Source organism: Mustela lutreola, chromosome 12, assembly GCF_030435805.1.
Source record: "Mustela lutreola isolate mMusLut2 chromosome 12, mMusLut2.pri, whole genome shotgun sequence".
Lineage (NCBI taxonomy): Eukaryota > Metazoa > Chordata > Mammalia > Carnivora > Mustelidae > Mustela > Mustela lutreola.
This window is the reverse complement of record NC_081301.1, coordinates 73,713,794-74,002,151: the sequence shown is the minus strand read 5'-3', so window position 1 is coordinate 74,002,151 and position 288,358 is coordinate 73,713,794. Positions and strand designations below refer to the sequence as shown.

The window sequence follows — 288,358 nt, the reverse complement described above, 5'->3', positions numbered from 1 at the left end:
ATAAATATTTGATGAATCGCCAAATTCTACCATCTAGCTCGCAGTATCTATGTCAGGCCCCACATCATCTGGTGCATGGATGGACTAGGTTGGGGAGTGGTATGGAGTGGGCATGGGCCCTGCGCCGCTGAGGCCACACTGTGATAATGGCGGCCCTGACAAGGCCCTAATCCACATTCACAGGTTGTGCTGCAAATATGTTCTAACTGCAGAGAGATGTTGTAGAAGAGGCCTTCCTTCGTTACCCCAAGTAACTGTCCCTCTCAAGCATCCCTAAACATGGGGATCCCAAGCCACTGACTAAGAGGCTGCATGGGAACTTACCCTCTTAGTCCAGAACCCCTTCACCAGATGACTTTAAAAATGGTCAGTGGGAAAACTGGAAGGAGAAGAAAAAACTGACAGGAATGGTGAGAAATTATCTTGGCCCCAAGGGTCTCAGTTTTGAAAAGAGCAAGTTTTTTCTTCAAGGAGGAGGGGTTCTTCCTTCCCTTTTTTTAAAAGATTTTATTTATGTATTTGATGGATAGAGATCACACGTAGGTACAGAGGCAGGCAAAGAGAGAGAGGGGAAAGCAGGCTCCCTGCTGAGCAGAAAGCCCAATGCAGGGCTTGATCCCAGGACCCTGAGATCATGATCTGAGCCAAAGGCAGGCTTTAACCCACTGAGCCACCCAGGTGCCCCGGGGCTCTTCCTTTCTTAGTGTTTCTCTCAGTCACTGGATCTCCAAGATGTACATGTTCCCACTTCACATCTAGTTCATGTGACACAACCAAAGAAAGCAGGGAGTGGGGACACGGGCTGTGTTTCATGGGAGTGAGAGGCGCCTGGGAAATGGCTGGGATCTGGGCAAGACCTTTATGCAGTGACCCTGTTACGTGGTCAGAAAGGAATGGAGAAAAACCCACCAAAACCACCTGCCTCCAAACCCACCAAACTCAATTCGATTCTATTCCTTGTAGGAACAAAATTTTAGGGGTCAGAAACCATGGATTTAAGTCTCTCATCTGCCACAGATGAGCTTTGTGATGCAGCTTTAATCTCCCGATTCAGATATTTTTCATTGGCGGAGAGTAGGTGGAGCCCAACTGGCAAACAAAGATGGACCCGACACAGAACTATGCCCCGAATCGATGATACCATGAATGTGAAGGCCGTTTCCGCACTGCAAGCTTACATCCTCACTAGCTAATTCGACTGGACTTCTCATTTCCCAACTCTTCACTGTATTTTTTTTTTCAAATTATTTTATTTGTCCATAATTAAAATCAAGTTGATTATAAATGTAATAGAGTAGGTATGAGTACTGAAATTTTCTGGATACAAAATTGCTTACTCAGCTTGCTGCAGTTTTCTCTAGCTCCTCTCTTTACTACTCTGGGACAGCCTGGAGGTATGTGTTTATTCACCTCTGATGAAAGAAGACAATCTTACCAAGGGCCACATCTTGAACATTGGCCATCTTCTCTGGAACTCCATACATACCCTCTGTGTTGGGTCCCTCCCTCGCTCATAGGACACTCCCTCAAACTCCTAACAGAACTGTTCCTTCCCGACCCTAGTCAGTGGTATTGTGTGGAACAAGGAGACGTCTGGCTACCCCCTGAAATAAACTGCAGTTTCTACTCACAGCCACCAGCTTTTTATGATACAACCTCCAGGAGCTCTCATACGAAGCTACTTGTGGCTGGGAGATGTGCCTTAGTGGCTTTTTCGAAACAGGGGATCCGGGGAATCTTGTGTGTAAATATGTGTTTGAGGATCCCAATTCCAGGGAAAGCATGTGGCCCCTGAAGTTGTCACACAACACCCCATGTGGTGACAGACCCCAGTCCTCAACACCAACGACCAGGTAACTCACAGAGAGGGTTGAAAGGGCCCAGGTGTTCCCAATAGGTGAGAAAAAAGAAGAAAAAAAAAAAACCCCACCTATGTGGGGCCGTGACCTGCAGTGATAAGGACGTGCACACAAATGTGAACGCAGGGGCACGCACACGTGCACGTGTGGGACACAGTCGAATGTTTGCAGTTGGTCAAGCAACTTTATTGGCATTGGCTATCTTTTGCGAAGTGTTCAACTTCACACTTTGGAGAAGGGACAGGACCAAGACTAATTCTTGGAGAGCCCCAGTGAAGAAACTGTGAGGGGACAGAGGAGATGCAGCCAGAGCTGTGTTTGGATTACAAGTCACATATGTTGATGCCCAGAAATTTCACTATTTGATCATCTGTATTGATTAAGAAGGCTCCTAATTCAGAGGTGTGGAGGTGGGAGGATATTTCCTAGCCTGGCCATGTCCCATCCCAAAATTAATTTTGAGTTCGAGGTTGAGAGATCAAACAATATCGTCCTGCTGGCTAGCATCGCTCTCTTGGAAAAGGATCCCATAATCCACTCACGAGGGACCTCCAAAGCATCTGAGACCCACTGGAACACTCCAATAATGAAAACGCACCACCACCTGGTCTTCTCAACGTGCTAGAGGGGACATCAAGAAGAACTAACCCGATCACTTCTTTATGCTGGTGAGGAAGCTGAGCCCAGGGCGAGGTCACGTGGTGAGCTAGGAGAAAGGCTGAGAGCTAAACTCAGCCTTGTGTCTCCAGGCAAGTCTTTTCTCCACTGGACCATGCCAGGTCCACTGAGCTATGGCGGTAAAGGGTTCCTCACTGAGAAAGTCTCATTGCTTTTGATCTCCAGCTTCTGCAGGTGCCCATCTGAGCCAAATTTCACACTCTATCTTCTTTCTTTTTGTCTCAGTCTGCTTGGGCTGCCATTAAAAAAAAAAAAATCATAGACTGAGAGGCTTAAGCAACATAAATTTATTTGCCTCCAATTCTGGACGCTGGAATTCCCAGATCAAGAAGCCAGCAGAGTTGGGGTGAGGGCCCAGCCATCTTCTCAGACGGCCTTTTCTTGGTTCATGCAAGTGGAGAGAGAGAGACCTCTCCTCCCTCTTGTTATAGGGCCCACAAACCTATCAGATTAGGGCCCAACCTTAAGACCTCATTTAACCCTAATTATCGCTTAAGAGCGCTGTCTCCAAATACAATCACATCTGGGGTTAGGACTCCATTGTATGCATTTTGGGGAGACACAATTCAGTCCATAGCACTCTGTATCCTACTACTCAAGAATCTGATTTTATAACCCTTGAACTTCAACTAGGCATTTGAGGAACATCAAATTGTATGAAGGCTATTGTTTATTGTTTCCAGTACAGCCAGAGCAGGACAATTGCTACAACATTTATCCTGTAACAGGCAAAGGATTCACTTTACTCAACACACCCAATCCCAGTTTACTATGTCTAAGTAAAATGAGTCCTGAACGTCTGCTTTGTGTGAATAAGAGAAACAAATAATTCATAACACCACTTCTTAATGTTAATAACGTCAAGATATAACATAGTAAGATTGTTGTACTATATAGTTGTTTAAGTGGGACTCAACCCACGTTGTTTTCACCAGTCACCAGGCAGCCAATTAAACTCCAACCAGCCACAGAGCTGTCTGCTAGCAAGGAGGTCAGGCAACCTCATTACTGATAAGGTTAATTTAATCAGTTACCTTCCTAAGTGCCTGTGAGTCACTCCCAAAATTTAAAACAAATCAAAAACATGAATGGAAAGCATTTCCTACAGGGGTGGAATTCCTCATACCTCTCTCTGCCCACCCTCTCCCCTCATCTGGGTCACCTACTTGCCAAACTCCCTCCTGTCTACTGACAACCAGAATTTCTTCTTTATGAGACATAAGCGTAGGGACCTCAAACCCAGGAACAACAAGGTGGGTCCCCTTTTGTCTAGTAGCAAATCTGATACAGCTGTCCGTGTTTGTGTGCGATAGGAAGAGTCCTCTGAGCCTACAAATGGAATGTGTTCTCACGTTGGAAGCTCTGCGAAGGAAAGAAAAAGGAAAGAGAAAGTTTAAAGTAGGAAACAATCTGTTCTGCAGCTGGTGGCATTCAGAGTCGGGCAACACGGAAGAAGTGCTATTTGTGTGCACAGGTGTCTAGGACTCTGCAATCTGCCCAGCGGGGAGAGCTGGGAATGGAGGCTGAACCAGCAGGTCTCCGCCTTCCTCTTCTGCAGCCTTCATGGGAGCCCCTCACAAACTATGGACTCACTGACCAATGGCTGAAATATACATATCGTTCTCGGGGGTCCCAAGGAAAACACTACATGACCATGATTTTAAGTCTCTGAGGAGCCGCAAACCAGAAATCTGAATGTGCCAGGAAGCATCACACCAATGATCTTCTTACTTCTTCAAGGCCAGGATGGTCCAGGTCTATGCCCTGACTTTTATGCAATTAAACAGTGATACTCAGAGTGAGGCCCAGGCCCAGGTGCAGTTGTCACAGGGGAATTCAGCATATCTAACTCCTTATTCCTTCTATTGCCCTTACTGCTGTGACCTAGATAGAGCTTAGAAACTTCTGCTTAGCCCTGCATGTAGGCCTCTTAATCATCAAAGGAACTTTGCTTAAAGCCAAGATTTGCAAAAACCACTCTTTACTGAAAACCCCCCCCCTCACCCGAGGAGGTAAGGATGTATGTACAGAAACAGTGATGCTATGTTTAAGATCTACGCAACAGCATGACCATATTCCTGTACTCCCAAGATCAACTGATCGAGGACAGAAAAGTTTCAAAAACCTACCACAGACCACTGTGGGCACCTGAATGTCTACAGACATCAGGAACCTCTTGACTCAATCCCTTCTCACTTCCCCCTTTTCCTGACATAAAAGAATTTCAAAGTTCGTTTTGAGGAAAGATGGTTCTTTGGGACAATAGTCCATCATCTATTTTCCGACTTTCCAAAAAAGTCACTTTCCTACCCCAACATCTTGCCACTAGACTTACTGGCCTGTCATGTGGCCAGGGGAATGAGTTCAAGCTCAGTTACATGTATAACAATATTTAGCAATATGGACATAATGCACACAAACGCATTCACTATAGAAAAGTAACAGTACTGGTGAGTAACCACCCTACTGGCTGCTTTACAAACTGAAATATTTTTAAGTTGTATCCTGAGATGAGCCCTTTCATTAAAATAAACCACAGATTTTAAATAAAGTAAGACAAACTGCAGGTTTAAGATTAGGTGATAAAGAACTAAAAGAAAATATGGACAAATATTATATGACCTAAGGATGGGGGTGGCATCTCTAAGTAGGATACCAATGACGGTAATCATAATAGTCACAGAGGTGACTGCCTCAAAAATGAAAGCAATCAAACAAATTAAAAAAAAAAAAAAAGATAATTCTGAAGCCTGAAGAATAAAAATAAAATGTTAATATGAAAATTAAAAAAAAAAAACAGGAACTGTGACAAAGTATTGTAGAAGTATCGACTATCATAACAGTATATCAACAAAATTAAAAGCCAACGACAATGAAGAAAAACATGTTGGTAACACAGGAAACAGACAAAGTATGCTTAATGAACACAAATCAACTGAAAGTCAGTAAGAACCCTGGTATGATTCTGTCATACACCACTGCTCTGTTGAGTGGCAGTCGCTGACCTCCTCCGCCTGTCTTCTCTCCTACTTCTGTGCTCGCCACCACCCCACCCATGATGTCATGAGGATGGACATGAGCCCCCTGAGGCCCCACAACTCTCATTTTGGTTGTAAATTAAGACTGACACAGATTATGATTTTTAAGGCCGATAACAAATAAAGTGAGTACCGGTTATCTCTAAAAACAGTTGAAGGGCTGGTCCAAAGACCAAGCTATACATTGTTGGACCAGTGACAAGGAATTAGGAGGGAAATCCGATCCCATTAGCAGCTTGCAAAATGTCTGTACAGGCAACTAACTCCCTTGGGCTTTGAAATAACAACACCTGTGGCCTGTGGTTGAGGCGTGGCTTGGGGCTCATCTATATTAGTGGACGGCACTTAGAGCCAAAGGAAGATGCAGAATCAGTTGATGAAAAGTGAGATTCCTAAGTATATCCAGAGAGCAAGCAGCTCTTGGATGTGGTGGCAAGGTTCCCCACAAAGAAGTCAAACTTGCTGCTAAAGAAGGAAGAGAAGGAAGAAGAGGACAAAACAAGAAAACGCTCCAGTAAAGAAATTAATATGAGACACTCCAGCCAAAAGTGCACAAAAATCAAATCAGAAGGGAGTTGAGGGAAATTGGAAGGGGAGATGAACCATGAGAGACTATGGACTCTGAAAAACAATCTGAGGGTTTTGAAGGGGCAGGGGGTGGGAGGTTGGGGGACCCAGGTGGTGGGTATTATGGAGGGCACGTATTGCATGGAGTACTGGCTGTGGTGCATAAACAATGAATTCTGTTATGCTGAAAAGAAATAAAAATAAATAAATAAAAATTAAAAAAAAAATCAAACCAGAATGAAAATGATTCAAAACCCAGAACACCAAGATCAAAAGGTCAAGAATCTTAAAAAAAAGAGAGAAAGAAAGAAATAAAGAAAAGGAAAAAATAAAACAGAGAAAAACAAAACAAAAAAAACCTCCTAAAACAACCAATGGAACTAGCTCTGTAGAAGACATTAAGGCAAAAATGCAAGCAAGTATGAAAAGGTCTTCCCAAAGGGAGAGCCAAGCTCATCAATCATAGGAAGCACAGCTCCTGGATGACTGACGCACAGGTTATTCAAGATCTGTGGCAGTGGAGGAAGTCTCCTAAAGAAAACAGCTTAAAAAACAGCTTGTTAAAATTTTCCTTCTCATTTTTCTTCTGTAACAGTTGATCTCTGCCTGTCCTCATAATGCAGAGTGAGAATGCACCTTACTATGTCTGATAAACGTGGTCCAATAATGTGGTGTCCCAAAATGCCTATTCAGTTGTTGAAGGCAGAACTCCCCTTTTGCTTGGTTTTAAAATATGTATGGAAGGCTTCGACAGGACAAAGTAGTCGTGGTGGCCAAATGGAAATGGTGGAGAGAGAAAAATATATGTGTGAAGTAGACTTAGTTTTTTAATAAAGTTTAAAACTCAATGAGAAAAAGATGAGCATCTCAGTAGAAAAGACAATAGTTGGGGGCACCTGAGTGGCATGACTGGTTAAGTGTCCAACTCTTGGTTTCTGCTCGGGTCATGATCTTAGGGTTGTGGGATCGAAACCCGAGTTGGGCTCCACACTCAGTGTGGTGTCTGCTTGAGATTCCCTCTCTCCCTCTCCCTCCGCCCCTTCTGCTCATCATCTCTCTCTTTAAGATAAATAAATAAATCTTAAAAAAAAAAGAAAACAAAAAAATAATAAACAAAGGACATGATCAGGCAATTTACAAACACAGAAACCCAAATATTCTTTTAAACATAATGTCCTTCATAATAAAAAAAAATGAAAATGAAAATATGCACAATTTTTCATTTATCAAATTAGCCATTGAAAACACAAATAATAAAGCCCATTTTTGGAAAAAATATGGGGAACCCCATAAACCAAGTGGGAATGTCAACGGATGTAAGTTTTTCCAGGTTGATAATTTGGCACTAGAAATCAAAAACCTAAAATATGCATTTCATTGGACATTAGAATTCCAAGCTTGACCTAAGGAAATAATTGCAGATAAGCACAAAAGTGAAGCTATAATGTCCATCGCAGTGTTGTTTTTTTGTTTTTAAAGATTTTTATTTATTTGTTATAGAGAGAGAGAGAGATACAGAGCGCAAGCACAGGCAGACAGAGTGGCAGGCTAGAGGCAGAGGGAGAAGCAGGCTCCCTGCCGAGCAAGGAGCCCGATGTGGGACTCGATCCCAGGACGCTGGGATCATGACCTGAGACGAAGGCAGCCGCTTAACCAACTGAGCCACCCAGGCGTCCCCGCAGTGTTGTTTTTAAGAGAGAAATAATATTGGGTACATTAATAGAAGAACGTAAAACAGAAGAGAGATTTAAAATTGCATTGGGAAGGTGTTAAGTTTTAAGGTGGCTTTCTGAACTACAGGATCCTATACTTATAAACACACTCTACATGCATAAATATATAACTAACATATACTCATAGAAAAAGACTAAAAGTAGAGAAGTAAATGTCAGTGGTGACTATCTATAATGAGATCATAGATGGTATTTATTTTGCTCTTTTTGCTTTTCCATAGATCCTAAATTTTCTTCAGATAACATGTAACTTTTTATAACAATAAAAACAGAATTTTAAAGGGAAAGCCAACAGTACAACAGGCTTCTGTTTCTCCCACCAAACTAAATGGCTTTCACTTACTGCTTCCAAAGATCACACTGCCTCTCTCTCTCTCCCCTGATCTGCATCCAACTCTGTAATAATTTCCTTCACATCATGAAAAAATTATCCAAAACCCCAAGCTCACTCATTCAATTAACTCCCTACCTCTTCCTTACTCAATATTCAATTAACATTGAATCACTTTAAGTCTTGCTATTTTAAAACCTGCTCGGGCTAATCCGTTTTCTTTTTTTTTTTTTTTTAACGCTCAGCCCTTCTTTTTCCTTCTGAGTCTTCAAAACTATCCAAAGACAAGGGAAGGTTTGTAGACAAGTCACTCTGTTGTTCTATACAGAGATACGTCACCAGCTCTCCAGGCCCCAGTCCCTAGAGTCTGATGGGTGTGCAAAGCAAAAATGGAACAACTTCGAAGCTTCTAACCTATATCGGATGGCATGCCAAGAAAAGCAGAGCATGGCAGGTGTGATTCAAAAATACCAGACACAGGTCAAGGCAAAAATCTTTCAAAAAATATCTCACCTCACGTGGCTGTGCAGAAGACACGCTGAGCCCAGGCCATGCCGGGTGGGGCTCAGGGCTCTGTCCACAGGTGGCAACTTGGGTGATTTCGGATGAGCAGTTCACCTGTTCTGGGCCTCAGTGACATCATTTCCAAAACTATGGCATTATTTCTAAGGTGATGACCAAACTGATGGACATTTATGCCCTTTTCTCCAGTGAGTCATTTAATTCTATAGCCTCATAACAGCCCCCTCGAAGTAGTTCCCAGCCCGGGATCACTATACATCTGTTTCTCTTCCTTACTGTGGATACTGAAGACGCGTAGCCTACTTCACAAGCCCAGCGTTCACTGCATCTTATGACCACAGATGGCTTTGCTGTTTTCTCCAGGCTTCCTTTTCTCCCCTATCGAATCTTGATTCAGGCTACGTGTGAGTCACTTATTTGTCTCTGTCGACTGAGGATCGGTCTTTTATTTTTTTTTTAACCTGAGGGAAGTTAGTCATTTGAAAGGCTTTAATCTATTACAACGTATCATAGATGTTGTTCCTTCAAGGTTAAGAGAGAGGCAGGAAAAAAACAGAAGGGAAAGAATTATAAGAAGTATCACTCAGGTGGTCCACGGATGGGACTAACTTCTCATAAAGCTGGCAAACACCAACACCATTCTCCAACCAAAGCCAATCCCCCTGACCCCTGCCCTAAGTCAAAATAGATCAATACTAACTCCAAACGCTGGCAAGGGTGTGGAGAAATGGGGTCCCTTGTACATTACTGGTGGGAATGTACAATGACACAGCCCCTCAGTAACACAGTGAGCCAGTGTCTCGTACAACTACATACGCACTCACCATATGGCCTAACAATTCCATTTGTGGCCAATTCTGCCAGACAAATGGAAACCTATGTGCACCCAAAAACCTGTCCACAGATGTTCATAGCAGCTCTACTCACAATATCCCAAAACAGGAACCCACCGAAATGTCCTTCCGTGGATGGCTGGGTAGAGAAACATGGATCTATCAAAACCATGAAATACCACTCTGCAGTAAAAACTAACTTGACAGACACACCAACTCAGATGGACCTCTGGCCATATGAAATGAAGAATCTCAAAAGGTTACACCTATATGATTTCATTTACACAACATTCTTGAAACGACAAAATTACAGAGATGGACCAAGACTGACAGTTGCCAGGGTTGGTGGGGCGGGGGAGGGAAGGAAGGAGCTGTAGCTGGAAAGGGTGGCATGAGGGATCCTTGCAAAGAAACTGTCCTGGGTCTTTACTGCGGTGACGATCAAATCTGTACAAGTGACAAAATTACACAGAACTGCATACACACAAATGAATGCATGCAAAACTGGTGAAATCCAAGTAAGATTGCTGGGTTGTATCAATCTCATCAATATCAGTTTCCTGTTCTTTATATTGATGATGTGAGATGTTGAGAGACAGAGAGATCAATGCTAACAGCACGTATGTGGGCAATAAAGAACCAGAATCAGCTTACGGTATTGTATTTTTCCTGTAAGGTTTTCCTATCCAATAGAAATGCAAATCTGTCCTCTAGTCCACACTCCCTGCAATTTTAAATTGCTCCTAACTTTGGGTGTTCTGCTTTGTGCTGGTTGTCATGGTGATGTTTAAAGGAGGGGAGAACCATAAAGTGCTATACAAAGATCCTACTTTTTCCAAGGAGCTAGAAGAAGGTCTCCTGAGTAGAGCACATATCTTGGTTACTTGCCCACAGAGTGCGGCCGACCTCCACGGTCACCTGCAGAGAGAAATACCAGGGGGTGGACACCTCAGGGAGTGGACACAAGCCGCAAGTGAAGAAAGACCAGAGCTGGCGAATAAACATGGTATCTTGGTCCCGTGTCATGGGACGAACCTGAGGTGTAATCTACACCCTCTCTCAAAGGGTCGGGTCCCTAGCGGGAAGAAATCTCAGTTGCCCACAGCACTAATCTGCTGATAGCTATGCCTTTTATGGCTTTTCCTTCTTAGAAATCCCCCCTCTCTCCCCCGTCACCCTCATTCTACCTCCCGAGTAAACCACTGGACCCAACTCCTTCTCTCAGAGTCTGCTTTCCGAAGGACCCAAACTCAGTGTGAATGCTGAGGATACGCTCGATGCAGACTGCACTGCCTGCTTCCAACAACTGATATTTTACTTTCCTTAATCAGTACCAAAATTTTTTTAAAAAATTGTTTTTAACCTGCTATGAATTTCATGGAAATGTAACAAAACACAATTCGTTTTATTTAAGACAGATGATAAGATCCTCAGGTAAATACAGTCTTGGTCATTTCTGAAGCTCTTCTCCTGTGTGCCTCGTAGCCAAATGGCCATCAGGCTGTTTAACAACTCACCGCAAAGCCCTTTTCGTGCAGACTGCATTCACTTCAAACAATCCACATTCAGCACACACCTCTTCAGAAAACTGCCGTGCTTGTGTTCTAGATTCTGGAAGACCATCCAGAGCCCACAAATCCAGTAGGGTCATCGAAAGAGCTGACATGTCAGCCAGTTCCCAAGAGGAAACCTAAGGGACTTAGGAAAGTCACTTACAGAAAACTCTGGACTGAAAAAAAAAAAAAAAAATTTAATGGAAGATTCTTTGAGATCCTGAAAACCATGCTAGATATAACCCCCGTGGACTATGAACCAGCCGTTGTCCTGGCGGTAACACTTTGAACCACTCTCCTCTGAATCTTAGCTGGTATCAGGGCTGCCCTCCAGGGTCAACATTTTCAGTGGTTCTACTACAAACATGCTCGTATCCGTGTAACATCTGAATGGGCTTGGGAGACAGAGGAGCCGGAAGAAAAATGAATCGGAAGTCTGAACACTTAGAGCCCAGCCCTGCCTGCATCTGAGGAGAGGGGCGGCAGGAGGGAAAAGTTTTGGCCACAGCCCTTGGGACTTCCTGGGTCTCTACATGTCAGCATAATGAAGGGTTTGAATCAGATGAGAAGGACAAACCAAGCTTGACAAATCTGTGATCCTAGACAATGCTTTGCTTAGGAGAAATGGGACCTGCTAGCAGTATTATTACCCATGCACTGATTCATTTAGCAATTACTAAGCCTCTTCTTTGTAGCAAGCACTGTATGAGGGATACCAAGTGTCCCCATGCATAAGCAGACAGGTCAGCCCCAGCCCTTGCCACAGCTCCTGTTCTCACCTCCATACTTCCCTTCATCTAAGCTTCAACTGATCCAGATTCAATATCTCGGGAACCAGCGTCCACCAAGCCAAGCTTGGGTCGTGTGCTTGACCTCAGACACTTCAACAAAACAGAGAAAGAATCTGGCCTCTGTCAACTTCCATGGAGGCAGGCAGCAGGAAGTGGCTATCACTGGGAACTGCCCACCCACCAAGATGACACACATAGCAAATTGCCCCAGCAGGAAATCAGCGTACTCAAAGGAAGAGGGGGATTTGAATGTTGGATGACACACGTCCTCTACATCTGTGTCCCTGAGCTCTCTGACACACAGTGCAAACGTTGTGTGTGCATATGTGCATCTTTGGGGAAGGGAGGACCCACAACCTTCACCCAGCTCTCCAGATGATTCTGGCTTAGGCAAAGAGAAGTTAAATCCAGGGGGGTTCTCTTGCGTTAGTGGGCAGATGGCTCTCCATTTCCTTTCTCCTGGCGTTCTGACATGAGACACAGCCATGAGGAATCTACTCAGGAATCTGGAAGTCTAGATTGGGATTGCCTTGCTGGCTCAATCTTACTCTCCATGTACTGTCACTACCACCTTCACCAAGAGGCTGGCAGAGAAAATGTTTAGGACAATGTTCAGGACAAGGGTGCCATGCAGTGCCTAGGTCATGGGTCACATGGGGAACTTGCCAACATTTCATGGGTAAACAATAGTGGTTATGTTGGCCCAAGCTGGCAGTGATGTGACCCTCCTCTGATCACAGAAAGTTGATGGCATCAGGCTGCCCCAGGTCCTAATACCTACTTAGCATCAGAAATCCTGCTTCCACCACTGCCCTTTGCTACGGCTCCGCTCTCACTAAATAACTTGGTGTAATTAGAAGGCCAACACAAATGAAACTTTCACATGAGACCCATAATCCACATAAGAATGCAAAGAACTATTACTATAGTATACTATTCCAAAATGTTTCTATTCCCCTAATCTTTTTTTTTTAAGATTTTTATTTATTTATTTATTTGACAGACAGATCACAAGTAGGCAGAGAGGCACACAGAGAGATGAAGGGAAGCAGGCTCTTCGCTGAGCAGAGAGCCCGATGTGGGGCTCGATCCCAGGACCCTGGGATCATGACCTGAGCCAAAGGCCGAGGATTTAACCCACTGAGCCACCCAGGTGCCCCTCTATTCCCCTAATCTTAATGGATATTTCTAACATTTCCAATGTTTTACATTTCAAGTATTACTACTGTGAGTGCATGCACATAAATGTTGCCTGACTACGTACTTCATCATAGATTCCCAGGGCCCAGCCTAGGTATAACTTCCCTTTTATTAAATAATGTGAAATTATTTTCCAAGCACATGTCCCATTTTACCCTCTCCCCAGCAGTGCATCAGAGCCCTGGTTGCTTTACATCCTCAGCAACACTTGAGAAGTTCAGACTTTCTAAATGTTACCCATCTCAGCTATTGAAAATGGCAGAGCAAGCTGGTCCTTCATTTGCCTTTCCCAAGATGACTTTTTTGCCTATCAGTCCTCACTACCGGACATTTAGATCCAAAAAGCAGAAAGCATGCAGAATTCAGGTTTGTGGCCTCTGCACACAGAACTTTCCAGCACACACAACCAGTTAATGGTGGTGGAGTGAATGATGGACGTTCATGGGCTTCCCAATCCACAAGGTTCAGAAAGGATCACAATAGGAAGCCTGGGGTTGGAAAGAGAAGGACAGTGAAAGTTGACCAAACCCATCTCTTGCCAAGTGAGATGTCATGGACCACATGGGGAGAAGATACAGGGGAACAGAAGCACAGAGCCTTGAAGGAGGGAGCCTGCTCTGTTTTGTTTCTCTTCTCATGAAATCCTGCACCAAGTGGGGTTAAGAGCGGAGGGGAGGGGCGCCTGGGTGGCTCAGTGGGTTAAGCCTCTGCCTTTGGCTCAGGTCATGATCTCAGGGTCCTGGGATCCAGTCCCACATTAGGCTCTCTGCTTGGCAGGGAGCCTGCTTCCCCCCGCTCCCCGCCTGCCTCTCTGCCTACTTGTGATCTCTCTCTGTCAAATAAATAAATCCTTTTAAAAAACAAATAAATAAATAAAAGAGCAGAGGGGAAATGAAGAGATTTGCACCCAGAACCAGGAATAGGATTGCAAGTTCTTCTGTCACACTGACCAACTTCCTCATTGCCTCTGTTCCTCAGACAGAGCCCAAAGAGGGCCCCCCCCAGGGTGGGAATAGGAGCTAGGCCAATGCTGAGTAAGTCCCCCGAGAGCCCAAAATCAGCCAGCAAGGATGCTGGTCATGGGCAGAGTCCTTGTGGCGTCTGCTGGGTACCGCTGTCACCCCAGGCTGCACTGTTAGACCTGCTTCCCCCTTGTCCTTCCCAGTCACCAGTGGCGCGTTCCTGGCAGCTGCCTCTTTGCAGAATTCTGCACCAAAATTAAACCCATCAAGCTGTCAGCCCCGTTGCCGGGGCTGCTCCCATGTCAGCCCATGTCATGACAACCGATGATAGAAATTCAGGCTTCATGGGGAGCATCTGTTTCCTTTTTAAAATCGCTTTAAAAAGAAGCCTGAGCAAGGCGCCTGATGCTCGGGACAGTGTCGAATGCCGAGGCAGGCAGGCAGCCTCAGCACCTGCTGGGGCGGCACTTTCTCTAGAATTGAGGAAACCAGTGGGGGAGGGGGGCCGGCTTCCAGAAACAGCAGCCCTGGGAGGGAGCGAGCAAGGGACCCACAGAAGTCTGAGCTTCTCCTCTCTAGGGTCCTCCTCTTCTTTTTTTTTTTTTTTTTTTAAAGATTTTATTTATTTATTTGACAGAGAGAGATCATAAGTAGGCAGAGAGGCAGGCAGAGAGAGAGAGGAGGAAGCAGGCTCCCTGTTGAGCAGAGAGCCCGATGCAGGACTCGATCCCAGGATCCTGAGATCACAACCTGAGCCGAAGGCAGCGGCTTAACCCACTGAGCCACCCAGGCACCCAGGGTCCTCCTCTTCTTAACCACGATGCAGCAAGTGCTTCTTCAAAGTCCAGCACTGTGCCTGGCCCTGGGTTACAACTCAGTTTTGCCTTCTCAGGAGGATCTTTGTCCCGAGGCACTTCCAAAGCTTCCAAAATACTGGAGATTCTCTCCTCTGACCCCTACAGCGTGGAGAGAGGGTTGAGGAAGGCCAGGGGGTTTCTTATCCCAAACACAAACAGTCTCCCCTTTGATGGGCCTGTGATTCAGGATTGCTCAGCGACATAAAATCTGGGGGAGAAAGAGCATTAGCTGAATCCCTGCTGAGTCCCTGTCTCCAGCTGCCCTTGGCCCTTGCCCAGGATATCTCTCTCTCTCTCTCTCTCTCTCTCTCTCTCTCTCACATACACACACACACCACATGCCGCACACACAATGTATGTATTATTGTGTTGTCTAGCCCCAGACATAAATTAAGCACATTCGTATTCAGTATTCAGCTTCTGAAAAAATCTCAGCTTCCATCTCTCCCATTTCCCTCAGGAAACTGAAGCCCAGAGAAGTCAAGCAACTTCCAAAATTTCACAGTTTGATATTAACAAATAGGGGGGAGAAATCCCAGAATCTTCTGCTCTTGGAGCTGAGTATGACCAAACAACAAAAACCAACTGGGAAGCCTTCCTCTAGAGAAACACAAGAATACTGCTGCATGGCAGAGGAAAGGTTTATCTGATAGGATCTGGAAAGCAAGGAGTAATCAGAAAGCACCTACTTTAAAGATGAATTTTAAAGAAAGCACCCAGGCCAGCTTTACCTTACTGCAGACAGGGATTAGAGTGAATGGAGGGTCAAGGGAATCCTTACAACCTGGGAAGTAAGTACGGATGAGACTTGAGTCTTCAGTGATGCAGAGGCCCCAGAATGCCTTGGGCAGCTCACAGCTGGTTGGCTGACCTGCCAGGAAGACTCTGCCTTGGCCAAACACATGCATGTCCAAACCCACCTCCGGGGGTTTCTGCAGGTACAAGAAGAGATTTTGAGGCATAGCAACGTGCTGTGGATGGTGATAGCAATACTGGTTTTCACTGACTGAGCACATAGCATACACCAGGCACTGTTCTAAGAGCCCCATGTTAATTGCATATTTACCCCACACAGAAGCTCTCCAAGTAGATGACAGTCGAATCATCTTCATATTTACAGAAGAGCAACCCAAGGCACTGAGAGTTTATATATTTTTTCAAGTCATGCAGCCACTAAATGTCAGGGCCAACTTGAGTGCAGGAGTCTGTCCCAGATGATGTGTTTAATTCCTGTGGCTGCAGTGGATGGGGGTCAAAAGGGGAGCATGCGAGACCCGCCTCAGCCATGGGCTGGTCCGCTCACTCTGGCTGTCCGCGGTGATTTCCAAGGGGGCGAACATTCTGGGTGAAGTTCCACATGGGTGTGTAACGTTGGGCGAGTGTGCAGTAAGGAGTCAGTTCAGCAGGCCTGGGTTGTGCAGAGTCTTCATATTCTACGGGTCCTTCAGACTGACCCTTGAGCAGCAGCTCCTGAGAGATCACCTCTGAGCCACTGGAATATTGTACTGGACAGAGTGTCTCTGTTTACCTGGAGCCATGGGCCACACCACACAGTTTCTCCCTAACAATGGGATTTGTGGCAGGAGTCTTGGACCCTGCTCCATAGTTTAACCTCTGAGTGGCAGACTGGGGACTGGGTAACTAGGGTCAGTCGATGGGGTGCTGTGTTCCTATGTGACTGATTCCCCAGGGATATCTCTGGACACCAAGGCTCCCGAGAGCTTCCCCAGTTAGCAAAACTTCATAGATGTCATCATGGCCTGTAGCTGGGCAAATTCAGCACTGCCCATTGAGTACACGGGGACATGGCCACCGAAAGGTCATACCTACCATTTCCTGAACTCCACCGTATGATTTCAAGCTGCATCCTTCCAGTGTAATAAACTGTAACTGTGAGTACACCTGTTTCCCTGAGTCCTCTGAATCCTTCTAGTGAACTTATCAAGCCAGTGTGTAGACTCAGTGACCCCCGACACAAGTCAACTCTTCCCTCCGGCCCTCGAGGCCTTCAAATATCAAGTGAGGGAGTTGACCAAGCATGATTTCCAAGCATTCTTAAATGTTGTCTTGTACCTCACTTCACAACGATGTTCTTTTTCTAGTTCCATGGGTCTTATTTGCTGTCCCACCTACACTAGGGTTTTCTCTGTCCCAGGTCCCTGCTATTAGTCCAAACAAATGAATCCTTGCTTACAGGGAAGGGAATGCTGTCAGGTTCCCCAAGTCTTAAATATGTGTCAAAAAGTCTGCTGGCTAAGTTCCAGTATCCATTCTCCACTCCTTCCCTAGTAAAAGAATTCTATTTTACCTGAGTGCTTAGGAATCTTTATTAAGAATAAATGTGGTATGGACTGGCATGTTTGTGTCTTCCCCAAACTCATATGCTGAAACCCTACCCCTCAATGTGATTATATGAGATACAATCTTTGAAAAGTAAGTAGAATTCAATGAACAGAATCAGTGCCCTTGTAAGTGTCATAAGAAAGACTGCTTCCCTTCTCTGCTCTCCTCCATGGGAGGACACAGTGAGAAATCAGCACCTCAAAAGAAGGTGCTCACCAGAACTGGTACACTGACCTTGGATTTCCAGGCTCCAGAACTGTCCGAAATAAATCTCTGTTGTTAATAAGCCACCCAGTCTAGGTATTTTGTTACAGCAGCCAGAATCAAGATACCAGTCTTCCTAGTAACTAGATGTGGCCATGTGACTTAGTACTGATCAATAATGTGTGAGCAAAATTGTAATTGTGTGGTTCCTGGGAAATTCCTTAAAGAAAGCCTGTGTTCCCTTCCTATCTGTCCCTCTTCCACAATGGTGACTGGTGGTGGGGGGTAGGGGGCAGGTCTGGATGACTTCCCTGTCCATCAGGAGGAAGCCATGTTCTAAAGATGACAGCACAGGGAGATGAAGTCTGGCTCTCCAGGGACTCAATGAAGGCACCAGTCAGCCATGAACTGTCTCCTCTACATTTCTTTTTCACAAGCAACAAATAGCATCCGTCTTGTTTAAGCCACTGTTATTTTGGGTTTTCTGTCACATAGCTCTCCTAACCAACACAGGCTGCATCTCCCACCTAATGAGAGACTTAGCAGGGCTCCCCATCTGAGCCCATCTAGTGCCTGTACAAAAAAGCAATGATGATTCATTTAAAAGCACTCTATTCAGAATATGATCTTCTCTTATTTCCTACAAATCAAATTACCAAGAGACCAATTGGATTTTTCAAGTCCTTCAAAATGTTCTTTTTAGATGTTCTTGGTATTAAACAGTAAGAGAATTTAAATGGCATCAACCAAACACGCAGATGTGACTGTGATGATAAGTTACATAAATCTGTGACAGAAAGAACCTCACCAGAGCACACGGATACAGCCGAGATGGGAAAACAGTGAGCTGGATTTCACAGATTGTTTCTAGCTACTACCATCTTTTCATAGGTGACCATCTTCCCTGCTCCTAGGGAGACTGACATTCAAACAGTTTAGGGTAGTAAGAGGCTGGGAGCCTTAATATACTCGTTTCTGGAGCTCACATTGTCTCTGGTCCCTGAGCTCATGGAAAACAGAAGCTGAAGTGGTGTCTCCTTCACCAAGTACACCCCTTGTGCCAAGCACAGTGCTGGGCCCAGAATAAGCTCAGTGTCAGGGGCTTGGCTTTAATCCCCATCTCTGTCAGCTCCATGCAGGTACTATAACCAAGGGACAAAAGCTGAGCCCTTGCCAATATTCCCCTTTTCGTAATGGTTTATTGAGCCCTCCTACACACCAGACACTGTGCCAAACACTTCGCGTTCATCTTCTGTACTCTTCACAGCAACCCTTATACCCATTCTACAAGGGAAGCAGAGGAGGCCCAAAGGAGTGAAATTTCTTGCCCGGAGTTATCTAGCTATCAAGGGGCAGACTGTGGATTCAGGGACAGCAGCTTGACTCGAGAGTCCAGGCACAGACCCCCTGGCACTGTGAGTGGAAAGCATGACCCAGATGATGTTGTTCCTGTTCTTGTTCTTATTGTTGCTCTTCTTGTTGCTGTCATGGACTCAAAAAGAGGGGAGGGAACAAACATTTGTGGGATGCCCGTGTCTGCCTGGGTCAGGACTATGCCTGACATTTTATCTATATTGTTTCATTTCATCTGCCCAGAGGCTTATTCCCAATATACAGATAAGGTAATTGGAACTTGGGAGGTCAAAAGAGATCCCTCAAGACTGCAGCTTTCATGGTAGCAAATGAACTTCACTGCAGGGCTCCCTGACTTCCAAGCCCACAGGCTTTCCATTCTTCCATGCTCCATCCAGGCCCACTCCCCATGCCATACAGGCTCCCACCAACTCTTCCTGAAAGACCAACAATTTCAGTTCTAATAAAGATGATTGCCACTGATTAGGAAAGCTTTTTACTATTAAAATCATTTAGGCTCCAACCCATCTAAAAAAAATCTGAGGCAATGCAAAAGACCATCTAGAGGTTAATAAAATAATTATTTTATCAGATATCAAATGAGGGAGTTGACCAACCTCCAATATATATTCATGTATATGAAGTAATTATTGTTAATGGGGAATGTCTCTTGCTGATTTATCTTAACAAAGCCAGTTGGGTCTTGGTCTGGCGTAGCAGAATTGGGGGTGCCAGTCGGGTTTGGCAGGCAGACTCACAAGACACGAAGACTTTAATCTTATACCATATTTCCTCAGCTTTATGGAAGGATAAAGACCTGGAGTTATAGGTACAGCATTTTCAGTTCCTTTGGAGGCCCGGCAGCCACCTGAGGGCACAGCTTCTTCTGTCTCCTCATCCACATGGGACACATGCATGATGGTCAAGGATGGGAGCTGAGGTGCGTGGGGAGTCACCTGACACAGAGAAACACAGAACACCTCGGTCCCTCACCCGTCTTTAATACCATCTTCAACCTGTAGGCTCAGGGCCTGAAGGCCCACTCACAGCTAACCCGACCCAGATGATGTCTCCCCAGTCAGGGATCTCACAGACATGACAGCTGCCATTTGTCCCACCTCTGGAGTTTCCACAGAACAATGCTGTGGGAAGAAGGTCAACTCTGGTCTGATGGCAACTCTTGACTCCGAGGTGTCACACTAAGAGATAAGAACGCTCAAAGAGCTATGTTGTAGCATGTCAATTCTCCATCAGGCTGAAAGTAACAGGAAAACTCAACTAATATTTCCTTCAACATGCAGGTGTTGATTTTCTCCCAGCAGTAGCCCAGTGACGAGGTGCTGAGCTGGGGTGAATCCTGAGACACTGTTTGTTGCCTTGTGGCCACCATACATGCTGTGCCATATGGGGTCCTAGCCACAGGACAAGCAGAAAAGGAGGGGAAAGGGAAAAGGGGGAAAAATCTGTAATAGGAAACTTTCCCCCAAATTCCCAGCAGATATCCCCTCACATCGCATTGGCTTTAGCTACCTCACAGAGCCACTGTTATCTGCAAGAGAATCTGGGAAAGCGAGTGTCCTCAGCTCACCAAAGAGCTGCCCCAAACACAGAAGGGTTCTGTTCATAGGAAAGATGAGACAATCAGATAGAGGGTAAATGAGCAGGTAATCCGCAATTCCTATCATACATGGCAACCTAGAAGAGAGTTTTCAAACCCACCAGGCCCTACACAATTTTAGGCTGCCTGCTTTACACACACGGGCCTCTTCCCAACAAGCAGAACCCATTCCATCTGCCCCTAGCTTCTTCCTCCTGTGAGCGCCCCATACACACAACAGTGTGCTACACAAACACAGGTCTCTTTGCTCAGAATACCACCCCCCCATTCTCTCCACTTGCCATCTGACTTTTGGGGAAATCCCCAAGAGATTTATATCCCTGGCCTCGTTTTTAGAGCTCCAGTAAGGAATTGATTTTTACAAATGGACTTTAGAAAGAATGGTCAAGAACACAATGGTGGGGGCCACTGTTCCTTTAGGCAGATCCCCAGGTTTGCATGTTTTTTCTTATTTTGCCAACCAAATGCTGGGCCCTAGAACATACTTTAAAGACAAAATGGCTATGATGACCTAGATACTTCTTTGAGTATCTTGGGATTATTCGCAGAGTCTACACTAGAAGCTTCCTTAGTAGGTAGTGAGCTCCTTGATATGAGAGACAGCCCACAGGCTGGCCAGCCACCTCTTAAAGGCAGCAGAGTGTGCTAGGTATCAGAGAAAGGAGAGACATTTCTTTCTGACTCCAAAAGACAATGGTTTGGAAATCTGTAGCTTGCTTTAGTTTCCCTGTTAAAACAGCATCAAGAAAAAGTTGTGAGGCTCCCAACAAAGGGAAAGATGAGTCATAGAGTTTAAAAACTGGGTTAAGGGAAGCTTAGTTCTAAACCTGCCCTGTGGTTGACTGGGATGGAATTCTAGATGGTTCTCCTGGACACCAATTTAGAATTCAGGGTTTGGGATTTCTTTTATTTTTTTTTTTTACTTATTTTTAAAGATTTTATTTATTTATTTGAGAGACAGAATGAGAGAGAGAGAGCATGAGAAGAAGAAAGGTCAGAGGGAGAAGCAGACTCCCTGCAAGCAGGGAGCCCGATGTGGGACTCAGTCCTGGGACTCCAGGGTCATGACCTGAGCACGACAAACTGAGCCACCAAGGTGCCCTTTATTTATTTATTTATTTATTTATTTATTTATCTCCTGAGAAGAGGTACCTCATGGCAGCTTCATGATGGTGATGGGTTTTTATCTGGAAGCTGCCTCTTGAGGACACCCCAACCCGGCTCATATTTCATAAGCTATGAATCGAAGGGACAGGAACTATTAATAATAATACAACTATCAAAATAAAACTAACCTCTCCTCTCCTTCAGGTGGGGAATCTGAGAATGGGAAGAGAAAAGATTACTGAAGGCAAAAAAAAAAAAAAAAAAAGAAAGCTCTGGAATGAAATCTTCATCCTAGAGTTTTAGAACCTAAAAGATCTACAAAGAAGGTCCACAAGTTCCTAACATGCTCCAGTTCAAATCCTTCAAACATGCTCTAGATCAAATATTCTAATGTGCTTCCAGATCCTAACATGCTCTAAATCAAGTCAAATCTGCTTCTACATAGTGGGTCTTAAGATCACAAGGAATTTTGGGGAGAGGTAAGGAAATACAATTTTTTTGCTACTGGAGAAATATTTAGAAAATAATAACCCACATGTGGTAGACTGATTACAAAAACAGCCTCCATTATTCACCACTCCCCGTACTCATAACCTTTATCAAGTGATAAAGCTCCTACTGTCCACAAGGTGAAGTCTACCTTGCCACCCTAGAATCTGGGCCTGGACCTTTGCAATAGAATGTGGCAGAAGTGACAATGGTTGGTCAATTCTAAGTCTGGGTCTCAAGAGAACTTGCTCATGTCTGCTCTCTTTCAAAAACATTCCCACTGCTATGTGAACAAGACCAGACTAACCAGCCAGAGGATAAGAGGTCTCATGGATAAAAGCCTAGCCAAGGCCATTCCAGATTCATCCATAGCCAGCCAGCCACCAAACATGTGAGAAAGACCAGCCGAGATTAGCAGAACTGCCTGACTGACCCATAGCTGACTTCGGATGTATGGAGGAGGCAATCCAGGAGCTGAAGAACCCACAGACTTGTGGACAAATTATAAATGCTTATTGTTTTAAGGCAGGGTCAGCAAACTTTCTCCACAAAGAGTCAGATAGTAAATATTTTAGGCTCGGGCCACATCTGGTCTCTGGGGCATATTCTTATTTTTGTTTTTCAAACACTTTAAAAATATAAAACCATTGTTAGCCCGTGAGTCCTATAAAAACATGCTGTGGGCCAAATTGGGGCATAGTTTTCCACCTGGCCTAAGCCACTGTGCTTTGGGATGGATTGTTACACAGTGATAGCTAGCTAACATAACCACATGGCACGTGTTTGCTCTTAGATCTCATTCCCTTGCACACAGAGATGAAACCATAGGGGTTCTCGCCTCTGGGATGAAGAGGCTGCCTGCCATAAAAACGAAAAAGCCACTGATCAACTCTGAGTCTCAACGCTGATTTTGTCAGTTCCTTTTATAAAAACAACAGCCTGAAAGCCCATCTTTCTGGTGAGGAAGATTTCTAAACTTCAGGGACTACTAGTCAAGATTATGCAATTCCAGAGGAGACTGCCAGCATTTAATCCCAAAAAGTTAGGTAAAATCAGTCTGCATCAGTGGAAACCATTGCTGCTGTAAGACCAGAGCTGTCATCCTACAGTAAACACCAGCAAGGAGCTAGGGTCACAGTAAGTCTGCCTTTTCCTCTATGACCATAAAGTCACGTCAACCCAAGTTTGTAAACTCTAGATTCTGAGGAGATAGAAGGAAAAGAAAAAGGAAGTAAGAAACACTGAGCATCTATCTGAGTCATACCCATGGAGAATGAATAGACCATTTAAGTCATTCAATTGGACTGAGTTTACTGGATTGGACTAAATTTAGTTTTTCCTTGCTACTCAGTGGGTTGGAAACTTAAAAAGGAGATAGATCAGTCATAGGAAATAAGCCTGTTATGAGTTGAATTATGTCCCCAAAAAGAGGTATCGAAATCCTAACACCCAGTACCTATGAATGTGATCTTCTTTAGAAGTAGGGTCTTTGAGGATGTAATAAATTACAATAAGGTCTTTAAGGTGGGCTCTAATCCCAGGTATCCTTATAAATGGAGAAGAAAACAGAGACAGGAGAAGGCCATGTGGTGATGGGGGCAGAGCCTGAAATTACGCAGTTGCAAGCCAAGAAATACCAAGGATTTGCCAGGAACACCAGAAGCTAAGAGAAAGGCATGAAACAGATTCTCCCTTATAGCCCAAGAGGGAGGCCCCAGGGGCCCAGTGTGGCCCTGCCAACGCTTTGACTTTGGACATGCAGCCTCCAGAATTCAGCAGGGATAAAAATCTTTCTTGTTTGAAACCACCCAGTTTCAGCAGCCACAGGAAACGAACACCATGTCCATTTCTTTTTTTAGAAAAGTAACTATATCTGCTAATTGATAATGATTTCAGCCCTGTGTCTCTTAAGTTCCATTTCCGAAACTTGAAGGAGTTCCAGAGGGTCCCTCAAACACTGGCAGAAATGGGAGCATCATTCTCCCCACAGAGCAGATTCAGATGAACATGGAGACCCAGCATGAAGGTGTATTCTCTGAAGACTTTTGTTTTGGTTTGGGTTTGAGTTTGGTTTTGTTGTTGTTGTTGTTGTTGTTGTTTTAAGGTTGTATTTATTTATTTGAGAGAGCGCAAGCAACAGAGCTGGAGCAGAGGGAGAAGCAGACTCCCCACTGAGCAGGGAGCCCGAGGTGAGGCTTAATTCTAGGACCCTGAGATCATGACCTGAGCCAAAGGCAAATGCTTAACTGAGTCACCCAGGCACCCCTGGATTTGAGTTTTGAAGGGAAAAGGTTGCTTTAAAAAGGTAAGGTGATTCAAAGAACAATTTGCCTTTTCAGGGCCCTAACTTTGGTGTGCATTAAAATCATCCGGAAAACAAAGGTTTCTGAGCCCTATCCTCAATATATTTTTTTTAAGATTTTATTTATTAGACAGAGATCACAAGTAGGCAGAGAGGCAGGCAGAGAGAGAGGAGGAAGCAGGCTCTCCGCAGAGCAGGCACTCGATCCCAGGACCCCGGATCATGACCTGAGCCAAAGGCAGAGGCTTTAACCCACTGAGTCACCCAGGCGCCCTATCCTCCATATTCTGATTCACTTTTTCCAGAGAATGAAATCTAAGAACTATATCTTGAACAAGCACATTCAAGGGATTCTGGTGAAATAGACAGAAAAACCCTTCCCCAAAAGCATTCATGGAGGGACCCCAAAATTCAAAGTGGCATGGAGTTCCCATTCATCTCCTGCCCGTCCAGAAAACTGTCCCAGTATGGGGACTGGCCGAAATGGGAGAGCTTGGACAGAGTGCACTTTCCATCTGTGGCATCCCTCAGGGCAGAAGAGAAGCAAGGCAGAACTAGCCTTCCCGTGCAAGTTCCTCACCCTTCCCAAGTTTGGACCCTGAACAAGACTCTGAGAAAAAAGCACCCCCTGGTGGCCATGTTTAGCTTTCCCTGTACCTAGCAACCGGAACAGGGCCAGTAGCTAGCTACAAGCCCCCACATAAATGGATGGCACTATATCAGTAAAGCAGGGCAATGAAGCAACTTATTGTGATCTTGACTCATATGGCAATAAATATGAAATCTAAACACAGAAGCAGAACATCCACAGGAAATGGCAACAGCATTTTATGGGTCTTAAATTTCATAGCAGCAGAGAAAATCACTACCGGGCTCTGAGAAGCTGAAGCCAGTCTTTTTTTTTTTTTTTTTTTTTTTTTTTTTTTTTTTTTTTTTTTATCCCAAATCCATTCCAGAAGAAAGCAAGGCAAAACTGAAGTACACAGAGCTCAGTTAGGGGGAGGTCATGAGGAGTCAAGCCATTTGGAGAGAAAATCTCTGTAGTTTTTTTTTCTTAATCTTTTGTTTTTTTATTAACATAGAATGTATGAAAATCTCTAGTTTTAAGAGGGAAACATTTGAGCAACATAAATCAAAAGAAATTAAGATTCTTAAAATGCATTTGGTTTTTTAAAAGCCGCCAATAACTAGTACAAATAAATTGTGTTTTCTCCTTCCTACTCCATCCCATGAATTAAATTACAAAACAGGGAAATGATGAATCTCCGAATTTGGCCTCCAAGCCCATCAATCCCTATCGTTTGCAAGCACCTGCATGTTTGTGATAATTTCATAATTTCTCTGAACACCTACTATGTGTCTGACCCTTCGCATACATTGTCTCTAATCATCTAAGCCATCCTGTAGGTAGCTAATACTAATCACATGTTTCAGAAGAACTGACAGCCAGTGTAATTAAACCCCCTCACTAGTACTAAGGGTGGGATTAGGACACAAGCTTTCCTGACCCCAGAACTCAAGGTTAATCTCAGATTAGTTTCTCTGAAGAACTTGAAACATGTCTTGAACTTCCATTTTGCACAATAAAATAATACTAGAAGTGGGGATTCACCTTAGCCAGGCAAGAGTATCTCATTGAGCTAAAGAAAATATTCTAAAACTGGATTGTGGTGATGGTTTAAAAACTCTATAAACTTAATAAAAATCATTAAATTGGGGCACCCGGGTGGCTCAGTGGGTCAAGCCTCTGCCTTTGGCTCAGGTCATAATCCTAAGGTCCTGGGATCAAACCCCACATCGGGCTCTCCATTCGGCGTGGAGCCTGCTTCTCCCTCTCTCTCTCTGTCTGCCTCTCTGCCTACTTCTGCCTACTTGCAATTTCTCTCTCTCTGTCAAATAAATAAATAAATAATCTTTAACAAAAAATAAAAATTAAAATAAATAAACTAATTAATAAAAATCATTGAATTATGTACTTAAAATGGGTAGATTTCTGATATGCAAATTATATGCATAGAAAATGCAATATAAAAAAGAATAATATATTGAAACCAAAAGTCAAATAATAATGATGATGATGATGTCATATTAAGTCTAAGGGAGATAGATTTGTTTCCCCATAAACCTGGGGACAAAATTAAGAGTAGAGTTGATGAAGAGATAACTGCCCACCACAGAGCAGGCCCCGGGGCTTTATCATGAAGACAGACTCGGGCAACATCAGCCTCTCTCTGTGGCTGAATTTCTCTCCTGAGAGACAACCACTTTCCTATCATATGGGAAATATGTGACTCCTTCTTCTTCCCTTCTTCCAAAACCTATTTGCAGGCCTTTGTTTATACTCAAGTGTAAATGACTGATTCATGTTTAAAGGGCCTCTCTTCTAAAGAAAATACATAATTTTAGAACTCCAAATATTCGATCCTCCCCTCTCTACTAAAGAACATAGAGACAGACCGTTTCACTTGGATGTCCAAGTAACTTCAAAATCAACAAGCAACATTTAAACCCATTATCATCACACCACCAATGATCCCCCAGGTCGAAATGTCCACCTTTCTACCTTCCTTAAGCCTGCTGGTAATCCACATTTCTCTGGCTCTCTTGCCACCTGCTAACATAGGTCTCAACCCCTCGAAAAGTCCCTGAACTCCAAGTACTTCTGGAGAACACCAGAGATTAGGTCCTGTAAGTTCTCAGATCATCTGTGCCTGTCAGAGGGCATCTGTCACTTTTATCTTCCTCTCCTGCTCCAACCTCCTCCATTCCAACCTTGGAACACAAGTGCCTTTCTGCTCTGGACCATGACTCCCACTGTGTCGTCCCTTTGTTAGCTGGCATTCTGCTCTAGGGTACCTGTGTGTCCCCTGGACATGGCGGGCAGCCCTGGTACCTCTGTCGGCAGGTGGGAGAGGGAGAGCTGAGGGCCAGAGCTGTGCAGTGTTCTACGTTGACGTGAGAGAGTTCTCCTCCTCTTTCATGTGCTACACTGTTAGGAAGGTCCCAAATCAATCCTGCCTTCCTCCCAACACCCCACAAAAGGAAATCCAGAATTAAATCTAGGGATGTTTATCTGAATAAGATCTTCTATCTGGAATGACTACCAAACCATTGTTTTTCTTCAATAAACAGAAATATCACCAAAGGGTCATTTTTCATCTCGATGGACAAACCATCCAAGCACTTCGCAGTGTTTTACCCAGAGTGAAATCACACTGCAGTCCGCTTTTATAGCTCAATCCGCAGAGACCGTCGCACTCCAGAGAAGCTTCAAATTACCCCCGAGGCCAGAGAAACTAACCTGACATTGTTTTAGAGAACTCTAGCGCAAGGCAGGGATCTTCACAGGAGAGAATGCCACAAACCTCCTTCTTAATGGGGTCTCCTTTAGGAAAGCCCATAAGAAAGCTGAAAAGGTATTCTCCAGAAACAGTTAACAGACAATTGCGCCGATCAGTTTTTTAGAAAATCAATGTTTTGGCCTATGGTAAAGCTGTACTCCTTGATCTGGATGAATTTGGGCAGTTCTGCCTGGTTTTTTCTCCCTTGATTCTTTTTTTTTTTTTTTTTCTCCCTTGATTCTAATCCTGGGCAACCCTCTGAGTCTTGCCTTTTCAATGCACTGTTCTCTAGCATCACTTTAAAAAATCAGCCTCATTTTTTCCTTCTTAGTCAAAAGCAGCAACAAAATATGTTGATTTCATTTATGTCTCCCAGGATTCTAAAGACTCTATAAAGATATGATGCCAGCGCTACCTGGGACCCTGCTGCTGGGTATCATGATCTCTTGGAAATCCGCGCTTCTCCTCATACTCACTACCTAGTCCTATGTGCGCTTTCACACTGGGGATTTCCAGTCCCTGCTCTTCACCCTAGTAACTGCTCCTTTCTGCGCAGACAGGGTTTGCGACATACTTTCCTAAAGAGCTTTCCTTCTTTTGTTTCAATGACTATTTTGAGAAAGAAACTAGATGAGGTCTTTGGAATTACCTACCATGTCTTGGAGAAGGCGAAGAAAGCATGACCCCCATGCCATGCGAGCTCTCCAAGATCCCCCCATCGGGACACCAGGCGACATCACTCACTGAGTCTCCCTGCCCTGGACGCTGGCAATGGGACAACCCGCCATACCCAAGGTGGGGCCCAGGCAGCCACAGACGAACATAGTCACCACAGAGGATTTGTCAGGCAGGTGAGACGTACCTAGTGCTCTGTGAGTCACTTAGAACATGCTGACACGATCTGTCCTCATAGAAGGTGAAAGTATAGCTGGAGAAGTAAACTCAGCTTCTGGGAAACAGGAGGGAACAAGGAGCGAGCACAAAGCCAAGGGGATGGGGAGAGGGCACCGATTCTTAGAAAACCAGGAGTTTGGGAAAATGAAGGTGGATCAGAGGAAGCTTCTCGAAGGAATGGGCACTGAATGAGCAGGATTATAAGAGGCAGAAGGGGCCGAGGAAAGCATTTATGGTGGTGGGTGAGCGATTACAGAAAAGGTAGAAAGAAGGCCGGTACGGGGTGGGGCAGGATCAGTCAGCGGCCAGGAAAGAGACAGCAAGCCGCTCCAGCACACCACGGACAAAGGGTTTAAAAGCAGGTTCGTCTGCAGAGGGGAAGGCGCGTGTAAGAAACCACACAGGGCTTGAGGTCTCCTCAGGCCAGTGGGCCAGCGACAGTGGGGAGCTGTGGTAGCCACAATCCTCCCGGGACAAGGGGAAGGAGTGAGTACCAGGACCTGGAGAGGCTCGCTCTCCAGGGGAGACCAACACAAGCTGTGCTAAAAGCAACCACCAGTCTACAGAGAAGCTAGATTGGGGAGGAGAGGGGAAAGTCCCTTCCTTCCAAAGGTCTCGTGTTCTGCCCTGGTCACAGCAGGGGACCAAAAAAGTATGACATTCTGAGCTCTCTGCCACCCCCAGAGAGATTTCTCTGCCCTTCCTTAATGCAGAGCTGGACAGAGCCCCCAGAGTGGTGGCCCAGCCATGGCCTCGGCGCTCCCTCATGTCGGCTGACGCTCCTGGGGCAGGTCAGCGAGATGAGAGAGACTTTCCGGTTGGAGAGTCCCCAGCCATACATGGATTTATGCTGCACCCAGTTCCTGGGGGAGGAAGGTCTGTTCTGACATCAAACAGTCCGTCAGCATTGCCGTTCCAGAAACTGGGAGCATGATGAGTGGGCCCCACAAAGGTAGCGGGGTAACGGTTAGCTCATCTCTAATTATATGGGATTTACGATTAGGCAGCAAGTTTATTTTGGAACACTGCAGTAACAAGACACACAGCAGTGGTGAGGACGAGGGGGCGGAGTTCTAGCTTGGCCTTTAGAATATAATAGCTTGTCATTGCCATGGAAACCAGCTCCCGGGGAGTTGCAGGCACCTTATTCTATAATTATAAGAGATCTGATAAGGGCTGGGGTTGGGGGGTTGGGGGGTGGTGGTGTGTATTTTTTTTTTCTTTATAAATTGTATTCGGTGGCTGAAAATAGAAGAACCTGGAGAACAAAGCCTGTTATTAACCACCATCTGCTAAAAGGCGTCTGCACTTCAGCTGCCTGGAGAGGCTCTTCCTGCAAGGCCCTGCAGATGTGCCCAGAATGCCAGGGGTCGCTGGGAACTCGAGGGGCCCGTGCCCGGAAAGGGGGAAGGTGTGTCCGGGCCAGCCACGTGCGAACGTGGCTTCGTGGCTTTGAGCTGAAATGGCTGTGCTGGGGTGTTGGGATGGACTGCCCCCTCTGCCTGAGGGCAGGCTGCTCTGGGGCCCCCACCCCCAAGGCAATCTGCGGGGTCTCCTTGTCTCCTCTCCCTGCCTCCCCCTTCCTTCTCAGATTTCAGCTGCAGGTGGAACCGCAGCCCTCCCAGCCCCCGGGAGCTTGAGCTCATTTCTTAGGCTTTCTGAACCTCCGTTCTTTTTGTGATGAAGGACTGTTAGGGGGAATTACATGAAGATGATGGGAACAGGTTTGGCAAAGTGGACACTTCGCTGCTCGCAGCTGGATTCTCTGAAGAACGGAGCCAAACTTGATTTGGGAGAAAATCTCCCTTCATTTAAAAATCAAACCCCCTATTTTCCAGTTGGATGAGTTTACCAATAATTCCACAGTAGATGTTAAAGAGAACAGAAATGCCCCCTATTAGAACAATAATAATAATCAATAGCTCCCATTTGTATAGCATTTAATGGCTTCAAAGTGTCATCACCATGTTTTATTGTAGTTATATGTTGCCTTACTGGAGTGAGCTCTGGGTTGATTCATTTGTAAGGAAGCCCAGGCAGTTTGGAAAGCTGCTTTCCTAAAAAGGCCTTCTTTTTTAAAAATGGGTCATGGTCATTAAAAACTGAAGCCCAGCAGCATCAAGTATGGCTATGTATGTTAAGGGCCCTGAGTCAATAAAATCACCAGGAGCTGTTTTCTAAAGCTATTCAAACTTGATAGAGTTCATCCAATTGCCCTCTAAAAACAGGAAATGAGTGAGAAGAATAGAGAATACTTCCTTCTATTCAGGACCATGGTCAGCCTGTTACCCCACATTAATACTCTTTAAAAGCCAGAGACATATTGGGGGGGGGGGGCGGGGAATAGCTCACTTACATTGCTTCCCCTGCTACGTATGACTCCCACGGATGGCCCATCACTTCTGGAAGCAGAACGACAGTGTTCACTGCTCACCGTCTGCCATCAGTTAGGATTACATATGGTTCCAAGTAATAAAATCCCTAATGAACAATGGCTGAAATGAGGTAACAATTTACTTACCTCTCAAGTAAAGCTGCAGAGGTAGACAGTACAGTGCTGACATGGGGGCTCTGCTCATGGAGTTCCCAGGGACCTGCCTCACCACTCTGCCATCTCCATGGCCTGGCCTCATCCTCGTGGTCCAATGTGGCAGCTACAGCACTGGCCCTCACAAATGCATTCCAGAGATCTAGAGAAGGGACCAAAAACAAGGGAGACAGAGTGTGAGCTGCCTGTTCTTACAAGCTTCCGTCCAATAATTCTGCTCATATACCATTGGCTTAAGGTCAGGAGTTCTGGAAGAAGGGGAGGCTCATATGAGGGGCCACCAGCAATCTCCACCCATGCTTTTCATATTCTTAATCTGCTTCCACATCACTTTTTGCCAGGTGACACACTTGAGGTCATCCTCAACAATGTAGTTCAATTATATGGAGTCAGGAGCTAACCGGAGGCCTTGGACTAAGCCCCAAACAAAAACCACCCCACATTTGTGGATGCCCAGCCATGTTACAGGAGTGAAGGTGTACTTTGAGCCCCACTCCTAACCTCCTACCCTCAAAGAGCTTACCTTCTCCCTATAGTAACCTCAAAGCCCAGGGTTGACAAGAGCCAGAAACGTTACCCTCTCCAGTCTAAACAAAAAAAAAAAAAAATGGACTTCCTAGAAAGATGATGGGTTCTGACTAAAGACTAAGACAGGAAGAATGTGTGGGTCTCAGGGGCCCTGAAACCAGGCACTGCAAAGCCATGCAGGCTTTTGTTCTTTTCCTGCATGTGTACCTTTCTTGCTGATGGTCTGCTTCTTCCATGAAGGGGACCACGGAGATGCCAACAGCTGCTGAGCTTTCCATCTTACAGCTTCAGCGACTTGAGACAGAAAGTGACCAGATGTGCACTCTGGTTCAAAGTCAGGAAATACCAGGGGAGAGATTCAGTGGTCCACGTTAGCCAGGTGTTAACCCTGGGTTCATCAGGGGTATCCAGATGGGCTTAGCCAGCTGAGACCCATGGACAGAGCAGGAAAAAGTTCCTACCAACAGAGAGCTTGTCAGACAGAGTCAGCTGACAAGTATGCAAGGCAACATTCTCTAAGCTCCAATGATCAGCTTCTAGGACAGGTCAAAATTCCCTGGGAAACAGCTACAGAGCCCTTGTCACTGAGGGCTCATTCGGGTAACTTCACCGGGGCAGTTTCCAGAGCCACAGGACACACTCTGTTTATATACCACGTTCCCCCGAGGAAACAGGCTCTCCAGCCACAGCTCCAAAGGGCAGACCCATGTGCCCTCCAGGAAATGATGACGTTGCCCAAATCAAGGCCTCCAAATCAGCAGAATACCAAACACTCAGGAAAGTATCAGACTAGATTTTTGTCCCCCACCATGAAGTTTAAAACAGATGCAGGAAAAACGACTCTTGAAAAGTGAGCCCATGGGGCGCCTGGGTGGCTCAGTGGGTTAAGCCTCTGCCTTCAGCTCAGGTCATGATCCCAGGGTCCTGGGATCGAGCCCCACATCGGGCTCTCTGCTCAGCGGGGAGCCTGCTTCCTCCTCTCTCTCTCTGGCTGCCTCTCTGCTACTTGTGATCTCTGTCTGTCAAATAAATAAATAAAATCTTAAAAAAAAAAAAGTGAGCCCAAGGACAGTCACAGCTACCCAGGATACTCTGAAGGTATCCAGGAGGTCCTCTGCATTGCCACCTCACCAGCCAACAGTGAAGAATCAGAGGAAGCAGGTCAAAGTAATCACTCATGAAATGTATCCTCTACTGTCACAGTGTGCTGCATTAGATGACCTTCCCCCACCCCCTGCCAAGGTCCTGCCAGCCAGGGTCATTTTCAGATCTGTTCTCAGCACCTAGACTCTCATCACCCATCATTTGTCTCCCAAGAGTGAGAGAAACAAAAAGACAAAACATACCAGTTGAGTCACCCAAGTCATTATGAAGCCAGAGTCATTATTCATTATTAAGCTATCGTCAATGATCACCAGAATATCCCTGCTTTCCCGTGAGGGGCTCTCTAGAGAAAAAACTGTGTTGTTATTCCTCAAATCACAGGACAGCAGTCTCCTAAGAGTCGCCTCGAGTGCTGATGGAGCCCCGCGTGGATGTGTTTCCCAGACCACATTGTACGGTCTTCAGGAGCCAAACGGGGAGATGTCCTCCCCCCAGGAGCATCATTAGCACTGTGGAAATAATACTGAATGAGGGTTCCAGCCACAGCTCCATTACTTTTCTGGAGACCTCAAGTCGTGTAACCCTTCTCATCCCTGCTGACTGCCAAAATAGAATGATACCGACCTCAGGGATAAGATGTGGAAATATGAAAGCATTCTGAAATTGTACACTTTTAATCCCAGGTAAGATGAAGGGTATTGGCATCCTAAGCACGTGTATTAAAGACAGAGCTACTGAAATGAAGAAATTCATACCAGTAGGCCTCCGTAAGAAGCGATAACTTATATGGGTTTTCCAGTTGCTACCGTGAGTAAAAATTGCAGATCAGCCATCAGAAATGAGGCCAGGTCAGATCCCCAAACCTCCCCTTCTTCATTCTCTTCCTGGGGAAGCTATGTCACGGAACTCCAGTAAAAGGCACATCTACCTTCATTTATGAATTAAACTTGCATTTTTTCATTTGAAAACAAATAAAATAGCCCTTTTTCACTTTGTATCAATGCTGCCTACCCACGTATAAATCCTCAAAATAAAACCCATTTCACTGTCATTTTTAAAAACCCGTTTTATCTGCCTGGTCTCTAGCCTCTGAAAGCACCTGCCAGATCTCTGAGCCAAGATCACAGAGCACGTGGGTTAGCTGCAGAGACCCCCATTCACTCCCCAGTAAGTGCCTGGAGTGGCTCTTTGTCTCTCATCCACTTTCTCCAAGAGGCTCATCTTCACCTTTCCGTGATCTCCTGGCTCTCACATTCCAGCTGCAATCTTGCCTCTGGACCTTGAGACTTGTTGATTCAGAAAACACTGAGTACCTACTGTGTGCAAGGCACTGTTTTTTCACAGTGAACAAAACCATCAAAACCTCATGGCTCCCTGAAGCTCATGGTCTAGTTCAGTCCTGAGTCCTAATGTTAGAATCTAGGTTTCCTCGAATGGATTCTGACATCTCTGGACCTGGCACGTTTTAGCCCTGTGGGCAGCAAACTTCAATTGTCAATTGTGTCATCAAGAAAAGGAGAACTTGAAGTAAATGGCACATGGAACTTTCTAGGAAACCAGGTTCAAGGAAACCAAATAAACTACAACAAGGCACACAAATGCAAAAAAACACAGGCATGTCGGCTTCTGCAGCCTCCTTTTGTGGATCCTTCACAGAAAATGGCCAAAGTAACCTTTGCTCTCCTGGATCCCCTCTTCTAGTTGGATATGCCAGGCTGGGTGTCTTTCCCTCAAAATTATCCTGGATGTGTCCATTATGTCTCATGAGACTGCCTCTCTCTGGAACCATTTAGAAGGTTAAGGAAGGGAAATAAAACAAAATACATTCTTTAAAGCAAGAGTTCTAAGTAATCGAAATACCATATTTACTGGCCATCAATTCCTAGCACACCTGATGCTCTATCTCTGTTCCTGAGAGTGTGGAGTTAAACAATAAGTAAAGCACTTCCCTTCCAGTACCAGTCTGGAAATTAGCCACCCGATGGTGGGTTTTGTTGCTTGGCTTTTTCATAAACTTTACAATGGTATTCATTTTGCATATGGAGAGTTTTAAAAGAATGGCAGAGCTTGCAAGTTAAACTGGAGACCAGATAGTGGACTCTGGATCCAAATGTCCCAAGCAGTGCGTCATATACTTATGAAAGTAGAAAGACGAAAAATCACAATAACACTAGAAACAAAGGAAATTAATAATCCAATGTTCTCTGGGAGAAATGTACAAAAACTGAAGCGTGGATGGAGCCCTAGAACAGAGGAGCAGAGGAAGGAAGTAAAAATGCACCCCCTCGTTTGACTGTAGAGATGTCAGGTCTCTGATGCCCTTATGGCCAGTAGTCCCCCCTCCTATTGTCATGTAACCACTTTCTGAAATGACTGTTGTTTGTTTCCTACTGGAGTCATTAGTGCTGCCTACACGGACTTTTCTCTGTCTTCCTTTGTGTATGATAGGATTGCATTTCCTCGATCCCTTGATGAGATATAGACCTGTGACTCCCTTTGCTTGAGAAAAGTGATGTGTGTCACTTCTGGATGGAAGCTTTCACACCCAGTGCACATTAGCAAAATTGATATGGCCTCTGCTAAGGGGACCAGAAGCTCTCCAGACAGTGGCTGCTCCAACAGTCTAGATCCTGGAGTGAGAAACAAACCTATTATGTCAAGGCACTAAGAGTTGGAGGCTGTTTGTTACTGCAGCATGACCTAGCCCATGCTGACTTCTATTCCTATACCTTAAACGAGGGTTGCCAGATATTCTTCACAAAATTTCATAATCCAGGGGATGCGAGAGTGAAAAATATGCATTTAATTTTTAAGTAATCAAAGGTATTTACATTTTATAATATTTCCATTTTCAAAACTGTTCTTCTGTTTTACAGTAACTAGACAGATCAGGGGGTTGGCAAACTTTTCTGTGAAAGACCAGACAGTCAATACCTTAGCTTTTGTGGGTCATACATATGGTCTTTACTGCAAATACCCAACCCAATTGTTGTTGGTATTTTAATATTTATGTATTTATTTTAGAAAGTGAGAGCATGAGCATGCAAGTGGTAGGAGTGGCTGAGGAAGAGAATCTTCAAGAAGACGCCCCCGTATCCGTAGGTTGGTTGGAATAGTTATGCTTTGGGCTAAGAGTTGGGTTCAAGTTCAATTTCAAGTCTGTTTCCTGACAGGTATGAGCCTGGAGCCTGACAGGAGGTTCAATCTTGCAACCCATGAGATCACGACCTGACCGAAACCAAAAGTTGGACGATTAACCAACCGAGCAACCCAGGCACCCCAACCCTGCTGTTGTAGCACTAAGCAGTTACAGACAATTTATAAGGGAATATCATGGCTGTGTTTCTTTTTTTTTAAGATTTTATTTAGTTATCTGACAGAGAGATAGCACACAAGTAGGCAGAGTGACAAACAAAGGGAAAGGAAGAAGCAAGCTCCCCATGAACAGGGAGTCCAAGGCAGAACTCATTCCCAGGACCCTGCGATCATGACCCGAGCCAAAGACAGATGCTTAACCAGCTGAGCCACCCAGGCACTCCCATGGCTGTGTTTCAGTAAAATTTTATTTACAAAAATAGATGGAAGGCCACACTTGGCCCACATGGCATGATTTGCCAACACCTGATAGAGATCACTGAAGAGGGAACGGAATCAATCAACTTTGTACTGATTTCCCCACCATTCGGCTTCATTTGTTGACTTACACATTGCTCATTGCACTGAAAAATCTGTCTACAGCTGAATTCAGGACAGGAATCAAAGCCTAAAAATGAATTAATTTCAAAAATGTTAGAACTTCTGTTAATTAAATAACTGTGCTGGCCCCACAGGGAGAGAAATGGTATAGTTAAAGAAAGAACTTCATCATAAAGGGAATTAGGAAAGAGATCTTTTTTTCCTAAGTAGGAGCCATTAATTTTTTCTGATTTCATCATGATTGGATGTTTACTACAAGAAATACAGCATGCACTGAGGCCACAAAAATACGATATACAAAATTACTCAAAGGACACATTTCCCTAGGTACCTTGCATAAATATTTAAAGATTCTTTTGTAAAATTTTCAACCAAACACACTGAAAACAATTGCTTATACAATGCAAATGTAACCCTTTTCTTAAAAAGTAATTATTTTTGTCAAGGAATTGAATTTTCTCAAAATGAAAGAAAGGGCCAATTTATTTTATTTTGAGAGTGAATATGATGAGCACAGAAATAAGTGAATAGAATGCAGACAAGTTCTGGAACTCCTAGCTATTGTAGTAGGGTATATCTTTGGCTCTTTCTTCCTCCCTGATCCTTGCCAATATCCCCCACCGTTTACCTCTCCATCCCACTGATGTTGTGCTCAGACAAGTGACTAGTTTAGCCAGTTAACGAACAGAAATGACAGTGTGGGATGTCAAAGCAGAGGTCTTTAACGACCAGTCCCAAGTTTGTTTTCCCCCTTTTGCACTCTGCCATCTTGCATGTGCCAAAAGGGAATGATGGCCCTTTGCCGTTTCTATCTGTGATGCAGAACACATGCAACAGACTTGAAATTGAACTTGAACCCAACTCATTCCAACCAACCTACAGATATGTGGGTGACAAAATAAATGTTTGTTTTTGTATACCATTGAGATTCTGGAGTTCTTTGTCATGCAGTGTTATCACATTAATTATTGACTAATACAGCTTTTACCATACATTATTTCCCATTTTATATTATTTACTACTTTATATTATTTACTATTTTATATACTATTTTGTTTTATATTTATATATTATAAATATATAATTATATCTACTATTTTGTATGTTACTATTAATATTTTACATTTCTTGCTTAATCAGAAAAAAATTTTTATATTGTCATGGGAAAAATCATGGTTTGCAAATAAACTGTCATCATTTCATGGGGTGCCTGTGTGGCTCAGTCAGCTAAGCATCTCGCTTCAATTCAGGTCATGATCCCAGGGTCCTGGGGTCGAGTTTTGCCTCGGGCTCCCTGCTCAGTGGAGAGTCTGCTTCTCCCTCTCCCTCTGCCTCTTCTCTCCACTCATGCTTGCTCGCACTCACTCTCTCAAAAATAAATAAATAAATAAATAAATATAACACTCTCACAAAAATAAATAAAATCTAAATAATAATAATAATTAAAAAAGAAAAGATATACATCTTTCCTTATTGATGACATTATTAGATTCCTAGAAAACTTAAGATTTAATAGAAGAAAATTAATTAGGTAATGGAATGAAACACAAAATAAATACATAAAATTAACATCTTTTACCAGATTAACAATAATCAACTATAAATATATGTGAAAAAAATCAAGATGGTGATCAGAACTGTGTAATATATAGGAACAAGTGTGATTTTTTTTAAGGTTATAGGACATAAGTGAAAAGACATGCCACAGAGTCCAAAAAGATATTCACAAAGCACATATTCAACAAAAGAACTTATAACCAGAAAAAATAGATACATAATTTTATATATATATTCTAAGTGGGCTCCATGTCCAGCATGGAGCATAATGCCGGGCTTGAACTCATGACCCTGAGATCAAGACCTGGGCTAAGATGAAGAGTCAGACACTTAACTAACCAGTTAAGCCACCCAGGTGTCCCCAGAATATATTTTTTAAAATTCTTTTGAATCAATAGAAAAAGAAAGCCAGTCCATTTAAAAAAAAAAAAAAAAAGGCAAAAGACTTAAACCAGACACTCCCACCAAAGAGGCTATCCAAATGATAAATAAGCATATGAAAAATATTTAACATCATTGGTCACAATGAGATACTATGTACTCATCAGAATAGCTAACATTCTAACAACTGACAACCCAAGTTGGCAAGAACAGGGACATCTGGTCTGTCCCGAAGTTGGCAGTAGCATCACTTGGCATGGGAACTTTGCAGAACTCTAGCATTCTCTGTTAGAGGTGAATATCTGCATACATGCTGCCCAGCAATTCCCTTCCTGGCATATACTCAAAGTCAATGTGTCCACAAGTGGACCAACAGACATGTATAAGAATGCTTTGGGTGTTACTCCTAACATCCAGAATGTTAAACAACCCAGATGTCCAGCAAGAGTAGAATGAAGGAGTAGAAATGTAAATGATACACCCACTGTGGAAATGTTATAGTGATTCCTCAAAAAATTAATCATATGGCCCAGCAATTCCACTTCTGGGTATATACTCAAAAGAGCAGAGATCTGAATGGATAGCTGTGTACCCATGTTCCCACCAGAATTATTCACATCTGCTAAAAGATGAAAGTGACCCAAGTGTCCCTCAACAAATATGGATAAACACGGAGAAAACAAAATGAATGGGAAAAACAAAAAGATTCTACACAAAGGAATATTATTTAGCCTTAAAAAGAAATAATCTGACTCATGCTATGATGATAGCAGATGATGAACCTTGAAGACAATAATTATACTAAGCGATGATGGGAGAGGATTTGCCAGTTCGACATTGTTTCCTATAAAACACACGTTACATAAAAATCTTAGCTTTAAAAAATAGAATGAACATGGGACGCCTGGGTGGCTCAGTCCGTTAAGTGTCTGCCTTTGGCTCAAGTCATGATCCTGGGATCCTGGGATCAAGTCCAGCATCAGGCTCCTTGCTCAGCGGGGAACCTGCTTCTCCCTTTGCTTGCTGCTCCTCCTGCTTCTGCTCTCTCTCTCTCTGACAAATAAATAAATAAAGCTTAAAAAAAAAAAAACCAAGATGAATGATTTTGCTGAAATAAAGGCAAGAAACTCTTAAGAAAGAGTAATGTACAACAAAAAAATTAATTAATAAAATTACACTGCGTGAAATAAGACAGACACAAAAAGACCAATATAACGATCCCACTTATATGAGGAACCTGGTATAGTCAAACTCTTAGAGGCAGAAAGTAGAATGATGGCTGCAAGGGGCTGAGGAAAAGGGAAATGAGATGCTATTGTTTAATCCCCATAGATTTGAGTTTGGGATGACAAAAAATTGCTGGAGATGCATAGTGGTGACGGTTGCAGAGCACTGTAAATATGCTCATTGTCACTGCAAGGTACACTTAAAAATGATTAAAATGGTAAGTTTTATGTTATTTATATTTTGCCACAATAAAACAAATTTACCAGTGGATTTGATAACCTGTCACTCATGTAATGGAATAATATACAGCAATGAAAATGAAAACAACATAGATTTTAAATTTTTAAAATCCAGTAGCAAAAAAAAAGTGATGTGTATGTTTGAAAATACATAAACAATGACAAAAATAGATGCAAAAGGACACTGTTACATCCTTAGAAATATAGAGAACATATTTTTAGCCATGGTAGAATTGCATTATGTTCCAGCTTTATCCAGGAAGCCTTCTGAAAACTGAGGCCAAGAAAAATTCAAATGACCGAGACAAATACTTAGATGACTTCTCTTTTAATATTTCTTACTGAATAAACAAACCAAAAAAACCCCAGAAATTCCAAGCTACCCAGTTCTATCCTGGACCCTGGCATCATCCCTTCCCCGGCTACACTAATCATTCCCAGGGGCAGGGTTCTGAGACCACAGTCACTGGCTAGGAGCTGAAGTAGACAAGGCAGTGAAGACTTGCTTCTCAAGTGTGAGATTCCAAGGAGGGATGGACAGAGTCAGGAAGGGCCCTTAGAGAGGATTCTTGCCAAGACTGCAATTTTTGATTAATGTTTCTCAGGCAGGCAGAGGAATGGATCGTTTCAAGTGGCCAAGAAATACAATGTATCAAGTTACTCAACCTTCCTTTGCGGGAGAGAAGATTCCTGAGGCTCCCGTCAAACAGTGACCCCGGTGAGATGCTCACATGCTCATCCTCCTCCTTTGACAGGGGAGAGGAGGAAGACACTGGCAGCACAGTGTGCCAGGTGCGAGTTAGGGGGAGTTCAAGGACAACTCATACCCAGAGCCAGGTGAGCCAGGCCCCTGACAGGCCCTCACTACTCCAACATCAAGTGGGCAGAAAAGAGCCACGGGGAGCCACGAAAGAAGATTGATCCAGAGAAAAAGGAAATAGTATACAGTTTGCTGAGGCTAAGGAATATCCACTGTGTTTATTCTTTTAAAAAAATGACAAACACTCAAATAAGCAGAAAAGTTATTACTGAAACCTGCAGCCCTATACTAGTCTTCTAGGATTCTCTCCCAGAGCCCTTGGAAGGAGCGTGGCCCTGACCACACTGCCAGAAGTGCAAGAATTAATTTCTGCTGTTTTAAAGTGCCTACTTTGTGCTGGTTCCTTATAGTAGCCCAAGGAATCTATTACAGTAAGATATTCTGAAAAGTGTATTTGATGTAAATGGGTACAGTTCGAAGTCAGTAACAATGAAATAAACAACCTTTATCCACAACCTAGTTTACAAAAGGGAAGTTACTGGTAGCTTGGAAGCCCCTCCAATGTGCTCTTCCCAGATCACTATTCCCACCCTTACCTCTACTATCTGAAATTTTGTGTTGAGCACCCCTTTCATTTTCTTTATAATTTCTTTACATATACATATATGAATCTATCCCGAAATAACATGGTGCTTAGTTTTGCCTGTATGGGCTTTTGTAAAAATTGAGTCATACTTTATATGCTCTTCTTTATGTATTTGCTAAACAATTTGTTTTTTTTTTTAAGATTTTATTTGACAGACAGAGATCACAAGTAGGCAGAGAGAGAGAGAGAGAGAGAGAGAGGAGGAAGCAGGCTCCCTGCTAAGCAGAGAAACCGATGCAGGACTCGATCCCAGGACCCTGGGATCATGACCTGAGCCGAAGGCAGAGGCTTTAACCCACTGAGCCACCCAGGCCCCCCAACAATTTGGTTTTGAAGAGTAATTTATGATGATGTGTAATATTTCACATACAATCCATTTACTTCACTACAAATAATACCTCAGTGGTTTCCTAATTTTGTGTTATTATAAACAATATTACCATGAACATTCTTGTGTAGGTCCCCTAAAACACATGGACATTACAAGTATAAAAACGTGGGTTACAACAGGTAACCATTGAAATAGAGTTTCTACCTAACAGAATTGCTGAATTATAGAATGTGTTTATGTTCAACTTTATGAAAAGTACACTTTAAGTCCATAGATAATAGAATTAAAAGGAACTCTTTCGATGTCAAAGTCACAGACTCAGAACAAGATAGAAAAGATGAGATTAAAAAACCAATCAGTTAATAATCCAAAACATCTGACAAGGACACGAAAGAAATACAGACCAATCTCACTTATGAATATAGATGTGAAAATCATAAGTAAAATATAAGCAATTCAAATGTAAAAATACCTAATAATAATATACCAAGTTGATTTTACTCCAGGAATGCATGCATGACTAAATATTATGAAAAATTCATATAATTTATAAAATGAGTCACACTATAAAACATGAAAGTATATGATCACCTCAATCAGTATTAAAAAGGTTTGATAATATTCAGAATCTATTTCTCTTTTTTAAAAAAACTCTTTATAAATCAATACTAGATAAAGTGATTTTTAACATGATGGAAAATATCCACATTAAATTAGGAACAAAGGTAGAATGCTTGCTTTCACATCCATTATTCAAACTAAAATCTCTAGTCTCTGTATTAAGAGAAAGTAATGTATAAATATAAAGGAGACAAAAATTAAAAAGGAGAAAAGTTATTATTCAGAGATGACATACGATTTGCAAGTGATTTTTCACCTAGAAAACACATGATTAAAAATCTTGGATTGTAAAACTTACCTTTGAAAAATGTTCCCATAATGGAGACAGATAAACATACCACTCGGTAGTGTGTCCTGCAAAGACAATTTGTCCTATGGTATTGGCACAATGTTTTTAGTGGAGCAACAGATTAGGGAGAAGACTGGCATTAATAATCCATGTTGTACGAAAAATGTTAACTATTGACACAGGTATCATGACAAAATGGTCACATCATTAGATGAAACAACTGGTTCACCTCCCCCTTCTCGTACTCACTCTTAGAACTATATTGGGTGGAAGGGGGAATGGAATTGTCTAACATTTGTATCATTACCTCTTTTCTCTCTATTTTTTTTTCCTGACAGAGCAGACATTTGAATTTATGTACTTCAAATGTATAAATAATCTAACATCATTATAAATAAAATCTTAATATCCAGGTGTGGCGGCTTGCAAATTCTGCTTTTGCTTGATGCCGGGCTTGGTAACAAAATCTAGCCCTGCTACAAATCCTATCTCTCAACAAATAATCCTCTCACACCAAAAATATTACTAAAAACTAGAATTTGCTAAGATATTGATAGTGCCAGAGGTTTTGCATGTGTGGGAAGTGGGATATATGGGAAATCTCTGTACTTTTCATTTGATTTTGCTATGAACCTAAAACTGCTCTAAAAAATATATTTTATAATTAAAATATAGAATTTGCTCATTATGTGCAAAATTAAAGAGTTGACATCACAGAGTGCATGTTATTTCCAATAGGCAACTCCTTTGGGCAATTAGGACCCCAGCTCTTGGTTCCAGAATTAAGAGGCCCAATTGTGGCTTTTTCCAGCTGAACCCATGTCCATGACCTGTGGTCTATGGAGTCAAGAGCTGTGCTCTCGAGAACACATGTCTTCAAACTGTCCTTTTGGCCCTCACCTACTCTCTCTTCTTTTCTGCCTATGCAATATTTCTATGCCTCCCTTATTTTATTTTTTATTAGAAAAGCTTCTTGTTATTTTCATGAAACCCCAAAACCAGCTACATGATCATTTTTACCCTCAACCTTCTTAGAGTCTTTTTGCAGTGAAACCAGGCTCTACGTATAAACAAAGGTTAACATCAGCAGCAGAGATGCTAAGACAGTCTTCACCTCGCTTACAAACACAAACACAAATTCTTTCTATGTATACACATTAATTTGTTAGAAAATATTAAGGAAAATGTCCTTTTGCATAGCAACAAAGACAAAATAACCTGAAGTCAAATCAACAGAAAATGTGCAGGATTTAAATGAAAAGAATTGGCAGCATATGGAGGTACCCAAAAGCTACAAAAGTGGAGGGCTATACTGTGGTCCAGATTATAAGTTTCTATATTGTACAGATGACAATTATCACCAAATTAACAAATTAATGCAGTGAAATTCCAAACAAATTCTCAATGGTGTTTTTTTATTTTAAACAATAAAGATAAATAGGATAATATAACATGTATACTATCTTGTAGTGAAGAAGGCCCCAGAAGCATAGAATAAAACCCAAAATCCATCTAGAAACTCTCTCAATGGACCGCACACATAAAAATTTAGAATTTCTGCCTGGAAAACAAAAGCTATGTAAAAGTAAGAAAATGCAAAGGCAGAGGACACGCTAAAATAAGTTTACAACATAAAAAACAGAAAAAAGTTGACATATTTGGAAGAGGTATTTTTAATCAATAAAATACTACATAACAAGAAATCAAGAAACAAGTAAAGAACACAAATGGGTCACAAATGGCCAATAAAAATACAAAGTACTATTCAATATCAATAGTAACCAAAGAACGCAAGCATTCTTAAAATAAGATAATTATCCTTTATCACTAGGCAAAGATTTTTTTTTAAGTATTCTTAAGGATTCAGGAATTGCACATTCTCATACACCATCAGCGTATGACAGGGTATAAACCTGCATAATTTAAAAAGTGCTTTGGCAGTAAACATAAAAGCCATAAAATGTGCCTAACATTTGACTTAATAGTCTTTCTTTCAGGAATTTGCTCCATAGAAATAACTATACAAAGGGTCTAATTACCTGAGCAAAAGAATGATTGTCTTGACCTTTATGAAAGGTGAAAATTTAGAAACAGTCTGAATGTCCAGCATCTGCCAGGCCCATTAAAATTAAGCATTGCGGGGTGGACTATTGGACGGCCGTGAAAAATGACGCTGCCGGCTCCAGGATGTTAGCAGGAGGAGTCGCGGCAGCCAGGCACCTGCCCTCCCCACAAGCACCGCCAAGATGCCCAAGACTAAGGGCAATTCAGCCCACAGGCAGTAAAGGAACCCCAAGCTATCAGCAAAGTGGTCCACCAAACCCATTTCTGCGAAAGTTTAAACCAACCCCCACCTCACAAAGGCAACAGGGAACTCTCAGTCTTCACAATACAAACAAGTAAAGGAGAAAAAGGAGCAAAAGGAGGGGCTGAAGTGGGTCACAAAAAACCATAGACTGATCTGCAGAAAACAGAACAAACAGGAGCAGCCAGGCTCTGAGGAAGTCAAGCAAAAGCCCAGTCTGGTGACGAATATCCTATCCCAAGACTTCTCTGTGCTGTCTGCCCTTCCCTTACTTGTCAACTGTCTTGTAAAGACAAGATTTTTAGAAGCTCTAGAAATAATCATTAAGAGGTTTTGGGGGATTTGGGGGTTTTGTGTGTGTGTGTGTGTGTATGTTTTACATCTTTAGGTAAGTGTCAATGCTTTTTCTTCAAAGGCTAAACTAAGACCTGTTGTTCAGTGTTTCTGTACAGCCAGGAGTCTCAGGAATATTGGAATGAAGTAGCCTGTGGCATCTTATGCACCAATTTAGCATCCCACAGGCTGGTGCTAGGGAGGGTTAGAGCCCATTATACAAAACACAATTAAATGCCATGCATACTCATAATCATGTATGCAGCATGTCTCAAAGATTTCAAATTGTGAAGCTTCTACTCCCATGTTCTTTGAGAGCACAATTTTTTCAAGGCACCTGCTCCCTGACTTTGGGTCACCCACTTAGACGTGAGTGTCACCTGTGACATTTCCAGTAGCAGCAGTCCAGTCTATCTTACAGCTTTGCTAATACACTACTAAGATGGGACTTTTTTTAGAATGTATGATATTAAGAAGATTTAGAAGTATGATATTAAGTCATGAATTCATGGAACTTTAGACTTTCACTGAAGTGACTGGGCAATTTTTTAGAAAACAATTGCAACCATTCTTTTTTTAGATTGTTAATACTTGCATAGGAATTACATTCAGATTCCTCCATGTATAGATTCTTACATGTAAGAATTGTATACAGATTGTTTATAGTGTCTGTGAACAGAAGAGGCAGAAGCCTTAATATCTTAATTATTACCCAAATGAGGGGAAAAGGGGAGGGAATTCTTGGTGGCTCAGTCAGTTAAGTGGCCAACTCTTGATTTTTGGCTCGGGTCCTGAGATAGAGCCCTGCACTGGGATCCTCACTCAGTGGGGAGTCTTCCCTGCTTGAGGATTCTCTCTCTCTCTATCTCTCTCTCTCTCTTTCTCTCCTTCTGCCCCTCCCCCCACTCACACTCTCTCTCTCTAATAAAGGAATAAATCTTTTTTTAAGAAAGGGGTGCCTGGGTGGGTGGTTCAGTCAGTTAAGTGTCCAACTTGGTTTCAGCTCAGGTCATCATCTCAGGGTCCTGATATTAGGACCCATGTCAAGATTTTCTCCCTCTCTGTCTGCCCCTCCCCTACCACCACTTGCACCTGTTCTCTCTCTCTCTCTCTCTCTCAAAAAAAAAAAAAAAGTGCATATATACTGTATTTTATTGACTCAACCACCTACATTTTTCACACAGGTCCTGCTATCCTTCTAACTGCTTGGACATGCACAAACCCCAGCAAAGCTTCCATACAGTTATCATTTCAAATCAAGTTACATATTTTATTGGTAATAGAGCCACTGAGTTTCATTCTTATTTAAAATACCTTTCCAAGGATTTCACCATAACTTCATTGGAACAAATGTCCATAATGTATACAGAAAGATAGGGAAACAAAAAAACAAGGAACAAACTTAATATTACTGAAGAAAATAATCTTTGTTGAAAGAATGAATTTAAGTTTATTTTTTTTTCCTAGAGAAGACACAGCCAAATGCTCAATGGGACCCAAGGAAGAAAATATGCAGAAGTGGCTAAAGATAGGAAAATACAGAAAGATAGCCATCACACACCATGCGATGCAACTGAAGGGTGGAGAAACACAAAAGTCAGAAGAGATGAAGGAAATTTTAAAGCATCAGGAAGCTGCTTCTGTCAGACAGAGAAAGATAAATACCACATTGATCTCACTTATATGAGGAATAAAAAAAAAACCAAAAAGCCAAACTCATGGATACAGAGAACAGATAGGGGCTTGCCAGGCGTGGGGGCTGGAGAGTAGGCAAAATGGGTGAACAGAGTCAAAAGGTACAAACTTCCAGTTATAATATAAGTCCTGGGGATATAATGTACAGCGTGGTGACTACAGTTAATAATACTGTCTTCTATTTCTGAAAGTTACTAAGCGATTAGATCTTAGATCTTAGATCTCATCACAAGAAAAGACGTATAACCATGTGTGCTATTGAATGTTAACTAGACTTACGCTGATCATCTTACAATATATACAAATATCGACTCATTATACTGTACACTTGAAACTCATATAAAAACACAATATAATAATATATGTCAATTATACCTCAATTTTTTATAGTTTTTTTATTCATTTATTTGAGAGAGAGAGAGAGCAGAGTGAGTGAGAACATGAGTGAGAGGAAGAAGGGCAGATGGAAAGGGAGATGCAGGCTCCCTACTGAGCAGGGAGCAGAGCCTTATGTGGGGCTCGATCTCAGGACCTCAGGATCACCATCTGAGACTGCGGACCCTAACTGACTGAGCTACCCTGGCGCCTCTACACCTCAACTTAAAAAAAATAAAAAAATTTAAAAAAGAGGAGGAGGAGAAGGAAGAGAAGGAGGAAGAAGGAAAAAGAAGAAGAGGAGGAGGAGAAAGAAACTGGTCATGACACATAGGACTATCAATGAGGCATTGTCCCATAGTTTAAATGGCAGCATTTTTTTTCTTTCTTCCTTAGCAGAACATAAAAAAAAAACACTAACAATAATGATATCTTACATTCAGTGAAATATAGTTTTTGTGTTAACATGAAAGATAATCTTGATACACTGTAAGCTTCCCTTTCAGCAGCACACAGGCTAAATAAAAGAGAATGATCCAGAGTCGATGTAGCACCTGGATAAGGGCAACATGCAACCTCACAAAGTATTCCATGGTCTTTCTATTTCTTAATCTAGGTGTTTATTTGTGAACATCCACCCATCTGTACACTTAGGTTTGGTGCACATTTCACTAAGTGTGCCATGCTTTAATATAAGTTTCTTGAAATATCAGTGCAGAACAGTTTATAGAGCATGGATACCTTTTTTTGGTAACTCGGTGCAGGTGGGCACGTATTCTCCCATTTGTGTGCACGTTCGTGAATGCAGGCATAGAATCTAAATGTCAATAGGAATGATCGGAAGGCAGGTACCTTTCACTTTCTTCTTTCTCCTTTTCTGTGTCTGAAGACTTTCTACAATGAGCACATTGTTTACAATCAGAAGAAAAAGAAAGGCCTACTGTCACTTTACAAACACATGCACATAAAACTGGCATATTGTGATTCACAGAAATTGTGTAGAGAAATAATGAAGGATGTGTACAAATCAGCTATTAGAAGACTCATCACATTCATATGTTCTACCCAGTATTTTCATTTCTGAGAATTTAGCCTACAAATGATTAGAGATATCAGCAAATATTTATTTACTAAGTTTTTCATCACAGTGTTTTATAAAGTATCAAACACTTCAATAACATATGAATAGTTAAATTACTGTACATTCATACAATGAATGCAACCACTAACATGGGTGTGGATTTTGAAGAAAATGTGATGACGTAAGAGATGCCTATTCACACCTGTCAAATGAAAATGTGCAACACGAGGGGCGCCTGGGTGGCTCAGTGGTTAAGCCGCTGCCTTCGGCTCAGGTCATGATCTCAGGGTCCTGGGATCGAGTCCCGCATCGGGCTCTCTGCTCGGCAGGGAGCCTGCTTCCTCCTCTCTCTCTCTGCCTGCCTCTCTACCTACTTGTGATTTCTCTCTGTCAAATAAATAAATAAAATCTTTAAAAAAAAAAAAAAAGAAAAAAAGAAAATGTGCAACACGAGACTCTAATTGCAGTATAAAAGATTTTGTAAAATAGGCATAAGATAAATATATGAAATACACATGCAAATAAAAAAAGAAATACATGTAAATGTTTATAGTGGTTATTTCTAACTGTGAATTTTACCTTTTAATTGTCTTTTTATACCTTTCTGTATTTTCTAAATCCTATAAAATGAGTATTATATATTCTGTAATTTTTACAAAGTCATTTTTTAAATCACTGCAGTCACACACTTAATCCAGAGAGCAAACATCCACACCAAAATAAAAAGCTGATTCTGCAGAGAAGTACAGAAAGTGGCCAAGGCCCTGCTTTGCAGCCTTGTACTCACTGTAACTGAAAGATGCCCTGTTATTTAGAGTCTACTGGGTCCATTGAAATGCAGCCCTCTTACTCCCACTCATCTTATTTCCTTCCCCAAAATAAATTACAAAAACTGATGGAGGCAGGCAGAGGAATGTAGTTGCCAAGAGATATAACAATCAATGTAAACATGAGAAAAAAGTAAAATGAAAAATAATAGTAGACACAGTCATAATCCAGGGTTATTTAGTAACAAGACATAGAATCCCATAGACTTGAGGGCAACAATGAACTAAAACAATCCATATCCACATCCAGAATGTAAGTCAAGTCATTAAAAACTTTTCTATGGAACATTTCTCTATTAAAAACTCTCAAGTTATAAAATTTCATAGAAGTGAGCAGAGTTATAAAAGTTAGAACAAGGAGTTTTATAATTTTTTGAAATGCATAACAAACATTTCCTTTAATAGATTAATATTGTACTACCATATTTATAGAGAAACATAAATAAAAAATATAATTTTTGAAGGATCAGAGTTTGAAATGTGTCTTACACCATAAATGGATCATTTTGTGCATTAATTTGGTTCAGAATTCAGCAAACTAATATCTATGTGTTTTATTCGCTCCTTTTATTACTGAACACTTTATTAAAACACAAGATAAATTCAGAGAATCATTTTATTCACATTTTTACTGAGAATTTCTGTATTAAAAAGAGGGAAGTAGAAAACACCACCTGCTCAGTATTTAATTTATCTGTCACCTTATGATTCTTCTGGCAATCTTATAAGAGATGAGAAGAACAAACTATAGCCCTAGTCTAACACTATTGGATGATTAAATCTGGCTGCTTTTTGATACATAATGAAGCCCTTTTTACCTGACAGACTCCCTTTCTCTTACAAAAAATAAAAAGCAAAATAGATCATCTTTAATACCTATTACGTTACATTTTACATGGGGGAGGAAGGGTCTTTACTTCTATCTGCTCATGTCTTCTATACATCACAAATTTTTCTCAAGGTAAGCACCTAGGATTTGAGACAAAGAAAAGCAATTTTGTAAACATAACAATAATAATCACATATACAGATCTATCTATCTCTTTATCTATCTATATATAGTAAGTTATGCTAATATGTGAGTCTTGTATTACATAGTAAGGGCAGTTACATTTAGAAGTGATTATAGGCAAAGATGACTTATGGATAAGAACTGCACTAATAACATACAACAGTGTTTTTCCCAACAGTAGCTTGTAAATTATGGAGGAAAGTATTCGAGATAAGAGATATTTGCCTAATTTTTAAAATATTACGTGAATGGCTGAATAATGATTATCATTTATTAATGTTTGTAAAAACTTTTACATTTTATGTATATTATCCCACTGTTTCCAAAAGCATGAGAGATGCAACAAACAAAAAGAGACATTAAAGATGACTGGACTGAAGGCAACTGTGGTTCAGCCACAACAGTAGCTACAACAACATGCAACATACATAGGAGGCACCCCTGAAGCACCAGGTCCTGGTGAACAGGGGACACTACACTGCAGGGCACTATAAGATCTCCTCTTCACAATGCCACTACTTTCAAGAGCAGGAGACATAGCTGACTTTCCTAACACACATAGGGAGTTAGACAAAATGGGGAAACAAAAGAAATATGTCCCAAATGAAAGAACAGAACAAAACCACAGCAAAAGAGTTACATGAAACAGAGATAAGTAACATGCCTGATAGAGAATTTAAAGTAATGGTCAAAAATATACTAAGTGGACTTGAGGAAAGAATGGAAGATCTCAGTGAAATCCTCAACAAAGAGATCAAAAACAAAAAAGAACCCATCGGAGATGAAGAACTCAATAACTGAAATTTAAAATACACTAGAGGTAATAAATAGAAAACAAGAGGAAGCAGAAGACAGATCAATGACCAGGAAGACAGAGAAATGGAAAACAATCAGGCAAACAGGAGAAAGAAATAAGAATAATAAAAAAAGAGAATAGATTAAGGGAACATCAAGCATAACAACATTCACATTATAAGAATCCCAGAAAGAAAAGAGAGAGAAAAGGAAACAGAAAATTTATTTGAAGAAATAATAGCAGAAAACATGCTGAATCTGGGGAAAGAAACAGAAATCTAGATCCAGGAGGTAGAGAGGGCCTCCAGTGAAATTAATCCAAGGTCATCCACATCAAAACACATAAAAATTAAAATGGTAAATTGTAGGGATAAAGAGAGAATTCCAAAAGCATCAAGAGAAAAGAAAACAGTTACTTTAATGTAACTTATCAGGGAAACCTGATAAGCCTATTCACTGATTTTTTAGCAATAGCTTTGCAGGCCAGAGCAAGTGGCATCATATATTCAAAGGGCTGAAAGAAAAAAACCTGCAACCAAGAATACTCTATTCAGCAAGACTATGAGTCAGAATAGAAGGAAAGATAAATACTTCCTCATAGAAACAAAAGTTAAAGTAACTCATCACTTTAAACCAGTCTTATAAGAAATGTCAAATGGAGGGGGGGACGCCTGAGTGGCTCAGGGGGTTAAGCCTCTACCTTCAGCTCAGGTCATGATCTCGGGGTCCTGGGATCGAGCCCCATGTAGGGCTCTCTGCTCAGCAGAGAGCCTGCTTCCTCCTCTCTCTCTGCCTGCCTCTCTGCCTACTTGTGATCTCTGTCAAATAAATAAATAAAATCTTAAAAAAAAAAAAAAGAAAGAAATGTTAAAGGGGATTCTTTGAGTAGAAAGGAAAGACCATAAGTGGGAATAAGAAAAGTAGGAAGCCCAAAGAAATAAAATTAAGTATATCTACAAAAATCAGTTAAGGGATTTGCAAAATAAAAAGAATGTAAAGTATGACACCATATATCTAAAATGCGGGGGGAAGGAGTAAAAATTTAGTACTTTTAGAATTAGTTCAAACTTAAGCAACCATCAATGGTAATATAAACTGCTATATGCAGAATATGTTATATGTAAATCTAATAGTAACCACTAATCAAAACCAGTAATACATATGCAAAATATAAAGAGAAAGGAATCCAAGTATATCATTAAAGAAAGCAGCAAACACTGAAAGAGGAGAGCAAAAGAAGAAAGGAACAGAGAAGGACTACAAAAACAAGCATAAAACAAGTAACAAAATGGCAATAAGTGCACTTCTATCAATTGTTACTTTGTTAATAGACTAAACACTCCTAGCAAAAGATAGAGGGTGACAGAATGGATCAAAAGCAAGATCCACCTGTATACTGCCTACAAGAGACTCATTTCAGACCTAAAGACATATGCAGATTGAAGTGAAGGAATGGAAAAGTATTTATCATGCAAAAGGAAGTGACAAGAAAGCTGGGTAGCAATACTTACATCAGAAAAAAACAGACTTTAAAACAAAGAGTGTTATAAGAGACAAGGAAGAAAACTATATAATCATAAAGGGACCAATCTGACAAAAAGATGTAACAATTGTAAATATTTATGCACCCAACATGAGAGCACCCAAATATATAAAGCAACTACTAACAAACATAAATGAAATAATCAATAATAATATACTAATAGTAGGGGACTTTACATCAATGAATAAACCATCCAAGCAGAAAATCAGCAGGGAAACATTGGCTCTGAATGATACATTGGACCAGATGGATCTCACAGATATATTCAGAAGATTCCATTCTAAAACAGAATACACATTCTTTTCAAGTGCACATGGAACATACTCCATATGCCACAAAACAAATCTCAACAACTTCAAAAAGACTGAAGTCCTACCAGGCATCTTTTCTCACCACTACATTATAAACTAGAAGTCAACCATACGGAGATTAAATAACATGCTAATAAACAATGAATGAGTCAATCAAGAAAAAAAGGAGGAAATTTTTTAAAATGGAGACAAATTAAATTGAAAAAACACTGCTTCAAAATCTTTGGGATGTGGCAAAAGCTGTTCTAAGAGGGAATATTATAGCAGTACAGGCCTACTTCAAGAACCAAGAAAAATCGCAAATAAACAACCTAAGATTACACCCAAAGGACATATAATTTAAAAAAGGAAGAAACCTTAAACCAGAATAAGGGAGGAAATAATAAAAGATTAGAGGAGAAATAAAGGAAAAAGAAATTAAAACACCAATACAACAGATCGAGGAAACCCAATTCTTTGAAAAGATCAACAAACAATTTAGCCAGAGTCACAAGAAAGAAAGAAAGAAAGATGATTCAAACAAAATCAGAAATGAAAGAGGAGAAATAAAACCACCGCAGAAATACAAACAATTATAAGAGAATATTATGAAAGGTTATATGTCAGCAAACTGAACAACCTAGAAGAAATGGATTAATTCCTAGAAACATAACCTCTCAAAACTGAATCAGAAAGTAGAAAATCTGAACAGACTGATTACCAGCAATGAAATTGAATCAGTAATCAAAACACTCCCCAGAAATGAAAGGCCAGGACCAGTTTCATAGGTGAATTCTACTGGACATTTAAAGAGGAGTTAATACCTATTCTTCTCAAACTTTTAGAAAACGAACCAGAAGAGGAAGGAAAACTTCCAGATTCATTCCATGAGGCCAGCGTTACCCTGATTCCAAAACCAGATAAAGACACTACAAAAAAAAAAGAACTAGAGGTCAGTATCTCTGATGAACACTGATGCAAAAATCTTCAACAAAGTATTAGCAAACAAAATCCAACAATACATTAAAGAAATTATTTACTGTGATCAGGAGGGATTTATTCCTGCAAGACAAGGGTGGTTCGATATTAACAAATCATTCAACGTGATATGTCACATCAATAAGAGGATAAAAACCATATGATCATTTCAAAAGATGCAGAAAAAGCATTTGACAGGGTACAACATCTATTCATGATAAAAACTCTCAAAAAAGTAGGTTTAGAGGAAACATAGCTCAATACAATAAAGGACATATAAGAAAAACCTACAGTAAACATATCCCAGTGAAAAGCTAAAAGCTTTTCCCAGAAGATCAGGAAAAAGATAAAAATGTCCTCTCTCAACACTTTTATTCAACACAGTACCAGAAGTCCTAGCTATAGCAATCAGACAAGAAAAACAAATAAAAGGTATCCAAACTGGTAAGAAGGAAGTAAAACGTTCACTATTTGCAGATGACATACTATATACAGAAACCCCTCAAGACGCCACCAAAAAATTGCTAGAATGGATAAATGAATTCAATAAAGTAACAGGAAACAAAATCAATATACAGAAATCTGTTGCATTTCTGTACACTAATAAATGAAGTAGCAGAAAGAGAAATTAAGAAAACAATCCCATTTACAACTGCACCAAAAATAATAAAATACCAAACAATAAACTTAACCAAGGATGTGAAAGACCTGTACTCTGAAAACTATAAAACACAGATGAAAGAAACTGAAGATGACACAAACAAATAGAAAGATATTCCATGCTCATGGGTTGGGAGAACAAATATTGTTAAAATGTCCATACTACCCAAAGCAATCAATTTAACAGAATCCCTTCAAAATACAAACAGTACTTTTCACAGAACTAGAACAAATAATCCTAAAATTTTTTTGGAACCACAAAAGACCCCGATAGCCAAAGCAATCTTGAAAAAGGACAACAAAACTGGAGGTATCACATTCCTAGATTTCAAGATGTACTACAAAGCTATAGTGATAAAAACAGTATGGTACCAGCAAAAAAACAGACACAAAGATCAATGGAACAGGACAGAGAGCCCAGAAACAAACCTACAATTATATGATCAATTAATCTATAACAAAGGAGGGAGGAGGGAAAACTCTAGAATTGGAAAAAGACAGTCTCTTCAACAAATGATGTTGCGAAAACTGGCAAGCTACATGCAAAAGAATGAAGCTCAACTATTTCTTACACTATACACAAAAATAAACTGAAATGGATTAAGGACCTAAATGTGAGGCCTGAAAAAAACCCCTAAAAGAAATCACAGGCAGTAATTCCTCAGACATAGGCTACAGCAATGTTTTCTACAAGATGTCCCCTAAGGCAAAGAAAACAGACTCTTAAATACAGAGAACAAACTGGTAGTTACCAGAGGGGAGGTGAGTGGGGGAATGGGTCAAATAAGTAAAGGAGATTAAGAGTACACTTACTGTGATGAGCACTGAGTCACACATAGAATTGATGAGTCACTATATGGTACACCTAAAACCAACATAACACTGTACATTGACTGTACTAGAATTTTATAAATTAAAAAATAAAATAAAAGCATGAGAGATACTCTTCAACAAAGCAGTTCTGTGATCAAGTAAGTTTGGGAAATACTACATCTTTCTTGGAAATTCACAATGTCTTTAACATATCAAAAGCTCTGAGAAGGACCAAGGTAAATACTTTGTCTAAATTAAAATTGCCCAACATAGAATTTCCCAAATGTATTTGACCATGAAACCTTTTTTGTTTATTTGCCACCTACTAGAATTTCATGGAACTAATGACCCTGGGACTATACTAGAGAAGCTTTATCTTCAGTTTCCAATAATGAAATTGACTGTGGAGAAGTTGGAAAACCTGCCCAAGATTTTATCACGGTAGAAGACAGAGCTAGTCTTCTGAACCACATCCATGGTCTTCCCCCTAGCAATTTCTCCAACACTTGCTTTATGATTAGTAATAAAGAAGCCCAGTAAAGAAGAAACCTACCAATTCTCATTTAAAATACATTCTTCTTGTTTTATATTCTTGTTTTGTAGTTTTTCTTTTGAAAATGAGTCTATAGTCTTGCCAATAGTCTTGTCAATTATTAATGAAAAAATGAGGGACTTGTAGCAGGAAAATGAATGCCTTATGAAAACTGTAAAAGCAATGAGGGGGTACTTTATTCTGAACATGATTAGTTTTCTTCCCTTTAAAAAACATTGCATTGTGAGCTTTCATGCAAATAACAAAATGTACAAGATAAATTACAATAATACATTATGCTCCAAAAACCAATTCTTGAAACTATACAATGGAAAGAACTATAAGAATAGTCACTATGCAGATCAGTGGGCATTTTCTCGTATTGCTTACTAAATGGCTCAAATAATACTAAGTGTATTTCTTGTGTTATAAAAAATGTTTAAGTTAAATGCTATGAACCAACCCTCTTACTGAGTTTGTGTGACAGGCCAAGTACTTTGTATACATTATCTCATTTAATTCTCAGTGGGACCCTGCCAAATATAGGAAGTATATGCTCTTAATCCCATATGAAAGGTAACAAAATAAAGGCTCAGGGAGTGAGCACAGGTTTAGGAGCTCAGAAATCCAGAACCGATGTGCTTCAGTTTAAATCCTGTCTCTCCCTTCTGTGTAACCTAGCAAGCCCCTGAGCTCCTCTGTGCCTCAGTGTCTTTATCTGTTAAATGGGGACAATAATCCTCAATGAGAAGCTGCCATGATTAAATAAGCCTCAAAAAATGTATGTTACTTCTAGGAATGCCTGGGTGGCTCAAGCTCACTTGGTTGAGCGGCCCAACTCTTGATCTCAGCTCGGGTCATGATCTCAAGGTCGTGAAATCAAGCACGGGATCAGGCTCTGTGCTCAGTGCAGAGTCTGCTTCAGATTCTCTCTCCCTCCTCTCCCTCTTCACTCTCTCTCACTGTCTCAAATAAATACATAATTTTTTTTAATGTATGCTATCCCTATTTTTAAGTAAATTTCACAGGCTCACTGAGTGGATGCTTGTTTTTCTCTCGTGACCATAACCAGCTCCCTCCACCTTCTGCATTTATTATCCTGGAAATGCTTTAAGTCTCTATTCAAAAGCAGCAACGTGAGTGCTACTTCAATCCACTGCACCCCAGTCACAGAATGAGCGCCCACGCTTGGCATTCCATGTGCGTCACTTTGATACACCAAAGGAAACCATGGCGCCCAGAAATCTGGTTCTGAAATGCAGACTGGAGGCAACAGGGCATGCCCCCGAGAGGATGGGCCAGCCAGGTCCCCAAACCACTGGCTTCCTGATGGCTTCACATCCCTCCATGTTCTATGAAGACGGGACTCAACAGAGCACATGCCTGAAATCAGGGCTTATCCAAAGGCAAAACAAAACAAAAAATCTCACCAGAAAGGATGGAGAAGCTTGCGTTTAATATGCTAAACTGTAATTTTCTCAGGCTTGTGAAGGGGGAAAGGAAGAAACATCAAAAAAGCATTCAGAAAGCTGACTGCGACCACAAAGAAAATTCACTTCAGCTGAGCAAATATTTATTGAGAGTCTACTTGCTCAGGCCCGGGCAGATGCGAAGGAGTGTGGGACTGGAATTTTACACAGTTTATAATTGGGCTTCCTATTACACATGGCAGGCTGAACACCTGTGCTCCCTCCTTAAATCCTTCTCAAATGCCTAAAAGGATTTCTGAAAAAGAAGAAGCAAAGTTTAAGCTCACCGCCTCAGCTTACCCTCATCCTCACTCTCCGCTGATGACCGCACCGCGTGTTCCATGAGAGACCTGAGGCAGTCAGAGAAAACTCCCCCAGCTCCCATCACATCTACCCCCCTCCAGCTGCCACAGCATCTGCACCCATGAGTCCTTCCTTCCTCTTCCTGAAAACGAGCTGAGTATGAACACTTAAGGCTGCACGGCAGTTGTGAGGCTCCCCACACTACGTGCTAGTTCAGGAACCCACTCCAACGTTCTCCGTGTCCCACCCCACCATGTCGGTGTCCTGGCCCATGTCCTGAGCCATCCCATCTGTCAACAAACTAGCTGGATTTCTCCTTCCTCCTTCAGCTCCCTCCATATTTCTCCATACAAAAGGTCTGCAAAGTCATCTTACACACTATTTTATTCAATTCCTTTCCCTATTTAGGTCCACCCCACCCAATCAATTCTCCCACCTAACAATCTTAGTGTGCCTCCAATGATGTCCACATTACTTATTCCAATAGTCAACTCTCTCCTTTCCTTCCCTGGCACAATTTATCACTCCCTCTGACTTGATACACTTCTCTACCTTTGCTTCTCTCAGAACACACTCTTCTGACTTTCCCACCTTACTGGTCCCATCCCTCATGTTAATCCTCTGTTCTCTCCGCCTGTTCCAGGGGCAACTCAGAGGCCACATGTTGAAGATGGTGGCATCAAGAGATGGAAGGAGACTGAATTCCTTGAAGGTGTGGAGAACCACCTTCTACCTCCCTGACAATCTACACTGCAAAAGAAAGAAGACTTTGTTGGCAGTGTCTTCTTTCTTTTCTTTTTTCATTCTTTTTTGTCAAGCCAGCATGATGGGGAGGTTGTTTATTACAGGAGTGAGCATTACTTAGCCTAATATTCTCAACCACTGGAAGACAATGAAAATGTGATAAATCAAGAAACAGACACTGAAGAAAATACTTAGATATATGGATGTACATAGGGGAAAGAGAGAGAGAGAGAGAGGTGAAAATGATCCATCCAAGGAGTGGAACTAGGGTGGGGTGGGGTAGATGATTGCTGATTTTCATTATAAGCCTAAAAGTAATACCAACCTTCTAATATATCTTTGCATCATTTAAATACATTATTGGTTTAAGAGAGATTTCTAAGCTTCCAGGAGAAGTAGATACTAAGTAGACAGAACACAATCATAGAATACACACTATAAATACCCAAAGTGAAGCATGATGTGTTATGAGTAAAACCACAGGAAAAGTTCTCAAAAGGAATCAAACACACTTGAGTGTAATAAATGTTGTGTTCAATTCAGTTAGGTTGTTTCACTGTAGATTTGGGGCTTCACAGAGGGTAAAAATCTTGGCAGCATCTTCTTTCTTTTTTCTTTTCATTCTTTTTTGGGGGAAGAGGAACATGGAAAAGGCAGATGTTTTAAATAAGTAGAAGAATGCCAAAAATCAGGGCTTTGCTAGCACACCCTTTCTTTGTGCAAATTTTTTTAAAGCACCCCTTCCTCGTGATACTTTCATCTGTTGGAAAATTGCCTCTAACAGACTTCTACTGTTAGAATGAGACACTTTACTGACATCTGGTGGATAAACATCATAATTAATACTCAAGTTCAAATACTCTTACCCGCCAAGTGAATTGCCCTCCTTAGATGTGTAATTTGTTCTGTGCACAACCTGTACAACTCACGCTTTGGATGTCATTGTTCCTAAAATATCTGTTGACAACCCCAGGCCTTCTAGACCCTGGCCCCTCAACTGACCCAGTTGCTAGCTCCTCTCTTTCCCCTTCTCCCTTCCATCGTTTTCTTTCTCTCTGGCCTCTTGTTGAAGAGCACCTCTCTCCCTCAACTTACCACCCACTTCTTTTGCAGAGCCAAAGCCTTGGTTTCACCAAATGAGACCCTTAGAGCTTCACTGTCTACCCAGACCTCTATTCAAAATGAAGGTGTAAATCCAGAACCTGTCGTTAATAAAATATTTTCCACCTCAATATAGATATAGGCCACAATTCAGTATGTCTTCTAATTTAAGGCCCTTGCGCCAACTGAAAGGGGTCTGCCCATAGCAGTATCTTGCCTGGAGGCTCTCCCAGCTCCATCCCTGGGACCAGGAACACAGCTGGCTTGGAAGTGAGTATTTGCCGCATCCATTCGGATCATCTTCAAAGGCTCACCTCAACCAGGGAGGGGCCAGAAAAGCAATGAGTGTGCTTTCTTCACTTCTCTTAGAAATCTAGGCTGGTTTTGCTGAGGTTTGCATGAAGCCCCTGCCTGATTCAGCTCAGCTGATTAAAAGGGAAGCCTTACTTATTTCCCTCTGCTTTTTCTGGTTCCCTAAAGCGATTGGCTGATAACACATCTGCAGAAAAAGTTTCATTCTTTCTGGGCCTAACTCACCTCTTTCTCTTTGTGAGGAATTGAATGAACCGACCTATGATTTGAGAATGTAGAGTGTCTCAATCCCTTTTACCCATATGCATGACTTCATGCCACCAATTCTCCGTATTACTCCCTATAACCCATAATCCCAGATTAAAAGATTTATCTCCAATGAATCTCTTTTTTGTCTTCCATCTCCCCTAACACTAGTAAAGGGAATTAAGGTGCCTTCAAACAGGCAACCCAATCTCAATGACTAGCTTCTGAATTATTTTGATTCTTAAACATGCCGTACTATGGGAAACATTGTCTGTAAACTTGGGGCAGTATAAATTCGAATGTCTTTAGCCAACTGCATCACAATCTACTGAGTTTGAGTCCTGGGGAAATTTTAAGAAATTGGGCTAGCCTCGGCCAGAAAGAAAAAAAAAAGAAATTAGCCAGGGAAGGTATGGATACCTTCAGATATAAAAAGAGTTACTGTAAGGATCTTACCATTCATTTTTATTTATGTCCAATAAAATAAGCTTAAGTTGCAATTATACAGCAATCAGTTAGAAAAGATTTTAAACATGCGGATGAATAAACTCTGGAAGGCCGTCCTTACTCACACAGAAGAGCTTTTTGCTTTGTTATAAACCCACTGGAGGCAGGGGGATAAAGAGACGGCCTCCGTCGGACCCCCTGGAGCCCGAAGTCTACACTGCTCGCTCAACAAGCACTAATTGGGTGTCTCTATTCACCAGACACTGATGGGAGATGAGGAGTACAGAGTAAATCAACTAAAATCCTTGCCCTTAGGAGCTCGCAATCTGCCTGTGGACTCCAGCTTTGCCAATTCTGAAACAGCTCAGTTTCCCCTTTACCAACTGGTAAGGGGAAGTCACAAGTTACTCCCTTAAACTAAAGTCCTGCTGATCTGAGCATCTCTCAGACTCACCTGGCAGTGTAAGTGTGGCTGTAATTTACCCCAAATCACCAAACACCTGGATTCTGTGCCCTTCCGAAGAAGACCCCTTGGCTCTCTATTAGCCAGCCAGCATGGGAGCAAAGAGGGTTTTATTTTAAGTGTCCTAGAAGTACCTTCAATTACACTATACATCAGGAATGTCTTAGGAGTAACATAGGGAGGGATTCTAATCCCAAACTGGAAAATTCAATGCCGCTCTGTCTCTTCTGAAGCTATAATCAAGATTTTCCCTGCCCGTCCAGGATTACAAGGTTTGTAAGAAATCAGAGCAAGTGTAAAATCAAGACGACACACACTGAAATGTGAAAATGCTATATTACCTATTATATGATTTACCCTTCTTAGTCCTCGTAAAATTAAATCATTATTATCATGCTTAATTAATGATCATTTTTCATAGGTCCTATATCAGCATTCTAGCAGAAAAGACTAGAATATTCAAATGAGAATATTTCAAGAAATATTAAATAAAAGAACAATTTTAAGTTGCACAGTGAAACCACAAGGAAGAGAACAGCCCCCTAAACTAGTGGAATTGGTACTAGACACTTGGGACTCAAAGTGGGAGGGAAGGAGTGGTTACCTACAAGAAGGTGTAAGTCATCAGAGGATACCTTTTGATGAGGAGCTGTGACTTCTGTGAAAGGGCACAGCCATCCAAGGCCAGCCCACAGGGGGCAGACGTCCAGGAGAAGAAAGATCCCAGCCCCACCTCCCTCCCTTCCTTCCTCCTTCCCACCCCAAGTGGAGCTGAAGGACAAAGAAGCCCATTGCTTCTTTCAGGATTATCACCAAGAGGACGAGAGCAATGCACAGTAGACATGGATGGGCAAAGAAAACATCTAGACCAGAATCCCAGGTCTGAAACCTACATCCAGTTCCCAAGATATCACCAAACAACTTTAAATTAACTCAGTCCACCCCATGGGATTAGAAAATAGATGTAGCAAATTCTCAGTCCAAACTGGACCATCCTTCTGACCCGTCCTGCACTTTTTCTAACAGTGTATCATCAAATGCCAATGGACATCCCTAGTAAGTCACTTGAATATGTTCATTAACTCCATGTGGGAAACCCTTTCACAAATCGTATGTCTATCAAGTCTCATGTTGTACACTCTAAATATCTTACAATTTGTTTGCAATAAAGCCAAAAGAAATACTAAAATAATTTCTTAGAAAGATAGAAAAATAATAATAAAAATAATAAAAGAAAAGATAGATAAAAGAAAATAATAAATATAATAAAAGATAGAAAAGATAAAGATACTGGTAACAATTTAATAAATGTATTTAAGATGCAGGGTCAGAAGCATGATTAGTAAATGGAGGAACACCAGTTAAAAACCTAAAAAGCTTCTGCTACTTTTTCTTCTCATTTTTCTATATAATCTATACTCTTCTATCTGTATCTATAGATACTTACTCTAAAATAATAGAATAAGACTTTACATTCAAAATCAACAACCACATACAAATATTTACTTTTTCTGTCAATCAAATCCCACTGAAACAATAAAAGAAAGAGTAATAAGTAAATCCACAGCAATTCCCATAAGCCAGGTAAGTGTCACCAGAAGAACTGACAATGACAAACTGAGAGATAAAGCAGAAGGGAAATAGTAGGTACCAAACTGAATGGACCTGAGGAGCTCATAAACCCAAAGTCAACAGAGAAGGGCATCCAATAATAGCAAGGATCTCTCTTCAGAACCTCTGAATAAACCCAAGCCAGCAATGATGGCCTGGAGAAAGAGCTGTTAGGAAGCTAAAATCTGATCACTGGCTCAAGCTTTCTGAAGATGAACTTCTGATGGGGCAGCGACCCAGGGTGGTAGGTGAGGCCATCAGAGCTGACGTTTATAAGGAACAGGCAGTGGGCTTGGAACCCAGAAGACAAGTTACCAGCACACCTGCCTAGCCACGCACCTGGCTAAGAGAAGGTCATGTACCATGAGGGCTGAGGCTCTGGCACCTGCACTGGGGCCCTCTGGAAGAGCTCATGCCTTCCAGGTCCACAAATCAGCTGATGCTAGAACCTTCCCCAGCCCAAGGAGTCCAGAAGGTGAGCAGAGGGTAAATTAAACCCACTGTAGCATTATTTCACTTTCTAACTAAGTGGGATTGGTAGAAACAGCTCTTGTTACATTATTTATACTTCTTACATGTGTGCATACTTCATCATATTTAAAGAACTGCAACTTTAAAAGAATTGTTTAAAAGTTTTAAAGAACTCTTGTGATAGAAAAACATTTATCTGAGTATTTCCTTCAATTTCATTTCAGCTGCCTTTTATAATAATTTCAAATAATATTACTTAATAAATATTGTTTTTAGAAATACATGTGGTATAATCCCACATTTCTGAAATTCTTCCTGTATGTGTGTGTGTGCACACGTGCACACACCTGCATAGATGCACAGAAATGTATCTATTTTGGTGTTCAAAAATATTAGCACAGGTGTGCTGGGGATAGTTGGGCTTTAATGTGGTTTGTCCCCTTCATTTTGTAGTTTAAAAAAAAATCATGTTAATTTTTTATAATGAGCATGTTTCACTTATGGAGAAAAACAGTCATTAGACCAAGGAGCTGAAATCCTGGGGATCTAGACCACTTGCCCTTAAACATAATGCAAGAGGGAAGGAATGTTCTCCCGTTCTTTGAGGAGTGACCGAGGCTGGTCAGCACACCGGATTTCTGCTAGTTCACTGAGAGATGGTCAGAGAGAGGATCCTGGCCCCAGCAGCCCTTTCAGGGTATCCCTGACCCCAGCACCAAGCCCAGCCTCCCACTCCGCTGAGCACAGCCACCACACCCTCCTCTCTCTCTCGCTCTCTTTCTCTCTTTCTCTCTCTCTCTCTCTCTCTCTCACACACACACACACACACACACACTGTTTAAAGACCAAATGAACCACAGGAGGAGGCCTACCCTCTTTACCGTGGCACAGTAGAACTGGGGAGGAACTAAAAAAACCTCTTAATCCCACCACTTATGGGCCAGCCAATCTTCAGCCATTCCAACCACAGCAAAAACACCCTTAACAACCAGCACCAGAGACTCGGGCCTCCAGAGGAACATGGGGCACCTGATCCACCAGTAAATGTGATTCTTGGAAAATCTGGAGACAGGGACATGATGCGGGATTCTGAGAAAATCAGGGGAGAAGTGGCCTCGAGAAAAGACTAAACTTCCTGCCAAACTAATGGTTTAGGGCTTTTTAGAACCAGAGAGATAAAAGTGACCTAATCTATTCTTCCAAGCTGTTCTCATCCATTCTCTTTCTTGTGTTACTTTTCTTTGCACCTCTGTCTGCTCATTTGAAGGACGGAAGGAAGGATTGCCACATATTTATACCTTTTGTATCTTCTATATTGCTATAAATATTTATATATTAGTATATCCCTGATTTGTGGACTCAGTCTCTCATTCCATTCCTTCAGGACACATATCCATTAGCAATTATTTCATTTCCCTGCCAGTTTATTTACTCTCCCTCTTCCTGGAATATAATCTCCAGGAAGGCAAAGAGTTTACCAGTTTTGTTTATCATGATATTACCACTGCCCAGCACAGTGTAAATAATGAATAAATGTTCTACCATGTGGCATCTACTACATCAGCTGACTTATCTACATCATCTCATTTAAGGGACTGCCAACAGCTGGACCAGATGTTCTGAAATAGGGGCCTATCATACAACACCCAAATACTTGATGAATTCATCAAACATAATTTTAGATGCACCGTTGTGCTCACAATAAAGGATATCTTCACCCCCACCAGACCCTCCCTCCACACCCCACAAAAAACACCCGTAAGCTTAAAATAGAGGAAATTTGGTAGGTAAGGCTACACTGGAATGGGAGCAAATGCTGATGTCAGGAACTCAGAGCCTTAGGGTAGGGAATCACAGCCACCTGCAAGGGAACAAGGCCTTGAGTCCACTGAAAATGAGACCCTACAAATAGCCGGGACAGCTTTAGTGGCACCGTGAAAAAGTGGGCAAGGGGAAATTGGACAGAATCAAAGGGAGCCCATTTGTAGAAATGGGCTTCTACCAGGTCCCAGCAGAAAAATTAACAATCATCAGTTCCTTGAGATACTGCAAGCAACAGACGTGCTCTCACAAGAATCTGAGAAGGAAATCCACACTGGCTGCCGTGGCTTGGCAATGTGTCGGCTGGCTGGGCCGGACACCACAAGTCCCAGAATTCCTTTCCTCACGTATTTCCGGTTCGGGCGGAAGACAAGAGACTTGTGGGAGATTTGGAGGGAGGGAGAAAAGTCCTGCTGTGTGGTGGTTCACACGTGTGCCTCCTTTGCTGGGTTATCTCGCTGTCAACAGGCGGCAGAGGGGCCTACAGAGGCCCCTCCTTCCTCTGGAGCCTCCTTCAGCTTCTCTGTCTCCGGCGCCACGTGTGTGTTTAGCTTTCTGACGAAGGGCCACCAACATCAAAGGTAACACGAAGGGACATGCGTTCCCGCGTGTCCTCGTGGGAGGTTCTGGTATGAGTTCGAGCTTGCCCTTGTTTTCCCTGCTCTGTGCTCCTGTTCTCTTCCTGACTGCCTACAGGACTTCAGGCTCCAGTGTCAGAGGCAGAGAGCGATCGTGACCAGCCTGCGTGAACAGCGGCCACAACTGCACCAAGTCGTGGTCCTCCTGCCCAAGTGGCACCCTGACTGGTCCTGATCCTCAGAATTAAGAACAGAGAAACAGAACCTCAAGGATGGGCTCCCTGAATTGGTTCTGGGTTTTCTTTTTTTAATTATTGTTATTTTAAACTTTTTTTAAAGATTTTATTTATTTATGTGAGATCACAAGTAGGCAGGCAGAGAGGCAGAGAGAGGAAGGGAAGCAGGCTCCCTGCCTAGCAGAGAGCCCCATGTGGGGCTGGATCCCAGGACCCTGGGATCATGACCTGAGCCGAAGGCAGAGGCTTTAATCCACTGAGCTTGCCAGGTGCCCCTGGTATTTTAAACTTTTAATTGAAATAAAATTGGCATGTAACATGTATTCATTTTAGGTGGATAACTTAGTGATTTGCTATGATCACCACAATAAGTCTACTGAACATCCGTCTCCACATAGTTATAATTTTTCTTTCCTTGCCATGAGAACTTTTAAGTTCTCCCTTAGCAACTTTCAGATATATCATATAGCATTGTTAACTGTAGTCACCGTGCTGTACATTCTATCCCTGGATTTATTCATCTCCTAACTGGAAGTTTGTACCTTTCACCCATCCTCCTCCCCACCCCCTCACAACCATCAATCTGTTCTCTGTATCTGAGTGACATCATACAGTACTTGCCTTTCTTGGTCTCATTGATTTCACTCAGCATTATGTCCATCCATGTTGTTGCAAATGGTAGGATTGCCTCCCATATATACTGCATCTTTATCCATACATAGTTTAATGGACACTTAGGTTGTTTACATATCTTGGCTATATAAACAAGGCTGATGTAAACATGGGGTGCAGATTTCTTTCTGAGATAGTGATTTAGTTTTTTTTCAGATAAATGCCCCAAAATGGAATTGCTGGATCATATAGTAGTTCTGTTTTTAATTTGGGGGGAGCCTCCATACTGTTTTTCTATAGTGGCTGCACCAGTTTATATCCCCACCAGCAGCGCATGAGGATTGACTTTTCTCCATATCTTTTCCGACACTTGTTATTTCTCATCTTTTTGATAATAGCAATTCTAAAAGGTATGAGGTGCTATCTCATTGTGGTTCTGACTTGCATTCCCTGATGGTTAGTAATGCTGAGCATCTTTCCATGTACCTGTCAGCTATTTGTATGTCTTTGGGAAAAAATGTGTATTCAACTGCTTCCCATTTTTAAATCTGATTGTCTCTTTTCTATTACGCTGTAGGTCTTCTATATATTTCAGACATTAACATCTTATCAGAAATCATTTGTAGGTATTTTGTCCCATTCCTTAGGTTGCCTTTTCAATGTATTGATAGTTTCCTTTGCTGTGCAAAGTTTTTGTTATAGTTGTTATTGTTTTTTTTTTTGTGGTCCCACTTGTTTGTTTTTGCCCTTATTGCCTTTGCTTTTAATGTCAGATCCTAAAAGTCATTGCCAAAACTGAAGGTTCTAGGGTTTCTGATCTTTAGTTCTCTGGTCTAATTAGATTTAAAGACATTAGTAAGTCTGTTTCTAGTGGTAAAGAGAGGACTGGTTTGGGAGCTCAGAGGGTTAAGTGTCTGCCTTCGGCTCAGGTCATGATATCCGGGTTCTGGGATTGAACCCCACGTGGCTCCCAGCTCAACGGGGAGTCTACTTCTCCCTCTCCGTCTCCCTCGCTCTCTCCCTCTCCATCTCCCTCTGCCTCTCCCACTGCTCATGCGCTCGCGCTCTCTCTCGCTCTCTCTCTCTCTCTCTGTATCTCAGGACTGGTTTTTAGTTAAGCAGTAAACTGAAACAAAGCACTGTTAATCTCACATTCTCTTCATTAGCCCTGCTCTGTGTCAGCAGTTCTGTTTTTTGAAAGGTTTGCTCCAGGCCTAAGATTAGAAATTAGTAATTACATTATTCTTCAAATAGTTGTCCCTGAAGATTAGCAATTATCATTTTAAGACATATAATTTTCATGCTTTTATTTGATTTCTTAAAGCTTAATTTACCTTTTTATCTTTACAAATGTATACATAATATCTACTTTTTTCCCTCTCTTCATTGATCTATGCTTTCGATTAATCCTGTTATTCCTTGTCATTTGGTATCTATACACCCAGAGCCTTTCTGTGGAAAAATCTCTCTATTCACATCCCCTTCAGCCTAATTTTATAGCATTTGGATGCTTTACCCACCTAGTCTTGCAGATTGGATTGAAATAAACACTTAACCCATGGGCAGCCAATCCATAAACTTGCCAGCAATGACATGGCCTACCCTAAGAAAAGCCAGAGTAAGCAGACCTTCTTTCTCTGTAATTCAAATTGGGAAAATCAGGGATAATGATAGTCACATGAAAACTAAAGCAATTGAGGGAGTGTAAGCTGTGTGTAGGTAGACCAGCCCTGGCCATAAATGCTGTGAAATAAAGCAGGACACACAGAAGGCTACACAGATCCTGAAAGGGGATGGGTGGCTCATGATTTAGAGTAACTGAATCCTGGGGGCTGTTCAGTTTTGCCACTTTCCCAGTTCCAATTCCAGATAAGGTCCTTGTGTGCCATTTTCCTGAGTCATTTTCCTCAAGTAACAGCCATCAAAGGCTTATCAGCACATCACAGATCAATATTTTCACTATTAATTAATAAACTTGAAAGAGAAGCAGCTGAAAAACTGTCCCCAAAATGACAGTGTTAAGGTCACTGATCTGTAAATAGCTCTTATAGACCAAGAAGCAAAATAGACCCCAGCAGAAATATGGGCAAAGGAGAAGAGACAATTCAGAAATAAAAAAGAAAAAAGAAATTGTTAATGAACATAAGAAAAAAGTAACCAAAAGCTGTAAAGGAGAAAGCCAGTGATTTAGGTAACATGTGATTTTTTTTAAGGGCACGGAGTGTCAGAGGGAGATGGGGAGAGAAAGAATCTCAAACAGGCTTCAAGCCCAGCACAGAACCTGCCTGGGGCTCAATCTCACAACCCTGAGATCACGACCTGAGCCAAAATGAAGAGTTTAATGCTTAACTGACTGAGCCACCCCAGGCACCCCAAGTAATATGTAATTTTCAAAATCTCAAATAGCAACACTTAAAAGTGAATACTAGAGATGAGGGAATTCCAGGGTTGGGGCAATAGTGCGAAGTGCGCACACATCTGCCAGCCGAGGGAGTGGTGAGGAAGGGAGGTGGTCACTGAGGACAGGCCGGTCAGGAGCGGGTCCCACTGCAGAGAGACGGGGCTGAGGTTGGCCAGTCTAGTCTATCCCGGTCTCTCCTGGCCTCCCAGGGCAGAGCCCTCAGGACACCATTTCCCCAGTCTTTGGGGTGGTCCCTGATAGTCCCCATCCACCCGCACATTCATCTGCATCTCCCCTCTGTCCTGGGACATGAAATCTTTTGAAAGTTTAAAGCCAAGTTGCTGACCATACTTAAGAGTTTTTTTGTTTGTTTTGTTTGTTCATTTATTTTGTATTTTAGATTTCACATATAAGTGAAATCATACCGTATCTATCTTTATCTGACTTACTTCGCTTGGCATAATACCCTTAGGTCCATCCAGGTTGTCGCAAATGCAGGATCTCATCCTTTTTTGCGGTGAGTAATATTCTATTTATACACACACACACGCACACACACACACACACACACATCTACATCCGTTTGGTTGCCAGAGGGAAGGTGGGTGTGGGAATGGGAAAATAGATGAAGAGGATTAAGAGGTACAAATTTTGGGTTATAAAATAAGTAAGTCACACAGATGGAAAGTGCAGCATAGAAAATATAGTCAATAATACTGTAATAATGTTGTTTGGTGACAGAAGATGACTGCACTTATGGTGAGCACTGAGTAACGTACAAGATTCTTGACTCAGTGTGTTAAAAGTTGAATCAATATGTTGTACATCTGAAACTAATATAACATTGTATATCAATTATAGTTATAAATGAATAAATAATGCTGCTATAAACCTCCTATGAATAAACGAATGTAGAGTATCATTAAATTATGGACCTCACCATTTAGTTATCAACTTACCTTATCCTTTCTAGTCTGATTGTCTTCTATCTTTCTTTTCAAGTTGCTTGTTACACAGTTAAGCAAATGGTTGGTGGAGGCTTGGTCAGAAAATCCACCAAATGCCCCAAGTGTTGCTGATGCTCAGACAAGCTTTGTAAATGTTTTTGTAAAACTAAGATTTCTCCCATTTCGGGGGTGGAAACATCAGATACATCCAGCCTTGGTAGTTCAGAATTTATAGTTTCACCAGACAGAAAAAAAGAAGAAAAAGAAAGAAAAAATTGCCAGCAAAGACATTGCCTCTGGGAAAGATTTATAAACATTTAAGATTCTAATCTCAGTGTAGGTTGACATCCTCTCCCCCAGTCCCACCCTTTGGGGCCTTGTCAGCTAATTCATCACCCTCCCAACCAGGAAAAGAACACTCTTTTTCTCAGAAGAGCTCTCAAGAACCTCCAATGCGGGGAGAGAAACAACTCAGCAATAGTAGTTTCAGGGGGAAATTACAGAAGGAAAATGCTCAGATGGAGGCGGGTGATTGAGCTACTCTTCAGCAAATCTGTGACTTCGGAAGAATATTGAGACAAGAGAAATTTGAAGTGGTCCCTGAGGCTGCAGACAAGGAAATGGGAACTGAGTGGGCAGAGGCTGAAGCTCCCCCGTGAAGTTACTGAGGTGGGGGTGAGCATCACAAAAAGCGTAAAACCCGAGCAGACTGTACATCTGAAGCAAGTGTTTGAGACTCCTGAGTCATCCCTATAGTGGAGCTTTGTGAGGAGGGAGAATTCAGATTCCGAGAAGGCGTCAAGGTAGATCATCCAAAGCCTTGCTCACACCAGTTAGAGCATACCTTCACAACAGGGCACACTGAGATCTGAAACAGGAGGGCACAATGGTTTAAAGCAGCTTTATGATGCTAACAACTTCCACATAAAGGTAATTTACACTTAGATGTGGGGAAGCCATGCTGTGCCTCACTGTGGGATTCCTGCAGCTAGCAATGCCCATGGCCATAGCCAGCAGTGTGACATCAGGGCATAGGTGCATGAGGACACATTCTTATGTGGAACCTACCCTTTATGGCAAGCTCAGAAGAGAAATTTTTGAATTAATAAAAGAGAACTACATTTTGAAGATCCACTTTGGGACTCTACAAGTGACAGTGCTAAAAGCATTCCCAAACAACTTTAAAAAGTGGATCTTGCTCCCAGAAGCACATCTGAAGAACTGCTGGATAACCAGTGGGTAGCAGGCAATATGCTTTGTTTAGCAAGATCCACCAAGGTGCTAGAGATTATCTAAGAATGGAAAATCAACCTGGGGACTGATGAGGAAAACAGATCAATCATTCCATTTAAGAACCATTGAAAATTATCAACCGAGGAGAAGTGTCACTGGTTCTGAAGACTGCCATCGAAGTAGAGGAAGCCAGCCTTCTACTTGGGAAAAGGCTGTTTGGACAAAATGGACAGTTTGGAAATGTTCTGTCCAGGCTCCATATCTAGCAAAGTCTTCCACTTGGGTTTGAGGAAGAACTAGAGAAACCCTCTGTAACTTCAAGCCAAGAAGGAGCAACCCAAGGCACTACTAAAGATGATGCCCATGTAGAATTGAAAAGAAGGTTTACTGTTCCATCCCATACCAACAGAATGCTCTTTCTATGGCTAATTCAAGGCTGGGAGAAAGGACACACTATGCCAAGCCTGTAAGTGCTGCTGACCCCTATGTCTGCCTGCATCAGTGTAAAACTGAAGCCAGTCATCTCCAAAGCCACAGGCCCTGCACAGGGGGATCCAAGGACAGCCACCATTTGGCTTGATGGCAGACTGCATTTGGAATCCAGTTAAGCCATATGCAAGGGTTATCGAAATAGACACCTTCAAAGCAGCAAGGCTAGTTGCAGAGGCTTCAGGTCTACTTGCTCAGCTTTACTTATATTTATTTTATTTTTAGTCACAGGTATTTATAGGTGAATAGGAGAAACCAGATATGATCATGGAGGGCACAGGTTAGGCGCATTCCACACTGGAAGACTTGGTTGGCACGTTGCTCATAAGCTTGCCGCAGTCATTACGGGCACGTGCTCTGGCCACCTACACATGTTCTCATGGCTTGGGGTTACTAGACATTACTCAAGATGACATAGTTTAATTTTAGAAGAACAGGAGATTTTATACTACTCGCTATTAACTTACTGCTAAATTCCACATTTTATTGATTAAAACAAACAGAAATATATCCTAACTGTGCCTCTCTTCCAAAAAAAAAAGAAAAAAAAAATGAATTCTGCAAGGGTGTGGTGAGATTCACCACTGGTCATAATGTAATTCAGAACACATTTTCGGAAAAATAGAGGAACATGCAGCAAAAAACCTTAAAAGCATGTATATTCTATGCATAATCGTCCTGAATCTCAGTCTTCTCACCATAAAGAGAGGACGATGATGACCCCTCCTCAGACTGCTGTGACAGTGGAAATTCTGTGTTTGGATAACTGGAAGGAATAGCTGCTCCGTAAACGCCACTTCCATTCTCCCTTCCCTCTGTTAAAAGCCCATATGTTCATCACCCATGTCCCTTTCCTAGGTCCCACATACGCCCAGCAACTCAGTAGAGACCATGATTCCCTATATTACTCTGGAGACCTGGTGCCACATGACATGCACGGTGAGATGGCTTTTCAACAGGGAAGATGACCAGTGTGAGTCCGAGGCCAAGAAGTCTGGTGCAGCCAGCTCATGAGACATTAAATTCATGATGTGTCCTCACTTTGTTAGCTTTATGTTCTGAACAAATAAGCCAAGGAGATAGAAAACGCACCAAGACCATTTGTTGTATACCCAGGACTGCCACATGTCTGACCTTATTTAATCTACCCAGCAACAACCTGAAATAAAGCGTTAACTCCATGGCACGGTTGAGGCATCCAGAGCTCAGAGTAAATATGTGACTCCTACGTGGTAGTCAGAGGTAGACCCATAATCTGAACCTCGGTCCTCTGACTCTTGAGACCCATCCGGGATCTTCCTTCCACCGTGCCCCCTCAGCGATGCTCCTGATTCCATCTCTGACCCAGCTGACCCGACAAGCTGTGGTGTGGTGTTGCAGAGAGGGCAGTGGCCTGTTTAAATTCATCTTTCATCAGATACTAACTGAGCATTTTCTGTGTGCAGGCACCATGGTAGATTCCGGGAATGCAGAGGTCAGTGAGCCAAAGCCCCTGTTCAGCACATGGACTTAGTTTCGGCTGAGGAGTCAGCTTGTGGGGACCTGGAAGTGTGATGAGGGACGCACTTGGGATGGGGCAGCCACAGCATCCAAGCAGACTGCTTTTGAAGTGAGATGTGGAAGAACTGACATGTAAAGATCTGAGGATGGAGAGGTCCAGGCAGAAGAACACAGACATCAGAATCCTGGAGGAGAACATAGGCAGTAATCTCTTCGATATCAGTCACAGCAACTTCTTTCAAGATATGTCTCCAAAGGCAAAGGAAACAAAAGTGAAAATAAACTTTTGGGACTTCATCAAAATCAAAAGCTTCTGCACAGCAAAGGAAACAGTCACGAAAACAAAGAGGCAACCCACGGAATGGGAGAAGATATTTGCAAATAAGAGTACAGACAAAAGATTGATATCCAGGATCTATAATGAACTCAAACTCAACACACACGAAACAGGCAAACATATCAAAAAATGGGAAGAAGATATGGACAGACACTTCTCCAATAAAGACATACAAATGGCTATCAGACACATGAAAAAATGTTCATCACTAGCCATCAGGGAGATTCAAATTAAAACTACATTGAGATATCACCTTACACCAGTTAGAATGGCCAAAATTAACAAAACAGGAAACAACATGTGTTGGAGAGGATGTGGGGAAAGGGGGACCCTCTTACACTGTTGGTGGGAATGCAGGTTGGTGCAGCCACTTTGGAGAACAGTGTGGACATTCCTCAAGAAATTAAAAATAGAACTTCCCTATGACCCTGCCATTGCACTCCTGGGTATTTACCCCAAGGATACAGATGTCTTGAAAAGAAGGGCCATCTGTACCGCAATGTTTATAGCAGCAATGGCCACAGTCGCCAAACTGTGGAAAGAACCAAGATGCCCTTCAACGGACGAATGGATAAGGAAGATGTGGTCCATATACACTATGGAGTATTACGCCTCCATCAGAAAGGATGAATACCCAACTTTTGTAGCAACATGGACGGGACTGGAAGAGATTATGCTGAGTGAAATAAGTCAAGCAGAGAGAGTCAATGATCATATGGTTTCACTTATTTGTGGAGCATAACAAATAGCATGGAGGACAAGGGGTGTTAGAGAGGAGAAGGGACTTGTGGGAAATTGGAAGGGGAGGTGAATCACGAGAGACTATGGACTCTTAAAAACAATCTGAGGGGTTTGAAGTGGCGGGGGTGTGGGAGGTTGGGGTACCAGGTGGTGGGTATTATAGAGGGCACGGATTGCATGGAGCACTGGGTGTGGTGAAAAAATAATGAATACAGTTTTTCTGAAAATAAATAAATTGAAAAAGTTAAAAAAAAAAAAAAAAAAGAGCACAGACAGCACATACCCTGGGGCGGGTGCGGGGTGAACAAGGAGAGGATCAAGAGAATGCCAGTGTGGCTGGAAAGGAAGGAAGATGGAGAGTGGCATGAGAGAGGGCAGGAGGTGAGCAAGGTCTAGGGAGTCACCACGTCGTGGGCCATGGTTGGATCATACTCTAAACTATGGTGGGAGGCCACTATGGGGTTTTAGCAGGGGGATTACACCATCTGATTCATATTCTTAAACAACTACTCTGGCTTCTGTGTGGAGAGTGGAATGAGAGCTGGAAGACCAATTAGAGGGCCCGTTATAGTACTTCCTAAGGGAGCTGATGGTGGTCAAGGCAGAAGCAGTAAAGATGCAGGAAAGTGAACCATTTTGACACCTACGTTAGAGATAGCATTGAGTCAGTTCACTAATAAATTGAATCTGTGACTATTGGGAGTAAGGTGAGGGTAGGGGAAAGAAAAAAATTGAACAAGGTGAATGGTGAGGCCTAAGGGAGGAAGCTGGGAATCAAGAATTCTATTTTGGCCGTTTGAGATGCCACTTAGAAATCCAAATGAATGGGAGAGAGGTAGGCAGGTGAACTCGCCTTTTGCCCTGTGGATGGTCACTGTGAGACTGGATCAACTAGGAAGTGAGTTAGAGAAGAGGAGGAGTCTGGGCCCTTGTTTAGAAAGTTGGAGCAATGCTTCCTGCCTGGTCTGCCTTAAACATTGTCTTTCCTAGGAGGAATGAGGTGAGGGCAGATCTCTGTTGCAATGCCAGGGATTGTCGCTGAGTTGTAAATGCCACCTTCTTAGAGGTAAGATGGCTGATGAGGATTTTCCAATGTGGAAAAGCCCCCCAATAACTAAAGAAATTGGAAGAGGTGCTGGAGTGACCTCTTCCCTCCAAGAACAGCTGGTTTCTCTGAGCCTTAGTTTCATTCCAGTGACCCTGAAACAACTAAAAATGAGCCCATCTTCTTCCCCATCCTGCTGTTGTTTCAGCGACTCTCACCATCATTGCGCTGAAATGCAGGGCCCGCCAGGATGCTGAGATGCTCCCGGAGCCATTGGGCAGTTGGTTGGAGAATTCTGGGTGAAACCAGTGCTCCCTTTTCTCAAACTTTATAGGCACGTGGAATGATTCATTTTGTAATTGCCAGATGTTCTTTAGTCTGTTATCTACAAGGAAGACAGATTCTTTTTATTTTGTTTGCAGTGTTACACACACATACCCCACACACCCCCTTCCTCCCATCTAGCAGCAAAACAGAGAACATCTTTTCTTTGATTTCATCTCCTCTCCTGGGGAATGCCGACCAAGCATAGCAAATTTCCAGTCGACGGAGCAATTCCTCCCAAAGCTGTGATACCCATAAGGACAGGGTGCGGTAATGACCTACACCTGCACCCGGGCTGCATGCTCCTCGCCGTTGGCCCGTGGGGCAAGCGCCGGGCTGGAAGGCAGCCACCTGTGCGTTACTCGCACCTCCGCAACTTGTCCAGCCTTCCACCGAAGAGGATGAAAGCATTGTTTCCTCCCCAGGGGTGCTGTGGAAAATGCATGGGAGAATCCACTGCGTGTGGGCTTGTGGTCTGAGTTGCTCTAAGATGGGAGAAAATGAAGTATAAAATAAATGCCTTAGCAAAGTCTTCTTTGATCTTACTCGGTGACTAAATAAATAATAAATCATATTATATTATATCATATTATCCATGTTATTCACTCCTACTCATTCCCTCAAAAACACTGTATTGAAACGTGTCTATGTACATCTATTTACACAGACTCTTACATTTGCCTCTTATACACAATATACACAAGGAGGCTGTAGGTTACACAAATATTAAATATCTGGAAACTTTTCTGAAGTCCTACCCTGTGTCAGGGTCTATGCTAAGTACTACTGATTCAAAAATGAATAATGTACAAAATATCTTTTCTTGTGGAGTTCACTGTCTCATAGTAGATACTCTTAAACAATCTCATTCTGCTTACCAAGGACAATATGAGGAATTTTTTCAGGTTTAGAGAATGTGCAGAGGACAGAGCAAAGCGATGTGGCAGAAAAAAATAGGCTGAAATAAAGGCCTCCAGATATATCCATGTCCTAACCCCTGACACCTGTGGATGTGCCTTACATGGCAAAAGGGACTTTGCAGATGGGATTAAGGATCTTCCTGTGGGGAGATTATCCTGGATTATCCAAGCGAGTCCAGTGTCGTCACAAAGGTCCTTGAAAGAGGGTGGCAAGAGAATCAGAATGAGAAAGAGAAATGAGGACAGAAGCAGAAGGGAGAGGGATGTGTTAGGACAGGGAGGTGGGGGCCACAAGCTGGGAATGTGGTACCCTCTAGAAGCTCGAAGAGCCAGGGCACGGATGCATCCCCTGACGCCTCCCCAAGGAACACAACACTGCTAGCATCTTGAGTTTAGACTTCAAACCTCTAGAACTGAGAGAATAAATTTGTGTTGTTTTAAGCCACTGAATTTGTGGCAACTGGTCACAGCAGCAGTAGGGAACTAGTGCGGAAGGATTGGAAGTGATGCCTGGAGGAGAGTAGGTGTAGGTCTGAAAACTAAGTGGGATGGTTCTGGAAGCCAACATGGGAGTGACACGTTGAGGCAGCCAGGCAGAAGACCATCTCAGCAATGGATGTCCCTGTAAAAACACATGCTGACGAGGCTTTGCTTTCATGTAAATTTTGTTCTGCTGGTAAAGGCAGCGGAGGGAAGAATGAGGTGACACTGAGCACACCGTGGGCGTCTTGAAAGGGGCCTGTCAGTTACCTATGGCCACAGCCAGGCTACATAACCAACCACCCCAACACTGTGCTTCCAAGCACTACCCTCTTACCGTTTCTCACCAGTTGGGTCATCTGGGTGGTTCTACCCACCTGAGCAAACAAGGCTATTTTAGCTGGACTTGCTCATGTGTGCGCAATCAGACAGGTTGGCTGTGGGCTGACTGGTCCAGAGCAGCCTCAGCTGGGAGGTCTTGGCTCTCCACCACGTATCTCTCACATCCTTCCAGGGGGCTAGCCTGGGCATGTTCTCTTAGGAGCAGCCAGGGTGAAAAGAGAAGCAGACATTCAGAACAACTTTTTCAGTCTTCTCTTTGCTTGTAGATTGCCACTGTCCCATTGGTGAAAGCAAGTCACGAGGTGTATTGGTTTACTAGGGCTGCCAGAACAAAGTACAGACTGGGTGGCTTAAACATCAAAAATATATGTCCGCACTATTTGGGAGACTAGAAGTCTAAGATCAAGGTGTTGGCACAATTGTTTCTTCTGAGGCCTCGCTCCTTGGCCTGTGGATGGCTGTCCTCTTCCTGTGCCTTCGCATGGTCTTCCCCCTACCCATGTCAAGTTCCTAATTTCTTCTTCTTCTAAGGACCAATAGTGTTGGATTAGGGCCCACCCTAATGACATAATTTTAACTCACAATTCAGCCTATGATACGTGGCCAAATCCAGAGTCATTGTGAGAGGGGAGTATCAAGGCCATGGACCCTGGGAAACATGAAAATGTGGGACCGTTAATGTAATCAATGTCCCACATGACTGAGAATTTTGCTTTAAATCCATTAAGTGATTGGAAGTCTAAAGATTTTTAACTGGAAAGTATAAGGATTTTTTTAATATGTTTAAAAAGATTATAGTTCCAAACATATATTTTTGGTATACAGAACACTACATGCAGAATATGAATAAGAGTGGATTCTAAATGTCATGGCTCTGATCGAACATGCTGATTTCAGGTATCTATTGTAAAACAGCTCCAAACTTATGGCTTAAACAACCACTTTCTTAGATTGCATGTTTTTATGGGTTTGGAACTTGGGCTGGACCACGCTAAGCCCCTCAGAGCACCCAGATAGAGTATTACAAGAGAAAGTCCGGCCTTGTAAGGACTGTGCCCAGAAACAGGCACAGAGTTACTGCCACTGCACTGTGTTGGGCCAAAAAAGTCACAGACCAAATCAGTCTCTTCATTTCTAAAACCCTGTTGCTTCCTCAGGAAAACAGAGCCTGAGTGGCTGGGTTTACATTATCCTTTTTGCACATGTTTGAGAAGGGCTTTACAAGAACATGAGCAACACTTCACACCTGTGTGGGACAGTACTGGATCTGGAAGGTGGGTTGGTAGCCTGTTCTCAGTCCTACTGTAGATTCACTCTGGAGGACTGAGCCTTGGCTTGTATCCAGACCCAGCATCTCTGAGCGGGGGCTCTGTGCTCTTGACCGCTACCAGCAGCAGTGGACTCCAGACTGTCTCTTGTGTGGAAAGGATGAAGGGACCAACTTTCTGGCCCTTCCTTACTGGTGCTGTTATTCTACAGCACCAAAAAAAGGAGCACAGGGCACAGGCTCCACATCCTCACCTGACTTCCCGGCTCAAAAGAGAAAGGCAGTCCATCTTCCCACGATACACACCAGAACTTAGGTATTGGGTTGGCTTACCCCAAGACTGTGAGTCGAGGATTCAAGTGCAAGAAGTTAACCTGGGAGGTGATCGCAGGAAGCTCCAGGAGTGCAGTGGGGAAGGGAAGGAATCCCAAAGAGAGGATGTTGTTGAGCAGATGGCCATTGTGGGCAACCGAGACTCGCTCTTGCTGGGGGCCTCTGGGGCTGGGGTTGCTGTGGAGCGCACCTCAGAGTGGCCCCATGCACAGGTGGGAGCCCCCATGCATTCTGCTGAGGACTGCTCTCAGGACAACTCCCGTGCATATCAGGCCTGCCCCCTGCGTGGGGCTCACAGCCAAAGCAGGCTCAGGCAGAGCGCAGGTGCTCACAGCGGCAAGCTGCCAACAAGTGCAGGGCAGGAACAGTGTCAAGGGAATAAGGGCAGGACACCAATAAGATCCACCAGAAACTCATAATCCAGGGGCCCACATTAGACCTCACATCCTGGCTATTTTTATCAATTACATCACTGAGAGATTTTTTTACCAAATAAGAAAAGAAAGGAAAACTTGAATGGCAGATACATCCCAGCGAAATAAAATACACGGAAGTGAGTTGGAACGTTACAGAAACGTATGCAATCAAAAATAAAAGTCCCTCTCATCTCTTTGTTCCTGTGCCCCATTCCACAGAGGCATCAACTCTCTTCACTGTTTCTGTTTTCAGTGGCTGGTTACAATCATTCCTCTAAATCATATACTTAGACAGAAGGTCCTCATTATCCAAGTACAATTGGCACCAGAAAAAAAGCCACTTAAAGTGAATCCATTTAAAACAGATCAAAATTTCACAGTAAATGGTGATTAGGAGATTATCTTGAAAACTGAAACTAAAATTATAAAAATAAGTGTGTTTTTATTTAATAAAACTTAAGTTATAATGGCAGCTGGGCACTAGTTCTTAGAGTAAGAAGAAATCAAGCATTTAAGGGGCTTCGGGAGTCATTTTTCAGACAAAATTGTACAATAGCAGGAGACGACATCCTTTGTTACATATTTGACTTTCATAGTTCAATCATAGGACAATCATTTTTGCCAAGAGCATTCGGAGATTCCATAAATGTTCCCAAGGACTTCTCTTTATTATGAGATATTAAAATTCATTTCCAAGCAATGGTACCATTGCCATTCTGGCCAGCATTTCCCTTCCCAGTTGTTAACTCGCCTCTGCCTGCCAGCCCTTCATTTGCCCTTGGCTTTGAGGGTGATACACGCAGCTATGCTTCTTACTTTAGAGTTTACACGAACTCCTACATCTTCTTTAGGATTTTGATTGGATTAAAGTGATAAAGGGAGACAACCATGAATGTCAAGAAGGGAGAGTACTGGGGCGTCTGGGTGGCTCAGTCAGTTAAACGTCTGCCTTTGGTTCAGGTCATAATCCCAGCGCGCTCTCTCTCTCTCTCTCTCTCTCTCTCTCTGTGTCAAATAAATAAATAAAATTTTAAAGAAGAAGAAGAGAGTGTCAGGGAGATTACCACATAATCCAACATGTCATGGCTCTGATCGAACATGCTGATTTCAAGTATCTATTGATACCTGAAATTGACAACTTTTGATTCTCTGTACAACCTCATAACTACAGAGACTGACATAATGAACCCTCAGATAATAGGGGCCACTGTCCATCCATGTCTTATCATCTTTAGACAGATCTACTGACATTCCCACTATGAAAGATGGAACATTGTTGCCCTTAAATTGCCTGCTGCATCCCCATCCTATACCTCTTGATTTTTGCTATATAATCTTCTAGGTCTTCTAGGTTTGCCTTTGTGGTTTTTCTTAGATTTTATTTATTTGACAGAGAGAGAGAAAGAGAGAGAGAGCACAAGCAGGGGGAATAGCAGAGAGAGAGAGAGAAGCAGGCTCCACGCTGAGCAGGGAACCCAATGTGGGGCTCAATCCCAGGACCCTGAGATCATGTCCTGAGCCAAAGTCACTTAACCAATTGAGCCACCCAGGTGCCCCAGTTTGCCTTTATGTTTTTAGATACACTTCAACTTCTTTCGATCCAGAGATCTTGAACTGCAACCACTGACTCTGCCCTGAGAACCACTGCCTTAAGCCCCCACAGAGCTTGCCCAGTGGACCAAAAGCACAGATACAAGTGTAGGACATCAGGCCTCTGGGCTGCTGAGAAAGGATCCCACTGCACAAGGGTGGGCCCTGCTGTGCATGGGGAAGGGCAGAACTGAGCCCCAAGGCAGCTGAAATTGAACTTGATTCATTCTGGGTTTCTTAACCTGGTCCATTCTCAGTTTCAAGGGGGAAACTAAGGTAGCCAACTCCACCAAAAAGACACATGCATGTGTAGCAGAGAAAAACATCTTTGAGGTAACAATCTGTTAAAAAAAAAAAAAAAGGAAGAAAGAAAAAGAAGCAACAGCTAATGTTGATGAGAATTTTCAAATCAATGTACCTAGTCTGTAAAGGGGGTTAAGTCTAAAATCCGAAAGAACAGCAACCTCCAGGGCAGCAGTGCCCAAACCTGGTTATACATCCCAAACATCTGAGGAGTCCAGTTTCCAGGCCCCACCTCTATCTCTGGAAGTGGGGCCAGGGAGTCGGGCTTTTCATCAGGAACCCCAGGTTTCAGATCCTTCGGGGCACTCTGCAGCCCAAGACCTCTGAAAGGCATTTAAGGACAGCTTCTGCAGAAGTGCTCAGCTATCCTGGCTAGGCCACGGCACAGAGAGACCGGAAGGAGGAAGAAGAAAGAGGCCACCGATGTTTAGTGAAGGCCTCTCCCACGCCTGGCACGGGGCCAGACTCTCTACATACACTATCCCCTTTCATCCTGACAACACCACCATGAGGTGTCAGTGTTCCCATTTTACAGATAATATATCTGAAGCTCAAAGAGGTTAAGCAAGTCATCTGGATCATTCAGCTTATAAATGGTAAAACCAAGATCTGAACCCAGGCCACTTGATTCATCAAGACCATTTCTAAGAACGGAAGTGCAGAAAAGGGTATTATGGTCTGAACTGTGTTCCCTCAAAATTTATATATTGATGCCCTAACCCACAGTACCTCAAAGCAAATTTGGAGATGGACATTTTTAAAGGGAATTCAAGTTAAATGAGATCACAAGGGTGAAGCCTGATGTCCTTATTAGACAGATGCACCAGTACAGAGGGGAGAACAAGTGAGGACCCAGTCAGAAGGCAACTGTCGACACACCAAGGAAAGTGGTCTCAGGAGAAACCAAACGGCCCAACACCTTGCTCTTGGACTTCCAGTTTCCAGAACTATAGGAAATAAATGTTAGTTGTTTCAACCACCCAGCCTATGATCTTTAGTTATGGCAGCCCTGGGAAAGGAATACAGAGGGGAAATGGAAAAGGAACAGAGGAAGAAGAAAAGGGAGGGGCAGCGAAAGGGAAGCAGAGGAAGTGAGGAAAAAGGACTCATCGTTGGTCTCGCTTGGGTTGGGGGAGAAGCTTGCTTCATGAATCAGCAGAGAAGCAACAAACAAAACTTTAAGGAACACTCTCTTAACCATTGATAAGGAAAGCCTCTAGAATGTTCTGTGAACAGACACCAGCTCTACACACATTCTGGTCCCTCGGAAGGACTTGCTGATCCTAATAAGGATGGCCTTTGTTTTATTTTTTCCTGCGCCCTTGACCTGACACAATGCCCTCGAAGGGAGGCATCAAAAGGAAATCATACCAAATGCCTACTAAACAAGCAGTTCTGACTTCAAAGCCCCTGGGAGATTTAAAGAAGCAAACTAAAGTCAAGCTCCTTTGTCCCCATCAAAAGCAGTTTCCACAAAGCAGCAGCCCTCTCCACAGTGATTGCTCCATGTCCATGGTGACCAGCATGGCAGCCGGGAAGGGGTCCACGCCAGGAACCCGAGGTCCCAGCAGACGCAGGACGCTTGCTTTAATGTCATCCAACCATTGGAGGGCGCAGAGCTTGAAAGAGCTTCTGTCTGAGCATGTGAAGGGGTGAGCCCCCCACAGTAGCAGCTGAGAAAACCAAGTCTTCAAAGGTGGGCTCAATTCCTGACCACAGAGCAGTGTTGTTAGTTCTGAGAAAGGAGGAATTTTTTAAACTTTGCAGTAGAGATTATGAAATAATAGACGGGATGGATATATCTGGAGGTGTGGGCGGGGTGCTTATAAACAACAGATATTTCTTTCTAATGGTTCGAAGGCTGGAAGTCCAAGGTTGGGGTGCCAGCACAGTCAGGTTTTGGGAAGACTTCTTTTTTCCAGTTATAGATGGCCACCTTCTCAACTGGAGGGGTGGAGGGGTGGGGAGATTCTCCAGAGTCCCTTTTATAATAAAGAACACAAATGCCCATTGTGAGGGCTCTACTCTTATGACCTATCACCTCCCAAAGGCCCACCTCCCAAGACCATTACGTCCTGGGGTTAGGATTTCAATATATGTATTCGGGTGGGGGGGGAGTGACACCAACATTCAGATCATCGCATAACATGACAGAACCACTCTGTGATGGTCAGTCTGAGATCTTCAGTGAAGCAGGACTTTGGCTGTTGCAGGCCTTGGAAACCCAGCTCCAAGGAAGAACCACTCAACACACACCAGAAGGATGTAGTGACTTGCCCGATGAGGAGGTCTAGGAGGGGCTGACTTCGGGCCCACCTGAATTTGAGACAGGATCATCGATTGTCTTAATAGTTTGTGTTTGTTTTTCGCTATTTTTTTCCCTCTGAGAGCTAAGAAGGCAGCCATGGCTTTCTTGCTGCCTAACTTCGGAGAAGTGTTGTCACAGAGAAAATAGCAGAAATTGCCCGTACACCCTCAGCCTTCTGTTTCTCTGAACCAGGGTGTTCTTGAGAGGATGTCTGGGTTTGGGAGCCTCCAAAAGAGACCCCAAGACAAGGATGTCAGTGCACGTGGTTATTTGGGAGGAGATGTCAGAAGACACTATGGGAGTGCCGGGAGTGATGAAGGGGAGGGAATTGGCAAGTTAGCAATGCGGGTAACAGGGCTCATGCCTGCAGCAGAGCTCTGGGAAATGGTGTAGACCACACCTCGGAGATATCCCAGTCAAGAGGAGAAGCACTGGGAGCATCTGTCCACCACATCCCTTCCATCATCATTTGAGGGCTGCTCCTGGTGGGACATAAATGATCATGTGCTTCCTGCCCTGAGAGCCTGCCCTGAGAGCGCGCCCAGGGGCTGCAGTGGCCAGAGGAAGGCACGGTCTACACACACTTGCAGTTGGAAGTGGGCTTGTGGAGCGTGTGAGAATGATGAGGGCTGTGGGAACGTTGATAGAATACCACAGTCTCCGCCCCAAGGTTTGGGCTAAGGGAAGAGAGAGATGCCTGGCAAGTTAGAACTGACACTCAGCTGGTCGGAACCAACAATGGCCAATAACAACGGCTTGTATCAGGAGAAGAGCTCTAACTGTAGACAAACCCAGACCTAAATACAAGCTTGTGGTCAGTGGACTCTGACTGCCAGCCTCCACTTTCTGCATCTTTTCTCTGCCTCCCATTCTACCTCTTTCACCAATCCAATATCTTCCGGTGGCCCAGTGCTCTTTGCTTCAGAATTCTCACTCAGGAAATGCTCATGTGTCAGTCATTTACACCATAGTATGAATTTAAGATAATAAAGCATCTGTGCTGAACTTCATCTCGACTGTGGAAGAAAAGGCAGAATCTCTATGAAAGACACATTCACAATAGGGGTGAGGGGAGGTACAACTTTGCCCTACAGCAGCTCCATGGTAGCATCCCACGAGGATAGGGATAAGGCAGGGTAGGCCATAAGGCAGACCAATCTTACTTTAGTGTTTTGAGGGAGCTTGTGGCCTGTCTTCCCAGATCTGTCAGAGCCATTGACCCTTACATCCCTTACCCGTCAAAGCCTGATGACCTTCTAGGACACTGATCGAGCTCTTCCTTGGTGCCCACCCAACCACATAGCACAGCGTCTCACCAGAAACCAGCTCGGTGCTTCATTCCTCCACGGGTCGGGTAAGGAACTCTGGGCTTATTCAAAACAGAAGCCTGCTTTTGTAAGACTATGCCAGCTGGGTCCCAGGGCATGCCTGCACGGGCTCTGTCCTCACCATGGGGTAGAAGAAGAGGAAGAACTCTCTAGCCTTGCATAGCTCTCAGTCCCCATGGCAATGCTTGCCTGAGACTGTGCCTCTTCTAAAGCCAGAAGTCTCCACCTCTCTTTCCAGCCTCTACCCACTACTCTGCCCTGCATTTTGCTGCAGATTTTTTTTTTTTCCTAAAAGCACACTGAGCAGTCTTTAAAAGCACAGCCGGAGGTAAGCTGGGTCCCCCAGTAGAACTTCCAGTGGGTTCCTGCTGGCATCATCATTGACACGGCCTTTTTCGTAAGTCCCCCAAGACTGAACTTAGCTTGGAGGGCATCAAAGAACCTGTGCCAAGCCCCTTTCCCACATTCGGGTCCCGGAGTCCATGGGACAACCACCCTCACCTCGGGGGGAAATACAGAGATCTCTTCACATGCCCACTGCTCAAGGGCCCACGAGGTTGGCCTACCTCTACTGCGGCATGTGTGGGGCGTCCTCTGGGAAGACATGAGATTGGGTTCATTCCAACGGGCTGGGAGGAGGTCAGGACTGCCCGCCGGGGCACGAGCGTGCAGCTGCTCTATGTGGAGTGGCTTCTGCATGCTCAGGGGGTAGGACTTCTTCATGGGGATTCAGAGCTCTGTATGTGAGTGTTCCCATTCCCAGGGCAGGAACCGCAAGTCCGGTTATGGCCTGGCCTTGCAGGTCCGGCATCATCATTGACACAGCCTTCCAGCGGCTACATATGGGGCACCAGCCACACTCTTCAGAGAAAGAAGAGAAGACCTCCCATGATGCATGGGAGATGTTGCTGGGATCATCTTCGGAAAATACGATCCGCCCAATAAGTAGAAGCCAAAGGAAACCTCTAGCTGTTAGCAAAGTGTGCCCATGCTCTCCCACCCCTGGCCCCCCGGTGGGAGGCCTAAATATTCTAAATATGGTCTGGCCTTTAAGGTCCTCCCGCAGCCAAAGTCAGCCCTTCCTTCTCTGCTTCCCCCACACCATAGCTGTTTTCAGGTGACTACCCACTTCTCCCTTGTGTGCTAGGTACCTGGGCCCGCCTGGCTGCCCTAGTCCCCAGGGCTCGTGCCCCACACCTCTTTGTGGCCCCTCTGAATCTGGGAATTGGCCTGATTCACAGTAGATTTTAAACCCCAGAAGTATTCCAAGAGCACCCGTGAGGGGCCAGGGTAATGGGAACAACGTGTCCTGGGGGTGTGTCTGTTGGTAAAACATGCCCTTGGCAAATTTATTCAGCCTCCGAATGCAGCCTCGGCCCTGGCCCAGCCCCAGCTGGCAAGCTCTGGAGAACAAGCTGGACTGGCTGGACATCGTCACTGACGCTTTCCAGGCCCATACTCTCGCCCCTGGCTCCTTAAACATGATGCTCTCAAAACAGGCTCCCCAGCCTTCTGAGCTAGACAGACATCGCCTCCAGGCCTGCATGGAGCTGGCTGGCACTCAGGGCTCTTGCTGTACAAATGCTGGGGTCCTCTAGAGGCTTGGATCGCCTAAGATGTCTTTTCTCTCTGGGCGATGGTACTCATGTGAAGGCTATGGCCGCTCCCCCTTCTTTTTTAAATTTTTTTCCAGCTTTATCGAGGTATATGTGATAAGTAAAACTGTAAAATATTTGAAGTGTACCCAGCGACGATTTGATAAATGCACACATTGTGGAAGGGGTCCTCCCATCAAGTCCACCTTCTGGACCAAGGATGGCAAACCACACCTGGGGCCAAAATCTGGCCCGTCACTCGTTTTCATAAACTTAGATTGGAGCACAGCTCTGCCCGTTTGTTGCACGTTGTCTGGGGCCGCTTTCCCACTCTGATGACAGGGTTGGGTATGACAGAGATTGTACGACTTGCAAAGCCAAAAATACTTACTATCTGGCCATTTACAGAAAAAGTCTGCTGACCCCAGCTCTAGACGCTTGTAGATGATCTCACCATCCCTCACTGGGGAGGATGAGCCCCAGTTGGCATGTCCAACCTGTGACTCAGCCCAGGAGTTCAAGCAAAGGAGGAAAATTTCCAAACAGCACACAAGATAGAGTCTCCCATGATACCAGATCAAAGGCATAAGGAGAAACAGACTCCTGGACCAGCAGGCCGTCCAGCTCTACTTCTCCCATCTCCTCCTCTAGAGATAAGCAAGTTTTTTTTTTTTTTTACCTGCCTCATCTAAGAGCTGGGATTGAAATTGTATTCGAAGAAAACCCAGAGAAATAAAAAATGAATTGGGGTGAGCTAAAAAAAAATCAGTGTCCAGCTTCAATCAGCTCAGTGAGAACTACCTCCAGATTCGCAGCCCACAGCCCCCCTCAGCCAGGCTGGAGAATAGTGACCGACCGGCAGCAAAACCTGGGTCCCCAGCATGAGATTCATGCCCGCCACCAGGTCCTGGTTGTCTGGGGTCCTTTTTCATCTCAAATCTCAGCTGACCCCATGGTCCCAGCACCCCTCAGATGGGACAGGTAGACCCATTCTCTTTCACCACAGTGAACCACCCCACCAGGCCACTCTACAAAGACACCCTTCCAGTCACCCATCCGCAGCAGAGAGGTGACAACCTTACCCTGAGTCAGAGAAGGCTCCGAGGCTTTCCTTCTCAGGTGACCAACTTGTAGCCTTTTCCTTAAGGAAGGAGGCGTGCAGAATTCTATTCCATAAGGCTGTCAAATAATGAGTTCCAAGAATGAATCTCTCCTTTGCCAACTTTGAACCTCAAGCAAATTATTTAAATCTCTCCCAAGCCTCATTTTCATCTTCTGGAAATGGGATAATACTGTCAACCTCATATGGTTAAATGGCATGTATGAGGCCCTCACTAGAGTGACCAGTGCAAAAGGTGAATGGGGGCTTTGAACAAACAGGAATAATGACACCTGTATGTCAGGGGAAGTTTTGTTCACCAGGCCTCTCGGGATTATGCCTCTTTCCCTTTGTCCTGTTTCATTCAATTTATCCTCATTTATCCCCACAGAAACTTCTTTCCCTTTTTATTCCATTCTCAAGGCAATAAAGAATAAAAGATACACTTGTAAATTAAATGTATATTTAGTTCATTATATTATACCGAAATACAAAATTTGGCAAGACAGCCGTACATTGCTGCTTCCTCTCTTTCTTCCCTCGGACCAAAGTTAGCCCCTACATATGCAGCCAAATTTATTAATGCCCAATAAACATATGTATGTGTACCTCATTTGCATAAGAGAGTAACTAAATAAAATTTTTAAATGATTGAAAGGAGTGGCCAAAGACTAGAGTCCAAGTTTCTGCTTTGCCCACAGATACGTCATGTGACCTTCAGAGACTCACTTGACCTCCCTGAGTCTCAGTTTCCATAGCTCAGCATAGGGGTTTGGACTAAATTCTATTATGCCTGGCCCTCTTATAAGACCTAACATTTGAGGAAAAGCATTTGAGTTCTTAGGTATTTTTAGAGAACTGAGACTTTTATCACTGTGTAAGGTCCCTCTTGATCTCCGACAACTTTCCTTGCTTTGAAGTCTGTTCTGTCTGAAATGAATATAACTACTTCTGTTTTCCTTTGAGTGGTGTCAGTGTGGTGTACCTGTCTTCATTCCTTTACTTCTAATCCACATGTGTTTAAAGTGAGTTTGTTGCAGGCAACATAGAGGTGAGTCTCACACTTTGATCCACTCTGGCAATCTCTGCCCTTAATCTGGTGCCTTTAGACCACTGAGGCTCTGCGCGGTTACTGAGAGAGTGACAGCCCCCATGTTTATCACTGTCTTCTAGTGGCTGCCCTTGTTCGGTGTGCCCATTGTTGTCTTCCACTTGCCACTTTTCTCTTTTTTTGGCTTTGTGTGATTTTATTTATTTTTTTTTAAAGATCTATTCATTTATTTGAGAGAGAGAGAGAGCATAAGCAGGAGGAGCAGAGGAAAGAGAGGGAATCTGAAATGGACTCTGTGCTGAGCGTGGAGCCTGACATGGGGCTCGATCTCATGACACTGAGATCATGACCTCAAGAGATCAAACCTGATATGAAACCAAGAGTCAGATTCTTAACTAGCTGTGCTACCCAGGCGCCCCTGTTTGGCCTGGTTTTAACTGATCACTTAATATGGTTTCCTTTCCTTTCCTTTCTTAGCGTGTCAGTTGTACTTCATTTTCTTTTTTTTAGTGGTGGATTCAGATACGCAAGAATCTCATGCCTCACACTCACAGGTGCCTGCCAGCTCAACGTCACCGTAACAGTCACAGCTTGGCTGTAGGACTCAGCGCATTTCTCTGCAGACCAGGCTTTTGTACTCAGCGGATGGGAACATGAAACACTGGCTGGCATGTAAATCCTTCTTCTTGAGCTGTATAGCATTCTGGATAACTGAGAATTTGGGAAGATATTTTCATTCCAAACTTTCAGTCTTCCTCCCACCCAAAGACTTATACAGGAGTGGCCAGAGCTGCATTGTTCATAGCAGACCAAAACTGGGTACAATTCCAGCAGGCAACAAGCTCTGGATGAGTAAAAGAATGTGGTATGTCCATACAATGGGATATTTTGCAGCAATGAAAGCAAATAGACTGCAGATCCGTGATGAGATATGGATGGACTTCGAAAACGTTTTGTTATGTGAAAGAAGCCAGACACAACAGACTGTAGAGTGGATGATTCCGCTTATAAAAAAATGTCCACAAAAAGGCAAATCTAGACACACAAAGTAGATAATTGGCTTCCTGGAGAGCGGAGAGGGAGAAATGGGGATTAACAGTAAAGGTGCATACGTGATCTTACTAGGGGGACAGAAATGTTCTAAATGTGATTTTATGGTAATGATCACACAACTTGGTAAATTTACTAAAAAATAAATCATTGAATTGAGCACTTGAAATGGATAAATTAGATGATATGTACAATATGCCCCAGTGAACTTTTTTTTTTAATTCTAAAATTCGTAAACTTGTCTTTTAAAATATTTTTTGCGTGCCTCTGCCTCCCAGCCTCGTTCATTCGGTAGAGAGGACCATAGCACATTTTCAACTGATTATTGCTGAAGATTTTACACTAAAGGTTAGAAGCTTCAAATAGAGGGCTAACATCCTGAATCCATAAGACCTACCCAGAAAGCTTTTTTTTAAGTCTCCAGCTTCCACACCCCTGCAACGTGTCCATATTTCTGTAAATGGGTTCTAAATTAATCAGGATTTTTATCATTTTTTCCTTTTTCTCCCTCCAGAATCTTCTCCTGGGGAGAGGCAGACTGAAAGCATTGGGCGCAATTCCAGAGGGGGTCCTCGTCAGTGCTACACCCCCCCGCCCTCCATCGCTTAGCGCTTAGTAGGACCTCCATACTTGTGAAGCCGTAGAGAAAGGCAGGTTGCTTGCATTCCATCTGGGAAACTTCATGACCCACTTCCAAAGCCCCTCCAAGTGGAGCAGCTGGTTAAGCACAGCACCGGGGAGTCAAATTTCTGTTTGTAGGAGAAACAAATAATTAAAACAGATCAAAGACTCGATGTGATAATTAGAAAACATGTTCATCGCTGTTCACACACTGGGAAGATCTCCATTCTCCAAGATGAAGAAACGGCCACAGGCATTATTTTAAAACTGTCCTCAGTCCCGGCCCCCACCACCTAGGTTCACTCCCCCACCCCCGAGGGGGTTTGAGGTTTCTGCTTATCATATTTGCAACCTAAGCCTCGGTCTTCTTTCTCAGACTCTTACACACACTTTAAGACAACCTCAAATGCCACATCGTCTGTGAAGCCGGTCTTGGTCCCTTGGGGCTCCGGCTCGTGGCCGTTGGAGCCCTTCCGTTGTGCTTCATCGGGCATCTGGGATGAAGCCGCAGATTCCACCACCAGGGCATTGCTCTATGAAGGCCAAACCTGGGACACTCATCTCCGGGCCTTTGCACAGCCACCGGCCCCCGGGGCCCAGCAGGCGTGCAATACGGTTCACCCAGCACCGGCCACTGGCCACACAGCGTCTCTCCCACTCTTCCAAGGGCCACCAACATGCCCACAGTGCCCACAAGTCATCCACCTCTCCCCCCCAGACTCACTGAGAAAGGAGAAACATTCGGAGCTAATATTCTCTCCACCCCCAATCATTCCCCACCGCCAGTTCTCACCTGCTCCCTTAGTGTCGTGTCGAGAAGGAGACCCCCTTCCTCTCTTTAAAGTGAAGTCCTCTCTCCCCTCTTTTTCCACTTCCGTTTCAAGTATCTGGCATCTCCCCAAAAGCTTCCACCTCTCCCCCTGTACTTACCTCACCTCCCAGCAAACTCCAGAGGACCCCACCTTGATCCCACCCAGGTACGTGCTCATGCGCTTGCCCATGGGGCATGCAACACGCAGCAATAAGGGAAAGGCTGGAGGGGAAGAGAAGAGGAAGTGAATAGACGGGGGAGCGCCCAAGAGGGGTTACCAGGGCCTCCCCAGGTCTCTGTGCTCTGCTTTCTCTCCGGGCAATCTCATTCCTAGCTAAGGCTCCGGTAGGCGCTACACCACACTCACCCCTAACTCAGTTTCCGGCAAGTTCTACAGGCAGGTAAACATTCGCCCTTCCTTCATCCTGCCCTTTCCCTCACCGGCTCCTCATCACTCGCAAATCAATGTCACAATCCTTGGCTCGGCATTTCACCATCCTGCCATCCTGCCATCCCGCACCCTGCATCCCAGCCACACCAAACTTCTGGCCTCTCTTACTGCGCCGCACCGGCCCCAGCTCTGTGCTCTGTGTAGGCTTTTCCCCTTCTCTTCTTTCAAGATGGGCTCTGAAGCAGCCATTCCAGGCCCTGCCTTGGTGTTCATGGCACAACCATGAATGTAGTGTTTCCTGCACTGTGTTGTCAATCTGTGTTTGCTGGTCCGTGTCCACATCCAAATTGCAAGGACCCTTACTGCAGAGACTCTGTTTTGCTCATGTTCACGGTGCCGTGACTACCCGATTTTAATAGGTTTTTAATATTATTCTGGTATGCCAACGCCAACAGACCAGGAAAGGACTGCCAGTGAAATGATGGTATGTTAGTCCCAGTTCCCAAGAGGAGAGAGCACAGCACGCCACCATGTCACCGTGCGCCATATGGGGAAGCCCCAGAGCAGGCAGGGATGCAGAGGGCCTCAGGAGAGAACACAGGGGCAAGAGCCTTTACTGTGGTTTCCGTGGGAAGAATGAGGGGATAGGGTGAGCAGGTTTAGCGTTGCCTCGTTGGAATCATTTCAGACGACAATGGAATATAGGAGCTGTTCTTAGAAGTCTAGCATCTGGGGTGCTAGGACATGTTGATGGTGGCCCCAAGTGTGCAAGTCCAATAAGGAAGGTAGCCGGGTGTGCGGACTCTGGCTGGACTTCTTTGTATTTGAATAGCACAGCCCTGGGAGAAGGACTCCTCCCAAGCAAGCGGGAGGTATCAAGGGAGATAGACACAGAGGCCAGCTGATTCAGGCATATCACCCAGTTGTCGAGAACAACGTGTGTCTGACATGTGCACGCACGGCAGATGTTATTAAATCCTCGAGTTTACCAAAGCTGGAAACATGGTTAATACCATAGATGCTTAAAAGAAGTTGAGACGATAACCAAATGGGTAGATGGTTGGGTGGTTGGACAGATGGGTACATGGCTGGTGGGCGTGTGTGAATGGAGAGAGGGGCGGCTAGATAGATGAATGCATGGTTGGGGGTAAATGGACGGACAGGTGCGTCGACAGGTGCGTGGATGGGTAAATGGACAGAGAGTTCCCATGCCGGTAGTTTCAGGTAGTCCAGAGAAATCACGGAGGCATTTTGGTCTTCCGTTCTTTAGAGTTTTGCATATTAAAAAGTATAGGAGAATTAGGATTTCTCCCTAAAGCAGTGCCCAAAAAAAAAAAAAAAAAACCAAGGAAAGCTTTTGTGCATAGATAGCCTGATTGTGATAGATATTTTACAGATGCTATTAACTCACAACTTTTCCTTCTAATTATGGTTAAATAGAAAATCCATATTACAGTTTTGATTGAGGGGAGAGGAGGCCTCCTCGTTTACTGCCCCAGGAAATGCAGTAAAGACTGTAACGTCCCGCGCTGAAGAGCTCATTGGCACTGATGGCGTCCAGGCCTATCTGGACTGGGATGTTCAAGGCCAGAGATAAAAAGGCTTTGAGGAGGCTTAGGCTCAGCCTGGAGTCGGTGGCATCAGAAATGGCTCCACCGAGGCTAACAGCCAAGTAAGTCCCTGATGACGCCTGGTGCCAACCACCTCCCTGTCTCCCTGTCTCCCTCTCTCCCTATCTGTCTCCCTCCCTCTCCTTCTCTATCTGTCCCCCCACCACAAATACAAATTTTTGTCACCAATTAAAAATTACTGATGATTTTAAACCTACTGCAAAGATGTTTCAAAAGAAAGCCACACTCCGGAAACAGAGCAGAAATCCAACTTTCAGACACATCCCAGAAATATCCCTGTGGTGCATCCCCCACTTTAATCTGTTTTATGTGATTATAAGATTTTAACTTTTTTGTTTTTACATTGGCATCATCAGTCTCATAAAAAAAAAAAACACCCTGCCTGCTTACATAATCCAACTTAATATAAATCCAAACAAATATAAAAGGAAAAGAGATTGCATTTATAAGATCAAAGACGGCAAACCACTGTCATTGCTAAAATCTCACATTCTTTCTTTTCCTTCCTTCTTTCTCTTTCTTTCTTTCTTTTTTTTAAATCTCATTTTCAATGGCTTTGGTTTACCACTGCATGAGCTTTCCACTGCTCCCAAAAAGACGGCCACAGGGGCTCATGTAGCATAGCCTTTAGCTGAGAGCCAATAAAAAGTGGGGAAATAGGGAGCCTGGGTGGCTCAGTGGGTTAAGCCGCTGCCTTTGGCTCGGGTCATGATCTCAGAATCCTGGGATCGAGCCCCGCATTGGGCTCTCTGCTCAGCAGGGAGCCTGCTTCCTCCTCTCTCTCTGCCTGCCTCTCTGCCTGCTTGTGATCCCTCTCTGTCAAATAAATAAATAAAATCTCAAAAAAAAAAAAAAAAAAAGAAAGAAAGAAAACAGGTACAGAAAATAAAACATAAATTGTTTAAAAAAAAAAAAGTGGGGAAATAAAGCACATTATTGCAGTCAGTGCAGGAGAGACGGTACTCCATTAAGCAGGCCAGAAAGTTTAGTGCTCATTCCTTAGGCTACAGAAAGACATGGTGGTTCCAAGTTCCCAATGAAGTGAATGTTCCTGACGAGAGTCTCAGGGAACTTGGGGCTCACACTTTGTTTGGTTTTCTCCTCCATGGGGAGTCAGAAGGGCAACAGAGCACAGGGAGCAGACGGGAGGGGGGCAGTCTGCACACCCAGCCCCACCTCACGGAAACTCACAACCAGCCTGTGCAAATGACCAAGGCGTCCTTGGGCTCCCACCGGGGTCGCCATCTCAGGCATCCTGACACAGCATCCCATGTCCTGCAGCTGTGTCGGCTCCCCGCTGCAGGGCTCACGGTGGCAGGGGCACCCGGGGACAGTGACTGGAGCGCCCCAGGTGGTCACTTTTCTCCTGCCCTGTCACCGTCCCTGCATCAGGGGCCCCTCGTATCTCGTCTCCCATATGTGTGCCGATTGGCAGAACAACTTCCCATTTTAGCCAGTTTCTCTCCTCCGGCCTCTACCTGTCAAGGTTCTTTGAAGAATTTTGAATTCAAGGCCCAGCACCTGTTAAAAACGTAGCCCCGAGTTTGTGATGTATAAGCCAGGATTGAGAGCTCTGAATGTTATTGCTACGTGTTATATAGTGAAATAATACTTCGCATGTACTGGGTTACCTTAAACATGGACTAGACGTCAGCTGTTATTATGAAATTATTGATATTTTCTTAGTGTGATAATAGTGCTGCGATTGTTAGGAAAATTTAAATACAGACTCCTATAGAGCTCGGTACATCCTATCCGTAGCAAAATGTAAATGAATCTAGATGAAGTATATGGGTATTCCTTGCACTATTATCTCAACTTTCTCACAGTTTGAACATTTTCTTTTCCTTTTTTAAAAAAGATTTTATTTATTTGAGAGAGAGCAAGAGAGGGCACAAGCAAGGGGAACAGCAGGCAGAGGGAGAAGCAGGCTCCCCACTGAGCAGGGAGCCTGACTTGGGGCTCGATCCCAGGACCCTGAAATCACGACATAAGCCAAAGGCAGAGGCTTAACCAACGCAGCCACCCAGGTGTGCTCTTGTTTGCACATTTTCATAACACACACACACAGAAAAACCAAACTGCAATTAGCAAACAGCCAAATAAATACTATTATTATAATAATCAGAAGCTTATAACCATAATTTAAAAGGAGAAAAAAAATCTTTATTACATGAAAATTTCCCATGTTAGGATATGCTAATCATTCAGACATCTAAGAGAAGACAGATGCTTGCAGAAAATGACCACTATGGTCCGGAGGGTCCAGGGGTGGGGGTGGGGGTGGTGGGGCTGTCGTAGGCGCAGGCATCAAGGAGGGCGCTTCGGCCGGGTGTTCATGGCTTTTCCCGGCAGTTCCACTGCGAAGAGGTAAGCCTGGGCAGACTGTAAAACAAAGGGCCGGATAGACGCACCTCGAAGGATAAACACAGCTGGCAACTTACCAACAGTCTCTCGGAGCTGGGAGAGCCCCACAGTGGAATGATACTCAGGCATCACCATTTCGGATACAGACCACATAGGCTGCCCCTGAAAGATGTCCCTAGTTGAAAAAAGCAGCTTAGATAATAGATAGAAACAGACAGGGAGACATTGTGGCTTTTTTTTTTTTTTAATCTTTACTTTTTGTTTCCTGAAAATTTTAAAATTATCATATTTTTGTAATGAGGGGGAAAATGGCCAATGAACCAAAAGGGCACAGGCCTGGTTACCCAGGGTAAAACTGTGGGGGCACAGCGCGTGCCATGCGGGCTCGCCTGTCTGCAGCAAGAGGCGCCGGCATTCTGGCCACAGCTCCCTGGTCACCCGCATACGTCCGCCAGGACCCCCTCCGGGCACTGACGGGTTAACCGAGTGTGCAGCTCTCAGGCTTCTCGGAAAGAAGAGCACGCAGTGTTATTCTTTCTCTCTCTCTCTCTCTCTCCAGGCATGCCAGGCTGCATTTCATAGTTTGATTGAAATTGTGCCATCCAGTCTGTGTCTCCACAAACAAATGGAATATTCTGAGCTTCCAGCATTTGGAGGCACACAGCTTGCATCTTTTTATGAAGAAAAATAAACACCGTGTATGGTAACAACCAAGTCATGATGGATCCAACACGCCTGCCACGCAGAAGCCCTCCCGCAGGCAGGACGGCCGACCGCAGCCAGGTGAGGACGGGCTGGCGGCGATGGGGCCCGGCCCTGGCGTGGGGAACACGTGGGGACGTGCCCCGGGGAGCGCACCCTTATCTGGTCACGTGCCCACCTTTCCTGAAGAACAAAAGGTGCATGTTGTTTATCCCAATGGTGACATCGGAGGAGTCCGGTTCCCTCCAAGCTTCTGGTGACGACTCCTGTCACCCCTTCCCCCCGGACATCCCCCCGGCTGCTCTGGGGCTAGAAGGAATCCAAAACCACTCCCGTGCGAATTTCCACCCCATTTCTTAGGGTGGCCCAGCAGTGGTTCCGCAAGCTAGGTCTCTGGGCGGGCAGATCCAAACGGGCAGGAGCGCTTGCAAACTCCAAGTTCATAAGCTCCGCCCCAGACCTACAGGAGGGGGTGGGCCAAGGGCAAAGAACGCATGCTCTGTGAATCTGCACCCACTGACAGACTTTCCAGAAGGTTCAGCCAACAAGCTCAACGGTGTCTCTTGGGCCAGAACTGTGTTGTATGGACATTACTCACTGCAAGGGAGATGGAAAGTGTAGCTTTTTGGTTGGGGCCACTGCATTGGGACACATACACACATGTCCCCAGGAAACAAGGGTTCTGCCAGCATGGCTGAAGGAAAAGAGGTTGCTGAGTAGTGGCTGGGAATGCCTGCTGCCGCCATCGTGTGTCTCTTATTCACCCTTCCTCTTTCCACCCCTCCAGCAAAAAGACCAAGGAGAACTGGTCCACCACCTACACATGCGCAGACTGCAGGGTCCTGGAGTCATCAGCTTTCCTGAAGGTCAACTCCAGGTTGTCCCTAATCACCTCTTCTCATCTTTGGATTACACTGTCTCCCTTGGCACCTCACCACTGGCAGTAGAGAGACGTCCCTATCCTTAGAAGAGTGCCTCTTTCCTCACAAGTGCACTTTCTGCGTTTGGGAATTTCCCACGTCATCAGCATTCTCTCTCTGTGCCAAGAGGCTGTGTGTCACCTCACTGCACCCTTGAACGCCATGTGGTTAGTCCTTGGTGTACTCGACCAAGGCTCTTGACTTGCTTTCATGGGACGGTTTGTCTTTGTACTTAGAGCATTTAGGAGAGCTTAGAAAGTCCCTGTAAAGGATGTCGGTACAAATCCTTCATGTTCCAGTCAACCGCTGCTGCACAACAAACCAGCACAGAACTTGACTTGAGACAACAACATTATCTCCCATAGTCCCGTGTGTTTATGGACCTCAGCTACAGGTTCTTACGGGGACTCTCATGCCATTGCATTCAGATGTCGGCTGGGGCTGCGTCACATGAAGGCCTTTCCATGGACATAGCAACCTCCTGGGGTAGGTCCTTGGTGCTGGCTCTCAGCTGAAAGCTCAGCCAGGGCCGGAGACTGGAGTGTGCTCCCAGGGCTTCTCCATGGTGGAGGGAGTGGGGAGGTGGGGAGGGGAACTTTAGGTAAAAATTCCAGGCTTTGGGGGAGTCTGGGTGGCTCAGAGGGTTAAGGCCTTTGCCTTCGGCTCAGGTCATGATCCCAGAGTCCTGGGATGGAGCCCCGCATCGGGCGCTCTGCTCATCGGGGAGCCTGCTTCCTTCTCTCTCTCTACCTGCCTTTCTGCCTACTTGTGATCTCTGTCTGTTAAATAAATAAATAAAATATTAAAAAAAAAAAAATTCCAGGCTTTGCTCTAGGGAATACCCATCGAATACAGATAGACTTCTTTTCGAAAGATCATGAGATCTCTCCCTATTTCAAATATGATGGACAGCTGTGGCCGTCCATGAAGGTTAACACTCACTAGTAATAAAGAAATAGCAGTATCGTGGCCATTCAATTCAGAACTAGATCCTGGAGCAATTCTTCAAGTATTTGTGACAAGTATTCATGGAGCCTTCCTATTTACTGAGTCTTTTTAAAACTAGACTATAAAGGGCACCTGGGTGACTCACTAGGTTAAGCGTCTGCCTTCAGCTCAAGTGGTGATCTCAGGGTCCTGGGATTGAGACCTGCATCGGGCTCTCTGCTCAGCAGGGAGCCTGCTTCCTCCCCCACCCCCTGCCTGCCTCTCTGCCTGCTTGTGATCTGTCTGTCAAATAAATGAATTTTTTAAAAATCTTTAAAAAATAGACCATAACTGGGTGGCTCAGTTGGTTGGACGACTGCCTTCGGTTCAGGTCATGATCCCGGAATCCTGGGATAGAGTCCTGCATCGGGCTCCCAGCTCCACAGGGAGTCTGCTTCTCTCTCTGACCTTCTCCTCGCTCATGTTCTCTCTCACTGTCTCTCTCTCAAATAAATAAATAAAATCTTAAAAAAAAAAAAGTTATAAAAAATAGACCATAAAGAAGATCTCTACCCATGGAGGGTTAGATTCTAGGGCCAGAAACTGAATGAGTAAGTTGTGTTAGAAAACAAACGATCCTAAATGCCTCCATCACATCTTTCTCAGATACTTCAGCACTAACTGAAAGTATTAGGAATTTTTGCCAAAGTGACCTCCTGGTGATGTCCCTGAATCGAGTCTCCAATGTTTCCACAAGTTTTATCTGGCCACGTGGCCACTCACATAAGAACTACAATTCCCAGGGGTGTCTGGGTGGGTCACTCGTTAAAGATCTGTCTTTGACTCAGGTTATGATCCCAGGGGTCCTGGAATCAAACCCCGCATCAGACTCCCTGCTTGGTGGGAAGCCTGCTTCTCCCTCTCTCACTCCCCCTGCTTGTGTTCCCTCTCTCACTGTCTCTCTCTCTGTCAAATAAATAAATAAAATCTTAGAAGAAAAAAAAAAAAAAAGAACTACAATTCCCAGCTTCCCATGCATCTCACTTGGCCTTGTGACACGTCTGGACCAATTGGATGACCACTGTCTGGATCATGACCTGAAAGGGAAGAGGCAGGCCCTGTACCTCTCTTGTCCCCTTTCTGCTGACTCTATCTCCTCCATGATAGGAGATAGAGCAGCCATCTGAGACCCAGAGGTTGGAAGCCCGCTGTGAATGGCATGTGGCCACCCTTCACGCTGCTTGTCACTGTTTAGTACTCACCTCTGTCCCGGCACACCTGTTGGAGAATTTCTGCCCGTTGAGTTGTGTGTGAGCATGTCACTCACTGATGTGAGGCTGCTGCTGTGACCACCAGAAATGTTCCAGTAGTGGCTGTTGATCAGTCTGAGTCCCAGATAAGGACAACACCCCTTTGCTGACCCTCAGTGGATAGGGAGCATAACAGGGAAATAAAACTATCCTTTTAAGGAACTAAGATGTGGGTTTTGTTTGTCACTGCAGCATAACCTCGCCTCTCCTGACTAATCTACCAGCCAACGAGAGAAAAGAGGGATCTTGGGTCCTTGAACTCCCAGCACCACCATCTCTCCTGTACTGCTCACACCGGTAAGAGAAAAAAATTCTTATATTTTTTTACAGCACTATGATTTTGGCTGTTCTTTGGCAACCAAGCCACTAATTTACTAACATAATTCTCGATCAGGAATCAAATTTTGGAAGGCACTCATCCCCCTAGTGATTTAAAAAAAAAAAAAAAAAAGGAGGGGTGAAGTTGGGGGGTGGGCACCAGGATGTTGAACTTTGAGTTCCGATCATATCTGCATGTTCAAGTTTGGACAAATGGGGTTTAATCCCATAAGGGAAACTCTGAAAGCCAGGGTCAAACAGCCCAGTTATTGCACCCATGGTAGCCAGGAAGGTGGGGTATGTATCCACCAAGCCCTGAGAATTCCTGGTTCAGTGAGGCTCCCGGGACATTAATTTTTCAGAACTTATAGCCCGACATATTGGCGGCAAAGTCAAGGCAGAAGAAAGAGAAGGCCATCTGGTGAAGCAGGGAAGGTGCTGGTATTGTTACAGGTGGGACTGTGGGCGCTAAGGTGGGAAGAAGGTCCAGAGGAGGTGGCCAGCCCATATGCCACGTGCCTCTAGGCCCCCATCTCTATCCCAAGCCTCAGCAAGAGCTTCTATGGGCAGGTGCTGACAAGGAGGCCATCTTCAGCCCAGCAAGCAGAGTCGTCTGAGTGAAGGCCCCGCACAGCCTAACCCCTACTGCCCTCTCCAGCTTTCTCATTCCCTCCTTCCACACGGTGCGCTGAAACCCACAGTTTCTCCCAACCTCTGTGCCTGTCTCTGGCCTTCTGCATATCCTGTTCCTGCCACTCAGAATGTTCTGTTCTGGCTGCAGAGGCTGAAGTTCATTCTGTAGGTCTGGACTTAAAAACATCATTTGCTCTAGAAAGACAGCTGCCCACCTGCGGAGCGCCCTCTGCCCCATCTCACCAGGTCTCCCCAGCCTGCTGGGCCGTCATTCTGTGGGGCTCGTCCTCTCATCCTTTAGGTCACTGACCCAACACTAGAGCCTGGTCAGCAGATGAAGCAGGCAGGTCAGCCAACAGCAACAGTAGGCAAGAGCCTCATCCTTCCAGGAGGGGACCTTTCCCGTCAGGATAACTGACCAACTGACCCCTGTACCATGACCACCAGATGGGTCATTTGTGAGGCTCTTTCTTCCATAAAAAAGAAGTCAGTGAGATAAAAGGACTATATGAGCACTAAGTAGGAAGCTGGGTCAGTTTCCAGGTTTTGCACAATAGTCAAGATATTCCTACATACCCCACCCAAAGCTGACCAACGTTCTCTCCCAGAGAGGAATGAGCAGGCATGACCTTCCATGCCAGGTTCTGAAAGCAAGGTCTCGACTCTTCCTCTTAGGACCTGCTTTGCTCCGTTCTGCCTGGGAGCTGGCTGTGTGTCCCCCAGAGCAATAATCAACTATCTCTAGTTCCCTCCGCCCCATACAGACAAAGAAGAAACCCAGGCAATAGGGCAAAAGCGAAATAAATGATAAAGAATACAGTTCTCACTGAGAAGCCCACCAACAGTCTGAGCCTCCCTGAAAGCCTATTGTCTCACACTGAAATACCAAAGCAGCCCCAGGTGGCTCTGGGAGTGCTGGCCAAGAGAGGCAACCTTCCTCTATCAGACAATTTCCATCCCCATGGGAGAAACGCATCCCCTGAAGTCCCCGGCCATTGCATGGACAATGTCAGGACCGCACTCATCTGCAAATAAAACCCCTATTTCCCGAAGACAGGTGAACCCCCACTCCCAAAGGGAACAGGACACATAGACATACTCTTTCTCCTTCTTCCCCCATCCCATGACTTTATTTCTCCTACCTTAAAGATGGTAGGCCAGAGTAATTTGGAGAGATCTTTGTAACACGTATTCCCTCGTAAACAGTGGGGGGCCCAAAAACATGCTGATGGAACAAAGTCAAAGGAGAGCAGAGACAAGAGTTAATGCTTGTTTAACCTAGGATGTACCATGTGCTAAAACAGCTGCTCTCATTCATTAACTTATCAATACCCACAAAAATCTTCTGAGGTCCGAATTGCCATACGTTACAAGAGATAACTGAGAATCAGAGAGGTTCAGCAACTTGTCCAAGATCACACAGCAGAGGTAGGAAAACCTAATAGGATCATCTTTTTGTTGTTATTATGGTTTTCTCCTCAACTTAACATGGCTGTTGGCCTTCTGCTCCCCCAGAATGCGAATCCGTCTGCTGTCAGGAGAAGACCTCTCCCCTCATGCCTTCCCACCAGCTCCCCCATTCCCCCCCAGGCCTGCGTGTTTGACAAACTGCAGGAGGGAAAGCTGCTCCAGGCACAGCTCAAGCTGCAAAGCTTTTAGGAATGTGGGGTTTAAGACACCTTCTTTGAATGATCCCAAATCTGTGAGACACAAATAAAACCCAGAATTCTTCAGCTGTGGTCTATTGGAATATCTGGACCCTTTTCCCAGCATCATGACATCATTTTCCTTCCAGACTTCGATGTTAAAAATAGTCTAGCAAAGCCTTTGAACCACTGTCTCCTTAAAACACAATATGGATTGTATGTGTGTTTAGCACTTTGAAGAAACACTCTGTGACAGGAGACAGGCTGGCCGACTGCCCCCTCGGAGGATGCACAGGCTCATTGCACTTACACTAAACAGACACGCACACACACTCAGGCTGCTCTTACGTGAGACAACCACTCCAAAGCCACGGCTCACGTGCCTTAAAACAGCCCTGTGAGGTGACCAGCACTCCAGACGACCACCCCGTGTTCTGTCTCCCATTCAGGTAGCTTGAGAGCCTGATCAGGCAGAATTTTAAGAAGCTGCCATTTTAATATTTCTAACAGCTTTTCTGTCTGGATGGGCACAACACATTTGGTTCGAGAAAATGTTACTTTCTGGCTTCTCTAAAGCGAGGTGGTTGGCCTCCTCTGCTCTGGCGCCTTAACGAAGGCCTCTCCTGGAGACACTTCATAGGCGGGACAGGCGCTGACAGGACATGAGAACGTTTGCTGGAAGCCAACACACTTCCTGGGGGGCGCAAGGATGGGGCACCGACCTGAGTCCTTGCGGTTCATGATACAGGAGGCCCCTCCGTCGGACTAGAACATTCCATCTCGGTCAGATGACAGGACAAGAGCAAGCCCCTCAGTGGAAAACGGGTGTTTGACTGGAAAGCCCAGACCAGCTAGCTGGGCAGCCCTCCCAAAGCAGGTGCCCTGGCACAAAGGCGGCTGATCCTTCAGCCTCGTGGGTAAGCAGCTTCCCTCAGAGAAACACAGAAGCTTGCCGGAGATCCCGGGGGAGGGCTCGTCACAGCGCTGAGCAAAGGCACATCAAACCCTGAAGAGCAGTTTTTAAAGCAATGTGAGGTAGTGTGGCATTCAGCGAAAGAAGTGGATCCCCCTAGTTGTTTTTGGGGGATGTGGGAAGCGGCAGGGAGGGCCTGACATTTGCCAACACCACTGCGCCAACCCCAGGGGGCAGGGATACCCCAGGATACCCCAGGTCACCCGGTTAAATTGGAATTTCTGATAAACAATAAAGAAGGTCTTGGTGCAAGTATGTCCCAAATATCACACTGCTGTTTCTCTGAAATTCAACTTTAATTGTGCGTGCGATCTTTCTGTTGGCTGAATCTGGCAACCTTGGCCTCACTGCAAAGTCTGCTGTGGGCCTCTACCTGCGCAAGGACCAGAGCCTTCTGCCCATGAACCCAAGGAGGTGGTTGGGCCCAGCAAGGATGAGGCTGGGGAAGAGGAATGATTCTTTATTTAGTCAAGAGGGGGAAGATATAAAAGGACTGATGCTGTAGGGAAATAGGCGTGAGGATGAAGGCCCATGGAATCTTAGCACTTGAACCCCTAGGTTCTTTGGGGCCTCCTGAGCCCTGGGGCAACTGGATGATCTCATGTGTGATTTTGGGTTTCTTTCTTTTCCCCAAATCTGAAATTAGCAGCAACCAGCACACAAGGTCCCACAACCAAGCTCTGGAGGTACCTCCTAACGGCCCCAGGTGACGGCTCTGGGCCTGGCCTTTCCCACTTGCAAAAGTTCACGTCCACCTCACACTACAGCAGAGACGACCATGTGGGAGGAGAGGTGGCCGGCCCTCCTGCGAGAGCAGAGCCAGGGTGGCCTGAAAGTCAAGGGCCCTGCGGGTGGCTGTCACCACCACACCCTACTTGGGAGGCCTTGGGGCAGACCCAGTGCAGCAGCTAGTGCAACTCTTGTCAAACAGCATCACGGCCACAGCCAGCAGGCGGTGGGGGTCCTCAGAAGAGCCCACCCCAGGCCAAGCAAAGGTAACCGGAGAAGTCCAGCTCCAGTACCACCGACCTCCAGGCCCTGACCCCTCTGGCCAGGGGCATCCGCAGCTGCAGACCATCCCCCGTCTGCCCTCTGAGTCTCCTGAGCTACCTCTGTGCACTCACCTCTCCCAGGATCCCCGAAGAGGCAAAAAAGCCCTGGGTTTGGAGTGACTTTAGGGAGCATCTATGTGCTCCGATTTCCTGTCAGCCCGCCTCCTTGAAGACACGAAGAACTCATTCTTCCATGGTCAGCTTCTTCTACCTCCGGTCATTCCTTACACTGAGTCCAAACCCATTGACTCTCACACCGTTACCCAGAACCTGGGGCCACCTGGAGCCCGTGTCACCCTTCTACTGTATGATACCTGTATCAATTTACAGGACAGTTCTCAACTCTGTGGGGATAGAAGCATGAAACAGTTTTATTTTTTCCTCCAATGATTTTTTTTTTTTTAAATTGAGGTGTAATTGACATAGAACTTTAAAGTTTTTTTTGTTTTTTGTTTTTGTTGTTTTTTTAAATCATCTCAACACTCAACATGGGGCTTGAACTCACAACCAGCCAGGGGCCTGTGACATTGAACTTTAGATTAGTTTCAGCTGTACAACATGATTCACTATTTGCATATATTATGAAATGATTATCACGGGAAGGTCTTGTTAACCTCCCTCATCACACCTAGTTACAAATTTGTTTTTCCTGTGGTGAGAACATTAAGATCTACTCTCTTAGCAACTTTCAAATATGCAGTACAGTATTATTAACTATACATCATGCTGTATATTACATTACCAGGACTTATTTATTTTATAGTGGGAAATCTGTACCTTTACTCCCTTCACCCCCCCTTTGGTCCACCTTTTTTTTTTTTTTAAATTCTACACAGAAGTGAGATCATATATTATTAGCCTTTCTCTGTCTGACTCACTTCACCTAGCATAAAGTCCAGTGGTATTTTCTTTTTTTTTAAATTAATTCATTTATTTGATAGAGAGAGACACAGTGAGAGAGGGAACACAAGCAGTTTAAGTGGGAGAGGGAGAAGCAGGCTTCCCACCAAGCAGGAAGCCCGATGCAGGGCTCGATCCCAGGACCCCAGGATCATGAACTGAGCCGAAAGCAGACGCTTAACGACTGAGCCACCCAGGTGCCCCAGTGGTTATTTTCGATGATACTGTGTCAACTCTCCTATTTCCTCCCCTTGATGCCACTTTGAGTTCATACCATGGACTTAACCTCAAATTCTATTTCAGGCTCATCTTCTCCCCTCCTCAAGGACTAACTTGATCAGACCCTGAATGTTTGCAGAGACAGGTCAGGGTTGAGCTCTGAATCAGCTCCTGACCCTCAGGGCAGGGCTCCTCTGGCCTGTTGGGGATGGCGCAGGGAGAGGGAAAAGAGCCGTTGTTTCTTTAGTTCACTGGGTCCCCATGTAGTCCCTTTCCTATTGGTTGCCTCCACTTCTTGGACTAAGAGTTAGGGGTAAGATTAGGCCCAGCTATACACCTCCTGCTGGTTGTTGATGTTTTCTGGCTCACACCGAGTCGATATTGGTGCCCTTTGCGGGGTGGGCATTTCAGGGGGGTTGTGTCTGAGTCCTTCAGAGCAGCCTGAGGGGGACTCCTTATGGCTCAGTTCCCTGCTGTCTCTTTAGTGCCCTCAGCCTGTGCCCCCAGCATACAGCTCCTGGCCCTGGGCAGGGGAGGCCCATCTGCTGGGCAGTGACAGTGAGTGGGACAGTGGAGAACCATCGCCAGCTCAGCTGCTCCCCCAGCTCCCCTCCCTGGGCCCACCGACACGCACATATCCCACCTCACCTTTTCTATACGGTCCACTGGCTCAGGGAATTTTGCTCATTGTAATCCCACATGCACTGAACGCACAGGTGTGACCACACTCGGTAACCGGCAGCTGGAATAGTCCACCTTTCTGATATTAAAAAGGGTAAAAAGGCCAAGGTCATTCTGACAAAGTGGAACCTTGTACAAGATTCGAAATCACGGAAAAAGCATATGTGGCTGAGAGTCCTATGGAGTTATGCAATTCTCGGGACATCTACATATTATCAATCACTCCACACAAATAAGGACACCCAAACTGGCCAAGATGTTTGGGGCCAGCTGGGTGAGGCAACTCCCAGACCTCCGGGCAATCCTAAAGGACAGCGCCAGGCTGCTTCACGGTATGTTTTTCTCTCTTTCCACCCAAAACTTCAACTGAACTATTACTCCACACTGAGTGTTAATCCCATAAAATGCCTGAAACGTCAACGCATTTGGAATGATTTGACTTTTAAATGAGGAAAGTATATTTTCTCCTAACTCAGAAGGGGATTAAAATAAACTTTCCAATATGCTTGCAAACAAACAGAAAGCAGCACCTCGAAGCTGAGGCCAAACGTGCAAGTTGGAGCTCTAGCGACAGGAGAGGTGGTTCGTGTTGTCTGTCAAAGGAATCGCGTTGCCAGCCCATCCGAAACCCGCGGGATCGCCCCGGGGTGGCTGGGCGCTGGCTTTCCGTTCTTTTCCCTCCCCTCCTTCTCTAGATACCCCCTTTGGATTATTTTGAGTGAAAGTTACTTGAGGGGGGGAATATCTGGGTGGCTCAGTTGAGTAAGCGTCTGCCTTCGGCTCAGATCACAATTCTGGAGTCCTGGGATCGAGCCCCATGAAGGGAGCCTGCTTCTCCTACTCCCTCTGCTCCCCTGGCTTGCGCTCTCTCTCTCTCTCTCAAATAAATAAATAAAATCTTTAAAAAAATAAAGTTACTTAAGAAACAGCAACATAAGAAGGACATTCTGACCCTCCTTGGTCCTCCTGAAAGCAGGAGATTAATCTCCCAAATGACGGAACCCCCCAAGTACAGGGAGGAAAGCGTCCTTATGGCCAGAGATGGGGAACGGAAGGCTGAGGAGACGCGATCAACCAGCTTCGTTGCTTCTTCATAAATTTGCTATCCCAAACCCCAACCCCCTGTGTTTTGTCAGATCTTCACAAAGAAGTGAAAAAACGTGCATGAAAGCGGGCGGCTCTGGTTCCTTCTTTGGGACTCCCAGCTCTCGGGCTCCCGCACTCTCCCGCCGATCTGACTTAGGCCAGTGTAATTATTAGTCCAGCCGAAGAGCCCCGACGGGAAGAGGGGGGAGATGTCGGTACAGAACATCCCTAGAATCCTGCCTCCCTCCCTCTACTTCTGCTCCTATTTACTAACTTGTTTTTCAGGTTAATTTTCTTCTTTGTGCGGACGGAGAGCCAGGTAATTTGAATCTATGTTGTCACTTTCCCTCTGCTCTTCCAACTGGACGGCCATCCGCCTGGCCGCCTCGGCCGGGAAGCACCGGGCTTGCAACTACACGCCAGGGCTGGGGGCTGGGGTCACAACACACTCACACACACACACACACACACACACACACACACACAATGTCGGTGGAGTTCAACACCAGCTCCTTTGTGAAGCCTTCCCGGCCGCTGGAGGGGAGCTTTTGGGGTGGTGTGTATTGCCATCCTGCACAAAGTCGGGATCCCCCTGCGGAGGGAGAGCAGGGTGGCCCGCTCAGCCGTGCATCCCCGGCCACATGACCCTGCCAGCAGCGAGGCGCCGCCTGTTCTCAGAGAAAACGAGCACAGTCTTGCAAAGAATCCGATTCAGAAAACACGAGTGGAGTCTCTGCCTCCGCCAGAGTGAGGGGTGATGCCTCCTGCTAGCTCCTTTCTCACCATTCTCCATCAGCACCCACCCACCCACACACACAGTACACACATACCCCATACAACACACACAACATGCCGCACACACACCACACATCAGACATTCACATCACACACACCATACGTACACCACACACACGTACACCACGTGCATATACGACACACACACAGCACATACACCATACACACACCACACGTGCACTTGCATATCCCCCCACACCGTATACACACACCTCTTAAAAGGAGATAGGCTCTACAAACCTTCAGATGAGCAATAAAATATGTAAAAATGGCACCATTTGTTCAAATAGCATGGTTAACAAGGAAATTCCTTCTAAAGACAGTAACATTTCTCAGGAAAAATGGCCAACGTCGCTCTACTACGAGGAAAGCACCTGCCTCACAGGGGCCTGATGGGTGGTCTCCAGTGAGAAGTGGCCAGCAGTGTCTGTCTTCGGGTCTTTCAGGGGTGAGAGCTCCGCCCAGAGTGGAGGTCCCTGCCTTCTCCCCAGCCCACCCTGTCCAGAACCACAGCTTCTCCCGCTTCCTCAAAACTCAGTCAAACCTATGAGCCAAAGCAGAGAATTCCGAAGGTACGAGAGAATCTGGGGGAGCCGGAGCTCTCGCTCTGGGGAGGGGGTGGCGTCACTGTAGGACAAGAGAGCCAGACACTGGGCAGGTAAGAGCGTGAGGGAGGCCTGGTGGGGGGTTCGGAAGGACAGGCACCCCGTGCTATGGGTCACCTTGGAAGGACCACCCAGGAGAGCTGCCCCTTGCTCAGCCGCAGGAAGTGGGGGAGGAAGACCAGTGGCTCAACACTGTTTTCCCCACCTTCCTTCTCCTCTGCACCTGCAAGGCATTTGCACACTTTCTGGAAGCTTCAGCAGTATACAGGGCATGCTCTCGCTGGGGCCCGGTGAGCCAACAGTGGGCACAGCAGGTGTTGACCAGCTGCAGGGGACAGGGACTGAGTCCCCCAACGGTCCCCCTGGTAGGACAGAGAGGAGGTGGCCCACCTCTAGATCTTTCTGGGCAACGGAGCCCAGCCCAAAACAAAAAGGCGATACAAGGGTTGGACACACGCCTGCAAACCCGACTTAACTGTTCCTCCTTCACGTGCTCCCCCCTCTCTCCCCTTCTCTCCCTCACCCCCCCTTTCCTTCCTCACCCCCCTCACCTGCCCCCTTTTCACCTCCACCTTTTCTGTCTTCCCCTCATCCCAGACAGATGTGAACTTCATCCACCCTGCCTAGTCAACCCACAGATGTTAATCCAGCATTTCCCTCCAGTCCTACTAAGAGGGCTTCTAGATTTTGCGTCTGATAGAGAGCCAAGTTCAATGTGAGACATAGTGACAAGAACGAGCCACAGTACTGCTTACCACACCTGACGTTTGTTTCTTGAGTTAGTCCTGGCACACCTCCAGTTCTTTGTCAGAGTCCAAAGCAGATCCCATGGGAAGACCAGCTTCAACCAGGTGGGGAAGTCACTGGCCTGCACTGGGAAGTGGAGGGTGCCAATGTCTGCGTAATGATCCCACTCGGTCCAGAGGGGGAGGGGCGGTCACTCTGCACCCCGTTAGAACTAGCGGTAGGAAGTGTCTATATGTACCATGAATTTATCAGACTGTCAAAGTTGATGTAATTGATTCAAGTCCTTTCCATTATATGTAAGAAAAACCAGAGAAACCTATCTAATACATGTTTTAACAGATAAAGTTGGGGCAAATCATCGAATCAAAGAACCAAGGGACCTTAGGATCTCTTAATACTTTGACGTTATAGACAAAAAAAGATGAATTTCAAGGAGATGCACTATTTGCTGAAGGTTTGACCAGGGTGCATTGATTAGACCAGCTGGCTCCCCTCGATTCAGTTCTGTCCACTTCCCGAAGATGACTCCCCTTAAGGATTCACTCAACAAATTCATTCATCGGGGATTTGTTCGCAGCTCGGGTGAGAAGGAGAATTATTTGTCAGTTTCTGTAAGACCTGCCAGCCTTAGGGAACTTCATTCTGTGCCCACATTGATCTAGCCTGGAATCCTTAACTGACACCTCAAGATCCCTAGCTCGCACGAGCTTATGAAATTCGAGAAGCAGGAGTTAACTTTGGTGTGATCATCACTGTCACTCCCTCTGGGCTACAGCAGGCACGGCAGGCCTGGCTCAGAGGGAGGCGGGGGCTCATCTCCGAGGGCTCGGGAGGCTTGCTCCAAAGGCGCAGCCCATGGCCAGAGGGAGCTGGGAATCGGAGACAAACTCCTACCCAAAGAAGGGAGGTAGAGGCATACTTAAGAAACCCCACTGGGTTGGTTATCGGATCCAAAAGTGCAATCAGGAGATTATACCCTTCTGATCACTTTTTGTCTTTCTACAATTTATTTTTACTTTTATTTTTTTAATGTAGTTATTTGACAGAGAAAGAGCACAAGTAGGCAGAGTGGCAGGCAGAGGGAAAGGGAAAAGCAGGCTCCCGGCTGAGCAGGGAGTCCTATGGGGGACTCAATCCCAGGACCTTGGGATCATGACCTGAGTTGAAGGCAGACACTTAACCGACTGAGCCACCCAAGAGCCCCCTATCTGTTTACGATTTAAGGCAACTCCCCTTACTTCCTTGCTCAAGATCCATCTGTAGCCTCCCACTGACCTGCAGGTACAGATTCCATCGCAGAACTTCCAAGGCCCTCTGTGACCAGACCCCTGCTTCCCTCTCCCCAGCTGTCAACCAGCCTCCACCTTCTCTCACCTCGTTCCCTCTGCCTGGAATGCTGACCCTGCTCACCCGCTCTCGACCTGCCCCCTGCTGCTAAGTCCCATCTCCACATTTCATAATTCCCAGCATTCCTTGAGGTCCAGCTGGGACTCACATTGTGACCCCTTTCCCAGAGGCCCACCTGGGGATGAGTCTGTTCCTGTGACCCCTCGGCATGGTGTCCCTTGTCCTGGCATCGTGTTCTGCCTTAACTCATTGCTGTTTATTGAAACCAGGCCCTTCTCCTCCACGAGACTCAAGGTCTCTGAGGGTAAGGACCATGTCTTACTTGCTTTTGTGTACCTTCACCCCCTCTGCTGCCGTGCACATAAGTACTTGCAAGAAGTTTGGCGAATGAATGAATGAACGCTCTCAATTAAGAGCTGCCAAGCACACAGGCCAATGTCACGTGTCTCAAGTCCAAGGGCAGCTAGGACTTTGACTCCTAGAATAGAGCAAATTAAACCACTGAGGCAACAGGAGAGAAAAAGTTGTTTTTTTTTTTTTTTTTGCTAGATCTACAAACAATAGCAAGCACCACTTGTAAACAAAAGACAGAAACATCAAACAGAAAGCTCTGAAAATGAAAAGTCAGTCTTAAGGTACTTCGTTATGATTCTGCAAAATAATCAAAATCTTAATCAGTCTTTGGGCAATGACCTGACACTTTGTGCCTTTCAAAATACAAAATGTGCCCCCGTAACCGCGGACCAATGATCAGAAAACTGGTGTCACTGACTCCATTACCAAATCCCATCTGCCCAGAGTCCCCATTTCACATGAGCTGTCATCATCTTGCTGCTCTCCTATGCCGCCACTTAAAAGCCTCATTATTAGGCAAGGAGTGTGCACATTTGGATGGGTAGAGCATTTGCAATTATATTTTAAGGTGCTTCCCAAAGCTATAAAGTCAAGGCTATAAATGAAAGATGGGCGATGTAATTGTCAACAGAATATGAAACAAGTCTGAAATTAGAGCCGGCTCTGCTCAGCCTAAAAGCATGTGCCAGCAGAGCGTGCACATCAGAAAGGATTCGGAAGGTTTGAGATGCAGTCAGAAAGCGGGTGGCCTCCCTCAGGCAAGTCGCTTTTCCTGGATGAATTTCTTCATCTAAACAAGAGCGGGACTGGAGGACCTATGAAGGCCGAGACGGAAAAATTCTGAAATACTAAGCAGAGTAAATGGGATGGAGTCAAACGGGCCGCCACCCACAGTGTCATGCTATTTATTGAGCTGTTATTTTGTGCAGGGCCTTGTGCCTGACATCCTACGAATCTGGGTCTCTAAAACTTCACAAGCCATGTTGGGTGGATTAATTAAACAGACATGAGCTTCTCCCCCCACTTCAAACTAATTCCAAATTAGAAAAGCCGACCCCTGAAAGGACAGCCTGTCGCACAGTTTATTGACTTTAGATCCCAAGCCCACACCAGCCTCTGAACCCCTCCTGTGAGAACCTGATGCAGGGAAACACTCATATTCCGGGGGTGGGGGGGAGGGAGGCGGGTATTGCCATCAGTTTCATCAATAAAGACACCAAGATAGGGACATGGGCCTGATAGAGATGCAAAGGCTGAATTAGGTACTAAGAGCTCTGGAGTTTGGACTTTTCGTGGTTCATTGACTAAAGTGTCCCCAGTTTCCAAGAAGTTTAGGGGCATTTTTGACCCAAAGTGAGGAGGCAATTTTAAAGCAAGATATAAAGACTGCAGAAAAAAAGAGAGAGAGAGAGAGAGAAAGACTATCTCTTGCTTTCCTTCCCTCTCTCCACTATAAACCCATACTATTATGTTAGGGGACTCGAGCAGACTAGTACTATCTTCCTTTAGCCAACAGGTTGTTGTCATTACTTTGGGCCACCAGAACTTCACGTGCTGTGACAGTAATATTTGGTGAATTAACTAAACGGACATTAAATCTTTCACCAACTGCAAACTAATTGCAAATCAGAAAGGTCGGCCTGTGGAAGGACATCCTCTGTCCCTTTGAACAGAGTCAGGTAATTTGAAGGAACCCATGCTGACGAGATTCCAGGGCTCTCAAGATGGGACCACAAAGCAGACCTACTGGGGAGGACGGGAGAACATGTGGGTGGGGTTGGTCAGGGAGAGGTTAAAAATGAAAACAGTCATCCCAAAGACCTACTGGATTTCTGAGGATTTCCGCCTCTGGGTGTTAATTCTGCCCTTGTCAGGTCTGAAGCAGGTAGCTCTGACATAGGGTGGGCACTATGTAATTAATTAGCCAAGAAAGTAGTCTTGTTATACTTAGCTTTTACCTGTATGGACCTATCAAATGACACCATTTCTTAAACAATTCCCACCTCCCTAAGCCTGGAGAAACATTTCATGTTCCTATACAAGCTGATAATAGTATATAATGCAAATGCGACAGTTCTGTGGGCGTGGGGTGGTTTCCTGCTGTGAGACGCTGCCCCCACACTGCCCCCCAGATCACCCACTGATTCTCCTCCCTGGGCACTGGGAATCTTCCCACCCCTGTGGGACACCTGTTATTGAAAGACTCAAGAAGACAGTTGAGGTGAAATCAACCCCTCATGGAGCGGACAGTCTTCTCCGTTTGCTGAACTGCTAAGTAAGGCAGAGGCAGAAAGCTCTTACAGGATAAGGAATAAAGAACAGGAAAAGAAAAGAAAAAATCCAGAAAATGTCTGATGGGCAGGAGCCAATGTCAAACCTGTTTAAGGGTGAGAAGGAACAGGGTGGTAAGTACGGAGCCCAGGGCTGGCTTGGGCGTTGGGGAATGGCTGTCTGGATATAGCACATCTGGCCAAGCCATTTATGGAGAAAGAAGGTTATCCATTTGCTGTTGTGGCATCCTGGACAGCGGCTGCCCATCTTTGGCCTAAAAACTTATTCCAACACTCCCTCCGCCCCAGGTTCCCTCCAGGTGGCATCTGTACAGTGATCAGGTAGACAGTCCATGGCTGGTCTCCAGAGTGAGCTCCTCCCCGCCCCACTCTGCCCCCACAGGACCGGTTCAGTGCACCCCAGGCAGGTGCCTCCCAGGGAAAGGAAGTGCTGGAAGGTATGGCACCTCCCCCAAGAGGGGATGAATACTCACAACCCAACCTCCAGATTTATACACAAGTAGCGTGGGAGATAATTATTTTAGAAACATGTATTTGTTATTTTTTTTCTTGGTCCCAATTAACCATGTTCTCTTTATTCTAATCAAGACAACAGGACAGTTCTGATTCTATTTTCTCTCTCCTACAACAACAAAGGCTTATGATGGCTGGACTGGACAGTACGTACGTGGCTGAGTGACTATTGAATTCCATCATTCTTGGCTACAGGGAGGCCTGCGATGGGGGAACCACAACACAGACTGCAAAGTGAAATATGATGGAACTGAGGCCATCCTGCTACAGTTCCCAAGTCACTGAGGTTCCTAAGCTGGGACTTATGTGCTCCACTGCACCTGGTCCTGGGGTTAATAGGCAAAATGGCAGGCCCATGTCCATAAGCTTTTCTTGAACTGTATCGGTTATGAAATGTGCCCCCTGGTCAGACACCGTGGAATCTGGGATGACAACTGTAAAAACCAGTTTTTAGGTGGTTCTTAGTTGCCACTTTCCTGCTTGATTTGAATAAGAATCAACTTATTTTTCAACATTTATTAGCTGTTGATCTTTAACAGGTTAGTTTCCACATCTATAAAATGGGAGTAATAATACTGTGCAGTACTGTGAAGATTAAATAGGTACACAGATCAGTATTGGTGGCTTAGTAAGGCACTCAGTAAATACTAGCCTTTACTCTCACCAAAGCAAAAAGTCACTATTTTGTTCACTCTAAGTGTTAGACAGATTTGCATGCTTTGGTCTTACTGAAAGATTTTTATTTAGGTTTGATGGGTTTACCTATAAAGACACAGTGAAACCTACCTGACCCTATTAACTAGGAGTAATGTCATGAAGGATCCTAGGGCCCTCTTGCTTGTTTAGGAGGCTCGTGCTTTTGAATTTCCTATACACACCCTAAGACTTATCCGTAGGGGGGTAGGTATCTTCTGCAGGCAGGCAGGACCTTGTCAGAAACGTCACAGAAGCCTCAGGTGCCCAGTTGCTAAGGACCGTGCTCACACCCTTACAACTGCACAACTTTGAGGACAATTGAATCAGCTTGCTTAGCTTAATCAACAAATTTTTAAAAGTCTCCATAAAAATTTCACCAACAAGGTGATCAGACACGAGTACAAGTCCAAGTTAGGGTGTTGAGGTCATCTTATTCTTGTTTTGTATTATAAAAAAGATTATGTTGCTCTAGAAAACAGATAACTGTGGGCTTATTTCTAAAACTGATTTCTTGGCCCTGCCAGTTAAAGTGATAATGAAGCTACAGATTAAACTCTTTTCCCAATAAAAATGGAAATTTTTTAAGGAAGTGCAGCAAAATTTATTTTAGGTTAAGTCTATCAGACAAAATGTACTGTTCCCTTACCATCATGGCTATAAAAGCAGCCTTTCCAAGCCTTCAGAAAAACAAGAAAAGACAGAGTGAAGCTTCTACTAAACCATTACCTATTCTGTTAAAATAAAAAAGACTCAAGGGTCTCTTTCTTTAAAATCAGAAAACAAAAAGACCCCCGCAAATTGGTTAGACACAAAAACTGGATGTACCACTTTCTAAAACTGGATGTACATTTTCTGGATGTACCTAACCATCAATAAAAATAGTGATTTGGAAAATCTGAGATAAAATGTTACCATCAAGATCATTTTCATAAACCCCCAGGAGAGTGGTCAACACACTAGATAATATTGTCAGGTTTAGCTCATCCCGCCCTTTGTAGGGACCCTATGATGATGTAATAATAAAACAGTTGCAGATTTTCAGAATCATCAACCTGTTTACCAGACTCACAGGTCTGGGACAGGCCACGGGTTGGCGGCACGTGGAGAGAAAGCACGGGGCCGCCAGCAAAGGGCCCGACACCCGGGCGTAGGTCCTCGCTCTGCTGCACACCAGCTAGCCTGGTGGAGGCCTATGCCCTAACCCTCATGCATTCAGTGGAAATACTAGTGATATCTGCTTGTCAATAGTGATGCTCAAGTAAGGGAACCTGTGGGAAATACTTCTTAAACTTTAAAGGGCTATTTAGACACTCCTTATATATGAATCCTGTGTGCAGATAAGGCAGGGATTTGTAGTTCTAATCAGTGGGGGGATAGAAACAGCTCGGAGACGGCTAACTAAATACCACTGAAACCTCATCCCATTATATTTGCTCACTGGTCTAACTGATGTAACTCAACAAAGGAATCTCTGCTCCCTCTCAGCTTGCTCTCTGGGTCCATCCTATTAGGATGCACCATCATAGAGACGCGCTCCCTATTCCATATGAGTAGTTCACGTTTGTATTCTCCGCTGCTACAACAGAGAACTTTCGAGATGTCGAAAAGTCAGCTCTTGGGCTCATGCTACCTCTGAACACACCAGTGACAAGTCTCAAAACTGGAGGAAGTAGTTCCTAAGTTTAGAGCAGGATGACAGAAATATGGCCCATTTCTGGCCCAGTAAATCTTTCTGGTAGACATAAAATAAAAACTAGTTTGACATGCTCGAGACGACAGCTGTTTTTGCCTTTCCAGAGTGTCCCTTTGGGTAAAGGGATCTGTCCCTTTCTTTTAACCGCTCTCAGGATGTGTGCTTTGGGTAGGGCCATCCTCCCGACACTAAAGGTTGCTGGTTTTTCAGATAGGTTTCAGACACACCTGTGTAAGACATACCTTCACCAGTGAAATTCAATTTTGAAAGCCTGAACAATGCAACTGCCTAATTCAAGGTTTCACAGAAAGCTCAATACAGGGCTCCAGTGATAAAAGGATCCAGTTTCTCTCACTTTCGGCTCTGTTCTTTCAACACTGGCTCGTCTTGGGAGTGTTCTCCTCTCAGGGCTGCACAGAGGCCAGCAGTAGCTACAGCGTTCCTTTTCATGGAAGGGCCTTTGTCCTAGCATAACTAGCCGAAGTCCCGATATTTGCTGTTTGGGTTCACGTGGATCACATGCCTGCCTGACCATCCTTGTGATGGGCTGCATGGGCGGGGGGCTCAGCTCTTGCGCCCCACTCCTGAAGCCTCAGGGAAAGGTATTGGCCACAGGACACACAGGTCTTGAACATGGTTTGGGGCAAAGGGGAGAATGAATAGTCAAGAAGCAAGCATGCCCGGGGCCATTCCATCCGGTAAGCGATCTGGATTGTCATGTATGTGAGAATGGTGGTTTAGTTTGGTTTAGTTTAGTTTAGTTTTAATTTATCTTTTTCAGTGTAACAGTATTCATTGTTTTTGCACCACACCCAGTGCTCCATGTAATCCGTGCCCTAATACCTACCACCTGGTTCCCCCAACCTCCCACCCGCCCCCCCCCCTCCTTCAAAACCCTCAGATTGTTTTTCAGAGTCCATAGTCTCTCATGGTTCACCTCCCCTTCCAATTTCCCTCAACTCCCTTCTCCTCTTCATCTCCCCATGTCCTCCATGCTATTTGTTATGCTCCACAAATAAGTGAAACCATATGATAATTGACTCTCTCTGCTTGACTTATTTCACTTGGGTTTAGTTTTTGATAGATTTTCATCTCATGTAGCCGTTTAGGAGGGAGAAATAAACCTTGACAAAGGTAGATGTGCACTAGACACTCCTCTCTCTATGTTAAACACAAATTATAACCCTTTAAAAGGGATCTTCTCAGATTTTGAAATTTATCTTTTTATATGAAATTATACAATTCGTTCACTGTGTTTCAAGTGCCCACAACTGAAAAGAAAAATAGATGAAATGTCAAACATTTCTAAGAATTAACAGGAGAAAAAGCAGTCATATAGATGACATGGAAGAAAGCATAAAGAATCAAGACACTGCAAAGAGAGTATGTAATCTGACTTTAGTAACTATTTAGCACTGAACATGAAGGTAAGTTTCCAGTCTTAAAATTTAATTACACTTTCGGCTAGAGGAACAGCTACAGAGAAGCCCATCTACTTTCAAAGGTGCAGACTTTATTCTTATTTATTAAACTCGAGTCTTTCCCATTTATTTTTCAGTAACAAGCATCCTTGCCTTCCATAATTTCTTCCCATCTGCCATTCATCACAGCTCTGTATGTACCTTAAGAACACGTTAAAAATGTTCGGAAACCAGCGTCATGATTCCCCCGGCCAGATTTTTGTTACTGTTTGCTTCATATTTGCTTGGCATCCTATCAGGACATCTTGGAAAGGGACAGCCCCACATTTGTTACTGTAAAGGTAAACCATCTGAGCATCTGCAGCAAAGTGTCCCAAGCTGCTGGGTTTACGAAGCGAAGGGCACCACAGGTCCACCCCCGCTCTGCAGGGGTTTGGGAGTGCGTATGCACGCAACCGCACAGGCAGAGCTCACTTCAGTTCTCACAGCGTCAGCCAGGCCCCAGACTCCAAACTGTCACCCTGGCTGGCCTGCACGGTGCCTCAAATGCCACCACAGGAGGCCCATTCATTAGGATTTCAGTACTGCCTATGCATCCACCTCAAACTGCAAGGTTTATTCAATGACCCCAATAACCAGCCATGCTCTGAAGCCTAAGAGCTGATAGAAGGTGCTAGGAGGTCGAAAGGACTTGGAGTGTGAGGAAGGCTATGAGGTGGAAGGAGTGGGGACAGGCCCAAGTTACTTCTTAGGGTCTCAAAAAAGAAGGTCCTAATGGTCAGCCCCGTATAGGTAAGTACAAAGGCTATATATAGACGATTAATGGTGGAAAACAACCGAAATTTGACATTCCAGGAACAGAACCCTCAAAACATGAATTTTCATAAAGAAAATGAGACTTTCTTCTGAGTTTCCCTTTTCCTGTGCAGGAATTCAAATGGGCTTTAGCCAGAGAAATATTTGCTTCATGTTAGTAAGAACATTCCATTGGATGAAGTAGAATGGTCTTTCAACTGAAAATATCGCTTCACCATCTTTTTCCAAATGGAGAGACCTAGGGCTTACATGTAGCTGATTCACTGAATTCACGGATTTTCAATTAATATTTTATAACGATTCAAGTACATACAGGAAGGGCGCCTGGCTGACTCAGCCAGTTAAGCATCAGTCACGACCCTGGGATCGAGTCCTGCATCAGGCTCCCCACTTGGCGGGGAGTCTGCTTCTCCCTGTGACCATCCCCCCTCTCATGTTCCCTCAAATAAATAAAACCTTTTTTAAAAAATGTACGTATAGGAAAACAAAGGATTTATAAAGATACATTTATGGTTTCATTAGTGTCATTTATTTCTGGATCATGCACAAAGACAATTCCATCAGTACATTTATTATATTATCCACTTTAGTGCTTATAATAATATGGTCATCTTCACTTGGATATTTGAAATGTTGAAGTAGCATATTCACTGTTGTTAGTGCATATCTCAAGTGGAACTCCAGGTTACTTATTTGTAATTAGAATTCAAACAAATGTCCATGTCTCTGAACAACAAACACCACTGGCAGACGTGGCAGGAACTGAGTAAGGATACTTAAAGCAGGACGAAACCCTTTCTTCAAACAATAGTATGACTGCAATAAAGGAAATGCCGATGTGAACCACAGGTTTTTTGCATTCTGCCTTTCCTGGATAAATTTCACAGACTCAAGAAACAAAGACCCTCAAGCTTTTCACGTTCCTTGCTCTTTGAGGGAAAGGCCAAGGACAGCACCTCCTTCTGCGGCAAGAACTCGAGGCTAGTTGCCGGCAGACCTGGGGTGAAACCCTGAACATGGTGACCTTGCCTGACCTCTGTGTGTCTACTGTCTTGATTCTACACCTGAGTCTGATCTAAACCATCCCTGGTGCTGATCTACAGTTCACAGGTCCTGCAACTCCTAGGAAACTGGAGGCCGAGGGAGCACACCAGATAGGACAGGGGTTCTCCCAGTGTGGTTCCTACAGCATGACCACGTGAGAATTTTTAAGAAATGCACATTTGGGGCCCTGCCCAGAGCCACACTGGATCAGCGATCTCTGATTTGGGAAGCAAGTCCTCCAGGTGATTCTGACGTACACAACACAGTATGAGAACCACTGGATCAGACCAAAACCACAGTTAAGAAATTCGCAGTTCCAAACACAAGGCAAATTAAATCAGTCTAAACTCTATCATTAGGTTCAGTTTGTCAGCTACGCATTACTTTTTCAGGGTTATGTCACTGAAGGCATTTCAAACATTCTTTGAAAATCCTGAAAAGAAATAGCCACAGAGATAAAATGTAGGGCAATTTTAGCTACTAATAGTCAGTGACAGTTTTACCCACTAATTCAGAAAGTTGGGATTTTAAATTTTTATTTTTATAAATGAAATTTTATAAATTTTTATAAATAAAGCTATTTATTAAGGAAAAAATCATTTCCTAACTATAGAAGACTTTCTCTTCAACCTTGTGAATAATGATTTAATAAAAGGCATATTCAGGTTTGTAACATATACTAAAAGATGGATGTCACCCATACGAAATTTTATAATAGTACACAACAAGGGATTTTTACACTGTCAACATAATAAATTGAAGTTCTGAGTTATCTGCACACTATAGTAACTGTAATTACTTCTCATATGTGGATACCTTGTGTTTCCATTTCTAGTTTTATAAGAATCAAGAAAAATTTACATACGTAGTAGCTCCATATTCCACTCTGGAAAAAAAATCACAATTAAATATGCAATTATTTTCTATGTGAAACATATAAATTAAAATAAATAACTTTATGAATTATTAGATAAATTATTAAATAAATAATATTTTCTTCGCTAAAGTATCCTGATCTTTCCCAAATTAGCTAACCAACACACCAAGAGGACTGTCAACCCTCAAAATCTAGTCTTCTATTTTCTGAGATTAATTAAGACTTAGGCTACTAAGAGAAAAAGAACTCTATGAACTGCCCCATACTATGTTTTTAAACATAGCTGCCAGGACATCAAAAATGAGCTACACTATGGAGAAAATGCCTCAAATGATACAGTGAAAATCACTGACTTGGAAAATGCAAAAAATCTGACATACATTTTATCATTTCTTTTCCATTATTATAGGTTTAAAAATAAAGATTAAAAATTTCTAATCAGGAATAATGTACCAAAACCGAAGCACCAAATGTACCAAAATCTGGCAAGAATCTGTTAATGAGGTAACTCTTTCAGATTTGTTTTATTTTAACAGAACCTTAGTTCTTAGGGCATTTATCCAAAGTCGCTGAACTAGTTTTATTCTACTTGAAGACAAAGTCATTTCCGCAGCAGGGCAGCTTCAACCAGAAAGATGTCACTACAAAAAATGGCTTACGGTCACTGCAGTCATCTAGACTCAGACGCCAGGGTCAGCATCACACAACTCAGGAAATGCTAAATACGCTTAATATACAGATACACATTTAACACTGTATCGTATCCTCACTGCATGTTTCAAGCTGAACAAACTATTGTGATACACACTCTATTTTCTTTTAGAGAAAAGAGCCGTTCAAATATATTGTTTACAACACTCAGAGGTACACCTATACCCTAAAAAGTCTAACACTAGTAAATTCAGCATTTTTTTTTTTAACAAATTTTTATCAATGTGTTCAGATGTTGGATTTCTAGAATATCTTCACAAAGATTCTATAAACCAAATAATCTGAGCTGGTTAAAAAGGATGACGAAATGAATTCAACATTTAATATAGCTTTTATTTGTTTTAATTTGGTAAGTGGAGAATGTAACGCTTTCAAGGCAAACTCTGGGTTATTTCAGTCACAAGTCCACAGTTAACATGATTCTGAAGCACAGTCTTATCTTCAGTATCTACTCACCCTACACAGTCACAGCTAGAGAAATCCATGTACATATATATTTGTTTTCAACAACTCGGGATTTTCAACAACTCGGGATTCAGATTTTATAGTCTCACACACTTCAAAATGTATCCATCTGATGCAGGATATAACCATAAGAAGATAAAAATTCATGCAATGATACTCAGCTTTTGTTTTGTTTTGTTTTAAAAATTAAATCCAGTATTTGATCATTCAATGCCATATCAAGTGCACTGAATATCTAAAATAAAACAAGTGCCAATTTTATCATGAATTAATAACATATTTATTGTCTTGAAACCAAACAGGCCCAAGTTACTTTTTTCTTTCTTGAGTCAGCTATTAACTCATTTCTCTCAAACTTCCTGTGTAAGAAAAAAACAAGCTAGTTCCTTTCTGTTTTGCACTTTCAAGAGATGGTAGAAGGTTTAAGGTAGGTATGTTCTTGATAATTCAGAGTCAGAAAGTACTTCCTCCTGAGCAGAAGGTTCATAATCCCCTGCGTTTTCCACCAATTCAGTATCTAAGTCGTCATTACTTTCTGCACTGTAATCCACTTCTTCAAGGAATCGAGGCTCATCTTCATCCAACACGTAAGTGGTAGGGCTGTGGCCAGAGCACATAGAGCACACGAGACTTCATTAGATCCTAAGGTTCTAATACAAGGTTATTTGACCACACAGGGTTAAATCTGATTTCAAAATAATACAAGTAGTTTGCGTTAGCTTTAAAAGTGTTATCCAAATGAAAAAGTTAAAGAGATTTATAATAGTTGAGACTATAAATGGTGACATGTTAAGTATTAATTGTACAACAAGGTTGTTGACATATACTCTACAATTAGACAGCTATAAAAAACAAGAGACTCCCCTATTTGGTTGCTTTTTTGTAGGACTTTGTATCAATTTGCAGGGCTAAACAGACCATTTCAGTAAGCCTTACTTTATTTATTTTATTAATTCATCCTTTATAAGAAAGTGCGGTATTTAAACACTAAAACCACTTATTCTAAGTCTATACAATGATTACTTGCCATAAAACAGCCCTTACGTGCTTCCTCCCAGTTTCCATTGGTCAAGAATAAAAATGAAAAACAAGTGAATGCTCCACACCCAGATTAATTACTTGCCCTTGGGACACAGAATAAGATATTTGCTTAAAAGCACTAAGTGCTTCTGAATATTTCATTAGGTAGGTTGGGATAAAGACAGCCTTTCCATCTTGATTTCTCCCCATCTGGGAGATTTTACACACACACACGTGCTTGCGTGCACACACACAGCGTTATCAAAGAAACACTACACAAACATTTCAATGTCCCCATTTTGTGACCAAAACCATCTTAATTTCACACAGATATATGTTTGATATCCCACCTGCTTCCAAAAAGGATTTCCCATCATGGATGCAATTAAAAGCTATAAAATCAGACAATAAAAAGGGAACAATAATCTGTTAAAATGAGCAGAGAAGCAAATGTCATTAGGCATCTAGAATGAAAGAAGTCCTGCATTGAATATGAAATTCAGTTCAGATTATCTCCAAGTCTAGGCAGGAAAGACAAGTTATTGGATTATACTGTTCTTGTTTTCTAAAAAGAGAAAGCAAAATTCATCCACTGAGATTATCTTTTTTCCCTAGAATTTTTTTTATCTTGCTCATTAAAAATATATTGCAAAACCCCCTTTGTCTTATGTAGCAAACTTCTTTAAAAGTTCAGAGCTTGCTCTGTGATGGAGTAGCCCTGATAAGCCAGCTGAGTGGCTTAAAGGACTCCGTGAGACTTTACGACTTACCTAACACTCACAAGTTTCATAGCTTTCAGGTATGCAACTGAAATATTTATGATGAATCTACTAGGTCTTTGGGGGAAAAAATGAGATTAGAAGGAAAAAATCATTTTTGTCTTCTAAAATGACCATTTTTTTTTTAAAACAGTAATTCACTCCTTCTTGAGTCTGGTGTTTCAAATTCTCAGGGTGTCCCAGGACTATTAGAACAGACTCTCAGGACAGATGGAGGCTTCTGCTAGAGCAAAAGAGGGGGAAGGACAGAAATGAGGGGGGAAACTTGCTTACTTTCTTCCTAATAAGAAGAAATGATAGAAGAAATGATAGTGGAGATGCAAGGGAGGGGGTAGATTTCCTCAAAAGCCATGCACTCCACTGGTACAGGGGCTGGGGAAACCAAGCAGGACTGGAGAGGCTCACTCCACAGCAAGGAGGCACCGGGACCAGAGCAGCGCAGTTACCTGCAGCTTCATGGGGTCTCCTGACAGGTAGGTAGAGCACAGAATCCATGTGGTGGGTGGGTAGGTGAGGGGGCAAGCATCGTTCAGGAGATCTGCAGACAGTAGAATTCTACCCCCCATACCACCACCAAAGAAAACAGACTGGCACAAAGTAAACTGGTTACCGGAACCTCAGCCACTACACCGAGGTCAGGGCGAGGACCTAGTTCTACATGGGAAGCTGACTACTAGAGCATTAATCAACATGACCTAAGAGAAAGGGTTTAAAGAAAAAACCTAGTTTACAGGCTAGAAAACAGTCTTATAAGTTAAGGAAACAGAAGAAATATGGTTCAGAAGCAATAAAAATGCCCAGGATCAAACCAAAAAAGTTCCTAGCCATCAAGGAGACTTGGAACAGTGCTAGGATCAGACACTTAATAAGCACTTTTGTTAAGTCTAAGAAGCACAAGAAACCCCATAATAACGAATGCTCAGAAAATACTTTGAGCCTGTCAATTCCTGATCTTGGCTCCTTCATATGCTGCGACATAAACTCCATCCACGTCGTGGCATCAACCCTCATGATATCTAGCAATGGACCAGTTTCACACTCTGAGTCCATTCTCGGAACCCACACTGACCCTGCTATTTGATGCCTGTTTCTGCAGGTCCTACCGGACATGTTCCTAGCCTCAGCTTCATGAAAGTGTACCGTCTGTCTGAAATGCAGTGAGTCCATCTAGCAATGGCAAAGCAGCCCTCAGTGCTAACCTGCGCACCTGTGGCAGCAGGGAGAGTGCTGGCTAGGCCTAGGGTCAGAGCTGCAGGAATCCTGAGACAACAGGAACAGAGGAATTCAATCCCCATCACTCCCCTGAAAGCAGCCTTCTGGCCAGTGTTCCAGTTGCCACTCTCCAGTCCATTGTTTCTTGCCCTTAACTGGTAGAAATTCCAGCACTCCTCCCTTCTGGTGTGCCGCATTCCCCTCTGTCCCTGCTCACTGCTGATCAAGTGCTCTCCATCCTCCCTACTATGCCTCAAAAACAAGCACTTATAAAAATGCTCTCCTGGCGCGCTCTCTTTGAGTAAACTCCCATATTTTAAGTTGCATTCTGGTACTTCCAAATTCCAAATTTCAAGCCCTGACTTCACCCCTGAACTTGCACTCTGCACACAAGCACTTGTGAACAGGTTTGCGCGGCTATCTCACATATACCCCCACTGTATGTTTGCAAGGGAACTCATCAGACTCCCCCCTGCAAGCCTGCTTCCGCTTGCCCTCGTCCCAACATCATCCACTCAGTGAGTCATAAAACTACAATTCTCAGCAAGCAAGTCCTGCCAGCCAAGCTCTGAGCTACTTCTTGCCTCACATTTCACATCACAGACCTTCACTGATGTTGCTTCCTCTCCTCTGGACATGCTTCCCACCTTTTATCTCCCACCGACTCGTATTTCCTTCAAACTATAGCTCAGGCTCATCTGCAAATGTTCTTCCTTTATGAAAGCCCATCTCAGGCTAAGCGCCCTTTCTCTGCATTCCGTTTGTACCCCGCACATTCTGTCTGGTCCCTTCTCCCATGCAGGTGAAGCCACCTATTTGTGGGTCCATCTTCTCATAAGCATGTTAAGGTCAGGAGCTGTGACTTACCCACATTAGTAACTCCTTTCAGCTCCTAAGAGTACTCGACACATTGCAGGCGCAAAAAAAAATATTTGCCGAACTCCTTACGAGAAGCCTCAGGGCCCACAAGATCACTGCTTTTTATATTACCCCATCCCACTTATTATACTTTGTGTTATAAAACAAAAAAACGTAAGGCACAAGACCACAGCAATTCAGCTTTGCTTTTATTAGTAATTCCAACATGTTTTGAACAATGTACAACTTAGGAAGAGCCTTCATATACATTATATCTCACAATAACCTGCAGGGAAAAGAAAGACCTTAAGATAATCTGCCCTAGAGTTATAAAATAATCCCTTGACATCAGTAGAAAGGAATTCAATCACAAAATTCTGATCACAAAAAGAAACTCTAATCAGCACTCAATTATTTCCTATCACTATTACCTTTTTCCCATCACAACTTCTTTGTCCCTCTACTTTTCTTCATGTAAGCTTACTCCTGTTTCCCTGTTCTGCTTCATTCTCCAACAGCTGGCCTCTGTATCGTTGCCCTAACATCCTTCTTTTCTGGATTTTAATCAATAAGAAACATTTCATTCTAAAAGAGAATAGCATTTTAGTCCAAAACCAAATCCTTCTCATGGTGCTTCAGGAAAAAAAAAAAAAATCAAAACCTTCACCCAAATGGCTTTCTCACAGGATGAATTTGTTGAAATTCCCTGCTGTATGGTGTCACTACGATGTAGAAAAGGTTTAAAATTCCAACTAATTTCCAAAGATGAAAAATTGTGCTTCATTCAGATTCTGAAAGTATTCTGCCTATCACTATATTAACTAGTAAGCATATGCAATATTGAACCTAATAAATTCACCAAATCCCCTGATGTATGGCCAGCTACTTGCAGGAGAGCTGACTGGACATCTGAGATACCTGGACGCAGATCTTCAGCTCTGTTACCTATATACAAAAGCATGAAAGAAGCAAAACACTGGACCTGGAGTCAGAAATTCTGGGCCTGTGCCTCTCTTCTCCCACTAGCCAGCTGCATGACCCTGAACAAGTCACATACTCTCTCCAAGCACTGGCTTTTCTCCAGAATAAAAGCAGAGATAACTGTCAGCCCCACTACCTCACAAGTTGTTTGACTCCAATTAGGTAGTAAGTGTGAAAGCATCTGTAAATTCTTAAACTGTACAAATATAAAATGCTATTATAAAATTAATAAAACCTACCTTGTTACAGAAAAAAGCTAATCAGTTCCTAAAGGGCCCAGGTAATGGGCTGGCACCACACCAAAAGGACTAAAAATACTGCCTTACTTTTGTAACTTCGAATCCTCCCTTAACCTCCTACTCTTCTACAATTTTGAAACTAACCTACCTGTTTTCAGACAGCACAATAAAGATATCCTAGGGGAAAAATTCTGAAACTGATACACAAACAGAAATATACTCCATTGCCCAAATTAGCAGCAATTTGTGACTTGCTGATTATGTCTTTCCTGTATCGAATTATCAGGTCTCATGTGAAAGTAAAGGCTCTATCTGCCTAAATATCAGAGAATGTTTTATTTATATAATTTGATTCCCAGCTCATAAGAGATGTTTTATCTACTAAATATCAAAGCAAACAAAATTATCCATAGAAAATACAAGTTAACAATTTTGTCAGTCTTAAATGTCCACAGTGTATATACACAAGTATTTGCACATTCCTACACAGGTATATATACTCAACACACAATTAGAGTACAGAATTTCTAACAGGATCATCTATGGTGGAGGGGAAGGAAAGAAAGTTGTTAATTTACTGATATTTTTTGGACCACAAATATAACCAAGCTGCCTTCAAAAAACAGTCACTAAACTCCAACTGACTTTATATTACTATTGATCTAAAAACATTCCTTATACAAAGCGAAAAGGTTAAATAGTTGTTTTCTCAATAATACAGGACACCCTCAAAAGCTGAAACCATTCCCTTTTAGTAATTTTGCTTAGTCACTTGGAAGATACAAGATACAATGAAAGCACAGGGGAATTCTGGAGTCCAATCAATCTGGGCACAATTCCTGGTTTCGTTGAGAATTACCAGACAGATGACCGTGGGTCAATTCATCTCTGAGCCTCAGTTTACACATATGAAAAGGGGTAACAATACCATCTGTCTCTGATGGCTCTCAATAGAACAGAAAAATCTCGGAGATAATAATCAAACTTAACAGAAATTCAAAATGGGCATGCGTGTTTGGGTCCCAAGGCCATCCCTGGTCTAGTGATGTGCTAGCCAGACATACAGGATTCCGCACACAGCTGCATTAACAGCTGTGACGGATATTACAGTGAAAGGATACAAAGAAAAATCAAGAGAAAAGGTGCATGGGGCAAAGTCCAGAAGAACCCAAGGCAAGGCAAGGGCAGCTGCTAAGAGGCAGAGAAGTCATCAGAGCTTTCAGCAATTTCAAAGGATTGGAGGCAAAAATTGGAGTTCAGAGCTGCCACGTTTCCTGAAAAAAGGGAGTTGCAGAGATATGACCCCAACAGTTCTCCCCTGGAGGCGTGTGACAAATTCATAAAATACACAGTGCAAGAGGCTGAAAAGCAAAGCAGAAAGCAGCAAAACAAACAAACCAGAAAATAAACAAGGGAATCTGGGGCAGTATTGTGGTACTGAGGAAAGGCGAAGCCCTAGGCTTTCCACAGTGACCTCTGAAGGGCAACTACTTAGAGGGGGACACGTGAACCATGGCTAGACAAGTTTGACAAGTTTTGCAAACCCACCTCTAGTTAGCTCCGTCCCTTGCCAGACTGGGACCACCTGCCTACTCCATAGCCTGCCAGAGGACAGAATGAATCGTCTTGGAAACAATATGTATTCTTCCTTATTCTGATATACCATTTTCTTACTTTGACGTCTCAAACAGGCACTAAGAGGAATAACTTCATTCTTCCAAGAGGCTACTGAGAATATAGCTTATAAATATTAATAAGTACCTAAAATCATCAAATTCTTTACACTGCTGTCTTAGAGATTAACAATTACTAACTTCATACTTATCTGGATCTCAATGGTAAGGATCATTTCTTTTTCTTATGAGAAGCCTCAAAGCTTTCATTATAATCAAATCTGGCCTGGGGTCCTGAAGTATTCACATTAAGTTCCCAACTTATTTTCCCAGATGATTTTAATATCCTCTGTATTTGTAGGTACAAGAGCATTTCATTGACTTTGCACAAAAACACAAATGGTTCACTTTTAGTTATGAGCAACTATGATTTCCAGTGGACAGAAGAGATAATATGATCTTCAATTACATGGCATGATTTATCTCCCTAGAAAATATTCTAATCTAATTATAGCTGTAAGAATTTTCTACACAGTTACAATAAATGACACTCACAAATGAACACCAGACTCAAGCATGTGCCTCACAGCCATTAAAAAGGATTTTTTAAGGAGCAGCTTGATTAAACGGTAAACTATACATTTAAAATAAAGCACATTAATAACAGTAAGTTTGACTGCATTGCTGTAAATACTGCCATTAACATGTGGCCACAAACGGTCTATACTGACAGACTCTGTCCCTGACCAAACTTGAATTAGGTTCTTCTGAGTCCTCTTACAGACTAGGCCCTGACCTTGGGCTCTGTCCTCAGGGGCTCCCCTGCTTAGTCTAGCTGTGGTAAGAATCTTGCTGAGTCAGTTTTATCAAAATCCCTCACTCTCTGTATCTCATCAGTCTGGCCTGCTTTAGCAAAAACTCCATCAAGTAGGTTTAGCCAGAATCTCCCTTATATGTGAGTTCCTCTCAGTAATTTTCCATCCACCAAGCCCCCTCCCTACTCCCTGGCTGTAAATCTCCACCTTGCCTCACTGCCTTCACCCCTAGTAGCAGTCCTCCTGAACAGTCTGCCTTCGTAGTCTGTAACAGTGTCACAAATAAATTTCTCTTTAATAATATTAATTTAATTTTCTCAGAAGGAAAAGTTCTTACATATTTACAATAAACACTAGCTTCACATGAAAAAAGTACAGAAAATACAGAGGCTAATATTTCATTCTAGTGTTAACAGTCTGTAGCAATGAGTATCTTTGTACTACCTTACCAGTAACTTCCAGTCAGTCTCTGTGATAATGCTAGCAACAGAGGCAGAGCCTTTAACCAAGAAACATGATGATGTTAACTCATTCACATGCCTGTACTCATTCTCTATACCTGATGAGAAAAGTACTCTATCTTTATCAAAATGCATCAAATTAGATTTTTAAAAAAGTATTAACAAAAAAATAGAACAAATGCTAAGCATATTTTAAAGATTTTCTCCAGCTTAAGTCCTATTTATTTTATTAGTTGCATTAAGAACAATTTCTCACCAAATTTTCTAATGTCCATGCTGTATGCACAAATACAAATTAAGTGCCAATACATGCTACACCACAGATGAACCTTGTAAACAAGCTAAATGAGTGAAACCAGACATAAAAGACCATAAACCATATGATTCCATTTATCTGAAATATCCAGAACAGGTAAATCCAGAGACAAAAAGCAGATGAGTGGTTGTCAGGGTCTGGATATGACTGTTTAACGGGTATGAGGGTTTTCTTTGGGGGTGCTATGAGAAGTTTTGGAACTAGACAGAGGTGGCTGGTAGTTACACAATATTGTGAACATATTAAACACCATTTAATTGTTCACTTTAAAATGACTGATTTTATGCTTATGAACTTCATCTCAATAAAAAAAAGAAAGAAAACAGGTCAAAACACTAATTAGAAGACAGTCATTAGGCTTCATTTAAACACAGGCATATGTTTTTATTATGATAAGACACTGTATAGAGTTTGGCATTTTTCAACTTTGCTTTCCTATAATGTTTTAAATATATTCAAACTTCAAGTACTTCTACTGTATACATGATATCCTGAATGTAGTCCCCACTAACCATATCCTGATGTGCAGCACTGTTAAATGTTTTATTAATTCTCAAATACTTTAAATGAGACTCGCTGAGAGGACTCTTTAATAGCTCAGGTGACAGGTAAAATAAAACACTTCCGCTAAGTACAAAAATACTACCTAGTTGTAAGTTTTAAGAGTCTCATGCTCTACCGACTGAGCTAGCCGGGCGCCCTAGTTGTAAGTTTTAAATGAGCTCTACCAATATTCCCAGCTTTGACCTAAAATAAACACACGCCCCTAGGAAAGATACAATGCAGACTTAGTGTTACAGCCGATGAAATTTTTATTATACAACAGATACAATTAAGTAAAGTTAAAATGATTTATGTATGGTAATTTTCAATGAATGCTCTGGGAATATAAAACGTGATTAATTTTCAACCACAGGCTTTGCTGAAAAAGAAGTTCTATAACTTCTGGTAAATACCGTGAATCTCAAGAGCAACAAAGATGATTGTAAAAGAGTAACTTTTTAAAAGGATAATCCACAGGAAAAAGAAAACTGAAGAGGAAATAATAGCAGAGAAGAGACATCAACAAATGTTAGAAGATGAAAGCAGATGGATGAAAAATGAATGGGGTCTGAGTACCAACCTCTACTTTGCTCAAGTACTTACAACAGGGGAAGCCATGGGGAAAACGCTGATTTGCATTACAAAGTCAAAGGAAAGCTAAAATAATCTGGGCGATAACCTGGTTATCAGGGTGCAATTGAAAAGAGAATAATTGATTAAAAGATTTTATAAAGAGCAGTTAGACTTTCAGATCATCTTCCTCAGGTTATTCCCTAGTTTAGAAAGTGGGAAAGATGACTTTCTAAAAACTTTTATCAGAGAGGCTATTCAGTTAGGGCCAAAAGACAGAAATGAAGGTCAGGAGAGTAAGTGAAAGTCTGCTCAAAGGTAAGTCCAACTGGGCCTCCAGAATGACAGCTACTGGACCTTATGCCCCACGGCAACATTTTCTCAAAAATTTTTTAAATCACCTCCCAGTGCCCTGCAGGTATTTTTTCCCCTTAATCCCCCTAATTAAGTATAATTAATAATTAGAAAGCTAAAAGATTAGACCCAGCTAAAGAAAGGATAGGTGAATTAAAAGTTGGTTAGAAAAAGCACCTAACTCCGACAGTCAACAGGACTTGTGTTCACAGGATGCACAAGGCTATAATAAACAAAGAACCAAGTCTTAACTGGAATGCACAAGCACGCATGTGTGTGTGTGTGTGTGTGTGTGTTCAGCACAAAGGAAGCAGGCAAAACCGCCTGTCTCCCAGTCTTTCCCTTAAAAAGTTTCACTGGCATATTTTAGAAGCTGCAGCCTGAGGGCCAGACTTCTAATTTAGCAGGGATTGTGGACTGCCATCCTCTTCAGAGACTGGGGAAGTCAGCAGATACATATCCTGCCTTCTTCCGGCAGGGTGCTCCAGTAACCAAAATACGTTACATCTGACGCCTCAGCTATTGTGGCTGCCACTGAGGAGACAGATCTACAGACAGCCTGGTTCTAGAAGCCAGCAGGGCTTGCATCCATGAATCCCATGTACCCTATCGAACAAACAGTTCTTAGGCACAGAGGCACGTCCTAATAGCCATATAGTCAGGCTACCACAAAGGGAAGAGGCAAAAATACCCATCTCCCAGTTTTTCCCCGGAAGGGCTTAACTACAGACTTTTCTAGCTGCTGCTAAAAGGTCCAGCTTCTAATCATCCTGCATCTAAGCGCGATTATGATCCTCCTTTTTGGGATACTACTATAACCTGGGACCCTCAACCACTGGCACTAAAGACGAAGAAAGAGGTCTGGGCAATCACAAAAGCCTGAGACACAACTAGAAGCTCAAGTCAGAATAATGAATGAAGTTTATCTCCTACACAAGAACATTCTGCCACAAATTGGGAGAGATGGCTATTTCATCTAATGTGCAGAAACCAAAACAGAGAGTCATGGAAAATGAAGAAACAGAGAAATCTATTTCAAACAAAAGACCAAGATAAATACCCAGAAAGAGATCTCAAAGAATGCAGATAAATGATATACCTGATACAGATTTCAAAATAATGGTAATAAAGATTTTCAACAAAGTCAGGAGCAATGCATGAACAAAGTGAGAATTTCAACAGAGAGAAGATATGAAAAAATACTGTGTAGAAATCATAGAACTGAAGAATATAATAACTGAAAAATTCAATAGAGGCTTCAGCAGCAGGCTAGAGCAAATGGAAGAAAGCATCAGTGAACTCCAAAAGGGAAGCAGGATTCATCCAAAGAGGAACAAAAAGAAGAATGAAGAGCGAAAATTACTTAAGGGACTTAAGGGACATCAACGAACAAACCAATATATTCATTACAGAGGTCCCAGAAGAAGAGATAAAGGGACAGAAAGCTTATTCAAAGAAATAATGGCTGAAAATTTCCCTACCCTGGGGAAAGAAAAAGATATCAGACATCCAGATTTACGAAGATCCAAAATGATGAATCCAAAAAGGCCCACACCAAGACACATTATAATTAAAGTGTCAAAGTTAAAGACAAGGAAAATCTTTAAAGTAGCAAGAGAAAAGCAACCTGTTATGTACATGAGAACCCACATAAGATTATTAGCAGATTTTTTTCAGCAGAAATCTTGCTGGCTAGAAGTGAGTGGAAGGATTCCTACAAAGTGCTAAAAGAAACACACTCCCAACCAACCAGGAATACTTTTCCTGGCAAAGCTGTCAATCGGAATTGAAGGAAAAATAAAAAATTTTCCAGACCAAAAAAACTGAAGGAGTTCATCACCATAGGACTGGGCTTAAAAGAAATGTTAAGAGAGTTTTTCAAGCTCAAATGAAAGTATGCTAATAACAGAAAAACAAGTGACAGCATAAAACTCACTGGTAAAGGTGAATATATAGTTGCATTCAAACTGCATGTGAATATATATGAATATATGTATATGAATATATGTATATGATATATAATTACAATTATATTGTTAAGGTGAATATATAGTTACATTCATACTGTAATTTTTCAATGGTAGTGGGAAAATCATTTATGAATCTAGTATGAAAGTATTAAAAATAACCATAACTACAATAATTTGTTAATGGATATACAATGTAAAAAAGATGCAAACTGTGATGTCAAAAACAAAATGTGGGGAAGGAGGAGTTTTGGTATATATTTGAAGTTAAGTTATTATCAGCTTAAACTAGGCTATCATAAATATGTTTTATGTAACTCTCATGGTAACCACAACACAAAACCTATAGTAGACACACAAAAGATAAAGAAATCAAAGTATACCACTACACCATTCTCTGAAGTCATTAAATTTTTTATAGCCATGTTAAAAAAAAAGTATACCACTACAAAAAATCATCAAGTCACAAAGGAAGCAAGCAAAAAAGGAAGAAAGGAACAAAGAAATTACAAAACAGCCAGAAAACAAAGGACAAAATGGCAACAGTATGCCTATACCTATCAATAATTACTTTACATTTAAGTGGACTAAATTCTTCAAGCACAAAATATAGAGTGACTGAATGGATTTAAGAAAAAAAATGTTAACACCCAACTCTATGTTCCCTGTAAGAGATTCACCTCAGCTTTAAGGACACACATAGACCGAAAGCAAAGTGATGGAAAAAGATATTCAATGTAAATAGAAACCAAAAGACAGCAAGAGTCAGCGGCACTCACATCAGGAAGAAAAAAAAAATGAAAAAGAAGGTCATCATATAAAGATAAAAGTGTCAATTAAGAGGATATAATAATTATAAATACCTATGCACTTGACATAAAAGCACATATTAAATAAAGCAAATATAGATAAATCTAAAGAAGGAAATGCACAGCAATACAATACTAGCAGGGGACTTGAAGTACCCACTTCCAACATGGATAGATCATCCAGACAGAAAATCAATAAGAAAACACTAGAATTAAACTACATGTTAGACCACATGGATCTTAACAGACATATACAGAATATTCCAACCAACAACAGCAAAATAATATATTCTTCTCAAACACACATAGAACATTATTCAAGGTAAATCACATGTGAGGACACAAATAAATCTTAAAAAATAAAAGACAACTGAAATCATATCAAGCATTTTTTCTAACCACAACAGTTTAAAACTAGAAATCAATTACAAAAAGAAAAAACTCACAAATATGTGAAGATTAAACATGTTCCTGAACATGAGTCAAGAAAAATCAAAACATTATCTTGAGACAAGTGAAAATAGAAACACAACATACCAAAATTTATGGGATGCAACAAAAACAGTTTTAATAGGGTAATTTAGTGTGATAAACACCTACAGTAAGAAAAAAGGAAGATCTCAAATAATCTAACTTTATACCTCAAGAAAAAAGGACAAACTAAGCCCAAAGTTAGCTGAGGGAGGAAATAACAAAGGCAGAGCAGACATAAATGCAAGAGAGACTAAAAAGAAAAAAAGAAGATGAATGAAACCAAGAGCTAATGTTCTGAAGAAAAAAAAATATTGTTAGCTAAACTTTACAAGAAAAAAGAGAATTCAAATAAAATTATACATCAAAGAGGACATACTACAACTGATACCAAAAAATACAAAGGACTGTAAGAGATTACTATGAACAACAATATGCCAACAAATAGAATAACCTAGAAGAAATGGATAAATTCCTAGAAATGTATAATCTACCAAGACTAAATCATGAAAAAATAAATAGAAAATCCTAACCAGACCAATTGTTACTAAGGAGACTAAATCAGTAACCAAAAATCTCCCAACAAAGAATAGTTCATGACCAGAGAGCTTCACTGATGAATTCTACAAAACATTTAAAGAAGAACTAGTATCAATCCGTTCAAGCTCCTCCCAAAATAGAAGAGGGAACACATCCAAACTCATATTACAAGGCTAGCATTACCCTGATACGGTAAGGACCTATTTAGCCAGAGGCTTCCATCAAGGTTAAAACAATAATGTTGTTTAAACTATCCCTACTCCCCTTCCCCCAGGGGACTTACTTAAAAACAAGTCCTGGAAACCAGCCCAAGGTAACAAAGCTAAAATACAAGGGTGGGTCAGGCCAGGTGGAGACATCTGATCAGTAGGGGGATGCATACTGTCTCCCTAGTTACCAAGGAGTATGAGCCCTGCCCTTTGGGCACATTTTGGGTGCCAATTCTGACGAAGGTCATAGGCTGGTTCAAATGTCTACTAGGGTAAATTGTAATTCAGTTGGTCACCTAGCATGACTTTGCAGCTTTTTCTGTGTGTTACAGTTTCATTGGCCACCTATGCGTGGCCAGGCCCAACCGCATGGCCTTTGCCCTTAAAAGCTAGTCTGTGAAACAGAGAAGGGTCACCCTCTCTTGTAAGAGGTGCGTCCCCAAACATTCGGTCTGATTCTTGATGCATGGTACGCAATAAATCTTTACTTGACCTTTGCTTTATATCAGTCTCGCTCCTTTAATCATGGACCCATTTTGAGGGGGGAGGGCATAACAATACTAAAGCCAGACAAGGGCACTCAAAAAAACAAATTAGAGGCCAATATCCCTGATGAACTTAAATGCAAAAATCCTCAATAAAGTATTAGGAAATTCAACTCAACAATACATTCAAAGGATCAAACATATACCATAATCAAGTGGGATTCATCTCTGGGATGCAAGGATGGTTCAACATTTGTAAACCAAACAATGTGGTATACCTCATTAACAAAATGAAGAATAAAAATCATGTGATCACCTCAATGGATGCAGAAAAAATATCTCGACAAAATTCAACACCCATTCCTGATAAAAACTGAAAGAGGATGACACACACCTTTACATAGTAAGTTGATATATTATAAGCCCACAGCTAACATCATATCCAGTGATAAAGTGCTACAGCTTTTCCTCTAAGATCAGAAAAAACACAAGAATGCCTATTCTCACCACTTTTATTTAACCTAGTACTGGTAATCCTAGGAGCAATTAGGCAAGAAAAAGAGAAACAAAGGACATCAAAATCAGAAAGGAAGAAGTAAAATTTTCTCTTAGTACAAATGAAAGGTTATATACAGATACCCTAAAAACTTCATAAAAAAATGTTAGATATAATGAACAATTTCAGTAATGATGCAGGAAACAAAATACACAAAAAACAGTTGCATTTCTATACACCGACAATGAACCATGAAAGAGAAGTTAAGAAAACAATCCTACTTACTAAGGCAGCAAAAAGAATAAAACAGGACTAAGTTACTCAAGGAGGTAGAAGATATATACTATAAGAAAGCAATAAAAGAAATTGAAGAAGACACAAATAAACAGAAACACAGTCTGTGCTCATGGATTAGAAAAACTAATGTTGTTAAAATGCCCACACTACCAAAAGCAATCTACAGATTCAATGCAATCCCTATCAAAATGTCAATGACATTTTTCAAAGAAACAGTTGAACTACAAAAGACCCTGAATAGCCAAAGCAATCTTGAAAAAGAATGAAGGTGGAGGCATCACACTTCCTGATTTCAAATAATCCTACGATAGTGGTGCTGGCATAAAGACTAGACACATAGATCAATGAACAGAATAGAGAGCCCAGAAGCAAACCCCTGCATATACAGCCAATTAATTTTTGACAAAGGAACCAAGAATATGCATTGGGAAAAGACAGCCTCTTCATTAAATGGTGCTGGGAAAACTAGACAAATACAAAAGAATAAAACTAGACCCCTACCTTACGCCATATACAAATATCAACTCAAAACAGATTAATGACTAGAAAGTAAGAAATGAAACCATAAAACTCCTAGAAGAAAACAAAATGGGTAAACTCTTTTGACACTGGGCTTAGCAATAATTTTTTTGACACCAAAAGCAAGGCAATAGAAGCAAAAATAAAAAAGTAGGTCCACATCAAACTACAAAGCTTTTATACAGCAAAGAAAACCATCAACAAAATAAAAAGACAACCTATGGAATAGGAGAAAATATTTGCAAAGCACACATTCAATAAGGGGTTAATACCAGACATACACAGAATTCACAGCTCAAAAGCAAAAAAAACCCAATTTTTTAAAATGGAGAAAAGGACCTAAATACACATTTTTCCAAAGAAGACATATGAATGGCCAACAGATATATGTGCTGGTCACCACACAGACTGGTATAGGCACTATGGAAAACAGTATGGAGGTTCCTCAAGAAATTAAAAGTAGAACTGCCATATCATCCAGCAGCACCACTTCTGGGGACATAGCCAAAGGAAATAAAATCATTAGCTGTCAAAGAAATATCTGCACTCCCATGTTCAAAGCAGTATTATTTGTAACAAAGTATCAAAATAACTTAAGTGTCCATCAATGGATGAATGGATAAAGAAAATGTAATATACAGATATATAATGAAGTATAATTTAGACTTTAAAAAGAAGGAAATCCTTTCGTTTGCTACATGGATAAAACTGGAGGGCAGTATGCTAAGTGAAATAAATCAAAGACAGACAGTTACTACATGGTGTCACTTACATGTGGAATCAAAACAAAAACAAAAACAAAAAAATGGACCTCAGAGAAACAGAGAGTAGGCAAGTGGCTGCCAGGGGACTGGGGTGTAGGGAAAAAAGGAAAGACTGGTAAAATGGTACAAATTTTCAGCTTTGAGATGAATAAGGTCTGAAGGCGTCACTAAAAAGGAATGGTGACTACAGCTGATAATACTAGACTGTATGACTGAAATTTGAAGAGCAGAACTGAAATGGTCATATTCATTCACACACACACCAAAACGTGCACTGATGGATGGGTGTGTTGGGAGCAATCCTTGTACAATGCATACATATATCAAAGCATCACAAAATCTTACAATTCTACAAATCTATATTTGTGAATTATACTTTGATAAACCTAGGAGAATAAAGAACACCTGAAATAACTTGAAGGAAGGCTTCTAAATATTAGTCAGAACAATGGACAATCTTTATAATAAATATGTAATTCCAGTAGAGAACTCAGGTGATTACTGACTCGATGATCACATTAAAAAGAACAGAGTTCTAACTAATGTTTCACCACACATAAAACTCCTAAACTAATATATATAACAGAGCATAGCAATAAACTGACAAATGACAAGTCAGTATCTAACAAGAAAAATCATGAACATTCCACAAAATGAGAATTTTCTTACCCATATCCATCAAACTATAAAATGCTAAGATCTGGTATTATGATTAAGATTTATAATACTGGGGGCGCCTGGGTGGCTCAGTGGGTTAAGCCTCTGCCTTCGGCTCAGGTCATGGGATCTCAGGGTCCACATCGAGCCCCACATCGGGCTCTCTGCTCAGCAGGGACCCTGTTTCCCCCCTCTCTCTCTGCCTGCCTCTCTGCCTACTTGTGATCTCTGTCAAATAAATAAACAAAATCTTAAAAAAAAAAAAAGATTTATAATACTGAATTACATCTGAGGCTGTAACTGATCAAAATTTTATAAATATTTAAGGAGCAAAGGTTTATCTATTGAGAATATTACTTGGTGAACATAAATAAATAAGTTAATTAAATTATTTGGCAGGATATTAAATTAATTAGCTAGTTTTAGTATATGTAAACAGAAAGTTACTGGAAAGCCATTTGATGTGTGTAGATATCAACAAAATAAAATTTCAAGTATGAATCCTGATTCTAAGTCCTCTTAATTTAAATATAACCTAAGTACTCTTTTCCACATTGCTTTTTTGGGGGTTTAAAGGTAAACCACTGGGGCACCTGGGTGGCTCAGTGGGTTAAGCCTCTGCCTTCAGCTCAGGTCATGATCTCAAGGTCCTGAGATCGAACCCCACATAGGGCTCTCTGCTCAGCGGGGGGCCTGCATCCCCCCCCTCTCTCTGCCTGCCTCTCTGCCTACTTGTGATCTCTCTCTCTCTCTCTGTCAAATAAATAAATAAAATCTTTTTTTAAAAAAAGGGTAAATCATTAAGATCACTAAAAATAGCATTCAAAACACAAGGATGTTTCATTACAATCTCAATCCAAATAAAAGAATGAAGAATATTATCACAATTTGGAACAAACAAGTATGTAATCTAGACATTTAAACTTAATTATATTAATCCTAAAACTATTCTTGGCTATCAAAATCTCTGTGCCTTTCCTCAATTTAATGAAGTCTAACAGTATACTGCACATAATAACAGAAGGAAACAAGTGTGTCTTACCTAGTTACTTTGCAGTTCGATTCAATCAAGTCATTTTCAAAGTCAAGCAGGCTGGAAGGCAGATTATATTCCAATGGGGACGTCAGTCTTTTCAAACGCAACAGACCAACACAAAATTTTGCTCCCATCTCTTCCAATTCTCGAGTACCAATCTGTAAACCCTAGAAATAAAGCAATTTCATACATAAAATTAGGACATTTTTTTAAATTTAATTTTTTTTCAGTGTTTCAAAATTCATTGTTTATGCACCACATCCAGTGCTCCATGCAATACATGCCCTCCTTAATACCCACCACCAGGCTCATCCCACCCCCAATCCTCCCTCCCAAAACCCTCAGTTTTTTTCTGAGTCCACAGTCTCTCGTGGTTTGTCTCCACCTCTGATTTCCTCCAACTCACTCGCTGTCCTCTGGCTGTCATCATTATAATTACATAGGTGAAATTTATAATTACATTAATAAAATTAAAAGGTGCTTTGTATGGGGCTAAAACTCAATAAGCGCAATGTCTTAACAATGTAAGATCGATCATTTTAGGTCACAAAGGAAACTGTCTCAAAAAACCATTTCTTTTTTTTTTTTTTTTTTTAAAGATTTATTTATTTATTTATTTGACAGAGAGATCACAAGTAGACAGAGAGGCAGGCAGAGAGAGAGAGAGAGAAGCAGGCTCCCTGCTGAGCAGAGAGCCCGACGCGGGACTCGATCCCAGGACCCCGAGATCATGACCTGAGCCGAAGGCAGCGGCTTAACCCACTGAGCCACCCAGGCGCCCCTCAAAAAACCATTTCTAAATGTTTGTTCTCATTCATGACATGCAAACTATTTTCACTAACACACAGGGGAAAAAAACATTCTGTGGTTATATTACTCTTGGGAGTTCATGTGTGGAATTATATTTTTGCGAGACATTGCTAGTATTTCTTGTAATCCACTACTTTGGATGCCAATGTTGAAATACTGTACTGTCAAAATCAAGGCCCTAATTTGTATATCTGAACATTACCATATATCCTTTTTACTGTATGATAAAAGAAAATGGTAAATAAAAAACAAACAAAAGAAAGGTAACTATGTCAAAAAAAAAAAAAAAGAAAAAGAAATCAAACAGATCTAGGTCAATGAGGTAGCAGTAAAATAAATTTCTACATTCCATGTCAATTAGGAATGCCCATTTCAAATCTGGTCTACTGCAGCAAAAAGAGAATTTTACTGCAACTCATTATCCTTTTCTAACTGACAGTTCCCCAATAAATAATATAAGGCATATCAAAAGTTTAATGTTATCACATAAAATGATAAAAATGGACTACAAATCAAAACATTGCTTATTGTTTAATTTTCAGATTAAAATTAATCTCTAAAATAAGTGAAATCCTTACACCAACAAAAGTTGCAGTGAAAATGAGAACACACATCATTTAGAGAAAAGGTACTTCAAAATAGTTTTACAACAACCAGACTGAAAGCACAGAGTAACTGAAGAAAATAAATTGTAAAAACTGTTACTTACCCTACCCTGCACAAAACACATGCCTTTATAATAATGACTGTCTATTTTTTTTAAGATTTATTTTTTATTTTATATTTGAGAGGAAGGGGAATAAGGGAGGGAGAGAATCTGCAAGCAAATCCCTCACTGAGTGGGGAGCCTGACATGGTGCTTAGTCCCATGACCCATGAGATCATTACCTGAGATGAAACCAAGAGCTTGACATTCAAACGACTGATCCACCCAGCCACGCCAGTTGACTGACAGTTTAGAAAGTGTATCCATCTCCAAACAGTCTAACCTAACTTTATTAGAAGATTCATTTGCCTTCCTAATTTAAAAGCTTTAGAAAACCTATGACTGTTTCTGAAGTAACTCACAGAAAATAAAAATAAGGATCACTTACAGCCTAAAATTCAGTAAAATAAGAACATTCTTGAGGTGAAGAGAACGGTTTCTTAAAATATCATTAAACTTGTACAACTTAGTAGCTAACATTAACAAGGCTGAAAAGTATATATTACATGGGTAGGGGCAGATGGGAATATATGGGAATTACGTACTTTCCACTCAATTCTGCTATGCATCTAAAACAAAACCAAAGTTTATTAACAATAACAAAAAAGTTTATAAAAAGTAAATGTTATGATCACAGTATTGAATTTTAGACACTAAAAAACTGGCTTAGTAAGGACATTTCTCTGCATAAGAGTTTTAAATTTAAAAAAACGTTTTAAATCAACATTAACTCTATTAACTAAATCATATAAAAAAGAAATGAGTATTTACTAGGTACCCATTTTATTTTTTTAAAAGTCTACATTTTTTAAAAAATAATTTTTAGAAAACTGGTCTAACATTTTATGTTTCAAAATATATTTTAGCTATTTTTTAAATGACAAAAAAATTTATCAAAATACAAATAGAATGTCTTATAAAACCCAATGAAAGTCTATCAGTAGAATCCAAATATAGCAAGAAAGCACTACTGCTATATCTTATAGTTGATTTCAAATGGCATGTAACCTCAGTTTCCCTACTTCTCTGCCTACCCCCAGGGGCCAGTTTCAAAAACACTGACACTTTAGGTTGCCTTCTCCTGTCTGACTGCATAAAGGATCTCTTTAAGAAGTAATTTACAGTCTATTCCCATAAATCATACAGCATAAGGGTTTTTTCCTCAGAGACACCTATGGTCTTAAACAAAAGTGATTCTCAAGTTCTGTTCCCATCCTACACACAGAACGTGAGACTCTTGTCAAAGTTGTCCATGACAGCACTGATTAGGAGACAGGGGCTGGAAGCTAGAGGAGTACTCTAGGACATCTTATCTCCTATCACCATCATGTCCTTAGTAGATGAGAAGTCATTGTTTCACAGTATTTGAAGAGAATTCAAAAGACATTTTGTAAGAATAATATACTCTGGTCAACCTAAAATTTAGAGAAGTCACTCAACAGAAAGTACTGAAATTTCATTAACTTCTACTCTACAAGGCCCCTAAAGTTTGAATGTCAGTTGCAATATCTCTACAATTTTCTCCCAGTTTGGTACAGACTGAAAAAGTCATTACTTAGGCTCTCCATTTAAGCTTTCAGTCAACTATAATATGTTGACATTTTTACTACTAACCAATTGGAAAATTTTTAACTCCTTCCAAAGTTACAACCATTTTTATGTGAAGTATATGAAAATCACTCTTAGATTCAGTTTCCTCTTGCCCTATACCAAACCAAACCAAATCAAACAGAATGAGGAATAATTAGCATGACACCTGAAAATCTTTCTGTGGCAAGAAAAATAAGTACTTATAATATTTGTTTGCTGTTGATTATCCAAGGTTCAAACGATTGCCCATTAGGTTCTCAATCTTCCAAATTAAAAATGTCAAAGTCACCTAATATTTTATCAGTCTTTAATTTCAAAAGTAAACTTTAAGCTCCAGTTGTTTCCAATAAAAGACTATGCACCAGGGGTGCCTGGGTGGTGCAGTCAGCTAAGCATCTAACTCTTGGTTTCAACTCAGGTCTTGACTGAGTCCAGTGGTTGGCTCTGCACTCAGTGTGGAATCTGCTTAAGATTCTCTCTCTCCCTCTGCCCCTCCCATTCATGCTCTCTCTCTCTCAAATAAATAAACACATCTTTAAAAAAAAATCTACAACACTAGAGAAGAGCAGTCTTAGTAAAGAAAACATTTTAATGAAGGAATATGCACTTAAAAGTCACACATATACATCTAAATATACAAAACTTTATAAATAAATGTATTTCTAAATGCATATAAATATACCTACATCCAACAAATTAAAATGATAGAAAACTTTTATTCATAATGTACTACTTACACTGCTCATAAGTTACCAGTCAATATTTAATATACCACAACATGCCTCCTTAAAAATTATGATGTAGATAGGATCAACCAAGATTTCATAAAGACCAAAAGCAAGCTATTTAAGTACAGAGAAGTAAAAAGGAATTGCATATGATTCCGTTCTATTCTTGCAAATTACATTTAACTCAGTATAACAAATCTGTCATTAATACATACTTGAAAACCAACAGCATACTATATGAAAAGGAAGTCCTTAAAATAATTTTTACTGCTTGAAGTCCTGAGATGTTTTACCTTATATTTTCCCTGATCACAGCCACACAAAGTACTTTCCATGGTATAGCTTCTTTGTACCCCGATCTCCCTCCAAACTACAACACGTGCTGTAGATTCTTTAGATTTTTCTACTACAAAGCTACAGCTGCTCATGCAAAATGCTGGGGCAATATGGCTCAGTATCTTAGGCAAAGTCTGCAAAGGTAAGAATGACATAAGATTTCATGAAGTTTTTTTTAAATAATATTGTTTTTGTAATTTTTAAAAATTTTCACAAAAGCACAGTGATTAGAGCAGGGCTATGTGGATCTTCTTGCTTTATCCTCAGCTTTTCCAAGCATCCAAATCATTCTTTACTAATTTAGAATGTTCTGCTTTCCTGGACGAACAATAATTAGTTAGAAAACAGAATAAAGGATCACATTCATAGCAGCAACCAATAAATGAACAAAAACTATGTTAAAAAATGTTTTAAAACTATGGAAAAAAAAAACCCCAACTTTAGTCATGAAAGATGGTCTACTAATTAAGGGATTTCACATTATAAATGTCAATGACCTCTAAATTAATCAACAAAGCTAAGACAATCACAATCAAAATGCCCACAACCTTTTCAACTTCAAATTATTCTCAGGTTCTCTTGGAGTGTGTAAGTATGGGGGCAGAGCCAGGGCAACTCTGAAAGAAGAGGGTTTGACTAGAGACATGATCCAACAGATATTAACCTAATTACATATGTAAGGGAAGTAAAATTGTGATAGTGTGTGGGAGTAGATACCTCTCCAGAAAGAACGAGAATTCTGAATTAGAACCAAAGGCAGATGCTAAAATTAGAATCATTAGTGGAGAGAAGACTGATCACTCCCTAACTGCTGGCACCACTGGAGAGCCACTGGGATAAACAAGCTGAAGCCACTCCTTCAGTAGTTCAAGTCTAGCTGGATCGTAAATTTAAACATACAATTAGTAAAATTGCAAAATGAAGTTAAAAACAGTAAACATGGGGCTTTAAAAAAAAAAATCTTGGGATAAGAAGTCTTTCTAAGGCTCAAAACTCAAAAGTCATTTAAAAAAAAAAAAATCTGTTGGGCACCTGGGTGGCTCAGTGGGTTGAGCCTCTGCCTTCAGCTCAGGTCATGATCTCAGGGTCCTGGGATCAAGCCCCACATCGGGCTCTCTGATCAGCAGGGAGCCTGCTTCGCCCCTCTCTGCCTGCCTCTCTGCCTACTTGTGACCTATTAAATAAATAAAATATTTTTTAAAAAAATCAATAAACATGATGCAAGTTTCAAGTTACCACATACACACAAAAAATGTTTTAGTGTATTTGTGATTATATATAGAGTTGTTAGCTTAAAAACAATAATGATTAGATGACCAGAATAAAAATAAGCTAAGAATATAAGAAAAGGCCTATAAAAGAGAGGGAGAGGTCATAATTGGCCAAACATATGAAAAGATACTCAACCTCATTTATAATTACAAAGATGCAAATTAAAACCCTCAGTTTTTCCCTGGCAGAGACGACCACATGCTGTAGTAAGGGTATGGAAACAGCACTGTCAGCTGTTGTACGGAGCAGTATCAACGTACACAACCTTTCTGTAGGACAATCTGGCCATACCATTCAAATAGCCACTAACAGGTTGGACTACTAAGTAAACAAATTTTGGTACGTCTGTACAGTGATAAAAATGCAAAGCAATGCACACTGGCCGTGATATGGGAATTAGAAGAGAACTTCATGGGCTATACGTACATACATTTAAGAATAAATGTTCTTAGAGGCAATCTCCCAACACACATGGTAGAAATGATTTGTGACTGAGAGATAACTTTTTTCACTTACTACTTTTGTTTCTGGAGTGTTCCCATTTTTTTTCTTTTTATATAACCCTAATAATTTTATTTATTTGGGAAAGGGGAAGAAGAAAGCAGACACCAAAAAGAAAATGTGAATTTGAATTTCTGAGCATGGCAGTGGTGCGCTACTAAAACTCTTTTGGGAAAATAACCTGGGGTGCTTTTTTTGAGCACAAATACAGTAAGGAAAGCCACTGTGCCCAAACAGAGAGGACCCAGGGCGTGAAGCAGTTGGATCTCCTTAAGTCCTGGGCATGCCTCAAAACATACCCAGACGCGTAGAAACATGGTATGTAACAGATGGCTTTATAAATTGGCAGAGGAAGGATGTACTGTTTAATAAATGGGGCTGAGACAACTGGCTACATATGGGAAAACTAAAATTAGATCCCCAACCCTCACACAAAAATAAATTCCCAATAGATTAAGAATCTAAATATGAAAAGCAAAAATTTTAGAATGCTTAACTTGAAAAAATCTGAAACAAACAAACAAACAAAAAACGGCAAAATGGCAACACTTGCTGAATCGGAGTAGTTCGTGTTTGTTAAATTATTTTCTATAGTGCTATGCATGTTCGAACTCCAAAACTCCACACACATCTGTAATAATTACCCTGTATCCTCCATCTTCCACAACGTCGCAGGAAGCTGCATTATCACTGGTATGCCATACAGTCTCTTTGATGCTGCAGCCATACATAAATACATTCTTCTTTCGGGAATGGCCATGATAATCACAATAAACCTGGAAAATATGATATATTTTAAAAGTTAAAAAGTTTCAAATTCATATACTGCCAAATAAAGCTAATGAATACCAAGACAATAAATGGGTCTGTTTCTTTGTTTTTATGTTGTAACTGAACCACCATTTAACAAGTACAACTAATAAAAGTAGCAATACTGTGTTCTGGAAAGGGTCTGCGATTAATTCCAGAATGGCTAAATCCTTTCCAGGACCTGTATTTTAAGTCACAAGTTCCACTCTTTCTTATGTATCTACTATTTACGATTTAAAAAACAATAAAGTCAATTATAGTTCAAATCTACAACAGCAATCATCACTGATCCAGGGTTGTTAAAACATTTATCTAATTTGAAAGAACATGAAAATGCTCTCATGAAAAACACTATTTAAAAAAGGGTATGGTTTCAATTTAATTTTTAAGAGCATCATTTTTAAAATGAAGAAGAGGCTTGCATGTCACTGCTGCTCCTTCTCTACAGATTTCCTATCTTTCCCAAAGGAAGATTACCTCATTTAAACCATAATACAACAGAAACATTCTGCGGAAAACAGAAGCAGCATATAGCGTCTAAATGTTTGGAAGTCTACCACTGTGCCTACGCCACCTTTCATATATAAACTGGAGACCTACCTCCTTCAGAGTTGACTAAAGAACTCAGAAATAAGCTTCTTCCAGTTTGAGAATTTGGAAGATACATCCTGTTACCTCAGTATTGTTTAAACAATGAAGTTAAATACCTAAAACTTACCACCAGGAGTTACCAATATTCATAAATAAAAAAAGAGCTCATGCAAACTATAAAACTTAAACCTGATGAAATAAGCATATGGAAACACTGTATTAATTTGGTATCATAATACACTGATACTATGTAATTGATAACAAGTAATTGATAATAGAAATTAAAACTTAACTTTTATAACCATGAAATGCTGAGTAGTTAATTAACAAAAGCATCTCTGTGACTAGACAAATACTTACCAGTGGCAAATGCTTCACAGCAGCCAGGTATTGTAGCAGCCCCTTAGCATGATAAATTGTAGGATGTAAATCTGGATTTGGACTTTGCCACTGTCTATTCAGATCCTCTCCACTTAAAGAACAGCGATGACTACACATATGTAAACACAACCACAAACATCAGTACTGATAAACTCTTACCTATGTTTAATTTGATGATGCTAGTAACTATTAACTATTTCCAGTAAATACATTAGTCATTAAATAAACACTTAAGTATTTGCTTTGTGTAATATCTTGTTTTACATGCATTTAACCTGTTAAGTTTTCAGATACTTAGGCTAACACTGTCAACCTATTTTTTTTTTAAAGATTTTATTTATTTATTTGACAGAAATGACAAGTAGACGGAGAGGCAGGCAGAAAGAGAGAGGAGGAAGCAGGCTCCCTGCCAGAGCAGAGAGCCCAATGCGGGACTCGATCCCAGGACCCTGAGATCATGACCTGAGCCGAAGGCAGCAGCTTAAGCCACTGAGCCACCCAGGCGCCCCAATCAACCTATTTTTAAAAAAAAACTTGGGGAAACTAAGAGGCGCCTGGGTGGCTCAGTCTGTTGAGCCTCCTCTGACTCTTCATTACAGCTCAGGTCAAGATCTCAGCTCAAGATCTCAGTTGTTAAGATCAAGCTTAGTATAGGGCTCTGTGCTCAGCCAGAAGCCTGCTTGAGAGTCTCTCTCCCTCTCGCTTCTGCCCCCCCCCACCATGAGTGGACATGTATTCGCTCTTTCTTTCAGATAGATAAATAAGCAAATAAATAAATTCTTAAAAAAGGAAAAAATTAATTCCCATTTTATTCCAGGCTCTCTAAAATTTATTTTTCATTCTGGCTATGTAATAATCACTTGTTACATACTAATATCCTGTACTTAAACTGTATTAGTTACTATGTAAAAGTGCTATCTGGGGGGCGGCCAAGCAGCCCAGTTGCTTAAGCATCTGACATTTGATCTTAGCGTGGGTGTTGATATCAGGGTTGTGAGTTCTACAACACTGGTCCCCATGTTGGGCTCCAGACAGGTCATGGAGCCTACTTTTTAAAAAAGTAAAGAAAAGGAAAAGAGAAAGTGCTATCTGAGTTGGGACCTCCTAAAAAGGAGAAGTATATGGAAAGTTTACATTATTGAAAAATTCAAATATATTTTCATTTAATTGCAGGTATTAAGTATTGCAACTGAGCAAAAATTTAAGCAAACTATCAGAAGGTGATAACAGAAATATAAACGGAATTCTAACTAGCCAATATGTTTCTAAATTAAAACCAGTCATAAAAATCTCATTTTAATTCCATAAGATACTACCTAAAAGGACATTATTCTAGCTTTGTCATTCAAAAATCCCCTAAAATATGAGAACTACCCATTCTATCTTTATTAAATAAATAAAATATGGCATCTTCAGCTCTGCAGATGATCGTAACATCAAGACCAAATTCCCATCTTTCAGAAACAGAGACCTTTCCTAATTCCCACAAAAAATAAATTGCACTAACTGTTGAGCCATCTCAACTTAAAAAGAAGCTATCTTCAGGAGGGAGACAAACCATAAGAGATTCTTAATCTCACAAAACAGACTGAGAGTTGCTAGAGGAATGGGGCGGGTAGAGAGAGGGTGGCTGGGTTATGGACATTGGGACGGGTATGTGCTATGGTGAATGCTGTGAATTGTGTAAGCTTGATGATTCACAGACCTGTACCCCTGGGGCAAATAATACATTATATGCTAATAAAAATAACAAAACAAAAACAAAGAAGAAGATATCTTATAGTATTTCCAGTCTAAAAAATTATTTCTGTCAAAACTATACCTCTTCCTACCAGGAAGAAGCCAGTAGATAGAGCCAAACCATATCAGTGGAAAGAGATCCCAGAAGATTCTAAATCTTAGAACAAGCCAAGATCATACCACTGACAAACAAAAAGGAATATAAGAGGATATGTTAAATATCTTTCTCATATCCTGACACTGATTTTTCTAAAACAATTCAAGCAAGACATACATTTCATAAAATCATACTCTTGTGGGATAAATACAGAATTTCTCAAAATATGATACTGCTACATAAAATGTATTTTCCTTTAAACATTTATCTTAGATGAATTCCCCACCAACAATTTCTTTGTTCTAGAAAAACCTCTCAATTTGTTTTCCAAATTAACCTGGATTCTAGTATTTTGAACAGCCACATTGTCAATAGCATGTCTCTAATGTTTGCTTCACTTACTTTCCATTGATGACGCCATCTGGATTTAGCATAGGGACAATTTTAAAAATATAGGATTCTCGTAGGCTCTGGGCAGTAGGGTTATTACTCATGAGGTACTCCAGTGTTCCCTTCATTACCCAACTTGCATTAGTTTCTCCAGGATGTACCCGAGCAGATAAAAAAACATAAGGGCGGTTTCCTAAAGTACACATAAAAATCTCAAGTTAAAATGAATAGCTACTAAGAATTTGTATGCTGTCTGACTTTGGGATTTAGAAATATTTCCATTCAATTGTAAATTCTCATACACATTCATAGCAACAATTTCCTGTGCACCTACTATATAGAAGAGTGGCACAAGGCCCTCCAGAGAAAACAGAGAAAACCCATATAAGCCATGTGCTAAAGGAGTTCATAGTGTAAACATAACACAACAAATACTATTGAGTTGCCTATTTATTTCCCAATAATTAATCTGACATCTAAAACTAGTTCTTTTATATAATCTCGCTTTTTATAAAGAACAAGTTATTGGGGAAGCTTTAAATATAAATTTATTTTCCATAAAGTCATGGGGGGGGAGGGAAAATGTCATTTTACCCATTTTATAGTTGTTATAAGCACAGATAAAATAAGGTATATCTGCTCAGAGATTTACAAAGAAAATTTTTTCAATTTTTCACTATACATTTAGATATATAGGTCTACAATATAACCATTCAGTCCACCCACTCATAACCTTCTTATCAAAATTAGAGCAGTTTTCTTATTCTTTCTATTACAGCTGTGCATCTGAGACAATTTTAAAAAATATAAATGGCCGGAAAAAACAAGTAGCTATTCAGTGCTGGCATCAAAGCATTTGATAGGTTACCAGTGGTTTTACTTATAATAAAATTATTTTATTAGTTTAATAAATAAACTACTAAACTTAATAAAATTAGTTTATTGTAAATTTTTAAATTTAAAATGTTTAAATTTTAAACATTTAAAATGTAAATTTTTAAATGTTTTAAGAGTTCATGTAAACTCTTCAAACATTTTGTTGTATTATACTTTGGATAGTATTTCTAAGGATAAGAACTACAGAATATTCATATTGAGAGAGACCTTAGAGATAATCTCACACAACTCCACCATTTTCGAAATGAGGAAAATGTGGCCTAGAAGTAGGCCAAAGGCCAGGCAGTAATAGGACCAAGACTAGAACCCAAGACTTCTGATGCCTATTCCTAGTACTGCTGCCCTTACAAAATATATACGAAGAAAAGAAAAATAAGAATAACTGGTATTTTGAGTGAAGAAGACAGACTTACTGAATTGACAGATATGTTCATAATAATTAGACTCTGGCATTGCTGTTATAGTCACCAAGGGACAGGTGTTTCCAGACAGGGTTTCACATAACACATCTTTTCGAAAATAGATTTGCTGAGGATTGTGTGCTGATTCCAATTTTTGAAGATGCATCTTGATAAAAATTTAAAAGCAAAGCATACAATCATTTAAAAACTCCCTAGGATAAACAGAAACAAACGTATCCAGAGCTCCACACAACAAAAGTGAATCAGACTCCTAATTCCTTCTCTGAAACCCTCCTGGAGCCAGATGTAGTTCAAACCTCAGTTATTTGAGGCAGGTGAGAAAGGATGATAGATACAGTACATATACCATTAATTCTGCAATACCCCAGTGCCAGCAGCCTGCAATAAGCACATTATTATTTCTGCAGCAAAACATACGTGGAGTCACTCGAAGTGGAATCAATATTCTAAATAAGCTCACATCAATTCAGGCCAGGCTTTGCTGCCAAATAGGCTAGGAGAAAGCTTTTGGTTTTAAAGCTTTCTGAACTTTGAAATTATAAAAGTGACTACAGACCTGCAGAATGAAATATGTAGCAGAAATTTTTTAACAACTTTTCCTGATTTCAAGATTAATTGTAAAATGTATTGAAGACACAGAAAGTACAAAGAAAAAAATTTTCAACACCCATAACTGCATCACCTAGATTACTAGTAACAAATGCCAATATAACCTGCTTTTATCACTTAATAATTTGTACACACACAAACATTCATAATCATGAACTCTATTATCATAGCATTCAACATGTGAATTATGTGTCTTTTGAAAACACAAATTTTAATGGTTTTAGTATATGGTTATATCACACATAAATTGTTCAATCCCTTATTTAAGAAACTTAGTTGGTTTCCAAACTATTGCCTACGTTTGTTCACATAATCACGATTTACTATGTGGTCACTATTTCTGTGCAGGAAACTGTGCCTGGCATTGGGGATGTAACAGGGAACAACTAGACCCTACCTTCAGGAAAATACAGGGTGCCATGAAAGCCTGTGATCAGGGGCAGGAAGCCTAGTGGAATCTGGACAGTGAGGAAAGGTCTCCTAAAAGAAGTCACATTCAAACTGAGATCCAAAGAATGAGTGAAGAGGGGAAAGGGGAGTGCTGCAGGCAGAAGGAAGGTACGTGGGAAGACCAGGACAAAAGAAAGAGGAATAAAGACCAGGACAAAAGAAAGAGGAATACACATCCTGGAAAGATGACCAGGAAAGCTGAGAAACAGAATTAACACAGACTGAAGGGCCTCACAGGCCATTCTCTCACAAGGCACAGCATATATATGTACGGCTGGTAACTGATACAGAAATAAGTGACATGTGGGTAACCTTAACAAAAAATGAACAGGAAAATATTTTACTGTGAATTAATACCACAAATATTAACTTAGCTGGAGGATAAACTTTGAAGAGTGAGTTATTTTAAAGTCCATTTAAAGATAAATATTGGTATATAAATAGTTCAAACAATACGTGGATATGGCAAAAATTATGAAAAACAGTAGAGAAATGATGACATGAAGATCTTATGGGATTAGATCTTCCCACCAAGGAGCCCTCCTGCTCTAATGTGAGTGAAAAACTAATGAAGAGGAAAGGGGATAGAAGTGAATTCTAGAACACCAGTGAGAAGTGGCCGAGTGGAGAGGAGAGGCAGCAGTAATGCCTGCAAAGCTCATGGCAGTGCCATTGGAAAAAAGGAGGGGGATTCAAAATACATTAAAAAGGTAACGTCAATAAAGAACAACAATATATAACCCTGTGAATAATAACATTATATAGTCTGATGTTATGTTATTTGGCACAGAAAGATAAATGGTAATATCTTTATTGTAAATTGTAACCGTTATTAAAATGTCAGCCCATTGAATGTTCTCAGCCTTTCTATCTCTTCTGTTGGGCAGAGTATGTTTTTCTTTCCTTTTCCCCTCATAATTTGGAAGCTTATTTCTAAATCACAGTGTTCCAGTGTCTTTCTGGGTAAACTGATCATATCCCTATGATCCTTGATCATTAGGACAGACATTCTGTATTGAGAAAAAAAAAATCTACCTCAGTAATTGCTCAAATTCATTTTTCAGTTTTGTTTTACAATGCAAACACTCAAATATCTCAAAAGAACCCAAAAAACCCAACATTTATATCCTAAATTCTAAAGAACCTGGATCTAGAACTCCATATCAAACCACTAAAAGAAATGAATTCCCTACAGAAAAACTTACACATTTTTCTATTGTTAGATTTTCTATGAGATTTAATGCCTCTCATTAAAAAAAGTGGAAATCTCACCTAGTTAAAATGTGTAAATCATGGAAAGCTATAGATTTCTACACAAAGATGGAGAGTAAACATTTTTCAAATTTTTAAAGTATTTTTACTAAATAAAAATGAAGACTACATTTCCATTTTACTCCTTTTAATGTTTTCAACAAGTACTGTATTTTCTAAAATATTCAGCCTTGGATTTTTTTTCTCATCTTATTAAGATATTTCATTAATCCATTTTTTCCCCAATTATCTGACACATGCATATAGCTCAATGACAGCCATAATCCAACTCAATGACTTCTCACCTGTAAAGTCGAATATGTGTATGGATAGTGATAAGCAAAGTAGCAAACATCATCTTTATGTGGAAAATTGACAGTAAACGTAATTGTATAGTAGGATTTTCCCTTTTGCCCACCTGCAGCAACTGAACTTCTTGAGAAGTGATTTCTACAATAGAAAAGCAAAAAACATGTTTATTTCTTCCACACAAAAGTTCTGATTTTCCTTACTACTTTTTAAACAGAACTTTGGGGGGAAGCCCATACAGTTTATAAAAAGTTTAGCTTAAATATTTTATAAAACTTAGACTTGGTACTAATGAGCAGTTAATTGCTATCAATCGACGTTAGTTTTCAGCTTTGGATTTACTACTAAATGGTGTTGAGACTCTACATATCAATAAAAATCTTAGAACCTAATTCCTCGTTAGCCATTCACATTACTGGATGTTACCAATTACCATGGGTGACTGTTACCACACTAGATGAAAAGCTAATAATGGCAACGGTTCAAGTGGATGGATCAGAGAGGACAACAAGTAAATTCACTGTCAATCTTAAGATCACAAAAAAAGAAATAACCAGACAGGATGTGTTTCCTGATGTGATGCAACAGGAATTCACTGCACCACCTATGAAGTACTCTTGCCAAAACTCAAACCTGAAGTTGATCAAGCTTCTAGATTTAACTACTACTTTACAGGAAATCAGTAAGATAGAAGAATTAATTATCACCACAGGGATGCAACCAACAAAACCCAAAATGTGGAAAATTTTGCATGACAAATGACCCAGTTTCTTCAACAAATAAAGGAGAAAGAATAAGGGGGAAAAAAGGCAATGTACATATTAAAGGAGACTTAAGGGACATAGCAACAAAATCAAGTGCAATGTGCAGCCTTGGTTGGTCGGATTAAAACAAATCAACTATAAAACAACATTTATGAGGGGCGCCTGTGTGGCTCAGTCTGTTAAGTGTCTGCCTTTGGCTTGGGTCATGATCAGCTCAGGTCATGATCTCGAGGTCCTGGGATAGAGCCCTTGGGATGCCTGTCAGGCTCCCTGCTGAGCAGGGAGCTCACTTCTGCCTTTCCCCTGCCCTTCCCTGCTCCTGCTCGCTCTCTCCTGCTCTCTGTACCTCCCTCTAAAATAAATAAATCTTAAAAAAAAAAAAAAAAAAAAACTTATGAGACAGCTAGGGAAGTCTGAACCATGACAGGATATTTTATCATATCAAGGAATTTCCTGAGGTGATAATAGCATCATGGTTAAACTGTCTTTAAAAATCTCTAAAAGAGGGACGCCTGGGTGGCTCAGTTGGTTAAGCAGCTGCCTTCGGCTCAGGTCATGATCCCAGCATCCTGGGATCGAGTCCCACATCAGGCTCCTTGCTCGGCAGGGAGCCTGCTTCTCCCTCTGCCTCTGCCTGCCACTCTGTCTGCCTGTGCTTGCTTTCTCACCCTCTCTCTCTGATAAATAAATAAAATCTTTAAAAAAAAATAATAAATAAATCTCTAAAAGACAAAGATCTTTGAAGTATTTATCATAAATATGATATCTGGAAATGCTTTTAAAAATTCAGTGTGGTGGTAGGGGTGAAAGTATTCCTAAAACAAAGCCAAACGCGCATTGGTAACTGTTGAAACTGAGTGATGAATAGATGTGGTCTCATTATCCTATTACCTGCTTTTGTAAATGTTTGTAAAAGATTTCCCTAATAAAAAGTTTTTTAAAAGTGCACATTACTTTCTCGACTTTTAAATATCACTGACATTTGATGGCCTGACAGTACTTTGTCTATCAACCTAATTTCTAAAATTTCAAATCATCTTCTATGATTTAAGTCATAAACTGAAGGAAATCCATGACCAACAGTTTATTTACGTGCATGCACATACACATGGGCAAGGTATTTTCAAACTGCTATTGTCTTCATTAATGCAGCCACCATATCTTGAGTACTCAGTGACAAGATGCTATGGGTTGAGGAAAGCACAAAATAAATTCCAGAACTTTTGGCCAACTCTCTTCCCCCGTAAGTTTAACATCTAATTGGAGAGTTATTAATAACAACCACATTACAGCTATATGGTAGTCTGTCAGTTATACTGTTTCAGAAACTGGTAGGAGTAGTTTTAGTCTCATTGTGCAGATGAGACAAAGAAGCATTGGAAGACTTGGCTGACAAATGAAAAGTTAAGACACATGCAAAAACAGATTTTTTTTTTTTTTAATTTTTTATTTTTTATAAACATATATTTTTTATATACATATATTTTTATCCCCAGGTCTGTGAATCACCAGGTTTACACACTTCACAGCACTCACCAAATCACATACCCTCCCCAATGTCCATAATCCCACCCCCTTCTCCCCAACCCCCTCCCCCCGGCAACCCTCAGTTTGTTTTGTGAGATTAAGAGTCACTTATGGTTTGTCTCCCTCCCAATCCCATCTTGTTTCATTTATTGTGCTCGCTTCGGCAGCACATATACTAAAATTGGAACGATACAGAGAAGATTAGCATGGCCCCTGCGCAAAAACAGATTTTAATCCTATCTGGATTTTAGGTTTCAGGAAAGCAACTAGGATACTGCTTGTTACATGGAAAACAGTTAATAAACATCTGTCAAATTGACCTGAATTCCAGTTCCAGGTATGGAAGTAGCCAAAAGAAGAAACAAAAATGAAACTAAACAAACAAAAACCCTTGACGTCACCCTTACACAAAACAGAACCACCACCTGTCATATTATAACTTTTCACTTGACTATGTGAAAAAGAAAAGCACTCGCCGACTGATGATTTCAATTTCAATTTTATGAGAAAGAGATAAATTAAGGGTACTTTTATATTAGCCTACCATTAAAAAAATACAAAATGTATTCAGGCACAGATGAATTGCATATCATCTTATATTTCCATCCCTCATTTACGAGTTATTTTGCTATTACAAGCAGGGGAAAAACCCTGCTGAAATGAATTCTAAGTAACACTGTCCTCAGAAAGTAATAGCACTTAAGAGCTAGGTTTTTCCAAAGCCATGTCTTAAACCAGTAAGAACATTTAATTTCAGAAGCCTTCTGATTAAAAAAGAAGGAATATTAGAGCTAGTTAAGCACCATATAAAAACCCAAAATCCACTTAACAAAAATGTCAGGATTAAGATTATTAACAGAGAAAAGACCGGGATGTCAAATGCATTCGGTGGAGGAAGTTATCTAGAAACATATTACACATAAAAACAGTAAAAACGGGAGCAAGACATATAATAATGCCAGATTACTTAGACATGAAGTTGAAGAATAATCCAATCATTCCAATGAAGCAATAAATGATTTCAAGCACTTATTTCTGACTTGATAAGCAGATGGCCTATTTGAGGTCAAGTTGAACTGCATAGGCTGCTATAATAATGTAATTTTGGAACACATCTCCATGTAAAATATCCTGGAAATTCAAATTAAGTAAATATTTGCATGCAAAAGAGAAAAGATAAGAACTGCACTTAATATCATCAGAACAAAAAGGCACTGATAATTACTTCCTAGAATTCCTAATTTTACTTTTATTTAAGTTTTCAGAGTCTTTTTTAAGTTAAAAGAGTTGAGGACACATAGCTATCTAAGTGGTGAAGATAAGATTTGGACTAAGTAGGTCTGTCTGTCTTTAAGACACATTTTATTTCCACGAAATATACCACCTCCATAAATCTTAAATTTTAAAGGACTCTGTTAAAAGTAACAGTACAGCATACCATCATAGTTCAAATAATGCAATGACTCTACTTTCTAACCTTCAAATTGAAAAAGAATGAAGATCCCCTTGTGTCACCTGATGTCCTATTATTCTTAGAATACTTACTTATAATAACAAATGTCCGTTCCCACACGAATCCACCACGGTCTTGCGTTTAATGCTTCCTGAACCGAATACATGAGTGGTTGCATACCTTTGACAGAGAAATAGGAATAAAAGGAAAAAAAATCTTTTCAGAGTTTGAGTTAAAAATTAATCACACCATTATAGAAAGCACCAAATGTTCAGCAAAGCTAAAAGAAAATACATTTCAGTTTTTAGTATGTATTAAAACAAAAGGTATTTCTTTAAAATCTCCTCTAAGTCCATCAATGATATGCTTTTAATCCCAGTTTACCTAAAATGGGATTACAACTTTAATGAGTGAGAAGTTATTAAACCTTATTAACTGATCTCTGTATGAGATCAAGTAAAAATAATAAAAATAATAAGTAAAATGTATTCCTTGGAGCAAGTGAGAGTCAAAAAATATACAAAGAAATAGTATATATCCTCTCTGGGCCGGACCTAATTAGCAGAAACCTGGCTAAATGCACCAAGAAGGTCAGAACTGTGGGGAAACATGGGACCGTTATGCTGCCTCCCTCAGGAAAATGGTGAAAAAGACTGAAATAAGCCAGCACACCTAGTACACTTGCTCCTTCTGGGGCAAAACAAGATGAAAAGAGAAGCTGTGAGGATCTGGCATTGTGGCTCCTGAATGAAAACCTCTGGTGATGCCTGGACCTAGAAAACCACTTCTGCTGACACAATCAAGTCTGCCTTCAGACGAGGGACAGAGTTTGAAGACCGGTAGAAGCTCCATCATTTGAAACACTGCTAGCCTATAATACATGGGCTAATTTATGTAAAAAAAAACTACTTGGGCTTGTTGTTAAATTTATTAATTAGATCTTTCAATTTGTGGTGCATTAGTTTTGCTTTCTCAAAGGACTTGGAAATTAAAAATCCTTCTAAATTTTATTGACAAAAAAAGAAATTGTATATAATCACACTTTTAACTCTACACTGAGGTTAAGGAGGAAAATATCACAAAAATGTCAAGATTGTTTTCTTTTTCAAACTTCTCCAAATTATGTGCTTATAGAGAGGAGGAGGTGTAAAGACTATTAACAAAAATAGGATTAAATATATAGTGTATCTTCTTAGGTAGTTATGGAAATATATTCTATATATGAACTTTCATATTATCTTACCCAATTTCATAAAATAATACACTAGACTTCTAAATGGAATTAATAAAATTCCTATGTTAATTTTAGAATTGTTGACAATTTTTTTAAGACCTACTTTGACTTTCTTAGAGACAGAATAATTTTCTTGATTGTCTTGCTACAGAATAATTTTGTTAAATTTACCTCTGAATATTTTTATTAGTCTTTAGTAGTCTTTTGGGTTTTCTCCATATGAAAATCATATAATTTATAATTCAAAGTATTTTACCTCCTCTTTTAGTGTTTGTATCAGTTATTCATTTTCTACTTTTATTGTCTTAGAGAAATGGAACAACCTCAAAAATGATTCCAAATATAGAGGTAAGAAAACAAACAACTCTGTCTTGTTTTTCATTTTAATCAAAATGTTTTGCCATTCAATACAACATCTGCCAACTCTTTTTGCATATCAACTGTACCATTTTTTAATAAAAAGAGCTCAGGCTGAATAATTTCTGTGTGACAGACACTGCTCTTAGCATTTTTACATGTGTTAATTCATTAAATCCTCACAACAACCCTCTGTGGCAGGTGCTATGATTACTCCCATAACTAAGTAGTTTCTTTCATAAAATTATTACACTTAAGTATTTTAATTATTTTATCAAATGCCTCTTCAGCATCCACTAAAAGAATTACACAGCTTGTCTCCTTTAATCTGTTGATGCAGTAAAATGTGTTGATAGGTTTCCTAGTGTGAGCTATCCTTGCATTCCAAGAAAATGCTATTCTTTTACTAGTATATAATAATATTAGCTAAAATCTCATTTAGAGTTTCTGTATCTAAACATTGACCCCTTTAAAAAAAACTACCTTTACCAAGTATCAGTATAAGATTACACTAGCTTCAGAAAAATATACTGAGAATCTATCCATTATTTACTGGAATAAATAAAAGTATAACCTATTTTTTAAAAGATAAATATAATTCAGCTGAATACCATCTAAGGTGACTAAAAAATATGTTTTTTTTAAGGTTTTATTTATTTATTTGAGAGAGAGACAGCAAGAGCACCAGAGAAAGAAATAAAAATACTGTAAGATCTCGTGTGTAGAACTGGAAAAAAAAAATCTCATAGAACAGATTGGTAAGGCAGAAAGGGAGTAGAAACAGAGGTGGGCAAAGTGGATGAAAGTGATTAAAAGACACTAACTGCCAGTTATAAAAGAAGTAAGGCTGGGGAGTGTAAAGTATGGCAGTAGGACTATGGTTAATATATAATACTATATTACACATCTGAAAGTTGCTAAGACAGTAGATCTTCAAATTTCTCATCACAAGAAAAAACTTCATAACTGTGTAGCAACAGATGTTAACTAGACTTCTTGAGAGGATCATTTCAAAACATATACAAATATTGAAGCATTATGTTATACATCTGAAACATAAGGTTTTATGTCAATTATACCTCAGTTGAAATAATGTCTGTGATTGGGGCGCCTGGGTGGCTCAGTCAGTTAAGCATCAGGTCATTATCTCAGGGTTCTGGGGATCAAGCCCTACGTAGTGGGGCCATTATCTTCAGGGTTCTTCAGCTCAGGTCATTATCTCAGGGTTCTGGGGATCAAGCCCTACGTAGTGGGGTTCCTTGCTCAGTAGGGAGGCCGCTTCTCCCTCTCCTACTACCCCTCCCCCAACTGGTCCTTGCTTGTTCTCTCTCTCTCAAATAAATAAATAAAATCTTTAAAAAATGTTTGTGATTATTATACATCTTCAAGAACTGCAACAAGTACATATGAAGTATCTATTCAGTGCTTCTGAACCTGAATTTTTCTTTGTCTGGATGGAAATGTAAACTAACACCGCCACTACATACAACATGCATGGAGGTTCTTCAAAAAATTGAGAATGGATATACCATATGATCCAGCAATTCCACTTCTGGCAATAAGAGAACCACTTCTGCTGTATTTTATTTGCATTTGGCTAGTTTATCCCTGCCTAAGCACTTATTTTCAACTTTGTCATTTAATCAACACTGCCCTTCCTCCTACTGTATAATTTTTTTTAAAGATTTTATTTATTCATTTGTCTGAGAGAGAGAGAGAGAGCACAAGCAGAGGAAGCTGTAGGCAAAGGGAAAAGCAGGGCCCTGCTAAGCCAGGAGCCTGATGCAGATCTCAATCCCAGGACCCTGGGATGACCTGAGCTGAAGGCAGATGCTTAACCAAGTGAGCCACCTAGGTGTCCCCTATATAACTATCAATTTTTTATTTTTTATTTTATTTTTGAAGACATTTCAGCTCACAGTTAGTGATGACAGATATACACTTCACCTCATTCCTTTCATCTAATTTTCTTTCTACTATTTAATGTTTCTTTCTTCTTCTTACCTTATTTTTACTGGCCTGGTTACATTTCTCCAATTTCTTTTTCTTTTCCATTATTTGGAAACTTTCTATTGTGCTCATCAATTCCACCTCCCATCCTCAAAGTTAGGATTAACTGGTATTTCACTGATACTATATCAGTAACTAAGCAATCCCACCAAGATAAGTTAACTTTTCACTTCTCCCATGTCACCCCCCATAGAACATTTTAACTTTTAACACATTTTATAAATTCCATTTCTATCTTGAGATCTTTTACTCATTTATTTTTCTCACAGAGGGCTCAGGGGTAACATATTTTCTGCATTCTACATACACAAAGATGTAGTTTGTTGCTAGTGGCAAACAAATGACAGATTTCGCAAAAGACATTTGGCTATCCTCTAACTTCCAGTGCCACAGATGAGAAGTCCAACACTAACCTAATTTTTTCACATGCAGAACACAGTGATTAAGAACATACAATCTGCAACCAGACTACCTGTCTGAATTCCAACTTCATCACCTACCAGATGCATGATCCCGGGCAGATTACTAAACTTCTGATGCCCCCTTTTTCTCTGCTGTAAAATGGATTCTGTTTAATGGATGACATTGTGTTAGCACTGGATCACATATGTTAGCACTTAGAACAAGGCCTAGCACACAGCAAATATTCAATAAATGTTAGCTGCTCTTATTATTATCATTATTTAAGTAACCAGTTGTTTTAAAGTAGAAGTATGTTAAGATTCTCTCTTTACACCTGAAATTCAAGTATTTCACTGGTGCATATAACAGAGTCCAGGATCTTTATTCCTTCCTAGGATTCACTGGCCCATTTCAATCTGAAACTTCAAACTCTTTTAGACACGTAAAACGCATAATCAGAGTTAACTATAGTAAGGTTCCAGCTGAAGTCAGGGCGCATTAGATTTATCTGAAGTATTCTAATTTTATAGAAGACAATGTATTCTTAAAGTACTTTTTTAAATGATAGTTGATTTTAGTTAGAGTGGAAGAAGGGATATTTGAAAATTCTGACTATAACAAAAACCATTTGAACCAAAGAAGTAGCCCCAGGAAGAATCAATCAAATGAGGTAACTCAGACTGAATAAACAGTCTATTCAGCCTGACATTTTGCCTGTAACTGTTGTCATCAGCCACAGGATAAACCTGTATATGCATAAAAAATATGCTAAGAACAGTCAACCTTGTCACTTGAATACAATCAAAATACTAAATCGCCACAATGAAGCCAACAACCTTTGGCATTGGCTTCTAATAATAGCTGTGTAAAGGCCAAAGCTTAGGGAGTATATGCTCAATAACAATACAGACACAAAGAAAGACAAGGTGTTTTAGGCCTAATCATCAAATGTACTATGAATCACAGATTCATGAAATTTTCAAGTTGAAGCTATTACTCTCACATTTAACAGAGAAGGGGGACAAGTAAAGTTTAAAATGGAGCTCGAATAACCTTAAGGCACCTATCACAACCTGCATATATTATCTGGACTTGGTAATTCCACCTAGAAAAAATACACACTTCTAATATGGCTAGTATTACAGCAGAAATTTATACTAAAAATAGGAAGACCACATTGTTGGTCTGAAGGATAATGGTGGCCACTTAAATCTGAATCTCCACACATATCCTCACCACCAAAAACTAAATAAATAAATTCAACAAGTAGCACAAATAAAACCACACATAACTCCAGGTTTTCAGCATTACTAGAAGACAGACTATACCAAATTTTTTAATTAAATTACCCTAAATCTAAAAATGGGCAAAGACACACTAGGCAGATAGAAACAAAGTAGGGGTTGAAACACTGAGATCAAAGTAGATTAAAGGCCAAAAAATATTAAATGAGACAAAGAAAGAACTTTATAAAGTGACCATTCACACTGAAGATTAATAACACCCAGTACCTATGTACCAGGTAAGACCAATGTCCTGTGTAAAGCAGAAACTACAGGAGATACAAAAGACAAATCATACTATTTATAGTAGACGGACACACCACTCTCAGTACATGACAGGCCAAGTGAACAAAAATGAAGAATATGTATATGGAAGATTTAAAGAACATAGTCGATGAGGTAAATCTTATATACAGATGTTGAACACAAAATCCTGATAATACAGAATATATATACCTTATTCTAACAGCACGTGAAATACTCACAAAAACTAATTATATATTAGATCAAAAGGAAATGTCAGGAGTTCCATAAAAAAGAAACACTACAAACAAAACTGTCACCATGTAATAAAACTAGAAATTAAAAACAATGTGAACACAAGCAGAGAGGCACACTTGCAGGGTCGGTGGGAAGAAAAGCTGACTTGAGTGTCAGACCCTGAATGAGGTGAGGAGGGCGTCTGCCCAAAAAGGCATCAGAAGGATTTTAACATACACTGGAATGGATCACTATGTAAATACACTAGGGATAATGGAAGCCTAAATTCTCCATGTTGGAGAAGGACACTGTAGATATAGGGAAAACCACCAGAACAAATCTGTGGAATTAAAGGTGTAAGTCTCCATGACCTCATGGAGATTGTATGGGGATGTGTGTACACGTGCACACACACAAACATAAATATATACATACATGTGGAGAAACTACTACAAATGAAAATTCCTGTATATATATTTGTATATACAAACATACAGTCCTCAGCTCTGTCTACTGAGAAGTCCAGTAACAATATGCGTACAGTGCACACAGACCTTGGTTTTTAAATACCATTCAAGACTAAAACAAACCAGGGCTCTTCCTAGAAATGATTGGTACCAGGCAAGGGGAACTCTGAGCACCGTGTGCCAAAAAGCAAGGACACCCATAAAGAATGATAGGGATACATGAAAATAAATAATGACAGAAACAAATTACAATCCATCCAGTAAAACAGGAAACCCATTCTGGACTGATATTCACATATTAAAAGTCTGAAGAGGAAAAAGATATTTACATAGTTTCAAAATACTTCCACCTAAAATACTTACTAATTACAAAAAGAAAAAGGGTTAAGTTTACAATGGAAAAGCCTGACAGACTCAGACTTAATCAAGTGATAAAATGATTATTATCAGTAATGGACAAACACATCCTGTGTCACCAGAGTACATCACCTCTCTAACATTCCTGCCACAGACACCTAAATTGAATTGAGCCACGAGGAACATGAGACAACTCCACACTGAGAACCACTCTACAAAATAAGAGTCCAATAACTTTCAAAAATGTCAGGTCATAAATGTTAAAGCCTGCAAAACTGTTCCTGATTAAGAGTTTAGACATCATGGGCGCCTGGGTGGCTCAGTGGGTTAAGCCGCTGCCTTCGGCTCAGGTCATGATCTCAGGGTCCTGGGATCGAGTCCTGCATCGGGCTCTCTGCTCCCCAGGGAGCCTGCTTCCTCCTCTCTCTCTCTCTGCCTGCCTCTCTGCCTACTTGTAATCTCTCTCTGTCAAATAAATAAATAAATCTTAAAAAAAAAAAAAAAGAGTTTAGACATCTAACAACCAAATACACATGGTTTGAGCTGAATCCTCTTGCTATTAAGCACATTATTGAGAAAACAGATGAAACTCAAATGAGGGCCCTATGGATTAGAGAGGATTCATGTATCAATTATAATTTCCTAATGTTAGTAGTTATATTAAAATATGCCACTGTTTTAGAAAATACACCAAAAGTATTCTAGGGTAATGAGGCATCATTTCAAATCCTCAATGACTGCATTAAGGGAACAACTTTTCTATAAATTTGAAAGTATTTCAAAACATTAAGAAAAAGTTGATCATAAATTGAACTAGAATCTTTTTTTAATCTTCTTTATTTGAAGATTTGTGGTTTTTTTTAGGTGGGGGAGGGGTAAAAGGAGAGAGAGAGAGAGAATCCTCAAGCAGACTCCCCGCTGAGCATGGAGCCTGATGCAGGGCTCAGTCCAGGACCCTGAGATCATGACCTGAGCCAAAATCAAGAGTTTGCCACTCAACTGAGTGACCCAGGTGCCCCAAACTAGAATCTTCTTGACATACTATTTTGTGCATATTCATTTTACATTCCTAATGGAATTTTCTTCATAGTTCATCTATCCATCGCCTCATTCATTTACCAATCGTCCATTCATGCCATACTCTAAGTACGGCAGTCAGCAACAGCGACACTGTCCCTGATTGTGTGGAATTTGTAACAAGTGTGGGGGGGGGGGCAGGAAAGGGATTAATCAGCCACACACATAAAAAACATAAAACTAGTATAAACACCCCAAAGAAAAAAAAATACAAGAAACATTTATCAAGGGTACTAATCCAGCCTGAAGAGTCAGGGAAGGCTTCCTTAGTTGAGATAGCTCAGCTCAACTTCCAAGTATGGAATTAACTATCATGGGCAAGGTGGGAATGCTACAGACAAGACTCCAAAATTCTATTCTGTTGCCTGGTTCCACACATGTTCAATTTATATAAGAAGGTGGTTAAAAATCCTCATGTCTCTGGGAGACATGGCTGGGGGGAGGGGGGAAAAGAAGGGTGGTGGTAGGAGCTAGAGAAATGGAGTACAAAGGCAACAGGGAAGGAGCTAGAAATGAAAGCTCCAAGTAACTAAAATGCAAGACTGCCATCTAGCGGTAATCTAAGCAAACCCCTTTCAAGTAATGGGGGGCGGTGAGCGAGAAATAGATTACAACAGATAACAGCATTATTATACAGTGACAAAAATTCTCAAATTAAATTCACAAATAAGATCATTCACCTGTGATAAAACTAAGTATTTAATACAATCAACTGAAAAATTCCCAAGAAAGGGGCAATTTCAGAAACAAAAGCAAGAGTAATTCTGCCTCTTCTGGGGGCAGTGCGAAGGAAGATATTTTTGGACATATTTGGTAGAGCCTAATACTTAAATACTCCTGCAACCAGAACGTCCCAATCAAAAAAAGAAAAACAATTAATTAAAACTAATTAATATTATTTCCTGATTTCAATTATGTATGGCAATTAAACAAATTCTTCTGGCTGAACAAGTTTCCATTGCAAATATTTTTAAGCATCAGCACCATCCCTGAAGGGAAGTCAAAATGAATCTAATGACAATAACATTAAATACATAGCTAGTTGCAATTTCTTAAAATGTTGAATTCCAGTTTACTAATAAAATACTAGTCCCTTCCTTCTTCTATTGATGTTAAGAAAAACCAAGATTTCCTTTATATTGTACTAACAACAAAACTAATGACAGAGTTTAACTTAAAAAAATACATCTACCTAAAAGCTCATTTTACAGCTATAAACAACTTCTGAGTTAAATACTTATAAATAATGGAAATAAGAAGAACTCATAAGAGGCCACTTGTCAGAATTTGGGAGGAGTTTCCAGTAAACTTAAGGCAGATGGAGCAGGACTGAGAAAAATCCAATGCAACATGCCTCATGCTCTATTTTTTCATACATGTATTTTGGATTTCCACAGCTAAAAAAAAAAGTGCTGCACTACACCTTGAAGTCCCTTAAAGAATAACAGATAAAACAATAAAGCACAAAAACAGGAAGCATTAAAGAAACCAAACATATCAATTATAAAAATAATTTTATATAAGTTAAAATCATATTAAAGACAAGGGTCAAACAACAAAATCAACCTCTATTTAATAAGAAACAACAGGCAAAGATATATCAAGCAAATTCAAATCAAAACAATATAAAAATAGAATTCAAGGCTAACAATACTGAGGTATGGCTATTAATTTATACCATTAAATGGTACATACAAAAGGAATATGGAAAAGTTATAACTATGTGCCAAATAATATTGCTTAAGTAGAAAATAAATATGTTTTCATAAATGAGGGATTGACAGAAACAAAGAACTGAAGACAATTTTTTTAAGAGGCAGAAAGAGAAGGTAAAAAAATAAATAAGGACAGAGAAAACCAAATAAATGAACTTATAACACTAAACTAACAATGTATATTAAGTTGTTGCCAGGAGAGAACATGAAATCAAAAACTGACCTGATCTTAAGCCACAAAAAGTTATTCCAAGTCATAAATTTTCTATGTATATGAACAAAATGCATTAAAACTTGAAAATAATTTAAAAATTTTAATCAAATAACCTAATCAACTATAGGAATATAACAGATGTTTTCCTAAATAATTCTTGGATCAGAAAGGATACCAACACTACATACAATTAGAGGCAATCTAGAAAATAATAAGGAGTCTTAATATTAAAATCTAGAGGGGAAGGGATATAGAAATAAGTTATAATCAAGAGCAAATACTTGGTCATCAAAAATAAATTTAGGTAAACAAACCGAAAGTTAAAAAGAAGAAAAAAAGGTCTGTTTTCCTTCAGGGAGAAAAACAGAAAAATTAATAAATAAAAATCTTTGAAAGGAAATAATGAATAAAACCAATACCTAGGTTTTTAAAACAATAAATTATGTTGTGAGCACAACAAAAGGGAAATAAGCAAAAGTAACAAGAAAGCACACATACTGCAGATATTGTATAGAAATCTACATGATTTCTATGCAATATAGTATAGAATTTTGAAAATCTGAATGTCATGTACATAAGAAAATATAAATTATCAAGATTGCCACAATAAGTAATAGAAAACTAGGTGCACTTGGGTGGCTCGGTTAGTTAAGCCTTCGGCTCAGGTGAAGATCCTGGGTCCCTGGGATCAAGCCCCATGCAGGGCGCCCTGTTCAGTGGGGAACCTGCTTCTCCCTCTTCCTTTGCTTCCCCCAACCCCGTTCATGCTCCTGCTCTTTCTCTTAAATAAATAAAATCTTTAAAAAAAAAAAAAAAAGAAATAGGAAACTAGACTAAGTCACAGATATCTGAAAAAGTTATCCAGATACTCCCTTTCCCACCCAAGGGGCACACAATCAAGACAGTGCTGGAGATGCATTCTTTCCAAATTTCATTAAGACATGTAAATGCTATACTGCTCCAGAACACAGGGTGGGGAAATAAAACCTTCTCCATTTAAATGTTCAAAGTTAGCATCATCTTGCCTCCAAAACTGGTTGAAGACAGCCCTCCAAAAACGAAACTGACTTGCCTAACTTATGACCAGTGATATAAAAACCCTTTAAAACAAAATACTAATAAATTAAAAATAGATGTATATTAAAATATTAATTCACATGGCAAAGTGAATTTACTTCTGAAACCCAAGGATGATTTCATAGTAAGAACATTAGTACAGGCACATTAACAGCTCATAGTATTACATGGTCAAATCGTATTAATAAATAGAAAAAAAATACTTCTGATTTTTAAAACTTAATAAAAACAAAAATTCTTCACTACAAAAAAGAATCCATACTCAAAAGAACTAATGTATTTAATGTAAATACTAGAAAAATTCACATTCAAGTCAAAATAAAACAAGGATGCCTAACGTCTCCTTTTTACTTTAAACATTCTCATAAGTCATATCTGGAAGTTATGAAACAATGAAAGATACACTGTATAACTATGGATAAGGAAAAATTCTAGGGACCTACTAAGAAAATCCACAGTATCAACTGAGAAACTATGAAACCTAGTAAGGAAGTTCAGTAAGGAGGTTGATTTTCAAGTGAATATATAAAACTTGACAGCTTTCTTAATTATAAGTAATAACAAGCCTGAAAACAGGGAGTACTCTTTCCTAAAAGAAACCCCCAAAATACATAAAATACTTGAAAGTAAGTAGAAATGAACAGAACTTACAAAAAGAAAACAAAAACTTAGGTGAGGCCATAACAAATGAATAAACAAACCTATACACCATGTTCCTAAGCAGTAAGACTTAATACAAAAAATTCAGTTTGTAAAAAAAAAAAAAAAAAAAAAAAAAGTCAATTTCTCTCAGATTATTCTACAAGTTTCATGCAATGGAAATTTTTTGGCACTTGAAAAAACTATTTGAATATTATTTAGAATAAACTATTCGAGAAAAATAGGTAGAACAATTCTTATAATTTTTGAAAAAAGTGTTAGCTGTACTATACAGTCACTTACACGACAGTGGTACTAGAGCAAGAAAGACATCATGGTGGGTATTAAGGAGGGCATGTATTGCATGGAGACTGGGTATGGTGTATAAACAATGAATTTTGGAACACTGAAAAAATTAAAATAAAATTTTTTTAAAAGATGAAAAAAAAAAAAACAAAGACATTACACTAAACAGAAAGTCTCGGATCATTAAAATCAAGTGGTACTAGAGCAACAAACAGCCCCCAAACAAATGCTAGTCCACTGCTTCTGAGAACTGTGGTATTTCAAACCAGTGGGGACAAATAATATGAGTGGAAGGTCAGAATAATTCAACCTAGATTCAAAAAGGCAGTAACTATGTGCAAGTTAATAGTGCTATCTCACCGACCAGTTTCCAAACTGTTTTTACTAACCACACCATTTTTCTGTAAGAGCTCCCACAGACCAACCACATATAATGTCTTCTAAGTAATGTTTCCTCCCCTTCTTTCACTAGAGGGTCCAGAACAGAGTTATAAATATAAACATTTGAGGAAATAACTCAATTTGTCAATATTGACAAATACTGACTTAACTACTAACGATAGGATTAAGTGAGATCCCAATTCACAGAATATACCAAAATAAATCCTAGATGATTAATTATTAACAATGAAAGCATATTATCAAATGCACTTGAAAAAGGCTGAACTAATTTAACACCCTTACCAGCACAAAAAGTACCCCTTTTCCCTAGTCTTCAGGAATCTATATTCATTTTCTTTGATAAATTCTACTTGGAGGAATTGGTAGCAATGCAATAATCAGAAATATACACACACAAAAAATAATTAAGGATATCAAGCACAGCACAGCTTATAATTCTGAAATGCTAATAACTTAAATTCCCAAACTGTTATCATTAAAAAATCATTGTACATTACTCAACAAAATATTATAAAAACATAGCAATGATGTCACTGAAAATACTGAATGGCATGGCAAGATTTCTTTTATAAAATATTGTGCAATTAAAATAGTTTTGTGTGAATTTTCGTATTGTAAAATGAATCTATAAAAGAAAAAAATTTAATATTAAAATTATGTGAATAAGTTTGAGGATAGCAAAATGCTAAATGGTGGTTTTCTCTTCTTCCTGTAAGATTCTTCTCTAAATGAGTTTTTTTAAAAAAAAATTTTATAGTTTATTTATTATTTATTTATTTAACAGAAAGAGAAAAATGGCGAGTGAGGGAATATAAGCAGGGGGAGTGGAAGAGGGAGAAACAGGCTTCCTACTGAGCAAGGAGCCCCATGTGGGGCTCAATCCCAGGACCCTGGGATCATGACCTGAACTGAAGGCAGATGCTTAACAACGGAGCCACCTAGGCACCCTTAAATAGTTTTTAATTTGCCAAATTTCCCACATAAAGATCCACTATTTAGGGCGCCTGGCTGGCTCACTCAGTTAAGTGTCCCACCTTTGATTTCGACTCAGTGGTGATCTCGAAGTCATAAGATCAAGCCCCACATCAGGCTCCCCACTCAGTGGAGAGTCTGCTTAAAACTCTCTCCCCCTCCCTCCTCACTGCACATGAGTGCTCTCGCTCTCTCCCTCTCTCTCTAAAATAAATAAATCTTTAAAAAAAAAAAAAAGATCCACTGCTTACTCGTCAGAAAAAAAAGTATTCACAGCTGGCAGTCAATGATATTCCACTTTCGTGAATTTGTAACTAAATAATTATATACACAAATATTTTATACAATAATGTTGATCTCACATTATTTAAAATAGAAAATAATTAGAAACTTAAATGTACAACAAAGAAAGGTTTGGTTAAGTTCTAGTAACTCTGTAGGATGTCCATTTAAACTCTGTTTCAGAGTAATATTTACCAGAAAAAGCATTAACAATATAATGTTTGGTTAATATACAAACTGTGAAACTGCATGGGTTACATGTCTTATTTTTTTTTTAATATATACCTAACTGTGTATATGTAGAAATCATATATTGCCTTAATAAAAAAAGAAAAGGGTTAGAAAAAAACAACAATATTAAAGTGATTATTTCTGGATGATGCACTGTTGATGGTTTTAATTTTCTTGACACCACCCAAATCCCTATGAGGTTGAGTTGGAAAGTATGACGAACACACAAGAATACCCAAAGGGCAAGTACTAAGGAGAAGGGAAAATTTTAAAATAAAGTAGTCATCTGTCTCATTGCTTTGATTTGGTTTCAGTTATAAAATTTTATTTATTTTAAATTTAAAATGACACTAAAGGAAGAGTTGTTGTTGTTGTTGTTGTTGTTTAAATGTATCACACAGAGGTATAGGTTTCAAAAAAAAATAGAAAAGAATTTTAATTAAATAATTTTTTTAAAAAAATAGAGCACTGGTCCAAAACATAAGCTTTTAATTTTATGTATGTAGTATTTATTTATTTTTGGGAGAGAGAGCAAGCATGAACAGAGGGAGAGGGAGAGGAAGAATTTCAAGCAGGGTATCTGCTGAGCACAGAGCCCAACATAGGGCTCAACCTCAGGACCCTGAGATCATGACCTGAGCCAAAATTGAGTCTGCCACTTAACCAACTGAGCCTCCCAACCCTATAAGCTTTTAATTTTAAAAATTAAAATATTATTATTATAATATTAAAATATTAATATATTAAAATATTATTAATATAATATATTATTATAAAATATTATTATAAATAAAATATTATTTATAAAATATTATTTTATAAAAGTAAACAAATAAGAACAGTTAGTAGAGAGGTCATCTACCTATAGATCTAAAATTTGAAAATGATCATTTCAGGAATCGAAAGCCTTTTTATATTTATATGCTCTTATGGAGCACCCAAAATACAAATATAATTCCATTTCATTGATTGTCCTTTTCTCCTCTAAAATACTATGCTTGCATTACACTTACAAGTTAAATATGGAAAACGAGATTTTCTAATTGCTGTAATAATCTGAGTTTCAAATAAGGTAATTTTTAAAAATTATATGAAGGTTTAGGGTCAAAAGTAAATTTTTCTAAGAAACGTGACGTCCAGTGATTACTAGTTATGCCCCCAAATCCCAAAAACAAAGAATGTTAAATAGATTTGTATCAAGAATATTCATATCATTCTCCATGCAAAATATAACCATTGACTCCTTAATACACATTAAAAAGGGATTAAAGTAAGATTATAAAATATTTAAAAACTTTTAAAAATGCTTATAACTAAACCAGATATTAGTTTATCCAATCTTCCTATAATTACTGCATTAAATTAGTCAATCTGCCTAAAGCTGTTATCCCACACATGTAATCATCCAGCATATACAGTTTCCTATTTTCCACGAAAATAATGACAACTGAACACACCGTTTTCAACTCTTGAAAGCTGTAATTTCCAGAAATGCCCCTTAAAAAGCATCATCATATTCACACTTAACAACTATTAATATTTTTGCTGGTACAACACTAGAGTTTTTAAAACTGTCTCATGAGAAAAAAAAAAAAACAACGAAACTAGAAGCTGGTTCTTGGAAAAAGTTAAGAAAATTGACAAACTTCTAGCAGGACTGACAAAGGAAAACAAAAAGAAAATAAGGGGTGTCACTACAGACAATGCAGACCTCAAAAGGTTAGTAAGGGAATACTGTGACCAAATCTACACACACATTTGACAATTTAGAAGAAATGGATCAATTCCTAAAAAGCACAAACTACCATATATCACAACTCACTCCAGATGAAATAATTTGAACAGCCCTAAAACTATTAAAGAAATTTAGTCTGTAATTCAAAGACTATCAAAAAAGACATCCTTCCAGATCCAGATCGTTTCACTTGGAAAATTCTATCAAATGTTTAAGAATTAACACTGAGAGGCACCTGGGTGACTCAGTGGTTAAAGCCTCTGCCTTCGGCTCAGGTCATGATCCCAGGATCCTGGGATCGAGCCCCGCATTGGGCTCTCTGCTCAGCGGGGAGCCTGCTTCCTCCTCTCTCTCTCTGCCTGCCTCTCTGCCTGTTTGTGATCTCTGTCAAATAAATAAATTAAAAAAAAAAAAAGTTATATTAAAAAAAAAAGAATTAACACTGAATCTATACAAGTTCTTCCAAAAAACCAGAGGAGGAAACATTTCCCAAACCATTTTATGAGGTTAGTATTACCACCATACCAAGAAGAAACGGAATACAAAAAGAAAAAAGAAAATTATAGCTCAATATTCTTCCTGAACATAAATACAAAAATTCTTAACAAAATGTTAGCAACTATACACAATGACAAAGTGGACTTTATTCCATCATTTAAAAAAAGGCTGGTTCGGGGTGCCTGGGTGGCTCAGTGGGTTAAAGCCTCTGCCTTCGGCTCAGGTCATGATTCCAGGGTCCTGGGACCGAGCCCCACATCGGGCTCTCAGCTCCGCAGAGAGCCTGCTTCCTCCTCTCTCTCCCTGCCTGCCTCTCTTGCCTACTTGTAATCTCTGTCTGTCAAATAAATAAATAAAATCTTTAAAAAAATAAAAAATAAATTAAAAAATAATTTAAAAAAAGGCTGGTTCAGTATTCAAAACTCAATCAATATAATATACCATCGTAACAATCTAAAGAAGAAAAACAATCTAAAAGAAAAGAAAATGATCAGACCAACTGAAACAAAGCTTATGACAAAGTTCAACACCCACTCATGATTAAAAACAAAACAAAACAAAACAAAAACCTCAGCAAAGAGTAATAGAAGGAAACCTCCTCAACTAGATTTTAAAATCTGCAGAAAACTACAGCTAGTATCTTGCTGAAAGGTGAGTGATAAAGGAGGGGCACAAGGCTGTGTGGTGACAGAAGTATTCTGCATCTTGGTTTGCCGTGACTGGTTCAAGAACCTACAAATGTAGTAAAATGGCATGAAACTCTGCACCCGCACTGCACCAACGTCAAATCCTGACTCTGGACGTAACCACTTGAGGAAATTCAGTGAAGAGAATGTGAGAACTTTCCTCAACTTCTATCATATTTCTGGGAGATTATTAAAAATTTAAAAAGATGACTTTATGTAATTCTCCTCTAGATAAACTGACATAAAAAACTAGATTTTATGCAGCATTAGTAATAAATCTTTGGTTGTATTTGATTTGAATAAAATCAAAGATATTCACTACATTTTAAAGGGTTTTTCTCCATCAAAGCAAAACTCAGTTTATTTAAATTCTGCATAATAAATACCTGAATTTTGAGAACTAGAGAAAAAAGAACAATGAACCTTTTTAAACAAGTCAATAATTAAAAGAAAAAAACAACTCCTGTCCCTCGGTTAAGATGCCTACATACTTTTTAAAATTAGGGGAACAAAACATGTCTTACCATAATTAAATTGACTGTTGGATTTTTCACAGTTAATGATGTTAAACCTGTAAGCAACACCCGGTCGCATTCCACTGACTTCAAAGTAAAACCACTGGTGATAATGATTGCTATTTATATCTGAGTTCAAAATAAGATCATATTCATTTCTGAAAATAGAAAATATAGAAATCTGATTAGAATTAGGAAAATATCTATGTATAGACAAAATGTGAACTTAAATGACTTACTTTCTAATCTGAATTACTTTGCGCAGATTCCCAGATTCAAATTTGGAGTTAAACTTCAATATATCTCCTTCTTCTGGTATAGTGTAACTAAACAAAATTTTTGAAATAAGTTTAATAAAATACATTGCATGTAAATAAGTGAACAAAAGATAAATAAAATTACACTACAAATTAAAACTATACCACTATGGCCACTTCACCCTCATTATTTTTAAACCAAAAAAATACAACCAACACAAGCAAAACACAAACTCTGGCTAACATTTATAGATTTAAAAATTAAAACTACAAGTAGAGATGTGTTCTCACATTTACAGTGAATGATAATCAAAATAAGAAATTCCACCTCACTGAATAAATGTCATTCCGAAATACTAATAATCATATAAAAAGGCCAGATTTTTTTTAAATGCACATGACCTGTATTAAGTAGCAATAATTCTAATTAAACTATGTAGTTCTCAGGTAAAAATTTCATTTTAAATTTATAGTGCTATATTAGATAACAGATATTATCTTATTTAATTAGTACCAAGAAGGTAAAGGTATTATCTTCACTTTACATAGTCACTACTTAGTATTTACTGATTGCCTACTAGGTTCCAGATTCAATTTTAGTTGTCTGTCTGTCTGTTTCCCTGATTAAATACAAATGCTTGCTCTTTTGAAGCTTACACTCTAATAGGGGGACACTAAGACTCCAAGAAGCTCAAGGACTTTGCCAAAGTCGTTTAAGTTAGAAATAGCACTGGTCTCTATGCTATCCTCAAGGTTCCTGAGTTTCTCTTTTTATCACACCTGCCTGATCTGACACAGAATTACAACTGAAATAACTAAGATATTTTGAATAAGGAGATCTGGTTTCCATTTTTAAGATTATTCCAAATTCAGTAATCAGTTTGATACAGCTTTTATCCTTATTTCTCTGACAAAGATCTTTAAAAGGTGTTTTATTTCCTCCAAAAAGACCAGTAAGATATTAAATTTACCCCCAAATATTAGAATGTTAAAGGAGGGGGAAACCCATTGAGGGCTAATTAAATTTCTCCTCTGAGAAGGCAAATAATAGTCACATTCATCATTTCTAATCTTCATTTATTTACTTATATTTAAACCCTAAAATGTGATGATACCAGTGATAACCATAAATAATACCAATGCATGAAGCATCATAAGCAAATGGCCTCAAAGGTCTGGAAAGTAATAGAAAGGACCAATGCATACTGTAAGCAGTAAAAGATGAGAAAGAATAACAGGGACCACGGAGAAATTGGCAACCACATATTCCTTCTATAAGGGATGGTAATTTGTTGTCCCAAGGAAATGAAGGTTCAGTATTACAGGACAAAACTGCAGCCTTCCATGTGAAATCTCCACTCTCTCCACTGCAGGTAATTAGAGATGTTTTTATCAGTTTGTGACCTTTCCCTTATTAAGCCCATTGAAAGTCTACCTATGAACAAAAGCAAAAGGCTGTGATATATTCAAATTAACATGATTAACTTTACCATTACATCCCTGCTAAAAGATGAAAATGGAATAAGGGCAAACTAGGTGGAATTTAGCTCTATTTTTTTTTTATCTTTTACAAACAACACTGAAATTTGAGAGTACAAATAAAACTAATAAAAGTAAAAGCAACAACAGACTTACTTGGGGTTATCTAAGTCATACACCACTCGATCTATGATATCACTCTGATGTATTAACCTCTCAATATCTTGAGCAATTTTTGTCCTGAAATCATAAAAGAGAAGTGTGACCACCGAAATTCATTATTATTATGCCAAGGCACAACTTTCTCCAAAATAAGTTTTAGATGAAAAACGTATAAAATGACAAAACTTTCTTAAAAGAAAAATGATCCCTCCTCTATGTATTTTGTACACACAAAAAATTATCAATACATAACAAGACAAAAATCAGGATTTTCATGTAGCTGTTAAGTCGAACAGCTTAAAAAAAACTTGAATGTTTATGACAACTTTCTACATAGAAATAGTATGAAGCTACACTCTAGTCCTTAAGCAAATAATTTTACATGCATAATAACAGCAGTAAAGATCTAAGAAGCCAGAAATTATATACAAAGGAGATTTTTTAAACCCACCCTTACTGGAATTCAGCTAAAACGCAAATGGCAAACAGTTTACACATTCCACAAAATCTGTGCTCTCTTCTGTGGCTGGAGAGGAAATGTGGAGGGAAGGGGAACACTTGTGTCAGGAAGCAAGTGTGGACCCTGAAACTCCAGGATTCTCTAGGCCCGATCTCCCCCTATTTCAGTCCAACAAAATGGACACCAACTAACTGAAAAATTCCTAAAATACCTGCCACTGTCCTAGAAGAGTGAGCCACACACAGACCCCACAATTCTCCCTGTCAGTAATTAAGCCAAGGAATATACCCATCACTGAAAGTGGCACCAAACTGTAACCAAACCAGAATAAATGTTGACCATAAAACCGGATGCCTGGAATTCCAGGTAGGCTGGCCTCAAGGGTCCTGGTGGGAAGATGTCTGTTGGTGGTAATAGTCACAGTGTCACTTGTCATATTAGCACTTATTCTTAAAGAGGAAGCCAATTATATGAAATGATTTAAATTTTAAGTTTGTCTGTTTCAGCTAAAGATTGGTAATGCAGGAACGCCTAGGTGGCTCCGTCGGTTAAGCATCTGCCTACGTCTCAGGTCATAATCCCAGAGTCCTGGGATCAAGTTTGGAGCCAGGCTCCTTGCTCAGTGGGGAGTCTGCTTCTCCCTAGGCCTGCTTCTCTCTCTGCTTGCTGTCCCCCTGCATGTGCACGCACGCGCTCGCTCTCGCTCTCTCTCTGACAAATAAATAAATAAATAACTTTAAACAATAAAAAGACTGTTAATGCAGACTAGAACTGTGGTCTACTGATTTACTAATAGAGCAAAGTGGGAAAATTTGCCAAAATGGTTATAATAAAATGTTAAGAATCCACTAAAGTCGGGCGCCTGGGTGGCTCAGTGGGTTGAGCCGCTGCCTTCGGCTCAGGTCATGATCTCAGAGTCCTGGGATCGAGTCCCACATCGGGCTCCCTGCTCAGCAGAGAGCCTGCTTCCCTCTCTCTCTCTTTGCCTGCCTCTCCATCTACTTGTGATTTCTCTCTGTCAAATAAATAAATAAAGTCTTTAAAAAAAAAAAAAAAAAAAAAAAGAATCCACTAAAGAACTTCAGGTAGATGTGAAATTGTCTCCTGCACAAAGATACTTCTTTGTGATTATGGAGTATTAACTCTCATATAATTTAGAAATATATCTAATCATATCACAGTATAATTTCAGAATAAGCTAAGAATCTATTCTGATGAACTCAAAATTATCAGGAAAACATTAAAAGGTGTGATAAATATAATACAGGAAAAATTAAGAATGTACAACTCTAAATTTATTTTTAGGTTTATTCTACAAAAAATAGTTCATCACTGATAAGCAGTCTATCAAAAAAAATGAGTATCAAAGGATTATGATATAAATCCTTGAGTTAGGCTCAATATCATCACTTTCAAATGCCAAATTCTTCCTAAACCTTTTAAAAAGCTATTAATTATGGAGGCGCCTGGGTGGCTCAGTGGGTTAAGCCTCTGCCTTCAGCTCAGGTCATGATCCCAGGGTCCTGGGATAGAGCCCCCATCAGGCTCTCTGCTTGGCGGGGAGCCTGCCTCCCCACTTCTCTCTGCCTGCCTCTCTGCCTACTTGTGATCTCTGTCTGTCAAATAAATAAATAAATAATCTTTTTTTTTTAAAAAAAGGCTATTAATTACAATAACAAACAAGTCCAAATTTCGTATCGCCCAGATCTTTGACAAGAGATGGCACTCACATATATTCAGATATGCCATATCAAAAAAAAAAAAAAAAGTGAGTATTCAAGTATGTGTGAAAGACTAAATATATCCACTCGTCAGAATAATTTAGTAAATAAGGTTGATACCACAAATGTGCAAAAAATAGTACCTACAAAAGTCTGAGTTTTGTTTTGTTTTGTTTTTTTAAGGAAAATGTTATTAACAGGCTGATACAACAGCTCAGTTCTACAGCAAAGTCCCTTAATGTAAGAGAGGGTCAGGAGTGCCTGGGTGGCTCAGTGGGTTAAGCTTCTGCCTTTGGCTTGGGTCGTGGTCTTAGGGTCCTAGGATCAAGCCCCCCATTCAGCTCTCTGCTTAGCAGGAGGGCCTGCTTCCTCCTGTCCCTCTGCCTGCATCTCTGCCTACTTGTGATCTCTGTCTCTCTGTCAAAAAAATAAATAAAATCTTTTTTTAAAAAAAGAGAAAGAGAGAGAGTGTGTGTCAGAACAGCACTGACAGCCATGTAGCAGGCAGCTCTAACTATGTGTGCTGACCCAGTGACCATTGTGGAGAACTGTAGAACACAGCCTCTATCTAAAACTGCCAGGTATGAACCATAGGTTAAGGCTATCATACCAATTTCAAGAAACATCAGAAACTTAGATTTCTATGGGGAATCTCCCAAATCTTAAATGCTAGCAATCAGCAAGCCAAAACAAAACAAAACAACAAAAACCGGTCTGCAAGTGAAGCCAAAATCATGGGCAAGTTAATATAGCCAATGGGCCACTGGTTTTCAACCTGTGACATTGTATTTTAGGGGACATAGTGGTCCATGTAAAATTACATTTGAGGGAAATATCTCCCCTGCCATCAGCCCTCGTTAATAAAGAGGGAAACCAGTCCTTTATTCAGATATGGATTTGTGTGAAGCAACACAACTTTCATAAAATATCAATCCTTCCTTTACCTTACCTGCTTATTAAAATATACAGATTTCTAGCCAAAACAAAACAATAAAAATTTTCCAGGTACCCTCAGGGACTGTAACCTCAAACCTATTGACATTCAGTATATATCAAAGGCTTCGCCCAGAAGATAATTCCCGCAGGGCAGTCTGAACAGAAAATACTCAGAAGGTCATACAATATGCGGCCACCAGCAACACTGTCCTGTGTTAGTTAGGTTTTAACCAGGACAGAGCAGCATTACAAGAAAGAATTTAATACATCTCAATGCTATATTTACTCTAGAGGTATTATGGGAAATGTTGTTCATCACACAAGTACTCCCTGAGGATCCACAGAAGATAATCTTTATAGAGAGTATGGTTTAACCACAACCACATATACATGATCACTCTATCTAAAGGATGGACAGGACAGGCTCTTGACCTAGACCAGAGTTTGACTCTTGGCTCTGCCACTTGCTAACAATGTAATCTTGGATAAATTGCTCAAAAACCCTAGCTTCAGCACAGTCTTGCATAAAGTAAGAGGAAGAATAGCAAGTTCCTCACAAAAGCCAAGTGATACACCTTACTTTATTTTTTATACATATACATGGCATAAAAAGTGCTGATTACTTAGTTCTCTGTCTGGCCCATAAAAAACACTCAAAAAAAGTTACCTGCTGCTGTTGCTCCTACTAAGAGTTCTGCTATTATGTCTGTTCCAGAAGTACTTACATTTCCCCTGAGCCATTCTAGACTTAATATAAAGAAATTCAGGGTTTTGCTTTCCTTATTTTTGTCTTTCCCACAATTCTTTCATCTACTTTTTATTATTTTTTTAAAGATTTTATTTATTTATTTATTTATTTATTTGACAGATAGATCACAAGTAGGCAGAGAGGCAGGCAGAGAGAGATGGGGAAGCAGGCTCCCTGCTGAGCAGAGAGCCCAATGTGGGGCTCTATCCAGGTCCCTAAGATCATGACCTCAGCAAAAAGCAGAGGCTTTAACCCACTGAGCCACCCAGGCGACCCTCACCTACTTTTTAATTTTAAATTTATGAACAGGTAATAAATTGACACAGAGCCAAACAACCCATATCCTCCCTCCATCCAGTTAACTACTATTATTACTTTCCCTCTGTAAGCATCTTATAGCTCCTTCCATCAGTGCCTAGAGATCTTTCTATTTTTTAATCACTGCACAGTAGTCACAGAAAAGATACACCATAATGTATTAAACTAATCTGGCATGGGAACAACGCTGCAACAAAAAACTTTAAACACCATTTCACGTATGTGTAAATTATACCATGCATATAACTTATAAATTCCCAGATGTGGGATTACATGTCAAAGGAAATGTGTATTGTTCATCTTGACAGACCCTGTAAAACTGCCCTCCACAAGAGGTACTATCAATCTGAAATCCCATTATCAATGTATAAGGGAGCCTGTTCCTCCACAGCCTCATTAATAGAATGAGCTATAAAATGTCTAGATTTTGGCAATTTTTATGTAGGACATGGTATTTCAGCACTTTTTAATTTGCATTTCTTTTATTTTGAGAGAAGCTGAAATACTTCTGTGATTAAGAGTCATGGTATTTCTTTGTCGTATATTTCATTTTATTTTGATAAAAGTATGTTGGTACAAGGTCTTAAATGCTTTTTAAAACAAGGCAATACAAATTATATTCTATTATAAAATACAGTTAGACAATCTTAAAACACACAGAAAAATAATGGAAAGTAAAATCAAATGCTAAAAGTTACCACCTCTGGTGAATGGGGCAAAGTGACCTTTCTTCTTTCTACGTTTTCTCATTCTCTATTTTACAGAATATGAAAAACAGGAAAAATGCACCCAAAAATACTATGCACACTTTATTTTTTTTTAAGATTTTATTTATTTATTTGATAGAGAGAGATCACAAGTAGGCAGAGAGACAGGCAGAGAGAGAGGGGGAAGCAAGCTCCCTGCTGAGCAGAGAGCCCGATGTGGGACTCGATCCCAGGACCCTGAGATCATGACCTGAGCTGAAGGCAGCAGCTTAACCCACTGAGTCACCCAGGCGCCCTGCTATGCACACTTTAAAACACAAGAGGTAAGTTACACTTTTTTTTTTTTTTTTGGTAAGTTACACTTTTAATTTGTAAGCCAACTTAAATAAAAAATACAGATTCAAGTAATTATCAATATGTGATTACAGTTAAAAAAAAATTTCAAGGGTTAAGTACAATGAAATACGAAGCTTATAATAGGTTTTACCTCTTCTATATGAGGTGAAGAAATTTTTAATGAAGTTTTATTCATTTGCTGCATTATTTTCAAAAATATTAATGCTTAAAAAATCAGTGATAGGGGCACCTGGGTGGCTCAGTGGGTTAAAACCTCTGCCTCAGGTTGGCTCAGGTCATGATCCCAGTGTCCTGGGATCAAGTCCCACATCGGACTCTCTGCTCAGTGGGGAGCCTGCTTCCTCCCTTTTCTCTCTCTCTTTCTCTCTCTCTCTCTGCTTACCTCTCTGCCTAATTGTGATCACTGTCTGTCAAATAAATAAATAAAATCTTAAAAAAAAAATAAAGATCAGTGATATTTGGAAAGTAGAAATTCAAACTAACAGAAATATTTTTACTAATTTTAAAAAGTCTAATGCTTCCTTTTTCTGAAAATGATCAAACAAGAAATTCTTATTAATTTTGACATTATTCATTTATAATTTTACTGCATTTGAACAGGGGCTGGGCTATAAGTTGGCAAGTAATTTATAAAACATTTATCATTTGCTCAAAACCTAAGTTGCAGAAGACTAGGCAAATAAGATAAGCAAACTAGAAACAACCTCCTCAATGCAGTATTTCAAAAACCGAGCATTTCTGGGTAATAAGAAATACTTACTACCTGGCCTGTATTGGATATTTTATCACATATACAGAACCAGGAAGCCTTCAGACCTAGCTACTGAGGTCAAGCAGACTTTTCCTTTAAGAAACAAATAATAAATATTTTAGGCTTTGCAAGCTACACGGTCTCTACAACAATCATTCAACTCTACCATAGTGGCACCAAAATAGTTACAGATCATACATAAACAAATAGGAATGGCTGTGCCCCCAAAAATCTTTACTTATTAACACAAATATGAATGTCATATAATTTTCATGTGTCACAAAATGTTTTGTTTTAGAACCATTTAAACATGTAAAACCACTCTTAGCTTGTGGGCTGAACATAAACAGGCAGTAGTGAGCTATATTTGATACAACAGGCCATAGTTTGCATATGTGTTTTCAAGGTGAATGACAAAGTTTTCTGATCATTACCTACTAGAAATACATTTTAAAATTCACTGTACTGGGTGCCTGGGTGGCTCAGTTGGTTAAGCGACAGCCTTTGGCTCTGGTCATGATCCCAGAGTCCTGGGATCAAGTCCCACATCAGGGTCCCTGCCCAGCAGGAAGCTTTCTTCTCCCTCTCTTCCCTGCTCCTGCCCTATCTCTGCCTCTCTTGCTCCAATAAATAAATAAGATCTTTCAAAAAAAAAAAAAAAATCACTGTCCTAATAGGTCATCTGGGTAGCTCAGTCAGTTAAGTGTCCAACTCTTGATTTTGGCTCAGGTCATGATCTCAGGGTCATGGGATCAAGCCCCACATCAGGTTTCCCACTCAGTGGGGAGCCTACTTGAGATTTTCTCTCTCTCTCTCTCTTTCCCTCTGCCCCTTCCCCTGGGCACACTCTCTAAAACAAATCTTTAAAAAAAAAAAAAATGACTGCTATGTGTGTGCACATGCACATACACACATGCCCCTGAAACAAAAGTTTATGAAATAATACTTTGCTGTACTACATGACACACTATTATTTTATACTTTAATACGGGTTACTAACGGGCATCAATCCATTGTTTGAAAATAAAATTGATATCTAGAGAAATTAAGTTATTTCGTGCAAACATACACACACAGAATCAGTGAGAGAGCCATGCCTAGAATCCGAACACTCTGACTTGATTTTCAGAGTGCCCTGTCCTGCCAGGACACACCCCACTAACTCGTCATGCCTATCAAGTCAAACCAACTGGATCAAGTATGCTTGCAACATGCATTTGTTCCTCCAGGCTCAAATTATTGTCACTTGAAGGAACAAATGCAGTTCCCATGCAGTTCCCCCACAGTTCCTGTGGGCATTTCCTAAGGAGAACCTGAGAAGACAAATGTGACCAGGATGAACTTTGTTTCCAACACTGCAACCTCCCCAAGGCTGCAATGCCTCATCTCAATCCTCCAGCATCAATCTAAAGCCCCCACCCACTCAGCTCCACCCTGCAAGTGACCCAAACTTAGAGGAGTCTGAGCCCCTGGCAATCATCTCTTCTCATTCTGAGAGGCTGTGACATGCCCACTCATGCTTAAAACAAGTGAATCACTTGAGTTCCACACATAGTCGACCTGCTGCCATGGTGTACAAGCAATCTCACCTCCTTTAGCTGATCTGGGTCAAGATGCCTGCTGGTCCTAGACACAAGAGTCTAAAGACACCCTTGGCAGCCTGTAGGGAAGTTGTACCCTTTTTACATCACCCATGGAAAGACAACATCCACTCTGGGAACCAGGACTACTAACCCTGCAGAGCTCAGAGGTACAGGGACAGAAAGTACCAAGTCCCCTAGTGGAACTGCGAGCCACAGATAGGTAGGACTATTTTCTGTCCCCACCTCCTGGTCCTCCTGGTATGAGACTTATGCATTCTTTCTTTTGGGAATACAGAACCACGTGGAAGTTTCTAATTTAGTACATATACTTCATTTTGAAAGATGGCAAGCCATACTACACAGTATTTCCTCCTAGTTGGGAGCTTCACTGGCCTTTTGAAGGCCATTCTGGCACTCTAAGAAGCCAGGTGCCTCTGGACAGTGCAGTGTGTGTGTGTGTGTGTGTGTGTGTGTGTGTGTGATGCATCCAGTGGATGCCAGAGCCACGCCCACTTCTACACACCTTTCCCAGTTCTGATGCTACATCTTATGTGATTCCATACCTGTGGGTCAAGGAGCCAAATGGTACCATTAAACACACACTAAGTTGCTAAGTAAAAATGATTAATTTATATAATACATTAAATATTAAAAAATTAAGAAGATACAACTGTTGTTTTAAAAAAGCCTATAGTCCAAGGAAAATCAAATGCCCACAGCAGTGTCTTCTGTATCATTATGTGCTATACTCATAACAAGAGCACAGAGATTAGGTACTAGTAAACCATCATCACAAAACCCTAAACATAATCACTGAAAAGAGTCAAGTTGCACCACAAATGTACTTAGAGGCCAGGTATTACTAGATGGTAATAGTTAATACTATTTGTAATTTATAAAATTAATTGGCAAGATCTAATAACTTTAGTTACTGTTTTTATGAGACCCAAATTTTCATACTGAGTATTTCCAATTTCAATTTTTGCAACAAAGTAATATGTGTCCACATTTCCATTTTTAAATCATAAATCTAAATCAAGTTCAAATTATAATAAAATACTAAATTAATATATTGCTACTAATATTTATTAAAGATTAGTAAATAACCTATATATTCAGATGCCATCTAAATAAAAATTTCTAAATTGTCCAATGGTCAGGTTTATTATGCTGGCTCCATCTGAATAAGTAATGAGCTTAGAAAATAAAGTTAACCCATAAGAACAATTGCAAATAAGAGCAAATTTCCAAAGCAGGATAAAAAAAATGACAATAACTTTAATTCAGAATACTTTTCTTCCTAAGTACCCATATTTTGACAATGGGCTTGTTTTAAGAGAAAGAAGAAACCTGAAACTCACCTTTGTACACCATATGGTCTTTCTAAAATAGGCTCTTTGAATGGAGGTGGAATGTGACCAAAATAATCAGGATAAGCCACTTCTGAATATTCTGGGACAGACTTTGTATTTTTCACAATCTCAATATAGAGATCTGAGTCGTGGAGTGTGGGTCCATCAGAGACTTCCACTGACGCTTGCTCCACTGATGAAACAGACTCTGTATCTTCATCATCCTCAGTTTCAACTCCAGTACAACACAGTTTCCCTAGCTGAACTGTTCTTCCCTCAAAAAGAACATTTCCACAAGCGGCCATGTGTGGACAAGCTTTAGTGCACGTGAGGACGGTAAGAGGGAGGTTGTAGTCCTTCTTGGCTCCTGCAGTAAAACCTGGGGCTGTCTGGGAAGGGATATTCTGCAACGTAATTCGGTCCAAGGCCTTCACAATATCATTGTTTACGCCCTGAGTGGATGTAATAGTTCTGTTTTGATCACCTAGCTGCTGTTGTGATGTTCTGTCATTATTCTTAATATCTTCTTTTGCCACATCCATACAGGTAGGTTTCTTATCACCTTCCTCTCCTTTAGGAGACACATTTGCATTCCTGACAACTCCTTTTTTTAAGTTGCCTGGATTCCCAGATGCTTCCTCTCCCGCAGTAGGAACAACAATAGGACCACGTACTTTTCCCTCAAATACGAAAGGCTTTGGTTCTTTGGAGATTAAATCATAGTCCTTTGAAAATTAAAAAAAAGCAAAAAACAAAAAACAAAACATGTTCAACCTTTTACCTGTAAATATTAAAATGTATTAACAAAACTAAGACTATATTCTTGAATATGCTGCTTCAGAAACCTAACATTTGAAAATCAGGAAGATAGATAAAAGAGTATGTTTTAATTTCACTAAGAAAACACAAAGTATTTAGCCACAAAATTCATTACACTTATTTTACTTTTTCGATTATAAAAATAATGCCTACATATAAGAGAAATATGGGAAATTTTAGAAAAGCACAAAGATATTAAAAGCATCCAGGCTCCTATTAAAAAAAAAAACACACACAACTGAATTGTTATTCATTAACTCAACAATTAGAGTGTCTGTTTTGTGCCAAGCAATGTTTCAGGCACTTAAATACCATCAACTTAAAAACAAAAAGAGAAACAAAAACCTCTTCCCTCTTGCAGCTTCCTTCTTTGGAAGGAAGGGAGAGGACTGTCAACACGTCAAGTAATAAACATGACACAGGCCCACCTGGGTAGCTGAGTCGGTTAAGCATTCACTCTTGATTTCAGCTCAGGTCAAGATCTCAGGGTCCTGACATCAAGTCCCCCACCCCATGAGGCTCTGGGCTTGGCAGGGAGTCTGCTTGAGGATCCTCTCCCTCTTCCTCTGCACCCACCCCTATGTGCACCCTCTTTTCCTTTTCTAAAATAAATCTTTCTTTAAAAATGACAAAAATGTATGCTATGGAAGGTGAGTAGGCTAAAGCATTAAAGAGGGGAGAATGGGGTACTGGTACTGTGGACTGGGAGTGCCAAGGGGAGGGAAGATGGGCTACAATTTGAAATTCCATGGATTTGTGACGCCTCACTGGGAAGATAACATAAAAGCAAAGGCAGAAAGGGCTGCCATGCTCAGGAGCCAGAGTAGAAGAATGCCTGATGTATGCAGAGACCAGCAAGGGAGTTAGGATGGCTGGCACAGAATGAGCAAGATGAAATCCAAGATGTAAAAGAGGACCAGATACTGTATGGCTTTGCAGGCTACACTGGCAGCCAATGGACAGTTTGGGGAAGAGGAATGCCATGAGATGACTTAAATTTAGGAAAACAAAAAACACACACAAAAGAAAACAAAACCTGTGTAAGCACAGAGTTCCTTAACTACCTAGAGTACAGGGTTTCATAACCAAAGGGGTTGAGACATTTGATCTAGATAATTCATTTTTAGAGAGAGGGAAACAAACCATAAGAGAGTCTTAACCGGGGCGCCTGGGTGGCTCAGTGGGTTGGGCTGCTGCCTTCGGCTCGGGTCGTGGTCTCAGGGTCCTGGGATCGAGTCCCGCATCGGGCTCTCTGCTCCGCGGGGAGCCTGCTTCCCTCTCTCTCTGCCAGCCTCTCTACCTACCTGTGATCTCTCTCTGTCAAATAAATAAAATATTTAAAAAAAAAAAAAGAGTCTTAACCATAGAGAACAAACTGAGGTTTACTGGAGGGAGGCGGGCATTAAGGAGGGCACTTGGGATGAGCACTGGGTGTTGTTATACATAAGTCATGAATCACTAAATTTTATGCATGAAGCCAATTTTACCCTAAATGTTAACTAGCTAGAATTTAAATAAAAATTCAAACTTGTGTGTGTGTGTGTGTGTGTGTGTGTGTGTGATTTCTTTTTTGTTGGGTTTTGGTTCTGTATTTCAGGGGTCAGGGGTGGCAAGATAGGCAGCACCATCTTGCACGTTATAGGATGTTTGGCAACATCCCCGGCCTCTCTCCTCTGTCCACTCTAGATGCCCGTAGCATCCCCACCCATTTGTGATCACCAAAAATATCCCCAGATATTGTCAAACACGCCCTGGAGACAAGCCCAGTTGAGAACCACTGTTCTATTATCCTTCTGAGGACTGAGGACCAATTAAGAGTCTAGGCAAGTTGGTGAGAAGGGGTTGGATTCCAAATGCACGGTGAGCCAGAAGTGCCATGACACTGCAAAAGACCAGAGGCAGGACAGAAGGTACACATATGTGACAGAGGTGTCACATATGGCACCAAAGTGCTTGCCTGAATAAACGAAAAGCTTTAGTTTAGCTCTGAGAGGTTAAATGTGAGCTATTAAAGTAGGCAATTAGACATATAAGTTTAGAATGGAGAAGAAATATCCATCCAGAAGACAAATACTTGAGAGTCATTATCATACAGATATTATTCTGAACAATGAGAATGGAAATCATCATTGGAAAGAACTAAAGAGAAGAAAAAAAACTGAACACCGGGGCACTAAAATCAATCTACAGAGGTTGAAGAGATAAAGATAAAACCGAAAAGGAGACAGAGAAGGAAAAGTCAGTCTGGAAAGACAAATACCAGGAAAGAAAAATGTCCTAAAAGCCAAGTTTAAAAAAAAGGATGCTGCTGACAAATCAAGTAAGCTTCTCTCCTTTTAGATTTATATAAATATTTTTTTGTCTATATAAGACTCTATAAAAGAAATATACCGCAATTGACTTAACCTTTATTCCACAGTTGGGCATTAAGTCCTTTATACAACAGAGAAGGATTTAAACACATAAAGCATGTAAGTAAGTCATTTCCAAAATTATTACTATAAAGAATTCTGTAATGAACATCCTTCTGCATAAAATTTTTCTTTCTTTAGCACGATTTCCTAAGCACAGACATGGAATTACAGGGACAGATACTACAATCAATTTTAATATTTAATACAAATTGTCCAAATACTCTCCAATAATACATATCTTAATATTTATTCTCACTCTGTATGAGGTTATCTATTCCAACTGATCTTCTTCCTTGCCAACATTAGCTACTATAGTTTTAAAACACTTCTTTAAAAGTGGTAGTTAAGAAGTATCATCTCCTGTCATTTAAATTTTAATTTCCCTATGAGAAAAGCAAAAAATTGTCTATTCATCTGTTAACTGGTTTAATTCTTCATAGATAACTTATTTGTTCCTGAAATATAGGGTTTTTCTTATTTTGTTGTATAAATTCCTCCATTAAAAAAATACAGACATACACACACACATAAACTAATCCTCTAACCCGTTTTTTGCAAATATTTTTCTGTATTTGCACTTCTTTTAATTTTTTTAACTTTTTAAGAATCATTATGTCATGAAAATTATGAAACTTTTCCTTTGGGATTGATTCCTTAAATATCCACTGTATAAAAACCAGGAACTTAAAGATGATTCACTTCCAGCCCCTCTACCACATCTAATCCAAGGAGACAGTGGAGGCACAAAGGAGGTAGTAGGTAGGTGGCTGTGCATTACAGCTGTTGAAGAGGAAAACACTCTGTTGATTTATGAACACTGGCATTCAGAGAATAGTGCTGAATTAAGTGGCATCTAATATCTAGATGCCATTTTGATTCAAGAAGTTACTTCAGTATCAAAGTCGGTATGCAGCAGAGGAAGTTTCCCCATAAACAAACAAGAATGTAATATGAAAGCTGCATTTTTTAAAAAGAGTGTAAGCACATTCCATGTACATAAATTAATTTAAAATAATAAGTTGAGGCAAACAGTTAAGAGGTTTGATTTTTAGAACAGCAAGTTAACTGTAAATATTTTGATGTTAATCTGCTCATCTATGATCTGAGATCATGCTGAACTGAGAACAATTCAAAATACAATTTAATGCATTAGGGTAAAAAAGTGAAAATAGTAATTCTACCTACAATCTTCAGATCACCCTCGTAATATGTGTTATGAGTCCATTTTTCCTGAGAATGCCCTTATTCTGAAAAATTCTATAGTTAGAAGAGATTGTTCAGAAAAGATGGGCTGCCGTGTATATATGAAAGATAGTTTTTTAATAAAACAGACATTTATTTTGTATCAAAAATACCACTGCGCTTATCTTATACCATCTGTACACATGTGGTGATACTAATGCTGAACTGTAAAATTCAGGAATTAAAATGTGACCCTGTAATTCTTAAAAAAAAAAAAAAAAAATCCTGTTGTAGGAAACCTGGTGAGTAAGGTATCACACCTCAGAAACTCTTATAATTGCTGGGTAAGATATTAAAATATTTTAAGTACAACAAATGAATAAGACAGCAAAAACAAAGAGGAAATAGTAATGAAGATGGGATCCCAAAGTAGTAACTTCCACTTGGAAAATATTTGCTAAACCAGGTGACCTGGGGTTTAGGTTTTTCTATCTCAGAGTATAAAGAATAGGAGACTATCCCAGGACCTGCATAAGATGGGAAGTCTACCAAAAGGTCCTCCTCCCGTAAAGATGAAACCTCATAAAGAACGAAACCTTTGCTATAAATCCCCTAGAAATAGTCCTACCACAAAAGAAATAGTGAAGAAAACCAACAGTCTCAAACCTTAGCACTAAGAGGGTTAAAAAAAAAAAAAAAAGACTACTCATAAATTGGTACCAAAAGCCTAACATCACACACCACACAAACTGAAGCCTGAACTCACATTACTTGAGTATTCCAAAAACCCTCAAGGAGGAATGTAACTTATATGAGTGCTTGTCAAAGGAAATAACAAAAATGTCTGGTGTTTCCACATAAGCTCCACAAACAGAATTATAAAGAAAACAGAATTATAAAGAAAATCAGCTCACAGGGAGGAAAAAACAACAACAACTAAATGAAAAATTAAGCAAGTAGAAGAGAACTAACTAAAACAAACAAATGTAGAAAAAGACCTACAAGAATTTCAGACACTAAAACTATAAGACTAACTAAATGGCTATATGTAATATGTTGAAAAGTAATAAAAGACAAGAAACAAGAAGTTTAAGAGTGACTAAACAGATCTTTTATAAACCTTCAACACCAAAAGAGAAAACAAGTTTCAGTGCCCAATGGATGTTTATAATGACCAATCAGATAGAGCCAAAAATAAAATGACGGAACTGGCAGACTGTTTGAATGAATTCAGTTGAATGCAGCACAGAGAAAGAAAGGGAAAACATGAAAAAGAGTTAAAAGAAACAGAAGAGAGTAAAAAAGTCTGGATTACCATCCGACTGGTAATGCCAAAAGAGAGAAGGAAAGAGAAAAAGGCACTTTCTGGAGAAGAGGTGGATTTTTCCAACCCCTAAGAGAAAACAACTCAGATTCTAAAAGACAGTGAATTCCAAACAAGATTTAAAAAAGAATACCCACCCTTAGTCAACACTACTGGGAAATTGTGGAGCAGGAAGCTAAAGAAATTATCCCAAAAGTCACCACAAACAATGTGTTATAAAGTGAAAACATACAATTCCCATACATACTACCCAACAATTTCACTCATAGTTATCCACCCAAGAGAAATGAAGGCAAATCTCCACCAAAAAAAAAAAGCTTTTTACACAGATTCTGGTATCAATCTTATTCACAGTAGCCCCAAAATGCAACCATTCCAGTGTTCAGCAAGTGAATAGATGAAGAAATTATGGTACATCCATACAATGAAATACCACTCAGCAATCAGGAAAGAGATACTGATACATACAACATCAGTGAACCTCAAAACCCTAAGACAAGCACAGAGGCCTTACACAAGAGTACATTCACATAGGATCCTGGTTATGAGAAGTTCCAGAACAGGCAAAGTTAACCTATAGTAACAGAGAGTAGATCAGTAGTTACCTGGGCAGGAAGGGGGTGGGGGAGAGACTGACCACACAGACACAGGGGCCCAGGGACACACCTGGAGTGACGGAAATAATTCTGTATCTTGGCTGGGTTGGTAGCTGCACAGTTGTACAAATTTGTCAAAACTCACTGAACTTAAATATGAATAATTTACTGCATGTAAATTATATTTCATTAAAGTTGATTTTTAGAAACCAGCCAGAGAAACCAACTTTCAAGAATGATTACAAAGTAAAGACAACTTTCAAACCAAGAGAGACACTAAAAGACATAATTCCAGCAGAAGGAAAGTAAGTCAGACTGAAAGACTGAGAAACAAGAAGTAAAAAACAAAAAGTAGTAAAAATGTCTGTAAATCATAACACTGAATGTAAAACACAAAGCAATACCATCATATAGATTTTTTTTAAAGCTAGCGTTAAAACATAAATTAAAAATATGTACATTGGTTTAGGAGGTGATTATACTTAAAGTATTCCAAGTTTCATTTTATCATTAAAAGAAGAAAGGTTCCGATTAACATCAGAATAGTAAAAATGTATGTTACAACACCAAGAGTAGCTAGAATTTCTGTATATATGTCAATATTCAAACTTATACTTCAAAGGAATAGTTTATTGTATGTAAATGTACACCTCAACAAAGTTGATTAAAAAAATGACAAGACCGAACAGCTTCCAAAAGGATAAGGGTTAAAAAGTGAAACAAAAAAAGAGTCAATCGAAATGAAGGCTAAAAAAAAGACAAAGATAACACAGGTGAAACAAATGAAAACACAAAATAAGATCTCATAAATATAAATCCAAATACAGTAATAATTCTTTGTAAATGAACTAAATGCTCCAGTTAAATGAACTAAATGTTCCAAGACTCAGACTTGATTTTTTTAAATCCAACTATACACTGTTTAAAAAGATATACATCTAAGGATATCAAAAAGCTGAAAGTAAAAAGATCTTAAAAGATACCAGGCAAGGGGCACCTGAGTGGCTTGGTAGGCTGAGCAACTGACTCTTGACTTCAGTTCAGGTTGTGACCTCAAAGTTGTGGGACGGAGCCTGCACTGGACTATCAAGGCTGCTCAAGATTCTCTCCCTTGGCCTCTGCCCCTCCCCCTGAAGCATGTGCTCTCCTCTCTCAAAAGTAAAATAAAATAAAAATAAAAGACACCAGGTAAGTCATCAAAGTTAATTTAGCTATATTAATATTTAATTGAACATTTTTTGCCTTAAATTCTTAGAGATGAGCAACTTTACAGCATCAGCAACTTCGTAACCATTAAAATTTCATTTCAGGGATGCATGGGTGACTCAGATGGTTAAATGACCGACTATTGGTTTTAGCTCAGGTCATCATCTTAAAGTCTTGGGACAGAGCCCTACGTTGCACTCTACGTTCAGCAGGAGTCTGCTTGGGATTCTCTCTCTCCCTCTCCCCCACCCCAACCTGCTCGCTTACTTGCTTGCTCTTCTCTCTCACTCTCTCTCTAAAATAATCTTTTAAAAAAAAAGTTCATTCCAGGAGGAGCAGAAATCAATTCACATTTATATGCAATAAATAAATAAACTCAAAAATACATAACAAAAACTGACCTACAAAAAGAAGGAGACACATTTGCAATCACAGTGAGAAATTTTTAACACATTTTTCACAGTAATTGATAGGGCTGGAATAAAAATCCAGGACAGAAAAAATCTTCTCAACATGATGACCAATCTTATCCCAATGGGAAAACATACCACTGTGCGTGACAGTTACAGAAGAGTTCTTTCCAAGGATGCAAAAATAGTAACAAAAGCTGATCAAATTCAATGCCATAAAATAAGCCTCAAAAATTTCAAAAGATTCTAATTATAAAGAATGTCCTCTTGGGGCACCTGGGTGGCTCAGTTGGTTAGGTCATGATCCCAAGATCCTGGGATCAAGCCCCACGTCGGGCTCTCTGCTCAGTGGGGAGTTTGCTTCTCCTTTTCCCTCTGCATGTACTCGCTTTTCCTCTCTTTGTTCCTAACTCTCTCTCTCAAATAAACAAAATCTTTAAAAAAAAAAGTAGACGGTCCTTTTCCTGCTACAAATGCTAGAAGTCAGCAGAAAGATAAATACAAAATCGGAATTTTAAAAAGCTTACTTTGACATGACTAATGAATCAAAGAAAAATCATAATGAAAATAAAATTTCAAAACAAAGATAATGAAAATACTAAATATCAAAATATGTGTGGGGCGCCTGGGTGGCTCAGTGGGTTAAGCCACTGCCTTCGGCTCAGGTCATGATCTCAGGGTCCTGGGATCGAGTCCCGCATCGGGCTCTCTGCTCAGCGGGGAGCCTGCTTCCCTCTCTCTCTCTCTCTGTCTGCCTCTCCATCTACTTGTGATTTCTCTCTGTCAAATAAATAAATATAATCTTAAAACAAAAAATATGTGTGATGTAGCTAAAACAGTAACTGGAGAGAAATTTATAACTTGAAAATATACATCCTGGAAAAGAAGACTGATAATTACTGGATACCTATCTTAAAAACTGGAGGAAGAAGGAGGGGGGCAGTGACCAAAAGCAGGAAAATCAAGAGATGGCACTCTAAGCCTACCGTTTAGATGCATGGGGATTTCAACTTCAAAAACATGCTAAAATTGATTCTAGGAAACAGCAAGTAGGAAGGGGATCCAGTTTTTCCTGATTAAACTGTAAAATTATGTGACTCTTTAAACTCTGTCCATACATATCTTAAATAAAAATTTAAAACCAAATTAAAAAGAGGAATAAAAGAAAAACAAAAGTCCACATGGTAACTGTCATCATGCTACCAAAGACATGAAAAAAGAGCTATGAAAATTCAGAATTTTGACACTGCCAATATTCTGCTATTAAGAAACAAAAGCAAATAAAACTGTAACCGTCACTATGAATAAATAATCACAGTTTTAAAAGCATGATAAGAGCCTTCAAAAAGTCTGTTGATAATTACTTTAACAATTCTATATTTTGTCTTCAAATGCATTCAATGTGCCTCCATCTGGCCACTGAGTAACTGCCTTAACACATCTGGAAAAAAAGTGGATGGTGTACAGAAAACACATCAAGTAATTTTAAGCTCCAATGGTGGATCCTGAAAATGACATGCAAATCCAAATGGAAAAAGTTGTAATTGAACTTAATTTCATTTAATGTTTAATATGTCATGATCTGCCAGTATTTGACAATATGATAGCTGAAAAAATCCTTTCAAATACTTATCTGGAACCAACCAATATTTTCAATTCTCAAAAATCTTTCACTTAATAATTTAACTGCTGCTTAGATATAGTTCCAACACACACTTCAAATAATAGAGACCAAAGCGTTTGAACAATGCATTCCTCTGAAACTGAAAAATGAGAAAGGTAGTCCAGTGCCAACACAACTACTTCAGAAATGATTTTCCAGTTATGTAAATAAAAGACAATGTGCTATTCCCCGTAACGTACGCTATAGAAATACAGCTGTTCTACATTAAACTTTATGGCAAAGTAGAGAGACACAGGAATAAATACATGTTATCTGAAATACTTGATGCAGGTTTTTTTGCTTAAACATAATAAAAAGAAGTGACTCACTTGGGGAGACTTTTCAGAGCACTTACACTCTGACTAGCCTGTCTTTACCATCTGACCTTGGCCAAGTCAGACCAAAAGTAGGAACCTGCTCTCTTCAGCAACCAAACTAAAGGACAAGCTGGCCCAGCAGGAAAACATCAAGGGTAGCCTGTTCCAGGTGATGTATTAACAGGCAGACCTACAAGAACTCACCATCACAACCTACAAGAAAGAAGTGGCCTGCGAAAGAATGAGAATCAAAATCCCAGCCTTGACACCCATTAAAAAAATTTTCTTTACTCTCACATCAAAACTCTTACCATTTTTATTCATGTTATATAGTTCTTATACACACAGAGAGAAGAAAGTAGGTGACTTCTTCACATAATAATCAATCCCTTCCCCAAATTCCTTCCATATATATATATATATATATATATATATACACACACACATATATATGTATATATATATACATACACACACTCACAATACATATATATAATACACACAGCATACAAAATGTGTTCATCAACTGCTTACATTATTGGTAAGAATTTCAGTCAACAGTAGGCTTTAAGTAAGTTTTGGGGGAGTCCAAACTTATACATGCATTTTTTTACTTTATTGGGAGGTTGGCACCCCTAACCTCCATGTTTTTCAATGGTCAACTGTACTTCCTTTTTTTATTTTTCACATATAACCTTACAATGAAGTCTTTTTCTTTAAGCAACTAGGAATTAAATGCATGGATCTGGGAGGCATGAGGACCTGTAGTAAGAGCTGAATAAATCTGAGATTATCTGGTCCAAATGCTTTATTTTACAGGTTAAGATCCTAGACAATTTCAGGGACTTATTCAGGGACCCACCATAAGGGAGCAGCTGAATGAGAATAAGAAACTCTATCTACTAATTCCCATCAATTCAATCTGGTTTACTTGCTGCATAACCCACGCTAAGTAAGTACACTCCAGAAAATAAATGAGGGTAAGAAATGTTAACAAGGAGTCAGTCTCCCTATGAACCAACTCAGATATAAAGACTTCGGGCCGTCCTCCCCTGGCCCCACAGTCCTCGCTTATATGGTGATTGTCAGGAAAAACAAGCCAACCAGCAGAGACTCCTGTTTTAATTCAGCACTTGCTCAGCTTCTACCTCCCCCTTCAGCTGGACGGAACTGACAGACGACTTCAACTTAAGATTTTAAAATGCCATTTTAAAGATTTCTTTTTTTAAATAAAAAACTATGCTAATTAAAGCAATGAGCCAAAGTGATGATAAAATGCAAAAGCTAGTCCAAAAACTTAATAAGCTAGTCCCTTCATTTTACAGATAAGCAGTTTGCAGCTCAGAATGCTAAAGTAACTGCCCAATGACACCCAAAATACTTTCATATTAGAAATAAAATCCAGACGGAAAACAGTGATTATAGGCCTAAGGAAGGGGGAAAAAAAAAAAAAAAAACTGTTTCTTAAAATCAATTAAGATGCTGTATTTTCTATATTTATACCTGAAAATCATCAACAAGCTCAGGGAAAAGGTGTTCATACATTTTAAGTTCTTCTATCGTTCGTCCGGGTTCCTGCTGGGGTTTTAGTTTGTTAATATCCGTTTCAATATCATCATTCTGAAATAATAGAAACGTAACCAGTTAAGAAAATGTAACCAGTTAAGAAAAATACATTCCAGATTAAAGTTTTCCAAATTATTAATTGCATGTAGAGAATAATCACTGAATAAAGGTTGTACTAATTTCACAGTAAGTTGAAATCTGCTTGTATTGGACCACCGTTGTGTTGTTGCTGTTTTGGTTACTGCACTGTATTTTGTTTTTCTCAGAGTTTATTCTAATAGAACACAGTATTTGGGCTCCTCAAGATAGAAAACCTAATGTCAAGATACAGACTAAAGGATGCTCCCCTCAATCTCCTCAGTTGCCATATTTTTACTCCTATTAAAGGTCAGTTAAACTTAAGAAAATTAATTTAAAAATATAAATATATGATGGTGGTGGCAATAATCAAAATAACTAACATTTACTGAGCACTGAAAATGTGAGAAGCACTATGCTAAGGATTTTACATAATTTAAACTGCAGAAGAACACTATCAAGTAGATAGTATCAACACTTCCATTTCACTGAAGAGGAAACTGAGGTAGAGGTTAAGGGGCTTGCTCAAAATTACACAGTGCGCAAAGAGCCAGGATATAAAACTAATCACTTATTTCAAAGCATACTCTGTTAGTCAATGCACTGCTTCAAGAAAACCAATGATTACCCTGTACTCTCGTATTCCATGTTCAACAAAGTTCCCCTAGAAAAGTTCAGTGTCACCACACAGTTATGTTTTTCAGGGTGGATGGGGAAGGGCGGGTGCGGGGGCAGTATGTAGAAAATTGAAATACAGCCAGAAATTATTTCCATGCTCCTTTAGGAAGGAAGAGGGTAAATTTAAAAGGGAGATATGACCTCAGAAAAACAGGACATGTATCTGGGATTAATTCGATCTGTTATCTACTCGAAGACCTAATATACACTGTGCCAGAAAGACAAGTGTCAGTCTACCTACCATCCAAGCTATTCTCTATGACTTTCAACAAATCTGACTTCACATATATACAAACCCACCATTATCTTCATTGCTAATGAGAGATATAAGACTTACTAATTTTCAATGGGTTTAATTTTATAATTATCTTAATATCAGAGTAAACCTACTTTTAGCCTTAAATCTGTTCTACCATGCTTCAATCCTTATAATGCTTTATATACATGTATCAGACTAAAAGTATATATTTCATATTACCAATTAATTTAAAAGGAAAAATGTACTTTATGTTACTCATATTTCATATTCAGGAGGTTAGCTATTATTTGTATAACCAATAAAAATTTTCTCCCTTGCCATAAATAATAAACACTGGTTGTATTTGAAGTGTATCACGTTAGTTTATAATTAATTATTGTATAGTTACTAGGACATGAATATGTAATTTCACAGATCTTTAAATTATGCACCGATGAACCAAAATATATAACTTCCTTGACTGGCATGTAATAAAGTAGACAATGCTTCAAAATAACAAAAAGTTTACAAAAGTATTCTTTCTCTAAACAGACTAGAATTCAACATTCAATACTACTTTAAATACAACATCCAATACAACATTTCAACACTACTTTGTGAAAACAGAGCCTTACATATGTGCTCTCTACTTCCAAAAAAATTAATTTATCTGTAAAACAGGCACTGTGAAATAAAAATTACACTTTTGAGAAGTCAACAGCAGGAAATTTTGTGTTTTGGTTTAGGGGAAAACAAAGATGAAGAGCTACTGACAGCCTTAGGGGATAAAAAACCCAACCACCTCTCATCACTCCTTAAAGCTCTTCTAAAGTAAAGGAAGGGAAAAGAATGCATGTAAGTTTATAAACTGACAAGTGCTAGCTACTGGAGATGAGTTTTCTTTTTTTTTTTTTTTTTTTTTTTTTTTAAATTATTTATTTATTTATTTATTTTTTAAAGATTTTATTTATTTATTTGACAGAGAGAAATCACAAGTAGATGGAGAGGCAGGCAGAGAGAGAGAGAGGGAAGCAGGCTCCCTGCTGAGCAGAGAGCCCGATGCGGGCCTCGATCCCAGGACCCTGAGATCATGACCTGAGCCGAAGGCAGCGGCTTAACCCACTGAGCCACCCAGGCGCCCTGGAGATGAGTTTTCTAAATCTCCAAGTTTCTATAAATGCTACAAGCAGAAAAATCTGGGATAAAGAGAATGGAATCACTATGGTGAGGGAAAAACAGTCTCTAAAGCTACAAACACAATCAAACACAAACAAATATTAAACCTGTATGTAGCACCTAACACAGGAAATAACTAACAAGATTTAGATAAAAAGGAAAAATTAAGTCCAAATGTAACCGCCAATAACAGTAAGCCAAACTGTGGTCAAGAAGAAAAGATAATACAGCTCAATAGTCTCAAAGAGCCAACAATTCTGTAGTCCTTTAATTAATAAATAAATGAATGAATGAATGAATGAGTGAATAAATAAATAAATAAATAAATAAAACAATAACATTTTGGCTGGGGCACCTGGGTGGCTCAATGGGTTAAGCATCTGCCTTTGGCTCAGGTCTTGATCCCAGAATCCCAGGATCAAATCTCAGGTTGGGCTCCCGGCTTGGCGGGGAGTCTGCGTCTCCCTCTACCTCTCTCTCTCTGTCAAATAAATAAATAGAATCTTTAAAAAAAAAAAAATAGATTTTGGTATGGTATGGTGGTAGAGAGAGCTGACATTCGCATCAGACTGCTTTATTCTAAATCCTGGCGCCACATCTTTAAGCTACATTAATAATCCTTCTGTGCTTCCTTCTTCTAATTATTAGCCCTGTAAAGCAGAGGTAATAATATCATGTACCTATAGGATAGACGTGAGGCTTTAATAGTTATTATAGGTAAAGAGCAGGGACTAGCATAGACGGTAAATTCAAAAGATCTAATTAGACTTATTGTGGTGAACATTTCATAATGTCAAATCACTGCTGTATATCTCAAACTAATAAAATACTTTATGCCAACTGTACTTCAGTTAAAAAAAAAAAAAAGAGCATGGGCCCCTGGGTGGCTCAGTCAGTTAGACATCTGCCTTTGGCTCAGGTCATGATCTCGGGGTCCTGGGATTGAGCCCCGCATTGGGCTCCCTGCTGAGCAGGGAGTCTGCTTCTCTCTCTCCCTCTGCTGTTCCCTCTGCTTGTGCTCTCTCTCTCTAATAAATTTTTAAAAATAATATAAATTAATTACTTTTAGAAAAGGGCATGGACTAGAATAGGATTAGATGTTGAGTAAATTCAATATATTATTTTTTCTCATTATTATAACTGGCGTGTTAAGATAAAGTGGGAGAGAATGTAAGAAATCACGGCTACTCCAGTGAACAATACAGCTAACAACTATATTTTTCAAAGATATGAATGTCACAAAAGAAAAAAAAAGGAAAATATTCTAAATTAAGGGAGACTTAAAGGACAAAATAATTAAACATAGTACCTGATGGTAGTTCCTATTCTAAAGAGATGGGGAAAAAAATCTCATGATGGACATTTATTATATAGTGGAATATGGATGACAGATTAGCTAAAAATGTTGTATCACTATAAATTTATTAAGTTGATAATGGCATTATGTTTACATAAGAGGGTACCACTATTCTTAGGAAATATTCACTGACATATTTAGGGGTAAAGGGCCATGATACATAATATATGTAACTTACCCTCATATGATTTTTTAAAATTTTTTAAGTATGTATTCATGCATACACACTGACAATTTCCAAGCAGCAAAATTAGAATCATTATTATAGTTCCCATTGAGTTCTATTTCCCCATCAATCTCTGTCTTTACATCTGTAGTGATCGCAACACAGATATTTTTAATGAGGATCCTGAGGCATAAAGAATAAATTATACTAGGGTTGCTGGGTGGCTCAGTTGGCTAAGCGACTGCCTTAGGCTCAGGTCATAATCCTGGAGTCCCAAGATCGAGTCCCACATCAGGCTCCCTGCTCAGCAAGGAGTCTCCTTCTCCCTCTGACCCTCCCCTTCTCATGCTCTCTCTCTCTCTCTCTCTGTCTCTCTTATTCTGTCTCTCTCTCAAATAAAAACTTTTAAAAAAAGAATAAATTATACTCAATATACTATGTTTTTAATAACAAGGAAACATACAGAAGAGAAAGGTTGCAAAATACAATATATTAAAGTATAAACTTAGTATCAACCTGAAATTTTACTAAACCTAAACACTCAGTTCCCAAAGAATCCAAACAGGTGATTTTTAATATAGCTCCTATTATCTAAAGAATACTTTACATGATAGAATTTAAATTCTCATAGCTTGGATCGCATAGTTCTTTCACTTATATCAGGTCCAGAACCACAATCATAGAGTTAACCCAGATTTTTTTCCCTTGAAAATCAGAGCCTGTGCTGTTTCTCTTCTTTCTACCTTCTTGAGGCAAGGCTACAGATTATTATGCTGCCTAGACTGGCTAATGAGACAATTCTGCCAAAGCTTGCCTTGGTGATTGCATTTAGTGATAATGAAACTAGAACTACATCTACTATCAAAATGAATTATCTCCATCCAGTATCTTAGACTGTCTCCAGAGAGGGTTAATATTCAGTGTATCCAATTCTGATATAGAATTTCAAGAGAAAAATGGCCAAGCAGGCAAGGGTCAAATGAATCCTTCCCACGCCACCAAAACAGACTAAGCTAAACAGCTGAAAACTGAAGGAGTTAAGCAGGCATTTCTCCACAGATACCAAAATGACCCCCTGACACTAAATTAAGCAAATATCTCTACACTTCCAGAAGTGCCATAAAATTCTAAAATCTCTCCTGCCTCTTTACTTAACATCACATTTATATCATGACAATAATTTTTTTTTTATCTTGTCTCAATTCAATAAACACTTTTGCCCATTTCTTCTCCAATTAACTGAAACATAAGAATCATTATATAAACACTAATTCTTACCAAAAAGCCAGCAGTTACAGATTATTTTCCTACTATTTTTATATCCCCAAAAGATTGCTAAAAGAGGCACAGATTGCCACTTAGAGTCTCAAACCACTTTTCTTCAAGTTCAGATTTCCTCAGACTTTGAAACCTAAGTCAGATGGGCTACCTGAGGTTGTCCTGGTCAAGAAGAGTGAAAATAAGTTATTTTAAGAACCTTTTCAGACCAATGCATTCAAAGCAACATTATTTTCCCTTTCCTTAGTGTACACAGTCATCACAATAAAAAGATGTGGACAAAACCAATTAATTTACCATTAAGCTACACCTATTTCCCCAATCTTTATTTTACAACTGCATATCCAATTTATGAAGTAGACAGAAGATAGAGATTTATACCAACCTTAAAATTCTGATCTACGTCATCTTCATTTTCAGTTTCATTTTCAGCTTCTAAGTCAATATCATCATTGTCGTCACTTTCATCTACTACGTCATCCACTGTGACACAAAACATGCTATAAGTAGGTCAGAGGTAAGCATTCTACAACATGCACATCAGAAGGAAAGATGCTATTTACATACAACATTGGTATTTCAATCACCAAAGGAAAAGTAAATGAAATTCATTATTAAAAATGTCCCTAGGGGCACCTGGGTGGCTCAGTGGGTTAGGCCTCTGCCTTTGGCTCAGATCATGATCTCAGGTCCTGGCATCAAGCCCCACATCGGGCGCTCTGCTCAGCGGGGAGTCTGCTTCCCCCTCTTTGCCTGCTGCTCTGCCTACTTGTGATCTCTTTCTCTCTCAAATAAAAAAAATCTTTTTTAAAAAAAATGTCTCTAAGGCTGTCCTAGGTGTTGAAAAACCTATGAGATATTAAAATTTGGAAAAAGCACAGTAGAAATACATGGGTATTCTTACTGATGTTCTCAGTTTTTAAAAATGAATGTCTTCTTTTGCAACAGACTGAATCAAACTGCTTATTTCCTCTACATGATAAATTTCAAGAACTGATTTTACTCCTTTAACAACTGATTACCCATTTATTTGTTTCAATGGCAACCGTGTACCATGAATGCAGTGTTGTGCACTGGGAATTCTTTAAATACATGTAAATACAGTCCGTACCCTCCAGGGGTTCATGAGGTTAAAAAGCAGAAAAGACTAAAGTACAATACAAAAGTGTATGTTAGTGAAGGCAATGTTTGGGAAAACAAAGGATGGAATAACTAACTGCAAGGTTACGTGATCACTCCACAAAACAGGTAGTAATTAAGCAGTAACCTGAAGAAAACAGAGCAGCTTTGAAGGCCAAAATAAGGGTAGGTAAGCGTGGCTTTTAAGAAGAAAAAAAGAATTGAGTTGATATCCTTGAAAAAAGGCAAGTGTAACTAAATGTGTATAATTGGGAAAGTACTAAAAAAGGCGAATAAGAATGAGAAAACAAAGGGGCCAAGTAGATTACACTTCTAACCTACTATGGAAGACAAGCAGTGAGAATTTTCAAGAGGAGAATGGCTTAACTCAACTTAACATTGCTCAAAAGATCACTCTGGCAAGCGTGAGAGAGGGAGCACATGCATGGAAGGGGACCAATTAACAGGAGACAGTAACTGAACCAGTACAGCAGGAATGGGGATGAAGAAGGAACATGCATTAGAGAAAAACTCAGGGCACAGAATGTAAAGGTCCATGAGGACCACGGCTGTGGGGGAGACAATGCAAGACGAGTGCATGAGTACTCAGGTAAGTAACTGAGTGCTTTAAAACAAAGGAGAGAATATTTTAAAAGGACATTTTTCTAAACTATTTGACTTTTGTTATTTGAAGAAATAACAAATATTAACCGTATATATTAAGGTGTACAAATGTGATGATCTGATACAAATACACATGGTAAAACGATTACCAAGATGAAGATAATTAACACATCCATCACCTCACATAATTAACATTGTTACTGTGTGTGTGTGTGGGTGTGTGTGCGCGCGCGCGCGCGCGCACGTGCAAGAGCTCCTCCAAATATGCAATATCGTATGACTGTAGTTACAGTCACCATGCTTGCTGTACATTAGATCCTCAGAACTTAATCTTCTTAGACTGAAAATCTGTACCCTTTGATCCCAGCACCCCATTTACCACACTCCTGACCCCTGGAATCCAACATTCTATTCTCTATTTCTACGAAATCTTGTTTTTTTGTTTGTTTTTAAAGATTCTGCATGTAAGTGATACCATACAGTATTTGCCTTTCTGTCTGGCATATTCCACTGCCCTCCAGGTTCATCCATGTTGCTGCAAATGGCAAGATTTCCTTCCTTTATATTATCTGAATAATATTCATATCCTTTATCCATTTATCCATCAAAGGACATTACGGTTATTTCCAAACCTTGGTTAGTTGTACAGAATATCACAGGGAAGATGGGTGTACAGATCTGTCTTTAAGATAATGATTTTAATTCCCTTGGATATATATGCAGGAGGACCGCTAGATCATAGGTAGTTCTATTTTTAATTTTTTTGAGGAACCTCCATGCTGTTTTCCAGATTAGCTGTACCATTTTACATCCCCACCAACAGTATTAAAGAGTTCATTTTCTTTAGAACCTAGCAAATAGTTCCTATGTCTTGTCTTGGGTAGCAACTATTCTAACAGGTGTGAAGTGATACCTTACTGTGGTTTTTATTTCCCATTTCCCTGATGATTAATGATGCTGAGCACTTCTTCATGCACTATTGGCCATTTGTAGGTCTTCTTTGGGAAAATATTTATTCAAGTCTGCCGAATTTTTAATTGAATTACTTGCTTTTATACTCTTCAGCTGAGCCCATAAATATATATATATATAGGCACACATACGTGTGTGTGTGTGTGTGTGTGTGTGTATTAGACAGTAGCCCATTCCCAGATAAATGTTTTGCAATATCTTCTTCCATTCTGTAGGGCAATAAATTGAAATTGCTGTTTCAATTTATTTGTTTCCTGGGCTGTGCAGAATCTCTTTGGTTTGTAATAGCTCTACTTGTTTATTTCAGCTTCCACTGCTTGTGCTTTTGGTATCTTATTCAAGAAATCATTGTCAAAAATAATCCCCAAGTTTTCTTCCAGGAGTCTTACAGTTTCAGGTCTTATACTTATGTTTTGATCCATTTCAAGGTAATTTTTTGTGAATAATATAAGACAGGGATCCAATTTCATTCTTTTGCATGTGGATATCTAGCTTTCCTGATACAATTTATTGAAAACAATGTCCTTTCCCTACTGTGTATTCTTAGTGCCTTTAATCAAAAATTAGCTGACCACATATTCATGGGTTTGTCTGGGCTCTCTATTCCATTCCACTATAGGTCTATGTAACCATACTGTTTGGTTACTATGACTTTGTAATGGTTTGAAATCCAGAACTGTGATGTCTAGCTTTGTTCTTCTTTCCCAGGATTTCTCTGGCTACTGGGGGTCTTTTGTAATTCCATTAATTTGAACATAGTTTTTTCTATTTCTGTCAAAACTGCCATTACAATTTCAAAGGGATTACTTTAAATCTATAGACCACTTTGGGCAATATGGGCATTTTCACAACATTAATTCTTCCAATCCAAAAACAGAGGGTATCTTTCCCATTTATTTGTGTCCTCTTCAATCTCTTTCATCAATGTTTTACAGTTTTCAGTGTACAGGTCTTCAGCTCGTTGGTAAATTTATTCCTATTTTGTTTTTAATGTTATTTGTACATAGGGTTACTAAATTTCTCTTTCAGATATTTTACTGTAATTGTATAGAAACACAACTGATGTTTATATATTTGATTTTATATCCTGCAACTTTACCGAACTTGTTTATTAGCTCTAACAGTATTTTGGTAGAGATTTTAAGGTTTCGTATATATAAGATCATGTCATCTGCCAACAGATGATTTTATTTCTTCCTTTCTGATTTGGATGCCTTTTATTTCTTTTCCCAGCCTAATTATTATAGCTAGAATATCTAGTACTGTGTTGAATAGAAATGGTAAGAGAGGAAAACTCTGTCTTCTTCCTGATCTTATGCAAAAAGCTTCTAACTTTATATCAATGAGCACAATGTTAGCTACGGATTTATCATATACGGTCTTTATTATGATGAAGAACATTCCTTCTGTACATAATTTGTTTAGAATTTTTATCATAAAAGGATTTTGAATTTTGTCAAATGTTTTTTCTGCATCTATCAAGATGATCATATGACCTCTCATCCTTCGTTGTTAATGTGGTTTATCACATTTTAATTTGTTGATGTTGAAATGTCCTCGTATCCCAAGACTATTTCCACTTGATAATGGTATATTATCCTTTTAATTTGTTGCTAAAATCAGTTTGTTGTTACTTTGCTATGGATTTCTGTATCTAGGTTTGCCAGATATTATGGTCTGTGTAGAGTGCTAATAACATGGACTCCATCTCCGGCCGTCCATCTTGTTCATGTCCAAGCAGCGATCTCCCTTGGGGCCCAGTTATGCCCTGGCCATAAAGCATGAAGGCCTATTCTGATCTTCCTTGAAGCGGTGCACAGATGACACCACTTTGGATACCAAGGAGAGATCCTCTGGCGCATATATAGATAGCACCACTTGAGATAATTACCCTTTCATTTCACAACAACTGCCCCTTGCTCCATAAAAGCTGTGAATTAAGGTCTGAACTGGGCAAGAACAGCTGTATAGCAGCACCTGGATTGCCTGACCTTGTCAATAAGTTACCCTGAAAAAATTTTTCCCAAAGGAAAAAAAATACATAATTTTATAGAGAATTTCAAAGTGTTTGTAGTCTTTGAAGTCTATTCATGGATTCCTATGGCTCAATAGATCCCGGGCTACAGATCTCGGTTTCGGACATACTTTTACATTTTAAAATGCATATATGAACCACTATTCCTATAATTCTTTTACAAATGCAAAAATAGTGTAATATTCCTAAGAACAAGAACTCTATCAATATAAGTAATATAAATTATATATAATATAAAAAAATAAAAATTTTAGTTTATGTAAAAACCCCAGTTTGTTATAGCTGTGTATTATGTATCCTTGGCCAAGAGTTGGTTGATGTATTTCAAAATAGTATTACAATTATTTAGTATTAGATAATTAACAATTTGTACTGTTTAATACAATGATTCTGCTACCATATTGTCTCTATTCTTGTCATCCTAATTCATCATTGGCCAGACGAGTAATATTTCATGTTATTACTTCAGAAAGGGTACCTGGGTATTCTACTCCCATACCCTTACAGGCCTAAGAATATGTCACCTTCACATATGGATGGCAACACAAGTGTTCAGAAATCTAGAATCCGGACTCTTTCCTCCAAACCTCTGTTAGATGCTGCTTCACTATCTTTTGGCATTTAACGTTCTAGAGAATAAGTCTTGAGGTTAGGTCAATTCCTTCAATAATAAATGTTAAGTGTACACTAACTGTGTACAATGAAGGATTAAAAAAAAACAGTTCTATCCTCACAGAACTTATATTCTAGCTGAGGAAGGTAAAAAATAACGAAAACTTTGAGAAATGTAATGAAGTCTGATATATGAAAAAGTAACAGTGAACAGAAAGAGGATATTTTCCTTGTGTCTACACAGTTGCTGTCAAAACCTTCCTCTCACATCTTAACCATGAAGTCTTGACCATCAGTGTAAATCTCCCTTTCTAATTTAGTGAACCATTAGTCTGAAATGAGACAGGAAAGTAGCCCTCAGAAAAATATTATCTCTCTGTCATTTATTCCCTCATGTTTGGTGAATTCACTGCACTAGAAGAAGTCAGCTTCCTCTACCTATGTGATTATTCTGTACACTGAATAAAGAACATTATAGGAAGATCCTATATCCTATCTCCCTCCTGTATTATCACCAGCTGTATCATATAGAACTCTCGCTGGCTTTCTACCAGTTACAACCACCACTTAAACCCCCATAATCCTACACTGAGATACAGGAGAGAAAGGGACTCCCAACTGCTCCCTGACTGTCCACCCGACTTAGGTGTTACTGGTGCCTCAACTTGGAGACATACATAACTGCATTCAAGAAGGGAGAGCAGAGAACTGGTGCCCTTCAATACATCCATACCTCCACCATGTACGGTGCATGTTCTACGTGTGGTTCATGAGAATGTTTCTTTTACCTTGTTCTCACTTCTGGTACAGACTTTCCCCTATTCTTAACGTCTGTGGGTAATTTTATATCAATCGGAAAGAGAAACTAGACCACAGTTTTCACTTCACTATCTTACTCAAGTTTCAGACTGAGTTGTAGACTTTTAAAACCCTTTAAAGAAGTTTCTGAATAATCCATTTTGGTATTTTACATAGACTAAAGCTGTACTTTAATAATAAAATATTTTTAAAATAAAATCATAACAGTGTACTCTGTGATATATACTACTAATAAATCTGTATCAAGGATAATAAAACTAATTATAATTACCTGAAAATTCTCTTACATCACTTATTTCAAGTAATTACTTTTAAAGACAAATATAAAAAACTTTCCATTTTTCTTGCAAAATATTTATCAACTGATGAGAAAATACTTTAGAAATTGTAATAATAGTCTAGACTATATTCTCTTCCATTTAACTAGATCTTACCTCCCAAAATTCTACTTTTCCCCATACTAAAATTTCAACTCTTTCTTCTTTTACTATGTTCCCAATATTGTACTGAAATGGCAAACAGCCAACTTCTGATAATTTCATTATTTTTATTTAGGTAAGTCACATGCAAGTTTTGTTAAGCATAAACCATAATATTTTGGTTTCCTGTATTGTTAATTTTTGCCATTCTACTGGCATAAGGTGATATCTCATTGTGGTTTTGATTTGTATTTTTCTGATGGCTAGTGATGTTGAACATTTTTTCATGTGTCTGTTAGCCATTTGTATGTTTTCTTTGGAGAGGTATCTGAACCTTCTTACACTGTTAGTGGGAATGCAAGGTAGTACAGCCACTCTGGAAAATAGTATGGAGGTTCCCCAAGACACTACTAGGGATTTACCCCAAAGATACAGACATAGTGAAAAGAAGGCATAGTGGCATATGCAGCCCAATGTTCATAGCAGCAATGTCCACGACAGACAAACTTTGGAAGGAGCCAAGATGTCCTTCAACAGATGAATGGATAAAGAAGATGTGGTCCATATATACAATGGGATATTACTCAGCCATCAGAAGGGATGAATACCCACCATTTGCACTGACTTGGATGGAACTGGAGGAGATTATGCTAAGTAAAATAAGTCAAGCAGAGAAAGACAATTATCATACAGTTTCACTCATACATGAATCATAAGGAACAGCATGGAAAACAACAGGAAAGGGAGGGAAAACTAAATGGGAAGAAATCAGGGAGGTAGACAAATCCTGAGAGACTCTGGACCCTGGGAACCAAACTGAGGGTTACAGAAGGGAGGAGGGTGGGGGAATGGGATAACCAGATGATTGGTATTAAGGAGGGCACATGAGGTGATGAGCACTGGGTATTATATGCATCTAATGAATTGCTGAACAGGACATCAAAAACTAATAACATACTATATGCTGGCTAATTGAACATAATAATAAAAAAATAAAAAATTTAAAAATTTTTTAAAAAAAGAAAAATATTGGTAAGTGGTTTTCTATTTTCACCTTCCCTTTTCCCAAGCATTATAATACTGTGCATATTTATATGCAAATTCTGAATCATTAGAAAACACTGCTGTGAACCATATGCACTAATATTAAAACTTTTTCTTAGGACAACTATGAATTTACATAAGGAAACTAATCCTGATAATAGAAATTGTAAAATTTTTAAGTATTATTTAAATAGCTGAACCTTACTGCAGTAGATAGAAATTACTCTGTTAATTTGGACTAGTAATTTTTTACACTTCTTAAAGTACATATTACCTTCTCTTTTCAATTTTTTAATCAGTGAGTCATCTGTTAAGTTCTTTCTTGCCACAGAAATTTCATGGGAATATGTAGAAACTCTATGAAGAGAGATGAATTATTTTATAATAAAAAATGAGTGCAGGGGCACCTGGGTGGCAACCACTGACTCCTGGTTTTGACTGAGGTTGTGACCTCAAGGTCCTAAGATTGAGCCCTGCGTCAATCTCTAGGCTCTGCACTTCCCTTCTTCAATCAATAAGATTTTTTTTTTTAAATCATATTTTTGGGGGTGCCTGGGTGGCTCAGTGGGTTAAAGCCTCTGCCTTCAGCTCAGGTCATGATCCCAGGGTCCTGGGATCGAGCCCTGCATTGGGCTCTCTGCTCAGCAGGGAGCCTGATTCCCCCTCTTTCTCTGCCTGCCTCTCTGCGTACTTGTGACCTCTATCAAATAAATAAATAAATAAAATTTTTTGAAAAAATAAAAAATCATATTTTTGGTCACTAGGTATTCTTAACTTGAAAAAAAATGAAGTTCACCAGAAAGTTATAAATGTAAGCCCAAATATAATTACCTAAATATTTAATGTTTACACTCTTATCCTTTGAAAATTTATGTAAACTATGAAATAATGTTCCTATGTAATGCTTAAATTTTTTCAAATTCAAATTTACATAAATATAACACATTCTATACTATTGCCCTTAATTATCAGATCTCAATTTCTTATATTTGAAGAAATATTTAACTAAAATATAATGTGAAATTTTCTTGTGCTTATTAATGTGCCTTCTTTTGCTGAAGAACTAGAAATGAGGAAAAAAAGTCAACAGTCACACAATTCCAAGACCACTGAAAGCCAGCAGGAAACATACGGTCTTACCTTCTGGCGGTAAACTGTAGAGCTGGGCCACAGGCCCAGTCACAGGAATAACTGGCAGCTGGAAATGGAAAGAACTTTTAATCGTTGGGAGTGGCAGGCGATTTTTAGGAAAACACTTCCTCATTATCAGACTAGAGGTGTTGACAAGGGGATCAAGGGTCCTGACTGCCAAACATTCCTGTTTTTTAAGAAAAAGAAAAAAAAGATAAAAGATATTATGCCCTTGGTGAATAACTGAATCAACTTTACTTCATAAAGTAATACATCAATAATTTTCAAGAGACAAATACCACAAAAACCTCTATTTTAATGTAATATGATTATAAAATACCTCTGATAATTCAGAAGTATCTCTTCATAAGTAAGAACTTCATATGGCAAATTTAATAATACTCTTCCTAAAATACTTTAAGCAGAAAACAGTACCATCTTTGGTCCCCGAAGTCACCAAAGTCTTTGAGACCTGCTTTGTCCCTGGTTTCAGTTACCCATGGTCAACTGTGGCCCAGCACTGATGATCTTCCTTATGACCTCAGGTCAATACTAGCCCTAATGCTACAACACAACATACCTACAGCATTTCACCTCACTTCATCTCATCACAGACATTTTATCTTCTCACATAATCACTGTAAGGATGAGTACAGTACAATAAGATATTTTGGGAGAGAGGGACCACATTCACTTAACTTTAATGACAGTATACTGTTACAGTTGTTCTGTTTTACTGTTAGTTGTTAATCTGTTACTGAGCCTCATTAATAAATCAAACTTGGTCACAGATATGTGTGTTTAAGAAAACACACACTGAATATATGAGGCGAAGTACCATCCAAGGCTTCAGGCATCTAAGATCCAAGGGATCTTGGACCGTATTCCCCACAGATAAGGGGGGACTACTATGCTAAGTAGTATCTATGAGTGACCTACAAGGCAGTTAGCAAGCCAAGGCACAAAATAAAAATTCTTTTTAATTTAAGGGAAGACGAAAAAAAACATTAACTAAAAAAGACAGTAAGAAAGGAATAAGAAATAAGGAATGTGCACTGGCTGAGCTTTTCTCAGAACTGTATCAGTTATCATATAGCACCTTTAATAAGCTAACTCTTCAACTTATAAAAAATAGTCTGAATACCATGATTTTAAGTGCAAAGAGTTTAATATGCTGTCCTGGTATCCAATCTTGACAAGGGCTAATAGACAGGGGATTTGAACTTGTAACATACAACACTATAATTTTTATTATTATTGACAACTGGCATTTAGATAGCATTTTCATATCCCATAAAATTTTCAATACAAACTTTCACATCTGACCTGTCAGAACAGATGAGAAACTAAGGCTCAGAAATGACTTAAGTGGCATAAACAAGGTCACCCAACTCTTCCTGATATATCAATTATCCATGACTGCCTACATTAGGAATAGTAAAAACAAGTGCATATGATTGATCTAGAAAAGAAAAAGATTAAGGTAAACATCAATTGTGTTTTCAGGTACCATGTAAAAAGAGACTGTTGTGTGTAAGACCAGGAGGGCACAACTAAGATGAGTGGCTGCAGTTTTAAAAAGACAGATTTCCTTCTAATAATTATAACCTTCTAAAAACAAAATGGTTGCATTGTAACATCCCCATTGTCCAGGGCTGACAGTCTCCTTGCTAAAGATACTGTTAAGAAGGTTTATTATTAAGATGGCCGGCAGAACTAAAATTCCTAACTTCAGGTTTCACTCTTGTACTTTCTCTGTGTAAAAATGCTCTATCCAAAAAGAAGACCCTGACAATGTTCCCAAACAAGAGAACTGCCTTACACTGCAGTTGTAAAGGACCCATAAATATCTTATGAGGGGAACATGTAAAACTGAGTACAGCCAACTGCACATCTTAGAAAACATGGCTATACAGATTCCCCTCCTGCCCACTGGATGGATTTATACATCCCCCTTTCACTTAAAATCTCATATTGCAGAGATATGCACGGAGCCCTTTCTCCAACTCAGTCTGAGGAGGTCACGTGTGAAAGGTTTATTATGCCTTTTGGTTTTCAGATTTTTTTCTTAAATATATTTATCAGACTTTTTTGAGTATTTATAAGAAATACTAAGTTTTCTTAAGAACCAAATAATATCATTAACACATAACCACAATAATAGGAAGAAAATTAAGAACTCACTTGTGAAGTGTTATACAGAATTTTCATGCCATTGGCATCTATAAATGCTTTCCTTCCCAACTTGATGTTTGTAACACTTTTTAAACTCTGTAAAATTCCTTTCCGAATGAGCATGTTTCTATGCCGGTTATCATGGCGGTGCCAATCTACATAAATTGTTAAAAGGACCTGGACATATCCTCTGTCTACAGCTCTTCTGGCGTTTGTTTCTTTAACAAAAGAAAATTGAGAAAGAACATTTTTTAAATGACAAGAGAAAATGGTAGAATAAATTAAATTTAAATTATCACAATACTGTAATGAGTTACCATTTTTTTCAAAAAAATATACATAGCAGACACATATTTAAATATTTTTTCCTCTGACAAAATAAATGAAAAGTCCCAGATGGCAAACTACATTACCATTGTTGTAACTTCTATTATAAACCTTGTTTCCACTGAAATTAACTCTATTGAACTGTAGCTTCCATTACAAACTGTATATATTTCCACTAAAATCAAATGCTTTGATTACCTCCACAATTATATAAATATCCATGCCATAATAACACTAAGTTAAAAATACTTATAAAACTTTTAGTAAATGAAATGTAAGAACCACTTTACTGTTTTCTGGTCATTAATTATCTAATGCAATAAAAACTAGATTAAAGAGGTTTCTTTTGTAAATGGTTGGTTTTACTGGGGTAGAATTAACAGAAATCCACAAATCTGATGTTTTATTAAAGTGTTAATATTTTAGATTATTAATCAAAAGGGGAGATTTCACTAAAGTGGACGTAGGGAAATCCTACCACAGCAACCTCCTGAGCCCGTACAACACTGGTGGGCCAATGATAGGAACACAAACTGATGGGGATTACCAATCCATCCAAGCTTGTTTAGTTACAAAGAAACTCCAACTCTCCTTAACCTAAATTTACCCTGGCTCATGGCATAAGCAACAAGATAACGTAAAGGGAAGGCTCTGCTACTTTTAGTTACCTGAAAGAATTACTACAGTTTCCAAATTGCTAATATGTACCTAAAACATAAAGATGTAGAGATTAACAAACTATTAATGCTCTTTCAGAAACCCTGTTCTGACTTCAGGGAGCTGGAAAAAATTCACAGGGTGGGAAGAGGGGCTTTCTTATATAAAAGCTTTAAAACCTCTTCTGCGTCTACAAGAGCTAGATGGCCAAGGCTGTGGCTATTTACACAATCTGGTCAACAGTTCCGACTAACAGCAGTTTCCTGTATCTTAAAGGAATATACACTTCGTTTACACCACCTGGAGCATATAAGCCTTCAGTTTACTGGTTATGACTATGATTTTCTTAAAAGACACTATGAGCCTAAATGGTATTTATGTGAAATATTTAAATTCTTATTAAAGGTCAAATAAGAAACTTGCCCATAACTCAAACATAGGTGCTAAATGAAGAGATGTTGAACAGAGCTATCTGCAATCTGCAACTGAGCACAACTAAAAAGTTTAGTGAAGGGGTCTTTTTTCCTGTGCTCAGGACGCCTAACTCACTATCAGCCTATGTGTCTTCTTCCCTCTCCAGTTAAAAGACAACTCAGGTTCCCCTTTAGACTGCAGCATCTCATCTATACTCTAGCGTTGGCCCTAAGGCTGCCTGTCCCTCTGCACTGTGTACGTATACAGAGGTTCTTTGCTTTATACTTGCTCAGGGATATTTTGGTAGCATCATTTATCCTTTTGTTTTTCTCTTCTCATTTAACCTTTTAAAGTAAGTAATTGCCCCCTCCCAGAAAGCAGTTAAAAAAAAAAAAAAAAATCAATGAATGAGAATGTTCCAAAATGCCCCAGTGCACTTAAAAATATGCAAGTGTTACTAAACATTATCTTGCATTATTAAATTTTTATTCTATTTAGTGCCATGTGCCCTAAGAAAACATACCTGATATAAACTAGATGCATCCTACTGGTCGGTTACTTTTTTTACCTGACAAAGTGAAACAGGTATGTTTTTCCACCATCCTCCTTTGAAGGAGGAGGGAGTAAAAGGAAAACTATGATACCAGATTATCCAATTCCTATATATAGTTGAAATTTATGAGGGTTTTAGAGTTTTTACTAACTTAGTGATTTTGTCATCAGTGATTCTGAAAATTAGTAACTTCAGTTGTAATAGCTATTTTAATCTACTCTAAATCAAAAATATATGCCTATATTAATTTAAAAATTAATCTTTAAATGACAATTTGAACCGCAAAGTCAGGGCACAATAAAGCCAGGCTACAAACATCTTTTAAAATTAATCCAAGTACTATTCTCTGATCTTGGTCTGAAGTTTATCACATCATACATGAAAATAAAACTACATGGCTCATCTAATTGAGTCCCACACATTTCATTTCAAAGATAAAACTCTTAACTGAATTTTATACACTCTGGTATAGAATACTAATACCTAAGATGACTTTTTAAATTTAATGCATGTAATAAATCATTACTTTACCAAATACCAGATTTTCAATCAATTAATCATTTGCTACTATTCAAATGAACAATTCTGGTCATTCAAATTTAAGGGCAAGTTGGTCTCACCATTGATAGATAGTTTTTGGGAAAAATAACATTAAAAGCCATCATATCCTTGGGTCTATATATTACTGTGGTTAAGATGTTAATTTAATCAACCAATGAGAATGGAAGTGCTAACAAAAGTTAATATTTAAACCACAGATACTGAATACCCTGGAGAGAGAGAACATATAATACAGATAAATTGCTCTCCAAAGGAATCATATCAAAAGACACATTTACTCCAAAGCTTCAATTCTAAAGATAAAGAACACAGTTCCTTTAGTTTTTAAATGAACTTAGTAAATTATAAATTTACATTAAGTCATTTTTTAATGCTTGAAACTTGAACTTGATAGAAATAAAACTTCTAATAAGTGGTTTCTAAATAACAATCATGTGTGTTCAATATACAGTAGTCGTTCACAATATACTTCATAGTAAATATCCCCAATATCATGTTAGCTTCATTTTTTAAAAGATGACACTTACATAAGATTTACATGTTACTTGTCTCTATTAACAGGACTTTATATTTATATAACTGAACTTATAAAAAGGAAATCAATGTAGAATAAATTATATAAATGTACTATATTATAGCTCAATAAATGTAAAGGACATTAGCTATGACGTGTATCAATCAAGTATATGAAAAGACAGAAATCAACTTTGACATTAATTATAACAAGCTAGCTTTGTAACTACAGACTAAATCTACATTTCCAGTTTCTTTAACATAGTAGACAGAATACTCGGAAAAATAGTATCTAGTATTTCTAGTATTTAAAAACTTACTTGATTTTAGCAATGCAGCAAGAGTGTCTAAAGCAACCCTGTCAATATGAGAAAACACAAACAACAACAAAACTAGTAAAATTAATCTACAATAGTAAATTTATACAGTCTTTTCAGATAATTATTATCTATTCCAAAAGTCATTCCTATTATAGTCAATTACATATGGTGTTTCTCTGATGCATCTCTCTCTTCAGGTTAAAACTGGGTATGAGGAAGACTGAAATTTTAACAGGCAAGTATCAAAAAAAATATTTTTAAGGAAAAATAAAAAACACTGTTTAAGTCTTTATATAGGAGATTAGATATATAGAATCAATTATTGTACTTGTATCTGACCCTGACAGAATTCACAAAATAGCAGTATTAAGAATCAGAGGCCCTGATTCATAAAATATTAAAACAAAAACAAGTTTTAACACAAAATTCATAACTACAAAATTCTACAGACACTCATAGCTATCTAACTTTAAAGAATTTTAGCTCTATCAAGCAATAATCCTAATATTCAAGGTTGTAGCAAATGTAAAATATTTTGGAACTAAGAGGTTTGGGGAGAAGTAGGAGCCCTTAACATTTTTCAACCATAAGGCACCAAAGAGAATAATGAACCCAATTAATATCTCAAAAACTCTTACTGCCCATTAGAAGACAAGGAATCACCCATAAACTTAAAAGTTCTTATATTTTCTCTGAACATAAATATACAATATGCACAGTGAAATCAACTGCCATTACTTAGCTTTAAAAATGTGCAAAACATCACTGTGGAAAATCTAAAATTCAAACATTTAAAAAAAATAAGTCACTGAGGAAATGGTACTTAATTTCAGTAACTTTAAAAATCTAAAAATGTAAGGCTACAGATTACAGTACCTTTAGGGAGATTTCAACAACTATAATTTGCATAAAAATACGCACTTTGTCAAATGTAAGCATGTCACTCATCATTAAGCATTTGTTGAATGCCTACTAGACACTAACAATGGCAGGTTCTTCGTTGGTATAAAATTAGAAAACTTATCTCTTCCAAAAACAATTTTACAAACTAGATAATGTGATTAAAATATACACACCTATGAAAAAGCTGCTCAAGAAATTAAAACAAAAAACAATGAAGTAAAAGCCGCACACACTAGTGTGTTTGGAAACACAGCATGACAGAGTGTTTAACAGCAAAGAGCACAACTGACCAGAAGACTGAAGATGGATGCTAGTTCACAGTAAAACCTGCAAAGACTGTCTAGAATTAGGCACAGAGTAAGTGCTCATTTATAATAAATGCTCATTAATGCTACCCTCTAGAGCAAGTCATTAACAGCTATGCTTTGGTTTACTGACACAAATAAAGCAATTATACAAACCTTTATTTAAGATAGCATTCATAAAAAGAAAAATAAAAGTATATGCTTTAAAGAAACATTACAAATTAAACCTGGAACTTTCCCAAAACAATGTGAAGTTCTTGTAATGGTGAGTTAAAAGTAAATGAAAACTATGAAATTACATACTGACTTTTCATGGCACTAAATTATCAGTAAGAAAGTTTCCATTACCTTACAATTATGCACTAAAATTTACCTAAGATTTACAACCATGAGCATAAGGATAGCTTTGAAATTGGTCAAAATTAAACACAGAACTAAAGGGATCTTCCAAGTGAAACAGCAATACAAAATAAGAAATAGAAGAGAAGATCGGATAAATGCCAGAAATAGTTACAGATACCTTACATATGGGTTTTCTAGTTTATTTTTTTATAAGGATTTTTATTTATTAGATAAAGAGACAGAGAACACAAGCAGGGGGGTGGCAGGCAGAGAAAGAAGCTGGTTCCCTGCTGAGCAGGGAGCTCAATGCAGGACTTGATTCCAGGATCCTGGGACCATGACCTAAGCTGAAGGCAGACGCTTAACCGACTGAGCCACCCAGGTGTCTCTGAATGAAATTTCTAATTTAATTCTTTTTTTCCCCCTAGCTTAATTCTTAAAACAATCCAGGTCCATAGAACAGGCACATTTTATGGATAAAGAAACAAAAGATTTCAAAATACAACATGCCTAGGGTCCCATAAAAATGAGATGCTATGGAAAAAGAATAATAAAAGTCTCCTGTTGTGAAGGAAACTTTCAAAATCAGAAATATCAGTCTCTGCCAAAGAGAGGTTGAAGTCCTAACCCCCAATACCTCAGAACGTGACCTTATTTGGAAAGAGGGTCACTGCAGATGTAATTAATTAAAATGAAGTCATACTGGAATATGTGGCCATTAATCCATTATGACTGGTGGTGAAAAGGAAACTATCTGAAGACAGACACACAAGGAGAGAACCTCATGCGAGCATAGAGGTGGAGGTTGAAATGCTGCAGCTCCAAGCCAACAAACACCAGAGATTGCCAGCAAACCACCAGCCAGAAAGAAGCAAGGAAGGATTCCCCCTAAAGGTTCCAGAGAGAGCACTGGCTCTGCTGACAGGTTAACTTGGATCTCTAGCCTCCAGAACTGTAAGACAACACATTTCTATAATTTTAAGCCACCGAATTTGTACAGGTACTTTGCTATGATTGCTCTAGGAAACAAATACAATCACTTGGATGCAATCAGTTGCAATGAATTTACAGGATTTTCCCACCTACAGTTAAGACTGTTTTCAAAATTTTAAATATCTTAGAGTGCTTTTAGAAATAGTCTTACTCCCTGGTTGATAGTAGTTTAAAATGTATTTGAACCAAATAAAGTGATTCTGACAGCTTCTAATCCTTAAACTACATGTTTTTGGGTTGATGGTTATTCTTTAACACTGGCAAAACTAGGATGTTAACCCAATTCTTTCTGACTCCAAAGCTCGTCATGCTTATTTTACAGCTGCACTAGATTAAAAGAAATTATGAAGGGGCACCTGGGTGGCTCAGTCGGTTGGGTGTCTGCCTTGGCTCAGGTTGTGATCCCAGAGTCCTGGGATCAAGCCCCAGCCCAGGCTCCCTGCTTGGCAAGGAACCTATTTCTCCCTCTCCCTCTGCCTAGTGTGCCTAGGCCTCACTCCCCCTGCTAGTGTGTTCTCTCTGTCAAACGAATAAATAAAATCTTAAAAAAAAAAAAGAAAAGAAATTATGAAATTTGGTGCAAAGTCACTTGACATTTTTTTACCAAAATGTTATTTAAAATGTATTTTTAGGGACGCCTGAGTGGCCCAGTTGGTTAAGACACTGCCTTTGGCTCAGGTCATGATTCCAGGGTCTTAGGATTGAGTCCTGCATCAGGCTCCTTATTCGGCAGGGAGCCTGCTTCTCTCTCCACCTCTGCCACTCTGCCTGCTTGTGCACGCTCTTTCTCTCTCTGACAAATAAATAAAATCTTTTTAAAAAATAATAAAATAAAATAAATTTTTTAAAACTTCAGTACAAAAAAATTTCTGAAATTCTCTGACACTTATAAGCCAGGACAAATTTATAAAAAGGAACAGAAGAATTTTAGAATAACAAATTTATCAAAATACACAGTCCATATTATGTTAATACATAATACTATTTTATATTTTCTCATATATTTTTCATATATTTTTCCAATCTTCCTATGTCCCACACAGAATAATACAACCAACAACTGCTTAAAAAGCACCTTGTAGCTTATTCATTTGGGAGCAGAGAAGGAAGAAGAGCTTCAGCTCCAGGTACTTAGGAAAGCTGTATCTGCTTTAAATTGCGGGGGGCGGGGGGGGGGGGTGTCAAGCCTTAAGGGGACATTCAAGAAGAACCCATTACTTCCTGGATTCCCTCCATCTGGATTAACAGTGTTTAAATCCAAAACCTAAATTGGAAAGGAAAGGACATCTTCAAGGGCAGCATCATCCTTCAAACATAAATAATATGTATAATAAATAATAACCCTAATCTTATTCCACTAAGCACAGGGCATTGTTTTAGGGGAGGAAAAACAGCAAAAAGAGTGTTCCAGATGTCAAGATTTTTTAATTAAGGGAGAGACCCTAAGATTATTAAAAATGATAGAGAGCAAGATACAGATGTTTGATCAATGAATCTTTTATTCTTTTTAAGGTAAAAACAAAGAAAAAATTTTTCTTTTTTAAATATAAATACAGGAAGGAATGAAGGGATAAATTCAGAGAGCTCTATTCTTTTCTCAGGAGTTTAGACCCATTGATTTCTGCCTAATTTTGGATATATCCCCATACTGTATATTATAATGGCACTTGTGAAATGTTCTCTTTCTCCCAGGAACATTATACTAGATTTGGTAACTGGTTAGAATAGGCTAATATACACCTTAAGAATGAGATCGTAACCACTAGATAAAAAAACAAATTAAGAAGTACATTACAGGTCAAGGAGAGAAATGGAATATAAATTTTAAAATACTGAACTATACATTTAGTCCTAACTAGAATTAGTTCACATCCACATTACTAGATTACTTACTTAAACTGATCACATTGCATTCATAGGCATTGTGTTAATTAGAAGAATCATCTCATTAAAACCTAACATAAATCTTCTGCTATAGGGGCTAATACTATTATTTATAGACATGAAACCAGGGCATAAGTTAGGTAGCGTACCAGGTATCAATGAAATCCAGGTCTCCCTACCTCCAGAGCCCACTCACTATACTACACCAATTCTGTAAGTTGGTTTTACTTAATTGTGATATAATCACTTTTTGGCTTTTTACATTTCATCAGATGTTCCAGAATTATGATCTTTACATAAGTAAAAAGTTAAGACATCCCACCAAGTAAAATTTCATGAATAAACATATGTGCAAATAAGCTCCCATTTTCAAGAAGGATATAAGCTAAAATATTTGACTTTTTTTCTTCACCCTGATCTTTATTTCAAAAGAGTGAAAAGACTGGAAATGTTCTAAACTTATTTGTAAAATTTAACCAAAGAGTTGATGTGAGTTCTTCCACACAAGAGTCACAACTAAAAGAGGTAGAAAGAATGAGAAAATTAGAAAAGTCACTATTTTGCAACCCCTAAAGAAATATGGATCTAGACAATGTCATGAAATACTGCTAACTTATTAGTTGAGAAATGGAGGGATCATCTCAAGCCAGTGATCTTAAGAGGTGCAAAACAGAGTACTAGTACCACGTATGAAATATTTTTGACCAGGAAAAAAAAAGAACCCAAATCTAATCAAGCCTCCCGATCTATTGGCCTACAGGAAACTGGAGGGACATACATACATGGTAAAGGGCCCCAGGATACAGTCATCTTAATCAAAAATGGTGGGACAATCTATAAGACATCACCCAAGTCCTTCAGCAAATAAATAAAACAGAATCCAAAAATAGAGGAACTGTTATTGATTTTTAAAGATTTTTTAAGATTTCAATATATAGCAATCAAATAAAATGTACAGATCTCATTTAGATCCTGACTGGAACAAGCCAACTGTAAAGAAGACATTTCTTAAACAGCCAGAAAATATTAAGGAATGATATTAAGGGATTATTAATATTGCTGGACAAAGAAACAATAGTCCAGAGACAGTAAAAGAAAAAAGTTGTGTCTGATAGTGACCATACCAAAGAATTCACAGAACAAATGTAATGGCTTTGAAATACCCCACCAAAAAAAAAAAAAAAAAAAAAAAAAAAGGAAGGACAGGGAAGGGAAAATGGAGATCAAAATGGCACAAGGTTGGTTACTTCTGAAACTGGGTGGCGGGTACATCAGTTCTCTTCTAGTTTTGCATAGGTCTGTAATTATTCTATTTTTGTGTAGGTTTGGAAATTTCCTAAATGTGATAAGGAATAATGTGTGCACCTTGCTTGGATTCTGATTCAAACAAACTCATTATAAAAGGGCACTTTGAGACAATGGGAGAAAATTAATAATTTGATTGAGTATGATTTTAGTATTATAGTTATTTTTTAAGTTGCTATTTAGTAGAGTAATATACTAAAGTATTCAGGGAAAAAATGATAAAATATCTTGGATTTTTTTTTTATAGAAATTCATATAGGAGAATGACACCTGGGATTTGCTTTAAAATACTTCAGGAAAAATAAAAGCATAAAGGGGAAATAAATGAAACAAAAGTGACAATATTAATAACTACTAATTTCAAGTAAGTGATTAATAAACCTAATTCAAAATAATTTCAGCCTATTAATTAATATTAATTAATATCTTTGAGTAATTCCACAATAAAATATTTTCTTAAAATGATTTCTAGGGGCACCTGGGTGGCTCAGCAGGTTAAAGCCTCTGCCTTCGGCTCAGGTCATGATCCCAGGGTCTTGGGATCAAGCCCCACATCGGGATCTCTGCTCGGCGGGGAGCCTGCTTCCCCTCACCCCACTCTTTCTCTGCCTGCCTCTCTGACTGCTTGTGATCTCTGCCTGTCAAATAAATAAATTAAATCTTTAAAAAAAAAAGAAACGACTTCTAATATGGTTTAAAAAAAAATACTAAATATAACCAAATAACTGGAAATTGCTCTATTTTCTGAGGCTGAAAGATCTACCAAGAAATAAATATGTATACCTTATAATATATATACATAATTTAAAATAAGAAAAAAGAAAAAGAATGATATTATTTTGACAAAAAAGAAATGTATAAATTTAAAATACATTCAGATAATTGTGAGAATAAAGGATGCCATCATTAAAAGACTGCAAACCTGGGTAGGGAATATAGTAGGCATTCAATAAATGTTTCTGAATGAATGCTACTCTGTCAATGATCATTTTCCTCTTAGATTATCTAGTAATGTTGACATCTAAATTTCCAAAACACTATAGTCAACGAATTTAAAGGTTTCTAATTTTGATACACCTCCGTTGAAGAAAACCTTTACCGTAACAAAAATCAGTATTTAAGAACTAAGAAAGGACCCTAGATATAATACAATTCAACCTGTTGGTTGCACAGATAAGATGATGAGGCCCAGAAAAAAATACACCTCTATTTATACCCAAAGTATTTACTCACTTCATGAGACCCGAATTCTTCTTACTAAATGGTCCAATGATTTTAAACAGCAGCTCCACAACTCCATTTTTCCCTAAGGATACTGAATTCACAGCTAGGAGGCAGAGGAAAGGATGCAAAATGATTTTAAAACCTCAACAAGTAGAAATGTGTATTCTTGGTGCTATAGAGCTGAAAACATACACAAATTCTTTAGCAGACCCAAGTCACTCATAAAGACTACCTTAGCCAGTCACTTGAAGGGAAGACTATTGTTTTTTGTTTTGGCTTTATTTACTACCTTGCAGTTATGTAAAACAACAAAATGTTACTATTTTAAAGTAAGAGTTTTAAGATGCTCTATTTATTTCTTCAATAATTTAAATACCAGGTCATGGAGATTCAAAGACAAAAACTAACAGTGTGGGCCCTCAGAGAATACAGTCTAGAGGAGAGTGACAAAAATAAACAAATAATTAATAAGTTACTTTCGAAACAGATTAAGTGCTGCAGGCTATTTAGTTACACCAGTATGGAGCCCCAAGTCCATAATGAAACGGAAGGCATCTCTGGAGAAACTGATGCCTGGGCTCACTCTGTACCAATGAAGAGGAGCTAGCTAGGACAGAGGCTGCTGTAAGGACATGTCTCTGGAGACAGGGATAACACAGCAAACAGAACAGAGTCAGTGAACACCATGGGTATAAAGTTACACATTAAAACTTACAGTACCAGATAAAAGCTGGTGGATGATGAGGTGGGAAAAGAAGGTAAACAAATTACAGAGCCTAGAAGTTGTTCGTTCCTGCAACTATATGGAATTGCCCAAAAGGACCCGACCAATCAGACATGCATTTTAATACACAGGTCAGATGTCACAGCACTTTGGGGAAGACAGATTTGAGAGACACGGTCGCAGGCTGTGGTCCAGCTGAAGGGTGACGAGGACCCTGGCTAAAGCAGCTGTAATAGGGAAAAAGAAAACTCTAACAACTGTAGAGTTTCACACAGAATATGCAAACAATTACCTAACCAGAAAAATGTGCCTAACATTTTCACTCTGAACAAATATATTTTAAAAGTCATAGATAAAACATTTACTAGTCTTCAAATGGTAAATTCAGTAAGATGCCGCCAAATATGTCAGCTAAAGTCTTATATGATTTTAAATTCCTCAGTATCTATTTTTCTATTATCCTTTCTAATTTTATCTCTCTGCAGTCTTCCTTTTCCGTAATTGGGGTATTCAATGGTTTATCTGTTTTAGTTTTTAATTTTATCTGAGTATAGTTGACACACAAATGTTACATTAGTTTCAGGTATGCAACTTAGTGATTTGGTAAGTTTATACATTACGCCATATTCACCACAAACATAACTACCATCTGTCCCATTATATTACTAATACAGTATTATTTTATTTTTAATCCAATCATTTTACTTCTTAAATCAACTGGGGTTTTTTCCCTAATGTATTCCTTTTTCCTCTACATTCCTCTGTTTTCCTTGTGTTTATTGCTCCCTTCCTAACTTCTTTGGTTAGATATCCAATTCATTCACTTCCTTCTTTTTAATTACATAAGTGTTAATTATTTAAGTGGTCAAAGCTATTTTCCTATGAGCTCACCTTTAGCCATACTGTCAAAGTATAAATATAAATAAATAATCATAGACATACATAAAATTTTGTATACACACACACACACACACACACACACACATATGTATACACCCCCATCTCTACTGCTTTGAATGCCATTATTCTGCAATATCATGTACTCTCCACAATTTCAATTTCAGGTGTTTTGTTAACCACCCTAATCCTGTAATCAGGGAATAGGAAGAAAATCCATACCTTCTAGGTTTGGGACCTAATATTAGAGACAGTGTATATCTGCGCTGGGAAACTCTCTGTGATCTCTCTTCTCTCCAGCTTCCTCGGAGGATGCTATACTATTCATTTTTCTGTTCTTCTACTTCCCTATAAATAATTAGCTCCAGGTAACTAATCTTCCATACACCTTCCTTCTCAGCTTTCCTCTCATCTGCGAAAATCCAAACAGGCTCAGCAGTTTTTCCAGCTGCCAATACCCTCCAATTCTTCCACATCTTTCCACGGACTGCCTACTCATTCCCTTCACTACAAGCTTTTACAAACCGCAGGAAATGAGAATTCTCAAGATTTTGTCAACTCACCTTCCTACTCCACATCACTTTCGTGGTGGTGGGATTAGGAGTTACAAAGGGTCATATTACGTATTATCTTTTCTTGTCTACAATTTTTAGAGATTTAAGGAGTTCAGGTACTTTTACATTTTCATTTTGCGTAAGCTGACAACACTGAGCTAACTGAAAGATGCTCTAAAATACTTACAGTTAGCAGAATATACTCGTAAAAGCTGAAGACAAGGCAAAACCAAGCGATGATTCTGCAAATTCTGTTTGACCAAATTCAGGGTTATAGTAAGAGCTCCATTAATTCTAGCTTTCACTCCAAATTTTTTGTCTGTTTAAAAAAAATGAACACACACAATTTATTCATGTATAGTTTTTGAATGAAATGAAATGTCATAAACTGTATACACACTTTTTAGAATAAACATTTTAACCAAACACTTCAAAATTTATCTCATATGTATGCCACAAAAGCACTGGGAGAACTCCTAAATGATCACTATTCTAAGAGCTTAGAGAATCATTTTAATCTGTGTAGCTAGACAACTATAAACTGAACTTGGGTTCTACTCCAAGGATGCCTTTCTCTGTTAACCTAACCTAAATCAGCTTTCTCCTTATTTCAAATCCCATGTTTTCTTAATTTCTGTTTTTTAACACTTTGCATGTCTTACTATTATGATAATCAGTCCTACAATTTTTATATCTTTTGGTCTGACTAGATCATAAGCTTTTTAAGCACTGAGAGTGTGCAACACCAATATGAGTACTAATGAAAAGCAAACACATTTTACCTACATGTTCCTCAAAGCATTCCCATCCATACTTCCTCCTTCCGGCTTCAACCATATCCATGAAATATGTATCCTTTGCACACATACAAATACAAACTACACACACACTGAGACACACTTGTGATTCTGATATCTTTCTCCCTTTTTCCAACCTATGCAACAGAATTCCTCATGAATTTAGGATCAATTTTTTCAGGTCACCAGTTGGCTGTAAAAGCAGTCCATGACTAAGACCAAGAAAAAGCAGTACTATTTTAGATTTTCAAAATTTACCAAGTTTCAAGGCAAACAGAATCAATGTCACAAATGGTTCTATGATAAACACACAAGTGGAAGCCTTACCTTTAGGTCCAATCTTTGCGAGAATAGAATGAATCTGCACCATCAACTCCTCATTTGGGGGAGATTCCTTGCTCGCATTCACGAGTAACTGCAACAATATTTGTGAACCACCTTTGGTGACCAAGAAACTTGCTCTTCGGCCTCCACCTAAAAAAAAAAAAAAAATTGTTTTTAATTGCTTAAACAGCAAATCTTCCCATAGCATACTAGACATCACAACTTGTTAGCATTCAAGAAATATTTCAAATGATGACTTCTGAAATCAAACACCTCAAAATCAAATTTGCTTTTATCTCATTTAGTATTTTAGTTAGAACATAGCAATGAGGGTAAATACAAGTGATGTCAAAATTCTACATTCAAGGCACTGAAAATGGGGTTTGATGGTTTGAGGAATACTGGAAGACCCCTCAAATCACAAACAAAGCAAAAATAAGAGTATGACATTTCGGTTTCCAAATTCTGATACTCAGAATAGCCTCTATAGGAGTATCAGAAAATTCCAAATAAAGTACACGATATATTGTTGATCACTGCTTACAAACAGAAATTAGACCAAAGGAAACAAAAACTTACCAGCTGACACCAGCTCAACAAGAATGCTTAAGATATTAAGTGTAGTTTGAAGATCTTTCGTGTTCTGAAATAAATAGTTTATTTGCTGTATTAAACCATTGTAAATCTATGATTCCCAAACCTTTTCTGATCCTGTTGTGAACTACCTATATTTTTACAAATGACCCTTCCAACTTTCCTAAGCACAAAGGTATTTGGGCTTGCACTATTCTCGCTTAACACTTCAGTAGCTTCTTCTTGCCCCTGAGAATGTCTACAAGTCATCTGAGCTATTGTTTTCTTAGTATCAACATTATTACAAGAGGAATTAATTTGTCATTTGAACTCACCATCTTCTACTAAATAGATAACCCAAATGAATTAATCAAAATGTAAAAGGCACAACAATGTGTATATGGTGACTACTCAAGTCACCTAGCTCCCCTCTCAGAAGGCAATGCCATTATCAGTTGCTTGCATATTCAGCCAAAGATAATGTGCACACAGAAAAGAAATCCATGTAAATATATGTGTATATACAGATTCATTTCTCTAAATGGTATTGCCCTATTGATACTATTTAATACATCGATATTTTTATATATCAATAAATCATTTCTTCACCCTTTCTAAAGGAAAACCATATGGCTATGCCATTATTTATGAAACCAGTAACCTACCAGTGGATTATTTGATTTTTTTAATCATTTGCTACTAAAAAACTGCAACAAGAAATTAACATGTTTATATAGAATCAAGTACATCTCCGTATGGGATAAATTCTTAGAACTTCTGAGTCAAAGAATATGGGCATTTACTTCAATGAATATTTACTAAATTGTCCTTCATGGAGTAATTTACACTCCCACCAACAACGCAGAAGAGCAACTATGTCCAAAGGTGTGGATAACCAATCTAAAAGAGAAAATGTTTAAACACTGTACTTTGGTTACATCTCTTTTATTAAAAGCGATGCCTGGATAAGAAAACCAGAGAAAGCAGAATTATGACCTATTTAAGGAACTACTTCTCCTCCAAAGTAAAGGAATTTTAAATGTTTATACAGAGGAATTTGAGAAGTGCTGTGTATCGGTAAACTGGCATGGGACCCTTATTCTTTGCCCTTCCAAAAGGGAGTGAATGTTGTCTCTGCTTCACCATTTGACCTTATAGACTAACAGAACCAAAAAGCCACATCCATACCAGTTAGAGGATTACATATTAACCAGAAACCCCTGTCTCAGCATTGCGGGTATTACATGCACCACCAACTCACTAGAGAGGAATTTGGAGGAATGAAAGGGACAGACATGTGTTAAAGAGAAGAGAGGACTGGGGCAAAATATTGCATGTGTTTGGCAAACAGATCTCATCTTCTTCCTGGGTACACAGCCAAATGACATTTTCTAGCCCTTCAGTAATTAGATTTGGGCCATGTGACTGAGCTCAGATTTGACCCTAAATGGAAGTTGCATTGTTATCTCTAGGCCTTACCCAGACAAGTTTCCCATATATAATTCACCACCTCCCACTCCTGCTGATCTCAATAAATTGTGATAGAGTAAACAGACAAACCAAGGAATGGTGTTCAAGCTCAAGTGCCATTTGCATTTCTTTTCCTGGGAACTGTCCATAATGTCTACACATTTAAATCAAAGTCTATTGATTTAATTTTTCTTTACTGATTTATAGAAGTTCTTTATATGTCAAAAAATTAAACAATTTGAAACATTTTTCCTCAGTTTGCCAAGTGTCTATGGTGTTTTTTTCCTCATGTACTTTTGTTAATATAGTTGAATTTAACAATCTTTTCCTTTAGAGCTCCTGGGTTGTTTGTATTAGAAAAGCCTTCCCTGTTTTAAGATTATTTAAAAATTTTTCCCATTACTTCTTCTAGTATTATATTTTCCATGCTTAAATCTTTGCTACTGATATGGAATTTACTTTGGTATAGGAAGTAACGATCCACTATTATTTTCTAAGTGGCTACCATCTGTCCCAGCTCCCCCTAGTAAATAATCCCTCTACTCCTCACTGATCTGAAAGGCTACCTTTCTTAAGTGGTTTTAAATTGCCCTATGCCAAGATGCCCTTCAACAGACGAATGGATAAAGATGTGGTCCATATATAGAATGGAGTATAATTCAGCCATCAGAAAGGATGAATACAGAACTCTTGCATCAACATAGATGGGAGTGGAGGAGATTATGCTGAGTGAAGTAAATCAAGCAGAGAAAGTCAATTATCGTATGGTTTCACTTACTTGTGGAGTATAAGGAATAACATGGAGGACATCCGGAAAAGAAAAGGAAAAGTGAAGGGAGGGAAATCCGAGGGAAATCCAAGGGAAAGAGGAACCATGAGAGACTGTGGACTCTGAGAAACAGACTGAGGGTTTTAGAGGGGAGGGGATGGGAGGGGGATGGGTGAGCCTGGTGGTGGGTATTAAGGAGGGCATGTATTACATGGAGCACTGGCTGTTATTTGTAAACAATGAATCTTGGAACACTACATCAAAAAATAATGATGTACTATACAGTGACTAACATAACAAAATATAAATAAATAAATAAATAAATAAATAAATAGTCCTGTGATCTTAGTTTATTTTTGGACTTTCCATTCTGCTACACTTATGTCTATGACTCACATACAGTTTCTAACCCATTTGAATTACTAAAGTTTTACAATGTTCTCTGATATTTGGTGCAGCTAGTCCTTTCTCTCTTCTTTTTCAGAAATGTCCTTTCTACTCTTATTATTTTCCCAGTGGACTTAGATTTTAGTATTTTTACTGAGATTATGTTAAACTGACAGATTAATTTAGGGGAAAATGACATCTTGTACCATTTTTAATAGGAAGTAATTCCTATCAAAAAATATGAATTCAACTCTGTCTTTTTTTTCCCAGTTCTACTGAGATAGAATTTGACATATAATACTATGTACTTTTAAGGTATACAACATACTCCCTGTTTTTAACATAGCACTGAATAAAATTTAAAATTCTGATTCTAAATATATCCTTCTGATCCACCCCAAAATTTCACACTGGGATAGAAATTTGTTACAAATATAATACAGTTATTCAACCAATATATGTAGTAAACTAAATCACAAATATTTATCACCTAAAATAATACAATAAATGAGAATTTCCAATATCAATCATTTATCTTAGACTAAAGCTTTATTTCCAGTTAATGCTTTACTTTTTTATTACCAAGTGGCATATTAAAATTAAAAGTATGGTTAACATTATAATCATAGGGAAATACACTTAGAGGTTTACCTAATATATATTAGAATGCTTCTGCCACTGCTTCAAGTGATAATTTAAAACATAAAATTTCCATTCATTTGCTTTACCTCTAGGATAAAAATTTTGTACTTTGTATATACATTTTTTCCTTCTGCTTGTTGGTATTAATAGTTACATAATTAAAGCCTGTCCATGATTTACCTCTAGGGTTGACAGCAGAACTTCCATTCCTGTAGAACCTTTGGCTGTCATTTCTCTCCTTGTCTTTTCTGAAAGGTATAAAAAAGTTTTCTTCTAAAACAAGAAAAAATTACATATGCCTTTATCCTATAGCTAATGTAGAATCAACATGACTCAATTGGTTTAGTAAACATTATAAATTGGTTCTTAGATGTTTCTCCCTCTGATGCTGCTAATTCTACCAGGTGGGAACTTCCAGATCTCAGTTTATAAGCCCTTTCTTGCATTTAATAACATCTCCTGTCATGAATTAGATGAATCCCTGTCAATCCATCTACAATCTTAAAATCAACAACAGAGTATGAGTACCAGAACTAGAGGTGAGGTAGAAGGTGATAATGGCAGGTCTCTTTATTATCTTTACAACTAGAGCTAGAAAACATCAAAATTGGTAAAAGCAAAAATTTAGTACCATTTTCAAATGTTTTTACTGAATTAATACTATTTTAAAATTCTGAAGTATACAAAAATAAACAAAACTAAGGAATAAACAAAACTTGCTGCTTCTGCAAGAATCTGGAGACCAGATCACGCAAATAATCCCTTTTATGGGTGGGGGGGGAACCAGTATAAATTTTTATCCTATTTAAATGTTTCTAGAATTTCTCCACTATTATTTCCCTTCGATTAACAAGATAAGAAAGGTAGATCATAGGCCAACATTTAGGTAGATCACATACAAATTATATGTACTTGACTTTTATTACCTCATTTATGACTCACTTTAACACCTCAGGAGAAAAATCACCCTTTTTATAGACCAGGAGTTTGTGTTCAGAAAGGAGAAGAAACCTGCACAAAGTCACTGAGCAAGTAAGAGAAAGAAACCAGGTGACCCAGGTATTTCTGAACGCAAAGCTTCACTGATTTCATGTATTTCTAAAAGACCCACAGGACTCATTCTTTTCGGCAGGATTGTTGCACAAGAGACTTATTAACCCTCTCCAACTGTTTCACACCTGGATATTAGTGCCAGAAATAGGATGACAATGCCATTTCTTTCACATTTTCAGATTTTAAAAACAGAACACAAATAACCTATTCTCTATACAGCACAATTACACAGTAAAGTTCAAGTGACAGTACCAAATCTGTTTTACATAGAGATAATCAAGCAGTCTAAGATTAAAATGAGCCCTGAAGCCCTGATTGGGGGGGCGGGGGGGTAAAGTCAGGCTAGGCCTTTAGAACATCACACTTTGGCCCAGAGCAAATCCTTTTCAACTTCCATTACAAATGAACAAAAATCCATAGGGGTATAGTTTTGACACATACAAATTACACTTTTAAAATTTCACAAGAACATGAAGTATATAAGGTATAGAAAAGGAGTCACAAAATCTCAGAAAAAACTCATTAGTCTGATATTCACCTGAAAATCAGGTTATTCTAAATTAGAAGTTATTAAAGAAAGGGACAAATGTGCTACAGAGAAGTAACAGGATCATATTATTTATGACAACTATCAGTAACTACCTACAAAATAAAAACAGGAATTAGAAATATTTTTCTTTAGGGGCGCCTGGGTGGCTCAGTGGGTTAAAGCCTCTGCCTTTGGCTTGGGTCGTCACCCCTGGGTCTTGAGATTGAGCCCCGCATCGGGCTCTCTGCTCAGCAAGGAGCCTGCTTCCCTTCCTCTCTCCCTACCTGTGATCTCTGTCTGTCAAATAAATAAATAAAATCTTTTAAAACAACAACAAAAAAAAGAAAGAAAGAAATATTTTTCTTTAAAACAACAATCTCATGCCATCATGCATCATTCTGGATCCAGATAATGAACTTTATAAAACTGACAAACACCTTATTATCTTTCTAAACATAAACTTGCAGAAGAGATCTAAAGATCTAAAACAAAGGGAAAACTCATTAATATTTGTAAAACCCAATTCCTTTTTTATTTTTATTTTTTTTTTAAGATTTTATTTATTTGACCGACAGAGATCACAAGTAGGCAGAGAGGCAGGCAGTGGGGTGGGGGGAGGAGGTTCCCTGCTGAGCAGAGAGCCTGATGCAGAGCTTGATCCCAGAACCCTGGGATCATGACCTGAGCCGAAGGCAGAGGCTTTAACCCACTGAGCCACCCAGGCATCCCCCCAATTCCTTTTTTAAAAGTGATTCCTCACCTGATTCTTCATCATTTCCCTGGCCCAGCTACCTCCATCAGTAAGTATTAAGTTGTAAAATAAATACTGTTTACAAGACCAGTGCTCTAACCCCTGTGCTATGGAGCCAACTGCTAAATACTGTTTAAATATCTACAATGCACCCATGATTTAACATTTTAAAGATTTTTTTTTTTAATTTGACAGAAATCACAAACAAGCAGAGAGGCAGCAAGAGCGGGGGGGTGGGGGGTAGGGGGGGAAGCAGGCTCTGCCAAGCAGAAAGCCGGATGTGGAGCTTGATCCTAGGACCCTGAGATCATGACCTGAGCCAAAGGCAAAGGCCCAACCCACTGAGCCACCCAGGCGCCCCTGATTTAACATTCTAAGTAAGACAACTGATTTAATGTTAAAGCCAAATGATTTTTTCAATATTAATCACACAGAGTAGTCAGAAGACTGAGATCTCCTCTACTAACAAACCATTGTTTTTTCACCTTCATGGGACAAACCAAAAACTCCCCTTACTGTAACATCCACAATCATGGAGTTTACTCCCCACACTAAATGAAAACTAGGCACTACAGTTTTCTACTCTACTCTAGACTCTGTCATCATCTAAGAAGACTTCAATCTATGTGGATGATTCCTTCAACACCTAACTACATAGTTTTTTGACCATGTAACAACAACAACAAAAAAAAACCCTTCCCACTTTGTTCCAATTTATCAACTCTCTCAATTCTCAAATCTCAAATTGCCCTACCTCTGAAATCTTAGCCTCCAATCTCCCACTGACAGACCACAGCCTCCTAACACTCCCATTTCTCTTTGCTTTCAGAAAATAAGGGAAGCCTCACTGTAGCTTTCACTGAAACTTCTAACTCATCAGTGGTAGTGCTGTTCTCCTATAAAATCAGTTCTAGACATGCCCACTTGGATACCAAGGCTCTCCCCTTAAACTTATCAGCATGAACCCTTATAATGAAGTAAATGCTAAAATGTGCACTTTCTATTCCTACATCACAGTAAAAATAAGGCCACAAGAATTTCTTCTCCAAGTTTAAGATTCTTAGTACCAAAAAAATTCACCATTTCCATCCTCATTTGGAAACACAAAACTACTGTTCTTACTCACCTCAACTCTCAGCCATGTCCATCTGCCCTGCCATAGCCCACAGCTATTCCAAAGTGTGCCAGTTCTCAACCATACCTCTCAATCTCTGGACCCGTTTCTAACTCTCAGCATCTACATTTCCTCAGTGAACTGAGACAAAGTGATAAGTCAACCAGAGATGAAATTCTATAAACAATGACAAAGCTCCACACACTCGTGTATCCAATCCTTGACGATTCTGCATTCCTTTTTCCAGCCTTCGGGTGGAAAATGAGGATGTATCGTTTCTACTGTGTTCTAAATCCCATCCTTCCTCCCTACTTACAAACCTACAGCTTCAACCTCTACCCACATATTGTTTTGTTTTCCCACATAGGTAACAAATCTTATTTTAACTTGTCTCCTCCTCTATTTCCTTCTTCTTTCTCAGTAGAACTCCCCCATGACAGAAAGTCTATACTCCCTGTCATTATTTCATTTGCCATTCACATTACAGCATAATGCAATCTTCCTTCTAATTCTACCACTTGAAAGTGATCTTACTGTGGCCAATAATTTATTAATTGTCAAATCAAAAAGATCTTTATTTTAACTAACCTCTCCATGTTCCTAACATCCCAGACAATGTTTCCTCCCTTGGCTTTTCTAAAACAGTCCTTCCCAGTTCTTATACCACTACATGCTAATAATAACCTAAATGTTTTAACAGGCAAGAATTTTAAAACAGCTACTATAATTACATTCAATCACATTAAGGAAAACAAGCTCACTATGAATCAAAAGAGAAGAGATCACAAAACAGAGAAACAAAAAGTATAAAACACACACACACATTTTAGAAAAGGAAAATATAGTATGTAAATAATTATCAGACAGACATAATGGCAGAATGCAGAGGAAAAAGGCAGTAGCTTCAATAAAGAAAAAGGGAAATTATCTAATCTGAACAACACAGAGAATTAAGATTGAAAAATAGGAACCTCAGGGAGCCTGGGTGGCTCAGCCATTAAGCATCTGCTTTCAGCTCAGGTCATGATCCCAGGATCAACCCCCGTGTTGGGCTCCCTGCTTCTCCATCTCCCTCTGCCTCTGCCCCTCTCTGCCCACCCCAGCCCACTTGTGTTTGCTCTCTCTCATTTTCTCTCTCTCTCTTAAATAAAATCTTTTAAAAAAAAAAAAAAAGGAAGAAAAATAGGAGACTCAAGGACCTTTGAAGCAATCTCCAAAAGTCTAACATATGTATAATTATATACCAAAAGAAGAATGAAGAATAAAAAAATTTTGAGGGGCGCCTGGGTGGCTCAGTGGGTTAAGCCGCTGCCTTCGGCTCAGGTCATGATCTCATGGTCCTGGGATCGAGTCCCGCATCGGGCTCTCTGCTCCGCAGGGAGCCTGCTTCCTCCTCTCTCTCTCTGCCTGCCTCTCTGCCTACTTGTAATCTCTCTGTCAAATAAATAAATAAAATCTTTAAAAAAAAAAATTTTTGATCAGGAAAAATTTCCTAAAATTGATAAAAGACAAATTTACAGATTCAAGACACTCAGCAAATTCCAAGCATTACAAAGAAAACTACACACACATTCTGAAAACCAAACTAATGGAAAATCATGACCTCAACCAGAGAAAAATGACACATAATTTTCAGAAAACAAAGATTCAAATAATAGACATCTCCTTTGAAATTATGGAGGCCCCAAATAGTAGAAGCACTGTTTTACATGTAATTTATAGTGCTGGAGGACAAAAACCATCAACCCAGAGTTCTACACCCAGTAAAAATATCCTTCAAGAATTAGGTGAAATAAATCCTTTGTCAGATTAAAAAAAAAAAAAAAAAAATCTCCCACAGCAAACTTCCACTAGAAATACCAAAGGAAAGTCTAGAACTAAAGGGAAATTATGCCAGATCAACCTCATGTCCTTGGCAAAGAAAAAAGAGCTTCAGAAATGGTAAACATGTGAGTAAATATAAAAGCAATTTTTCTTCTTCTTTATGTCTTTACAATACGCATGGCTGTCTAAAGCAAAAATTGTCTTTAGGGTTAACAGTGTATATAGATGTAATACATATCAAAACTATAGCTAGAGAATAGTAAACACAAATGGGTATGCAAGGTTCCAAGGTTTCTGAATTTCATATGAGGTTACAATATTAATTATAAGCAAAGTACAAAAAGTTAATGATTATTTATTGTGATCTCCAGACGAATGACTTTTAAAAAATGCAAACAGGTATAACGTAAAAAAGTCAATAGGTAATTAAAGTGGAATTCCAAAAATTGTTCAAATAATAGAAAAGAGGGCAGGGCAATGAGAAACAAGAAATAAAAACAGAAAAGACAAACAGAAAACAACTGTAGATCTAAGTACAGTCACATTATATTAAAAGTTATCAAACTAAATGCTCAAATTAGAAGGCAAAGGATGTCAAAATGCTATCTACAAAAGACGCACTTTAGATTCAAAAATACAAACAGGCTAGAAGGAAACAAATGGGAAAAGCTAAACATCAAAGCAAAGAAAATCACCACAGATAAAGAGGAACATTCTATAATGATAACAGGGTAAATTCATCAAGACAACATAAAAATCATAAAAATGAACTTGATCATTTTCACAGGACTCTACTGTAGCAAAATACAAAATGTAGGCAGTTCCCAGAATACAAATCTCACCTGTCTCCCTCTACATCTCCTCCTGAGATAACTTCGCTGCATTTCCATTCCTTTAACAACCAAGTTTTGGGTCTAAAACCTGTTCTTCATTCAGACCTCTGTACTGAATTTTCCACTTTTCTCCTAACTTTTTTTTACAAGGCTTAAAATTGTGGAAGCAATAATGATAATAGAGTATCACTGGGGTCTATTATCTATAAATATAATATACATGACAATACAGCACAAAGTAGTGAGAAAGAAATGGAGCTATACTGAAAGAAAGTTCCAATATTGTACCAGAAAGAAGATGGTACTAATCTGAAATTCAATATATATTGTAATCACTACAGGAGCCACTACAAAAATAACTAAAAATTTAAAAACTAAAAAAATCAACAGATGATACAAAAGAAGTCAGTAAAGGATGAGAAGAATATAAAAGACATGAATCATATAGAAAACAAATGGCAAAAAGGCAGATGTAAATCCAATCACAGGAATAAGTACACTGATTTGGAAACAAACAGATTAGATTTTTAAAAAGCAAGATCCAAAAATACTGTCTTAAGAGAAACAGATTGAAGGTAAAAGAAGAGAAGGGTATAATATGCAAGGAATAGCCATAACTGCTAGAATGATTGTACTATTATGAACAGACTTTTTTTTTTAGATTAAACAGACGTTAAATCTGGAACTATTACTGGAGACAGAGACATTTCACAATAATGAAACAATGAAACCAATCCACCAAAAGATTTAACAATTTAAATGTTACACAGCTAACAGAGTTTCAAATATATACAAACTAAAACTACCAAAATTGAAAAGAGAAATATATAGTTCAACAATAGGTAGGGAATTCAATACTCAATTCTAATACTTAATAGAGCACCTAACTAGAAAATCAACAAGGTATGGAAGATTGAACGATACTATCAACCAGCCTGACCTAACTAACATTAACAGAGCACTCCACCCAACAAACAGCAGATGGAACATTCATGTGCACATGGAACATTCTCCAGGAATGACCATAAATTAAGCCATTAAACCTATCTCAATAAATTCAAAAGGACTAAAATCGTACAAATCTCCAACCACAGTGGAATTAAATTAGAAAACAGCAGAAAGAAATTGGGAAATTCTGAAATAATGGGAAATTAAACAACACACTGCTAAATAATCTGTGGGTCAAAGAAGAAATCAAAAAAGAAATTAGAACATATGTGAACTGAATGAAAATAAAAATACAACATATCAGTATCTGTAGAATGCAGTTAAAGCAGTGTATACAGGGACATTTATAGCTTTAATCACCACATTATAAAAGAAAGTTCTCCAAATCCATTATCAAAGCTCCAATTTAAGAAAACCAGAAAGGAAGCACAAATCAAAGTGGAACCAAATAGAAGGTAGGAAGCAATAAAGATAAGAGATCAGGGGCGCCTGGGTGGCTCAGTGGGTTAAGCTGCTGCCTTCGGCTCAGGTCATGATCTCAGAGTCCTGGGATCGAGTCCCGCATCGGGCTCTCTGCTCATCGGAGAGCCTGCTTCCCTCTCTGTCTCTCTGCCTGCCTCTCCATCTACTTGTGATTTCTCTCTGTCAAATAAATAAATAAAATCTTTAAAAAAAAAAAAAAAAAAAAAAAAAAAAAAAAAGATAAGAGATCAATGAAATAGAAAAAAGAAAAACAGGAAATCAATGAAACCAGAAGTTGGTTCTTTCAAACAACTGACAAATGTGTCTAGCTAGACCTGGGTCTCTCAACCTCAGTACTGTTGACAGTGGGGCCAAATAATTCATTCTTATAGGGAGTGGTACTGTGTGTTATATAATGTTAGCAGCATTCCTCGCCTCTACATAGTAGATGCCAGTAACAATCCCCTTCTCAAATTTCACAGCCAAAAATATCTCCAAACATTGCCAGTGTCCTAGGGCAAGTACAGGGGAAAAATCACCGCAGCTGAGAACCACTGAGCTAGACAGATCATGAAAGAGACAGATGACACAAATGACAAAAATCGAGAATGACAGAAAGAACATCACTTCCTTCCTTAAAGAAACTCACAGGATTATAAAGGAATTACAACCAAAAGATGTATGCCAACAAATTAGACCACCTACATGAAATGGATAATTATTATATTTCTAGGGAAAAAAATCAAGGGTAAATTATAAAAAGTATCGTGCATGCTATAAATGAGTAGTACATTATTAAAGGTAAAAAATGTGGGGCGCCTGGGTGGCTCTGTGGGTTAAGGCGCTGCCTTCAGCTCGGGTCATGGTCCCAGGGTCCTGGGATCGAGCCCCGCATCGGGCTCTCTGCTCAGCAGGAAGCCTGTTTCCCTCTCTCTCTCTCTGCCTACTTGTGATCTCTGTCAAATAAGTAAATAAAATCTTAAAAAAAAAAAAAAAAAAGATAAAAAGTGTAATGCACTCAAGAAAACTAGCACCAAATTGTGGAAATGTGTGTCTCCAGTATGTGAACAGGTACTGTAGGAGTTTGTTTGTTTTTTTTAATCTTTTAAATACATAAATAGTATGTTCTTATTGCAACAATTCTAACAGTAGAAAAGTACTTTAAGTACATCAGGAACTTACCTCATTCCCCTCCATTTCCATCCCACTGATAACTACTGCTAAAAATTTGGTATCATTCTTCTGGTTTTGTGTTTGGTTTTTTGCCTTGCTCATATAAACATTTACATACATATTTAATGGTTTATTTGTATAAAAATGAGGCTACACATATAGTTACATGAACTAAAGAAACCTGCTCTTTCATTTAATACATTAAACTTAGGACTCCAGAACAATTCACAGAGTTCCATATATAAACTATCTGTCCCAAATATCACAAATAACTTCATGATAATAACTACATAATAAACTTTTTAAGTTCCCCCATTTGACCACATCAAAATTAACTCAACCATTCTCTCACTGATGGGTATTTAGGGGGTTTCCTGATCTTTGATATTACAAACAATGCTGCAAAACATCCTCAAACATTCAAATACATTCCTGAGAGTCAGCCGGCAAATGCATTCTAAATTTTAATAAACATTGCCAGATTCTTATCTCCAAAGTTAGCAGTAACTACTGCACCACCAACAGGTTAGAGAATACCCTATTTCTCATGTCCCCCAACACTGGATGTTGTCATTCTTTAATTTTTGCCAATCTATCTATTAAGAAGTGTATCTGTTGTTTTCATTAGCAATTCCTGACTTTGGAGGAGTTAAAGAACCTTTTCATAGGTTTACTGGTTACTTGCATTTCTTCTTCCTTGAACTATAAATTTCCAAACTTCTTCTCTCAAATGGATAGCCAACTGAATTATCCTATAATGATGATGGGATCCTCTTCCACTACTAATTGACACTGTCTTGACTGGCTAATCCAAGGTAACATGAACAAAGTCACTGTCTTACACAACCCAGGAGTGAGTGGGGTATCACTCACCCCAGAGGTGAGTGATAGCATACAAGGGCAGTGGTGATGTTGGAGTAGGGGCGTCCAGACTGCACTGGGGAAAGTATGCAGGAGTGGGAGCAGTGTATACAAGTATTAGCTACACTCCTAAGAAATGTGTTTTCTTTTGTGTTTACTGGTTTTGTTTTGAGGAAGTATTTCATATAAAAATACAGTGAATATACCTCTAACTCTGCACTAATATAATGTACATCCTTGTACATTGACCTTGGATAATAAGCACTGTACTTTCAAAGGCTAGAATCCAGCACAGTGACTTCCTGAACTAAAAAGTATAGACAGGTATCTTAGATTTTGCTAGAAACAAATGTCATCTATTAGAGACCTCACCTAGGTTTTGGAGTGCTGTCAACTACTCCCTAAACACATGGACTGCATAGGAAGAAGCTATCAAAATACGTCTGTGACCATGAATAAGGGTTAACAGAGTTCCTGAACACAGTAAATACCTACTAAAGGACCTAAAACCCCAGCATGAAAGAATTCCAAAAATTAAATACTAATTATAAAATGTCTAGACTTTAATTTTAACAGAATGTGTTCAATATATTGCTATTAAATATTAAGGTAGCTGCTGGTTTAACCTTATTTTAAAAGAAAAATCAGGTGTCATCTTGTTTTGTTTTGTTTTAATCAACCAGAGTTTTGGAACCTTAAATTCCTTTTTTAGTATCTACTGAAGTGATGCCTAATTACAGACATCATTTATTGAACACTTTAACATTCTTTTTACATGCTTCTCATGTAAATCTCAAGGTAATTACTGATATCTCTTATCTCTCTTTCGGAGACGGTGCAGCTGAATCCTAAGAAATTTCCCTAAAATCACCCCACCACTGAATGACAGAGCTTGCATTTGAAGTAGGGATCACACTCGTAACCATCTACTTGACATCTTTTTTCCAACTTCTAGAACAAGTAACACTGGAATTAAGTATTGTTTGAAAATGTGGTGGTGTAATCATACTCATTTTTAGAAAGAATGCTTTGAACAGCAATTCATTCCACAGTTACTGAGTTTTCTACTTCTTCAGTCTATTTGAGGAAGTTCAATTTTTACAGAAAATCATCTATTTATCAAAAGTTTGAAAATTCTTACCATCTACATTTAAAGAACTGAAAAAGTTTCAGAAGCAAAAGTTTAAAATTTACCTTGACTTTGAGCCAGATGAAGAATTTTTGATGTGACATATCTGGCAGTATCTGATTCTGAAGATTCAGTATTGATCTTCTCCAGCTGAGCCAGGAGTCCCACGACCCGAGAATTATTGGTAAGACTAGAAAGAATGTTAATTTACATTACGACACATTCTACATCACTTGTAAATTCAATACAATAAAGATCACTGTTTAAAAAACAAAAAACTGGGGCGCCTGGGTGGCTTAGTTGGTTGAGCGACTACCTTCAGCTCAGGTCATGATCCTGGAGTCCTGGGATCAAGTCCCACATCAGGCTCTCTGCTCGCCAGGGAGTCTGCTTCTCCTGATCTCGTACCTCTCATGCCCTCTCTCTCTCTCTCAAATAAATGAATAAAATCTTTAAAAAAATTAAATTAAATAAAAATAAATTTAAAAAAACAAAAAACAAAAAACTCTGCCGTTTCCTAAAAATGTAAAGCATTTATGCCACATATCCTTACTGTTTTATAGCTTAACATTGCTATAATTCTATTAAGTGAGAAACATATTCCATTTCAGAAAACCACAAATGTGCATTCAACCCTGTCCAGCAATCTTACATCACACTTTGAAAATTCACTTTTTCACTCTCTGAGATTTTCCTATGTTCTTACATTTCCTATGTTCACCTCAAAACTCGAATCATCCTTCCCACCCCAGTCCCTTCTCAGAGTCCTGCTTTATTACTGTTACAAGCCCAAAGAGGAACACACCATCTCCCCACAACCACATCCTTAAACCTATCTGATTTTCTAACCACTTTCTTTCTTCCCTGTTCTTTCATTTGCTCATTTGCACATTCTCTACATTCACACATTTGCACATCTGCTACCATACTAGGTATTACCAACAGTAAACAAAACAAAAATTCCTGCCCCCTACAGACTGAACATTCTAATGGTAAGAGGCAAATTAAATATGTAAATAATCATACAGTATTTAAGGTGGTGGGAAGTGTTTTAAATAAGAGCAGGCTAGGGGGACAGATGCAATTTCACACAGTGGTCAGAGAAAACTACATTGACAGGGTACCACCAAGGGAAAGGTCTGAGAGAAACAAAGGAGTAAGCTGCGCAGAAACCAGAAAGAGCTGTCCAGGAAGGAGTCACAACCACAGAGACCAAGGCAGGGTCTGCTACACTGAGTTAAAAGTGAGGTAGCCAGCGGTGAGGCTGGAGCAGACTGGAGGAGGATTACAGTAAGAGGAGGTCAGAGGTGGGGGGTGAGGTGGGAGAGAGCACCATCATTTAAAGCTTTGCAGGCCACTGTAGGAATTTTGACTTTTACACTAAGTGGGATAGAAAGTTTTTGAGCAGGGGACGCCTGGGTGGCTCAGTTGGTTAAGCCACTGCCTTTGGCTCAGGTCCTGATCCCAGGATCCTGGGATCAAGTCCCACATGGGGCTCCTTTGCTCAGCAGGAAGCCTGCTTCTCCCTCTGCCTCGGCCTGCCACTCTGCCTGCTTGTGCTCTCTAATAATAAAATCTTAAAAATAAAAAAAAGAAGGAAAGAAAGAAAGCTTTTGAGCAAAAGAGTGATACACTCTGTGTCTTTAAAAGGCTCTCTTTGGCTGGTATGTTGAGGCAAAGAACAATTCCTCCCCTGTATACATGACCCAGTAACCCTTCCTGCATTCTCAATGCATTTGCTCCTTCACTTAATCTTTCCCTGATTCATCATCTCTCTCCCCCTTTCAACTGGATCATACCAGTGGCACACTAATAAGATGTAGAAGAGCTCCCACTCGCTACCACCCTATTTCTCTCCTACGAATGAGGTACCTCATCTTCTCACATCCCATTCACTTTTCAAGCTTGCCTTCCCCACCCTGAGGTCTCCCAACCTCCTCTGGTCACCTCCTTCCTTATACTCAGTACCTCAGCACTATCCAAATCAGAGAGCTCCCTCTTCCTTCACCTCCCTTCTCTGGGTTTCATGGACTCCACTCTCTACCTTCTTCCTATCATCAGCTCTCCGAGATACCTTCTTTTAGTTCCTCCTCCTGTGACACATTTCTAGCTGTTGATTCATGGACAGCTGTATTCCCAGCCCTCTTCTTTCCACTCTCTCCACACTGACAGTGTGATCTCATCTAATCCACCACTGTAATTATGATTTAAATGCTGCCTGGCTCTGACAATCAACTACAGCTTCCCTCTGATGGCCTACCCAACCTAACAAGCCCAATATAAAACAATTTCTAGTTCCTCCTCTCAACGTATTGCTCTTCCGATCTTAACCCTCCCAAACTCAAATGAAACCATTAGTTACTCAGGAAAAAATCTGGATTCTCTGCCTCACACACCAACCCCTTACCAGCTCCATCTCTGAAACAACTCAGCTTCATCCACTTGTGTCCATATCTACTATGACTATCCAAGTCCACACAATCATCATCTCTCACTTGGAAATCACAACCTCATAACTAGTCTGCTTTCATTCTTGCTTGCCAATAATCCATTTTCTCAGTGATTACCTTTATCTTTTTATTTCAAAATAATTGTAAATATTCACAGGAAGCTGCAAAAACTGTGGAGTGGTCCCTTCTGCCTTTCACATAGTTTCCCCAATGGTTACATTTACATGAACCACAGGGCAATAGCAAAAGTCAGGGAACTGGTTAAGTATGTATTTACAGGCCAATTCATCACATTTGTAGATTTGTAGTACCACTGATCTAATCAAGTTGCTACCCAGCTTAAAAAAAAACCCTTCAATGGCCCTTCAGACTTTAGGTAAAATCTTAAATTTACTTATCACAGCCTTCTAAGCCCTTTGTCATCTGCCTTCTGTCTACTTCTCAGACTTTATTTCTCACAACAATCCCCTCATGCACTGGGATCCAGCTCAATGGCTATCAGTTCCCTGAAGACAGCAAGTTTTTCCACAAGGTCTTAACTCCTCTCAATCAGAAGGGTGATTTCTCCCAACTCTCTTTAGAGCTGGCAACTTCACATTTCAGGCTGCAACCCAACCATCTGACCACTTCCTCACCGGCCCCTCCACTCTGGTATTAAAATGTACCTACAGAATTTATTACTATTTGAAATTATGTAAATTCTCTAGAGGTAGAAGACCTTGCATATCTTATTCTATATATCTAGCATTTCAAACATTGGCTGCTACAGCACAGACAATATATATCTAAAAAATGAAAAACAGTATTTTTTTTTTCAGATGAACTGTGCCAAATGCTTTAAATTTGGAGATATTTCAACTGAAAAGGTATCGGAGTTTGAAAATACACATTAAGCATACATTTGAAAATGGGCCTAATGTACCATTTAAAATAATGCAACATTTCCCATATTTTAGAGAGCCAACATAGCAAAGACATATTCGTATGTATAAATCTTCAAGTATAAAAATAACCCAAAAAACTTTAATATGTTCAGTATAATATCATTAAGTTTTAAAATACACAAATTCAACATAATATTCTTTAATGTGTGTATATATATAAAAACATTTTATACACACACACACACATATAAAAACATGCATGGAAATGATGAACATCAATTCAGAATAGTAATTACCTTGGGACAAGGGAAAAAATGTTATTAGGCAATAATACACACTGTGTTTGTAATTTTTTTTACCTTGGGTGGTAAGTACACAGGTGTTCCTTAAAGTATTCTCTATCCTTTTAGTTTTCAGAAACATTTCACAAATTTTTTAAATAAAAGAATTCTGTAGAGATAAAACTATGTTACATGTTTGTACATATTTGTACATATTTTCTTTTTCTTCAACTATTGCAGGAGGAAGGAATGGTTCCTTAAAACTGCTGTAAGTCTGAATGAGCAAAAACATTACTACTGAAAATTCTATAATGAACAAAAAAAGGAAAAAATTGTATAATGAACCACCATGTCCTCATCACCCAGCTCCAACAATCATCAATCCACAGACAATCTTATTTTACACATACATACCTACCTACAAGTGCACACGTCAATGGACTAATTTTGAAGCATGTCTCAGAAAGATCATTTCCTCTGTAAATACTTTGGCATCCTTTATTTCCCAAAATAGAAAAACTCTTCAAAATATATATAACTACACTATCACTACCATACCAAAAACAGTAACAATAATCCACTAATACCAAAATCTAGTCTGAATTCCATTTTCTTAAATTTATTAGTTCATTCTCATTCTCTCACATTTTCTTTAACAATCTGGACAAATCAGAAACCAAATGAGGTTTGGTTATATATGTATTTGTCTTTTTATCTACAAGTTTCCTATTACACTTTTTTTTTCCCTCACAATTTATCTGCTGAAGCAGCTTGATTAGTGGGCTTTAGTTTCCCACATTCTGGATTTTGCCAATTACACATCCACAGCATAATTAATATGTTTATTTCCATATTTTCTGTAAACTGGCAGTTGAATTTAAAAGCCTAATCTGATGAAGGCTTGGAGATGTGAATTCTTTAAAGTGGTACTATAACCTTCCATAACAAGACAAATAGTGTCTGGTTCTCTTACTTTTGTAATATAAGCAATCACTGGTCACCATTGGCTACATCCATTACTCCACTAAGGATCAAAAAACAATGATACCTTACCATCCCACTCCTTCTTCATGTGTTAACTAAAACAATTCCATAAAGAGAAAAATTTCTTATTTGATGATCCAGAGGTACAACTCATCAAATAAAAGCAAAATAAATGCTGGGTTGTTTGGGGTTTTGTTTTTGTTTTTTTTTTTAACTTACTTGTATTTACCAGTTTCCAGAAGAATGAGTTATTCCCTAAAATGTGTATCAGATAACCAATGAAATATTTTAGTTTCATGCATCAGTATGAACTTAAAAACTTAAATACATTTGGTATTTATTCACTACAATTATAAACACTCAATGATCAATAAATGGGAGCTTCCCAAGTTGGTTCCGGAGTCCTTTTGGTATGATCCTAGCCTTTGATAGGTTTCTGGCTTTCAGGCATGACAAGACTATTACTGGCCAAAAGTCTTCAAAGTATTCTATAATACCCTGTCGAGTACCTGAGACCCTATCATAAAATCTACAAAGTCAAAGTCTATTTTCATAAAAATACTATCTGACTCCGTGTTGAGATTTGCCTTGATGATCTAAAAGCACTGGTGGGTAAAGGGCTAGCACTCTGACACAAATCAAGACAGTGACACCAAACTGTACTACCAGTCACTATGTTTTTCACCACCCTGAACTCAGTTAAAAACAAAAATTCCAGGGATGCCTGGGTGGCTCAGTTGGCTGGACGACTGCCTTCAGCTCAGGTCATGATCCCATTGTCCCGGGATCGAGTCCCGCATCCGACTCCCAAGTCCATGGGGAGTCTGCTTCTCCCTCTGACCTCCTCACTTGTGCTCTCTCTCACTGTCTCTCTCTCAAATAAATAAAATCTTTAAAAAAAAAAATTCCCGTTTCACCCATGAGTACGAATTTCTTTAATATTGTGTGTGTGCATTAAACATTTCTGCTGCACGCTAAATACGATGGTTACCCTGAGGGAAGAAAACCTGTGACTGTTTAAAATGCAAGCTGAGCTAGCCACTTTTTTCACAGAGCATGGTTACTTCAAAAACCAAGTCAAAAAATAATAGTAAAAGAAATTTTAAAAAATTGACAAAGATTATTCAGACTGGAGAATTCAGGCATACATTTTTTAGAAGTAAACAAAGTGAGTATATCATTTCAAGAGAACAACTGACCGATATGTTGCCAATGATAAAATCTAGCTTTTGAGCAAACAATAGAATTTCGAAAAATGTGGATCTACCGTCATAGCCTTGTCAGCTGCCCTAGAAAATTTTCTAGGCACCTGCCTGACTCAGTCAGTTAAGCATCTGACTCTTGATCTCTGCTCAGGTCTTGATCTCAGGATGGTAAGTTCGAGCCCCACGCTGGGCTCCATGTTGGGTGTGGAATCTACTTAAAAACATCTTTTTTTTCCTGATAAAAATCAATGGTGATATTAATACATGTAATTTTTCAGTACTGTGTAATAAAATGTACTATTCAGAAGATCTGCATTAGTCATGGAATCAATTATTTCTAAATGACCAATGCTGGATGTTACAAACTTAAATATGGAAAAAAATTATTCAAAGTGCAAAAAAAGACCAACAGAATTTAACAGAGAACAGAAAGTTCACTAATAGTTTCAGATTCCACCCTGCAATTAACTTGTAAGAAAACTATTACTTAGCAAGAATATCCACTTCAATTTGAATTTCAAGCAATACGGCTTTATTTCCAAAGAACAGTATCATCATTTATATATATCTATTCCTCATATATAATTATTACTCTTGCTTTAATCATATTTTTACTGTTTCTCTACAAATACTGAACACACAACTTTATTTTCCTCCACCATAAATCAAACGACAATTATCCACAATTATCTATAATGGCCTTTTGGGATATCTAGGTGGCTCAGTTGGGTAAGCACCTGCGTTCGGTTTCAGGTCATGATCCCAGTGTCCTGGGATCGAGTTCTGTATCAGGCTCCTTACTCAGTGGGGAACCTGCTTCTCCCTCTGCCTGCTGTTCCCCCTGCTTGCACCCACTCTCTTTCCCTTTGACAAATAAATAAATATAATTAATTAATGCATTAAAGGGCCTTTGATTCAAGTACTTCCTCCTTTTCTAATCACATATCTATGTAAGCCCAGATTTTCTTCATATTCTATAATAACAAGAACACCACACATGCACAAACTACATACACAAGTATAATATGTGCACATATTACATGTAACATAGATCAAGACAGATTAAACTCAGAAACAGATAAGAGAATCTAGCCATCTTCCATTATGCCACACATCAGATTTGCAAAAACATAATAAAATAATTCTAGTCTTCCAAGTGGTGATGCAACATGGGGGCTTAAGTGGGTAGGAGAAGAATCAATGAAACAAGATGGGATTGGGAGGGAGACAAACCATAAGTGACTCTTAATCTCACAAAACAAACTGAGGGTTGCTGGGGGGAGGGGGGTTGGGAGAAGGAGGTGGGGTTATGGACATTGGGGAGGGTATGTGCTTTGGTGAGTGCTGTGAAGTGTGTAAACCTGGTGATTCACAGACCTGTACCCCTGGGGATAAAAATATATGTTTATAAAAAATAAAAAATTTAAAAATAATAATAATAATAATTCTAGTCTTCCACAGTTGAAAATATAGTTATTTCTAAAACATTGTTATACAATTGGTTTATTGTTATTTTTAAGTGAATAAATAGAGGCTGTGGGTGACAAAAGGCAGTTAAGTGTCAAACTCTTGGTTCCAGCTCAGGTCATAATCTCAGGGCCATGAGATGGATCTCCTCATCAGGCTCTTCACTCAGGACGGCATCTGCTTAAGTTTCTCTCTCCCTCTCCCTTTGCTCCCCTCCCTCAGCCTCCACATACACAGGTACTCTCTCTAAAAATATATAAATCTTTTAAAAAAATGGTTTTAATTTCTCAGTTTTAATATATAACAATGCAAAATATCAATAGATACTTCACATCAACAAAAACTTTCTGGAGCATTCATCTCTTTAAGAGAGCACCAAGAGGTTCTGGGCTAAAATATGTGAGAACTATTCCTCTAGATTTATCTTGCACATTTTGTGCTCCTGACCTAGAATCAGCCCTTTCTCCAAAGAGTCCTGGTTCTTTTTGGTGAGAAATGATATTAAGAGAGCACAGTTTGAAAACTAAGGAACAAAGTACATCTTTAAAAACAATTCTATAACCTGGGGCGCCTGGGTGGCTCAGTGGGTTAAAGCCTCTGCCTTTGGCTCAGGTCATGATCCCAGGGTCCTGGGATCGAGCCCTGCATCAGGCTCTCTGCTCAGCGGGGAGCCTGCTTTCTCCTCTCTCTCTGCCTGCCTCTCTGTCTACTTGTGATCTCTGTCAAATAAATAATTAAAATCTTTAAAAAAAAAAAAAAAAACAATTCTATAACCCAAACTTAAGAGAAATTTGCATTAAGAAAACCAAAAAAAATTTTTTTTAATTTATTTATTTGACAGAGATCACAAGTAGGCAGAGAGGCAGGCAGGGATGGGGGAAGGGGAAGCAGGCTCCCCGCTGAGCAGGGAGCCCAATGCAGGGCTCGATTCCAGGACCCTGGGATCATGACCTGAGCCAAAGGCAGAGACTTTAACCCACTGAGCCACCCAGGTGCCCCAAGAAAACCAAAATTCTGATATTTAATAATGGAGTGCTTCTTAAATTTTCTTCAATTCACATTTTTCTTAAAGATCATCTCACTGTTTTTCAGTAGTTAATAAACATCTGCTATTCAAAAAATTCACAAACATACAAGACACACTAAGCATAAGTAACACACAGTCAATTCTATCCCCAACTAAGAATTTATCAGTAACTATTAAAATTTTAAATTACATTACATATTTTAAAAAAAAGAAAAGGAAAAAACCTTTCATTGAAGTGATTCCTTTCTAAGAATCATGCTATTTCAAATGATGGATAGATGAACAGATGGATGGATTTTTTCAAGGGAGGCAAATAAATGGAAATTGAGAACATAGGCAAATCAATTTCCCTCTCTATTTCTACTTTTTTAATCTACAGAATGAAAACTGAACAAAATATCTTAAGCCACACCAACTCAGCTCTAAAACTGTAAGGCTGTTGACACTAATGTTGAAAGAATCTAGGGTGAACACCAGAGGGCAGCTCTACCTTCTGAATAATTTTTAGACTTTGGAAATTTTGAGGGTGGGGTAAAGCTATACGGCTATTCAAAGGACAATCTGAACTACACTGAGAAAATTTTTAAATAACACAACTCAGAAAAGGATGTATCTTCCTTACTTACCCTGCTTTTAGATGAATCAAAATGAGACCAAACTTCAGAGATTTATGATTGTTAATTACCATATAGTGAGAAAATCATCAAATTAAAAATATGATCAGTATGAAATACATCAAATCAAGTTAACTTTCAAATAGTAGTTTAAAGACAGTATCACTCAAATATTTGTTTCATTGTAGTAGTCTCCTACTACTTGATGTTTGAGTTTACTCTCAGTCTTACCTATTTTTCTGAAAGCATAAATGTTCTTGGATATTACCAAAGTCCCAATGATGTGCAGATACTATCTTTGCAACAAATAATTGCCCAAGTAAGTGCAAGTGTTATGCAATCTACCTTCATATTATAAATCAATGTTACCACCTTTTTTACCTTAAATTGCAGGTAACAGAGAGCTGTCCTCATAAAAACATCTCACAGAAAAAAAAATTCACAGAAATATACTACGGTTTTAGACTTAAACATGACTCACAGAAACTAAGATTTAATTTCTAACAGTATGGTTTTATTTCCAAAATGCACATTATCTTTCAGAAACATCTGATCCTCATTTATAGGCCTTTTTTAACCTTTTATTACTTTTGCTTTATTTTTATTTTTACTGTTTCTTTCCAAATTCTGAACACATAACTTTATTTTCTTCCACCATAAATCAAAGGACAATGAAAAATAGAAATTTCATTATCATTCTTTTGTAGAAAGTTAAATATTTAAATATGTAAATTTGAAACAATATACTTATAACTGGAAGAGAAGAGTAACTAGTTCTCTACTTCTTATAATTAAATGCATAAAAGACTTCTTTAACAATAAATTCTAGTTCAACACTACCAAGTGACTTGTTATAGACAACCAGAAAAAACTTGCTAAAATTTTAAACTGCCTAAATTTATACTAGCATCAGCAATAACTAGCCATTATCCTTTAAATTCCTTTACCAAAGTTAATTAAATGCTAATTATTTTATATTCATTATTTTCGTAACTTCTCTGGTCTTGTTCTACAGGAACTGTAGGTACGTGTTTGTGGCTAACTGCTTTGCCCTGGTATCTGTTCTATCTTTCAGAGTAACAAGTTTCAATCAGGCGTATGGCCACCCTATATATCACATTTCTCATTTTTAGCTTAATATTACACTCAAAAACCATTGAGGAGACACAAAGAGCTGTTATTTTCATGGGAAAAAGAAATAAATCTAACAAACAACCTGAAAGACCAGTACACTGAAAACTACAAAGCATTGCTTAAAAAAAAAAAAAAAAAAAAAAAGTTAAAGAAAGGTCATAAAAAAAGAATATGCTGTACTCAAGACTGAATGTTGTTGGGGTGCCTGGGTGGCTCAGTGGGTTAAAGCCTCTGCCTTCGGCTAGGTCATGATCCCAGAATCCGGGATCAAGCCCCACGCTGGGCTCTCTGCTCAGAGGGAGCCTGCTTCCCTTCCTTTCTCTCTATCTGCCTCTCTGCCTACTTGTGATCTCTGTCTGTCAAATAAATAAATAAAATCTTTAAAAAAAAAAAAAAAAGACAATGATTCTCTCCCTCTGCTCCTACCCTCACTCCTCAGTGTGCACACATACTCTCTTCTCTAAAATAAGTAAATAAATGAAGTCCTTAAAAAATAAAAATTTTAAAAACTGGGGCACCTGGGTGGCTCAGTTGGTAAAGCACTTGCCTTTGGCTCAGGTGATCCCAGGATCCTGGGATAGAGTCCCACGTTATGCTCCCTGCTCAGCAAGGAGTCTGCTTCTCCCTCTCCCCATCCCCGCATCCCCTACTTCCCTGCCCTGCTCTTGCCCTCTCTCAAAATAAATAAAATCTTTTTTTAATTAAAAAATAAATAAAACACAATCACTACCTAATCCTTTCCTATAGAAATTACAAAAATACTTAACAATGAAATATGTTCTACTGTATTACATAGTTAATAACTGGAAACCCTAACAGTTTAAGGAACAAATCTTGATCTAAACTGTGTATATATTTCTCATTATAAAACAGAGTCAAACCATACCTGAAAACACAAAGTTGTAAAATATAAATATAACATACAATGCTACAAAGCAAAAACTGATTATCATCAATATTAATAAGCTGTCATTTACTGAGCCTGCTAGACACTGTTTAATCATCACAAGTTGAAAATGATAGCATTAGTATTTCACTCATTATATAGATGAGAAAACAGAGACTTAACAGAGTTAAAGCAATCTAGCTAAAAAAATTCCAAAACAGAATCAATCAGTTTGTCTGACTTTTAACTGAAAGAGTCCACAGTAAAACTTTGCTAAGGACAATTTCTTGGTACGTAAGAACTTTAATAGAAATAATACTTTAACTGAGGGGTTAGTTAAAAGTCTGAGGGAAAGAGCCAGACAGAATATATTTTAAGCACCATATGCCATATAGTCTTTGTCATTACTACTCAACTTTGCCACTGTAGAGCAAGTGTCCAGACAATACACAAAGCACAGCTGTGTTCCAAAACTTAATTTATATATACAGAAATTTCAATTTCATATAAATATTCTTTTTAATTTTTCCCCCAACCATTTAGAAATGTTAAAAAGTCTTCTTATTTCATGAGCCATCCAAAAACAAGAAGGAGATCAGATCTGATCCATGGGTCGTCATTTGCTAACTCCTGCTTTAACTGAAAAGTTAAACATTAATAAATATTAATTGTAAAATACAAATACAACACACAATTATTTAAACATAAATATAATAAATTCAAATAAAGAGTTTCAAATAACGACTTCATGTAATATTTCCATAACTGATACATACTGGTATTTAGAATTACAGTACCTTTTCTCTGATATCACTTTTAACTTGCTCATCTTGAGTTACTTCATTTCAACATTGCAGATAATCTAAAAGAAAAAATGTTAGTTGTATTAAATACACAATAGTTTGTATATATTAGACATCACAAAAACCATACCACTTAAAGTTATTATGGGAAACTGGAAACCAAAGGAGAATGTTTGAGTTTTATGTGCTTCTGGCAAGTTACTTCAAAATGCAAAAATGGGGTCGCCTAGATGGCTCAGTGGGTTTAAGCCTCTGCCTTCATTTCAGGTCATGATCCCAGGGTCCTCAGATCAAGTGCCACATCGGGCTCTCTGCTCAGTGGGAAGCTGTTTCCCCCTCTTTCTCTCTGCCTGCTTCTCTGCCTACTTGTCATCTCTACCAAATAAATAAAATCTTTTAAAAAATGCAAAAATGTGTGACTATTACATGATCTAAAACCAGTCAGTAAAATATTATCAAAATCCTAGAGCTATAAAAATGAAAAAACCTAACACAACAATCTATGATCTAGTGTTAAGATTTCTTTTAAGACAATTCACATTATCTTTTCCTGTTCTTATAGTCCTATACTCAAACTATAGCATTGTACTTAGTGTCCACTATTCACACAGTGGTCAAATACTGGTAAGTGTGTAAGATTATTTCTATGTAAGAACAATTTTTAATAACAAACTATGTACACAGTAAAAAACCACCTATAATGTCATCTCATTTAATATACTTAATACATATTTTCCTTCAGGGCACCTGGGTGGCTCAGTGGGTTGAGCCTCTGCCTTCAGCTCAGGTCATGATCCCAGGATCCTGGGATCGAGCCCCACGTAGGGCTCTCTGCTCTGCAGGGAGCCTGCTTCTTCCTCTCTCTCTCTGCCTGCCTCTCTGCCTACTTGTGATCTCTCTCCCTCTGTCAAATAAATAAATAAAATCTTTAAAAAAAAAAATACATATTTTCCTTCAATCAATACCAGTTTTGTTATTAGAAAGTACATATTGGGGCACCTGAGTGGTTCAGTAGGTTAAGCCTCTGCCTTCGGCTCAGGTCATGATCTCAGGGTCCTGAGATCGATCTCCACATCAGGCGCTCTGCTCAACAGGGAGCCTGCTTCCCCCTTTCTCTCTGCCTGCCTCTCTGCCTACTTGTGATCTCTCTGTCTCTGTGTCAAATAAATAAATAAAATCTTAAAAAAAAAAAAAAAAAAAAAGAAGGTACACATCATTCACAGAATCTTTACAACTTTTCAGATTTATTTTGCAACCATTCACCCCCTAAAAAAAGAAAAACAAACAAACAAAAAACAAACAAACAAAAGATTCTGGACATCTTTTAATTTTACATATCACTGCTTATTGAAGCAGAATTTTGTGGCATCACTAGACAGTAAAACAATGACAGCCAGTTCAACAAGTTTCTCACATATTTATGCACTATTTAGTAAAGCTATTTAAAGGGAAACAAATATACAAAAGAATGTAGTAGATTTTAAAACTAGAGGTATTCTGGATGTTTTTCTTCAATTAACAAAGAACTTTCAGTAAACACACATGATTTCAGTAAAATATATGTGATTTTTTTTCAGTTTTTTTCATTAATTCAATCATAAAAAAGAAACATGTATTTAGGATTGTGTACAAAAATTACAAAAACAAGAAGTAGATCAGATCTGATCCATGGGTCGTCATGGACTATTTTTTAGGCTGGCAAGAAATTTAAAACTGCTGACTATTCTTTCTTTTAACTGACTTAAGAAAAGATTACAAAGTCAAAGTAATTTTTTCCTATCTCCAAATTAAGAATCAAAAATCCAAAGGAGGGGGGGAAAAAAAAGTCCTGTGATTTCAAAAGCACTACTGCAGCCATAAATGTAAGGTTAATTAAGTTACTTCTACTTGCTGGGTGGTAGTACTTTCTCTAAAAGTACATTAATAGCACCTCTCATGAAAAGCTTAGTGTGACTCTTTTTAAAGCTGATAGAGTTGGAAAGGTTAATGCTGGTTAACTTAAATCACAACCAATTCTATTTCAACAGTTAAGAAATTATTCAAACTTCCAATTCAAAACAAAATACAGTCAAACAACAGGCATTCCTGTCCTCTCCCTCCCAGGATTAGAATAAAATAAACAGCAAAGCAATAAAGAGAAATTAAGATATGTTTAAGCCCACAGTGACAAAAAGAAAAACTAAAGTTGTGAGGGGGTACCCTGTCCAGAAGAACTCAGGAAACTTGGAAGCCAAGGACTTGGAGGTGCCAATCACAAGGCAGGAAGAGACTGCTCAACAGCTAATGAAAACTCTGTAATTCCAAATAACCTCCTACATCCTCAATACCCCATACCTCATCATTGTGGGAAATGTTCAACAGCCAGTCCTAGAATTTCTGACAAATCATCTCCACTAAAGAATCTGATAACCTCAAAGAATTCTGCTTTCTGGGACTAGAGAGTCCCCCAGGAAGAAGGCCAGCTCTCAACCCCATCATCCTAGAGCTAAGCCAGTTTTGCCCTTGTGGTCACTTTTTATAGCCTAAGGCCAGAGTGGTCCCAGAGAACACAAAAACTTTCTATTTTCAAAGTCTGTGTTTGTTACAGCATTGTGTAATTCAGAGAACAGGCACCTGGAAGAAGTGCTGCATTTCACCAAGTTTGTGGCAAAGCAAGAAAGAGGCAAAGAAACTGAGACTGCATACAAGGGCATAACTATAAAAACTGACCATGAAGTTTAGGTATAAGCCCCTTAATTGAGTCATTTTCATCATCATAAAATCATGTTGCTATTTCCCTGTCTTGAAGGAAAAAAAATGAACTCTCTATGCTCCACTTCCTAAATCCAGCTTCTGTCCCATTTCTCTTCCCTCCCAAAAGCAAAGTATTGTTTACCCACACTTGTTAACAAGTCCCTTCTTCCCCTCCTCTCCTAAACACACTCCAGTCGGGTTCTCCCCACCCCACTTGTCAGTCCCAGGGACCTCCAATTCCTGAATTCAACTGTCAGTTCTTAGTCCTCATCTTACTTGTCTTAACAGCCACATTTGATAGAACTGGTCACTCCCTTTTCTTGGAAATACTTTCCCCATTTGGCTGTGTTATCTAAGTTTCCTTCACTGGATGCCCCAAGCTCAGCTCTTTCCTGTCCTTTTCTAACTCCAATCCCTTCCTTAGTGATCTCATCAGGTCTCATAAATGTTCAACATCTCCACGTGGGTCTCTAATAATACTACAAACTCAGCATATCCAATACTGATCCCTGATCTGCCCTTCCCTACTCAGTGTGCTCTCACTTCAGCTTTTCCAATTATAAAGAGAATTCTCTCTCCAGTTCTTAGTCCAAAACCTTAACCTCCTCCTTCACTGTCTTACATCCAACATCCAATCCATCAGCAAATCCTGATAATTCTACTTTCGAAATATATCCAGAATCTGATCACTTCACCATAACTACTACCATAGGCAAATCAACCATTCTAATTAATCTCCCTTCCACCTTTGGCCTTCTCCAGTCTATTCTCATAAAACATCCTGACTGATTCTTTTAAACCCCTAGGGGGAAAGAAAGAAAACAGCAACAAAAAACCTTCGGTAATTCTTGTCACCACTCTGCTCAAAGTCCTGAGATGTGTCCATTTCAGGGGTATTAAGGGCCTTAGGGAACACCCTCAGCCTTCCTTCCCTGACCTCATCTCCTACCTACAGCTCTCCTCACTCACACTGCTCTTGACATACTGGCTGTGCCTTCTTGCTTTCCTCCAATCCTTACCTTGCCCAAGCTATTTCCTCTACCTGAAACGTTCTGCCAGATATCCTAATGCCTGAGTAACTTCCAAACTTCCTTTGCTTGAGTATTACTTTTTCAATAAACCCCACTCCAACCATCCTATTTAATTCTGTAAACTACCTCCACACTCCAGCATACCCACAGCCCTCGCCTGAATCTACTGTCTTTTTCCAGAGCACTTACCACCTTCTAACACAAGATGATTCAAAAATAACTGAACACTTTGAAAACTGAACTATTCAATAACTGATTACATATGAACCTGTGTCAAAACAACTTTTAAGGGAACAATCAGGTCAGTTCTATAAACTTCTGAATACTCAATGGATGCCCCATTACATCACATATATCAATCCTGTAATCAAATTCATCCCATACCCTTACCAGCTTATCACCACTGATAATGACAAAAGCAACCACAAGGGGTTCCTTCATTTCCTCAAGGTTTTGAGGAAAAAGTAGTAGCAACCCAAGGTTCTTGATATATCCAAATAAGAAATCACACGGTTTAATATCTAGTATCTCACTGGTCAATATGTCAGTTATTTTATACAACTTGTACGCTAGACCATTTATTTAACTCTGTGCATTGCTTATTATCTGTATCTCCCTGCTAGAATTAAAGCTCCATGATTGCAGAAATCTGCTTTGCTTTAAATGCCTCTAATGTATCTAAAATAGAGCAAGCACGCGGCAGGTGCTAAAAAATTCTGAATGAACAAACCAACATTTTAAAGACTTGCTTTAAGAAAATTTTACTACAGGGGCACCTGGGTGGCTCAGTGGGTTAAGCCGCTGCCTTCGGCTCAGGTCATGATCTCAGGGTCCTGGGATCGAGTCCCGCATCGGGCTCTCTGCTCGGCAGAGAGCCTGCTTCCCTTCCTCTCTCTCTGCCTGCCTCTCCGTCTACTTGTGATTTCTCTCTGTCAAATAAATAAATAAAATCTTTAAAAAAAAAAAAAAAAAGAAAATTTTACTACACAAATGGGCAAAAAAGTCTTCATTTAAAAAAAAATATCTAACAATATGGCAAATACGGTGTACTGGCATACAATATATATCCCAATTTCCATCTAGTTGTATCTTCCTGTACTATAAGAAGTTGAAAGCTTAAAAAAATAAAAATATAAAAAAAAAATTTTTTAGGGGCGCCTGGGTGGCTCAGTGTGTTAAGCCTCTGCCTTCGGCTCTGGTCATGATCTCCAGGTCCTGGGATCGAGCCCCGCATCGGGCTCTCTGCTTGGCGGGGAGCCTGCTTCCTCCTCTCTCTCTCTCTCTCTCTCTCTCTCTCTGCCTACCTCTCTGCCTACTTGTGGTCTCTGTCAAATAAATAAAATCTTTAAAAAAAAATTTTTTTTTAAAAAGCATTTCCCAGACTCCCCTGCAGCTAGAGTTCCAGATGTGACTTAAATCCACCGATTTCAATCTCATCATTTGAAAGATACTTAAAAGCCTGAAAGTATGCCTGACTAAGGCTAACACAGACACACACAATTGGTTCTTAGACAGCAATGTATGCAGAGGTCCCAGAGTCTAGTCCAGCATTTCTCATAAGCTGTAGCTAGAATTCTTTTTTTTTTTTTTTAAGATTTTGTTTATTTATTTGACAGAGATCACAAGTAGGCAGAGAGGCAGGCAGAGAGAGAGAGAGGGAAGCAGGGTCCCCACCAAACAGAGAACCCGATGTGGGGCTCGAACCAAGGACACTGAGATCATGACCTGAGCCGAAGGCAGAGGCCCAACCCACTGAGCCACTCAGGTGCCCCTGTTGCTAGAATTCTTTGAGAGCTCACCGTGGAGTGAATATTTCTTTCTCACTTTTGCGCACCAAGCAATGGCAGCATTCACAGTAACTAATGATTGTGTAGAAATCAGCCATATAGGAAATATCTGGATGGCTCAGTTGGTTAAGCATCTGCCTTCGGCTCAGGTCATGATCCCAGGGTCCTGGGACTGAGTCCCATGTCAGGCTCCTTGCTCAGTGAGGAGTCTGCTTCTCCCTCTCTCTCTGCTCCTCCTCCCTCCCACTCCTGCTTAGTTGATCTCACTCTCTCTCAAATAAATAAAGCTTTAAAAAAAAAAAAAAAAAAGCCATATGTGACAGTGCACAGTAGGACCATGTTCATTTGGTTAGAGTCTGCCTTCAAAGTTGGGAGGCTGCGTGGCACAGGGGTAGGATGGTAGACTGATGAACACCAGTTTCTCCCTTTCAAGTTACCTCCCCTAATCCAGTAAGATTAGCAATGAAGAATTGTATACTGTGAATCATTTCACTAAATGAGCAAAACAGGAGACATAAACACAAAGCCTCATCTTTACAGTGAAAACTGTATGCCTGGGTGGCTCAGTCAGTTAAGCATCTGCCTTTGGCTCAGGTCACGATCTCACCGTCCTGGGACTGAGCCCTGCATGGGGCTCCCTGCTCAGCAGGGAGTCTGCTTCTCCCTCTCCCTTTGCCCCTCTCCCTTCCTGCCTTTTTCATGCTCTCTCTTTCAAATAAATAAATAAAAATCTCAAAAAAAAAAAAAAACCTATCAATGGGCTGATACATGGGCTGACAATTTTAATTGTCATATTCTGTTTTACATGGGCTGTGGAAAACCACTTTTCAAGTGCAGCATGGCTCCAGGAATATTCAGAAAGCATGTAAATATAATTACTGTCTTCTGACAAGTTAAAGATACTCAAAACAAACATGGTTAAAGATACTTTAAACCTTTTGTTAAAAAAAAAAATTACAGGGAAAAGGCTGAGGTAACAAGTTATATAGTTAGCAGAAATTACTGAACAGAAAAGGGAAAGCCACCCAATTACAGAGACCTTAATGAGGCCAGAAGTTCTCTTATGTAAGAAATATTTTTGTTTTTTAAGAAGCATCAAGAGCAAGGAAGAAATCATCTTATGTCAATTGAAAATGAAATCGGTGAACGGTTATTTCAAGTTCAACACAGAAAAGAAAACATTCAAAAGAAAACAAAAGTTTAATACGAGAGATAAACTTCATTCTTTCAGTTTTAAAAAATAACTATTTGGGGGCACCTGGATGGCTCATCACTGAGTATCCATCTTCAGCTCAGGTCATGATCCCCAGGTCCTGGGATGGAACCCCAGCTTGGGCTCCCTGCTCAGTGGGAAGCCTGCTTCTCCCTCTCCCTCTGCCCCTGCTTGTGTTCCCTCTCTCGCTGTGTCTCTCTATGTCAAATAAATAAAAAAAAATTTTTAAATCTAAAAAAAAAAAACCTATTTTATTGTATAAAGACTTTTCACAAAAAATCAACACATAATCATTTGGAACTTCTGGACCTATATTTGAACCTCATGAAGTTAGTAAAGGAAAAAAAAAAAAAAAGATTGTGTTTCTTCCATTTTCTGGTATAAATTATGTCTTAGGCTCGATTTTTATTAATAGTATTTATGGCTTTTTGTAGCTTTGCTATTTGACACTGTTAATGTTCACATTGTAAAAAAAATTAATTAGAATCAACTTAGAGTGGTATTGGCAAAAAAAAAAAAAAAAAAACAGAAAAGCAGATCAACAGAATGTACATTAAAATCTAGAAATAAATGCACACATCGATAGCAGGTGATTTTTGGCAAGGGTACCAAGTCTACTCAATTGAGAAAGAATACTAGCATACCTCAGAGATACTGCAAGTTCAGTTACAGACCACTGTAATGAAGCAATTATCACAACAAAGTAAGTGAAATGACTTTTTTAGTTTCCAGTGCATATAAAAGTTATGTCTTCACTATACTGACAATCTATTAAGTGTGTAATAGCATAATGTCTAAAAATAACAATATGCCTACCTTAATTAACAAGTACTTTATTGTTAAAAAGTGTTAACCATCCTCTAAGCTTTCATCAAGTCATTATCACTGATCGCAGATCACCATAACAAATAATGAAAAAGCCTGAAATAATGTGAGAATTACCAAAATGTAACATACAAAGTGCTCATACAAAGTGAGCAAATGCTGTTGAAAAAAGGTACCAACAGTGTTGCCAGATGCAGCATTGCCACAAAATTTCAATTTGTAAAAAACACACATATCTGCAAAATGTAACAAAGTGAAGCATACTAAAATGAGGTATGCCTGTAGTCCCTTCTGCTGCTGGGACAAATGGATTTCCACATGTAACAGAATGAAGCTGGTACTCAAAACCATGCTATAAAAATTAACTGAAAATGGATCAATGACCCAAATATCAGTGCTAAAACTTAGAAAACATAGAGGTAAATCTTGGATTTGGAAAGAGATTCTCAGTGACGGCAACAAAAACACAAGCAAGAAAAAAGAAGATGAAGTGGGCTTCAAAATTAAAAACTTTTATGCATCAAAAGGGCATTATCAAGAAAGTGAAAAACAAACAGAATGGAAGAAAATATTTGCAAATCATTTATCTGATAAGAGTTTAATAGCCAAATATATAAAGAATTCCTACAATTCAACAACCAAAAGATAATTCACTTTAAAAATGAGCAAAGGACTTGAGGGGCACCTGGCTGACTCAGTTGGTAGAGCACGCAATTCAGGATTCTGAGTTCAAGCGCCATGGTTACTTAAAATAAAATCTTTTTTATTAAAAAAAGATTACTTTTTTTAAGTAATTTTTAAAGTAAGAGGTTATTTAAAAATAAAATCTTTTTTTTTTTTTTAAATGAGCAAAGGGGGACACCTAGGTGGCTCAGATGGTTAAGCATCTGCCATCGGCTCAGATCATGATCCCAGGGTCCTGGGATAGAGTCCCACATTGGGCTCCCTGCTTGGTGGAGAGCCTACTTCTCCCTCTTCCTCTCCTGCTCCCCTGCTTGTGCTCCCTTGCTCTCTCTATCAAATAAATAAATAAAATCTTTTTTAAAAATGAGCAAAGGAAACTTGAACAGACATTTCTCCAAAGAAAATATTCAAATGACCTATAAAGCACATGAAAAGATGCCCAACATCATTACAGTCATTAAAGAAATGCAAAGCAAAATCACATGTATTACTTCATACCAACTAGCATGTCTATAATTTTTAAAACGGTAAATAAGTGTTGAAAATGTACATAAACTAAAACCCTCACTTGTTGCTGGTGGGAACATAAAATGGTGTAACCACTGTAAAAAACAGTTTGGCAGTTCCCTCAGAAATCTAAATATAGAACACCCAGGAATTCTACTCCTAAGTATATACCCCAAAGAACTGAAAACAGGGACCCAAACAGATAATTGCACATTAGTGTTGGTAGAAACATTATTCACAATAGCCAAAGACAAAAAACAATTTAAGTGTCCACTAACAGATGAACAGACAAAATGTGGTATATACAGACAATGGAATGCTGTTTGGCCATAAAAAGGAATGAAGTTCTGACATACACTATAATATGAACCTTGAAAACATTATATCATAGTGAAATAAGCCAGAAACAAAACATCAAATACATGTTTCCACCTATATGAAATATCTAGAATGGGCAAATTCTAGGTATATTAGAAGATTACCAAGGGCTGAAGGCAAAAGGGAAATAGGGAGTCACAGTATATCAATAATTACAGAATGTAAGTTTGCACTGAGAAAAAACTTTGGAAATCGTGGTTATGGCTGCACAACTTTGTGAATGTAATTAAAATTAATGCTACTGAATCAGAGGTTTAAAAATGAGTACAATGGCAAATTTTAAGTTAGGTATGTTTTTGTTGTTGTTTTTAAAGATTTTATTTATTTATTTATTTGACACAGAGAGAAAGAGCACAAGCAGGAGGAGTGGCAGGTGGACAGAGGAAGAGGGAGAAGCAGGCTTCCTGAGGAGCACAGAGCCCACCACGGGGCTCAATCCCAGCACTCTGGGATCATGACTGGAGCCTAAGACAGATGCTTAACCAACTGAGCCACCCAGGTGCTCCAATGTTAGATACGTTTTACCACAATAGAAAAATTATTAAAATTGGCTTACATTATTTATTTAAATTAAGCCCATCAAGCCTATCTTTATTTTTTTAAGATTTTATTCATTTATTTTGAGAGAGAGAGAGCATGAGCAGCAGGGAGAGGCAGAGAAAGAAGGAGAAGCAGACTCTCTGTTGAGCACGGAGCCTGACACAGGGTTCATTCCCAGGACCTCACTATCTAAGCCAAAGGCAGATGCTTAACCAACTGAGTCACCCAGGTACTCCAAGCCTATCTTTAAAAAAACTGAATTCCGGGCGCCTGGGTGGCACAGTGGGTTAAGCCGCTGCCTTCGGCTCAGGTCATGATCTCACGGTCCTGGGATCGAGTCCCGCCATCGGGCTCTCTGCTCAGCAGGGAGCCTGCTTCCTCCTCTCTCTCTCTCTGCCTGCCTCTCTGCCTACTTGTGATCTCTCTCTGTCAAATAAATAAATAAAATCTTTAAAAAAAAAAAACAAAACTGAATCCCATTTTAGCTGAAGTCAGTTATTTAATAGAAATTTACTGGGGTGCCTGGGTGGCTCAGTCATAAGCACCTGCCTTCAGATCAGGTCGTGATCCCAGAGTCCTGGGATTGAGCCCTGCATCATCGGCCCCCTGCTCGGTGGGGAGCCTGCTTCTCCCTCTCCCACTCTCCCTGCCTGTATTCTCTATCTGTCAAATAAGTAAAATCTTCATAAATAAATAAATAAAGTATATAGCACTAGGCCATAAATTTTACCCTTTCAAAAAATAAATTATATTTACCATATGAGGTTTTAAAAATCATGAAAAGGAAAAAACATTAGTTCCCAGAATGGTAAGATAAGTTTGACCACCTATCTGCTTCTCATGTAAGGTTCATTAAAAGTTTTTTGGGTGTGCTTCAAATAAAGAAAAATAAAACTACTCTTATATATATATATCATATACCTAAGCCATAATTTATTAATATCTTGTATAGTAAAAATCTGTGGTAAGACTCCTAGACCTACTTAAATAAAGTAAAAAATAAAGTGGGAATTTTCAGAAATGGAAAACCTGCTTCTCCTACCTGCATTATTAACTCACATTAGAGCTTATATCCTTTATGGGAATAGAGATTCACATGAAAGAGTAGACTAATCAAATGGCCAAAATAAACAAATGCACAGTTTGGCAGTTCTCTTTCAAAAGGGCATTAACAATCATTACTGGAGAACTATCACACAGACCTAAAATTTCAAATGCTGTCCCACCAGCTTTGAGCCTCACAGTGCCCCAAAGGCATATGTATTCCCACCTAGCACAAAAGACTTCACCCAGCTAACTAGCTGAACCAGCTGCACTCCACTCAGTCAAGCTGTCAGGCCTGAGCATTATTCAAACTAGTCATATCCTCCCATGAGGGCAACAGTACTTCTTTCTTCATCCTTTTGTTATTACAAAGCCTGCCAAGGCCTCTGTGACTGGTTCACTCTATTCCCAAGTGCAACCCCCATGAGACATATGGTATCCTCCACTCCCCCGCTGTGAATATATGACTAATGAACTGTTGTTAATATCATCTGGTCAATGTCAGGTAGCAGCTATGTCACACTATTTAAGAGAGAAGATACCTCGTTCACCAATGAATAGGTGACCAAAAAACAATTATTGTATCTAAAACTTTGTCTTTACACTAATATCACAGCTGTAAATGTTCTAATTTTTATGAAGGAATTCCCTGAGACCTGAAAATTATTTCACAGATCTTACAGGGTATAAAGAAAGAAGCCAATACGCAGGGCTGGTGCAGACCACAACAGGTACTGGTCCACTGTGGATCTACAGCTATACAGAAGGACAATCCTGACTACCATGGCCTCCTGACCAGCACAGTTTCCTGATTTTATTATTTTTTTTAATAAAGAAAAAATTCAGTTTCTTCAACTGTTTATGATACAGGACACAAAAGGCAAAGTGTTTCACATTAAGATTTCACTTTCAACTCCCTGGAATGTTCATTTCTTTGGCTAATAGGAGACACTAGACACAAGAGGCATGCCATGCTCAGGCAACTGAAATGAACATAAGGAGGGGGCAATGCTAACAACATCATCCTCGAAGGGAGGGGCACACAGGACTGTTGGTCACATGCCATTTTCTGGAACAAAGGAGCACCACCTCTGGATGCTCATACCATCCTGGGCCTCAGTCATCCCCACCACACAGGTACAGCCTGCAGGCAGCTGCCTTAAGTGTCTTGCTGGGTACAGTAGTACAAGAACTTGCCATACTTTCTCTTGAACTCAGACCTAATTTTCAACACATCCATTTCACTGTGAGAGATACCAGGACTCTAATCAGGACTTTATCGGGGCACCTGGCTGGCTCAGTCAGTAGAGCACGTGACTCCTGATCTCGGGGTCAGGAGTTTGAGCCCCACGTTTGGTGCAGAGATAACTTTAAAAAAATTTTTTTTAAGACTTAATTAGGACTTTATCACGAGTCCCCTTGCCATTCTTGGAATCATACAGTTGGTCAGCAAAGTTTAAGGGCTTGCTCTGAATGCTCTGGAACAGGTTCAGGAAAGCACTTTCCAGGTCTCCTTTGCCCTCCTTTTTGATGCTCTCCAGCATGTCATAAGGATTCAGGAAAGGGTTATTCAAAGTATCATTTATGTACTCTTACCAAGTAAATGCATTATTAGAAGTGAGAGTTTGGAGAGAAGGGAGTTGAGGGAAGTTGGAAGGGGAGGTGAACCATGAGAGACTATGGACTCTGAAAAAAAAAATCTGAGGGTTTTGAAGGGGGGGGAGTGGGCTGGGGGAACCAGGTGGTGGGTATTGGAGAGGACACAGATTGCATGGAGCACTGGGTGTGGTGCAAAAACAATGAATACTGTTATGCTGAAAATAAATAAAAAATTTCAAAAAAAAAAAGTGAGAGTGTGAAACATGTATTCTCAGATTAACTTTCTTTTGACAGAATTAATTAATTTGTAAAAGAACAACTGAAAATTACAGTAAATCTTGACTTCTACAAGGTCTTGGAATAGTTTTCTTATTACATCTTTCAGACTCCAAGGTCCTTGAGTGCAGGGGATTAATTAAGTTTCATTTGTCTTTGGGTCCCCCAATGCCAGGAACAGTTCTCAGTAGTTTGCTAAAGTCTGTGCTCCAGATAAACAAATACATTAACTGAATGAAGGATGCAGAAACAGGTTCAGATGCTGGTAATAACCGAGTGGTTACCGGTTAGACAGTCTTGCCTAAAAGATCCAGCCAATGGTTCAATATCAAACTAGACAAATGAGAAGTTCAAACTGTGAAACAGGTAGAGGACGGTATCATTTTGTTTTTGAAAATCACATATTTGCACAGAATAACAGAGAAAATGTTATTTCAGCAGGGAGTGTAAATTCGTATAGCTGTCGTAGAGGGCCATCAATATTAAGTGGAATTAAAAGTGTTACAGTTTATATCCCAACAATTTGACTCCTGAGTATGTATCTCTTCACAGATCCTTGAGGAGACAGAAATGAGAGCTTTTATCATAATGCTGTTTGTAGCCAAGGACAGCAAACAACACAAGGGCAGTACCTTAGACCTGGGCAACAGGGGCCTCTGCTCTGGATCCTACACTTTAGAAGTCCTCACATATCACAAAAAAACAAAAAGTATATTTCGTGAAGTACATATGGGCACCTTGGGCACCAACCTGGTACTTAAGGCTGGCACGGCCTGACCTGTAACCAACCATACCTATACTCAGTTCTAATTCCTGTCTCTGGTCATTGCTGCAGTTGGTCAAAATGTTGGCAATAGTGACCGCAGCACACTTACGGTCTTAATGACTATTTCAGTGTTCAGAGGATCACACTCAATATCAAATTTGATGTACACTTTGACCAACCCATATGCACGTGGGGGTATGGAGGGGTCACCCTCTAAGTTGAGCTTGCAGAGAATTTCGTGAACAGGAGACACTTTGAAAGAAGCTGGGTCAGACGTCGAGAGCAGCAAGCATTCCCAGACGTGGAGGCAACAGCTTCCTAATTTTAAAACATCAGTGCAGTTCTAGCCGTGAAGATCTAGAAGCAATTTCATAGACAGAAAGTCTCTTAATCATAAAAGAGACAGTGTCTCCCTTGGTTTCTCAGTTTTAGGTAGGGGATTTGGGAGTTGTTGCTTACAGCGTAACCTAGAATCTCTTTTTCTACAAAGCTCCAAACAATTCTGTAAACCACTTAAAACCTGTGCCAGATATTGATGTATTGCCCCTCATCTCCAAATTCACCCTTTTTACCTGCTCTGTGAAAATGGATTTGTGCCCTTAAAATATTTTCCTAGCCAGCTGGCAAGATATTAAGCTTTATCAAGAGGGCATTGCAAAGATACTGCAGAGGAAAAGGATTTTGCTTCCTGGCTTCAGGGTGTTCACGGCTGCAGCAGGCAAGGCCTCTCTGGGACCCATCCCTGCAACGAGGACGGCTTCTATAGCACCGGGCTCCTGCAGCACGTGCAGCTTCTCCAACAGGAGTCTAAGCTGTTCTGTAGCAGGGTGCCTCTGGTGAGATATCTCCCTATAAACAGCCTTCCCTGGTACCCTAGAGGGCAAACCCTCAGCAAATTCCACTAGGTCACACCACACCTACTTGCCTTGACCTTGCCCCTTCTGACCTTGACCTTGCCCTTTCCACCAAGTCTTCAGGGGAGGGAGGGGCTCACTCTATCTCAGCCCTGGGGGTAATAATTGGTCTCTATAACAGCTATTCCTCTATTTAGAGCTATCTTTATTTCTTGCTGATAAAGCCTTCAATTATCTAATCCCTGTTATAGCCAAAATATTTTTGCATTAATTTTTCCCTGTTAAATTACCATGTGGTTTCTATTTCCTGACTGGACCCAGATTGGTACATCCCAACAACTCTTTAAATTATTTAGTATCCTAAAATAAATAAACCCTCTCTGCTTAAGGTATCTAGAGTGAATTCTGTTCTCCACAACTCAGACTTCAATTTTCTTTTTCAATAAAGAATTTTGTGGGAAAAAAAATCATACAATGCCTTCAGAGATTAATCTATGACATCATTTTTTTTAATTAGTAAGTGATAATAATTATGCACAGCCAGGGTTAAGAATGGCTTCTGATGATTATCTTCCTAGGTCAGCCTATTAAATATTTTAATTGTAATAGTAACTCCATCTTAGAGTATTATCACTCCTGTTATGCTTAATCACTATTTAAAAACTTAACCTGCAATGAGATACCACTCCACACCCACTAGAATGGCTGTAATAAAAAAATACAGACAATAACAAGCTTTAGCAAGAATGTGAGAAACTAGAACCCTCATACATTGCTGATGGCAATGTAAAATGGTACAGCTACTTTGAAAACAATCCAGCAGGTCCTCAAAAGGTTAAACATAAAGTGACTGTGTGACTCAGCTATTTCATTTCTAAGTATATACCCAAAGAAAAGAAATTTGTACACAAATTTCACAGCAGCATTATTCATAACCAAAAAGTGGGAATAACCCAAATATCCACCAACCAATGAATGGATAGATAAAATGTGGTATAGCCATACAATACAATATTATTCAGTGATAAAAAGAAACAGTACTGATATGTACTACATGAATAAACTTTGAAAATATTATGCTAAGTAAAAGAAGCAAATCATGAAAGACCAAATCATTATATGATTCCACTTTATATAATAGCATAAAATACCATTTATATGAAATACCCAGAACAGGTAAATCTATAGAGACAGAAAGTAGATTAATGGTTACCTAGGACTAGAAAAGAATGGCATGGAGGAGGGGACGTACTAGAAGGATGTGGAGTTTCTTTAGGGGGTAATAAAAATGTTCTAAAATTCACTGTGGTTATAGTTGTGATGTGGGAAACAAAGGTAGAAGGAAATGTAAATAAAATTATAATTATAATTATAACCGGCAGCCCACTGACAAATACTTGGGATACGCAGAGTATAAGATTCCTCCAAGATCCTGTGAGTCTTCTTCAGCCTACGAAAGTCATTTTGGAACTTCCCTCATCTTTACTGCCCCCACAACCCCAAGGTGTATAAATCAGCTGCTCCTCCCAATCCCCCAGGGCATCAGGGAGCCACAGCATGGAGTCAAAGCAGGTAGCAGCAGCAATTCATTCAGCCCATGGGTCCTGTCCCTGAGCTTTAACAAAACCACCATTTTGCACCAAAGACACATGTCAAGAATTCTTTCCTGGACATCAACTCCAGACCCCACCAACACCAACATTCCAAAAACTACATCAGTTGCACAACCCTGTGAATGTACTAAAGGGCAGTGAACTGCATATTATAATGTGAAAATTGACAGTATGTGAGTTTTAGCTCAATAAAACTGTTAAAAAGAAAACAAAAACAAGAACTTAGTCTCTGCTAGAACCTTCTAATTCAACCCATCCTTAAATTAGGGTCAAGGGTTTACACCCTCTGTAGTTCAGCACCTGATTCCCATAATAAAATATATCCTTTTACACTAAAGCAAAACTATTGACCCACCTGGGTCGTTAGAAAATGTATTCTAAGTTATTCATCCAGCAGACTAAAAAAACAAAAACAACAACAACAACAACAAAAAAAAAAACACTGGCACCTGTGTGGCACAATCCTTAAGCAGTCTGCCTTTGGCTCAGGTCATGATCCTGGGGTCCTGGGATAGAGCCCCATGTAGGGCTCCCTGCTCCGCGGGAAACCTGTTTCTCCCTCTCCCACTCCCCCTGCTTGTATTTCCTCTCTTGCTGTCTCTCTCTATCAAATTAATAAAATCTTAAAAAACAACAAATAAAAAAACCCTTCTGTGCTATACATAAAAATTCACAGTATACATTTCCCTAAGTGGGAGGAAAGAATTTATATGAGTGGACTTTTATATATTTAAAGATGGCTTGAACTAGAATTATATATATACAACTAATCTTTACATCCATAAGCATTATCTTACTCTAAATTACTATTACTGAGGTATACATTTTCATCCAGTTACCTTATTCATGTGTCATTCACAACACAGGATTGGGGCAAACACAGACACCGAGGCACTCAAAAATCCACATAAAATTTTTGACTCCCCCCAAATTTAACTATGAACAGCCTACTATTGATCAGAAATCTTAACAATAATGTAAACAATAACACATATTTTGTGTTGTATATATTATATACTGTACTGTCACAATAACGTAATACATATTTTGCATTCAATGTATTATATACTGGATTCTTATAACATAGTAAGCTAAAAAATATTAATAAAATCGTATGGAACAGAAAATATGTTTACAGTACTGTATTAACCAAAAAAATATGTGGATAAGTAGACTCACACAGTTCAAACCCATGTTATGGGTCAACTATAGTTTATGAATGTTTTAACCCAATCTGCAAACAGACAACTTTATTTCACCTACATTATCATTAATTTTACAAAAAAACTGTGGGTAAGAGTAAACCTGTAAAAATTATACCTTTTAGCTTTCTTCATCAGGCATCCTCATTAAAAACACAAGTTTGGATAGTTCACACACTATGCCACAAAGATGTTTCAGCACTTACGGAAGGTCTAATTTGCTATGAGATGTTTTAATTATACTACAAATAATAAGGTTTTACTGTTGGGGGAGAAGAATTACACCACACTTAGATCTAACTAACAGTAATAATTTATTTAATATGATGCTTCCCTCAGCTCAGATTCCAACTATTTTTAGACTTAAACAAATGCCAAATTTTCTAAGTATCAAATATCAAATAGGTGATATCTGAAATTAAAATTCTTTCCTTGAAACACACATTTTCCTTGTCCCTAACCTATGACTGACTCATCAAAATGGTTCGTTTTTTAAATATCACAGCCGAAGTCAGCTCCAACAAAAATCAAAATATACAGGATATGAGGAACTCAAAAAGTCATAAGGCATATAAAAAATAGCAAGATGATAGAAGCTCCTCCTTACCAGTAATCACTGCAAATGTAAATGGATTAAAACCTGCAATGAAAAGGCAGAGAATGGCAAATGGATTTAAAAATACAATCCAAAAAATTTGTTCTCTACAAGAAACTCATTTAGATATAAAGGCACAAATAGGTTGAAAGTAAAAAGACAGAAAAAGATATTCCATGCAAATAATAACCAAAAGCAATAAGGTGTAGCTATACTAACATCAGACAAAATAACTTCAAATTTTAAAAGATTACAAGAGACAAAGGAGGACACTAATTATTAATAAATGGTTCAAGAGGGCAAGAAGATATAACAATTACAAACATTCACATACCTAATAACAGAGCACCAAAATACAATAAGCAAAAATTGACAAAATTAAAGGAAAAAATAGTTTTATAGTAATTGTTGGGGACTTCAATACCCACTGTCAGTAATAAATAGAACAACCAGACATAAGACTAATAAGTAAACAGAGGACCTGAACAACACTATAAACCAACTATTGTTTATATGACCAACAGTCGGATATAAAACGCTACCAAACAACAGAATATGTATGTTCTTCTCAAATGCACATGGGACATTCTCCAGGATAGATCATCTTTTAGGCCACAAATTAGGTCTCAACAGATTCTAAGAGATAGGTATTATACAAAGTATCTTCTCCAACCACAACAGAATGAAGTTAGAAATAAATAAGAAAAAGAAAACTGGAAAATTCACAAATTTGTGGAAATTAAACACACTCTTTAATTACAGGTCGAAGAAAAAAATCAAGGCAAATGAGACAAATGAAAATAAAACATACCAAAATTTATGGGATACAGAGAAAGCAGTGCTAGGAAGTTAGTTTACAACTATAAACACTTACATTTAAACATTAAAAAAAAAAAAAAGTAAAGTTTTAAAAAGGGTGGGCGTGCACCTGGGTGGCTCAATCAGTTAAGCATCAGCCTTAGGCTCAGGTCATGATCCCAGGGTCCTGCGATGGAGCCAGGCATCATGCTCCCTTTCCCTCTCCCCTGCTCATCCCCTCCCTTGCTCTCGCTCTCATTCTCTATCTCAAATAAATTAAAAAAATAAATAAAGATCTCAAATGAACAACCTAACTTTACAAATTAAGGAACTAGAAAAAGCAGAACACAAAGCTAGTAGAACGAAGAAAATAATAATTAGAGCAGAGATAAATAAAATAGAGAATAGAGGGGCGCCTGGGTGGCTCAATGGTTTAAGCCGCTGCCTTCGGCTCAGGTCATGATCTCGGGGTCCTGGGATCGAGTCCCACATCGGGCTCTCTGCTCGGCGGGGAGCCTGCTTCTCTTTCTCTCTCTCTCTCTCTCTCTCTCTCTCTCTGCCAGCCTCTCTACCTACCTGTAATCTCTCTCTGTCAAATAAATAAATAAAATCTTTAAAAAAATAAAATAAAATAAAATAGAGAATAGAAAAATAGAGAAAATTATCAAATAAAAAAATTGGTTCTTTAAAAAGATAAATGAAATTAATAAACCTTTATTAAACGTAAGAAAAAAACAGAAGACTCAGATTATTAAAATCAAGAAAGCATGTGAAGGGACGCCTGGGTGGCTCAGTTGGTTAAGCAGCTGCCTTCGGCTCAGGTCATGATCCCAGCGTCCTGGGATTGAGTCCCACATCGGGCTCCTTGCTCGGCAGGGAGCCTGCTTCTCCCTCTGACTCTTCCTTCCACTCTGTCTGCCTGTGCTCGCTCTCACTCACTCTCTCTCTGACAAATAAATAAATAAAAAAATCTTAAAAAAAAAAAAAAAAAAAAAAAAAGAAAGCATGTGAAGACACTGATTCTACAGAAATATAAAGGATTTTAAGTGAATAGTATGAAAAATTGTGCACCAACAGAGAACCTAAATGAAACTGACAAATTCCTATACACACAAAACGTACCAAAACTGAACAAAAAGAAACAGAAAATCTGAATAAATTCCTAACTATTAAGGAGACTGGATGAGTAATCAAAAACTTTCCAAAAAGAAAAGCCCCAGATTTGATTGTTTCACTAGTGAATTATACAAAACATTTAAAGAACATCAATCCTAATTCTTCCAAATAACTTAAGAGAATACTCCCTAACTAATTCTATGAGGCCAACACTGCCCTGATACCAAAGCCGAACAGAGAAATTACAAGAAAACTACAGATCAATATCCTTTCTGATCACTGATGTACAAAATAGCAGCAAACTAAATTCGGCAGCATGAAAGCAAATCAAAACCACCATGTGATACCTACCACGTCACACCCATTAGAATGACTGCACAAACCACCCCACCTCCCACCCAGTCCCCACCCAAGAGAAAGACCAATCACACAGAAAACAAATGTTTACAAGGATGTGGAGAAACTGGAGCCCTCATACACTGTTGGTATGAATGTAAAATGGTGCAGCTGCTATGCAAAGAGTAGGGTTGTGACACAGGAACTTAAAATAGAATTACCATATGACCCAGCAATTCCACTTCTGAATATGTACCCAAAAGAACTGAAAGCAGGGTCTTGAAGAAGTATTTGTACACCCATGTACAAAGCAGTGTTAGTCACAATGGCCAAAGGTTACTGAAACAGCCCAAGGGTGCAATGACAGATGAAGTGGTATATACAAACAATGGAACATTATTCAGCCCTAAAAAGAAAGAAATTCTGATGAATCTTGAAGACAATGCTAAATGAAACAGCCAGTCACAAAAGGGCAAATACTATGATTCTACTCATAAAAGGTACTTAAAGCCATCAAATTCATAAAGACAGAAAGTACAATGGTGATTGTCAGGGGCTACAGGAAGAAGAAAATGAGGAGTTATTGCTTAATGGATACAAAGTTTCAGTTCCACAAGACAAAAAGATCTGAAGATGGACAGTGTGATGGTTGCACAACCATCTTAATGCTAATAAACTAAACACTTAAAAATGTTTAAATGATAATTTTTATATTATATATACAGCCATAATTTTTAAAGTAAATTTTTAAAAATCAAAATATGAACCAAAAATATGAATATAAATCAATGTTAAGAATTGGGAAAAATAAGTTTCAAATGAAAACACAAATTATAATTGGTAAAACAGAATTAACAAATGAAAAAGACATTCTCAACAGGCAAAGAAAAAAATCCAGACTTCTAGAGTTGTAGGAAGCTTCAAAGATCATCTGGGAGTCAAATTCTCTTACTTTGCAAATAGGAGAGAAGCTCATCACAGAGGTTTGCTATCTTGCATTACCCATTATCACTTCTACCTACATGCAACTAGAAACTGTGCCTACAACAAATTAATAAATCTGGAGAATTCCCATCAAAAGTAGTATCCTTTTCAATTCATTAAACTCATTATATGTAGGCAGTGTTCACACTTTTATTACCGTTATTGCATCATAAATCCTCACAAACCTTATTACTTTTATTCCCCATGTTACCTATACCCTTAGAATCTTCGTAATCTTTTTTTTTTTTTTTAAGATTTTATTTATTTGTCAGAGACAGAGGGAGAGAGAGTGAGCAAGCACAGGCAGACAGAGAGGCAGGCAGAGGCAGAGGGAGAAGCAGGCTCCCTGCCAAGCAAGGAGCCCAATGTGGGACTCGATCCCAGGATCCTGGGATCATGACCTGAGCCGAAGGCAGCTGCTTAACCAACTGAGCCACGCAGGCGTCCCGAATCTTCATAATCTTAAATCATTTTCTCCCTAAGGTGGGATGTGAGGCAAGGACAGCAAGTGCTGGGTACCTCTTCTTAGGATGGTTCATCCTCAGCATGAATTAGGTAAGAAATGAACAGAGATTAAGAAGGGAAGCTAAAATACTTATTTTAGCTTAAGAGCTCAGTATCAGTTGAGATTTTCACACTGTGCCTTCACTATTTGTCTAATATGCAACCCCCCCATATTAGATTTGAACATATGTGTGGATCATAAATCCCAAATCTTTTTGTTTTTAGATAATCTAATTTCGACTACTAGTACTGTAGTTCTACTATACTAGTATATAATACTAATACTATAGTTCCCCCGTATCAGCACCTGACCAAAAGAAATCTCAAGAACCCTAAACTTCCTGTGAATAACCTCTATTGGGCCTGTAAAAAAAAAAAATGAATACAGCCTTTACTGGGGACCAAAAGTCTGAAGCAAAAACAGACTAGTGATTGTCACCACCACTTCCCTTCCTTATCAAGGTTTGGTAAGAATCAACTGATTTATACCAGAAGTCCTCAAAATGTGGTCCATAGTCCCCTCGGCACCTGATACCTTTTCAGGGGGTCCACAACATCAATACTATTTTCATAGTAACACTAAAATATCATTAAACTTTTTAACTGTATACATTTATACTAATGGTACAAAAGCAATGATGTATAACATTTCTGGCATCTTGGAACAACTTATGGTACTGGCAACAAACTGCACTATTAGTCATTATATTTTTCAACATCAAGTAACAGTTGCTATTTAAAAAAAAAAAAAAAAAAAGCCTTTTCACTTAAGAATGTCCTTCAAGGGGCACCTGAGTGGCTCAGTTGGTTAAGCAACCCTTCAGCTCAGATCATGATCCCAGGATCCTGGAATCCAGCCTGATGTTGGGCTCCCTACTAGTTGGAGTGTCTGCTTCTCTCTCTCTCTCTCTCTCTCTCTCTGTCCCTCCCCCTGCTTGTGAGTGCATGCTCACTCTCTCTCTCTCTCTTGCTCTCTCTCAAATAAATAAAATATTTCCAAAAAAAAAACAGTAAAGATTAATTTTATATTCTCAGCCCTTGAATATATACCTTTACATCTTTTTAAATATTCTATGTGACAAAATGTTAAGTACACATGAAGCATTTCTGTCCACATACTGAATTACAATAGTTGATGGCTGTCTCAAGGTAAAGTACTTGCGTGACTGAACTAAGGGCTGACACTAGTCTCTTTTTTTCATGAAACACCATTTTTACTTGAAAGAATGACTACGATTATTCACACTTACGTATTTTGGCAGAGGTTCTCTCAGAGATTAACAAAATCTGCTTGTCACTTCTAGGAAACAACTGGCAGTCATATTTCTTGCCAATGATAAAATCTGCACTTTCAAGCAAAAATCAAATTTCTGGAAAACTCGTATCCACCATCAGTCATATCATGACGTGGACAGCTTCCCAATAATTTGTTTCTGATAAGTGGTAATATTAACAAATGTGATTTTTTAATAACATAGGAAATGTGTCAACATTTGGAAGATCTGCATAACTGAGCCAATACTTAAAAAGGACCACAGCATAATGCTACAAATTCAGGCATAGTTATGTAAGATCCATTCAAAGTTCAGACCAGTCGATTTTAATGAAACACTATGAAAAAAGTCCATTGACATGATCTCAGATTCCACACTGCAAATAACTAAAAAACCAATACATGTTGAGCTGTGATGTTGTACCAAACAAGAAAATCCATTATTATCTGAAAAGGCTATTAAAATGCCTCCCTCTCTTTTACAGCCATTAGCTATGTAAGGTAGGATTTGTCTTTCTATATACTTCAAACCAAAAAACACTGCAAAAGACTAAATGCAGGAGTAGACAGAAGAATCCAGATGTTCCTATTAAACTAGACATTAGAGAAAAAAGTAAAACAAAACTGCTCTTCTCACTGCCTTATCTATTTTGAAAATACTTATTTTCAATAAAAATGTTTACATTAACAAATTACTGTCATATATAAGTAAATTAATAAAAGTTATACATATCTTTTTAATTATAAGACAATAACTACAGGCATAATCCACAAAAGCTCTTTGGGTTGCTCAGTAACTCTTAAGAATGGAAAAGGGTCTGAAATCAAAAGTTTGAAAACAACTGATTTAAAGAACTGAGTATTAATATCAGATCCTTGCAAACAAAGAATAGTTAAGTACATAAAATCATTAATTTAAAAAAAAAAAACCTTCCTAGAAAAATTACATGAAAGCTGAAAAGGAATACAATGTCAAATCAAAACCAACCTCACTCTCTAACACCAATAAAGAAGAAAATAAAAGAATGCACAGATAAAAGTGATTTTGTATGTCCTGGAAACATCATGCAATATCTTGATCAGATAAACTCATATATACCTATTAATAGTTAGATAACATTTTTGATAGCAGCACATCACAGTCACAGAAAACACACAGTCACAGAAACACACCATCACAAAGTCAAAAACAGGTGATTAAAATAGCAGTCATGACCACCAAGAGGGAGACAATCCAAGGTTCCGTCAGAAGGGACAAACAGGGATACTTCAGCACCTCTCCAGCAGCATCGCAGGGCATGCAGCTCAGAGTCTAGCTGTTCTATTTAAAACTAAATTACATGCTTCCAAGGCAAGATAGTGAGACTAAGTTCTTATTTAGCCCCAAAGGAGCCAATGGGTCACCATGGAATTATTCTACAGTAATAATGCTCCATCAACCTTAAGTCCTTCTTCAGCTTACTAGACCCCTTGGAAGAGTGAGGAAAAGCAATAGTAGTAATATTTACTGAAAGATTACTACATGCCAGGCACTGTGCGCTAAGCACTTTATGTGCATTTAATATTCAAGATCTTCAGGGCATAACCATTATTACTCCCTTTTTGGAACTGAGAAGACTGAAGCACAAGAGGATAAATAACTTGCCTCAAGCAAAGCCAGGCTTCAAACCCAGCCAGGGTGGCTATGAAGCCCAACTTCCTAGGCTCTACACTACAGTACAAAGGCACAGTAACCAAGAACAAAAGATAAAAATTTAAAATTCCGCGTTCACTCTAAACAACTTCTGTCATTCACATCAAGAGCCACCACCTAAGGAAGGCTCCCAACTTGCAGAGAGCTCTCTGACAGTTTCATCCATAACTACTGATAGACTGTTCAACTTCCAGGTACCGAAGGACCTTAAGCAAGAGTACATTTTGGAAGATGAACACTGTGGAGATTTAGTGAAAACTCCAAAATGTAGAACCTAATACAAATTAGATAATTTCAAAAGTCTTCGATCTCTTTTCCCTCTGCTGTTGGAGATAAAAAAAAAAAAAAAAACATTATTATATAATAGTCTAGCTAATCTGTTTCAAAGAGAATAATGCTTCAATGCAAGTCAACGGGGAAAGCTTCATAAAAATTGCTTCTACAAAAGCTTAAATTACATTAAAACACTTAAATATTCTGCAGAGGAACTCCAAGTCCATCCCCTTCATTTCAAAGTTCAGGGTAAGACTGCAGTGCTAAGTGTAGAAGCAATTAAGGCAGAGTTTTGAGGTCATTAAAAATGAATCTATAGCTTCACTGCAGAACCTAACTCAAGCCAGGTGGAATGGGAAACTAAAGAAATCATATCACAATGAGAAAATAAGCAGTAGATAAGACATGGCTATCTCACAGCAATTACAGGACTAATGACAGCAATTATAGTAAATACTTACACATCTCCCGGGGTTTTGTTGGGTTTTGATTAGTATTTGGCACATGTTTTGAAATAGGTACTATTTAAAGTGCCTTAAATAAACTACTACTTTTCAGCTTACTGAACTGAAAACATTCCACTACACTATTACAAAAATAACTTTCTAGTTTTCTCAGGAAAAAAGACAATTTATAAGAAGAATTCAGAGGTTACTAAAGAAAGTGATAGAACTCGATTTACATAAAGATTACAACATGGACATAAAAGTGAAAATGAGTGATCAAGAAGACTGTTCATGTCCTTTCTCACTGCAAACTGTCATGCATTATAATTAAACACTGCCACAATTTTCAACACCTAAAGAAAAACAAAACACCCACAAGGAATTAACATTGCCAAAAAAAAAAAAAAAAAAAATATCCGGTAAGTGTTACAACACATTAGGTCATCAGCAGCGCTGGACCTTCAAGCTCTGAATTGAGCAAGCCATGTTAAAACAAGAAATGGCCTTGAAATTATCAACACTCATATCGATTATGCTAAGGTGTATAAAAACTCCACTGTAAAATGGGTAAATGCCCAGGAAACCAACCGATTCAAAACTGCACTAGTACTAATACTAGCACTAGTACTAATAAGAGGCTTAACCGGCACAAGCGGAAAACAACAGTAGAGACAAGCCTTTGCGCGGGGGTTGCAGAAGTCCTTGAATACTTGCAATGAAGAGCCCGCAACTCAGGAAGGCAGGCTGTAAGGAAACTCTGCACTGTCATCTAGGGCGATCTGATTCAGGTTCAAACCAAACCCAAAAGGCGACAAGTTGTAAACAGAGAACACACTTCAGGCCAAACCACCCCGTGAAAGGAAGCAAACCTAGCCACCGCCGAAATCACACAACACCAACCCCACTGCAAAGCAAGGCGCACCTAGACGGTGGGTGCCAGGGTGGGTGGGGAGGCAGGGCGCGCGCCCGCCCCCGGCCCGCCGCCCCTCGGCTCTGCTCCGCGCTGCAACGCGGCGACCGCCGCTCCCAGCCCCAGAGAAAGGGCAGGGCACCGGGGCTGCCTCTGCCCGAAAACTGCGTCGGCGACCCTCCGCCTGGGATTGAGGCGGGGGCCACCGAGTGCCCGCAGGTGGGGGCGGGGTGGGGCGTTTTCCAAAAACCAGCCAAAGCCCCTAGCCATCAAGGGCTTCCCTCCAGCTCGGGTCCACTCGCCCCGAGAGACACGCGTTACACAACCTGTCAGGTGAGGGGCGGCGGGGTCCCAGAACGCAGCGGGCCCGGGGTCGCTCCTTCCCGCTTCTGCCGCGGCCGGGAGAGAGCGGAGGGCAGCGGGCGGGAAAGCCGCAGCCGAGAGGGGGCCGGCCCGGACGCACGGACGGTGGCGGGGCGCTCACCGGCTCAGGACGGGGCGCTGGCAAGGACTGAGCAGAGCCGCAGCACCCGGCTCGGCGTCGGCAGCGCCAGCGGCTGCTCTCTGGAAGAACGGCGGACTCCTCGCCGCCCGCCGCCCGGTGTTTTCATACAAACCCCGATGGCAGGCGAGGCTGAGGCAGCGGAGGCGGAGGCTGAGGCTGAGGCGGCGGCGGCGGCGGAACCTGCCCGCATCCCGAGCAACGTCAGCGCGGCGCCCCGCCCACCGCACGCCCGGGGCCAGCGAGCTAGCGCGCGCCGGGCAAAGGGAGGGCAGAGTGCGCGTGCGCGCGGGCCGTGTGGGCACGCGCTGGTGGGAGGGAGGGGCATGCGCGGGCCTGAGCAAGGATGGGGCTCAGGGAGCGCGCGTGGGCAAAGAGGGAGCGTGCGCAGGAAGCGGGCAGGGCGCGCGCGCCGGCGTTTGGCGCTGTAGGGCGGGGAAGGCGCGGCCGGGGTCGGAGGAAGGGGATTGCATGCGCCGGGGGCCCTGAGCCTTCTGCCGGCGTCCAAACGAACCAATTCGGTTCGCGGGCGGCTTCCCACTTTCTGCAATTCATCTTCCTCTACGGTCCCGCCTTTTCCCGGAACTAAGCCGGCTCCCATCCCCACCACCATCAATCACCCCCCTCTTCGGAGGCTGATAGCTGCACTGGAGGAGCGGTTCTTAATTCCTCCACGTGGAATCAGCCCCTGGGGACCGTGGTAAAGCTCAGCCTTTTCCTGACCTCAAGCAGAGTCCATAAGAAGCAGCTGGAAGACCTGCAGTTACCACAGCTGTGCTCTCAGAACCCAAGGAAATTACACCTTATTGCCAAACCTCAATAAATTACAAGCCTGGAGCTGCGGAGAAAAAAAAAAAAAAAAAAAATAGCATGCTGATTTATTTTTTGCTTTGTCGTAATGTGCCTGCATAGAGTCACGAAAATGGTAATGTTAAATTAGCCCCTGAACGCAGAGTGTTTTTTTAATAAGAGCCTGAGTAATGTGTCAGAAAGATTGAATACTGATACACCCCCTTCTGTTTTGACTGCACATAAAGACACTATAATAGATTCTTAATAAATACTCAACATTTACTTTTTTCCAAGATCATAGATCATGTCTGCTGCTGTTTATACTAGCTGCTACAGAATGTAAAATTATTACAGCCAGATAGAGAAATAAATTGAGAGCTGTGATATTTTTGTTGTGTTTTCTTATCATCATGTTTAAACGAAATTAAACAGATGTGAAGGCAGTTCACAAGGTAATCTGAGGTGCACCACACATGCTTCTCACAGTATGCCCTTGAGAGATAGCTTGACTAGGATAAACAAGGGAAAGGGACTGCCATTTTATAAATGCCATAATTTCCATGGCTGTGAGTACCAAAAAGTAGATAACAGTATTTTAAGTAACTTTAAACAAGAGCCACCCCAGATCACCTATCTGAAAAGCATATCTGACAACACCTAATTACCTAAGAATATTTAACATTTTACAGAAATCAAGTACATGTAATATACATAAGACTTTATTTAAAGAGTATCTTCCTTAATGAATCAACCTGCAATATATAAAGATACAGACATAAATGTGAATGTATGTGTACATAGAATTTGAATTCCACTTAAGCAAAGCATTGTTAGTGTGGTTTGATGGCCAGGACACAGGCCTGGTAGATTAATCCGCACAACTAAGGAAGAAGCAGAGCCACTCCCTGTCTGTCACCTTTTTCCACTATTTTATATGGTTTCCTCAACACACCTTGTTACAATGTATAAAACTAAATATAAATGATTGTTTGATTTAGATCAGAGTCTGATCATCTACTGATATTCATTTAACTCCCAATTCCTCAAGTCAGTCTAGCCACTGCCTTATAGGAATTCAATAAATGTTTGCTTTTTTAACTCTGGACTAGTCAGACAAAGAAAAATGAACAGTGGAGCCCAGCTATCTCTTTCTCCTCTTTTGCTTGTTTCCCTGCCTCCATCCAACTCTTGATTTTGGTTCAGGTCCTGATCTCTGTCTGGGTTATGAGGGGGAGCCCTGCGTCAGATTCTGTGCTGGGCATGGTGCCTGCTTAAGAGTCTCTCTCTCTCCCCCTTTCCTTATGCCCTTCTCCCCACTGCTATCCCTCTCAAAAAAAAAAAAAAAAAAAAAAAAGTAACATCCAAATTGCAACAAATATTTGACAAAACTATATAAGCCCTAAGGTTTAGAACAGCCATGGACCCTCTCAAAGGTCTACAGCCATTTCCATCTTGAACCACAAATATTAAGAGCACAATCTTGATCATGAAGTTTCTGAAACATACCCAGGCCTCTGAAGTTCTAAGTCTGTTACAACTATTCAACATCAGTTAACATCAGTTAACAAAATCAGTTAACATCATACACCACATCAATAAAACAAAGGATAAAAAATCACTTGATCATCTTAATAGACATAAAAAAGCATTTGACAAGGACTATACCCCAACATAATAAAGGCCAGCTATGAAAAACCCAAAGCTAATACCATCCTCAACGGCAAAAAACTAAGAGCTTTCCCTCTAAGGTCAGGAATAAGAGAAAGATGTCCACTGTCACCACTTTTATTCAACATAGTACTAGAAGTCCTAGACATAGCAATCAGACAAGAAAAAGAAATGAGACATCCACATTGGTAAAGAAGTTAAACTGTCACTATTTGCAGACAACATAATACTATACACAGAAAATTCAAAAGATTCCACCGAAAATAAATAAATAAACTACTGGAAGTAATAAATGAATTTAGTAAAGTAGTTAATACATAGTCTTTCTTTCTTTCTTTTTTTTTTTTTTTGTTAGATTTTACTTATTTATTTGAGAGAGAAACAGCACAAGCAGGGTGGAGGGGCAGATGGAGAAGGAGAAGCAGACTCCCCAATGAGTATAGAGCCCAACATGGGGCTGGATCCCAGGACCCCAAGATCATGGCCTGGGCTGAAGGCACATGCTTAACCAACTGAGTCACTCAAACGCCCCTCCCTGTGTTTCTACGCATTAACAACAAAGTCTTAGAAAAAGAAATGTAAAAAACAAGACCATTTACAATTGCACCTAAAAAGTTAAAATACCTAAGAATAAACTTAAACAAAGAGCTGCAAGACCTATACCCTGAAAACAATAAAATGCTGATCAAAGAAATTGAAGATGACACAAACAAATGGAAAGATATTCCATGCTTATGGACTTGAAGAATTACTATTGTCAAAATTCCCATATTACCCAGAGCAATGCAGAGATTCAATGCAATCCCTATCAAAATACCAATAGCATTTTTTGCAAAAACTAGAACAAGTAATAGTAAAATTTATATGGAACCCAAAAAGACCTTAATAACCAAAGCAATCCTGGGAAAGAAGAACAAAGCTGGAGATATCACAATACCAGATTTCAAGATATAAGAAAGCTGTAGCAATCAAAGCAATATGGTACAGGCACAAAAGTAGACACATAGATCAGTGGAACAGGATAGAGACCAGAGAAATAAACTCACAATTATACTCAGTTAATCTACAACAAAGAAGGCAAGAATATATATACTATGAGGAAAAGACAGTCTTTTCAGTAAATGGTGCTGGGTAAATTGGACCACTTTCTAACACCATACACAAAAGTAAACTCAAAAATGGATTAAAGACCTAAATGTAAAACCTGAAACCACGAAATTCCTAGAAAAGAACGCAGGTAGTAATTTCTCTGATATCAGCCACAGCCACATTTTTCTAAATATCTCTCCTAAGGCAAGGATAATAAAAGCAAAAATAAACTACTGGAACTACATGAAAATAAAAACCTTCTGCACAGCAAAAGAAACCACTAACAAAACTAAAAGATAATCTGAACGAGATAAGATATTTGCAAATGATACATTTGATAAGAGGTTGATATCCAAAATATATAAAGATCTATACAGCTTGGGCCCCTGGGGGATTTAGTCAGTTGAAGACCTGCCTTTTGCTTTCAGGTCAGGTTGCAATCTCACTGTGGTAGGACACAGCCTGTGTTCAGTGGAGAGCCTGCTTCAGGTTCTCTCTCACTCTCTTTCCCACTCTTGTGCTTGCTCTCTCTCTCTCAAATAAATAATTAAAAATCTTAGGGAAAAAAAGAACTATACAGCTCAACATTAAAAAAAAAAAAAACACAAAAAACTTAGTCCATTAAAAAATGGACAGAATACCTAAATACACACCTTTCCAAAGAATGCAGACAGATGGCCAACACACACATGAAAAGATGTTCTACATCACTGATCTTTAGGGATACACAAATCAAAACAACAATGAGATATCACCTTACATCAGTTAGAATGGCTAAAATCAAAATGATAAGAAATAACAAGTGTTGGCAAGAATTTGGAGAAAAAAGAACCCTCATGCACTGTTGGTAGGAATGTAAGCTAGTACAGTCACTGTGGAAAACAGTACAGAGTTTACTCAAAACTTAAAAATAGAAATACCATTACCAAAAATTCCACTATCAGGTATTGACCCAAAGAAAACACAAACACTAATTCAAGAAGATATATATACCCTTCTGTACTTTACAGTATTATTTACAATAGCCAGGTTATGGAACCAACTTAGTGTCCACCAACACACAAGTGGATAAGGAAAATATCATGTGCGTGTGCTCACACACACACACACACAGAGGAATATTACTTAGCCATTAAAAAAGGATGAGAGGTTGTCATTTGAGCCACTGTGCATGCACTTAGAGAGTATTATGCTAAGTGAAATAAGCCAGACTGAGAAAGACAAACACCATATTATCCCACTCATAAGTGGAAATTTTTTAAAAAATGAATTAACAAACAAAAAGAAGAATTAAAACTATAAATACAGAGAACAAATTAATGGTTACCAGAAGGGAGGGGTGAGGAGGAATGGGCAAAATGGGTGAAGGGGAGAAGGTGATACAGGCTTCCAGTTATGGAATGAATAAGCCATGGGAATGAAAGGCACAGAATAAGGAATACAGTCAAGGATGTTGTAGTAGTGATGTAAGGGGACAGATGGTAGCTCCCCTAGGGTTAACACAGAATAACATACACACTTGTCAAATCACTAAGTTGTGGGACGCCTGGGTGGCTCAGTTGGTTAAGCAGCTGCCTTCGGCTCAGGTCATGATCCCAGCGTCCTGGGATGGAGTCCCACGTTGGGCTCCTTGCTCAGCAGGGAGCCTACTTCTCCCTCTGCCTCTGCCTGCAATTCTGTCTGCCTGTGCTCCCTCTCTCTCTGATAAATAAATAAAATCTTGAAAAAAAAATCACTAAGTTGTATGTCAAACTAATTGACATTGCGTGTCAACTATACTAAAAGTTTAAAAATGAACAAATAAAAATAACCTTTAAAATTTGTAAATAGAAAATAAAAAGGACCAGAATCTCTGTCTCCAGCAACATAGTGTGATTACTACTTCTACCAAAAACATTCACATTTATATATAGTTTTGTGGTTTTCCTTTTAGAGCACTTCCCACAGTGTGAGGAAAAAGAAAATTTTCCATCATTTTTTGGGTCAGTTTCTCAATCTTACAATTTAGACACTGTTTTAAGTTTTTATTTAAATTCCAGTATAGCTAATATACAATGTCATCTTAGTTTCAGGTATATAATATACTGATTCAACACTTCCATACAACACCTGGCACTCATCACAAGTGTACTCCTTAATCTCTTTGTTTTGCTTTTAATTAGCAAAATAAAATAAACTTTTTAAACAAAAATCATAAAGACTAGAAGTACTTTTATTCCCTATTTAATAAAATTGCTCAGCATTTCCAAAAGATTTCTTCATTAATAATTAACTGATTTGAAAACATTAAGGAAATTGTTCATATCAGCTGTCCAGAGCTTCCCTGAGGCAAACTGAAGCCAGCCCCCTTATTCACCCCACACACAAGGTGGAGGTCATCAAGACACCAAGGAAAGAGACAATCCACTCCAGATTGGTAGATGATAGGCTTAATAAGCAAGAGAATTTACATAGAGGCTTGTCTTGTGCAGCCACGAGATGAGTTCTCTGCAGCCACCCAAGAATTCTTAAAAGTTTCTGCAGAGGCCTTAACTGGGTTCAGTCGCAGATACCATCCAGACAGTCTCAACATCAAGTGTCTTAAGGCTATGTCCTTGGGATAGCCTCTGGGAGTAGAGAATGCACATTCCAAAGACAAGCAAGAAGGTAAGGAGGCTGTGATATCAGGGGTCCAGCTCACAGGGGTCATGTCCTCTCAATAATCTTCCCCCAACACTAACCGTTAATGAGACTGAAACTTAGAAATGGGGTCAAAACTAAGTTCACTTTTTCACATTTAAGAAACTTTTTGGGGCACCTGGGTGGCTTAGTGCGTTAAAGCCTCTGCCTTCAGGGGCGCCTGGGTGGCTCAGTGGGTTAAGCCGCTGCCTTCGGCTCAGGTCATGATCTCAGAGTCCTGGGATCGAGTCCCACATCGGGCTCTCTGCTCGGCGGGGAGCCTGCTTCCTCCTCTCTCTCTCTCTGCCTGCCTCTCTGCTTACTTGTGATCTCTCTCTGTCAAATAAATAAATAAATCTTTAAAAAAAAAAAAAAAAGCCTCTGCCTTCAGCTCAGGTCATAATCCCCATGCTGGGATCGAGCCCCACATCAGGCTCTCTGCTCAGTGGAGAGCCTGTTTCCCCATCTCTCTGCCTGCCTCTCTGCCTACTTGTGATCTCTGTTTGACAAATAAATAAATAATATCTTAAAAAAAAAAAAAGAAAATTTTCAATGCTTAATATATCATTAAGTGAGAAAAGCAAATTGATGAACTGAATGGATTATATGAGCCCATTGGTATTGTTAAAAAATCAATACTATAGAATATACTATGCGTTTCCAGTTTCATAAACAAAGTTAAAAGAAAAATGGGATTCTGTTTTCTAAGAAAGAGACAATTCCATTTACTAGAATTACTTACGGACAGGTTGAAGTAGGAGCTGCTGCCTTATATATTTTGCACTGTTTAAACATTTTTAAAGCATGAAATGTAACAAAAAATAAGATAAAATTGAAAACAAGAAAATAAAAGAGAGTCTCCAAAATTATGTAGGTTTCAAATTGCTCGAATTCTAGATCCTCCTCTATTCATTTACTGATACATTTTAATTGATTATTTGCATAGCTGCTTGTCTGGGCCTTAGGGAAAGTAGCTTTCATTAGGTTATTAAAGACTTCCTAATTCAAAAGGATTAGGAACATGGCTTAAAAGGAATACACTCAGGGACATAACATATTCATGATATATTGTTATGTAAGCTAACAAATTACATGCAATGTGAATTCATTTTTGTAAAAACATGTCTATATACATAATAAGAAGACTGGAAGTATATACATTGAAGTTCTAACAACAATTATCACTTACTAGTGGGATTACAAATCATTTCAAATTCTTTTTATTTCTCAGTATTTATCACATTTTCTACAATGAATTATAATATTTTAACAAAAAAAAACTAAAATGTTACATAATTTAACTGTCGTCGTGACTAACTTTGTGTGTAGATTAAAAGGTAAGAGTATATGTCAAAGCAGGCGATAAATCATAAGGCACTTACAAATATTAATTATTGTTTTTCAAGCTTTAAAGCAGGCCCAGAACACAATAGATTGCATTAGCCTGAAACCAAATGTGAGCATTGGAAAGTCTTATTCACACAGTAATCTCTTCTGTCACAATGAAACTTGTGGACAAACACCATTTAAAACAGGAGTTGATGGGAATATAGAGGATTTGGATTTTTTTCTAATTATAAAGAAAATTCATCCAGAATATCTTGATATATTTAGCCTCAGGTTTAAACATAAGACATACATTTTCACAATTTCTTGAAGAAACACTATTTCCTATTTAGAATATGTGAAATTTGGGGGATTCCTTCATCCTCCCAGGGCTAGACCTGGCTTTAATTCCTGATTCATCACTTTGCATCCTTTGACGCATCATGTTGAGATGGAAATTTCAGGACAATAATCAATCAAAGGAATGAAAGGGCCTCTTTATTCTCTATTTGTATCAGTCTCCATGTTGGAGATCCAGATCTTGGGAAGAGTCCAGCAGTGGCTAAATGGATGACAGAGAAGTCACTTTGGTCTGTTAACAGAGATGGCTGGAAATCCACTATCTAGGGTGCTGGGAAAACTTGTTCATGCGAGGTGTCTCACTGGAGACACTCTGCTGTGAGACTGTCTGGAAGGGTGCCAGCTACTGGCCATTGGGTGCTGGTAGTCATCTGCTGGTGGTGAAGGTGACCAGCTGGGTGCTATCGAAGCCATGTGTTGGAGAAGGCACCCAAGGGGACAAAATGTTGGTCTCTGCTGTGGCAAGCCAGGCATGCAACAGTAACTTTAGCCAAGTCACCCTCAGGAAGTATAAGTCCGTGTTGTTGAGCATCCATCCCTCCCTCCCCACAGTCACTTTGTTCCAGGATCTGCTGAGCCAACACTGGGGTGGCTAGAGAAACTGTCTGACATCTCAGAGAGCATCATTTTGTCCATCTGATAATGAAGAGCCTTCTGGGCTGTGGCTGCCCTTCCGTGGACTCCTGTGGAGCTCATGAATCCTCCCAGTTTGTACCCTTCCTTGTCATCAATCTTTCAATCCTGTTTCTTCCAAGTCCCTGACCCACTAGTCCAACAATTGACAACTGCCCAAGAAGCAGTGTAGACCCACTCTGCTGGCTGTCTCCCTCCAGACATGGAAAACCAAATCTATTACTCGAAATCCTGCCCACTGAAAGTATTTTTCCTCAACCTTGTCCTTCGGCATGACTGCTAAGTTGAGCTGTAATGCTCTAGCCATCCACTCTCGGCAGTGCTAGCACATTCTACAGACCTAGCTGTAAACCAGCCTTGATCTATTTTCTTCCTCAGACAACTAGTCATATACACAATGTCCCCAAAATATCAAGGTACTATTTGTAATGCTTTCAGTCTTCCTTCTATCATGGGAACCCTCAATTTCCCAAAAGATTCTAGACCTGTAATTCCTCTCTGAGAAATTGAAGTTTCTCATGGCCTTACTGTGGAGTCTCCGTAGTCTGAGCAGGCTTTAATTCTGGGACACTGGTCAAAGTAATTTATAACTTCCCTTTGAATGGTTTGATAGTCAGAGTGAGAAGCTTATAACTTGATTATTTATAAAGAAACACATGTCAAAAACATAAGGAAACAGGATTCATAAATAAGAAGGATTTCAACCAAAAGATTACCAGATGTTTCTCAGTGAGGCATGGAAACATCTTACAGAAAAATACTCAGTGACTTTGGCCTGCCTTGCTTTTAAGAACAATGGTCAAAATATGCTGATTATTGTTTCTATAAGAAATGAAAAATTGCAATTTAGGTAGGGTCAGACATCTCAGGCCCCATTCTGGGATTTCCTTGAGAATCCCTCACAACACAGGATAACAGAGAAGGAATGCTTCTTTCTTCTGAGAATTCATTTCTCTTGATCTCTAGAGTGTGCAGAATAATGAACCACGAAAGATATCCACATTCTAATTCCCAGACTTTGCAGATTTGATTAAATTAAGGGCCTTGAGATAGGAAGATTATTCTGGATCATCAGGATTATTCCAAATTCTCTGGGCCCAGTATAATCACATGAGACCTTAAAATCAGAAAGCCTTTCCTGGCTGTGGTCAGGGGAAGATGTGGTTGCAGAGGATGGCTCAGAAAGAAGCAACATTGCTGGCTTTGAAAAAGGAGAAGAGGTCGTGAGCTGGAAAATCTGGGTGGTCTCAAGAAACTGAAAAAGGTAACAAAAGGGATTCTCCCCAGAACCTCCAGAAAGGAAGGCAGCCCTGTCAAAAATCTTAATTTTCACCTAATAAGACCTATGTCAGATTTCTTTTTTTTTAAAGATTTTATTTATTTATTTGATAGAGAGAGACACAGTGAGAGAGAGAATACAAGCAGGGGGAGTGGGAGAAAGAGAAGCAGGGTTCCTGTGGATCAGGGAGCTGATGCGGGGCTCCATCCCAGGACCTGGATTATGACCTCAGCTGAAGGAAAATGTTTAATCAACTGAGCCACCCAGGCACTCACAAAAAAACTTTTTAAAAAGATTCTAAGAGATTTACAAATGCTGGAGTTCTACTCTCACATACAAGCCAGAAATCTTTTATGTTAACTATTTAAATTTAGAGATATGATTGCATATACTCAGAAGATCTCAGAAAAAATAAGCAAGGAATTGATAACAATGTTTGCTTCTGGGGACAAGTGGCGGGCTACAGTTTATTGAATACCATATCGTGTTTGTAAATGATACCATATGCCTGTGATGTCCACCATAATTACTACTCGATTTTTTAAAATGTGAGGCTTTTACATTAGCTATT

General features: G+C 39.5%; 1 protein-coding gene, 2 long non-coding RNA genes and 2 pseudogenes across 8 annotated transcripts; 4 read left to right on the top strand and 1 right to left on the bottom strand.

Annotated features, from left to right (window-relative positions):
* The first annotated feature begins 112 nt into the window (after positions 1–112).
* On the top strand, positions 113–6,741 carry LOC131812149 (nucleophosmin-like; annotated as a pseudogene).
* Positions 6,742–65,140: 58,399 nt separating this feature from the next.
* On the top strand, positions 65,141–73,046 carry LOC131812958 (uncharacterized). Its single transcript, XR_009346562.1, has 3 exons — positions 65,141–65,310; positions 69,029–69,073; positions 72,671–73,046. It is a non-coding gene; the product is annotated as an uncharacterized LOC131812958 (long non-coding RNA).
* A 23,667-nt stretch (positions 73,047–96,713) lies between these two features.
* Positions 96,714–106,331, top strand: LOC131812925 (uncharacterized). Of its 2 annotated transcripts, none has more exons than XR_009346552.1 (3): positions 96,714–97,183; positions 99,127–99,231; positions 103,151–106,331. It is a non-coding gene; the product is annotated as an uncharacterized LOC131812925 (long non-coding RNA). The 2 variants fall into 2 exon arrangements; XR_009346551.1 differs by having other exon boundaries at positions 99,615–106,331.
* A 14,333-nt stretch (positions 106,332–120,664) lies between these two features.
* On the bottom strand, positions 120,665–278,187 carry AGTPBP1 (ATP/GTP binding carboxypeptidase 1). Of its 5 annotated transcripts, none has more exons than XM_059141471.1 (26): positions 277,965–278,185; positions 251,495–251,559; positions 239,831–239,955; positions 229,269–229,336; positions 225,827–225,890; positions 225,251–225,397; positions 224,314–224,445; positions 221,961–222,054; positions 214,996–215,033; positions 211,660–211,868; positions 209,485–209,662; positions 201,086–201,183; positions 195,667–195,783; positions 184,242–184,957; positions 175,294–175,377; positions 173,641–173,727; positions 173,411–173,559; positions 156,555–156,642; positions 152,715–152,859; positions 150,091–150,244; positions 148,793–148,973; positions 146,533–146,662; positions 145,416–145,547; positions 142,956–143,132; positions 138,835–138,995; positions 120,665–121,417 (listed from the first exon to the last, which is right to left on the bottom strand). In XM_059141471.1, exons 2-26 carry the CDS (start codon positions 251,524–251,526, stop codon positions 121,240–121,242), a joined length of 3,684 nt encoding a protein of 1,227 aa, XP_058997454.1. In that variant the 5' UTR covers positions 251,527–251,559; positions 277,965–278,185; the 3' UTR covers positions 120,665–121,239. The 5 variants fall into 5 exon arrangements, with proteins under 5 accessions (XP_058997454.1, XP_058997457.1, XP_058997458.1 ...); XM_059141473.1 differs by lacking the exon at positions 120,665–121,417 and adding an exon at positions 124,883–127,180 and having other exon boundaries at positions 277,965–278,186; XM_059141474.1 differs by lacking the exon at positions 239,831–239,955.
* On the top strand, positions 155,161–155,258 carry LOC131813306 (U6 spliceosomal RNA; annotated as a pseudogene).
* Positions 278,188–288,358: the final 10,171 nt, after the last annotated feature.

Bases quoted from the DNA above. Each gene is read 5' to 3' on its own strand.
- AGTPBP1 (XM_059141471.1), bottom strand. From the start codon at position 251,526: ATGAGCAAGTTAAAAGTGATATCAGAGAAAAG. The intron at 173,560-173,640 runs GTAAGTCATTTA...TTCTATTTTCAG, and splicing joins AAAGTAATTCAGATTAGAAA to AAATGAATATGATCTTATTT. The intron at 146,663-148,792 runs GTAAGTGAAGCA...ACATATGTGTAG, and splicing joins GATGGCGTCATCAATGGAAA to TCATCGCTGTTCTTTAAGTG.